This window comes from Syngnathus acus, chromosome 16 (assembly GCF_901709675.1).
Source record: "Syngnathus acus chromosome 16, fSynAcu1.2, whole genome shotgun sequence".
Lineage (NCBI taxonomy): Eukaryota > Metazoa > Chordata > Actinopteri > Syngnathiformes > Syngnathidae > Syngnathus > Syngnathus acus.
Genome location: NC_051101.1, coordinates 7,001,813 through 7,277,473, shown reverse-complemented (window position 1 = coordinate 7,277,473; position 275,661 = coordinate 7,001,813). Strand labels below are relative to the sequence as shown.

Genomic DNA, 275,661 nt, shown 5'->3' with positions numbered 1-275,661 from the left:
TAAGTCAATTGAAGGAAAATATTTTACCATCCGCAAAAGTCATAGCTCAGATCAGCAGTACATGTTTATTCAGAATTAGCTGAGGCTCACAATTAGATGTTTACAATTGGTTACATTGGAGATATTGATCATATTTGTAGCCTTTGTTAACGTGATCAATAAGAGATTTTGTCACAAAATATAGTGTGCATTTATTTTGCAGATGCTGTGTACACAGAGAGGCGGCACGGTGAAATACTGGTTAGCCCACAGTTAGGATGGTGCGGGTTCGATTCCATCTCCGACACCCCTGTGTGGAGTTTGCATGTTCTCCCTGTGCCTGCATGGGTTTTCTCCGGGCACTCCGGTTTCTTCCCCTATCCCAAAAACATGCTTGGTAGCATGAGCACTCCAAAGTGCCCCGAGGTGTGACTGCGAGTGCGGCTGGTTGTTCGTCTCTGTGTGCCCTGCGATTGGCTGGCAACCGGTTCAGGGTGTCCCCCGCCTACTGCCCAATGACTGCTGGGATAGGCTCCAGCACGCCCGCGACCCCAAATGGATGGATGGATGGATACGCTCACTTTTTAACATCTTCCCTGGCCGCAAATCAGCAAACATGACCATCAAATGACCCCCCTACAACCTCAAAACCAAAGCAGCTGAGGAGAACCTGGCAGTAGAGCAACGAATATTGAAGAGGTTTATATTTTAATTATCTTCAGGACTGAACTGACCACTCAGCTGCTGTGGATTATTTGAAACGCGAATCGCCTGGAGATGGAAGCCAGCTGGCACGAGAAAAAGAAGAGTGTCTCTTAAAAAGGACCAAGGGAACACCTTCTCCCTCCTGCTGCGTTCTAACATAAGTTACATAAGAGTTGTGTTTTTCCAAAACAAGCCAAGTGTTGAATTATTAGCCACGTTTAAACTGCCACATCACAGTTTACAATCTTGTGATACAGCTGAGAGGTTTTTGATCCGCGATAAAACAAGTACGAATGCTCTTGTTTAGTCTGACCACTGGAGACTAAAGTGATCTGTTGGTAATGCCTTGGGAACTCAGTAAGGGATTGCGTACCTCATTCTCACTCAATACAGTTTAGAGATGAGTCATCTGTGTTGATCTTCTCCCAGCACAATTTCCCTGTTTAAGGTAAATATCACCAAACACTGTAAATATGACTAATGTTATCTCTGTGTGATTCATTTAGTAATTAAACAATAGTGGCATGTAGTCAGAGCCCACAGGACCTTCTCTGTAGGTCATAATACTGAGAAGCACTTATATTTACAATTTATTGTGGATGTTAATTTATTGCCAACAGTCTGGTATCTTCATTTCATTTCTTGACGGCAGCTTCTAATCATCATTTTTAGTACAATTACATTTCAACTTCTGTGTGTTGTTATTTTAATATAATCTTCCCAGGGCCATCACAATCCGAATCCTGGTATATGATACATACGCACGTTGAACAGAAAACAATACAGAGCTGCTCTTAAATCAGTTATCATGGTTTTTATGGCAACAAATAATCTACACTTCTGTATCATTTTCACAAAGTCATGTTGGGACAAAGTGAACAGTTGAATTGTTAATATATGAAAACTCTTGGATTTAAAGGAAAATAAAAGGACTCAGCCCAGGCCAGACTGAGATTTTGCACTTGGAAGAGGTCATATATGGGCCCTAATCTGGGATTGCTGCATGTTCAGTTACGCATTCAACTGCTGCTTGTGCAACCTAATTACTTATATAATGGGCTATTTGAAACTGTTAATTGGTTGTACGTGCTGACTGTCAAGTCCTGAGTATTAACTGATGTCATGGGTTTCTAAGATGAAGTCCCACATTTTGCCTTGAATAAAAGTTGATTGAAAGTGGTATAACCAACAATATTTGAGGCAGAAAACAAAACCAAGATTTTTGATAAAATATTCTTCTCTAGAGATTTCGTTCACTATAATATGAATGTATAAACATGTTGTTGGTCAGTAGAGCTCATGATCCTTCCATCTCCAGCGGCTACTCCACTTTCACTGCTCTTGTGGTGACAAGTTTAAGGTTGGAACACCAGGTATTACATCATGTCACGTCCACAGCAGGAGGTTCTTGGAAAACTCGCCTTTCATCCTTCATGCTCTCATGGTGGATGGGAACCAAAGACTCATGAGGGTTGCAAGGGTCAAGGGGTAAGATTGAGGAGAGGGATGCCATATTAGGGCCACTAAATCAAATGACTTGCAGTTTAACAACTAAAATCTCAGCAAATCTCCTGCAGGGGAGTTTTGGATCAAGTATCAAGGTCTGATGATCAAAACGTATATGTGGAAGGTGTAATGTTTATTGGACAGTTCAAAAGAGAAAGGCTGGTTTATAGATTTTTTTTATGACACCAAGAGAAATTAACTAGCGTAGAATAAATAAAATACGGGCATGGGAACAAAAAAGAGATGTTATATCAGTCAACATAAAGGTTGGTCAAATAAATGAGTTTTAATGTCTTTGGAACAGTCCAAATTTGATCAGATCTAAGAGTCTGCGGAGTTGGGATGAAAAAATGCAAATGCTCGGCCACCTTTTGATTTGTCACTGATATTAATTCCCCCAAAAGTTTGTAAAAGTTTATTCATGGTCATACCGTTGACACACACTTTACGTTCCAACACAGTAAAAGTTATAGGAATAATAAAAAAATGTTTTTTTAAAAAACACCTGCTGGTCGCAAATGCACACGTGATGTTCCCCACTGTGTTGCACACTTGAAAGGAGTGTGGTTGCTCTGTCGTAAACGCTTTGGCATTTGTGATCACATACGTACATCCAAACAAAAACCCACATGTATGACTCTGCATTTTTCGTGTTTTCCTTTGTGGATTCATCTGTGAATGATGGCAGTTGGCAGAAGGGTGCTGACCCACACTGACCTCAGGCGGACCAAAAGGGGTTTGTGTGGGAAAGACGGGGGTGGATATGGACCACTTCTCCCCTAACATAGTAGAATAGGAAATAGGAAGATCAGAAAGTAAGTCAGACAGATGATTCAATATGTCATCCGTAGCTAAACGGCTTGAGCAATAAATATATGCTGTACTCTCTTCAAAATTTGGAACACAGTATGAATTTAATGATTGTGGACAACCGAGTGAGTCAAAAGACATTTGCTATAGATAGTGACAAAACAGAACGGGGGGGTTAAGCAACAAAGGGCACAAATGCCATCATAGTCCAACTTCCAGAGGTGGGTGCATCAATAAATTTTGCCGGTCTGTCATTCACCAGCAGCCAGACCACCATCGTCAATCCGTCACTCTGTCATCATTATGTTAACTGCGCTTCTGTCAGTTTGTCACCGCTATTTTAGTATCGTCAACCAGTCCGTTAATGCTTCGTTGTTATTTTAACCAAATATCTGTCATCATTAAATTGTACGTTGTCATCAGTGATTAAAGACCGTCAGAAATCCTTTTTTTCTTCTTCTTCTACTATATACTACTTTCACTTTGGAGAAAAGTTAGTTTTTGTATAGTCCGGTAAAAAATGAAATTATTATTCTTTACGTGAACCCACCACCAAGGCTGGAGTGACTGGGGCTCCAATATAAAGACTCCCACCCCCACCCCACCACCACCAATTCCACTCTGCACCTCACTGGACCACCTCCAACGAAGACTTCAACACAAGCATTCCTGACATCCCTGAGAAGGTTGGCTGACCTGGGTTCCCCCAGCTCACCTGCTGCAGGATTAAGGACTTTCTTTCCAACCAATCAGTCAAACTAGATCCCCGCCGTTTTTCTCCTCTCGGATCTTAAGCGCTCACTCCCCACAAGGCTACATGTTGAACTCAATGCGCTACACCAACAATGGGAATCCTGCCCACTCAAGCAACACCATTGAAGTTTGCAGACAACATATCTTGGATCATGACCTGCAACTATCTAAGTGGTGCTCAAATAATTAGCCCAGCTAGATTGTAAGAATGGCAAACTAAACAGACAACATGATCATCAAGCTGAACACGTCTATTCTAAATACTCGACACGATGGTTGGTGTTATAGGGAGAGACCTCGGTGCACCTTGGTGTTGCAAATACACACACAAAAAATATAAAACTGAGAACAGATAAAAGATTGCAAATATCAAATTCATATGTAGTTGATGTTTGTAAAACTTTGTGAAATGTGGTTGTTTAAAAGTAGCGAATGTGTAAGTTTAAATCTAGCAATTTCTAAATCAAATAGAATTAGAAGGCTAAACAAAACAAGCTTAAACAAGCTTACCCATCACAATCCAAATGGATTTATCTCTGTGACCTTGCATCCCTTGAATCTCTTCAAAAGTGAACGCAGAGGCTAACAGTTTCATCAAATAAGTGACTGATTGTCATTAGAGAGAGATGAGCAAGGCCAATGATGCAGGCTGTTGCACTTGTTAGTGTACACTGCCATTCAGTGGTGCATCATGGTAGGTACCGAGACACATTCTGAGCAGGAAAGGTCATGTATGTGATTCACATCAAATATATTTTCACTTTACATTGACCCTAAGGAGGTGGCTATCTGCTTTATTGAACTGATGACAATTTATTGCATTCTCTGTAGTACTATTTCACTAAATATATACCAATGATCATCAAAGCATGGCCCAGACAGTGGTATAAAACTTTTATGTCTTTCAGAATGAAAAGAAAACATGCATTTTAAGCATTCAGTTTTTGTCACATATATTGTTTTTTTTTATAACGCAGCGGTTTTCATTCAATTTCTTGCAAGATAAGATACTCCAATGCTGGTTTTGCTTAAAACGTGCAAAACAACTTGGCTTGATGAAAGTCATGTAGGTCATTTCTTGTGTTATAAATGTGCTGAAATGCTAAATTAAACTTTTAACAAATAATGACTGAATATTTTATAGATTATTATTACAATTTTTTCCAATGATTTTTTTTCTTCACCCATCATCAATTTCATCAATAAATGTCTATACACGTTTTCTTGGAAATAAGATTACTGTATTCAACTTCGCTACCCAAACTTTTAGTACTCTACATTTGTCTATGACCAACATGATGAATGTGAACTGCATTCTTTGCATAAATAGTATTCTTTGTAGCACAGTTACTTCAAATGGGTTTTACCATTCAGAACTTGCATGTCCACACTGTTTATGTTTTCACAGTAAGAAATTTAACGTTACATCTTCTGCTTCAGAAAGCATTAGTCATAGCAAAGACGTAGGCGACAAAAAGTTGGACTCCAATCAAGACAAAATGTAAATTACCCATGACGAGTGTGCCAATAATCACACCCGCTACAGCTCCCGAAGTGCGTAGCCATGAGGTACACTCGGCTGCCATGGCTACCACTGCACCGATAGACACTCCGGAAGTGCCCACCACCCCCAGCAGTGCCCCGGCTTTCCCACCTTTTCCCAGAGCTGGGGATAAAATCTCTACCCCGGCTAGTAAAACGACGGAAATGATCGCAGCCCCTATGATGACTTTGCCCTCTCCAGCTGCATGCCTCACCAGAGGGCCCCCGACTGCAGCTCCCAAACTCAGCTGGCAAAGTTTTGCCGCGATAATTGCTGTTTTCAAAGCTTCTCGACTGGAAAGGTCACTCATGCGTTCGATGATGCTGTCACTGTTTACGTCCTGCGGTTGCCTTTTCTGATTCATGATCTCGTCTCCAGCTTGCACGGTGAGCATGGCGATAACGAACGTTGCGAGCATTCCCATGCATCCTATCAACATCCAGAACTTAAAATCAGAAGACTTCAGAATCAAATAGCCAATGATTGCGACTAAAGCTACCAGTACAATGAACACAGAATGGTGGCCCCCATACCCAAATAAGCCAAATAATGATGTTACAACAGCAACCACAGTCATTGGAATTCCTGAAAAAGCCAAAAAGTCCACATATTTGATCATCACAGTTTTGATCCAGTCTTGGAGAGTCCGTTGTTTGACCTCTGCCTCTTCAGCCTCCATCTTCTTCCTCTCTAGTCCTTCTCGCATCTTCCGCTCAGTGGCCCATGTCGTAATGTCTTTGGCGTCAGTGGCGCTCCTCCCAATATTTAGGATCCTATCCTCTATTTGCACAGCCACCCTTTCTCTCTGCTCTAAATCAGAAATCTCTAACTCTTTCCTTTCTGTGTCCCAAACCGTAGACCTTTGAGTGCAACAGGCCTCGCCTTGCTGCCAGAGGATGTTAAATACAAAGCGAAGAGGTGGTTTGAGGATGCTAAATATACACAGTGCAAACAGAAGACCAGTCATGCCAAAATTATTCACAATCGTTTCAATAGAAAAACCTAATGTGCCGCCACTGACTGTGGCCCCAAGGGCACCGGCAAGTCCTGCATTTACCCACAAGTTTGCGTAATTCGTTTGACTTGCCCCACAATTCCTTGTGGTGACGAAGAGCGAAGCTACCACCGCTGCTAGGACAACACCAGCTACAACTGAGGTCATGGCGATGGTCAGGGCAGAAGCCCCCATGAGAGTCCCCAGTCCGAGAGCACCCACTGTCCTGATGTCTTCGATCAGCGGTTTCAGTTGACTCGTTGTGGTCATTGCAGCCAGGGTGCTGTCAACGGGCTCGTCTATGGCTGCCATTATGGAGCCTCCCACTGCTCCTAGTGCAAAACCAATTGCTGCTTCCTCTAAAAGGACAAGAACAATGCTTTTTTTTAATGACAAAATATGATTAAATACGAAAATGCAGATTACATTTAGTGTGTCTGAGCAGAAATCTGTAAAAACAACAAATACCTGATCAAGATGGTAGATACTTATACTACCTTTCAAGTGTGATTTTTTTTTCCCAATCCAAATCCAGTTTAATCATTATTTTCTTTACTCATGCAAGCCCAGAGAATGAAGCTGAGACTTCTTTTGATTTTGCCACCATTCAGGATTTGCAGTCAAACAAGACTGGTTGATCAGGTTTAACAAGCAAACCACCACATGTTGCTTTGTGTCACATCCTCCGCCACATGAAAAGTTCATAATGGTGGACATGATGTCAAGTTTTGAAATGTATTTCATTACAACGTGGGCGTTTAAGAGAGTAACACGCTTGAAGCAGAATCAACCAATAGCCAATTTTACACAGCTGATTTATTCATCCCAACAGAACAACATTATATGTTTGATTTAAGACCCAGTAACCAACAGATTACGGTATTGATGTTGAACTTACTCATTTTTTTCCTGGTCATCATGTTTGATGTGTAGAAGACTCAAGAGGGAATCCTGCAGACGTCCACCTTTCTTTCTGGACCGGTCAAGTCACTGGAGACAGCTTGTCTCCTGTTAATAAAGCAACTTTAAGACACACCCACGCACAGACCCACATGCTCTAATCGTCAGAATCACTATGCAATACCGGTTTAGTTTCTTGGGTGCACGTGGAAAAGCATCCTGGTATGTCCTGGTATTTGAGTTTTTTAATTTCTCACCAAAAGGTGCGTTCTTAAAAGTAATCTCTCACAAATAAATACTCACATGACAATGAACAAACTGCAAAATCTCTGATGTGAAATTTTTTTAGTTTTTACAATTAGTTCTTTGAGAATCCTCAAAACAAATTTCGTGTTTCTTTGCAGAATGTCATTTGTCGAGGTGAAATCCACTAATATGAAATCCTGCATACAGGTATATATATATATATATATACTGTATACATATATGTATATATATATACATATATACACACACACACACATATATATAGAGAGAGAGAGAGAGAGAGAGAGAGAGAGAGAGAGAGAGAGAGAGAGAGAGAGAGAGAGAGAGAGAGAGAGAGAGAGAGAGAGAGAGAGAGAGAGAGAGAGAGAGAGAGATGCATGTGTGTGCGTAGTAATTAGAGATAAACCCGAAGAGGAACCATTTGTCTCTGGTACTTATGTTTGCCCCCGGAACCTTTTTCTCGTTACTCTTCAATGGCCGCTTTGGTGCGTACGCGTGTGCGGATCATGGAAGATATCGGTAACTATTTGCTTCCTGCGTGTAACATTGTATACTTCAACTGCATTTAGGATGATTTGTCTTATTCTGGGCAATTCGTATAAAACAGCGTCCTGAAAACACATTAGATGTCGTCAACGACTTTTTACTAGATGTGTGCGACTCGAAACATCGAACACGTATAATGAAACGGAATGCTTTTGTAGGATGTGTTGCTGTAATGCACTAATTAAGTAGCCTTTCGGAGTATTAAGGCTTCACTTTTAAGTATGATGCACATATGTGTGGTTTTGGTACAATTTTCAGCTTTCTACTCTCATTTTACAATAATCAAACACGTGAAACTCCTATACAGTACCCTATGAAAACTAGTTGTTGTCCAGATGACTTCGAAGTTGATTCTTTTGGCAGATGATGCTGAATCTTCTTTGGAGGACACAAATGAGCTGAACAACTCAGATGGGGGGAGTGATGATCACGTATCATCTGATGGAGGGAATGACGGAGATGATGCAGAGGATGAAGGTGGAGGTCTGGAGGAGGAGGAGGAGGAGGAGGAGGAGGAAGGCAATCCCAATGCTGGCTGGGCAGAGGCAATGGCCAAGATTTTGGGAAAGCAAACACCCAAGAGCAAAACCACCATCTTGGTGAAAAACAAAGAACTGGACAAAGTGAAGGCAAAAGAAAAACAGGAGCAGTTGGAGAGGAAGGAGCAGGTAATTAGCAAAGTGCTTATAAATGCAGAAATTCTGATCACCCCAACTAGACCTCGCCCAAAACTAGCTGTCTGTTGTTAAATGTTAGCAACACACTGAATTGTTTTCTAGAAATTTAATACACATTAGAAAATATCCATATTAAAATAAAACATTACATGACATACGGTTCACATTTGCAATGCTGACCTGGCTGCAAACAGCAGAGTAAAACAAAGCAAAATTAAAAACAAATACTCATACAACAAACAATGTAATATAAAACCAAGATAGCATTAGAGAAAACCTTCAACTTGTTTTCTTTGTATTTTATTGTGTAATATTATTTAACGTCAAAGTAGTCGTGTGAGCTGCTGGTAAGTTATTTCTTACGGCCAAATAATGGATCCTGGTAGCACTTAAAAATAAATCTATAAACACTAAATATCTTTGAAATCTTGCTCCCTGCAGCTGGTGTAATGACAGACATTGCAAATTTATGTATCACGGTGCTTGCTCTTTTCTTGTCCCCCAGACTGATAAGAAACGAGCATGGGAGATGATGTCCAGAGTAAAACCTGATCTAGTGAAGGACCGTGAGGTTGAAAAATCTTTGCAGAGAATTGCCACCCGGTGTGTTATTCAGTATTTTTGTGTAGTGTACACTCGTACACCGTGAGTGTGAAGGTTGATTTTGTTGTTGGTTTTTCCACAGAGGTGTCGTGCAACTGTTCAATGCGGTAAAAATGCACCAAAAGAACATCGACAGAAAGATGGCGGAGGTTGATGGCTCAGAGAGAAAGAAGGCAAAAATACTTTCCTCAGTTTCCAAAAAAGACTTCATCGATGTTCTAAGGAAAACAGAAGGTGGCGCCAGAGTCAAAGTCAAGGCAGAAAAGGACACACATGTAAGTGATTTTTTTTTTTCACCTCAGAAAAACAAATGTCTATCCTATATTTTGTCAAAAAACTAATTTATGCTGATTTGTTGAGTCAATTTACCCCTTTAAAGACGTTTTTTATAATGACTTGTCTATCAACGATTAAATGAAGTTTGCACGAAGTGGACAGTGGGAAGGTTCTTGCTTGAGGAATTTAAAATATCAAAATATAAAATAAGAAAGTGAAATTCCAGGGAGCAGGAAAAATATGTGAATAAGGTGCGCTGTTTAAGTTTGAGGAAAAAATTATGCAGCTCAAAGCCCAAACCTATTAGTTATTGTGTCTGTGCATCCTCATAGACTACTGAGGTGGAGGAGAAACCAGCGTGGAGTGTCCTCAGTGATGACTTTATGATGGGAGCGACGATGAAAGACTGGGACAAAGAGGAACACACAGGAAGTGGTGCAGATGGAATTTAATCCAATTGACACTTTACGAAGAAAGAGACTATGACTTAATTGTGATGAGGTTCAGACTAACCCGCAGCCAGGTGACAGTTCAATCAATAGGGGGCAGTGTTGTATTCTGCGAGCTACAGTACTGTACTTGCTTCTGTGAATGAAATAATGGGAAATTCTTCATGGGATTGGGGTCTGCTCAGAAAGGATTGAGAATTTCCAGAAATGTTGTCCTTTGTTGATATGAGAGAGGCAGGTCATATACATGAAAGCAAAATAAACTTTCAAAAGAGGACTGATACAATGTTTCTTTAGCTGGACTATGTACCAGTTAACCACAAGGCTGCTTTGTTCAGCTCAAATATTCAAAGGTTGTTTATGACCATGTTTTGTACCTTTTTTTTTTTTATGTACCCTGTGTAAATATCACCCTTTGTACAGTGCCACGGAAATCAAAAGCTGTTCCCCTACTATACTGCAACGTATCAGTGTGGCTTATTTACTTTGCTCATGATTTATGGAAGCACCAAGTCAGTGTTTCTTCCGGCTCACTGCATCTTAAGTGTTTGCTGTCCTTTGTTTCAGGGACAACTTTTGTTCACTGAATGTCAAATCCGCTCACGTTACAAGAAAGAAAGAAATCTGGGAAAGACGATCACAAATTTACCGAACTCATTATCCATAAATGTAATCTATAAAAAAAATATTTTGGGATTGTTTAGAATAATCCCACAGCACCCCAAAATAGAAAACTAAAAAAATGAAAAACATCCAAAGTAACCAAATGAAGTTCAATAACAAAACCAAAAAGTATTTTAAGGGGTGTTGGTAGAATATATTCATCTTAAACAGTCTAAACAAATGTGAATAGGTAAATAATGAATACAAATGACAACATAAGGAGACAGTAAAATACACATTTCTTTTTTTGTTGCGGTTATAAATATGAGTATTATTTCCTGAGTGCCTTATATATCTTTTGTTGTGAATTGCAATTTTTATAGTTACTTGTAATGCGTAAATAGATGACAATGATAAATAACATCCAAAGTACCGCAATGAACTCCAGCAGGCTGCCAGTAGTAACCTGATGTGGTGATGTGGCACTAACATTTTTGCTGACTCGTTTTATATTTGAGCTTCCTGTGTCTGGCCTTCGTTGTCGTCACAACCTGAGGAAATATTTGCACTTTGCGTTATCAACAGAGGAGGGAGGAAAGCGACGAGTCAGGCTGTCGGCGCCGTGCTCGATATGAGTCTGTCATGGCAACACTTTGGCCTGCCATTCTGGTATGCCACCTTTTATCCCGGAATGTTGAAACAATCCAAGGATGTAGGACCTGGTGACGCCTCAGTCACCATCCCCAATCTGCCTACTCAGACAATGACTTCATTGAACTAATAAGAGCTCAGTTGATTGAGAGATTCTCAGGAACAGTCCAACTAAATTCCTCAAGCAACAACTTTCCCACTGTCCACTTGCAAATATTAAGAGTATGTATGTGTTTCAGAAGCTAATGTTGATAACCCTATTAGCTAAAATTCTAATACATGATTATAGCTGCAGCTCTGCTTACCTGTTGACTTTGACATTATAGTTCTTTTCTGTAATGCAGCCAGGTATGAAGGTGGTATTATGTAAACTCATCATTACACTGTTACATCGCAATATGAAATGTGCGTCAGATTTGAGAACATCACATGACAGAGCATCTTATGTTTGACATTTAGAAATGAGCATCTTTATCATTTCATACTGTAGATCCAGGCACAGCTTCAGGGTTTCTCTCCAATACAAAGGCGGGCTGAGAAAATAATATATATTTCAGAATATCACATAAAATGCTGGAGGATCTTAAATGTTATATTTTTGCGTGGGGGCTATAGCGCCAGCCCTGCATCTGATACAAACAACTCCAACCAACTATGCATGACAACATCAAATATTACAGTTTCCTTTTATCATCTTAATCACTTTTTAAATCTAACCCTTGTCCCGAAAAAATCAACTCTACAAGGTCAAAAGTGCCCCCATAATAATGAATTCAACAAATCAATGCAAGAAAGAATGTTGCCACTTGATGCGATTTCAGAACAATCTTGCTGAAACCTGCGCGCAGACCTCAATTCGAACCTCAAAGTAACGTCACGGTTGATGCACACTCCTATATATATAAAAATAAATCGCCTCTGCTTCCCCACTGACGACCACAGAGTTGGACAGAAGCGCGGGGTGAGAGGGGAGGGGGTATAATCGCCCCCTTATAAATATCATTCAAGTGGCCACAGAGGTCCGCTGCCTGGCACGCGTTAGAGACGAGCGTAGATGTGTGTGGAGGACGTGCAACTAGACGCTAAATAGCACAGGAGGAGTTGTTTCTTATTACCACACTGGAAGGTGTAACAGTTTCGTCGTCAACATCGCGCGTGTGGGTGGATTTTATTGAGGACTCACCTTCAACCTGAACTGTGGGACCAGACCTGTGCAAAAAGAACATTTCAACCAAATAAGTTGGGATTCTACATTAGGGAGTGTTTTTTTGTTTTCTTCTTTTTATTTTGGAGCTGGGTGGACGTTGCTGAATTGCGCCTGAAACGGGTTTTGGAAGCTGCGATGAACCGAGCGCTCTGATGCGGTTAAGGTGTGCTTGAGTCCCGCGGGTAAACAGTACAGTCCACCAACTATAACGTGGTTTTCATTTTTGTTTGTAGTTACATACTTTTGACCAGTTTAATGGGGGCAAACACACATCCAGCCAACACTTGGCTGCACTTTTACGCACGCTAGATGTGCCAGCACCGTTAAATGAATGTTGATCATTTCCCACCGAGTAACGGACTTATTACGCCTAAATCATCGAATGAATTCTCAACTAAAGCAAACAACCAGCCGCTTTTTATTCATGAAAAGTATTTAAAATATTTGAGAAGCAGTTGACTTATGCGCGCAAATGCGGTCGGAAGCTTTAGATTTGTGTCCCTAAAATGTGTATTATTGGTGTCTTTTAAGACACCATAGTGAATGCTCCCTTTTATTAGTGCAGTTTCAGCCCTCGAGGAAAAGATGAACCTGTGTTTTGTCAGCCTTCTCCTCACTTTGGATTTGGTCACCGTTGCGCTCAGTTTGTCAACATGCAGCATATTGGACATGGAGCAGTTCAAGAAGAAGCGCATCGAAGCTGTCCGAGGGCAAATCCTCAGCAAACTCAAGCTCGCCAATCCCCCGGAGGACTTCCCCGAGCCCGAGGACGTGTCCAAGGACATCGTGGCCATTTATAACAGTACACGGGACCTATTGCAAGAAAAGGCCAATGAACGGGCTGCAACGTGCGAGCGCCAACGGAGTGAGGAGGAGTATTACGCCAAGGAGGTGCACAAGATTGAAATGCAGCCCATCTATCCATCCGAGAGTAAGTGTCTTTTATATGAACTATAAAGCTGTACAGTTGGAAATGTTCAGGATTGGGTTGCACTTCTAAATTTCCTTGAAATGGGGAAACAATTTTGGGAAGCATAAAGGCGTGGGTAGATGACTGACTGGTGATGAAGAACTTGGCTTGCAAGGATTTTGTGACAGCCCAAACTGAAAGCTTTTGGCTTTCATCCATTGGGTGGTAACAATGTCTTATCTGCATAATGAACACTCACTATGGAGGTAAACCCTCTCTAAATGTGTTACTCACGTTTATTTTTGTGGTTGTTAAAAAAAAAAAAAAATACATCCTCTGGGCCAGCCAGAAATGGGAGTACAAAATGAACAGCAGACTGTATTACTTCACTATGTTGTGCAGTCATCAACAGTGTGGGAATTCTTTAAATGGGTTTTGGAACTGTCCACAGTTACTTCAAGCATTCAATTTCTCCTCTCAACATGCAGCTATGGTAGAATGGCAACATTACAGTCAGGTCTGTGTCTGTAAGTTGTCAGGAGGACTTGGAGAAGAAAAAAACAACACTTGGCTGTGCTTCAATGCAGTGACACCCCCCCCCCCCCCCCCCACACACACACACACACACTTGCACTCTTCAATCTTAAATTGAGAAATTTTATTTGCTGATTACATCATACCTTATTAGTATTCAAAACGATTGGTGTGATATACTGTATCCAAAAAATAGTGTTGAATTTCTGTGGTCAGATTCACATGTACCTTTTGCGTGTGAATTGATACAAGTTAGATGTGTAACCAACGTGAAAACTGGAGAGCTATCTATTGGTAGATAACAAGCAAGATTGAGGCCCAGAAAAAATGGAAGATCACCCTGATCACTAACTAGAGCTAGCACAGTGCATCCCTGCTTACTGCATGGATTTGTTCCAAACCCACCCAAAATACTGAAAACCCCAGATATAGGCCATACACTATAATGTCATTTTTAAAATAGATGCACCCTACACACTTTAATCCCATTTAAATATTAAAGCACATTTTCCTTTCCTTACAATTCCTTAGCAAATGTACATTGTTCGCTTCGCTCTACCGCATGGACTCTATTCAAAGACTGAGTGGCGCCACTGAATTGAATTTGAAAGAGGGGAGTCACTTCCATACGCCGGTAAACAAGCCGGCTGTGTTCAGTCCCACAATGGCAAAATGCTACTTTCTACCTGTGCTGGTCTAGCAAAATGAAAACTCCACTCCACAGTTAGGCTAGGCTTTGCAAGTAGATTTGCGCAGGGCATGAAAATAGGACCCATTGTGTGTACCAGGCCTCAACCCCAATAAGAAAATAAATGTACCAGAATGGCAACAGTTAAAAACCAATGACTCAGATAATGAACAGGTCACGTTTTATTGCAATTTTTTGAAGAAAGTCAAACTCCAAAGAGTTCATATACTTTCTATGAAATGATGTAATGCTTCACTAACTACAGTGGAAATGTAAGCACAAGAACTGAAGCAAAAATCAACTCGCACGACATTCCCAATGCACTTCTGCTTTTAATGTTATCCGTAGCTCTTTCTGCCATGTAAATACCTCAAATATGAGGCAATTGGGCCTGGCTCCAAGTGCAGTCAGAAAAACATTAACAGGTATAAAATAATACCAAAGGGAGGGAAGGAGCCCAAATGGACTGCCATTCACGTAAACTGGTGACAGAGATAGATGCTTACCGAAAAAAGATTGTGGAGCTACTCTTTTCAATTATATTTATTTGGTCTTCTTTATTTGATATACATGTGTCTAGTATTGTGAAAGTGAATATCACATGCTTACAGGGACATCAACCTTATTCGGTTGGGTTCCAGATTGTCTTCAGAGCCCATAATGTTTGGTTCATCAAACTTTTTTGAAGAACTTTCGAAAAAATAGCCTGTGGCAAGTTCTGGTTCTTTCTCTGTGTGCATTCACAAGAGCCCAGTGTCTTCTTGGTAAGTAATATTGCTCAAGGTCTGTGATACTGAAATCACAACCAAAAGGGGAATTCCAACAATTTTACACTCAAATGTTAACTTGTCAGTGGGAATTGTTCCAGTTACACAAGGTCTATGTGGCTCTGCAGCTGCTTTGTGAACCGTGACAAAATAAACAAGGTGATGTCATAGTGATGTCACTGCTTTGTTTTTCGGAAGAAAAATAAATTACAGGAATGTTTGTGGGAGTTGGGGTGGTGCAATCTCTCATTGTCCGTTCAAGTCTCAACAGTTGGCTTCTTTGAAGGAAATGTTGATTCTGTCTTTTTTTTTTTTGCAACATTTAAAATGAAGTAGGAAACCATTAGACCCTTAAGTGAGTCCTCCAACTGAAGAAAAAAAAAACGTTTAATTGCTTTGGCATAAGTGAAGAAACCAACAATTTTTGGCAATGTGCTCTGCCCTCAATCTGTTTGTTTTGAGATTTCATGTTTCCTTACAACAGTGGGCGTTCTCTTTTTTTCTTGCTACTTAATCTCTAAAATTTACTGTTCAGTGTCCTTGAAACGTGTTGGCCTCCTTTTTTGTGTTAGTGTGTCAAAATTGATTTGTGCAAACGCATGTGTGTGGTTAAAATTATCTTCTCCTGGGGGATGGGAGATGTAGTGTGTCATGTTGGGGGGGGAAATAGCAAACTACTTTTTACAAACCTAAACTTAAATGCAATGTCCGCACAGATGTGTCGCATGAATAGGATTTTTTTTTCCGGTGTTAGCAAAGAAGTAAAAAACACATCAAGATTTCTGTGTTCAATTTTCCTGGTATTCGGCCTACCTAATTGGTTGGTGCCCCACGGTTATTCCTATAAAACACTTTACTACTGGTTAATCTTACTGTAATATCGTCGTGCAATAAATACACTCACTGTTGTAACAGTCTGGCTGGTTGACACGATGTCTTGTTTTCTTAAGTGTGAACCTAAGTAGACAGAAAGGCTGTTTGTTAAGGCCTGTGTGTCCCCCTATGTGCCTCAAGTCCCTTGGGTGCTATCTAGTTCCTAACACACTGAAGTCTGTTATAAAACAGTTTTTGTTGGCAGCCCCCAAAAAGACAGCCAGACAGCTGGTAGGCGCAAGCCTTCCGGACCCGACCATTGATACGATCAGGTCCCCGCAATCTTGTTTTGGTGTGCTGTATTTCCTTGAGTTGTCTTCTCACCCAGTTAGCTGTCTCTGGCATGTGAGGAGTTAGGGGCATTGATGTCACTTGAGGATGTTATGAAGTGTGATACTCTAAGGGGGGTCATCAAAAACAAGACCGAAAATGAAGAAAATAGACAGCTACTTCAATAGCATCAAGTATTTCCGAAGAACTTTTTTTTTTTCGTGGTTTATAAAACAAGTCAGAGTGACACGGCATAAGATAAATAACACTAAAGCAGTAAGCAGTGGAATTGAGGAAGTATAGCGATAAAGAGTTGTTCCCCTTTTTACCTTGAAGGTGGAAAGCTTTTACAACTTCTTTGCTTTATGCTTGACTTATGCAAACCGATGAATCACAAGCAACCGGGGCTTTGGTATTTTGCCCCAAAACAGATAGTACTAAAGAGGGAAACTCGGAATCACACCAGAAAGCTTTTTTATTTATTTAGTGTTGGACAGCACTCCAGAAACCAGGAGTATATTTCTGTGGGACACTGTGATAAAACTTGATCGGTCCTTAAAGGCCAACAGACTTCTCCTCGTGGCTGAACTGACTGTCTCTTTTTAAAAATCAAATTTTCCACAGTTAGTAAAGATACCAGTACCAGTGGTCTGATTTATTCTTTTGTGTGCTTTGGAAGTGGCGTGGAAATGCACTTAATAACGCTACACACTTCATCAGTGCTTCAGTCACTGACACAGTTTGCCCACAACTATAAATCCTCTTTCAAACCCCAGACCAAAAAAAAAAAGGGGCCAACATTTCAAACAGTCAAAAGAAACCCTGTTTGTAAGACACTGTGACCGTTGTGAGCCAAAGCCTTATGCTTATTTACAAAGCAAATGTGGACCACATGTTGCTGTCTGCTATTATTTAGTGATCTGGATTCAATAGCACTAATTAGCTCCCCATTAGTGCTTCATTCACATTGGAAACTGTTTCAACTGCTTTAATAAGCATCATTTGTGATGGCTAAATAATTCCTAATCATCATTGTGGTTCTGTCTCCAGCATGAACCATCGCATAAAACTTGACATTGAGTCGCAAACGTGGTGACAAAATACGTCTACTAACCTTTCAAACCCCTGGTAGCTTTTCAAAAATCATTTATCATCATCATTCAGTCGCCATTACAGTGCTTTGGGGCTTATTGTTTTTGCTAAGGTTGCTTTTATTGCTTTTACTGGTTACCTCAGTAAGAGCTATTGGTGAGTAAGCAAATTGACTTGTATTTGATGTGGCAGACTTTCCAAATTCTTCACTTGCACACCTGTAAGTAGAAACAATGGTTGACTATAAATGTGATTTATTAATTCTGAGCACAGTCCCAACTGCAGTTAACAGAGGATGGGTGCACTTGCATAACTACATTGAACCAGCTGTTTATTTTTACTTCCTCTGTATTATGGATGAATAGAAATATTTTTTAAATGAGTTATCCTGGTCTCATTTCATTGAGGAATATTTCTATCCACTTTATGTTACCAGTCAAAAGTTCAGACATTATTGATCATGCTCTTAAAGAAGTGTGTTATACATGTTAAATTAAATGAAGACTCTAAATTTGAAATGTTGATAGCTGTCGAACAATGACATGTATGATCCGTGCAGTTCTGACACAATGACAACATTGAATGGCAAAACTAAAAGAGGTCATGTAAAGGAGGTTGGGCATGTGCATGATGGATTATGTTTGGTTAGTTGGAGTGAAACCTCTGGTTTATCTCTCCTGCATGCTAAATAAACACTGTCGTGTGGCAGCTGTTGGTTTGTAAAGGGAGGCTTGTAAAAACAACTGAACACATGAAGAACACAAACAAAGTTTCGGTACTTACAGGGGTGGCCATTGCTTGATGTGCGTTTTCTTCCATCTTCCTGCAAAATCTGCAGAAACGTTTGATGGATTCTTCCTTGAATCCCATAATTCAAACCTTTGATAGGTTTTGTCAAAATACAGGCAAATACTTACCATCCTCGGTTGATGGAGGTTTTGTGCATCCTTTCTGGGTCTGTATTGTGCAAATGTCGAATTAAGGGACACTTTTATAGCATTTGTTCATGCTAGGTAGTAAATAGTGCCAATTGAGGATTTAATTCTTTCTCTATAGAAAAGGCAACATTTTATAGTTGTTAGCCAACATGCTTGTGGTTTCATTAAACAGATTCCTACAAACATAAATCAGATTGTTTATGTATTTTAACAAGCCACAAATTTGGATTGTGCTTTTGTTATATTGGAAGTGATGGTGATGGATGTTTTAGACAGGAAGTAGTAAAGACATAAGTCATTGTCATAGTGCTTACAAATGGCATGCCACGGTAACTATTTTTGCATTTCTGTATTGGACATCGACTAGCATTCCAGCTGAGAAACCAGCTGCAAGAAGAGTTGAACATTTTTAAGAACTTGCAAAGGTGAGGCACTTTACCAAAGAGTTGTAGTGGAGTGCTTGCTTTGTGTTCCCTTATGCAAGATCTGGACACTGCTGCCATTTAAAGTACTCCACCGCTGTGGCCTAGTATCGTTGCGTAATAAAGTGTTAGAAAGCGAGCAATTGAATGAGTTAAATGAAAAACAAGTTCTTCTTCAGAACTTTATGATTACTAATGTTATATTATTTGCAGCAGTGGCAGAATGTAAGATGATAGTCTTAACCGGAGCGGAGGCGCAAGCAGAGCAGAGTGCATGGTGCACATGCTCAGCTGTGCTGTGGCTCACACGCACGGACAGAAAGTCTTGGGCAGCATTTCTAACCGTGCCAGCACTCCACTCACTTTCGGATTATTATTATTATGCAACAGACTCTTTGAGAGGAGCCGGCTGCTACTGGGATCACAATGGTGTGTGTCACTCACAATTTAATGATTCAACCAAGAGAGAGAGAGTGAGTGAGTGAGTGAGTGAGTGAGTGAGTGAGTGAGTGAGTGAGTGAGTGAGTGAGTGAGTGAGTGAGTGAGTGAGTGAGTGAGTGAGTGAGTGAGTGAGTGAGTGAGTGAGTGAGTGAGTGAGTGAGTGAGTGAGTGAGTGAGTGAGTATCCAGTTTGGAGGAGGCATCAGGACATCGGGAGCTTTACTTAAAGCCTTTAAAGGAGACTGAAGTCGTGAATCAACTTCATATTTCTACTTTAAATTAGAGTTAATAAAAATGCTTGCGTTTCCCAATACTTTTAGTGAGTCAGATGATACGTATAAAGCATCCATCTAATTTTGTGAAAAGGTTTATTTGGAGGAGCAGAGATTCATAGTGTCCATATGTTGGATGTGTTATATGGTTAGGTATGATTCACCTGTATTAATCATATTTTGTGGAGCAGAAAAATATGTTTGGCTTACAATTATTCTTATGCTACGGTTTTAACATTTGACAAATGGCAGGCCTGTATTGGAATTTTATGCTTGCGAGGAAAGGATACCAGGAAAAACCATTGACAGATACTGGAATACACATGCAATCTAATAAAATCCTTAAAAAGAACATACCTTCCCAGTAGTTGGATGTCACCCTGAGAAGAAAGCTAACCTAAATATGATCTAGATATTTTTAAATATTTTAGAACCAACTCTTTGTTTTTCTTGCTCATAGTTCGGCATGCCAGGTGTTCCTCTCATGTGGTGGAGAAGGCCTAATAGGATTCCATGGCTTGCTTCCAGTCACGGAAGCTTTTGTGGTGAAGGCTGACTTGAAATGGCTCCCCTGATCCAAATGAAACATTCAGCTGTTCAACGTGTAGCAAGGATAGTAGGCCGAAAATTAGATTTGCGCATGAAGAAGGTCAGCGCCACTCACTCGCACCAGGCAGAAGAAAAAAATCTTGCACTGCCCAACATTGTAGTTTTGGTGGGAAAACAATGCTGGTGATCGCCCGTGCGATTGAATCATGTGGTGTGGTGTTTTCTCACTTTTAAATCAATACAGCCTCGCTTCATGTGGCCACCCGTAACTTGAATATTGGATGATTTAATGTCAATATGATTTCGGGCTTCATTAGAGATTTGCTCAAGTCCATCTTGTGTCTACATGTTGAGTTTTGCTGAGTGATATTTAACACAATCACAAAGAACCTGGGATTAAGTGTGGAGTTGTTTTCAATTTGTTATTGGCAGGTGAGTGACTGAGTGAAGTTATCTGCAAAACTCCAGCCAAGTGAAAACTACTTCCCATGAACGCTTGTCATCCTTTTCTCAGTCCTTTCTTGTATTTTCCTGTAGTGAGGACCTCAACCCCCACCCTCCCTCTGTCCCCCAACCTCCACTATCCCATCCTCTTCCTTCATTTCCTCTTGGCTTCTCTGTGTTTCAAGCTGTCTGCTCCTGTCATCTCCACTCTCATTCTTTCATTCCTTGCCCTGTTGCTTGTCAGAATCACTTTTATGGTGTCTGCTGAATTCTTTGAGATCTTTGGTGGTTTTAGGGCCTTTTAGTCAGTGAAATGCCAATCAGTTTCTTATCTGATCAGCTTCTGATTCCCCATATTTTTCTTAATATGCTTGTTCTTAGCAGTTTATTTCTTCCCCATTATACCATATTTTATATATTCTAATACATTTTATAAATATCGAGGTTCACTCATTGAAATGACCACACCATGAAGAAGCCTGCCACATTTCAACGACTAAAGTATTTAAAACGAGAATCCAAAATAATATAGAATAGAGCCCTCCTTTCTACTCTTTGTGTGTATTGACGAAATAGTTCCCATATTTAGTTGTTAATCGAGTATTTTCTGGTCGTTATATGACACATTATTGTAACAAAACACACCCATCTTTAATATTTACTGGGTTAAACAAGAAAGCCCATCTTCTCAGTTGTGTATTTGTTCCAGAATTAAATATCTGAAATAAAAATGTTTTCATTAAAAAAAAAAAAATCTCATTAATATTTTGATGTCAAACCCAATTGTTTTCAGTGTTCAGCAAAATAAAGTAATTGGCCTCACTGTTCCAAAACCTTTGGAGGAGACTGCATACATATTTAAATCCAAATAAAGTTCTAACAGTTTGACATTATCGTTCATTCAGACACATCGACATTTAACTCAGACTAAACTTAACATATTTACTCATGCACCATTATACTTCTCACATCTGAGCATGTCTTACTGTGGTGAGAAATATTCAAAAGTAGGTCAAATAGTTTTACCTAAGTCATTCCCAGAACTTGGGTCTTGCAGATAAGTATGCAGTCTGTTTCCATTCTAAAATTCTGAGGTTGTAGACAGTTGCATCCGGTAGTAAATCATTAAATCCATGCACATTGTCCAGCCTAAGGAAAAAACAACAAATCTTCAAATACAAAATATAGTTACATAATGTTACGTGTATTTCAATAGTATACGTCCCAATTCTGGGTCCTTCACACTAAACTACAGCGAGCCAATGATTAGAAAATACACCCAATAAAACTACCATGTGTAAGAAAAGAAAGATGATAACGATCAGGATGTCGAGGCCAGAAGCCACTAACAGCACTGAGGAGTCACAGAGCACATGTGGATTTCTTCAGGCCAATTCCTCAGAAACATCTGCAAAAGCAGTCACAGCTCAATTCCTAACAGCTCGCGATCACAGCGCAATTATTTCACTGCAAATGTTTTCATTTATGTATTCCCACACTTTCAATCTGTTTTTGTTAAGCTCATGGTTTGGGCTGAATCGTAAGGCTGTCACCTGTTCAGGTCATTGAGGGGAGCTGAGGTTTGGAAAATGAAACTGGAAATGGTACAAAAATGTTCCCATGGCCTGGTGTCAGTTAAAAAAACACTCAAGTGGGGGAGCATAGTGGCTGGCTAAATCCTCATATCAAGATTCCAAATGAAACAGCTTTACCGCCAATTGTCCTTCATGTCTTCTAGATCAGATGTTTGCCCACTGCAGGTGTCCTATAGCCAAGGTTAGAATGGCCCTTTCAAACGTCGGGTAAAGTCTGGGCCAACTGATCCACAACAAATATTCGACAAAACCAATGGAAGTGGGAAAAGATCAGAGAGCCACGTGATATTTTGAACATAAGTTCTGATTGACACTGTACTTTAACAATTTGTTATTGCGGCTGTCTTTCGCGGTGTTGTCGAAGAAGACCGCGTTATTCGTACCTTCTCTTGAGTAGAGTAACTAATTGAGGAAACCAAAATACTAGACACAACATTGCATTGGGTGTGTTCGTGCTCGCATGCCTTCATTCAGCGTGAGCTCACTCAAGTCAGGTTTTAATTGAAAACAGATATAGTCAAACAAATATTAAATGTCGAAATTCTTTAGTCTTGATTATACTGTATTTGCTGCTGGTTTCTTGGCCGTGATTTCTACTGTGCTTTATTTGAACTTCTTGGTTAGTAAAGTTTCCCTGGCTCTTGTGAATGCTGTTTCCTTACAAAATCTTTGAAGACGTATTTAAGTGATGTAATCATACCAATCCGTACCAATTTCTGTCTAAAACTAAGAGTGAAATAATATTTGGCTGGTAAATATTATTTTACTTCAAACATATTCTTAATTAGCACAGTTTCCTCCATGTGGGCTCTTCCAAGAAAAATAATATATAATAGAATCTACCAAATCCTTTTTAATCACAGAACTGTATGTTTGTATTGAAGATTGTAAAAGGTGGAGCTGCTGCTAGATATATTTTAAAAAACAAAAAGCCAAACAAAATACTAAATATTGAACAAAGTTCAAAAGGAAGGTTCAAAATAACCAAGGATGCCAAGCACATGGGGCTCTTTAACAACAACTCAGAATTACAAGGGCCATTCATTAACCCAACTGGAGGATGAGTAGGGTGTAGTATTTGATTGACAACTTTCTTTTCAAAGATAATGCTCAATTTTGATAGCCATTGTAAGATTGTTATTAAACAAAACAAACTAAATTAAGCAATCGTCTTTTTTTGCAAACTGCGCATTTGAGTCCTTTTTCACATTCTTGTCATATAAAGTTTGCCTAATGATAGATTAATGCCAAAGTTGCCCAACCAGTTCATTATTTACTTTCTGTGAAGAAACAAATAGCACCTTACCAAGATTTACTTTGTGTATCATTATTTTTCTTTTAAACCTCAATAATGTTTTCACATTATTACCAAAAAAATCCCCGTTTCAATCTGTTGTTAATCTCAAATTAATACAAATAACTGGATTGATTGTGTCACACATAGCACATCTATTTATTGTACGAACAGATGAACGTTCAGTATTCCTTTAACAATTGGCCAAATAACAGATGCTTTAGTATTTTACCATCGGTATATGAGGTAATGGGAGTGATGAGTAATGAAGTGACGGATTACAGGAGTCGGGGGTCCTTCTGTCGGCAGTGTGACAGCGCTTAAGTGACATCAGCCCAAACGGACAAACTCATAGAAGCGTAGCAATTCCAGCTGTCATGTGATGTCACCTGCCTAAATTCTTGCTTAGACCCGTCGCTGCGATGTAGCAATTTACGCATACAGTGAGTTTAAATCTCAACATTTGCTTGGTAAATAGAGAATTCTTCTGTAGCACTGTCCGAAGATGGTGATGAAATGACCTGCATAGTAGAATACACATGGTTGTGTAAAGAAAATAATGTTGCGGTCACTGCAACAGCACAAAGAGTTCAGTATTGAGTTTTTGACACAAAGCAGGATGATGTAATAATCTCGTAAATGCTCGTAGAAAATATGTTGTAATTCTGCTTCTAGCTACTCATACCTAGATTTCCCTCTCATTGCCAATGTCACGGCTCTCCTGTTTTCTGGGTTTGGTCACATGCCGCTTTGCAATGTGAGCCCAAGGACGCTTTCTGGAATTGGGCAGACTCCCCCATAAAATGCAGGTAACCTTGGCAATACTTGGTTGTTGGAATTTGTTCAATGTAGTTTTGAATTACAGTGTGCACTATTTTGTTTGCACGTATATATTGAGGCTTGGTCTGCAGAGCAATTACTGAATTATATGTTATGAGTGAGTTTTTTTGCTGAATGTAAAAATGTGTCTACAAGCACATTGTGGATCAGTGTGGCTGAAACCATCAAGTGAACCTCTGCTCAATGCAGCCAGTGTTGTGTCAAAGCACAGCAAACTCATTCACAAGGGTCTGAAGCGGCTTGTGTAAACGGTTTTCATTCAGGTCCCCTTGGAATTGGAAGTTCAATCTTCTCTGTTGACAGATTGGAAGGAAACGAACAAGAGCATCATTAGTCTTGGCTACTGCTGCACACTCCATAATGGTAAAGGATGTCAAGTAATCAGCACCAGAGGATTAATGACTTTGAGCTTATGAAAAAAAAAACTTTATGGTCACTGAGAACAAGCCGCCGTTTTAAATGATGTTGAAAGATCCATCTTTGGGCGGAGTACACCCTGAACTGGTTGCCAGCCAATCGCAGTACTAACAACTACTCACAATCACACCTCACTCGGCCTACCATGCATGTTTCTGGAATATGAGAGGAAACCTGTAGTGCCCGCGCAGGCACGGGGGGAACATGCAAACTCCACATAGGAAGCCTAGAGCCGGAATCGATCTCTGAACTGTGAGGTGGACGGGCTAACCAGTGCGCCACCGTGTCTCCTGAAATATTGATGGCAAATTTGTGCATTGCTGCAGAAACTGTAAGGACAGAGACATGGACACTCTGGCGGCAGCAGAGATATTTCACAGGTGGCTGTAAAATACGCAAGATTTGGCTGGACAAACACTCCAAAGCTGAATCAGTAAATCTGACACAGTAAATCCTTCTTTTGCTGTATTTCTGCCCTGCAGTCTTCCACATGGAAACTTCAATTCCACTTGAGTAGTAATGATTCTCATTGGATTCTTGGGATCCAAGACAAATGTATGACAAATTAAAATGATTCAATGTTTTATGAGTTTTACAGCAATCCCCAACTATGCAATTTGGCCAATCCGTTTTGTGTATTGTACACAGGAGTTAGGGTTCACTCACTCTGAGCCAGTCCAATTGCACCATGAATCACCTTCCCTGTCCCTCTCACACTGCGCTCATCTGTTCATTTATTATATTATTATATTCACATCATGTGCATGAGAATCCTTCCCTCTCTCTGTCAGCTGGTCCCAGTCAATCTGTCTTTTGCCTGTTACAGAGGTCGTATACTCTCTCCAACACCACATTCCAACCATGCATTCAAGACCTCATCGGTTTCCAATTCACTGTGTTGTGGGCCACTGTCGAGTTCTTCTGCATTTTCTACATGCTTCCCAGAGCTACAGAAATTATTAATGACAAAATGTGTGTTCTGGAGTGTCTGTCAGACATGTTGTGTGGTTGTCAGGGCTACACGTGTCACCCTGCTCATATGGAAACATCTGTCAAACCGTAGCACATGCAAGTAGTCTTTGTGGGGGGGTTTGGAACCGCTACTGTGCATTGCTGCTCTGTCGTTCTATTAAAGGCATTTGCTAACTCTGGCACGTTAAGCAAGACTAATTATTTCGGGAGGGAACTTAAAAGATAACATAAATGTTGTCAAGGTTTAGGCTTGGTTGACACGTGCCAAAAGTTGGTCCGATCCTGCAATAATCAAGCTATTGTCAGAAATGTACAGCATTTGTACCCCAGATGCACGATGTCAGAATAATTATTGTAATTTGCAATTGTAATTTTTATTGTGAGCTATTCATTTTCTTAGTTGTTGATTTTTCAAACAATTGAAAAGATTCAGAATTCTACAACTATTTATAGATTCAAATCATAGAGAAAAAACCCTTGAGTCAACTTAAATTTGGTTATGAACAGGATAAATACAATTTTAAATTCTTCATTCCTTCCAAGATGGTAAAAAAAAAAGTTTTATTATCAATCACCTTCAAATTTTTGTCTGTCAAACACTGATGAATTTGTTTCCTGTGTTGCAGATGTCATTTCCCCCACTCTATTCAACCCTTACTTCAGACGGCTAATGTTTGACGTGTCCCCTATGGAGAAGAATTCGTCCAACCTGGTGAAAGCCGAGCTGAGAATCTTCCGTCTTCAAAATCCTACTGCAAGAGTTTCTGAGCAGCGCATTGAGTTGTACCAGGTAATACCGCACTACTAAATGTGAAGAAGAAAGAAGCAAAAGGTTGAATGCATTTCTGTTCCACAGGTATTGCAACACCTTTGAGTTCCCCACTCAAAACATGCCCGCATAAAAACAGATTAGCTCTGTGCATACAACCCACCTAACATGCAATCTGCATTAAATATTGAATATTTTCGATTTTTGAAAAAGCAGTGCACATAAGAATCAAGAACATCCTTAAACATGGCCCAGCACTTGAATAAAACCGAATATTATATTTACAACATAGAAATTGTTTAAAATTCCATCTTTCTTTAATACAGTGCTTAAGGGTGGGACTACTCCATTAAAAAAAAAAAAAAATGGAGGATTTAGATTCGTGATTTGATTCTGCAGTAACCCAGAGCTGTCGGTCAGTCTGTCTACACCAGCCGGTTTCCATGCTATGTTTACATCCAGACAAGGGGATGACAGCTAGGCTAAACACAGCTCCAAACAGGGAGACTCTCACCAAAACATACCGCCTGTGCGGGAGGAAGGGACAGGCCGGTACAACGAGGTAGACCTGATAACATCCACCTTGCGCACATTTATCATCACACGCACACATGCAAACACACTCGCTCGCTTAGTCATGTCTATGTATACAGAGCAAAACACAACACTTCATCTAGATGTGTTTAAAAATATACGAGCCCCTCAAATGCTTTTGAAGACCTTGCCTCCATGCTAAGGTTATTTTCAAGACAGACAGACAGACACAAGTGGTACTGTGTAGTCCAGTGAACAGCTTCAAAACACGAAACGCTACATTTTACTTTGTTAAATCGCACGAACGGGAACGCGAACGTCAATTATCTCCTTGCCGCCTGCTGTTTTTGTTTCTTTTAACCTCAAATCATAAATGTTCATGAACCACATGGACGCACTAGCCATGGCAAATGTGTTATTTTCCAATCATCCGAATTCCACCATGTAGACGGTGTGCCTCAAATCCAGATACCTCAGTCTTAACCTTTTTTATTTCGTAAAATTGAGTGCATGTGACCTTGAGGTCAACCAAGGACACTGAATGAGTTTTTGGGTCCCGTGTTTATGATACATGACACAAGAAGCCAGAATATTTGATAGAAGTATAATAAGTAATATTATTATGAACGTTCATGATGTTCCGTACGTGGAAAAGAATAAAATAACGACAATTTCCTTTTTGCCGGTGACGTCAACTGTTTTCGTTGCATGAATGGTATTCATTAAGTCTGAATTAAAATAAATGTTAACCATGCAAACCATGAAAAGAAACATTGATTAAAAAAATGCAATAAAAATGTATGACTATTAACCCAGATAAAAAAGAAATATGAATAGAAGCAGCAAGAGTTGTGTTTTACACATTAGTTTAAGATGAGCCAAAACCAACACAGTTCTGAAGGACAGGACCAGCGGAGTAATAATCGTGGCCTGCCTGCCATCTGGCTCCGCTCATGTTCCTGGGCAATCAATCAAAGAGGAGAAAGATGGCGAAAGAGCTCAATTAATGCTTTTGCAATCATGCAATGCAATTTAGTCTCTGTGTGTTCCTATCTTGGGGAATGGGATGCCTACCAATGAGAAATTCTCCTTTCATTTAGTTGTGTATTTATTTGTACATTATAGCACACAAAGAAACAATTCACATTTCTCATTCATCATTATTGCAGCATCACTTCAGTTGCATCTAGTTGCAATTCTCCTCTTTTGGTGAGGGGCTGCAGTGGGATTCAAAGCAACAATCATCTAGCCCCAAAGTGTATACAGATGGAGTTTTTCTTTTCTTTCTTTCTAAAACGTCTTCTCTATTCATGAAAATAAAACCACCTCAGAAACTTGAAGACATTTTTTAAATACATCAAAAATATATTTAGCGACCCATAAAGCCGTCTCTGATAAAATTTTGAACAGTGTCATTTGATTTGTTTGTAACTTGGGTCTCACATTTACACCTCTCTACTGTGCTCAGACTTTAGCACACAAAGATCTGACATCCCCAACTCAACGATACATCGACAGTCGAGTGGTACGAACACAAGCAGAGGGCGAGTGGCTGACGTTTGATGTGACGGATTCAGTGAGTGAATGGATGAACCACAGAGGTGAGCGCAGTCCAACACTCATTCATTCTTGGATGCAGAACATTACAACATGAGCTTGATGTGTGATTCATTCCTCCTCAGATAGAAACAGTGGATTCAAGCTCAGCCTACATTGTCCGTGCTGTACTTTTGTTCCATCAACTAACTACATCATTCCCAACAAGAGTGAGGAGCTGGAGGCACGGTTTGCAGGTTATTTGATCTGAAAGCTTCATAAATATTGTTAGATTAACATATATGGACTATTAAATGAACTGGTAACAAGTTAGACTTTGTTTTGTATTTGTGCTCTAGGTATTGATGACAGCTTCGTCAGCGGTGGTGATCTGAAAGTTTTCAAGAGGTTGCGCCACAATACACGGGCTCCACACCTTCTAATCATGCTGCTGCCGTCATACCGTTTGGAGTCTCCGTTTCACCACAAATCACATCGAGCAAAGAGAGCCCTGGATGCAGCTTACTGCTCCAAGTAAATCATCCTTCACTACCATAACAATTCATTTGCTGTTTGACTCTATGCCTGCTTAGGAAAGGCTTATTGAATTTACCATTTAGGTTTTGTGTTGACCTGATGGAGAGTCTGTTACGATTTTGCATGCACCATTTCTTACTTTTTTACTTTTCAATTGCTCGTATTGTATTGGTGATGGGATGGATATTTGTGTTTTTGCTGCTTCTCCAGGTCCTATACACTTAATTGTACAGATAACTGCTTTGGTAATGAAGTGAAAATAGATTGGATGCTTTTGCTGTCATTAAGAGGGACTCACCGACATCCTTTGGCTCGGGATTCTACAAGTCGCAAGCCTCTTCCACAGCCCCTAGTCATAAATGTGGTTGATGGAAGGAAAAAAAATCACTTCTCATCTTTATGAATTGTAGAAATGTTCAAGACAACTGCTGCTTAAGGACGCTCTTCATCGACTTCAAGAAAGACCTCGGCTGGAGGTGGATTCATGAGCCAAAGGGTTACGAGGCCAACTTTTGTGCTGGAGCTTGTCCATATCTATGGAGTGCTGACACACAGCATGCTAAGGTACTATAAAGTTTACAAAGCGTAGTAGTTTAAACAATATATAAATTGTGAGTGAGGAATGTAAGCAATGAAGTTACATTTAAAACTATACACATGAGCATTTGATTATTATTCTTGTCTTTTCAGGTGTTGGGCCTTTATAACACGATCAATCCTGATGCATCAGCGTCACCCTGCTGTGTCTCCCAGGACCTGGAGCCCCTCACCATCCTCTACTATATCGGCAAGACGCCCAAAATAGAACAGCTCTCCAATATGAAGGTCAAGTCTTGCAAGTGCAGCTAGAAACCAAGCCAGCACGAGCCACACCCGCCTTCCTTCGCACAATAATGCACACACACACACTAATTGCAACCATGCTATCTCTTCTATTTTCACTCAGCACGGTCTAGTGTCATGTGTTCAAGATTAGAGGTACTGAACAAATAAACCTCATTCCAAAATGGCACTGCAATGCTCTTAGAAATACACGACACGGACCATTGATTTCATAAAGACTTTGACACCATGTGCCTCGTATTTGTTTTTTTCCCGTGCTGTTTAACAGACGGCAAAGTTGAAGCGTGCCCACGGTTTGTAGTGCCCTGCTCGGCTTTCCAAGCATCGGCCCCCTGTCGGCTATCAGATGTCAAGATTCAACCTGTCATATCCAATCAAGCAAGGGTAACACTGCAGTTATTTGGGCTGGTGTATTGTTCGCATGCAACTACACTAACTAAACAAAAAAGGCTAGAAGAAGAAGAAATCCTTTGATTTTCTTATCGACATTGACAACCGTAAAATGATAATTATACGAGACAGAGCATTGCAGGTAAATGTTTTGTATGGTATGTTTGCTATACATTACGATGATGGAAACATAGTGGAACTAATGAAGATCCAGTTTTAGTGAGATTGACTAATACTCAGGGCTCTGTTATAGTAGACAGCGTGCCTACGCTCAGATTTAAAAACTGATCTGGCAGTTGCTTATAAAAGCACTTTCCATATGTCCGGATCCTGAATGGACTCCAGCCATGTATATTGTGCGCCTCTCCTGCGCTGATTTAAAGGGAAAAAGAGGCCGGGTCCATTGGCCAGGAAGCAAGTTGTCCACACCCACAACGGCACAAACTGCCCATTTCTAACTGCGTCCCTAAACGAAAATACCGTAAGAAAGAAAACTCCACCTATGTGCAGAGTTAGTTTGCGCATTGTGATGAACCTGTGCTTGGCACAAAAGAAGTTCACTGAGTCTTTTTCTCTCAAACTAAAAAAGTACACATTTTTGGTCTACCCCTTATTTACTCATTTAGTTTTAGAGAATTGTTGTATGTTCAGTAAAGGTCAAATTTGCTTGATTGACAAAACGTGACAGTTACAAATGACAGACTGCTGACTTGTCGCTACATGTGCTATTATTTATCAATAGATGACACCATAGACAGTGTTTCCCAACCTTCAGTGGGCCAAGGCACACATTTCACATGAGAAAAATCTCACCCAAAATTCATCTTGTCTCAATTTATTCATTCAGTGTGAAGTGTGGGTATTGCAAATTGAACACAGAGCTGTTTCATTTGCAGGAATCAATGACATTATGTTGTATTAATATTAACCATAGTACAAATACCGAGAGGTGATTGAATAAACGAATCAGGAAAACCCGGGTAGAAAAAAAATATTGTTAAAATGAAACATGGATTTAATGTGTCTTCATTTTAGTAATGTAAGGACAAAATGTTGATTTCCGTCGTCACAATGTGCAAGTGGAAATACCCTTTTTTTTCATTCGCCTTCTATAGAAGGCCCAGTCAACATGAATCACCTCACACACTTGTCACATGAGACCGATTAAGGCAAACACTGGAAGTTTATGTGATAAGTTTTTATATGTGAAATGATTACACAGATCCACCCTCAATCCCCACCCATCTTTTTGCTCTCTCCCTTATTCAGTCACGTCATATCCTCATTTGTATTTGTCTTTGTTTTGTATCCTTTGTATTTTTAATGTATTCATTGTTTTGCTATTTAAGATGTTTTTGCTTAGGTGCTTAGAATATATTTGACAGTGGACAATTCACTGACCTTGCATTGTGGGTATGCGCCCCCTTCAACCTTTTGTATCTTTCAGGTGCTCTATTAAAGATTATTTTTGTTTTAAAATGTTACTAGTTTTGGAAATAACTGCTGTCAGCTTATACAGGTTGATTTCCAAACCTTTTTTTTTTTCTTTCAAAATAGTTTACTCTATGCATCTGTCATTAAAACATTATTTGGGAGTACAATTCCGTTTGCAAGCGCTGCAATCTGATTCCTGCAGTGGCTATTCTAGCAGCTTCAAGATTGTTGATTTTCTGACAAGCCCAAATGACCTTTGGAGCTCAAGTGCATCGTACTAAAAGGCTAATGACATTGAGTTGCTGTAGCTTCAATCTTTCCGACCACTTACTGTAGTGAGCATGTTGACAACATGGGCATTAAAGCAATTATTACGATGCATCTCGACATTTGACATTGGCCGTGCTGCAGCATTTGTTAAATTGTTAAAAGGTGGAGGAAGCTACTGAAATTCTTCCCAAAATTATAGTTATTTATCTGTCTGCCTAAACAGAAAGAGTCGGACAAACCTGGAAAGACAGCTCAAATATGTATCTAAAAAAAGTGAATTCAGTTCAAAAGTCCTCATTTTTGTTGAAGATGGTAAAGCAATGAAATTGAAAATCTCTGCATTAAAGCACCAAAAAAATAGTTTCATCTTGTTGTCTAATAGATTTGTTAAGCACATCCAACATGAAAAGGTGTGCCACACAACATATTATTTTTCAACCAAGCACTCAAATGGCCAAAAACTGAATCGGGACAACTTTGGTAAGTCTCTCTTTGCCTACCTTCTGGAATAAAGCTCAAGGGTTTCTGGCAGGATCAATTCTAGGGAACTCTGTTGAGGAAGCCAATCTGAAAACATATCTTTCTCCCGTGACAAAAATCTACTATTTATCTTCCACTTATCATACTGCGTTTGACTCAATCACAATTGAACCTGTGATTTGTGGTTAAAATGAAAAAGCTTTCCACGCATGGAGAAACTAAAAAAACATTTTATACATGCGGATGAATACTGGGTGTCATGTCATACACTCATCATGTGTTTAGCCCACAGTGGTTTAGAAAAATCTTTCATCGGAGAAACTGGTTTTATGACGAGGTCTTTGGACAAATGATGACAGTCCAATGTTGCTTACTAGAAGAGGAAGCCTTTGAAATCTTATAAGATCTCAAAAACATTTCAAAATGTTTCGCTCACTCAATGGTGAAATCAAGTATTCCACTTTATTCAAGCTTACAATAATATCATCATGGGCATTTTGTATTTCTGCCACAACATCTGCCTGTCATTAGCTTTTAAAACAAATTGCACTGATGATGTTTTATTTTTAGTACGTTGAAAAACAGTTCTCTTTATATTTTGGTTAGTTAAACACCCTCCTCCGCCTTCATCAAAAAAAGAGTCTGGATTATCAGCCTGGTTGGGCAATGCCAGTAGACAGCCTGACTAGCAGGGGAAAAAAAAGATTTCTTTCTTTGTCATGATGGAGCTGTTGTTGTTTTATTCGTGTTTTTTTTTTAATTTTTTTTTTTGAAATGTGATTACGACCCACTATACTGTACTGTAATGCAGTATACTGTGGTACCCTAGTGGTAAATAAATTATTTATGTTTCAAGGAATTCACTGTTGTGCGATTATTTCCAGTGCATTGTGTATTTGTGAAATGCATCCAGGTTTTTTGACCTGGTACATAAGAAATGCACACAGGACTATTAGCACTGGACCACTGCTATATTTTCCTCTCTACACATTTTGCACACAAATAAGCAGAAAATGTGAAGACACAGTTTGCAGTTCAGTTAAGCCTTTTTATTGGCCTCCATCATTCCAACCTCAATATGAACAGGCATGCATTTTTTCCCCTGCCAATCCTCGATTGAAAATGCAGTTAAGACCAACTTGATGACTCGAGCTCACAAATCAAAACTAGATGCCAATGCTGGAAGTTGTAATCAGTTGCTTAACCATACAAGTATGACGAATATAGTGGCATGGTTTACGGAAGAGTAAATGATCGTACATAAATCTGCAGTTAAGAGTTCATCTTGTATTCATAGTTTCCATGTTTATCTTCGAAAGGGAAGAAATCTTCTGTGCTAACTTTAAATCACCTTTTCTTTCAGGACGTCAGAAATGCGGGACAAAGTGCAATATGGAAAGTTATCTTTGAAACAAGGTGAGGAATTAATCAAGTATGTCTTAGTTGAGTCAACTGACACTAGTCTGAAAGTATTTTAAGACACTCATCATCATGACTTCGGGGATATAAAAGAATATTTTCCATCGGTGGCAAGTCAATAACCATTTCAGTTTATTGTCTTTCGCTTTACCGCCATACCTATAGAGTCAACGTCCTCCATTAGTTCACTATTTTTGTTTTTAATCAGCCCTTGTCTACCGCTCCTATACCCTGCTTTCCTCCAGCCCTTCCGCTCTTTCTTTATCCCGCTTTCACTGATAAACAGGCAAAACAGCGGAATGCTTGCCGGTCAGGAAGCCATTGTGGTACGGTGTGGGGAACATTTCTACTTGAGGCAGGAAACTCATTCGTATGTGTTTTTATGAGCTTTTTCAGCACAAGACAATAATATATACATATAATGTTTTTCAAGCATGCTGTGGGGATGGAGGGGGGGGCAGGTATTTCACATATTTGGGATGAATACCAAAAAACCCCAATATATTTCATACATACAATACATACAGTTCTCATTTTTTTAATAACAGGATAAAAACATAAATAATTAAAATACAACATGATGCTGATTATTTATAGATGGAAAGAAAAAAAAAACTCCCTTCTTTGCTCCTGTTTGTAAGATAAGCTTGCTGTACGCTCTGGAAATGCCAAGTAAATAATTTCCTCAGTCAATAAAGCAAGCCATCTAGCACCTATCTTCACAATGCCCAATTTTTATTGGAAGGTCCTTGAAGGCCCAGACTGCATCTCGCTAATCAGCGAGGTCGACCTTACTCTATTAGCTCACTATTATGGGTTATGTATTCTGCAGGATGGGGGAGTCAACATTCTTGGCGGCGAAGCCCCTTACAGGATAAATAAACCAGTGTGCACCTAATGATTTGTTTAATGCAGCAGTACTCTGTGACGAATATGTTGATCATGTTTTTTATCGGTTGTCTGTGACGGAAACACCGATCGTTTGTACAAGGCTGGCCGACTGCCATTGTGCTAAGAAAAATCCAAAAGGAAGTCTGCAAAGAAGCCACTGTTTGCTTGACTTGATTGAGCTTTTCCTGCTGACACACAACATCTTATTCAGTTCACCATTTTGGTATTTGTATGGGATAGTTTCGATGAATTTGGAATTTCTCCCTCTCAAGTGGGCAATGACAGAATGTCCAGGGATGCAGTCTTTACATCGAGCTCAGGACCTCCACTCCCAGCAGGTTCACCTCCAAGATCATCTGAGAGCAGCCACCCAAACATCTGCTGCCATATTCGCTCTGCATAACCAAAGAATTTCTTGACAAATTGTCAGACAGTGACTTAGAGCAGGTCTTTTCATCATGGATTAATGCATGTTTTCACTGTGCAGGGCAGATTGCAAATATTGTGGCATCACGTGGGGGAGCAGTTTGCTGATGTCAGCATTCTGGATCGAGACATCTATGAATTGGGTGGAGTTTGACACCGATTCAGAAGGCTCTGGCTCGACAAATCCAACGTATTCTCTTTTACATGGAAAAAGTCGAAGGTCTTCAGCTCATGAAAAATGGGGGCAAAGAAAAAAGTGTCGCGATTACATTTCAGTGTAAATACCTTTAAGCTGAGCCACACCACACGAGCATTATATCAGTTTTCTGAAAACCCCACTTGTAAGCCTATACTCCTCTGTTAGTTCGCAGGCTTCAGCTACAGATAAACTTGTCAGGCTGATGGACAAGGACAGTTGGATTTCCTGGCTGTAAATCAAGGTCATCTTGAGGGACAATGCGCCATTCAATAAGGGGGTTCAGGCCACAAGGGGATCGTTCAGCATTGTTCATTCCACTCTTGCTCTCATGTAGCTTTAGCCAAATAACACTGAAATAGTTTCAAAGCAACAGTTGGTTGCTTTGAGACATTTGAGCGTATACATATTTGAAGGTGCTACAAAAATCACTCAGGCGCCAGGTTTTTATTTTGACAGTGCAATACTCTGCTTTCAGACATGCATAGTTTCACCAATTCTGTCATATTGTATGGCAGTAGACAGTCAATAGCGCTGGACCCCAAAAAGTTTTCACAGAGATTTCTCTACCATTGCCTTAGTGTAGGATCAGTTTGTGTTAGAGCACTCCGTGTGCATGTGCAAGCCATATAAGAAAAAAAGGCAGTTCATTAAAAGAAAAATATGCACTTTTTGGGTGAATTATAAAAAAAAATAAACAATTCTTAAATGGAGAGAAAAAAATTCTTCAAATATTTAATCCTCAAATGTTGGCATAAAATCAAGACTTGCATGATGGGTCTGTGACTTTCTGTGAAGTTCTAAATCATTCACGATTCTATTTCAGCAAACAATGTCTATAACTAATTAGCAAAGGTGATCACAAAAATTATGTTAAATTTGAAATGCGAATCTGCTGTACAAATTCACAAAAACTCCAATGGAATTTTACAATGTAGCTTCCGAACTGCTCATCCTCACGAGGGTTAAACTTCTATTTAAAAGTATTTCATTTGTTGCATTCCATTTTCCATTGAAAAATATTCGCACCATGACCTGAATAAAATGCAGACAGTTTCCTACCACAGAATGTCAATAAGGTATGACGAGAGGAGTTAGCTGTGTGTGTTCGAACCATTCTGCTGGAAAGTTGAAGTATTGTGGTCAGAGTGGTGGATAGATTTACTGCTAAATGTAGAAGTCCATCTTCAATTCCAACTCAAATAAGATTTTAATACAAGTGCCGTCCGATGCTGTTAGTTACAACCAAAAGTAGCACACAGATTCCTGCCAGTAGCAAATGTCACAACTAACACCAAAATACATGATTGAAACACATTTGTGAGCTGCTAATAAAGTAAATAAAAAACAATATATAGTGTGTACAAAGTAAGATGAGGAAAAGATTCACATGACATTGGGCAGTCAACAAACACAGGCACAAAAATTGCTGTAGGAGCTGATTGGTTGAACTTATGAGCTTAAGTTAAATTTTTGTCTGTTTCTGTTGTCTGTTCGAAATAAATCATTGATTCATTCGTTCATAGCTACAGCATGACAGCATTATTTGTTGATTGTAATATAACATATTCATGTAATACAGCAATCAAAAAAATATTCACAAGCTGACTTTACTTGCTCCTGGTGCACTCAAATGATTGCTCGTTGTTTCCAGAAGTATGAATGTGTGACAGACAAATGCGAGTTGTTCTGCCTGCACAGTTCAAAATCTTTTAGAAGCATCCTGCGATTAGCAATAAATGTGTTTGCCAGCATCCCATGATGTCAATACCAGATCTCTGACAAATTCTATGAGCCCCAAGTGCAGAGTATAATCCTCCTTGACATTATTCCAATCCCTCCATACACCTTCGGGCACCATTGAGGATCTCTGGCTCTGCTTTAGCCCAGATTTCCTCCTAATTACGATCAGTTATTATCGTTAGTGAGATTTTGCACACACAGATCTAAGGTTGCACGGGGTCAGTGACCCTACATAGAATAGTGGTTACTTAATCTGCATGTTCTCATCCTTGAACTCATGCACATGAAGTTTATAGTAGATTTAGCCTGGGGTTAAAGCACTGTCCCATGGCCCACCCACACCATTTCCACACAGTACTCCTTGTTACACATTGCCTCAGTAGGAAAATAGAAATATAAACTCTACAGCAGAATCTCCTCTGCCCTGTATTTCCCACACTTCAGAAATAAAAGGCAGCTGTCAATACTCAAAGGTATTCAACTTTCATGTAATTCTCAAAATCCCGTGACTATAAATTGATTTAGAACTGTGTAATTATCAATGTCACCAGTAAAAGTATTAATGAAATTAAATTGTATAATATGTAATAATATATATAATATATATAAAAACATTGTAACCTCAATAAGGATGCATTGACCCAAGCTGTCAACAATGAAAGTTGCTCAGTGAGAAATAGAGTCACTGCTCCTTAAACCGCTATCTCTGTTCCACTATGGCGGTCAGATATGACGCAACCTTGGGCCAGGAGATGACCGCTAGTTGTCATGAAATGAGCAAGCAAGTTCAGGCTGAGGAAACAAAGTCCAGACACCAGAGCTGAGGTTAGCTGCTCATGGTAGTCAGGAGTCAACTGTCAAATGAGCAGATATGAGTGTGTCAATTTGGGTTGTGCCTCTCCGTCACTGCTCATTACAGGGCCACACAAGTTGCCTGATATGGCCATCTACAAGTTTTGTGTCTGTTTTTGTACTTTATTATGATAGCCCTACTTCACTGCTGTGTTATGCTGAGGAGGATGACAGACATTCTTTTAGTTCCTAGTTCTGTGGTCATCATCACACTTTGAAAATAGTGAAGGTGCATGATGGTGACTCAACCACTAAAGTTTTGTGCGACATTAATGGCACAGTTTTACAGAAAAAAATGTTCCCATTGATTTATTCATTTACTTTTAGGGAACAGAGCCAATGGTGTCCTTCACTCCTCAAAAACCCTCCCAGATATTATTAACGTCCCAGCTGTTTTACTCTAATCTTGTTTTACATTACAGGCCCCTAGTTCACTCAAGCTGAGGTCAACGTAATGAGAGAGTGGAAAAAGTGACTTGTATCTCTTTCCCTCATTTTTTCTCTCATTTTGCCTGTGATGAACATAGCATGTTGAAAACCATGAAATCCAATCGAACATGGAAAGCCTGCTCTGCTCACCATACTTTCCAGGTTTTTGAACTCAGTTTAGTCATTTTCCCATAGCGTTTGATATGCAACCCACGGATGATAAGTCCTGTTTGATTTTCTTCTGCAATCTGATAACCGTGGCCCACTCACCCCACTATGTTCCTGAAATTTCCATTTTCAGACACATTTCCCACCAATAATGAAAGTACTTTCCCCAGTCTGGATCTGTAAAGCACTTTCCCATACTGTGGTGATTAGAACCATCCATTTTCAGTCGTAGTAAATCAAGACACCGCAACACATGAGCTTGTCGGTTATGTATGGTGTGATGGGGATTCGCTTAGTTTATCAGCACTAATACGATCCAATTACTGAAATGTCCTCCCAAGGGATTCACATAAGAGGAGATGTGTTCATTAACAGAGACTGTATTTTGCTCAGGTGGACACAAACTGTTTGTGATGACAATACCAACCCTCAAGTAGTCTGATATTACTTTATACGTTGTATCATCTGTGTAATGGTCTGATAGAATGGTTGGATGATGTAATGAATAAATAAATTAACTCTGAGAGTGGTTGGAGAAATCAACTTATCCGCAGTACTGTGTGTTGTTTTTGGACTTTAACATGTGTCAAAGAAAATGAAGAGGTTAAATGAATTGCATTGAAATATTTCAAGAAGCTGAATCGTCTTGGCTACCATCTAAAACATTAAATCAATTTAATAACCATTAATTAGGATGTTTGGAAAATAACACGTTTGTCATTGCTAATGCGTCCATGTGGTCCAAGAACATTTGTGATTTAAGGATAAGGTTTTTTTCAGAAGGCAGCAAGGAGACAATTGACATTAGTGTTCTTGTTTACGCAATTTACCAAACTATGTCAAATGTAGCATTACATGTTTTTAACTATACTACACTGCATCAGTGAGTCAGTCAGTCAGTCTGTCTGTCGGCGATAATTGATTTACTTTCCTGCTGCAGCTTGCTGTACTGCGTATGAATTTGCCATCAGCCGAGTATAATGAATGCCAAATAGCTTAGCTGTGCGAGTGTGCAGTTTGAAAGCCAAAGCTTATAGCCTACTTGGCACGTGTACTCGACTCTCAATCAATAGGAATGTGGTCATGGGATCGAGGTGGGGAGTGTGCAAGGCTAGTCCACACGGGATGTCCACACAAAGTAGAGGCGTAATGCCACCCGTGGCTGTGGGTGTCTATGTGGTGTATGAAATTTGACAACCATGACTCACAGCCAAGCGCCATTTGTTGTCACACTGACATCATCATACATCTAATTATCTCAATGTGTGATTGCCACAAGAGCTACTTCGAACACAGTAATATCACACTTCAATGTGAAAGATGCAGGTGAAGAAAAGCTGCTCTAGTACTTCTGATGTGCCAGTTTACTAGGAAGCCAGTGTGAACCGTCCATCCATTCATTTTTTACCCTCTTATCCAGATTTGGGTCCCACAGGCAGCAATCCAAGTGAGTTGCAGATCACCTTATGGCCGCCATAACGATGAAGGCATGGACAGTTTTGCCTCTGTCTTCACTTCAGGGACCACAGAGTCGATCATCAAACGAGGGTGTAGTGGTACCAAATGCACGAACTACGAACACAAAGAACCACTCAGTTTCAGATCAGGGTTGTTCATGGCAATCACAATCTTCCATTCATCCAGCTTTTGCCTCCCTTTTTTTAAATAAGACAGAGTGCAGCACTAGAATTTACAACCGTACCAGTCATTTTACACCAATCCGGTCTTAAATCAAGTTTTGGCAAGTTAGTCAAAACGGCGCAAGAGCCGTTGGCACTCTGAAAATATCCTTTGGTCACGGTGCTTGTGTGAAAATATCTGAACAGCGTAAACATCATTTTCTCTAACACCTGTCGGGAAGTGCCATCCAAGTCATTTAAATTTATAGCACAATGGGCTGAAACCACAGGCAAATTCACTGGCTGCCTCAAAGCTGGAAAACTCATCAATGTGCTCCTTGAAAATATGATTTGTGTTAACAGGTGTGGTAAGAGCAGTTGGAAAATAGGTTGCCTCCTGACTAGAAGACTTAATACCTGTTGCACTTGTTAAACTGGTAAGATAGACTCCGTCCGACCTAACAAACTGTTTATTGAGTGTACCAAAAAGTGTAGCCTACTCAGGAGCCCTCTAATAGGCCCCGGGCCCACAGATCCCCCTCCCAAGCCCCTCCAAGGATCATGTTCAAGCTTATATGACTCTGGAATTGAATCAGTGTCTGTTTATTCACTTACCACACATTTTCCACAGAGCTGGAATGTCTTCAAAACATTTTCAGATGGAAAATAGTAAAGGGGGATTTGAGATTCATCTAACTGCCTTGTTCACACCAGATTATTCATTACCTTGTTTTTCTTTCTTTGCCAAATCTGATTTTCTCCTGGGTGAGGTATGAGAGTGGGATGTGTGGCTGTAAGGCTGACATTACATTAATCACGGAGTCCACCTATGCCAATGCTATATTTCCTCTGTCCTTTCCCTTGATAAGATGGTCAACTCCCACACATTCCCGACTGTTAGATCCTTTCCTCGATGGTTAGAACCTGAACCAGGAACATTAACGGTAGTAATATTCATCCGGCCTGCAATGCAAGCTCCCTGCATCTTATCATCACTTAGTTCCACAGCCTTTTTGCCGAGAACAATAGTGCTCTAAATCTGGGCAAGGGTCAGTGATTGTTGAACAGTCAAAGTGAAATATTGGATCTAGCCTCTGAATAATTTGTGCTGTCTTAATAGAAACAAAACAAGACCAAAAAGTATTAAACAATAATAATGATAATTATAATAATAATGCTAATTAAAAGACATCCGTGCCACACACGTCCCAATTTGTTCTGCCTTACAGGTAAAACAACAGTTGTGGAAATAAACAATAAATATATATTATACATGGAATATGAATCTGAGGAAACATTCATTCATATAGCAAACGTCAAAAGTGACTATTCTGTAAAAAAGATATCTTTGAAAAAAGAAAAAAGATCTGGTCATTGTGTGGCTTTGGCAACAAACTCATCATCTGTCAAAAAGAGCACATAATCCTATAAAATAAAACGTACACTCCGTCATCAAGCCTTTTTCTCTGTCTCATGTTTCTCCATCACATAACCACTGGTCCTCTTTGAAATGTATCCCTTCTCTTGAACATCTCAGTCCTAATCCAGTCCAGTTGGAATCTGGCAAGGGAACTTGTCTGCTTCCTTTCATAATGCCCATTGCTGCCGAATGGACACGTGAACGGTTCAGATGAAAAATGTTGTTGCCTGACGAATACTAAAGTGTTGTGTCCTCCATACACGTGAAATTATACCTGATATTATTTTGACAATGCTCTCAAACTTTGTGAGGTTGGGTGCTAATTATTGCATGTTTTGGCTGCAATCAAGCTTTGCATTACTGCCCTCATTGTTCGCTCAGTTTCATAGTCAAGCAGGTATGATTTCTTTTCAAACTTGTGGCAATTGTCCTCATAAAGATTGTGCAGAGTCGTAAAGTTGGCTCGTCGCCTGGTCTGTTGAACCCTTACTATATAGGCATACAACTTGTAATGTTCTGTTCTGAGGAGGAAAGCAATTTATTTTTAATGTGGGTCTTGAGCTGAAACATCTTGCATTCCCTGCTCTCAAGTTTGAAACCACTTCTGATAGTGACTGTTCAGCCAAGTAGCAGCCAACATGAAGATGTTTTTACTGACACCCAGTGGTCTGAATCTCATTTGTTTTAAGGTGGTGTGGATTTCTTGCTTTGCTTTGTAGTTATTATTTATGACACGTGATTTTTTATCAAAAAAAAAAAGTTGGGGGGGATTTGCCTCACACTTCCCAGAGCTACCCAAGCAGAACCACGACTACTCATTTACTTTTGGTTTCCAAAAATACCTTTAGCCAGGTAAGTATTGCAGCATAGAAAAGACAGCTTATCTTTTTTCTGCAATGTAGGATAATACAAAATCATTACATCTGGCTTGATATGAGTGAGACTCTCCATCAGCCAACAAGATTAACTGTACGTTGTGTGGGAAAAGTGGAGAAAAAGCAGATCACTCTAGTCTTAAAGCTGACCATAACCAGGTTAATATAATCAGCAATTAGGCATTTGGAATGGATTAAAGAGTTTCATGGGGCAAACTAAATCTTCCTGTATCATGTTGTTCCTGTTAACCCTTGGACTGACATGTACAGTATGCTTTTAATTTTTGAGAAAGATAATATCTGCATGCACATCAAAGTCAGGCCTGAGAATAAAAAGATATTGCCTGAAAATTCTTTGGCCTACAATAAGCATTCCTCTAAATCCAAAACTTCTGCTCTTGTAATGCTGGTCAAAAAAAAAATTGCTGAATTCAAATAGAAGAAGTGGTACCGTGAGAGACGATGAAGGCAAAGCAAAAGTTTATTGGCATTGTTGAAGACGCAATAAAAAGCCCACTTAAAGCTGACTGTGCTGATTCAAATTGTGAGAGAGGTGCCAGTATTGTCTCTGCAACACCCCCTGACCAACCACCCAGTTATCTACTACATTAAAGGTTCTGCATGTTTACTTTTTTCCTCTTCATAAAAAATTTACACTCAGGAGTACTTTCATGTTGGTTGAGTTATGTGGCGCTCTTTGGCAATGCTGCAGGAGGGGGGCTTTGATGTGAAGCCATAAAGTTGGAAAAAGCTGCCAAGGCTGCGAACTACATTTGGACTGAGGCAGGATACCGAGGTCAATAGTGCTTACATTGTGTAGTGGAGTTTTTAGACAGGTACCACGGCGCCAAAATGTGCATTGTAGAGCAGCAGAGGAACAAAATGGACCTCGGCCAAGCCCTACCAGTCAATTACGACTCTTTCGATTTTGATGCCCCAAGTATTGAAAGCAGTCTCCTTCTATTTATCAGTCCTGAGTTTGCTGATCTGTGCTCAAACAGAAAATCAAGGAGGAAAGGCTTCAGCTACCTTTCAATATACTGTACTAGAAACTTCCCTGCCAAACTTCAGCTCTTCCTAAGCACTTCACAAAATTATTTAGTTATTAGGATTATGTCAGTTTATCAGTGACATATTCCTGTGGACGATTTGTGACCTGCACATAATTACAACACGAGAATCTTGTCTGTTTTGAATGAACAGGAATGAAATGAACTCTTACTGAAGTTTGGAAGCGATGCTGCCTTTCATGCATTTAGGTTTCAATTTCTGGCTAGTGCCTCTGTAGCCAGCAACGTCCGACCCCAAGCCTGGATTACAAAAAAATAAAATAAAAATAAATGGTGGATTGTGTTAGAAAGGGCATCCGGAGTAAAACAAAGGGAAAAAACCTGTTAATTTGCTTCCCTGTTGGGAGGACCTAAAATGTATCCTAAAAATATCAACATACTGTTTCTGGGTGGAAAAATGGTTCTCATCTATACACATACATGATTATTTATGCATTCATTTGATTCATTTATTTTGAATTCAGTCGTGGTTTGTTCGGCCTGCTAGAGAGAGTCTGTCTTCTATTAATAGGGTCACAAGCAATGTGACATCATCAAATCTCAACACAATGAGTCGCAACAGTAACTATATTTGCTTTAGGCCATTTAAAGCAGCACTTTCCCCCCGCTCATTGTATTATTAGAGGGGAGGTCAGGGCAGGGACAAAGTTTGTGTGGTCCAGTGAGTGCATGGCTTAGGAAAATGACCAGAATTCAAGCTTACTAGGCCAAGGTTTATACAAGATAAGATGCTCAAATGTGTTTAAACTGATATGCAGATCCAGACATTCCATTAGGTCACCACACTGTATGACACAGTGCTGGAAAGCATGTTGGATTTATCAAGATAACAGCAGCAGTTTGGGATTCATGACTTCACATGCCTAAACTATGGCAAACAATACTGTTTAATTGAGATATTTCATAATATTACGTTTCATAACATATTGTTTATGATTCCGTAAATTATATGAACAATCCTCCCCTTTTGTTTTGTTTTGTTTTGTTTTGTTTTGTTTTGTTTTGTTTTCCCCTTGTATTGGAATCTGCGTGTTTATATTTGAGAGAGAAAAAGTCATGGTGTTTATAAGAACAGTAATCCCTCGTTTATCGCGGATAATTTGTTCCATCCGCGATGTAGTGAAGCCGCGATAAACGAAACGCGAAGTAGCGAGGGATCACTGTATTCTCTGCAAAAAAAAAAATCCTCCCCATCCTGCAACGAGAAGATTCTCGCGAGATTTCGTTACTGCTGTCATGGCTGCTTTGCAGAAGCTTCAAAAGTGTGTGGTGTCGCCCACCGGGAAGCATTCCGCTACGGTTATCTTTCTGCACGGTGCAGGTGCGTTTTCTCCCTGAAACTCTTAACTGTGCAAGAACTTTAACATTCATTTTTCTTTTTAACTGTCAGACGGGTCGTTCAACGTCAAGGCTGTCAAGACAAACCAGTGACTTGTTCACTTTTTCTCGTAGTATTTTTGACACAGCATTTAAGAATGTCTGTTAAATTAAAGTACACACTGGATATGTGAATAATGCAGCAAATATTAAGGAATAAAGTTGCCCTTGAAACAACTGTGCAAAGTTCTCTCGCAATGTATTGCAGTGCATTTGCCATGCGCATGCGTCTAAAATTCATCATGTTTAAAATGATAATAGCGCGTTGAAGAGATTATGACAATGCTCTTAATTTCCACGACTAGGTGGCACTGGGCAAGAGTTAAGAACTTGGGTTCGAGATGTGATGATGCCTGGTCTGACTTTTGCTCACATCAGAGTCATTTACCCCACAGCCCCAACAAGGTATGATTTGTTTGTTTGTTTGTTTGTTTGTTTGTTTGTTTGTTTTTCAATTTACCAAATATGTCCTAATTGCAGGGTTGTGCAATTAATCAAAATTCAATTGCAATTACAATTATTACATTCCACGGTTACATAATTGGCATCATTGTAAAAAGAAAAATTATAAATATGCATTCATATGCAACGTTTGTTCATACAAGGACAGCATGCTTCCATTTTTACATTTGCACCTTTTTTATTCCAAAATTTAAAAAAAATTCTAAATTTAGTTTGGTCCAAAAGGAACATGCATAATGATGGCGTTTCAAAGAAATGTATGTTTTAATATGTTGTTCATGTTTAAACATTTCCTCGTTTTGTGCCCAAACAAATGATTGTTTGAATGATCATGAGTTCCCTTATTAGCAAAATAATCATGATTGATAACTTTTTTTCATAAACGAGCAGCCCAACATCACGGTATTCTTTGAAATAGTCATCTTGGAGGCGTTTGGAAGAGTGCAAACGTCGAAACCAGTCAGACAGGTTCAAAGTGGATATTAAACAGTCGTGCCAGCTTCCTAGTACAAAGTCTGTGTAAGATCCGATTGAGTCCATGTGTGAACTGAATAGGTCATTGTCGAGAGAATTCACAGCGAGTGAGTGAGCGTGCTGTTGATGTTTTGATCATGTGCCTGGAGCAAAACCAGGAACATTGGCAGGCGCTGATGTGAAAATCCTTTGCTACTTACTTGGTTGTTTATGAGGATATTATGACCTAGCCATGTGAGAGTGTATTTTTAAAATCAATTCGAAGGAGAATTTACAAATGCAGTACCTTGTTGGTTTACGTACAACTATAGTGACAATTTTCCACCGGTCTTAAAAATAACTTGTCGTTTTCTTTAACTCAGTCTTGAAGTGATCTTGTGCCCATCATACTTGCCACTCAGGTGACAATTCACAGTATGATTGAATGTTAAAAGGTTGACTGGGCTTCTTCTCCACTTATCTAATGGTGTGTTTTTATTAAAAATAACAATGTCAAGAGACAAACAAATACTGCAGATAGTGAAACACTGACAACATGTTGATGAGGGAATATCCTTTGCATGGCATCATTTAGCTGGAGCCACTGTTAAGATGTCAACAATTAACATGTGACTGTCATTGGAGCTGACCTTTGGCCCCTTTCTTAATTCCAATTAGACCGTACACACCTATGAACGGAGCCCTGTCCACTGTTTGGTTTGACCGTTACAAGATCTCGTACGACAGCCCAGAGAATCTACAATCTATAGATGCCATGTGCAGCACCTTAGGCTCCATCATTCAGGAGGAAGTCAATGCTGGGATTCCCAAACATCGCATGATCATTGGTATGTTTTATTTTACTATTATTATACATACTACATTATTTGTATTTCTTACATTTATATTGCTTGGGACTGCAGTGATTTGCATTTGTTTCGCAAGATTAGTGTGGCAGGATACACACAGATTAAATGCTCATGTTAACCAGTGGAAGAAATCATCTAGTTTTAACTACCAAAAAATCTGAATTTTGCGGTTCCTTAGTTTATGCCACGGCCCTTAAAGTTTTGGGGAAACCAGTTCTTCATTTTTCAGTTTTGTTAACAAACTTAAACTACCTGTTTTATAGTATATTATGGAGCAACTGTCAACGATACTCATTCAGCTTTGCAAAGAAAGATGGAGTAAAAAAAAAAAAGTGCTGCTCTTTTTTTCGTCAATAAATTGAGCGTGATTTATAACCACTTGAGTAACCGACTTAAACCCCATCCTCTATATCAGCTCTTTTTAACTTTGGCAGGATGGCGGTGATGCAATCTGTCGACTCCCAACACTACCACACTGTCCCGTTCACTCCCTCCCTTTCTCACAGTATCTATTTTCCTCTAATTCCACTCCCCTTTGCATGCACAAACTTGCACACAGTTGCAAACCTTACTCCCTGCCTCCCACCGTCATGATATAAAATCAAGAATGCAACTCATCAAGTTATGCTAGGGCCTTTTATATTCTGCCAACAGCGAATGAAACGTTTGTAAAGATATTTCTCTGCACCACCCCCAACCCCCCCCCCCCCCCCCCCCAAAAAGCTTTTTGCTTCAAATATTCCTCTTATCAAGTCCATCTAAATCACTGTGAAATACAATGAGTCGAGTGAAGTACTATAAATATTATGACTGGAGTAAGGTAAGAGTTCCCACAGGAAACATATGGGAGGCCATCAAGTGTTTTAATTTCACTGATTGCCGGTCCCCTATGAAAGGAGAAACTACCGAGAGCCGTGGGGAAAGGGTTAACGTTCAAGTCGTGAAGCTATGAAGGTGGTACTGCGAGGGGAGGGTGGGGGATTGAGAGAACTGTGTGAAAGACGTATTGTTAAGGTCCAGAAAAGCTCACGAACTCTATTCCCAAGTACTATAAGTGAAAAAGCATATGCTCATGGGAAAGTGCTGGAATACTTTCTTAAATCATAACATTTTGTCATTAACTATAAATACTGAGTGGATTCACTTGGCTGTTCTTTAGAATTGCAGCCCTGAGTACCCAAAGTGCTCTTCCTTGGCTTGGAGACAAGCTGTAGATACTTTCTATGGAAACCATTTTTGCGGGGGAAATCTTGTGAAATATTGCCGCAACTATGTGGCCTGACCCACAGTGGGAGAGTTTGATTTGTATGTCAGTGTCAGCGGGGTCAGAAGAAGTGGTGTCAGGTGTTTTTCCGCACCCAATTCTGGGATTGCACAAAACCCTTGCACGTATAGTGTGCCCGCACTTTTTGCGGGACTTTTGATTGAGACTATTTTGGGCTACTGAATTATTTGTTTATGTATTCAGTTCTTTGTATGATACAATGCAATGTAATACAATACAATACAACCTGTATTTATATTCTGCTTTTACAACAGCTGTCTCTGCAACAAAGCACTTTACAGAATTTAAAATAATTATTCATTTAAATTATTTTAATTGTGTTTTGTACAGAAAAAAGAAAGTATTTTTTGCACATTTCCATTAATTCCGTGCATTTTAAGGACAAATGCTATATTGGGATATGTAAGTCTTTTTTTTTTTAAAGTTATCTGTCAGTTTTTTTGGCGGGGAAACTTTATGAAACGAAATTATTAGTGGGATTGGTACTTGTTATTGGTATCTGTGACTACTCGAGAATTGAGTACTTGTACTGGTATCGGTCTAAAAAAGTGGTATAGGACATCCCTAGTTGAAAGAGCTTTATGTGGGAGGACTTGAGTGGCCTCACTGATTATGAAGCAGAATGTGTTTTGGACAAGAAGTTTGATCAATTTGCTTTCCGGGAGGTTGAAGAAAAAGGGAGTTTTTTTTAGTGTGGAAAATTTGACTGGCCTCACCAAATTATAAAGTACAACATATTTTGCACAAGCAATTTGTTCAATTCACTTTCCATTTCCATGGTAAAAAGGTGAAGTGTTGTTGTTTTCTAAGCATTGCTGCTTAGAAATGTCTGCAGTCTTTGAATAAATATTCTCCATTATCTGAACCTGCTAAGTGCACTTTATTATTTTTATGCACAATTGTACCCAATGATCACTTTCATTTGCACAGATCAGTTTATTCAGAAGTCCACGTTTGCATTCTTTACATTTCCCTCATCCTTTTTTCTTCAGACGTGATTTTGGATCCGTGCACACTCAGACCCAGATGTGCTCAGATGTGAAAGATTAAAGCCAGATTTAGACGGCTTATTACAGGACCAAAAAGTTGATGATGTGGAACTTACGATTTGTTTCTTTTTTCCTGGAAAAAAAAAGCTTTAAGTTGAGCCTTAAGTTGCCTTGGGTAAACGTGTAGTATGTCATGGGTGCATCCCTTGTTCTGATATGTGGGAAATAATCACAGAACTGCAGCTGTTTTTTTTATTCATTTTTTATTTCTCTTTGTCTTTCCAAATAAAAGGGGGCTTCTCCATGGGTGGCGCTTTGGCACTCCACTTGGCATGTCGCCACCACCCTGATATTGCTGGGGTGTATGCACTCTCCAGCTTCCTCAATAAAGACTCCGTTGCTTTTCAGGTACAACACATCCATATACACAAAGTTACAATGATTATCAAGTTGCCAGATTACTCGCTGCCATGTTTCCGATTCATTATTGAAATGGTTACCACGTAGCCTAGTCGAGTCAAGATCTTTGAATAATATTCCAACACCTGATCTATTGCTTATTGGTGGGAGGAAGTCCTTCCATTTAGAAAGAAAATTAGAGTATTTGCCATCTTCATAATACAAAGAAACTGGTTCTGATACATTCACCCAAGTCTGCTTCCCATATTTTTTCGAGGAATTTCCACACCAGTCAATTTGTCTGAATTAGGCAGCATATGAGTTCCGCTCACGATTTGTTTCATATCAGTTTTACATAAAAAAAATTCATCTTGGAGCCATGTGAAGTGTACGCAATAGGAAACAGTCCGAGTTGGCTCTAATTAAATCAATACCAGAGAATACACAGTTTTCTGAATAACTCGTCAAAGAAGACAAATTTGTTCTCTATGAATATGTTGTGCGATGACCTTACTTTTCACAAATGGGGTAAACCTTACCACGGAAATGAAAGTTTGATAAGGCCAAAACAATACAGTCCACTACAGTATTCTCTACTGTGTGTAAAATATTTTGAAGACTTTAACTCAAAGACTTAGACTGAGTCTTTATAGGTACTTTAAAACATAATAAAGCTCCAGCACAGGTGGATTCAATTGAGGCCTTCTCCAGTCATATCCAACTGGGATTTACGACATCCTTTCTTAGCCATTAGTATTTCATAAAAATATGGTGCCATACTTCCTATTATACTTAGAGTTTATGTGCGTCAAAACCTATTATACAAAGTACAATATATATTCTAACAAATGTATGCAGAAATCCAGATATTAGAGGAACTTTTCTTTTAATAAAACCGAAAAAAAAGAAAAGTGTCTCTAATTTAACGAATGAAGACCGTATGAACATTCACCAAAGAAGTCCAGATACTATAGTGGCTTGATTTATGAGTTTGATCTGTTTCTTGAACATGCTTGTCACTCCAATCACTCGTATCCTAAATACATTTTCCCCATGGAAATGACTGGAAATACAATTAATCGAGTAGCTCCAACAACACCATCTTTTTAATAAGAAACATATTTTAAAACATCGTCTTAACATCTTTGGATAGAATGTAAAGCATATAACAGTTTGTGCATCATATTTTTTTATGACAATGCTCATTGATATCTGGCTTCTACTGGTGTGCATGCTTTGTCCACCAGGGGGCAGTATAAAAATACGTTCATAATAAGAGTTGAACAAATAAGTGACTCACTAGGCTGCAGTAAAAGAAGTTGCTTTTTGCTGACGGTAAAGAATATTTGCTTGAAGTATTGTTGTATGGTCTGTGTACATGTGTTGCAGTGCGCCGGTGGGTCATAACTCCAACTATTGCTCGCAACACAAGACAAATTAATCTACAGAGTGACTTAAATATGTTCAATTGGATCACTTGTGAAAATGAAAGCCACCTCCAGCACAATGACAATTTCAGACCTGAGTTTTGAAAGAAGCATTTTGCTGGGCCCCTGTGGGGGAGGGCATCGACAGGACACCTGGAAGCACTCCGGTCCGAGGATGTATTGGGCTTAGTATTGGTGGCGCCAGTAAATCTATACTTCCGTAGGTTGCTCGCCATCTGGATATTATTCCTCAGTATCTTTCGTGTTACGGTCAAAAGGTTAGATTTTTTTGTTTTTTTGCCGAATGTCGCGGAATATGAAATGATTTATGAAAGGCGTTGCGGGAGCCCACATTAAACTCCAGCACAGTTAAACCGCCATATTTGTGATCACCTTTGAACAATCACACCGCACTGGCTCTCAGTTTGTGAATTTCTGTGCAATGAAGGCAGTAGATGAGCGGGTCAGAGCGGAACACTCCCTCCCTGAGTTGCTCCAGTGCCATGGGGCAAGTGATGAGCTGGTGCCTCATCAGTGGGGAGATGACACATCAATGTTGCTGCAGAAGGCAGGGATGAAAACCACTTTCCACTCCCTACCTGGTCTTTACCACCAACTCTCCCTGCCTGAAATGGAGCTGCTGAAGGCGTGGATTCTCCAAAAACTTCCACCTAGCACATCCTGACCCCCAGTTATCTTCTCATTGCATCAAATGTTAGCAATAAATATTTGTGCACCTAGCATTGTGGTTTTTCTCGTATTGATAATGACGTTTAAAAAATAATTGTATTCTGGACTTTAGATCTTTCATCTCTTGAAAAGGTTACTCATCCTAGTAAGAAAAAGTGCCTCATCAGCAAATTTGTCTTTCCACATCAGTTAATATATTCTCCTCTCCTTTGTTGTCCAGTTGACTTCCATTGGATAAAATTATAAATATCACTTGCACTTGGATCAGGCAACTATGTTCAGGTGATTTGGAGTGGATGAACGGACGAGGGAAGTGAATGAAGGCAGGAGAAGGATGTTGTCAGCGTGGCTACATGAGCAAATGGGGCTTTTGCACGTGAAGAAGTGTATAAGGGAGGTACAGCTAGAACAAACACAAGGAGCTCAGTTTTGCACTCTTGCCCCAGTCCCTGATTACTTCCAGCGAGTGTGAAAGAATGCTACTGTTGAGAAGCTCCCCACAAACACATACCCCCCTCTGGCCGACCTCATCATCATCCCACACGATGCCGCCTCAATCGTCTCTTATATGCCTTCTGTCCTGCCCCCGAGGTCAAGGGATTCAAGGTTACCAAGTCATAAAGAAATTATCATTAAAAAAAAAAAAAGTTAGAGAAGAATTGAATTCTTAACATCTTCCCTTTCTTAAAAAAAAGTCGAAGCCAATAAACTTTTGTTGACATCTTGTTAATTTTTTTTTTGTTTTACAGCCAAAATAAAGGAGGGGAAAAACTCTTTCTATTACTTATCATGTCATATTCGTTCCCTCCGAACTTCCCAAGTTTGTCAGCTTCTTTTTGCATCACTCACACCACCTCCCTGAGCCAAAAGTGCATCCCCTCTTCGTCAAATTATGGTGTTCTCCCTTGCTTTTGTGTCACAAGGAAGGAATGCAAATCCGGACATCTTGTGGACTGTAGAGAGTTTTTTTGTGCCAGTTTCCACTGCTCAGTACTTTCCACATGGAACTGCTCCAAAGTGGCCAAGATTAAGAGGAATTCCCGACCGAGGGAGTTAAGGTGCTGACAGATTCCAGATTGCTCATCTGACTGCACCCCCTCAGTTAAGATTATTAATTGATGGGATGATGACCTTGAAATGATAGCATACTGGCGCATGCTAACTGCTTGTTATGCACAGCGTAACATGTTCTGTTGGTAATGTTGGATCAAAAGTAAACTTTTAGAAATAATATTCTGGGCATTTTTCAGCCAATGCCACAATCAAATGGAGTTGAGACAGCAACAAGCCTGAAATTCTGAAAATGTCTTCGAAATTGTGAGCCATACCAAATCCTACGAACTTCAGCACTATTGAGTTAGTATATTCCAGATGACATGACAAGAAATGGGAAACACCTTCACTAGTTGCCAGTCAATTGTCTGGAGATTGTAAAATTGTTGACGACAAGCGTGACAGCAAATCAATGGATTGACTTTTTAATTGCTTGTATACAAATAATTGGGTCTCATGAGCAGTGACTGCTGTTCAATCTCACACACAGGTTGTCTGATACAAACTGATTAGGAACAATATTAATGCATTTTTTTCTTTCTGGCATACTTCTGCTTGCCTTCAGTTATCTACCATTTTCCAGTCAGAAAGCTGTCACAATTTGCAGCAGCAGAAGACTCTGGAGAAATTCCTCATAATAAGTTGGCAGATGCAGGGAGCCAGACAAGTTAGAATGATGACTACTAGACCACCCTGATGTTCAAAGAAAGCTTCTCGCTTGTACGTTTTTTTTTTTCCTGTAATTCCAAAACGTATCAGATGAAGAGCTTCAACATTTGAAACATTTGAGCTGATTGACCCTGAGGCAGCACCAGTAGAAGCCTCGATCCTGGCCGTCCTCCAGCTCTACGCCCCTTTCCTAAAATTATACCTCATCAACCCCCCCTTTGCAGTCTCTGGGGCAATCGTGCCATACACAAATCATTAAGGCAGCGCTTTAGCTTAGCTCATCACAACCAATGTAATTCAATTGACCCTTTTCCTCTTGCCAGAGGATACGCATTTATAGACAGCATCGCAATGTTAACAAGGCTTTAAAACTTTCTCTGTTTATTGGATTTAAGCTCCATTGAATAAACATGCTAAATGTGTTTAGCATTCTTTGCATTTTCGATTTATATTTGTTCTCAAGTGCAAAACGGGCAGTAGGTGGGGGACACCCTGAACCGGTTGCCAGCCAATCGCAGGGTCATTAAGAATGTTACGTTAAAAATTCTTAAACAGTTAAAAGTTTTTATGATCGTGAGTTTAACCCTGGAACTGATACACTTGGTTTTCATTATTTCCTATGGCCCATAGGAAATAATGAAAAGGTTTTCCTATAGGCTATGGGAAAAATTCAAGCATCTCATATTGGAATGTGTTCAGCGTTTAAGGTAACACTGTACTACTATAATACCAGTCATAAGTTTGGACACGGTTTTCAGTCTAGAATTGAGTTAACTGGTGGTGTATAACACACTCCACATCTCTATGGGTACACTTTGCAAGTTGCTATTCAGATTTAACAAACTTTGCATATGTTCATATGCTGTCATATTAAAAAGTTCTTTCAGCAAAAACAATCCTGAAAGAGAACCTTATACCATCTGGGAAACATGGCAGTTGTATTTTCACGATGTGGGCCTGTCTTTCTGCATCTGGTTCAGGTTGACTCAACATCATTGTTGAAACTGAATTAGGAAATTTACCGGCAAATTGTCCCGGAAAATGTTAAGGAAATGTATCAGTTTAATGAAAAAAGTGGATTATGCAGTAAGACATGAACTCTAAACAGGCACGTTGTTCCACCGTGGGACAACCATAAAAAATGCAATGTTTTGAAAAGGAGAAGTCCTTGGTCTTACACCTAAACCTTTATCTCGCCTCTTGTGTCGCCTCAGACTATTTTCCTCCGACATTGTTTAAGCTGGATCTATAGTGAGTGTTTACCAACAACTCAGAACACGTAATAATGCATCAAAACTACATTTGTTTCCATTTATTATGTTTTATCATGTCGGACACACACCAGTACGAGATATTGTTTGAACTGATGTGTGTGTCTGCTGCGTGACCACAATTGGCGACTGATAGAGTTCCCTGTGATTGGAAAAGCAGCTGCTAGCATTCACTGAGGGAAGGAAGCCCACTGACTTGAGGACCTGCGGGGGCTGCCATGTTTTTCTATTCTGTTTTGGGGGCTTGGCTGCTAAAGTACTCAGGGTGACAGAAACTCTCTCAATTCCTTGAACCGTGTGAGCCCTTATTTGAGAGGGTTTGGATCACTGTTGCCAGAAAAAACCTTGATGGAGCAGTGAGCAAAGACCCCGTGCAGGATAAACACTAACCCCTCCAATCACAATATGCCCCTCCCCAGCCTTGCTTATTTTGAAGAGGGATCACGTTGAAATTTTGTCCTATTAACATGATTAAATCATGAAGTACCGCAAGCAATTTTTCCGCTCCTCCTCTTTTCCAATTCACAAATGGCGGCTGCCTGACAGTGAAAGCATGGAACCTTATCACTGGAGAAAATCGAATTTGATCCATCTTATTGTTTCCAATCGCTCCCCTCGACTATCACACTGATTCAATTTCGACCTTTTGGAGGGAGACACTGTAGCTTCTTTGACGTTCAAACAACTACCGTGAGTAGACCCCAAGAGTGGGCTCACATCCAACATATATATTATTCTAACTTTCTCTTGCCATGAGACAGTGGCTCCTCTGTGCTTCGAGAGTCCCAAGACGGAGCTCCTCCTCATTTACACCCGCCATCATTTTAACTCCTGTCCCAGTCCAGCAGCCAATAAAAAGGGGTCTTTTCTAAACATTACTTTAACTTTGTGCCGATTATACAGTATGCTACACTTGGGGGTAAACCAGATCATCATTATTCCACTATACATCTATTCTTCTTTGTTTAGTGATGATTTTTATAATAGAAATCCGCCTTGGCTCTATAAAGGTTGGGTGACAATGCTCTTGCCATGACGTTCTGTCTCTCCCACCGCCCATTAAAAAAAATCCCCTGTTTATTTCAACCAAAACCCAAATTTTTTTTCTTTTATGAGACAGAATGGGAAGAGCAGGTCAGTGACCCATTCTTCCATTGTGGTGACAATCCTACACAGGCACACGCCCTGCCTTTATAGTGGGCCACTTTTAAGCCTTACTCAAGACAAACATAGAAAAGCAAGCCACTTCATATTAAGAGATGTTTTTGGTTTTGACCAAAGTGGTAACGGAACAAAGAGAATAACAGGGTGGGTGGTTTGACCCACAATAGTCTGTCTGTCTGCCTCCGAGGTACTGTGAGTGGCTAGACTCTCTCCAACCACAGAATGGTGACTTATCCCTACCGAAGCCTGTCATGACGCTTTGACTGAATAATAGCATCATTTCATACCGCATATGCCATTGGAGAACATGTCGAAGTCATTCTGTCTTTATTTGGAGAGATGTGTGACAGCATCACTGGTTGCTTCTGGTGTTTGCCACAAACCATGAAAGACGATGGCAGTTCATTCCCACTGACGATAGACGAGTGTGGTATTACTGCGTAGTTTGTCACACGACAAATCACAGATATCAACCTTGTGGTCAAATGATACACGTCTGAGGACTTGTCGTCACTACATTTGTCCAGTTGATACATCATTGTAGACCTGCGTCATAAGTTTCGATCCAGAGTTGTGGCTGTTGTAGTTTTAGAGTTAGTCTTACATTGAACACCTGGCTAACTTGAGCAGTGAACAGTCTCAGAAAGTGGAGTGGTCAACTCCCAACCCAGAGGTTGTCAATCCAAGCATAAGCCCTTGTGACCATGTTAATGTGTTCTTGAACAAAATACCAAACACCCGGTTGCTGGTGATGCATCATCAGAAGCGCTTTGAGTATTTCAAAAGTAGAAAATGCTCTCGAAGTAAAATCCTATTTTCCAAATACCATGAAGCAATAGTAGGCACGGTATTTGTTTCACTTGTCAGTTTGATGACACCATACACCAAAGTCATATTTTTCTCTGATGATGTCATAAAGACAAAATATACCATCTTTAAACTATGCCTTGTCGCATTGCAGGTCGATTTAGAATGCTATGCGCAGTTATGTAATTTGTTTTGGATTCTCTGCTGTTTGGGTCTTGGACAGTTTGAAGATGGGAAACAGCAAAAGGACAAGTTATAAATCTTGGATTAAGCAAGAACATTGAGACTGAACCACAATGGAAAGAGTTGTGGGCAAACACGTTCTAAGCCAAGGAGACAAGGCCATATCAACTAAAAACAAGAATAGGTTTCTCAGTAAAGAGCTACCCTGTCTTGAATTACATGGTAGGAAGATGGAAAAAGAGAAAGACGACTTGAGGGCACAACTTCAAGTTCTGGAACAAATCAGGAATGTTCTTGATGAGCAATACCGATTCCTCAATGAAGCACTGCTGGAATGCCAGAAATTGAAGATGGATACAGAGAACGGACAGTTGAAGGCTCAAGTCAAGTATTTTCAAGAAAACGAGGACCGTCTTATGAAGGATAATGAATTTTTCCATCATGCACTGGCACGTCTGCAGAATCAGAGTGTGAGGATTGGGAGACAAAATGAAAACCTTTGTGCGGTAGCAAAAGTTTTGAGAAAAAATGTCATCATCATAAATGAAAGTACAGACAATTTAATTTCGGATTTATATCAAATTGAAACTCAGAGCGACAAAAATCAAACAGAGATTCATCGTCTGAGAACAGAGTTGCAGACAGTTAGGTCCATGCTTCAAGATCAAGATGATTTAATAAGACGTATTGATGAAGCTGAAATTCTCATAAAGAATGGATTCGTGGAAAATAGAAATTTGACCAACAAATTGCTTGACCTTGATGAAAATAATTCATTTTTAAAGAAACAGAATGAGATGATAAGAGATGAGCTGGAAAAAAACAAATCCATTCAAAGTCAACAGTGTCAACAGATTGCACACCTAAGAACAGCTTTAAAAGATCAGGAACTTAACAGTGAGCAAGTTCAGTTTCTCCTCTACAGTAAAGAAGATTTGATAGAAAAGCAAAATAGGGAGATAGCTTATCAACGAGAAGTCACAGAGGAGCTAAATACCCTGATTATCAGTTTGAGGCAAATAATACGTGATCTTCAAAGTCAGCTGGAGCAGATGGAGGAGTTACTTGTCACCAAAAAATGTAACGAGTGTCTCTTGAAGAAAGCGCACGTAGCCGAGCCTGTTGATAGCGCCGAGTTTGAACTGAAGCTGCACACCGAAGACAAAAACTTTCAAGAACAAATTAAAGATCCTCAACATGACGCTCTGACTGAACAGAATCGACTCTTCAATCTTAGGCTTGAATTTCCGAGTTTGAAGATGGAGACGGAGAACGAAGACTTGAAGGCACATGTTAAAGTTCTGGAAGGAACTAAGAACAGTCTCATGGATAAGATTAAGTCCTTGAGGAATGAAGTGGCGATGTTTACATGCCGGTGTGAGAGGATGGAAATAGAGGAGCAATTAAGGACACAACATGAACTTCTCGGACGAAAGTGCAGTCTTGATGATAAAAATACATTCCCAGATGTGCTGGCTGATGTTGAAACGCACGGCGTAAGGATAGACAAACAAAATGAGACATCGGTAGCACAAGAAAACATTCTCGGAAGAAATGAAAAGAAGAGGTGGGGGACTTGGCTGTGCAACAAGCTGAATGGCCATGAGCAATTCAATAATTTCTTGAGAGAAGAGCTTGAAGCAAGTCAATCTTTTCAAAATCAACAGAAACAAAAGAACGCATGCATGAAAACGTTCCACAGTGAAGAAATAGCTGACCAACCAGAAGTTGCTGAAGACATAAATACTCAAAATGCTACATTGGCAAACAGCATTCATGAAGAAATATGTTTTTCTGAGAAAGCATACGAAGGGGAAACTCTTGACGGACTGTTGGAAGCAAAGACTGAGAAGGAAGAACACCATAACCTAACAAGTTGTTTGCAGCATAGTGAGCCTATTACGGAAAAAGCCTGGAAAGAAAATGAAAGGTTCAGAAATAAATTACATGGGATTTATGAACAGAACAAAATTGTTGCAGAGCAGCTGGAAGACTATACAACTCTTCGAGAGCAACAGTTTTGCAATCTGAAGATCGCAATTCTCCACCCCGAGTTCCCCAGTGATGAAAAACAATATCAACACTACTGTGAAGACGAGCAAATGAGGGAACAACTTTATCGACATGAGATCACAGAAATGAACCATCTCGCGATCAGGTTGAGGGAAACTAATATTCATCTTGATGACCAGCTCAGGCAAATAATCATGAAAAAATCATTTGCTGCAGTTTGGGGAAAGACAGCAGAAGCTTCGGCCAACTGGTTCCTTGGAGAACTAAGAACTGAGAAAGATCCTGTTGATGATGGGCTTCTGGTGACAGAAACTGAGGAACATCATTTTGATATGGTACTTGAGGCAAGAACTCAAAAGGATTCTGTTAAGGAGGGACATCTAGAGAGAGAAACTGAGGACAATTCTGTTGATGAGGTCCTTCGAGACACTAAAACTGAGGAAGATTCTGTTGATCCAGGCCTTTTGGACGCACGACCCAAGGGTGATCCTGTTGACAAGGGCCATGTAGAGACAGAAAGTGAAGAGGATCTTGTTAATAGGGCCTCGCTAGTGACAGAGACCAAGGAAGATTCTGTTGATGGGGTTCTTCAACATCCAACAACTGAGGAGGGTCCTGTCGATGTGGGCCTTCTTGTGGAAGGAGCTGAGGAAGATTCTGAGGAGGGTCCTGTTGATGAGGGCCTTCTTGTGACAGGAACCGAGGAGGATTCTGTTGATGCGGTCCTTCTACAGCCAAGAACTAAGGATGACGTTGATGAGGGCCTTCTAGAGACAGAAACCGAGGAGGATCCTGTTGATGAGGGGCTTCTTGTGAAAGGAATTGAGGAGGATTCTGTTGATGCGGTCACTCTACTACCAAGAACTGAGGATGATCCCGTTGATGAGGGCCTTCTGGTAAAGACAACCGCAGAGGATCATCTCGATAAGATCCTTATGAGGATAGTGACTGAGAAGGATCCTGCTCATGTAGAAACTGAGGAGGTTCCATTTGACATGGGTCTAATAGAGACTGAGGAAGGTCCTGTTGATATGGGCCCTACAGAGCCACCCACTATGGAGTCTTATATTGATCTTCTGGATAAGGGCCTTGTAGAGACAGCAACTGAGAACAATCCTGCCGAAGCGGTCCTTATAGAGACCAAGGAGGATCTTGTGAGTATGGGCCTTATAGTGCCAACAACTGAGGAGGATCAGTGCCTTTTAGAACCAACAGAGAACAAACCGGTTCAGGAGCTGTTCCTAAAATTCCCCCCTTCAGTTCAAACAGTTAGTTCTCACTGCGGTGAAAAAAATAGGAACGGTGCTAAGAAATACTTTTTGGGTGTACTCATTTTTATGGCTGTACTTATTTCTGGGGCTGTAGTGGTGTTGAAAATAGCACATACATTTTGTGAATGCTGTGAATGTTTTATAACAATATGAATTTTATTTTGTACTTGGAGTTATGATATTCTATGATATATTTAATTGTGGGAGTCAATCTGACACTAGCAATGCATCAGCAGCAATTGCAGGGAATTAAGGAACATATTTTACGTTAGAAAAATGTCACAGCACACCGCCCAATTGAAATGTCACAAAATGTTTATACAGTATACGAAAATTAAAAGATCTTGATATATTTCGTTAACATTTTTGTGGTAATTTTGAAAGAATTTAAAGATTTTGGTGAGACAGCGCTGTTAGTGGTAAATATTTTTCTGTTCAATTAAGTGAAATTTGAGAATTTCGAGCTGTGTTTGGGAATCACGAGTCTTACATTATTTTGTCGAGAGTGTTAGAAAAATAAAGATACTCTGATTTTAACACCAATGAAGAGTCGTTGCAAGAATAATCGAGTTACTCTCAATATTTCTTTATAGATGTGGGAGTAAAAATTGAAATTAAAATGATAAAAATACACTTGTCATACAAAAAGTCGTCTGATTGGACGCACTGCAAATAGTTGCAAGTCTGTACTACCCATTTGCGTCCACTTTATCATGCGCCGGTAAAATTGCAAGCCATGTGACCAGCAGAGGGCGACATTCTATTATGATTAAAAAATATATTTTTACTACCTCTAACTCGCCTTTTCAGAACACTGACAAATCTTTGATTAACAACAGACCTTTTGTAACAATAAGAGCTTCAGGGAAGCAATATGGTATCCATAAAAACGTAGGTCAAAGGTCAATCTTGGAATTTTAGCTGTTATATTCCAAATGCACTTAAAAATTTAATTCCCCTCATGGGATACATAGCTACCATATGATATTAAGTAAATCACTGCATTCACGGATTCCTTCATGACGATTCAGACTTGAGATTCCTTTATACATGCGTGTACATTTTTCTGCAATACTAGTAACAAAAGTAATCATGACTTCAAATAAGTTTAATTCATTTAAAATTTTATTCACATTTTTACATCTGCAGTCGGAATGTTTGAAATTAATTTCAACATAATAGGTTGAATAATTCTGATATCAAACATCTTAAATTTGTTTTAAAATACCACATATTGATCGGCTGATAATAAGCAAATACTGGTGAATAAAACATACAGCTGTATTTTTATTACTCAGTAATCCAATATATGTTGTGGGTGACCCGCTACTGTATTTCATTAGTTGCCAGCTCCTGGCTAGAGTGTTGTCCATTTTCCTGGTGTATGCTGCCCACTAGTGTATACAAAGTAATCTGCGGTGTCTCTTTATTATATGATGTAATATTCTGTATTATCTAATAAATAATACACATCACTTACGTAATTTATGATATAACTATAACATAAATATAAATAAACATGTATATATGTATATGTCAAACCGAAATATTTTAAGGATCCTTAAGGAATATTGGATATTAAATGTGGCATTTAACATCATTCCCAAGAGACATGATCAATGATATCAAAACATGTAAATCAAAACAATTCAAATCCCATTTTGAGTGTCTGTGTTATGCTAACGTGTCAGAAATCAACAACCCTGAGTAGCCGCATAGGGAGATGTCGGCATCATAAAAGCAGTTTAAGGTCAATGGTGCAGCACTGGTGGATTTGAATGGGTTGGATAGACGTAGGCCTGCAAAAGATATGTCCAAGCTCCTCATTGGACAACCTGTGAGAATTCTGAAACTCAGAAAAAGCCTGGGAAGACATACTGGAGGAGCAGTACAAGTCCAACCACCACGAGGCCACAGAAGAACAGCACCAACCAGAGGGAAAATGATCCTGAAGACAACAAGAAAGACAGGTAATTACAGGCATACTCAGTTAACTATAATAAACCGACGCTAATGCAGGACGTACTTCGGTTGTGGACGGCATGGAGCTGACAGCGGCTGTCCACAGCCACACTAAACAAAGCCGTTTCATTGTTTCCTTTGATATTTTGCCCTTTGAATGTGTCGGGGAGGAAAGCCAGGTCCGTCACAACAATGGCGTGGGACTCTTTCACATAATACAACCTCTGCAGGGACACGCATACACGAAACACAAAGTTATCAGAAGAGATCAGGGCAGTTGTAATGATTAAAATCTTTTAAGAATGTGACTACCTGAAGGGAGAAAGCAATGTAGATAGCTACTGAGCCTGTTATAGTTCCCAGTCCGAGAAATGTTCCAGAGTCACTGTTGGAGACAAACAAATGATGCATGCTTCCAAACAACATATGTATTTGCTTTGTGCTTAGTTATACAGTGAATGAAAAGTAAACACACGACTGCTTCTTGAGAATACCACACTGACCGAACCTGACCGTCCAGAACAGATGGCGTGACCCAAGCGTAACTAACAACTCTTGTGAAATTGAATCTTACCTGACAGCAAAGCTTGAAATGACCTCTGCCCCACAGGGAGCTGTCAACATAGGCAGGAAGCTCTTGCCGTTCCACTTGGTGAGGTAACACGGTGGAGGTTTTCGGTCTCGTTTATGCGGGATCTGAACTGTGTAAAGCCTAAGTTCATCTTTCTGGTCTTCTACCTTTCCAAATCTGAAAACCATGACACAACCATGTCAACACATCATTATGATGCTCATATACATGTACACTGATATAACCAAGATGATGATTTTTTTTTTTTTTTTACCTGCAAGCCATATACCTATATGTCTTTTCAGCTATCTGAGGCATAGTTTTATGCCATTTAAGACGCATAACTTGTTGGTTGTTGCGCCATACACTGCAAGCAAAGTCCCTGCCAACAGTTACCAGGTGCTGCATGGAAACAACAGTTATTGTAACAATCAAGTAAAAGTCATGGTTTACATTGGTGCAGTATGACAAAGCGATTGTTTGTGCGCAACCTTGTTTCCTGGGCTCAGATCCAGGTCTTCTATCTCTCCTTCATGTGCTTTAAAGTCAAGTTTTTTCTTCAGGGATGGAAACTGGAAGGAGAATCAATTTAGGATTTATAACTGATTGAAATCAACGAGATCTATAATATCGAGTGAAGTTCCGAAGTTGCAACGCTTACCTCCCAGACTCTGATGTGTCCGTCTGTGCCTCCTGTCAGGAGCAGGCTGAGGTCATGACTAAATCTGACCACCTTTTGGAGTGGGTCCTCAGGGTTCAGATCTGACTGCAGTTCTGCCAGTCTTGTCACGGTGATGTGCGCCGTCTCATCCTTCATATCAGACCCAGTGACAGCAGCAGCAGCAGCATCCTCCTTTCCGCCTTTGTTTCGTTTACCACCTCGTTGCCTGGCATTACCTTTTTGCACATTGTTTTCTACGTAGAAGACAGAGATTTGGAGTGTCACAAAAGATAAGGTTTTGAAAACGGACGTCTTAAAATTCTTCAACCTTCTGGAAGTTGTAGTCAAGTTTCAGGTCAAACGTAGCACTGCATACCATCATTATCAGCAGCCGTGTCTCCACTTTTCTGTGTGCAATCAGCAAATGTCATCAAAGAGCATGTTCCATCTTGACCTGCAGCAATCACCCCATCGCCTAACGCCAAATTCATGGTGGCACGTGTGACAGTGTCGTGTGAGTGAAGCAGGCTGGCACTGTACTGGTTTTCTCCAACCAACTGTAGCTCCAGGAAGTGCTGTAATAAAGCCGTGAATATTTTGTGAACATTACATGTGAGTTAAGACATTTAACAGAAAGTTGAAGAACTTGTGCACTGTGCTTACCACACCATTCTTGATGCCAGTCTTGGAAGCTCCTCCTCCTCCTGCTAAGACCACTAGTCCTGCTTTAGGGTCAATTTTGATGGAGTACAGGGGAAAGGGGGCTCTGTAGAGATCTGGCACCTTCCGTTTGCCCATGGCTGGCCAACAATTCACTCAGTTCTTCATAAAAGCGTTGCATGCAATGCCACCTGCAGCAAAACATGAGCATTTAGCATTGACTTTTGCTGAGCCTCAAAGGCGTCACCTGTTGGAGGGAGTGTAGCATTATGATGTTTGAAAGTTTTCAAGCATGCGCCTTCTGCCTTGTCAGCAAAAATACCACAGCATTTTTAAAGGCTCAGCGCATCCTAAACAGTCTCACCTCAGTCCCCTGTGTCTTTTTAAATAGACCTTCTTATATTTTTTGTTATCTTCAGTTTTTCCCAAAAACAGTTTGCAAGTTGCTTTCTGAAAACATAAATTAATTGTGCAGTCAGCGTTGACATCCAATTGCAACCCATTGTGAAAAGTCCAGCCGTACTTTTTTTTTTTTTTTTATGTGGCAGGAGGTTGCACTTGCACTGCTCTGCAGCTCTGTGACTGACTTCATCGCAAGTTAAAGAATGACGTGTTTACAGTAACAGCAATTCTCCACTAACGTGTGGCATTATCACATGAGTGTCATAGTACTAAATGGTAGTTTTAAGCAGATTATTTAAATCCTGAACACAAGCATTGAAGCCACTCAGCTCAAATACTGTAAACCACGAATGTTTTAAATGGCAGGTATGTGAGCACTCCTTGTGCGTCGATATGTGTAACGCACAAACAATCCCGATCATTTTTCTTGGGAAACATTTGTTTAAGATGAGTGAGTGACTGTTATTTGTGACCAAGTGTGCGTTCTAGTTGAGCAGCTAAAGGCTAGTTAACGCGACTTCCTGCTAGTATACCGTATTCTTATATTTGATCATTAAATTTGAGATCGCCTACCTGTGCAAATGGCTCGGTGTTCCTCATGTAGTCATTTAATCGGGTCTACAAATGCAACAGCTGATTATTTCATTCTGATCAGTTTCGATCAAAGTCTTGTGATGTGTAAAATGGCCGGCGCGTCCATGATGCAACGCGAAGTGACGACACGTTCAAGCAGCGTGCAGCGACTTCCCGAACACGTCAGCAGCCACCGTCGACGTCAACTGCGCCGTGACGTTGCCACAAAAAAAATGCTCTTTTTTTTTTTTTTTTTTTTACTTACAAATACACTTTCATTAAATCCCTCGAAAGGTACATGATAGTGGTAGAGAGGGAAAAAAATACAAATGTGATAATTTTACAAACGTGTCTCATTAAAAAAAAAACGTTTATTTACCTTAAATGTCTGCAATAGGTGTCATGGTCAACCCTTAAAAGAACAAAAATAGAATACAGGAATTTAGAGGGACATGGCTGTGTATTTCACAATATAAAATAATCTACATACACCATGGCAGTTAGCTATATTACAGTTAATTCATAACCATAAGTGATCCGTTTTTTCTTCTGTGCCATATCACCCTTGCACACAAAATAGAGATGCATTACTTAGTGTTGATGCATTAAAATGCATGGCAATTAATCTGTAGACTACACACCCTCTGCAGTTTGCTTCAGCAACTAAGATTCTTTGGATATTATTAAGTCAAAACCTAATAACACTAATGGCATCAAAGTCCCTAAAATAACGTCGGAATATAGTCATCAGGACGTAAATGGACAACAACTAGCGCATTGATGATGGTAAGCACAGGGTTTCAGTGGAAAAATCAATAGGCACAGGCCTTCTAGCAGTGTTCAGTAATTGCCAAAAAGGTTGCATTAAATCGTGCATTTGATCATTTGGAATCAAGCAATGAATTGCACTCAGTAGGCATAGTTCATTTGACATACATACGTGCTTTGTTCATTTGATATTATAGTCACGTCAGATTCGTAATAGTTTCTAACATCTTGACCTCAAAATGTATCTATGCTTTCTTTATCTTGATTTGGTTCTTATTTCAGATATGAATCCCTCAGCATTTGACAACTTAGGCATTGCAGTTGTTAAATGTTGACCCTGGTTTACCAATTGACATTGGGGCAGCAAATTGTATTGTTCTTTCCCTGAATGCAGTTCCTGCAAGTTTGAAAAACATTTTGGCTGTTACACTACACATAGTGCTTTTCACACTATACGTTTCTGAGAATGTATTTTTGAGAAACCAATGAGCAGAAGATAATCAAGATGCATTAACATTCATGAGTCTAATTCGGTTAGGATTGCATTTGGATTTGTTCCCCTGTGTGCTTTTCTTATATGGATGCTTTGATACCCTCGATGGTTTGTTTTTGTGTTTGTAACGTGGAAAAGTAACTGATTGAGATGATTAGTGTTCATATAAATAAAACAAAAGGAACATGTCCCAAAAGCTGACTTTTTAGATCTTATTTCAGATTAAAAGAATGATGCAGTAATTTCAAAATAGTACGGTTTTATCAAGGTGATAAATGTTCATATATAAATCTCCAAATTATTTGATGTATGTCCATCTTTAATTTTCCAATTACAGTATAAAAACGTTTAATGTTATTAATACATTGATAATGCAGAGTTATGAGTGCATTATTTATTAATTTGCAAGATGTCAGTTGAAAAACAAACAAATAAAAATAGGTACAGTACAGTACTTATTAATTTGTTTAAGGGGGCGGGGTTACTGAAATAGAAAATGTGGAGATGTTTGTGTAAAGTGTGAAAGAAAATGCAAGTACTATAACGGAAGTAGCGTGGTTCTTCCTTCGAAACAAGAGCAAGATGCAACTTTGTTTTACTCACATTGGCAGACATTTGGATGGATGGATGAATTGGTTTACATTAAAATATTGAAAATAATCAGTCCCATGATCACTTTAGAGTATGAATGAATTTGTTTAATGACTTTTTAATTTTTAATTATAATTGTAATAGTTGTATGCGCAGATTTTATGTGTTAACGATGTAACTCTACATTAGCTGAGCTTTTCAACATTTTTCACACTTGTATCATTACTATCATGTTACTGAATTACTTTATTTACTATGTCGCTAATGTCCTAGTTTAGTCCAACACATTTTATTTCAACATAAAAAAAACGGAAATTGTGTTCGTGGTGTTTACAGTTCGTGACGAAGCTGTATCTTCTGCGGAAAACACCCAACCAGGGAGAAAGAGGAAAAAAAAACACGCACAACAAATGAATTTATGCTGAGGCTACTTTTTCTACTGTACTTATTTATTCTCTGCAGACAGGGACTAAGAAATATAAAGGCTGTTGTGATTTCTGCCGACGACACCCACGTCTAGATTCAAATAGTAAGGATAGCACCCGAAATGTGGATCTACGTTAAGGTAGGTAAATGCATCAGTGAAGAATTTCACGACATCTGGGAGAATGGTCACAAAATATCAGCTCTCAATTGAGGTAGGAAATTACAATTACCGCGATAAAATACTGAATCGGGACGCAGAAGCACAACGTAAACTAAACATTGCCATCTCAGAAATAGTTTATACATTCTTAAACTCCCAAATGCTGCAACATCAGTGGAAAGAGGATTGCTAGACGGCATAGATAAACACCAGATCTCAGTACGGCCGGTTGGACGCAGATTATTGTGGCGATGCTCAATGTTTGCACAACGCAAAAAAAAAAAAAAGTGGAAGTGCATTTAAGAACTGTCCGTATGGCTCCGCGCAACATGTTGTCATGTCAGTCAGTCAGGTACGTAGGCCCACAGCACAGGGCCTGGACCTCGAATGATGACAAAAACGACCAATGCTTTACGATTCTGTTTTGCCCTCAATACAGATTCCAACATGAACCAAATGTTCACCTTCCATTATATATCCAGGAACAGTACCTCCAACAATTTGCATACAAGATCATCCATAGTAATTCTGATGATGAGTTTGACTGTTTAATTTGATATCTCCCCTTCATGTCTTCCCATTTTTTCAGGATATGAAGTGTGACTATGGAAGGCCAACATGCAACATACTGTCCATGCCAGTGGAATGATGGTGATGGGAGCTCATGGAAACATCTCCCCAAGGGATCTCAACTTCAATTCAGCCACTCAGACTGGGTGCATTATTGTGGAGAGCCACTATGGAAATGAGACTGTGAACCAGTCACGTTGCTGATGCCGAGTGAGGGGGGGAGAAAAGACAATCTCTGGATCATGTTGCTGAAGAGGCGTGCCCAGTTTGTGGATATGACACAGGACTGAGCTAAACAGCAGCATTCGATGGAGTGAGCCCAAATGCAGCAATGTAAGTGTATGCCTTTCTAGTGTCAGTCCGATAAGACAATCAACACACGGGAGGAATTTCGTACACTTCTGGAATCCAAGGAGATGTAGGGGTGAGCTGGTGGAGCATTCAAGACGCCTGCGTGAATACCATCAGGTCTCAAGTTGGAAAGAAATCAGCAAAGCTCCAACAGTTAACCTTCATGATGCCTCGGAACCGAGCCTTCTCTGAGCCTGAGTACTCTGCTGAGTATTCCGCAGACTGTTCAGTGACTTTGCCCTCCGACCCCGGGCAGGTTGTCGGGCGAACACACGAGGTCACGGTGAGGAGCTCGGGATGCTGCCTTTGCCTGCCCCGTTTCATGCTCCTCACCTTTGCACCGGAGTCCCTGGAGAACCTCTACCAGACCTACTTCAGGCGTCAAAGACACGAAACCTTGCTGGTGCTGGTTGTGTTTGCTGCTCTCTTCGACAGCTACGTTATTGTCATGTGTGCGGTGGTCTACACCAGTGACAAACTGGCCTCCGTCCTAGTGGCGTCCATGGGGCTGCTAGCAGACATTGTCCTCTACCTGCTTTGTCGCTTTGGGCTGCTGCCAGATCGCATCTCAAGGCGGGTGGTACCCTATGCCCTGTGGGTGCTCATAGCGGCCCAAATATTCTGCTACCTGGGTTTGAATTATGCCCGCTTTCACCAGGCTAGTGACACAGTGGGCTGGCAGGCTTTCTTCAGCTTCTCCTTTTTCCTGACTTTGCCTTTGAGGTTGACTCCCATCGTGCTCATCACGACGGTCACCTGCGGGGTTCACACCCTAGTTCTGGGCGTCACCATCGCCCAGCAGCAACAGGAGGACATCCAGGGGGCAGCACTTGGAAGACAGGTGAGACTTGGCAAGGGATGAGTTTTTAAGAATTGCCTTTAAGCACCACCACAATGATGATGAAAATACAGACTTTATAGTATTGAACTTTCACATGCTTTAAGAATTATGGCACAAATAGCTCAGGAACATTGTCCAAATATCTATATGTAGCGGTACCTCACCAGCTTTTATTTTACAAGAGACAAACAAAACGTCGACCTTCTATTGATAGTACTTCTTTGAGACTTCTTGTATAGCTTCAACAAAGTATTATCTTCACAATCTCGCTGATTTGTTGCCCTGACTTCACCATCTTAGAGCCAGCCAGCTCAGAAAATGATGTTTCACACATTTTATTATGATTTAAATGATTTGATTTCATGCACAACTTAACTCAATATGCTTCACATACTGAAATTAAAATGTTGAAAAGCAGTAACATAGTGAAAGAGATTTAAAAGTAAAGAATAAAAGGTTACAAAAATGAGTAAAGGTTTGTAGTGGAAGAATGAGATTGATTTTAAAACTACCATAATCATAGGTCTGGGGAAAATAACAGTTTTTAACCTCGATTTAAAATTTTTTTACACTTTATTTTGAATCTATTCATTCATATTATTCACTCTGATAATAAAGGATATCAGTAAACTGTGCGAATGTACTATACAGAAGCTCAAAAAATATATATATTTAGGGTGATTTTGAAAGTGTGCATTCTAAAATACAATACGTACAGTTCCAACTCAAATTCCTAGTTTTTGAAACAGAAGCCAAAGTCTCTCAGCACATCGACAAAATCACAATTTAAACCAGGAATCAAAATTAAGTAAATTTAGCATTTTGTTGATATTTAAAAGGTAAACCAACAGAGTGTATAACAATTAGAACAAATGGGAAAAAAATTGCCTATAGCCATAATCAAACCAACTGTAATTGATTAGGAATCATGTAATAATCACTATTTTATTCGTAACAACACCAATGAAAAGTAAAATGGTATGATACTACCCTGTGCCTTTTATTCTGTACTTTTAAAGAAGTCTTTGTTCAATAGCGAGCTTCCCGTCACAGGCCTGTTTGTTTTACTGCACAAACTGTGGTCATAAGAAAATTAAAACCAGTCTGAGCTGATCATACAAATAATGACGCACCAAACAAATGTTGCAGATGTATTTTTAGTCGTGTTTTACTGCTCTTGAGGTTCAACATATACAACCCTTTGAAATACAGCTTTGCATAGTAAAGAAACACAAAAGTGAAATAAGCAACAGAATCATAAGGCTGATAATAAATATGTACTTGCACCCCTACATATGTTCATTGGCTAATAAGGTGTTTTCCTTACAGGCACATATTTGGGTTTTTCCTAGGAGGGTCTGATCCATTGGCTGATGACAGATTGATTGGATAATTAATCAGAAAAATACATATGAATCAATTAACTTTTTTCAAACTCACCAGTTTTCCGAAACTGAGCCCTGACCAACTGTGATGTCATTTTCAGTGGAGAATGATTGGCAAAATGGCCGTCTCCTGAGATTGTTTGCTTTGGTCAAACTTGAATCCCTTCACAGTCGGAGATATGATATAAACTCAAGTGCGACAATTTGAATGGAAAGGGAAAAGCTAATATATTCAGTTAAAAAAGGTCATGATCAGATTCACTCTTCTATTTGCTTAATTTCACAATTTAGATTGAATCTAAAATTGTCTACTTTGTCATGAAATAAATTGAACAACCAAAAAAAAAACATAGAGCCCCTTTAGCACATCTAAATTGATTTACAACAGGAAAAAATAGCTCAAAGATACAATTGGATTTTGAAACCTCCTATTGTATAGCTGTCAAAACTCATACAACCCAGAATTTTATGGTCCAAAATAGTACAAACGAAGACAGCTAAAAATATGACTAATTTTACTCTATTTAGGGAAGTCTGAATTTGGAAATTCCAAATGATAGTTTGGTTTGTTTGTTGTTTATTGCTGTTTTATTGTTTGAAAACAATAATAGAAGATTTGCTGTTATAGTCACCAAAGTCATGTCATCACTGAGCATTGGCGTTCCTGGTTTGTTAATTGTTCTCTCACTGGCACTGCTAAAAGTCAAATAATTTTACTATTAGAAGGCATTTTAACCAACTTTGACATTGTGTTAACATGGGTGAATGCTTTTTTTTTTTTCTCTCTCAATGTCGTAATGAACAGGTGTTGTGGTGCCCGAGGGATGCAAGGCTGGACGATAAATCAATTTTATCAATTCATTAATTTGTCAAGACAATTAGTTTTGTGAATTGATTCCCCCACCCCCCATCTGCTTCTTTAGTTATAAGAGCTTCCCTCTAATCTGTACTGCTTGCACTGACAACATGGCTGCAGGCAGAGGGTAGCTCATTCACAAATGTAATCAGTGTTGCCAGTTTAATGATTTGGTCACTATATTTAATGATTTTTCCAACCCCTCTAGCGACTGTTTTTCCAAAAAGCAACTAGCGTGTTTAATTTCTCCTGAGAAACAGACATGAGGGGAGTTATTTTCACATTATTTTGTGCATAACTAGAAAAGAGCCCACTGGAAGACAATCATGGAATCAAGGGAACTGAATGTTAGTAAAGATAGAGTGCCTCTTTATGTGTTGTAAAAATAGAAATTTATTTTGAATTTGTTCTTTAACACTTTAACACGCAGAATGAGCCAGAATGTCTCACTTGTAAAAGGCTCCATTTATCAAGTGATTTCTTTTTTTTATCTATTATTTCTTTATTATTATTTGGAAAGAAAACAATATTTTTATTATGTCTCTGGAAGTTCAGGCAAATTAATGGTAAAAAAGTTTGAGGGGGTTATCAGGAAGGAAAGAAGCAATCATCGCGGACTTTCAGAAATGATCAGGAATGGCATTCCTGTCAGGCTCTGTTTAATAATGAAGTCTACTATTCAATTTGTGCATTTGGTACTTGGGCCTTCAATGGAGACTTACTTGACTTAATACTCTTTTTAATTCCATTACTGTGACATCACAATGAAAAAAAACCATACAAAAATATTATAGCACACAGGCGGCTCGGTGGTGCAATGGGTAGCACGTCCGCCTCACAGTTAGGAGGGTGTGGGTTCGATTCCACCTCTGGCCCTCCCTGTGTGGAGTTTGCATGTTCTCCCCGGACCCGCGTGGGCTTTCTCCCACATCCCAAAAACATGCTTGGTAGGCCAATTGACGACTCCAAGTTGTCCCTGGGTGTGGGTGTGAGTGTGAGTGCGAGTGCAAATGGTTGTTTGTCTCTGTGTGCCCTGCGATTGGCTGGCAACCAGTTCAGGGTGTCCCCCGCCTACTGCCCGATGACGGCTGGGATAGGCTCCAGCACACCCGCGACCCCCGTGGGGACTAAGCGGTTCAGAAAATGGATGGATGGATTATAGCACACTACTATGTACATGCTGTGGCACAATTTAAAATCAACTTGTATCAAAAAATAAAAACTTTAAATTAAATATGTCAAGACTCAGATTTAAAGTTGAACTGCTATTTTGGGCCTCTGAGAAGTTCTAGGACATTAATGAGGCAGTCCCATTCCTCATATAGTGTAAGTTACAGTGAGAATAAAAGAAAGTCTACGGTTTATTATCTAAAACCTTTCTCTCCAATCAAATCTGTGTTTAAAGTTACGCCTTGATCCAATAGCATAAAACAGAGATACTAGTGAGTCACAAATTTGTGTCATCTGTATCGATTCTCCCTTTATATGCGCTGGAGTGATAATCCATTTGGGCTCTGCGCAATGTGCATGTGAGTGGGCAGGTTATTATAAATTTGCCATTTCTTGACATATGATTATTTTACAAGGAAATCTCAAAGTAGCAAGCACAGTGCAGGCCGCAAGTTGAATGATCTGCCGAGGGCTGTATTTGAATATTATTTTAGAATATGCCGCTGGCCAATAATAATTAGAAAAATTTCAAGCTGCAGATTTGGCAGCCTGTAAATACAATCTTATGAAAGGCAGGTTACTGAACACTATTCACAAAACTGTCCCTATTGTTTTTTCAGCTTCTGGCCAATATTGTGATCTATGTTTGCGCTATCACCGTGGGCGTCATGTCATATTACATGGCAGACCGAAAGCACAGAAAGGCTTTCCTTGAAGCAAGACAATCCCTCGAAGTAAAACTCAACCTGGAGGAGCAAAGCCAACAACAGGTCAGAGGTCAAATCATTCAAGATGTTTTTGTCTAAATATTGTTAATTTTGAAGATTCAAAAGGCATTTCTAGCCCTCTTCTTTATATTGTTGTTGCTTGACTTGATTTGTAAGACTTTAGGATGTTTAGCATTGTCAGTATTTAGCTCGAACTGATCACAAACAGTTAAAAAAAAAAAAAAAAAACTTACTTAGGTTAATTGCTCAACAGTGTTTTATCAAAGAATGTGCTAGCAAACCAACATCCTCAGTTGGATGCATCGGATTTTGCTATGTCCATCAGAATAATTTACCATCCTGGAAAAAAAAATTGCCATCCAATTTGACAACTTATATCAGACTTAATTACAGTTCATCATCTTCAGAATGAGACGCTGAGGCTGCTGGCAGATGAGAGCCACCAACCAATCAAGGAGTGGAGTCTGTTGTATTGTCTGTTACCATGACAATTAGCCTCCTTGGATGCTATATATGTAATCATGCAGGCAACCTGATCAGTTAATTGTTTCTGAGCTGCTCCACTGTGAATTTTTGATTCCTATTCCAAGCGCCCCCACATAACCCTCCATGTCCCTCCCTCCTTCAATTTTTGCGTATGCATGCTCAATTGGGCATTAACACATGTAACATAATGGCATGAGATGTGCTAGAAAGGTTCCAGGACTCATCACCATTTCGAATCCAAACTACAAACGAAAAGTTTTCGACCGGTATGTCCACAAAAATGTTTCTTTTGTAATGTATGCGAGATCAAGTGAGGGTTGTAATTGGAAAACCATCTTACTTTCTGTGCTGAATGAGCAATTCAGTTATTGCTTTCATTAAACATTGACAGTAAGCAATTTGGGGAAAGAAGACAACCAACTTCAACATTTAGTAGTGTCTTCATCTCAACAAGCTACCTAAATTAGGATTAACATTTTTGTCATTCATGGTGTTCCTTGGTGAGTTGATTCATTCCCAAATCATGCAAGAAACTTCATGACCTTTTTTTTTTTCATAGGAACGCCTGCTACTGTCCATTCTTCCGAAACACATAGCCGATGAGATGCTGCAGGACATGAAAAAGGAGCCCAGTCAGAAAGAGATGCAACAGTTTAACACTATGTACATGTACAGACATGAAAATGTCAGGTAATGTCAAATGGAACCTTAAAATGTCAGCCATTGAATCCATGAATCTAAAAACAAGGCCTTAGTTGTAAAATGAATCTTTCCGAATTCTCAAAACATGTCAACAAATGATAAGAATAATTATACTATTTCAAATACTGGTCTTCAAATGTGAAAAATAAATTAACTTAAAAATAATTTACCAAATGAGTCCATCATGATAGCGAAACCAACAAAACAATTAGTGAATTTCACCGACCCCGCTTCAAACAGCAGGTTGATTATTAATTTTCAATTTTATCAACTACTGCATGGTACACTGACATCTACAGTTTTTCCATCACATTTCAAGTGAGTGTGTAACTAACTGCTTTGTTTTGATCTCTTGTTGTACAGTATTTTGTTTGCAGACATTGTGGGTTTTACCCAGCTGTCATCATCATGCAGCGCTCAGGAGCTGGTCAAGCTGCTCAATGAACTCTTTGCTCGATTTGACAAACTAGCTGCAGTGAGTAAATCCCGGTTATACACATCCACTCTTCTTTTTGACAATAGTTTTATAATTCATACAAAATTCCTGGGTTTCTGTAAGGTGTATTTTAACTAAGTGTTCTCAGTAAAAGTAATCAGAGTAAAACTAAATAGTTAGCTAACATTCATTTCAATTTTTAAAACATTTCAAAAAGTAATTATTAGGCTCATATCATGCAGCAGCATCAATTGTATCATTCTCTGACCCCAAATACCTTTTCAGAAATATCACCAGCTGAGGATCAAAATCCTAGGAGACTGTTACTACTGTATTTGTGGGCTGCCAGACTACAGGGAGGACCATGCTGCCTGCTCCATCATGATGGGCCTCGCCATGGTTGAGGCCATCTCGTGAGTATACAGCAGAGCTGTAGTTCAAGTTGCCAGAAGTCGATCGCTGATTACATGGTGGTCTGTCACATGCTCAGTGGGAAATTGATTGCTCCAACAGACTAATATAGATTTTTGTGCAGTCATGAAAGAAAGTGCATTAGCGCGCGAGAGAGAGAGAAATGATTTGTTTTTATTGTTGCTCCGTCGACCTTGCATTGATTTAATTCAGTGTATGTGTGCACAAACACTAGGTATGTGCGTGAGAAAACCCAAACTGATGTTGACATGCGTGTTGGAGTGCACAGCGGGACAGTCTTGGGGGGAGTGCTTGGTCAGAAACGTTGGCAATACGACGTGTGGTCCACTGATGTCACTGTAGCCAACAAGATGGAGGCTGGAGGGATTCCAGGGTAAGAACACACTGTAGTTGCCTTTAGAAATCGAGAATGGCACTCAGAAGATCACAGGCGAGTCCTCGGCCTAACATCCATAATCTGCACCATTTAGATAAATAAATAATAGTCAAATAGCTTCCACTAACCAGGATTTTTAATTTGGCAATGCATTAGCGGGTTCTGCTTTTAGCCATCCACTGCATCAAAACAAAAAAGAAATCACTAGATTACTGACTCTGTTAAAATCAAATTTTGGTCATAAGCAGATTCAATAGGGTTATTTTTTTTTTGGTATTGTGAATTGGGTTCTCAAGAATGTACGTTTAAGACACCTGCAGTGGGAGGACCTTAAGTGATTGCAGTTGGAATACTTCTCTGTGTCAAGGCTTCATGTTTTAATTGCTCTTCTGGTAAACATGCTGGATTAGCTGCGCCCAAGTTCTATAAAAAGAATGATACATGTTTAGCCACTAAAAACCTGATTGGTGGCTTGTTATGATTCGGGAGTGTATGCATGATAAACAGTAGTCTACTTTTCACAATGGTTCAATAGCGCAGCAGTCAACTCTCAAAGCAGGCCTTTTAATAAACCCCTTACCCTATTTCTTCCAAATAACCCCCCTCCTATTCCTCTTTTTGGTGTGGCCTAGTCGTGTCCACATCTCACAAACCACCATGGAGTGTCTTCATGGAGAGTTTGAAGTTGAACCAGGCAATGGAGGTGAGCGCTGTGACTACCTGAGGGAGAGAGGACTTGAGACCTACCTAGTCGTCGTTAACAAAGGACCCGGGGGGAAAAACGGCATCAACAGTGTAGTGAGTTGGAACACACACAGTATTGACTCATATTCAGGAAAAGCCCACTCCAAAACATTTACAAGAATTGGTGAGGCCAATTCCATTTTTTCACTGTTGACTGTTTCCCATTAGAAATTATCTGTAACTTCGTCCAATGGAAACTCCCCTCTGCTGATCAACACCACAGAATGTAATGGCAGTGTGAATACAGCCTGCTCCACACCAGAGGAACCTGAAGAACTTGACACAAGGGTAAACATTCGTAATCACTCCGATCAGACTACAGTACAGATGTTTCCAAAACAAACAATACTAGTCCTCAGCTGGGAGTCCCATACTTTTGTATATATATTTTTTAAGATGGTACAGCTGTTGAACAACAGGCTTCAATTAGAAAAAAAGAGACTAAAATGTGGAACAAAAATTGTATTAAAAAAAAAATGGAAAAACATGTAATATGTATATCATGGATTTCTTCTTGAGCAATGTGTTAGAAAGACGAATGAAACGACAGTGATAATGATGGCGATTTGTGGAACCGCAGGTGGTAAACCCCTCTTTCCCAAATCCTCGCCGAAGGCTACGGCTGCGAGACCTAGCTGAAAGGGTGATTGATGCCCAAGAAAATGAACAGGAGCTCAACAAACTGCTGAATGAGGCTCTATTGGAGCGAGAAACTGTCCAAGCGTGAGTTAAATTTTTTCTTTCATAGTTTGAAGGTTATTTCTGTTAGCTTGTACAGAGAGCCTAGACGGGAATACAGAGTGAAAAAAATAAAAGGTTTTACTAATTAGAACAAATAACTTCTGTTTCTGTGTTTCGTCACCATTATACTTTGTGTGGGGCGTGTTGTCAGCTGACAATTTCAATTTCACGTAAAAAAAGCCACATTTCAAATTGTCAAATTATAGCCCATGAATATATTTATTTTAACTGGTTCCGATGATTTTTGCTCCTGAATCATAGTGTTGGCACAAAAAATCTGATCTGCTAGAGAAAAAAACCCGGGGCAGATTCAGGATCAGCGCAAAAAAAATCACCTGATTTCTCTGATTAAAAAAAAAAAATCAAGTGGAAATTTGTTGATGTTATGTATTCAACACTGTGATGCACTATGAAATGCTTGGTGTGAGGTTCTCTTGTCTCGTCAGTTCGAAGGGAAAGCAAACCAACCGTCTCTCTCTGAGGTTTGTTGACCCCGACTTGGAGACTCGCTACTCGGTGGAGAAGGAGAAGCAGAGTGGAGCTGCCTTCTGCTGCTCCTGCGTGGTGCTGCTCTTCACTGCTGTCACGGGGGCCCTCATAGATCCCAGGTTAGTTCTTCAGTTCGAAAATATATATTTATTTAATTGAGCAAAAGGCGCTGGGTAGAAACATGCTTTTGCCAATTACAACTGTAAATAGTACTATTTGGGGGTTTCACGATTGAACTTTAGTAGAACTTTTAATTTGCTAAATATTTCATTATGTTCTTGCTTGTTGACCTTTCCCTAATGAGATTTTGATCTTTCTAACAGATTGATTACAAACTACATCACATTTGCAGTGGGGGAAGTCCTGCTCCTAATCCTGACAATCTGTTCATTGGCTGCCATCTTCCCCAGGGTGTGTTTAAACACATTTACGCTTTTATTTGAGGACGATATTGTCAAGTTTTCAAGACCTCTACCCATTGCCTGAGCTACCTTAACATGTACTTTCTAAGCCAGCTAAATGACTCGCATCTTTCATACAGCCCATTGAAGTCAGGATTTATTCACCTTTTTTTCTTTGTTGCTTCTGTCTTGATTAAAAAAAATGAAAAGTGCAATACTTAGAAAACTGTAATGCAGTTATTTGTAAAAATAAGTACAGAAATAATCCTAATAATAATAATAGTAATGATAATAATGATGATGATAAAAAACATTTCCGCAAATCCAAAACTTTTTTTTTTATGTTCAAAAAGGAAGAGGATAGAGTATAAACGTAAAAACTCTTACCCGCTTATTCAATATAAATTCATCTATAATAGGAAACGGGCAACTGGCAGGTGGCATATGCCCCGCGCCCAAATTCTGAGCCAACCATCAATTTTCACGGAAAATGCATATTGGAACTTTCTCAGTGTTTTATGAGGAATTTTTGGTGTATACAAAAAGAAAAATGCATTTCATTAGGCATCAAGTATAGGCCGATTGTGCAAGGTCCTACTGTATGTAGTTCCCCAATAGCATTGATAAAAAATTGTAACCCACTCCATCATTCAAGTTGCCCATCCCTGATCTCTAAGCTACATAAAAATAGAATATGCTTGTTTCCCTATCTAATCAGCATAAAATAAAGATGGCAAATATATGGCATGTTGACATGCCAACAGTATCATCAGTGCCTTTCCTTTGCCTCTTAAGAAAATGTAAGTGACCAACATGCACCTAAGCAAAGAAAATAGAATTATGTTTGACCTCTCCTGATAAGAGACAGTAAAGCATGGTCTTTTCAGGTTACGGATAGCGGATGTACCCATCGATTGTTGGAAAATAGCGCTTCAAGCGCAGATCAATTCCTCTGCAACGGTTTTTAGGAAAACGGCCAAGACAAATGGGCCTGTTGACAGACAGATGATATATTTTGTCCCACATTAAGATTTAGGTCTGGAACACATTTGATGGACCTCAGCAGAGGGTTCTCAATGGTAATAATAGGTCTCCTGCTTGTTCACGTTAGTTATGGTCGGCAGCACTTTAGAGTTTGTTCAATCAATCAAAGATTTGGCTTTTTGTCACAATGGTAAATATTTCATAAAGTTGCTGCGTTTATTAAATGTTTGCTTGAAGGAAAGCTTCCATATGGTAGCACACTCAGTAAAGGTGTCTGTGTTATTTGCCACTACTTTTGATTCAGACCTCTACTCCATGGAAATTCAAATGCATTCGCTCTAGCAGAATTGATTGCCTGAGCCCTCAGGCATTTCACAGCAGTCACTAAATGACTGTGCTGAGTTGAGTATACAGATGAGTCACTGTTAATAGTGTTCCAGGTTCTTCTGTCAAGATCAAGATTACATCAAATGGAAACAAAAATAGAATGTCCTACACCTGGTACATTGACTTGCCAAAATATTACCACACTTAACAATTGATTTATGAGGGTATTTTCTAGTGATGCACTGAAATGAAAACTGAAATTGGCGGGGACCAAGGCGGAAAACCAAAATAGATTAGAATACCTTAAAAACCTTTTAAAAAGGAAAAGAGAAAAAAATGCTTTTATGACCCAATGTTGCCACGGAGGCTGTCCTCTGTGACTAGGCATCCTTCCCGACTCGGACCAATAGCTGACTGACGCATCTGCAGATAATTTCGGTGTATAGGTGACAAAGGTCTTCGGGACGAAAACCGAAAATGTACTTTTAAGCCATTTGAACAGAAAATTTTCAATGAAAGAATTTTTGGTACATCCCTAATGTTTCTATCCATCCATCAGTTTTTCATATGGCTTATTTGCACAAGGGTTTTCATCCGTTTCATAAAACAACATTGTTTTATTTTTCTTTCCTTTTTTTAAAGGTTTTTCCTAAGAAGCTTGTTGCTTTTTCAACTTGGATTGACCACACCCGCTGGGCTCGTAACACCTGGGCCATGGCAGCTATCTTCATACTTACAATGGCTGACATTGTTGATATGGTAAGATTTGTATACAGTATCAAAAAGCTATATCTTTGTGGAGAGCTGCACTCTATCATAACCTGAAGTGAATAATTCCTGAGCTCATTACTCATTTCTGTCCCTCTTCCAGCTGAGCTGCCTGCCTCAAAGTGCTATTTCAGTCAGCACCTCTATTGCGTCCCCTTCTGAAGGTTGTTTGAACAACCCCAAATATTATAGCTACATTGCTGTACTGGCGCTTATGGCTACCACCATGTTGGTTCAAGTTAGTCACATGGTCAAGCTCACACTGATGCTGCTCATCACAGTGGCGACTGGTGTTGTCAATATATACAGCTGGAGGAACATCTTTGACCGCTATGACATGGCGCGCTTTCAGGATTACAGGTGAAGGGAAAAAAAAAAAAAATCATGATTATATTTTAGTAGATTTGACTTTTCTTTGTCCATCAATGTCATTGCTAAACACATTTTATAACAGATTTTGTAAGTTTGAATATTTTACTAATATTGTTTTTCTCCTCAGGTCATATTTAGTGCCATCCAAGTTGACAATGACAATTATGATCTTCACTATGATGGTCAGCTTTTATTATTTCTCCCGACATGTAAGTTGACATTATTTACTTGCTACTATAAGTGCACAGAATGGCACATGATACACTGCATTTTCTCAAAATGTCTGTCAGTTAGTATATCTATGTATGTTTGTCTCTGTGTGTGCATTTTCTGTTTCCTTGCGAAATTATTGAAAATAAATCTAATGCGATATAATGAAATTAAAATACATGCAAATTAGTAACTATTATCTCAATCAAGGATTCCTCTCTAACAAAATCCTTACCTCTTTCTCTGGTACTCCTAGCAGTCGAAAAATAATTTGGTATGTAATTTGGTATTCATCTGCCAACAATATTTTTAAAGAAATCGATACCCATACGGTATATTTAATAATCGTTTTCCTAAGATTATGAGGATTTGGACCTCTGTGTTGTGAGCCATTAAAGCAGGCTATGTTGAAAGGTCAAAACTTGTGTTGAGTGTTGTTTTTATCTGAAGGTGGAGAAGCTTGCTCGGACCCTATTCCTGTGGAAGCTTGAGGTTCATGAGCAGAAAGAGAAGGTATATGAGATGAGGCGATGGAATGAAGCATTAGTGACCAACATGCTTCCTGAACATGTTGCTCGGCACTTCCTGGGCTCTAAGAAAAGAGATGAGGTAAAGTTCTTACATTGACACAATGCTGGTCTGTTATTCCACTTCCTCCTTCATTCTGCCAGTATATAATACATTGCGTCCTGCAGATGGGAAATGTCCAAAAAAAATTCAATCTTGTGTTAACTTGATGTGTTCTAGGAGTTGTACAGTCAATCGTATGATGAAATTGGAGTCATGTTTGCATCCATCCCAAACTTCTCCGACTTCTACACAGAGGAGAGCATCAATAATGGAGGCATCGAATGCTTACGCTTCCTCAACGAGATCATCTCAGACTTTGACAGTGTAAGTTGGTTTTCGTCCGTCCTCGTTTCACTGACGACTGACAGAAACACGCCTAGCCTGTCTCGCGGTTGTTTGTTATGCTACTCACATATCCAGTCATGCCCAAAATGATTCATACCCTCACGAATTAAACCTTTCACATATTCTTGCCTCATCCCTTTATTGTCCACAAAAAATGACCCTCGTTATAAAATATCATAAGAAGAACCCATTCGTTCACAAATTGTGAATGATGCTTTCATGACTGGTCATGGGACTGCAAAAAGGAAAATAAACGATTCTTGCCTCAAGTCATGGTCATAGGATTCAGTTGAATTAGGGTATCTGCTATTACTGGTTTGGTTAGAAGTGAAATAGCTGTGTTGGATGGAGCTAATCGTTTTGACTTGTATGCATTACAGTTGTTGGACGAGCCTCAGTTTCGCTGCATCACAAAAATCAAGACCATCGGAAGCACCTACATGGCCGCATCAGGTGTTACTCCTGATGTCAACAATGGGTACAACTGTATGAAGGTCAGAACGCTCACTTCACTTTGTTTTGGTTCGTGGAAGTGATCAAATTATCACCAAAAATCTTTATACCTAACTTGTTCGGCAGAAGGAGGAGCAGTCTGACAGAGAGCGCTGGCAGCATCTGGCAGACCTGGCAGATTTTGCCCTAGCCATGAAGGTTACGCTTATGAACATAAACTACCAGTCATTCAATAACTTCATGCTACGAATCGGTACGTCTTTTTAATTTAGCTACTTTTGTATGCAATTTGTATTTTTAATATACAGTGGATCCTGGAATACTCGCAGCTCGGCACCCGTGAATTTGCATATTCGCTGCACCCCACCTCCCATTTTTCATGGAAAATCGATCGTGACTGTTTTGCAAAGTTTGTTGAGGATTTTTTTTTCTATGCATTTTAGTGGGTTTCAAATTTCAATTCAATGTGTGGTATTTGCGGGCCACACATATCCCCTTTGAGAAGTCAGGGTCCACTGTTATATTATAAGGAAAGGTTTGATCAGAGAAAGATTGCCATCACGTGTCCCAATTTGGCATAGGCACATGCAGAACTGTATAATTATAAACAAATAACCTGCTTTCTGGGTTTGGTCATGTGACATTCACCGCTGAGCTTGACTTGACTACTTCAAAATGTATTACGAGATCTCTGAAGTCTTCTGATTAAATAGTGCCGTGTGCAAAAAAGGGTTGGCTGTTTGATGACCCATATACGTACAAATACAGCACATGATAAGTTCACTTTGCTACCATATCTGAATAGAAAAATGAAATCCAGATTTTGGAAAAAAAAAAAAGGAAAATATAGATAAAAGTCCGATTCTGAATCTACTCATTTCTAAGTGGCATTACCTAATTTCTTATGCTTCTATATTTTTATCAATGCTCTATCTCTATTAGGTCTGAATAAGGGAGGAGTTTTAGCAGGTGTGATTGGGGCACGCAAACCTCACTATGACATCTGGGGAAACACAGTGAATGTTGCCAGTCGTATGGAGTCCACAGGGGTGATGGGAAACATTCAGGTAAAGCAACAGTTTTTGCCTCTTTGTCAAATTCACGTATTCTTTCACGTTATTAAATCTGGCTTCTTCTTTTCCTTCCCTATTCTTGAAGCATCGTTTAAATCAAGATTTTTATTTTGTTATATCATAATCAAGTTCTACTATTTAAGGAGGCATTTATTTGGGATTCCATATTCCATTTTAAATCAGAATACTGAAAGTATCTAAGTCTATCGTGTCTTCCCTATTTTCACTTTTTCTCCATTGCATGTTACACTTTTTAATAACAAAAACTTGAATTTTAAATACAGTATCTGTGGCGCCTTTCAAGGGACTCAAGTGTGTTTAACAATATTCCCTGGGGTAAACAAAAGGAAATGGCACGGTTCCTACCCAAATGTGGAAAGTATGGAATTCATTTGTCTTGAGAATGTATGAAAATGGAAAATAGTGTATGGAAAACTAGTTGTTTCCAACACCGTGACAACAGCTCAATTTGAAGTTTGCCAAAATGTGCCTCATCTGGTCTAATGCAGCCAAGCTTAAACTCTGGCTTGAGGTAAGATTGCATTTAATACCATCCTTGCAGTTAAGTAGCAGAATCATTTTTGCAAAAAATATGTAGTAATGTACATTTAGGTCCTTGAGGTAAACGTGCTCCTGAACAGTGCTGTGGACCCCCGGACCATGGCAGATGTCCTCATACAATATTCCAGCCAAGTTAAGAAAGGACCGACTTAAGAAGTCTGTGAGTGGCTTTAAGTGCCCTTGTCCCAGCCAGAGATCAGACTTGATGGAACAATTCCGGAGGGATGTGAAAGTGGCTGTGATCCAACTTCCTCATCCAGTCTGATACAGATTGACAAGGGTCCGCAAAGGCAAATGGAAGAAACTACTCAGGAAAAGTCATGCTAGGCGTGTAACACCATTGTAAAGAAGACCTGAGGTTGAAATTGAATATTTTAGAAAGAAAATCACATTATCATTATTATGATGGGAAATATGAATACATTTAAGAAATATATTGGGTGAAATTTGCAAATAGCACACAGCACTGTTGCTAAATCTGCATAACGGTAAAGTGTTGTGTGTGTTTCCCTCAGGTGGTGGAGGATTGCTACAACATTCTCAAAGAGTATGGCTTCCGCTTTGTGAGGAGGGGTCCTATATTTGTGAAAGGAAAGGGGGAGCTGCTCACTTATTTCCTCAAGGGAAGAGACAAACAAGGTTCCTTTCTAAATGGCTCTTCCGTCACTCTTCCACATCAAGTTGTGGACAGTTAAACCCAAAAGGTGAAAGTAATAACAGCAAACGTACGTGGTGAATTCAGAGAGGTTTTGCAAAGAACTTTTGAATGCAAAGTCATTTGCCTTGAAACCATGAAATACCCTCATAACCCTTGACACTGCCTCCAAGTCTGTGTGGAATCGCATCTTTTTTGCAGACTCTGCTGTAGGCAAGGTTGACAGCTCCAATTAAATACTGCGGACATGCTTAAGCGGACATCTGTGTCAACAAGCCGCTCAGTACTGAAGACGTCTTCACTTCGATGGGAACCAATTCCCTCTTTTAATGCCACTAGAGAATGTACTTGTAATTCAGTGCCACAGTCAACTAGAATCGTTTCTTATAGGAGGAGATACTGCTCGATCGGAATTGCGGATTTCCTTCAGTATGGATGTCTACATAATGGCTAATTATGTACTAGCAGTATAAATATTTGGCACCTCATTCAAGGGAATGCATAATGAAGGTTATGATGGTAGAATATGCAGACAGAAATGAATGGATAAAATGTGTGATTTTGGAAAACAAACAAACCGCAGACTGGAATCACACTGTGACTTTATTGTGTTATGCGCCTTTAAACATTACAATACCCCCCCCCCCCCCAAATTTGACCCCGAGCGAGCTGTCCTGTTGAGCCGGGGGGCGTTCGTTGGTGTGTATGATAGTGTTTGTCTACGTTGCTCAATGTATTGCTTCCTCGCGCTCCTGGCGGGGGAATAGGTTAGTTCAATCAGTACTGTCCTCTTTTCTCCCGTCTGTTCATGGATCTCTAAAGCACACTTACACTGCTGGCCTGGGCCATCAACAGGAATAAAAGGTACAACTGCTTGTTTTGGGACTGAGATACGAGTGAAGCCACAGAGCAGCTACTGTTTGTTTTACTCAATGTTGGTAGATAGAAGTGCCTATCACAGATGTGATCACCAAATTTTAGATGAAGGATTCCAGTATCTCAAGTCAGCTATTCTTGTCCATTGGCTGTGTTTTTAAAGGATAACTGCAGTTTATTATGACAGCATTGATCTTTATTGTTCAAGCCGTTTGATGATATCATATACGGTGAGCTTGGTAAATCCATCAAAAGTAGACTAGACTAACCCGCTAAAGAAAGTTTTCGCTAATAAAATCCAACTACGATAGTTATAGTATTATTATAAATGATAATTGTTCTTACAAATATTTATTTTGAGAAACACTACTCCCATGCGAATACAACTTACAGCTCAGGCCTTTGATTATTAGTTTGACCTTTTGTTTATATCAGGGGCCTTACTCTAAAAAGGTCCAATTCGGGAAAATGCATTCTGTATTTCATGTTGATTTTCACACAGAGTTAACTGGAAGGACAATTCTAATTCTTCTCAAATAAGTCTTACATATTGCTTACATATTGCCTAAAGTGCCTAAAATCAAAGAAATTAAAATAAATATAATAATAGTAGCCCCTGAGAGTATTTGTCAAAATTTGACTTCATATAGAAAGACTACCAGGTCCAGATTGGTGCTGCGGTCTGCTATTGATCACCTTTGCTTTAGGTCATCAAACTTATTTTTTTCTGTTTGTGAGTAACATCCCTGTCAATTTGGAGCTCTAATAAAGAAGAGCTTTGCCGTAATAAACTGTATTTCCTTTAACACCATGGCAAGAAAATGGACAAGAATTTCAGGAAAGACAAAAGTGAACTGAATGCATTGCCACTATTTCCACCTGATTTTATTTTGAGATCTGGATGTGGATCTGAGATTGCTGGCATTGTGCTTTCACCCAAATAAATATCAGGTGGAAATGGGATCTCATCAATTTTAAATAGGTGGCTACCCTCTGTTTCCTTCTGGTTTTGACCAGTCATGTGAATGACTTCAGCACTTCAAATCTTCAAACAAACAAAAACCAGTGTTGGAAAGTGATGGGATTATAGGTCGGGGTACAATGTTGAGGTACCTGCACTTTACTTGTGTATTTAAATTCATTTGTGCCATTAGATACTCGACATAAATTTGACAGCTTTAGTTACATCTCAGGTCCAAATTGTACACAAAAACATGAATAACCTATTTTTGTGTAAATGTTCTTCATTGTGACTTCTTTAAAAGAATATGTATAGTTTCTGTCGTTTAATTTATTAACATGTCCTGTAATAATGACATTCTCACCTCTTCTTACAAGTTTTATTTCATGATTAGGAATTTCACACTAACGTTGAACAACCACTAAAGTAAACAAACGGGTTTCATGCACAATTCTTAGAATACTTTAAATGATCTCTTTGCCTGAAGGAGTCTTTGAGGGAAGATTCCATGAAATCAGTACTTGTGATATTTAAACCACCTGTCCTGTACTGCTGTTTATACGCAAGCAAATACTTGACTTTTACCAAAAATAACATCATGGAATTTGTTCAGAACCATTTAATTTCAGTTTGTCCATTTCTGGTCAAATTTGCAGGAAAATAAGAACATTTCAGCGAACTTAAGAAAGTACAGACAATTGCATAAGGTGTTTGCAGAGATGACAACATCCTCTTCATAATGTTGCCAATTTAGATGTACAAGTTAGCAGCCGGGGCTCAAAGGACTATTAGTAAGCGTTACGTCAGATTCGAGTCAGTGTGTTTAGGAAGCCTCTCTTGTAGACTGGGATCAAAGTGCAATAGTTTCTTCTGCTAACTCTTTTAAATAAATGTTAAGATATTCCTTCCACTTTAATTCAGACATTTATAATAAAAACTGTTCTCCATTTTAAAAAGATAATATTGTACATAAGAGTCAAAGCAGTATTTATGGGTCAAATGAATTTATTACAAACAAATGGGCCTTTTTTTTAACACCCTGTGAAAGTGCCAATTATCTTGAAATGACTGGATTTTAAAGCCAAGACATGGATTTGGAATTGTTTCCTTATTTGTATTTTCAAAGAATCCAGGGAGCAAGATAGCACTTTAAGTAACGTGTAGATTCCAAATATGACATTGCTACTTGTACAACTCCAGCAAATAGCACGGTTAGAATCAAAAGACCACATATATCCTGTAGATTTCCCCAAGTGGTTAGATTGCCCCAATTTTCTCAGATTGATTCTTGACTTGATGGTGATAAGCCAATTGCTGTTCCCTAGTTTGAATTATATTGTAGACATCTACTGTATGACCATTTGATCCCTAGAATGCTTTTTCAGTCGATGTTTCCTCATCTATTTTAGTTGTCATAATAAAGTGAGTTTTTTTTTTTCTAAATGCAAGAATGTCATTCTTATATCTATCGTTATGTCTTGTCTTATTTATTTGTTTGTTTGTTCGTTTTCTTGCCCACTGGGGCGGCATCTCCTACAAACTTGGGTCTGTTGGGTGCTACTTCTATTTTCTGTGAACTCTGACCTCCACTTATTGACCCAAGTCTCCAGACCACAGAGCCTCATTGAGTTCAGCAACATTTCTTTAATGTATTTAGGACCCAAAACATTTATAAACTGGTAACATCATTTTAAAAACTATTTTTACAGCTTAATTGAAACCAGTGTAAAGACTGGAGTAATACACAAACTTTAAGATGGATATTGAAGAAAAGGCCTCCATAGTAGTTTTAGTAGTAACTGAAGTCAGTAGTGGTAACCTGTGACTGTCTCACATTGATTGTTTTTCTATGGATGGTAGTTGCTTCCCTTTAACTATCCTCGAGTTGCCCTGCGCACAGGTTAATATTCGAATTGGTGGTGGTACGCAAAGCAAATAGAAGTGAGGCGATCGGGCACGTGTGCGCCCCTTGCGGTGACGCCGCACGCACAAAAAGACATGAAGGAATTTCCGCTGACGTCACTGCGTAAGTCCATAACAGGGCTGCAGCTGTCTGGGAGCAACAATAACAAGCTTTAATAACCATTAACTTCAACGCGACCGAAGCGCGATATGACAGCGCCAAATACTGCGTAATCCCGCAAAATGTGGCGGTAGGAATCAGTGTCGCCTTCGTCCTCCGAGTGAATTGTTCGTGGGGGGGTTTTGTTTTTGTTTTTTCTTGTCGCAGCAACCGCCGCGAATCAAGCAGCAGACTCGGCCGCAGGGGAGCAAGACAGTTTGGGGCTGCATCTGGGTCAGTGGGCCTTTGCCGGTGGTATCGTTCCCCTCGCGTTGTCCCACCGCGTCTGTCATTCCTTTTTGGCTCGGCAAACAAACTGTGCTAACATGCAGGCTAACGGGGCAGCTCCGGACAGAGAGCCAGAAGTGTCCTGCCGAAACGGAACCCAGAACGGCGAGTCGTCCGCCACTGGGGCAGCTCACTCAAATGGACTTGTGTCAGCCACTAACAATGGCAACCCAGTGACTAACAACAACAACAACGGAGTGTCAGCCCTGCCCGCGTCTAACAACATCAACAACAGCTCGGGCGACATCAGCTGTGGCGTCAAGAAGAAGAAGCGCTTGTCTCAATCTGAGGAAGACGTCATCAGGCTCATCGGACAACATTTACACGATTTGGGTCTCAAGTAAGTCAACTGGAGTGGACTTAACATTGTGCCTGACATCAAGACGGCACTCATTCGTGATGACATAAGCCCATTTTCCAACTATTTTGGGGAGAAATATTCTGTCAGTTCTGCCTTCTATGACGACAAAGCGCTCACGTCGGTTAGTGGATGCCTGCGCCGTCACGGTGAATTCCGAAAATACACGAGTGCGCCTTTGGAATACATTTGAGCAACCGGGTATTTAATTGAAAAGGTGTTGAAACAAAAGACTGGTTGTGTCATATTCGATGATCACTTGCCTGATGGGCTTGATTACTGACCTTGCTTCTAAAGGACAGACCACACTGTTCACAGTATCATCATATCAGTTCGTATAATGCTTTTCTTGTAAATGATTAATTGCATATTGACAGAACAATAACATTACCAGAAAAAGGAAAAAAATAGAACTCGCTGGTATTTTATCTTGGGTCTGTTTCCTTTCGCTTACTTGGTCATCTGTTACATTTGGACACGTACGCTGATTGATAGAAAGCATGATTTTGGTCAATGTTTTCAGTTCAGGTCAATGGCATTCCTCACCTTTCTGCCATGATTTTGATCAACGTTGTCAGTTCAGGAAAACGGCATTCACTCACCTTTCTGTCAGCCGTGACATCGGGCCCAATTGTTTACAACCATTCTAAAAGGGTCTATCTGCATGTCGTTTGCAATAATGTAGAATTGCATCATTCTGAATTGTTTCGAGCATTTGACCCCTTTTTAAATGTAGCCTTTCACAAACTGGTCAGTACGGTGCAGGACACCACAGCAAACTACAACAAATCAAATGAGAGGATATGTACTCCCAGGTTAATGATGTGAATTGATTTTCTATTCTGTGACATATATTGTTTACAGTCAGACGGTGGACCTCCTCATGCAAGAATCTGGCTGCAGGCTGGAGCATCCCTCTGCCACAAAGTTTCGTAATCATGTCATGGAAGGAGAATGGGACAAGGTTGAACCAAGTTATTTACTGAGCCACTATAGTCGCATTATTTGTCATTTGGATTACATGATTTTGTTTAACCTTTCTAATTTAGGCGGAGAGTGACCTAAATGAGCTGAAGGCACTGATGCATTCTCCTACTGCTATAGTGGTGTGTATCGTCAGACTGCAAACCCACCTAAACTAACATTTGTTGTTGTGAAAATTAAAGGCAAAGTCAATTCCCAAATTTTCTTAACAATGTTGTATGTGCCCCCAATACTGTAAACATGGCATTCTGATTAATATTGCGTTTGTGTAAAATGAGTTAAGCAGCACAATTCAGCCATTTTTATCCATATCGAGGGGAAGCTGTTTTGCCACTTGTCAACCATTTTGCCACTGACATCACAGTTGCCAGGTCCCGCCGACTGCGATGTCATTTTCAGTTGACAGCAAATGGCAAAATGGTCGCCCCCTGAGATGGCTAAAATCAGGAAGATTTTGCCTTTTTCATTCATATTCCACAAACAAAACACTAATCACAACACCATGTTTTGACTAGTTAGGCTGCACTGAACATATTAATATAAAGGAAAAAGGGGGCTGACTTCCCCTTTTATAAATGACCAACATGACACAAGATTGAGCATGTCGACTTTAGTATGGATGATCATTGATAAATTGCTTGGTTATGCTGGATAATGTGCGATACAAATCATGTGGAGTCACATTGCCTTTTTTGTCTTTGTTGTCTTTACTCCCATCTGTGCAGCGCATGAAGTTCCTACTGCTTCAGCAAAAGTATTTGGAGTATCTCGAGGATGGTAAAGTCTTGGAGGCTCTCCAAGTTCTCAGAGCTGAACTCACTCCCCTCAAGTACAACACTGAGCGAATCCACATTTTGAGCGGGTCAGTACACCAATCCTTCACGTCAATGATAAAAAAAATTTTGGGGCTTTCTGGATTTTTTTCATCCCATGTTTTGGGTCAAAGGGTGTAACAGTTTTCTTTTCTTGAATGAATATGGTATATGACCAAGGTCGTGTCGCCCATAGGCAACATTGAGTCATATGTAATGAACGAATTCTAATTGTAAATAACTGATGGAACGGGCACCATATGAAATGGCACTACATTGAGTTTTCCTATTATTGTACTTTGTAAGTTCTTCTTTCGCATCAATATTATTAACTCGCTGTCTTTTTGACAGTTGATAAGAAAGTTGAATGTGTGCTTTGAAGGTACCTGATGTGCAGTCATGCAGAGGACCTGCGAGCCAAAGCGGACTGGGAAGGCAAAGGCACTGTATCCCGAACAAAGCTGCTGGACAAACTCCAGAGTGAGTGCAGTCTGACTCAAACACACCAAGTGTGCAGACTCTACAGTGACTGATCCTCCTGCTTGTCATGCCTTTACTGAAATCCTGCAGCTGCTTTTCTACATTTTACCATTTGTCTTGGGTGCAATCAACATAATGTTTGGATTATTACATTAGATGGTACATTTGATGAGATTTGTACTCTTTTCAAAGGAGCATTGTTTCCCTTTTTAATTCATTCATGTAGGTCAACCTTTTCATCTTCACTGTGATCAAATCTAATCCATTGCTTAAGGGTAGATTTAAAACCCCTTCAACCTACTTTTGATACCAGTGCTATCATTTTTCCTAGAACGCATACTTTGGATTCAATTAGTATTGCAGTTTCGGGACTGACAATGTCTCTTTTGTTGTATTTGGTCAAATGTTGTTCAACCTGATTTCATGTTATTCCGCTCTGAATATTTACCATGCAGTGTGATCTTTTTGCGTGCGTGCGTGTGTAGCCTACCTGCCTCCATCAGTGATGCTGCCTCCTCGCAGACTGCAGACACTGCTAAAACAGGCAGTGGAACTACAGCGGGAGCGCTGCCTTTACCACAACACTAAGCTGGACAACGGACTGGACTCGGTGTCCTTGCTACTGGACCACGGCTGCAGCCGGTAACCTAATACTTCCTGAGATCCTTTTTATTAGTAAATAAGAAAATATATTTGTATTGATAGTTTTTGAATTACTCGATAAATTGTTATGAATTTAATTCATAATAGTTTTCTGCAATAAATGTGTGTCACCATTTTTTAGGAAACAGTTCCCTTGCTACACTCAGCAAATACTTACTGAACACTGCAATGAAGTCTGGTTCTGCAAGTTCTCCAATGACGGCACAAAACTGGCAACTGGTTCTAAAGACACCACCGTCATTATATGGCATGTTGACACGGTAATATATTGTTAACTTTTCATCACTTAGGGATGAGTTGTCACTGGAAAGTTGGAATTTGTGATTTATTTATTTTTTTTATATAGGAAACACGACAGGTGAAGTTAATGAAGACCCTTGAGGGTCATGCGTATGGAGTTTCATATTTGGCATGGAGCCCTGATGACTCCTATCTGATAGCATGTGGTCCTGATGATTGCTCTGAATTGTGGCTGTGGAATGTACAGGTAAGATCATCTCAGCCTTGAGGCCCTTAAAAAAGTGACCAGATATTTGCTTCAACTTCTCATGCACATGAGTGTAATTTGAATTTGAAAAGACACTTTACAACAATGTGAATTAGTCACTGTACAGGTTGTCAAATTGCACCATCTGTTGTGCTTTGAGCCAAAGTGGATTTCATGAGAGTTGAGCAAGGAAAACATTCATTTTGAAAATAAATCATGGGGGGAAAAAAATCGGCAGGCGACAATAGCTCTATATTCACAGATGAAATATGAAGCATACCGAGGAAAGAACCTACTGTGAAACTTGAACCCTGTTCAGTATACAATGAAATTTCAAGACTATCAAGGTTTTCAAGTCAGACAGCTTTGTCAAGCGTGTTGCAACAGGATGATGACCCAAAACCTAAAACACCTCAAAAGACTTTGGAATTGGCCTTATATGAGCCCTGATCTAAATTCTATTTAACATGTGTTGAGGGAGCTGAAATATGTCATCTGATGAAAGCACCCTTCAAACCCGAGACAAGTGGAGCAGTTTGCTCATCAGAAGTGGGCAAAAATACCCATTGAGAGCTGCAGGAGTCTCATTGAAAGTTAGAAAGATCATTTGCTTGCAGTGAGTGATTGCCTCAAAAACCTTTGCGACAAAATGTTTCTTTTCATTAATTTTTTTTATTTTTATTTTGGTCATTTTCAGTCAGATGTTATTTCTGTGACCAATGTGGGTCTTTCTTACATTAACCAAGGGGTCGAACATTTTTGTCTGTTATTTACAAAAGATTCTGAGGTTTACTCACCTTTCTGAGATACTGTAGGTGGGTCACATTACATCAGCTTACCCTGGAGGAACTTGAATTCAGTGCAGCGTGTTCCTCTCTACGCTTGTTTAGACGGGGGAGTTACGAACAAAGATGAGTCAATCTCATGAAGATAGTCTCACCAGCGTGGCGTGGAATCCAGATGGCAAACGCTTCATCACTGGTGGGCAGAGAGGCCAATTCTACCAATGTGTGAGTAGAGGCACAACAAATTGCAACTGCACTGCTGAGCGGTGATAAGCAGTTCATCGCCGAGGTTGTCCAGTGTTGGTCAAGCTGACAGTTTTGCAAATAAATATTCAGCAGTGTATGTCCATACAGTTATAAACGCAATCATAAACTCTTGTCTGCTAACAGCTTCTGGTTCACAACCAACCAGTTATAGACAACTCCTCTTAAGAATTGATCAAACAAATAATTTGGAGAAAACCAGACTTTCAGAAGCACTGACTCAAAAGAGTGGATTTAGCACTGAAGCACTATTTTTACCAAACCAGACTTGAATGCGCCATTATTTCAAAAACAGCTAAAATTATAGTTTGCCGACTGAATTAAGAGAATAATCCATGAGAGAGACATCAAGTCAGAAAGAGTAATTTTTGTCAAATACAATATGTAATCTTATTCTAGTTTACCAAGTTACACTAAGTGTGAAATATTCTGATTGTGGCTCGTTAGGAACTCTTTCACATTCTGTCGAATAATTTTTCCGAATCTGTTTTTGGAACTCCTGAACTGGGACTAACAGGATTTAGATGGAAACCTACTGGACTCGTGGGAAGGCATTCGTGTGCAGTGCCTGTGGTGTTTGGGAGACGGACGGAGCGTCCTTGCTTCTGACACCCACCAACGCATTCGTGGCTACAACTTTGAGGACCTGACGGACAGAAACATGTGAGTCAGTAGCATAGCAGCACGCATTTGTGCATAAAGCTAGTTCTCCTCTTCCTAAATCACAGGTGTCAAACTCAAGGCCCGGGGGCCAGATACGGCCCGCCACATCATTTTATGTGGCCCACGAAGACAAATTGTGCATCAAATTCGTGTGTCATTACTAGAATTGCAAATTGTCTTCACTTTTAATAATATCTTTTTTTAGAAATATTTGACCAGTTTTTACTCGTCTGATTTGAAAACGAGTTATTTGTCGGTTTGTTTTGTAGTTTTTACTGTATATAATATGAGGTGCTCATACATTTATTTGGGTTGACAGTCATAATGGCCCTCCGAAAGAAGCTATGACTACAATGCGCCCCGTGAAAAAAATGAGTTTGACACCCCTGTCCTAAATTGAGGGCCATTTTAAAAGCTGAACTTAAAAAAATATATATATATATATATCCTTTTGACAGAAGTACGGTGGTTTGAATCAGTGATTGTCTTAAGTATGACTTCGGTTAATGGCTTCTTCCAGAGTCCAGGAGGACCATCCCATCATGTCCTTCACTGTCTCCAAGAATGGAAGATTAGCTCTGCTCAACGTTGCTACCCAGGTCAGTGGCTGTTAAAGCCATAAAAGTGGTGAAACTTAAGCTTCAGGCTCCCACTTCAGTTGAATGCTACTGCGTTGTCTGTGTTGGCAGGGAGTGCACTTGTGGGACCTGCAGGATCGGGTGCTGGTGAGGAAGTACCAAGGGGTGACACAGGGCTTCTACACCATCCACTCCTGCTTTGGAGGCCACAATGAAGACTTCATTGCGAGCGGCAGTGAAGGCAAGTGATTTCAATGGGGACAAAATTGGGATGTTCCAGAACCCTTAATGGCATTACTGTCCACTTTTATCGAAGTGCCAACTGACGAGCGCTATCCCTTCACAGACCACAAAGTTTACATCTGGCACAGGCGCAGCGAGTTGCCCATCGCGGAGCTGACAGGACACACGCGCACGGTCAACTGTGTGAGCTGGAACCCCGTCCTGCCCGGTCTACTGGCAAGCGCCTCCGATGACGGAACCATCCGAATCTGGGGACCCGCCCCTTACTTGGATGTCCAGGACACAGAGGGACTCAATGGTAGAAAGTTTTGCTCACACACACACACACACACACACAACACACACATACACACACACACACACACACAACACACACATGTACTGTATCACTGTCAAGAATAAATAATGACACCAGCCATCTTGTGAATCACAGATTGTTGCAGCATGGACAGCTGATGATCTGTGACCGTTGCTACCGTTGTCGCTGTGAACGCGACGAGCACTAAATGACTCTGGTGACACTTGACTGGATGGAGCAAGGAGAATTTTGCTGACCGGACATCCTGGAGGCCAGAGGAGCGGTTGCTGGGTTTCTCCTTGAGACCACACCTAGAAGTCCGTTGTCTGACGCATCTTCTCTTGACTGGATCCACCCACCTCCTCTTATTTATTATCAGAGACCTAATTTATTGTTGAAGTGACACAAAATCACTCCTTGTAGAGAGAGAGAGAGTGCGTGTGTGTGTGTGTGTGTGTGTGTGTGTGTGTGTGTGTGTGTGTGTGTGTGTGTGTGTGTGTGTGTGTTTGCTTTCTTCTTCACCTCACGTCTTGAGATTTTACCTGCAGGAACACAGTGGATGTAACACCCACGCAAAGGGAGTTTTAAATGACTTATCTAGCCTACACTATATTGTCATTTTAAAGTACACAAGAGGTTTTCCGGCTTTGTTTTCCTTCCCCTTGTCGCTTTCGTGCTGAGACAAACGAGTATTTAATAAGCATGTCGCACAAGGTTGCACAATGATGTGTTTGATGGTCCACGACACGCTCAACAGTATGGCCTCCATCTAGCAAGACATTGAGTTGCTGATTTGTGGCAGTACGTTGGGATTGCCAGTGTGGATTCCTTCATGCCTTTGTTGTGGATGTGCTTCATCTATTCTGGCTTCACTAGTTGCTCTTATACACCAATCCATGTTTGAGTGTAGACTATTGCCATCTCTTCTCGCAGACTGCAGTCCACTTGTTTTAGTATATTTTAGTTTTCTTGTAACTTTCAGATGTTTTATTCACTTTTTTTTCCTCATTACAAATTGAGTTAAACATTTAAAGTCCCTGTTTTTTTTACCTTCTGTTTACCCTAAGCTAAATATGACTTTGGATGTCAAAACATAATTGTGTCTGTTAAAAGTTTGATTTTACCATCTTCTCTCTGACAATTCTTCTGGTTTTAGTAAGTTTGGAATTCATCCAAGACAATATTCACAAATCTTACACAGTGATTTTAGATGAAGCCGCAATAATCTCCTTAAAACAGCTGCTCATTGGCGTTGTTAAACTTCTTTCATGCGGCTGTTGTAGCTATTTTCAATGCCAGTGCTTGTAGTGAGTATTTCTGGCCGTGAGATGGATTTATAATATGTGTGTCATCAGGAATGTCACCTATTGCACCAGTCACCTAAAGGGTGTTGGGATTCAGGTCTGCACGTGATGTGTTGATAGTGAACGCATATTCGATATCATGCAATTAGCCATTTTGTACACATCTCTACTGAGATAACAATATGTTTAACAATTACCTAGTCACTTCCCACACAGTGTAAAAAAAAAAAAAGAAATCCTGATAAACTTGTACAAAGTGTTTCTTTTTATAGACTTGAGTGAACAATCTGATTTCTGATGTTCTATGTGCTGTATATTTGTGTTATGGCATGTTTGATGAGGTTGTGTTTAAAGACAGGATACAAAATATGTCACATGGTTCCTGCATTTTTATTTGTTTAGTTTTTTTCATGATAAAAACGTTTCAGTGCACCTTTTCCATGAGATACAAGACTGTCTTTTAATATTTTCATCTGATTGCACTGAAAACAAAATCCAGACCATAAATCTGCAAATTGGTGTATATGGAAGTGCAGAAAAAAGTGCAAATTTGCATTTCGGCCAAAATAGAAGTGACATATTTAAACTGCTTTTACAATTTGCTTGGTAAAAAGAAAAATTGTCCAGCCCTTGAACCGTGTTTCTATCTCAACATCATCTTCAATCAACACAAACACACACTTCAGTCACTCACAGCTGTTGTTCAAGTCTCTGCTTCTGCTAGCATTTCTTTTGAGTCTGTGGTTCGGGCTTCTCTTGCTGTAAAACAAGAAAAGAAGGAACTTCCTTTGCTTGCAGGTAGTTTCTGCCAGATGCGTGTTATTACAAAAGTGATTGTACTGTTCTGTATTGTTCTGTATACAAATTTTAAATAAAGAGTCAGGGTTTTAAAAATCTCTTGTCTGGTATTTAAAAAGATTTCTTAGAATCGTGGAAAACATGTTGGAATGCAGCCCCAAGAACTAGAGCTTGACACCTGTGACCTTTGACCATGATATTTCCCTAATAAAGTGGCCTGTTATTAGGTACACTTGAAAATGGCAGTGTACCTAATGGAGTGTCCGAGTGATGTCACAGATCAACCAGCCAATCAGAAAGTTACCCTCGTTAAACACACCTGCGTGAAAAGATTTTGGTCATTTTCACGTTCTCCAGGAGCTAAAACTTTTCACGCAGGTGCACATAACGAGGGAATCTTGGAAAACATGTTGGAACGCGGCCCCGAGGACTAGCGCTTGACACCTGTGACCTTTGACCATGATATTTCCCTAATAAAGTGGCCTGTTATTTAGGTGTACCTAATGGAGTGTCCAAGTAACGTCACAGATCAAACAGCCAATCAGGAGGTGGGGGTGAGGGCGGGTGTGGCACTTTTCACTTAAACCAGGGGTGCCGACCTCCAGTCCTCGAAGGGCTGCGTTCCAACATGTTTTCCAAGTGACCCTCGTTAAGCGCACCTGCGTGAAAAGTTTTAGCTCCTTTCACGTTCTCCAGGAGCTAAAACTTTTCACGCAGGTGCACATAACGAGGGAATCTTGGAAAACATGTTGGAACGCGGCCCCGAGGACTAGCGCTTGACACCTGTGACCTTTGACCATGATATTTCCCTAATAAAGTGGCCTGTTATTTAGGTGTACCTAATGGAGTGTCCAAGTGACGTCACAGATCAAACAGCCAATCAGGAGGTGGGGGTGAGGGCGGGTGTGGCACTTTTCACTTAAACCAGGGGTGCCGACCTCCAGTCCTCGAAGGGCTGCGTTCCAACATGTTTTCCAAGTGACCCTCGTTAAGCGCACCTGCGTGAAAAGTTTTAGCTCCTTTCACGTTCTCCAGGAGCTAAAACTTTTCACGCAGGTGCACATAACGAGGGAATCTTGGAAAACATGTTGGAACGCGGCCCCGAGGACTAGCGCTTGACACCTGTGACCTTTGACCATGATATTTCCCTAATAAAGTGGCCTGTTATTTAGGTGTACCTAATGGAGTGTCCAAGTGACGTCACAGATCAAACAGCCAATCAGGAGGTGGGGGTGAGGGCGGGTGTGGCACTTTTCACTTAAACCAGGGGTGCCGACCTCCAGTCCTCGAAAGGGCTGCGTTCCAACATGTTTTCCAAGTGACCCTCGTTAAGCGCACCTGCGTGAAAAGTTTTAGCTCCTTTCACGTTCTCCAGGAGCTAAAACTTTTCACGCAGGTGCACATAACGAGGGAATCTTGGAAAACATGTTGGAACGCGGCCCCAAGGATTAGCACATGACACCTGTGACCTTTGACCATGATATTTACCTAATAAAGTGGCCTGTTATTAGGTACACTTGAAAATGGCGGTGTATTCACTGTGCCTTACAATGTTGGCAGCCGTCATGCTGCCTCATTTTGAGCACAAATTGTTTTATTCATTTTTGTTTTGTAGGTTAAAATGTTTTATATATTGTGTTCCTGAGTTAATGTTGCTGATTACTTTGAATTGAATATTATTTATTGCTGTTATTTAATTTAATATTATGTATGTTTATTATTTTATTGTATTTTTTCCAGCATAAAATGGCAGTTGGTCAAGAATGTTTATAGTTTAAATAATTATAATTTATTTTTAATTTCAGGCAAAGTGATGCACAATGAATCTGTTCTGTTACAGACTAAAAAAACATTGTTATTAATAGTTATTCTTTCTTGTAAGTTGATCTTTCTTTTTTATTTATATTTTGTTTTCTTTAATGTTAATAACATGGGGGGGTGAAATGTTTTCTTCTCCCTAAGGGGGGCATCACAGAAAATTATAGAGAAGCACTGCTCTAAAAGGTCACTCTCATTTACTCACAAATACAGGACACTCAGACACATTGTATTTTCTGCTTTATTTATGAAACTCAAAATCTCAAGAAAAACAACACTGCGACAGAGACTTACAAGTGAGATGCAGGTGTCAAGCTGACCAGCAGTCATGTCAGTCAACACAATGAGGAACTTTCTCTGTTTTATCGGAACACATGCCTCTCATTGGAGTCATTTCATGCTGCAGTCATTTCAAATGGAGGTGACGACACAATCGCGCCACATTCTGATGAAAAACAACATACAAGTCGATGCAGTAAACTTTCAAATGAAGGAATGTCTTATTAAGAGTTCACACAAGGTCAAGTGTTCAGACAGAACAATGCATTTGTTTATTTAGCACAATGGCCCCACTGTTGGAACCAAAGAGGATGTTTGGTGATCTCGTGTCTAACTATGAGCTGAGAAGTTCAAAGTGTTCACTAAATAGCCAAAATGACCAACTTGTGTCTGAGCTTTCCCAACATGCTGCTCTTTACAATGTGTGTCGGGCGGTAATGACAGGTTCAGTGCAAAACAATACCACAAATTATGACGTTATTACAGAATAAAGTCATAATATTATAGGAATATACACCTGCATCAAAATGGGCACAGTTGAGGATCTTGTCAAGTTATTTTATTTAGGCTATTTTAGTTTTTTTCTCCTTGTACCATTACATGTTTTTTTTTAAGCATTTGACTTTTTTTTTTTTCAACCAAAATTTTAGTGTGGCTTTGATACCTTTGTATCAGATGCAAAGTACTTTTTGTAAGACTACGCTAGAACGATTTGAGCCATTCAGCCCAGGCACAGGATGGGAGGAAGGAAACGTTAAATCCAGGAGTGTGAAGATGGATGGCGGAGGGCCCGCTGCTCACCTCAGTCGTTGATCAGAGCCAAAATCATGCTGCCAAAACAGAGGCGGGTTCATGTAAAGCTTTTACTCAAACGAGGACTGGCAACATGTCAAAGTGTTGTGTGGTCATCTACCTGTACAAATAAATGAAGAAGCAAAGCAAGTGGTAGCCCAGTTTGATCATGGCCTCCTTCATGTGGGACTTGAGCTGCCCCCGGTTGTGGATCTCCGTGGGGTCAAACACGCCCATGTTGCCCATCGGGACCTTTGCGTATCTGATCCAACAACAACAGTGAGTCAACACACTGACAACCTTGACCACAACATGAACACACATGCCATTAAAACAGAACAACAGTTTACCTATAAATGTCCCAAGCTGCTACAGGGAGGTTGAGAAAGAAGATGAACCAATGTGTGGAGATCAACATCAGCACAGTGGACAGACACTGGCCAACCATCTCTGGTATTACCCACTGAAAACGAAACACAATATCAGGATGCTGACTCCATCCGAGCCAATAAAAACAGATACTGCAACATGAGCATTAAAAAAAGCTTAGATGTGTGCACAGCACATATTAAAATTGTGTGTATGTATTTTCACAGAAGCCTGTCAGGAACGTAAGACAAATGATTATGGTAAATGGAGAGGTACTACGTCAAATGGATATTATTTGTTAATATGCATAATGTCGACTGCTTGTATCAAGTAGATAGACAGACGGAGTTGATCCCGGAGGGAAATTCAGTTACCAGCAGTATCCACACCCAAGAGTGGGCACATAATACAGGCATAACATAAAATGTTACTTGTCAATGCACACTTACTTTGTTGAGTTTGGAGCAGCATGCTCTGGCATTGATGTAGTCACATTCTAGATCAGACAAGGTGATAATCTGACCTTTAAGTCAAGGTGGTGCAAAACAATATGAACAACCAGTCCAGAGGAGCAATAGTACGACTAATAATTTGACAACATTACTACGTTAAATTGCAATTAAATCAGTGTCGATGTATTTTGGCGTGATCGTAGCCTGTTCAAGCTGGAGGGAGAAAACGACGATTGAGCTTGCACTGTTAAAATTCTACTACGGACGCTGCCAAGGAAACGATAGCAATATGGCTAATTTGTTAGCATGGTAGTTCGTTCTTTCAACCATTTGCAGCTTTAATAGGACGAAACTCAAACATATTTTTGAAACGGTGCAAAAGTCCAGAAACGGGCTCCTCGTCCATACAATTAAACATGCAGAGTCAAGGATACAAAATAGACGGCCAGGAAAATCAGTGCACAACAGTCGATCAGTGACAGAATAAACACGGCCGCGTCCATCTTTAATGCTGCGACCAGAGCCGGACAATATACTGCCGCCTTGCGACTGGGGGTGGCAACGCAGCCTTACGAGCAACTTTCCACAGTGCACCACGACAATGCAGTTTATTTACTCAAGGAAAGCTGTCGGACGTAACAAAGTACTACACATATTTTATTTGCTGGATTCAAGTAGATTTTTCATGCATCTGTACTCTACCTGAAGATGTATTTTTCTAATGACTTATGACTTTCAATAGACCTTTCTAACCTAAACTACGGAAGAAGACAAAAAAGGTGGGGGTGACAGGAAAAAAGTCAGAATTCTCACTTTAAAGTCAGAATTCTGACTATCTGACTAAAGTGAGAATGCCCAAAGTCAGAATTCTGACTTTAAAGTGAGAATTCCCACTTTAAAGTCAGAGTCGGGATTCTGTGAATAAAGTCAGAAAGTGAGAGTTCTCACTTTAAAGTCAGAATTCTGACTTTATAGTGATAATTCAGACTTGTTTTTCCCTCAGAATTCTGACTTTAAAGTGAGTTAAAGCTGACTTTGGAGTTGAGTTGGAGTTTCACATGCCCATCACCACATTTCTATGCAGCATGAAACAATTCAGTTGACATCCTGCTTCCAAACAGAAAGTAAGCCACAATGCCCGCTTATTATCAGATGAAAATATGTTTATGGACAACAAGAAATATGTTGCTGAAACACTGAGTCACACTACTGTCACTTAAGAGTGGGCAGGGTTTACAGAAAGGAAATGAGAACAGAGATCTGAGTATGACAAAGTAGGAGGAGTGGTTTTCTTGGCCCCAGCGAAGATGCCTATAAAGAATAAGTATCATTTAGCCTGAGGTAAAGTTGTGTAAACGAATCACTGAGAGAAGCGCAGGAGCGAGAGGACACAATTATGGCAGAGGTTTCGTCTTTAATTTATTTGTACGTCAGCTTTTGTAGTATTATTTGGGGGAATGTTGCCTCAGAATATGATACTAAAGAACCAGGAGCTAAATCCAGTGGAGATTTTGTCATAGGAGGAATGTTTCCTCTCCATTTACATGTAGACGAAAATGATAGTTCCTTTGCTCCTCAACCTCACAAATGTTTTGGGTAAGTTCAAGTTCAGTAGAATTTTAATGTACTGTATATCAATGTTTTTCACAACTAATAACTTTGTATTTGTATGATTGTCTTTAAATTTTAATTCTGATTCATTCTGATATCTTTTTAGTTCATTTGTTTAATTTGTTTTCAAGGTTGTTTAAAATGACTTATCAACATGTTAAGTGGAATTACAGCGGGAAACAATTTTTACTATGACCTGTACTACAACTATGACAGTGATAGGAAAATAATCATGTGATTTAAAAGAAATGGGAATTAGAAAAAGAGCTCGATCAAGTCATCTGCCTATAAAAAGATAATAGTGATCACTTAACTGCTACTTACTTTCACAGTAAACAACAAGAGAACTTAAGAGGATGGCATCATTTTAGGGCCATTTAATAAGAATACATAGTAAAGCTACTTGAATGTTGTATTTTCCGGACTATAAGGCGCACCTAAAAACCTAAAATTTTCCCAAAAGCCGACAGTGCGCCTTATAGTCCGGTGCGCCTTATATAGGGACCAAATTCCTAAATTTAAACTGGCCCGAAGCATTGTGTCATGAAATCAGTCATAAGTGGCCTGCTGAAGACTATGAATCATGAATCAAAAAGACTATGGATCATTATTTTGTAGGGGTGTAACGATTCATCGATACACATCGATTAATCGATATAATGCTCTACGATTTATTGGCATCGATGCTAAACGTAAACATCGATTTATATCGCCGTGTTTGACCTCGGACATTAGACGCGACTTCATTTTGAAATCCAGTTCATTGTTGCTTGCTTCCTCTTTCCGGGAGCAGTACGCGGCGTGCTGTGTTGTGAGCAGAGCAGGCACGTGAAAGGGGAGCCGACAACTACGCGGCTCCTGGGCTGGTGCTATGGCTAGTGTCCAAGAAGACGAGGAAATTCGCTCCCCTTTGGGCTTCAAGTCATTCGTTTGGAAGCACTTTGGATTCCAAAGAAAAGATGGCTCAACGGACAATTAAAATTATTGTAAATAAATAGTTCAGTAATGCACTTTAAAGTTAATGGTATTACAAAAAAAGAAAGAATATTCATTTTTCTTTACTTATATGAGAAAAAATATAGGAATTCGATAAAGTTCAGTGTTAAAATAAGCACTTTGTATACTACAATACTCTTGTAATTTCCTAAATAAAGAGTTTGCAGTACCTTGTTGATTTTGCGTATGAATTGTTATAAATCAGGATATTGTTCTATATTTTTTATTTAAAAAAAAATAAATAAATAAAAATATCAATCGTGGAGCACTATATCGTGATGTATCGTGAATGAATCACAGCAGGCTTTAAGATATCGGCAATAATCGTATCGTGGTCCTTTGTATCGATATGATATCGTATCGTGACAAAACCCGCGATTTACACCCCTATTATTTTGTGATTATAAAGTAATTGGTTGCGTCTGAAGGTGAGATAAAAAAGATAAAATGGAGAATGATTTGATTTGGATTAAAAATCTGACATGATGCATTCATGGTGCGCCTTATAGTCCGGTGCGCCTTATATAAGGACAAAGTTTTAAAATGGGCCATTCATTGAAGGTGCGCCTTATAGTCCGGTGCGCCATATAGTCCGGAAAATACGGTAAATATAGAGGCTTGACAAAAAGGTGCAAATGATAACCTTTAAGTGTAGGAAAGCCACACTACAAAAAGCTAAAAAGCTTCCCATGTTCTGGAACCTTGAGATTTTGGAGTCTGATGAATCCTTGACTCAAAATGATGGGAATAGAAACATACGGTGAAGGAAATAAAGAATTGTTGATCCAAAGCATACCACGTCCTGTGTCACACAAAATAAATACAAAAAAAGTGTATTAGAGAATTAAATGAAAACATTTTGAAAGTTAAATGGTGAACCTAACCAGATAGAGAATGATTTTTGGCCAAAGCAAATGCAGCAAAACCCGCAAACATGCATGAAGTGAAAGTGTTTTCAGTGAAGATCAGACAAAAACATCTCCTGGGAGAAAATAAACTAAACTCAGTGAGGTTTGTGCAAGCTCCATGCTTCATGCAATCATTGAGTGCTATTGAAAACGTAGATATCCATTATGTCAACGGTACAAATCCTAATATTGAGTCCCTGAAAATTCTGGTAAATGAACTTACTAGTTGCTTTGTTACTTTTCTAATAGACCAGTGGAGTGAAATGTATTCCTCAATGTGCCAATGTTGTTCTTCACGCAGGATATCAACTCGGGCAATGACACTTTTGCTGACTATGATCAATGCAGTCGATGTTATGAATAAATCTCCTTTACTGACGGATCTGAACATCACTCTGGGCTACCGGATCCAAGACTCCTGCATCGATGTCAGCACGGGTCTCAGAAGCACAGCTGACTTCATTGAGCAGGCAAATTGTTGGACAGGACCCGCTTCCCCCACATGTGATCAACCTGTTGTGGCCGTCTTGGGCGCTGCATTTTCTGAAATGTCTATTGTTGTTGCAAGGCAACTGGCCCTTGACATGATTCCCCAAGTAAGTTTTGAGTTTTTACTCAGTTTGAATTTTATTGGAACAAAGAGAGTCAAAATTGAACGAACGTAAATATTTTCCAGGCTTTTATTGCGGCTTCATTCATTTGTTTGTTTGGGTTGATTACTTCCTTTACTCTCCTTTTCTGTCTATAAAAAGCATGCTTTATGGGGTTTAAATCTGGAGAAAAAAAAAAATATATATATTTCCAGGCTTTTACTGCAGCCACATTTATTTTTTTTGTTTGGGATGAATACTTCCTTTACTCTTTTTTTTTTTCCGTAAAAGTCATGGAGTTTAAATCTGAAAAATGTTAAGGGAAATCAGAAAGCTTCCACTTCCGCTCACTTATAGTGTTGTAATACTTTACACACACAAAAATCACATTTCACCCAAAAATCCAAATTGAGCATAAAGACCTGCAATGTGAACATACAAGCGGCCGAAATGAGTTTTCTCCGCAGGATGTCCGGGCTCTCCCTTAGAGATAGGGTGAGAAGTTCGGTCATCCGGGAGAGACTTGGAGTAGAGTCGCTACTCCTCCACGTTGAGAGGAGCCAGATGAGGTGGCTCGGGCATCTCATCAGGGTGCCTCCTGGACGCCTCCCTGGGGAGGTGTTCCGGGCATGTCCCACCGGTAGGAGACCCCGGGGACAACCCAGGACGCTCTGGAGAGACTATGTCTCTCAGCTGGCCTGGGAACGCCTTGGCATCCCCTGGGATGAGCTAGATGAAGTGGCTGGGGAGATGGAAGTCTGGGAGTCCCTCCTGAAGCTGCTGCCCCCGTGACCTGACCCCGGATAAGCGGAAGAAGACGGATGGATGGACCTGCAATGTGAACATAGCATTTTTTTTTTTAAAGGGAGATTTTTGCATTCCGCATATGACCTTCATCACATCTACAATTAGCATTACATACCAATAATAAGGAATGGTAGTTAAATGTAGGACCAGTCTTTGTCACGAATCACTAATTTCAGTACTAATCGTTTTTTCCATGTTCAACCTGTTCATTTCCTAACGACAATCAAAAATACACTTTGTGTCCTCAGATCAGTTATTCATCAACAGCTGTGATTCTAAGCGACAAGGCCCGCTTCCCCAGCTTCTTGAGGACGGTTCCTAATGATAAGCACCAGACAACTGCTATGGTCAGACTAATCAAGCTCATGGACTGGAATTGGGTGGGCATGGTAATCGCGGATGGCGATTACGGTCGCTCGGCACTTGAGCACTTTGCGGCCGAAGCAGCTGAAAATGGAATCTGCATAGCATTTAAAAGCATCCTTCCTCACACCGGTACAGAGGAGCTCTTACGCTCTGCCACCAGAGAGGTTGTCCAAACCATCTTTCAACATCCAAAGGCACAGGTGATCGTGTCCTTTTCAAAGGGGACTCAAATGGAGGACATTTATCAGGAAATGAGGAATGAGATTATGAGAAAAGGGCAAAGCATGGAGTCTATGAAAAGAGTGTGGTTGGCCAGCGACAGTTGGTCCACTTCAGGCTATGTGAAAGGAAACTTGAGCCTTGAGGACATAGGACATGTTGTAGGCTTCAACTTCAAAACTGGAAACATGTCATCTTATAACACGTACTTGGATAAGTTGGAGGTGACTGGCAACGCAATGAATAACACCTTCCTGGAAGAATTGTTCACGCTGATAAATGACAGCGACATTTCCAGAAACACTGAGCTGGCTTCTGAAGTGGTGAAGACCCTCAAAGAAAACATAAACCCGGCCACAGTCTTCAGCGTTGAATTGGCTGTGGCCGCCTGTGCTCATGCTATAGCCTCTCTCTGCAGGAACAGAGATTGCAAAACACCTGGCAACCTGCAGCCGTGGGAGGTAAGATCATTCAATCAACATTGCATAATTAGCTTACCAAAAGTTAAAAACAACAATAGACACACCAACACGTCATACATAACTTAGAACCGAGCGTAAAAATAAATGGTAGATGACAACAAATAAAAACTTTATGAATGAGGAAGCAAAGAATACATTTCCGGAGAAGATGATCAGTGTTTTAAACAAACAGGGCGTCAAGTGGAAAACACACAAGGAATTCAATCTGTTCGTGATAACACAGCAGGATCCAACTAAACTTAACTGACGAGAACTTTCTTGGAAATGTGCCCAAGGTGATTTTCCAACATGAATTTAAACGGCATAAATTATAGAAAATGAATGCTTGGACTCAATTGCAACGTGACAAGAAAAGCCGAGAAAAAAAAAAGCTGTAATGTTGTGAAGAAAGGGTGGTAATGTTACAAGAGTAAACAAACAACTTTAATGAGAGAGTGACAATGTAGTTAATTGTTTCAGAATCTAATTGGAAGCTAAAATTAAAACTGAAGTTGACAAGATCCTCAACAGCCATCTTCTTATTGTAAGCAAAGGTTTATGCTCCTGTTTTCCACCATTTTTTAAGGTTTCCATTTCTCTGCAGGTATTGGAAGCTCTTCGGATGCATGAATTTGATAGTGGAGGGAAGAAATACACATTTGATGACCAAGGAGACATCAACCAAGGTTATGATGTGGTCTTGTGGCGATCAATTGATGGGAAAGTTGGCGTTCAAAGCGTTGTGGCTGAGTACAATCCACAAATCAGGAACATCACCTTAAAAAGCAGCAACTTCGCAGCTCGCTTTCTAGACTTGCAGGTGGGTCTTCATGCGGCTACCCCCAGATCATTTTGTAGACACAAATATAGTGTAGTGATGGTGTTGGGCTAGTGGCAAAGTCATTAAGCTAATCTAAAATAAGCAACTTTTCACACAAATATGTCTTAGTGAAAATTGACTCATGTTGTTATTCAATAAAACAACACATTTAACAATGTTTACACAATAAATATGCTTATAATATTTCTCCTTGCTTACAGAAAATATTCTCCAGATGTTCCAATAGCTGCATGCCCGGGGAGTTCATGAAAACATCGGAGGGTTACCACACTTGTTGTTATGAGTGCATCAACTGTACGGAGAATTACTACTCCAATAACACAGGCAAGTAATTAGCTTGTCAGACATTTCCACTTTCATCTGCCACCACACTAAAATATAATTAAGACACACAACACACTTTTTTGTGAATTAAGGTACACTGGGTTTAATTACAAGCAAAAGTGCACCCCTAAGGCCACTAGAAATCTCCATTAATTGATGTTTTTTTTTTTTTATAACATGTCACAGTACCGTGCTGCAATTTGCATTTTTTTTTTTATTTCTGTTCGGAGCTTTAAAATGTGTCTTAAATGAACTGCTTCAATTCAATATGAATTCATGTGTGGCACCTCTGCATTCTTCCAGATATGGACCTATGTTTAAGCTGTGATAGAAACATCGAGTGGGCTCCTCAGGGAAGCTCCACGTGCTTTGCCAAAACTGTCACCTACTTCATGTGGCACGACCGCTTTGCCATGGCCCTCTTGGCGTTCTCCGCTCTGGGCATCCTGCTTGTTCTGATGGTATCGGCACTGTTTTTCCATAAGCGGGACACCCCTGTGGTGAGAGCCGCCGGAGGACCCCTGAGTCAGGTTATCCTGTACTCTTTGGTGGTCAGTTTCATCAGCGCCCTGCTGTTTGTTGGCCAGCCAGTCGCCCTCCAGTGCAAAGCGCGACAAGTGCTCTTCGGCATCAGCTTCACCGTATGCGTGTCCTGCATCCTTGTCAAATCGTTGAAGATCCTTCTGGCCTTCCAGTTAAATACAGACATGCAGGGAGCGCTCCGAAAAGTCTACCACGCCTACTTAATAATCCTTGCCTGCGTGGCAGTCCAGGTTATTATTTGCATATGCTGGCTTGTCCTCAAAAGCCCTTATATAGAGATTATCCAGGAGCCACAAACTCTGCTGGAAGACTGTCACGAGGGATCGTATTTGGCCTTTGGTGTGATGCTGGGCTATATTGCACTTTTGGCTTTTGTTTGCTTCGTCTGCGCCTTCGTGGGGCGTAAGTTACCGCAGAGGTACAACGAGGCTAAATTCATTACCTTCAGCATGCTGCTCTACCTGACCTCCTGGCTGATTTTTATCCCCATCTACGTCACAGCATCTGGAGTGTATCTTCCGGCCGTAGAAATGGTGGTCATTCTCATCTCCAATTACGGCATCATAAGCTGTCATTTCCTTCCAAAGTGCTACATAATCATTTTCAGGAGTAATCAAAACACCAGCAGTGCCTTCAGGGAAAAGCTATATCAGTATAATGTCAAATGTACGGATTCCTTTTCTGTGACTGGAAGTTCAGTGTCAGAGAAAGAGCTCAGCAGTAAGCAGAATGTCACACGTCCGTCCTGTTTGACGGATAAAGACTATGTGAAACCGCCTGTGAAGAAAACCTATGCCAACAGAGACACTTTCAAAGTTTCTTACAGAAGCAAAGATAATAAATGCATCGATCGAAACACTTCCTACAGAAGAAGCATCAGCCTATAGGCGGCTCTCCCAGACTATAAAGACTGTCCATCCATCAGCTACTCTCTCATGACGGTGTTCCCAGATAACATGAACATGCAAATGGGGATCAGAATGTTTTAGAAAATGTTTGGTCTAATGTAAATGCTGAAAATGGTTATGAGGAAAAATGAAACACATGCACGTGTGTTCAAAGTTCATCTCTAAACGTTGTGTATGTTATTGCACCTTTCTTGAAATCTCTATAAAACATGGATGATTCATTTCCAAAGCCCATTAAGTTTGAAAACACAAGAAAAATCATTGTGAGAGACCAGTCTTGTGCTTCTCACACTTGATTTGGATTAGGAAACTGCAGGCCTGAATGCCTGTAGCAAGATTGTCAACGTTGGTTGGTATTTTAACTTTAGTTTTAAGTTTTAACCTTAACTTTATTTAGGAATGTGGACGAGCTAACAATAACAACTGAACTCTTCACCATGCACGAAATGCAGTGCTATCTGATTAACACGCTCAGAGACGTTTATAAACCCCAAATATTTTAGTTATATCCAACAAGAATGAAGTCCAATGGAAAAATGATTGGTCTTTTAACAGTATTGTTTCTGGTGATCGCACAGGTAAAGAGCAGCTCATTTGTATTGTTCCTGTTTGCTTCCACTGCTCTAATTAACATCTGGCTTTTTAATTAATCAAATGTTATGTCAGAGTTAAGTGTCTGTCTCTTTGTATTCAAGCCAGGGAGGTTATGTAATCATCGCGTGCTACTACATTATTAACTGTTTCAAGAACCAAAATATAGAAGTGAGACATGGGACAGTGGAACGAGATAAAGGTGCACATCTGTTTGTTTTTTTGTTGTTCTGTTTATGTTCTTTTTTCTGTCGTTGCTTGAGAATATTATTAACTGCACAAATAAATTTATTGTCATGCAGAACGTGCGTGTCTATAAATATTTACAATCTTGGGTGATGATTTAAATTAGGGTCATTGGTCTGTGATAAATGTCATTTTAGATACTTGAGTCGTAGGGAAAAATTACGATTAGCATTATAGAGTAAAGAGTATTGGTTTAAACGTATTCAGAACATGTCTCCAGTGAGAGAAGTACAACAAAAGTACTAGGTACCTTTGTTTAGCTAAAATTATAAAGTTATTGTCCACCCCTGTTATACATTTTTTTAGAGTAAGTAAACCACATCCTTGACATCCTAGCCTTAGGTGAAATAAAAAATACGGGGTGATAATCTGTCTAAAATTAAGTAATTAGTGGTCGTTATGTGTTTGAGGGATATCTTTTTAGATCATTTCTATGAAACAACCAGGAAATAGTGGGAATCAGGCATGCCATCTCTGAACGTGGGTTTACTTTCAGATGCGTGCAAATAATCTCACCTGTTGACCTACTTGACTTCGTCATGTTGTCATGATGGCATGCAACAGTAAGAAGGGCAAGGCAAACGTGATGTTTCCCAGACAAAGGAAATCACATTTAAAGACAATAAAATAATTCAAACTTGGAACGTACACAGCCTCAGGTGCGGCATGTCATCAAGTCTCACGCACGCGGAAAACCCCCAACTGCAAACTTGTCGGTCTGGTTGTGTGACAAAGACATAGCACATTGGAGGAGTGTGGAGAAACCTTTTTATAGTACTTACGTAAATCGTTCCCCCCGGTTGTTGTTCTTTTGATAGTCATCATCATCGGCATCACAGTCTCGAAAGACCATAGATTTCTTGTGTCTGGAGGTTAGGTGTTCTTTGCACAGCGTCTGCCTCTCCAGTGCGCAAGACGCCTGGGCAAGTTTTATGGAAGCCTCGAGTTTCCCAGGCATCAGGGCTTCCCTCTCGGCCTTCCTGTTGTCATCCAAAGGAACGGTGAACCGATACATTTGGCATCAGGTTGGCTGCAGGAGTTGCCAGAACAATGCTTTTTTAAAGCATGAGTCTGCCTAACGGAGTCCGAGCCGGGTTTCCTGTCGGGGTTTGCTCCCTTAGCCTTTTCGTTACAGACGATACCCACAAGGCAGCGGGGGTGCTATTTCCCCCATAGCTGGGACAGTGGTTAGCGGGCACCAGGACATCCACACGCCGCTGGGCCTGTACGTCACGCTTAGGGGCCCACTGTTGCTCCCCCGATCGATCCCCTGCAATTTGGCCTGGAGCCGTGAGGCACCCAGTTACCATGTGTGGCCACGAGGAGGCATGCAGAAGTCTTGACGGTGGAGAGGCTATGTACCGGCTGGGGAGACCTACGCACTCGGCTCCTCTTTTCGCCCCCGGAAAGCTGAAAGCAGAAGGTAGCAAGCAGGAAGAAGCATGCAACATGCACTAACTACTCCAACACCACTGCACTTCGCATCACAACGCCCTGTGTGCAAGCACACACACACACAATGTGTGTTGATAGTAGGTCTATGTCAACAGAAAAATATGGGGAGTGATGCTTTTGCAAAAAATAATGATTAAAAATAAACAAAAGCCATGTTAGGACAACATTTATGATACGCTGGAAACTAATCGCTAAATCTGATTTATTTTCTCTTGAAATGCAACTAAGATGAAATGAGATATCAGAGCCAAGAACGGTTCGTACTGTCCTCTCTTTGTTAATGACGTCCAAAGACTTAATCACGTTTAACAAAAAAGTCTTAGTACTTTCTGTTGAAATAGAAATCTTTTTTTTTTTTAATGATGAAAGTATTGTGGTATAATTCTTCAAATACATTATTTTATGCTTACATTCAGTTACTGTATTTCGCAGTGGAGGGTACATTCAAGAAAGGCATGCTTTCTGGTGTGATCAGCTTCAAATATGAATATTTAAATTTGAGACTATTATTTTAGTGCACAAAGCTTTTCATGAGTATTGTCATGTTTGAAAGATCCGGGCATATGAGGAAGGGGGCAGCGGTGAAGGAATGGAGTACAGAATAAATCACAAGGGAGTGGCAAATCGAATTAGTAAACAATCATTCCAATTACTGTTTCACGGAAGTTACGCTCAAACACACCTTCACCCAACCCTGCGGTGTGACCACAAACCACTGAATGTGAAACATAGGTGTGCTCCTTGGGGTCAAAAGTTTTGTACTTGAAAAAACAACTCATACTTGGAAAAAATAAAAGTTGAATCTGAAAATAAGCGTGCTGATCTTAAAACTTGAAAGAAAAAACAATGCATTAAAAATAAAAATACTTGTTTGAAAGTTTTTTTGAGTTGAAAATAGTTTTGCTTCGCCATGGTAATATTTTTGAATAAACTAGGTTTTTGTTTTTATAAACTAGTTTATTCAAAAAAATTACCAAGGCGAAGCAAAACTATTTTCAACTCAAAAAATCTTTTCGGATGTAACTTATTTTTTTCAAGTACGAGTTTTGTTTTTTCAAGTACATAACTTTTGACCTCAATCTACCTCTATACTGTGATTCGTTCGGTTACCGCAAGAGGGCGCACAAGAATCACCAATGGTACTCATATCAGACTTGGAGGTTAAAAATGTAATGTGTTAAAATGAACAAGGGTACAAAACGACAGACCAGTATGAAGGACTTATGTTAGAGGCCGTAAAAACAAAGATCAGAGATTGAAATGACAAAAAAGAGATTTCTCTACCGGTTGTCTGGCCTCATTGGAGAGCTGCAAATCCGCATTGAGAGGAGCACGATCATCTGTTTAGGATGCTTCTCCATACGAACACAATGCTCTCGTATCAGACGCTTGCTCGATCACCTGCTCGTTTGCTGTCACAATGTACCCTACACAAATCCGAAACATTTCTCCGCTATCGAGTTTGCTAGCGCATGCGCAGTGATACTGACCGGCAGAATAACATCCGGTTGTTCCCAAAGATGATCTTTTTTCTGAAATAATTTTACGTTTACGGACTTAAGTAAGAGTCAAAATTTGGGTGCGTATTATACATGGGTACAGGCTTTTTCCAGCATCGACATGCCATTTTTAGGGTGCGTATTATACATGGGGCGTATTATAGATGGAACATTACGGTAAACAATCATTCCAATTACTGTTTCACGGAAGTTACGCTCAAACACGCCTTCACCCAACCCTGCGGTGTGACCACAAACCACTGAATGTGAAACATAGATGTGCTCCTACTCATTACGGGATTAAGTGCAATCAATTAGATTCTCAGTAATTCATTAAAGTTAAAGTTAAAGTCCCAATGATCGTCACACGCACATCTGGGTGTGGTGAAATTTGTCCTCTGCATTTAACCCATCCCCATGTGATTTTGATCCATCCCCTGGGGGAGAGGGGAGCAGTGAGCAGCAGCGGTGCCGCGCTCGGGAATCATTTGGTGATCTAACCCCCCAATTCCAACTTTTTTTAATTGTCCGCCATGTTGGAGGTGGACATTGGGAGAAAAAGCTACTGGACCCACGGCTATGCCAATGGTTCTCAAAGTTTTCACACAAAGTAGCACACTCCCAAAAATAATGGCCTCACAACATACCACTATAATGATCAAAATTGAAATACTTATGTATAAATAGTAGTATGCTTAAATATTCTGAAAATATTATAAGAAAAGACACTCTTTTCAACGAATAAAACCCCACATTCACCCATTCACAGACACATTCATAAACCAGTATATGAAAAATAAGGCCTCAACAATAGAAAGAAAAATCAAACACAAATAAAACCATTATTGCATGAAAAAGATGCCATCTTTGAGAACAACAGCAAAATATAGGAAAAGCATTAGCATATGCTATTTCAAAATATTTTAAGCAAAAACTCCGGGATTTTAAATGAGGGGGTTGTAAAAGGTAAACGAAATTGTACATAAATAATTTGAAAAACAGTTCTTTAAGTTTAAATGCTAGAGTGTCGAATTGGAAAAAATAAATAAATACAACATAAAGATTTATTGTAGTGTATTCATGGAGATAGATTGGGGTCAAAAGTTTTGTACTTGAAAAAACAACTCATACTTGGAAAAAATAAAAGTTGAATCTGAAAATAAGCGTGCTGATCTTAAAACTTGAAAGAAAAAACAATGCATTAAAAATAAAAATACTTGTTTGAAAGTTTTTTTGAGTTGAAAATAGTTTTGCTTCGCCATGGTAATATTTTTGAATAAACTAGGTTTTTGTTTTAATAAACTAGTATAAAAGTTAGAGTAAGAGTTAGGTTTTTGTTTTTATAAACTAGTTTATTCAAAAAAATTACCAAGGCGAAGCAAAACTATTTTCAACTCAAAAAAACTTTTCGGATTTAACTTGTTTTTTTCAAGTACGAGTTTTGTTTTTTCAAGTACATAACTTTTGACCTCAATCTACCTCTATACTGTGATTCGTTCGGTTACCACAAGAGGGCGCACAAGAATCACCAATGGTACTCATATCAGACTTGGAGGTTAAAAATGTAATTTAATGTGTTAAAATGAACAAGGGTACAAAACGACAGACCAGTATGAAGGACTTATGTTAGCGGCCGTAAAAAAAAAGATCAGAGATTGAAATGACAATAAAGAGATTTCTCTACCGGTTGTCTGGCCTCATTGGAGAGCTGCAGATCCGCATTGAGAGGAGCACGATCATCTGTTTAGGATGCTTCTCAGGCTACCACCAGGAGGGCATATCCTGGTGACATTTGCCAGAGGGCGTCGCTTGATTTTCCCTGCAAAAAAAATGAACGAAGGGAATGGTGGGAGCGAAACCGGGGCTCGACCGAGATTAGACAACTGTATGGATGTATATAGGTGAATAACATTGCGCCTAGGATGCGGTGCAAAACATAGGCATACCAAAAAAATCCTAGAAAAACTGGGGAATCCTGCACGCACCACTAAACGTCTTTTTTCTCCCATTATGTTTCTTGTCGATTGGCTGTGAATTGAATGGGTTTAGTCAGCATAAATAAGCATCTGCATGAAAAAAAAAATATCCTAACGCAAAAAGGAAGTGGATGGAGTCTGTATCCGACGGTTGCATTTATTAGTTCTTGCCAGAAAATATCAGATGTGTATTCCAGACACAGGCATTGCCAGCAACATAATACAGCTTCACTTCCAGGCGTCGTTTGACTCAATTGTCCAAAATCAAAGTCTCAGTCTGGCTGCATGATATGTCGCACCTGTACACAGACTTGTGGAGGTCTATCAGGATTTTTTTTTTTTTTTTTTTTCCGAGAGCCACAACACAGCAAATGAATTCTCAAACAAGAAATGTGCTAATAAAACATAAAAAAAATTCATACAAACCAGAAATATTAGAAAACTATACACTGTTGAATGTGCTCGATGAAATAAATTCTGCATTACAAATATTTCCATGTAAATATAGATCATTTCTCGTTGTCCACCAATTAACATTGCAGTAATCAATTGTGCATTTATGTGCAAGAAATATGGTTAATGTACGTTTGAAGGGGATGGCATCAAGTAGGGGGGGAAAAAAAACAAAAAATATAACACTGTGCTTCTGTTATGGATATAACTTCAACCACCAAGTCCCAATGTGAGGGGGAAAAAAAGCACACAAGTTCAGAGTAGGGTAACCTCATCCTAATTATTGAGGTATCAAGGAGAAGCAGTCACGACTGTAAACACTACACCTTCATACATCAACATCCCACTGCCATTTAAATAGTTGCTTTACAATCTTACACATATGTATGCTATACAAAATGTCAACCCTGCTTCATCATTTCACAACAATTCATTTTGCTAGTTTAGGCTACGTTCTTTGAATGAGACCTTTGCTCAGGATGCATCCTATCACAGGCAGCAATCTTGCCTGACTACGGGAAGATGGAAAACTTTACAAAGGAACTATCAGCCTGACCTGAAAGCTGGAATAACAGAAGCAACTCAGCTCTCACACAAGATAAATAAATAAGGACCCACAGTTGTCCATCAGGAGGAAGGGGCTCTCTGAGGATTGACAGTTGCACTGTATTTACATCCAGTACCTGTGTCGTCATGACAGGCACCCCTTCCAATTTCGACCATAATAGAATAAAATCCTCAGATTGTTGAGGGATTTTTACCTCCCACCCCATCTGAGCAATAGCGAGGCAAATTCACATTTCAATCGGGATATGAATGTGAATTATGTGATTGGTTTTCGATTGAGACACAAGCACTGTTGGGTTTCATAATAAAACATCAATGGAAACCAAAGGTTACACTATATCAAAAGAGAATACTTCTTTTTCCTTAGTGCAGGTACGACCGACCCGTACGGGCTCGTTCATGTTGAGGAAGCATTAATGGGCCTAATGCGCTAACATTTAGCTCAGTATTCACACATCTCGACATCATTTCAGAGATGGTTGTTTTGGAAGGCCTTGAGGATGTGGATGGTCTGAGGGGGGAGCTGGTGGAGCTGGCCCAGAAAAGATTACTGTAGGTCAGGACCTTGTTTATCAGATAGCGAGATCCTTGAATTCAGGAAAACGACGACGGGGTGAAGGTGAGGTGATTGACGTTAGAGCTGGAAACCTTCCATGGGTCCTTCCTGCTGTTGAAAGATGAACTGGCCCTGACCCTGGTCCACCTGTGGCGCCAGGCTGGCATCTTCCTCATCCACACCAAAATAGTGCTCAATCAGGTCAAAGGCCTTCTGGTAGATCTCCTGGTTCTCGTGACTCTGCAGGAATTCGATCTTGTCCAAGCCTGATGAAGGAAGGATGAAATGTAAAAATCACTGGCATTGGGCACCAAAATCTCCAAAGTTCCAATGGCTAAAAATCATGACCACAAAGTCTTACGTCAAGTGAAAGAATTTTTTTTACTCTTGTTTTCTGTGGTCCCACTATTGTAAACACAATATTTTGATTATGAATTCAAGGACTTTTTTTTTTAAGAAGCATTTGGAGTGCGTATTCCATGTTTTTACTTGTCATGTTGCTGGTTGCATTTGATCATTGTGAGATGTTGTTTTATGTATCTAAAATAGTCAGAAACCATTTCTCAGTATGATTTGCTATAAGCACAAAATACAGATTACTTGTGTTTTATGAAAACGTTTTACAGTCTTCATCAAAATTGAGCATTATGCATACAAAGTCAAAATGTTACATGACGTTCTTATTTCAGCTAAATACAAACCAACTAAATGCAGTGTTCCAGTAAATGTATCGGTAATATCCATTTTGTAAAATTGCTCATGCGCTACTGTGTAAGCTGTGTGCTAAGATGCAGAGCTGTACCGTAAGCCTCCTCGATAAGTGCACAGTAGGGATTGATGCCTGTTCCATTCTTTTTAGCCTCCTGTTCTCCCAGTCGGAGGATGTTCTCCAGACCGTTCAGTGAGACCTGCACGATCTTGGAGTCCATCACGGTGAGAAGGTCACACATGGGCTTGATGGTACTCAGAGAAACCAGGTACCTATTCACACAAAACAGGAAACCATCCTCAAGTCAGTCACTTCCAATTAATGGATGAAACAGTAATAAGACATTAAAATTAAACAAAAATATGTAATTATACAGTAGTTGCAATTATGTTTTGCACTTCATTGGTCAGTTTATTCCAAAACGTTCAAAATTGATGTTATATGTTTCACTGTTGTCGCATATGTAAAATATAACAAATATATATCTACAAACGTTCCTGACAAATAAGATAAAACATCTGGTACCTGATCTGTGTAGGAGTACCACCTGAAGTGGCGTTTGTTATGGCCCACGCTGCTTCTTTCCTTGTGCGAAACTCTGCCTTCTGAAGAATCTCAATCAGTATCGGGAAAATGTTGGCATCGATCACACACTGGTAAAAGGAATGTCAGCAAGAAAATAAATCGACCTGCCTTGAAAGAGGGAAAAATATCTGTTGCTAGCAGCATTTACTTGAATCTGAGCTCTGTTTCCAGCTGTGATGTTGGACACAGTCCAGCAGGCCTCCTTTTTGATCGACTCCTTGGGACTGCTTAGCAAGTGGAGCAAACAAGGCAGCGCTGCACAGTTCAAGATCACCTGTGATGACAAACAGACAAAAAGCATTCAAGAAGAATAAAAGCGGCACATAAATCTAGTGCATGGGAGCTACGTGATTGGCTGGACTCAACCTGTGTCTGAATGTCATCTCCTGTGACAATGTTGCCAACTGCCCGTAAAGCGGGAGAAACCACTTTGTAGTCGCTGTGCCTTTAGAGAGAACAGACACAAAGAAAATGGAGGAGAAAAATAGTGTCAAAATGACTCAAATGGCAGTAAATGGTGGTCATGTTAGCAGGCTGACTGTGCATTTTAGCCTTGAGTGAGAACATGACTCAACAGCAGTCCCTTTTCACCATGACCGTGCTTCCCTATTATGCCTTTTCTTGTCATTGACGTAAACAACACTAAGGCAAACCAAAAGTTCCAGCTCATCACTATTAATGTATGTTTCGAGGCATGACGTGAACATGTCATTCACACTATGTGGGTCCGAGAATGCATTGCCGCATCATTTCATTTTTCAATGTACTTCCGTTGAAGTTACATTTGAAGGCTTCTTACATGAGCAGCTCCACCAGCCTGCGGCAAACTCCAGAATCAATGACTGTCTGAATTTTCTCATTGGGACCATCAGACAAGTAGGATAGGGCCCAGCAAGCGTCTGCGAGCACATCTGGATCACTGCTAAAAAGAAGCCTGGACAGCACACTAAGGCACGGCGACACCTGACAGCGGTTAAGGATAAAAATAAAAAAAAATAAAAAGACAAGACAAGAACAGCTTAATTGCAGGAATAAAGTCTCAAATAGAAGAAATGCATAAAAAGGAAAAACAATTCCTGTATTCATCAAAGCAGGCTTGCTAACTGACCTTGGAGAAATCCGGTGGCGGGTTTTTCCCACGGCACAAGTTGGACAGAGCCCAAACTGCATTTCGAGTTGTTGTGAGACGGGTGGATTTCGCGAGTAACCTGGATCAACAGACAGCAGGCTCATTTAGATGTGACCAAATAATGTAGAACACAGTGACGGGAGGAGAAAAACTTACTGCTGTAGAGAAGGTAGAATGCCATAGTTGAGTACGTAGTTCCTGCACTCTGCATTATCTCCAGCGATGTTGCCCAGTGCCCACACAGCCTGAAACACACCACAGTCAGCACCGTTCCTACTATTGTTGTGTTTGTGAATCACCAGTAGGGCTCAACATTTCCTGGATGCATGTACAACAGAAAGAACACCAAAGTTCATGACATTGTCGGTCGTGACAGCTGAACAACGCAAGCTCCACATGTTGTCCGTTTGGAATGTATCTTTGCATTTACATACTAGCTACTGCATTTGCCAAATACGTTTTAACGTTTCCTGTGTGTCTGTTTGGGAGGCAGAGCGCGCTTCCCTCCCATTCATTTCCAAACGCAGCCTCTCTTGAATCAGCAGCTTGTGCTTGAATTGTTTCCATCCATTATCATTATCGGTGATGCCTGATGTATTGGGATCCACTTACACCAAGTTGGAGCGTATATAATGCGCACCAGACATTCTGATGGAGTAGGTGTTCTAAGCGTAAGCAGTATGTAAATATGGAAGTGATATAGTGTTGTTTTCATTTGCATACAAAGGTTCTCACCTGTTCCTGCACATCTTCATACTCAGAATTCAGCAGCTCGATGAAAATAGGCACAGCTCCTGTTTCAATCACAACCTTGGTGTGCTGGAAGGTGCCTGAGGCAATATTGGTTAACGCCCAGGCTGCCTCAAACTAAAAAAACAGAAACACAGACATATAGACAACATAGACATGATATAGACTAGCATAACAATCGGGCAAATATTGTCTGCCATGCAAAAAAAATCTGCTGAAGTATTATGATGAAAATCAAAAGCACCGCATGTGATTCAAAACCCAAATTGAAGTCCACGCCTAACATTGTGAAAGCGAGCAAAACACTTTACCTGCAATGTGCAGTTTTCACTCCTCTTCAGGAACTCAACAAATTGATTCACAACGCCAGGCGTGGCAATAACTTCGTCTATGGGGGGGTTGGGATCTAAAAACAAAAAAGTCAAGTTTTTAAATCTTCTCGTAAGTGGTTGAGACTGATAAGTCAATAAGACTGTTCTTGTAACGCAAACTAACTCGAAGGGAGGAAACGCAAACCTTTGGACAGCAGTTTTCGGAATTTTTGTGTCGCAATCAGCTGCTGGTCTGGGTCTTCAGAGAAAATCATCTGAACCATGTCAGGTGTTATGACGCCATCCTGTTGGTATCAGATAGTTCGATTAAACAAAGCAGCAATCAATATTCACACTTTTCACGATTAATTCTACATGACTTACGCTGGTGACCGGCACTGTGGAGCTGATGTCTGGATCCTGGATTGGACAATCTGACATTGACTCATCACCTGATGGCGTACATACATTTCTCCTCTTAAACAGCTGTGGGCAAAGTAGGGTGCCACGTGATTAGTTTAGTTCCACATGAAATGCATTTGACATTTTGTAGCTATAATTGGATTCACTTGTCAATCATACACAGTCCCGCTTTCTCGATAATGCAGCTGTTTGATGCAAACGTCATTCTACACGTTTTTTGTGGCCCGTTTTTACTGTACTACGGTTAAACTGGATGATTTGAGAAGGCACACACAGCTCTATACAAGGTCTCACATGTGTCTCAATTCTGACAACAGCAGAAGCAGCAGCAGCAGCTTGTGATGATGACATTTGTAGTCCCATCTCATGAGCTCCATAAATTCTACACGAGTGTTTACCTGCTCCTCTCTTTTCTGTTTACGCAGTTGGATTCCTTCTTCCTCTCTCCTTCGACGCATTTCTTGAGGATTCAGAGCTTTGTTCTTGTAGTTCTTCATCCTGTAGCTATCTTTCCCTGGACTCGCCATGGTCTGAAGAGTCAGGACACAGCATAGGATTAAGTATTAAGCAACGCAAAGGAAGACCTTAACAAAAGGCTAAATCAGCCTTGAATAGCTCCTGTCTTTACATATTTTCAGTTTTCTGGGTAATTTATTTAATCATGCACACTATTATCCTGACATTTGTTTTTCCTTCCAAAATAATTTCAGTTTTCAATTAAACTGTTATTTCGATACAATTTTATAATTTGTGATTTCCTTTTATTCCCTTCAAGAGAGACATTCCTCCTCATTTTGTTTGAAGTGTAAATTATTTCTTCCTGGACTTTGTCTTTACCCTTTGGGAATAGTGCTTGTCAGGCACAGAATGTACACTGACACCTTTCCGATTACTTGTTTGTGTAAGCCTGTTAATAATTCTGGGATTTGGAGAATAAAGTACAATGTGCAAAAGCTTAAGATCCAAATTCTTCCTTCAACCACGACATGCTCTGCCATGCTATAAAAAAAATATTCTACCACTTCCCAAAGAACTTGCTTGGTTCAGTACTTTGCCAGACTGTCAAGACGTTTGCCTCTATCAGGTTTCTGGAATTTACTGCTGATCTCTTGACCAGAGCATGTTTCGGGATACTTTGGGTTTTGTCTGTATGCATGCTCCTGCGTGCACTGCCTTCAAGCACTGTGCAATTCTCAAAAAATCGGATTCTTGCAGTTCCTTTGCAGGGAACGGCAAGAAAGTGGACCGAGTTGCTTGGTGAGTTTCCACAGAGGAACTAAACATCTGACAGGGTGAAATTGTGACTATTCATTTTAAGTAACTTATTATTGACTAATGTGCATTTGTTGTCCTTCACAATTCTAGTTCATTCCAACAGAGTTACCAAACTTAGCCAACTCTCACACTACTACTGACCAATATTGAAGTGAAACGCCACCCCTACCCCACCCAAACCAAAAGGAATGACAGCAATCGAGGTTTGACAAATGGCTTGGGGGTTGAGATCTCAGCGTCAATCAATAAATAATCTTTACATTCGTTATAATGGAATGAGTTTCCGGTGAACACATAACACTGCAGCGATTTACTGTCAAGCTTCCCAAAACATTTTTTTTTTTACCTTTATCAACCGTTATTCCGATCGGGGCTTACCCCTTAAACAGTGCCGTCACATCGGGGCTTACCCCTTAAACAGTGCTGTCAAATGCTAACGTTGCACTGCTTTTCGTCTTCACTCACAACTTCCATTAATACGATTTCACAGGTTTAAAAAGTCGAACGGAAGAGGTTTTTGGCTGTGCTTCTCGAAACTTCTACTTCGACTCGCTGCAATATAATATTTTTGTTCGGCTATTCTGAATCGGTTCCTAATCTAGCACTAGTGCTAGCCCCTTTACACATGCAGCTATTCTCACCCACTAGTGTGTTTACATTCAACATCGATGACAACATATATAATTCGAAATACAGGGCGGGGGATTCTTACCCACTAAAGGTTTGACGGACTTGAAAACGTTGCGGGTGTTTCAAAACTCCAATTCCTATTAGATTGCCTCCCCCGTCGGTAGAGGAAAATGGCGACCGGGCGATAATTTTCCCACAAAACACCTCGCGTCAACAAGATAGTCGTCACTTCCGCCAGCTGTCGATTGGTTTCCGGTGGCTTTGTGGCACGAAAATGAAATCGCCTGGCCTGTCATTCTAAGATAGCAAACAGATAGCAAAGGGCATGTGATATATATTTTGAAAATAAACAAACCCACATGGGTAGGACGAACATTTTATTTTTACATTTATATTTTGTCAATTTATTGCATTTTCTTTTATATATAATATGATAGTTTAGCCTCCGGAAGTCACATGATCGAGACGAGAAATGTATTGATTAATGAGGGTTTGCAGTCACGTGGTTTTATCACGTGATTTTGTGTTATGCCGCCATCTTGGCGGTCAGCTCGTTCCTACGTGTTTGTATAGATTGTTTGATTTCTGCGCTACATTTTCACCGATTTCATCCGAATTATGGCTGGTTTGCTATCCAACGAAGTTGGGCATTTGGATGAAGAATCCAAGAAACGTTACAGAGAGAAGTTGAACCTTGTTGGCACAACGGATCCGTACCTTTTACCGAGAAGCATGCTAAAATCGCCCGAGCATTTTGCAACAGCCGACCTGCCTGAACTCTCATATCCAGATATTTATAATTACCTCGTCGATTCACCATCTCCGTACACTGAAAAGGACCTTAAGGCATACAAGTGTCTGGATGCCTACAAGTATTTTACAGCAGGTTTTGTGCATGATGGTCTGATATGGCAGATTAACCAATAAAAATTTTAACCTTGTGCCAATGGCTTGAAAACTTTACCAATGTAGATTTGACCTTGTGCCAAATGAAGTAACAAAAACCCTCTTGTTAAAAAATGCTACATTAAAAAAAAATTGTTTCACAAGGTTCATAATAATTTTTGGGGAAATTTCCTAATGCATTCACTCGAGAATTAATTGTTCAATTCCAATATGAAGTTCAATATTTACATTGATAACGTTTTCAAGCCATCATGAAAAAATAAACACAAAATAAAAACGGGGGGGTGAACTGAAGAAATCATCCCATTCCCTGCCTTGCTGCTCTTGCTGCCTTTCTAAAAATGCACCCAGCATTTTCAACAATCATATTTGTATCATCCCATATTGTATTATTTCACATTTTGTGAAACAAATCAGGGGTGAATAGTTTGTTTACATACCTGACATGAAGTCCTCATTGCATATCCTTGTGTAAATCGTAGGTTTCCATCGTTCACGACGAATATCCGCGATCCATTTATCACGTTTTTTCATGTTCGCCGGAAATCTATAGAAGCTAAGATTTGGTTTATCGCCTCGTCTATTGCTACATCCAACAGCACAGCAGGTATCCGGCATTTTTAAGCTCAAATAGCAGCAGATATAACAAGAAAGCGTGTGTGAGTCGTTGACCGGCACTGAAAAGTTGACCGCCAAGATGGCCGCCAAGCTAATGTGGGTAGCTTGATGACGTCAGCTGCAAAGCCTCGAATATCGTTGGTTACGGTAAGTAAATGTCCATGTTATTATGCACCCGGTGCTGTTTTAAACCAACAACATACGTGTTTTTAAGTTTGTCGCTTTACGTCAGTCACTGTATGACTTAGTCAATATAATCACGTATACGTGTTTACTCATGACTCGCGTTGGCCCTCGAAGTCCGAATTTTGAATTCTTTATAACGTTAGAGATCATAATGGTCACTATTCATTCAGAGACGAATTTCGTCTTATTCCCCGAAGATGCAAACCAACAAATTGACTATTGGCGTTTGTTCGATCAATAGCTCTTAATCAATAAAGCGCTTCCTTTTTAGTGAAGCAGTGGTGCTTCAACATTTCTGAAAATGTAGGTGAGCCATTCTGAGGCTTCATATTTTTCTATGAAAATGATTAATCTGACTCTATTTTGAATGAACAGGCGGTGGTTATGCTGACCTGTGAGATATGCAGTGAGGAAATATTGTTGGATGAGGACATGAAGACACATCTGCTCCTCAGCCATCTGGAAAATGACATGAGTTGCCCACTATGTTCTTTGTCTGGAGTGTCCTACGATGAACTTTCCTACCATATTAGCTCTGCACATCCAGACTACCAACACAAAGCCCAAAAGTCATCTTATTCCACTTCCTGTCGTCCTCCTCCAATCGGCACAAATTTGACAGAGAATGAAGATCCAAAGGCAGGCAGCAGTGGTACATATATTGAAGCAAAACCCTGTGGATCATCCAGTGACTCATTGCCACTTCAACAAAGAACTGATACCGTGTTTACCCAAAGTAAAGGAGTTTTAACCTGTGAGGGGACTTCAGCCATCTCATCAACATCTGTCAGCCCAGGAATAAAGCGTGGTCTGGAGATGAGCATTCCTGTTCTGGACAATGCTGGATATTTATCTGAGCAGAAAAATCCCAAACAGAAGCGCCCAGCCTTTCCAAAGAATGGTATAATTGTATGTTAAACTCCAAAGTCCTATTAAGAGTTATAAATTAGTGTTGATATCCTTTTTACAGAGCCATTCTCTTGCCCCATGTGTGCACAAGTCTTCAACAGCACCAGCATTCTACAGGAGCATGTTGAGTTACACCTGCAGGAACAGGACTATTCGGAAGGTATGGTTTAATGTAGACAAATGTGTTAATGTTTGCTAAAGGCCATAATAGTCTAGGAGCTAAATCACCTTGATGTCATGTACATCAATCTGTTTTTTTTTTTTCATTTCAATGTCCCTCTTCTAAGTTATGTGGAAATATGTGCTTTGCTGACATTTGGATATTATTATTATTATACTTTAATGTCACTTGAATGAACACCTGAACAAGACAAGGTTTGCTGCTTTTCTGCAAAGTCCCTTTGACTGAAATATCTGAAAAGAAACTCTTAAATATAATCACTTAATTTTCTCAGAGTGTTTTTAATCTATCTTAAAAGGTTGAGTTAGGATCACATATTTGCTGATTTGATCAAATCAAAGAAGACTGTTATTGGACTGACATAAGGTTTCCCAAATGTCTTTTAGTACCCGAGAAACTTGAGTGCCCAATGTGCCCAGCTGTTTGCAGCGACAGCACCTCACTGCAGCAACATGTCGAACTGCATTTAGACAATGAGGCAGGTGGGAGATTGTTTCGTACCATCATTTAAACTGTTTGGATCTAATTATAGAGGAACATTAATTTGACCATCAATGCTACAACCCTATATTGCTTGTTTGCATTTGCTGCAGGGACCTCTGATTCAGACTCAAGACTGGCTTGGAAACTTCAGCAGGAAATGGACAAGAAGAGGATGGCAGAGGAGAACCAAGTGGAGAAGGAGCAGTTTAAAAAGTTGCAGGTTTGAGGTTTTCAGAGCAGACATTTGCAGTTATCGTCCCTGAAAGTTCCACATTTTATTTGATTCATAAATATCTAGCTTCCAACTTCAGGTATGTTCATTTTAGATCTGCTTTATAGGTGTCCTGAGTATGTGATGACGTCAAATCTTTCATCACTTCCATTTACCAAGTGTAAATTGTACAAAGTAAGGTTATGCCATTATGCCATTGTCACAATGAGCATCAATGCCAACTTAAAAACTTGAATGTAACAACATCGCTGGCGTGTGAGCATGAAACACTATCAATCTTTGTTATTTACAATTATCAAAATTTACAGTCACAGAACCACCTAATGACAGTAGCACATGCTTTGGTATTTTTGTCTTGTAGTTTTTGTAAGGTTTCTATGTATCAATTGGACCGGCGTATAATATGTTCCCTGTGCAGAGGCAGTTTGGCCTGGATGGCAGTGGTGGCTATCGCACACAGATGGAGAAGACCTTGAAGAGGGATGTGGCCCGCGGCATTATGCCCCCCGCAGAGTATCATTTTAAGAGGGTGGAGATGATGGAGTCTCTCGCCTCAGGGGTTGATGACGGCAGGACCAGAACTCAGGGTAAAGTGATGTCTTGTCTTTGCACCTTGACCATCATGCATAGTTGTATTTGTATTTGCGGATGTATAAATATTATTACACTGAAGCAGTTCTTCAACAGGTCTGAGGAGACAACCAGTCAAGGCTCACCAGTTTTCTGAAGCTGAGCCATGATTGGTTGTAACCTGAGACGTGGAAACTGTGATATGTCATTTTCAAGCGACAGCAAGTGGTGAAATGGCTGAGATGAATAAAAACAGGTGTATTTTGTTCCTTAACCCATATTACTTAAACGCATAATTAATCAGAATGCCGTGTTTAGACTAGTGGTGACACATAGGGATTGCCAAACTGCAATTTTGAATGTCATACTTTTTCCCTGTGTAATTTCACGTGTATTTTTTTATCCACCTGGGCCTAGGTGTCATTGAAGCCTTGTGTCAATACTATCAGACTGAGTGCAAAGACTGTGTGCACGTGTGGCTCAGCGCTGATACTGATCACTATTGCTCCTCGCTGGGTGACAAAGGCTGGGGCTGTGGATACAGAAACTTCCAGATGCTGCTCTCATCCCTCTTCAGACTTGATACATTTGCCTCCCCTTTACAAGGTCCGCCCTAATATGAACATCCTACTTTGATTATCAGTTGTTTATTTTTACTTTCCCTCTGTTAATATTTTTTTTTCCCAATAGATTTGTACAGATTATCGGTCTCATTTAATGCAGGGAAAAGATTCAATTATTTTGTCATGGTCTTATTTTTTAAACAACAAAAATCTGGCTTTTGAATCAGGGGGGTGCAGACTTTACTGTTAACCATGTGCAACTGTATATAGCGCAAATAAAACAGCTACCGATTCACATCCACCTCATTGTATTCCTTAACCTGTTGAACAAATGAAAGATAATCTCAAACACAAATGTATTCATTTGATGCTCACTTTGTCTCAGACAAGTCAGTGCCAAGTATTCCACGAGTGCAGAGAATGATTGAGGATGCATGGAAATTGGGACTTGATCCTCAAGGGGCGTCCCACTTCAATCATCAGCTCCAAGGAACGCGAGCCTGGATTGGTGCCACCGAGATCTACGTCCTTCTCACTTCTCTAGGAATCAGGTGTTTACCATTCAACTTGTTGCCGAATTAGGCACTATTTATTGTTTTTCAGTTGAGCCATATCTAAGTTAAACAAAGTTTCATTGGTTTCTATTTTTAATTTTAATTAGTAGATCACTGGCTCTTATCATGAATGTCATTATGAGCATCCTTCCAAACGATCCATTTGTTGTCTTCTAAACCAGTGTCTTGATTTTTTTTTCTTCTTCTAAGCGGCCGCATTGTCGACTTCCACCAGCCAACAGGCCCAGGAGGCACCCATTCCCGGCTCTTTGAGTGGGTCAAACAGTACTTCAGTCAGTCCAGCACGAGTAGCAGATTGCCTCCCAGAATCATCCAGACCTCCTTGCCCCCACTGTACCTGCAGCATCAAGGTACGCACACAGCAACAACAAAAATCGCACTGCATATGGATATTAGGTCTTAATCATGAATTGGGGGGCTTATGGGAAAATTGATTTCAAATGGGTAATAAGATGAACCAGACATCCAATGTACCAATAATTACCGTGACAGATGCTACTTAGCATTACACTGGCAGACTAAAAGGCTACGCTGCGTGGCTGTATTAAATACAAAAGGGATAATTTACTTTGTTTTATGTTAAGTTTGCCAGTAAACATCAACTGGGTGTGGCAAGTACTCATATTCCAAGTTTGGACACGCAAGTGAAATCCCCAAAATTGCTTAAACGTATCCCCAAACCTGTTAAAAAAAATTTGGGATAGTAATATGTCAAACGTTTCTTCCTTCGTCCCCTAGGGCATAGTCGCTCCATTGTGGGTTTGGAGCAGCGGAAGACTGGAAGCCTGTGCCTTCTGCTTTTGGATCCTGGTTCGCCGTCATCAGACACCATGAAATTGATGAGTAGAGACACTGCGTCCATAGCCATCCGCAATGTCCGAAAGCTTCCCGGCAGCCTGAAACATAAGCAGTACCAGGTGGTGGGGGTAGATGGTGTGTTGTCCACTGAAGAGAAACAGGTTAGATGGCAGCGTTGTTTATACAGTGTACATACAGTACAGTGTGAAAGTCTCATTTCATGCCACGTTACCATTTTGTTTTGGCAAAATTTCTACATTAAGATGTCATTCAGTACACAGACCGCCATCAAGGTCAAATCATTTGCAAACGCAGGAAAAAATAGATATATTGTGTAGGTATGATTTTGTCCATTTATTTGTTATCAGGCAATTTTGGGGTTCTTTAACGATGACATTTATAAAGTTTCTGAGAAAAATGTTGTGTGCTTCATCAGCCCATGAGCTACTAAGTTTTGTGGAAACCAATTCATAATTTTTAAATAATCATGCTCTGTTTGTCCTCATTTATTTTTTTGCTGTCTAGATGACATGAAGATGATTATTAAAATAAGACTTTTGCACAGTATTGTTTGTGAATATACATTTTGCCAAATGATGAAGAGTTTCATCGATTTGAAGTTTCAGCACACTGTTATTTGTTTTAACAGATCCGCATCTTGAACTCCAGAACACTGTGTGCTGAAAGGATCCCATGAACTGAATTTTTTTTTTTTTTTTTTAAAGTATCTCACCATCTCCATTTTACCCATGTTTTTATGTGAATATTTAATTTATCATTTCAACATGTACAGTATGTTGCACTTTTGCTAATAAATGTTCAAAATTAGTTACTGGTGGTGGAGTGGTTTACTCATAAATTGAATATAATGTAAGAAAATATATATATGTATAGACAATATCAGGGATTTACAGGGATGAATGATTTTCTGACAAGTTTCCCAATTGGCTCCCAGTTTGCTGCAATGAAAGTTAAACAGTGCCTACTGCCGGATTTAATGAAGGACTGCAATATGTTACAAAATGGCGTGAAAGGAAATTAAAACATCTTTAAACTTGAGATGCCCTCAACCTGGTCTACCCCAATCTAGATGTCTTTGGGTGATATGCATAAAATATTAAGCACTTCATTTTGAATTTATTGAGTGGATTTGTGAAATACACTACTGGTATACACTGTCTGATTATAGTACAACCTTGTGGACAGCACCAGAAGTCAATGATGAAGCAACTTTAAACAGGAGGGAATTAATGATGCTTTGACAAAGATTGCCACTCTAATTGCTGTTAGTGTCTTATTGAATTGCATTGGATCTTCTTCATGTGTTTGGCCAAGTAATAATTTTTCAGACAAACGAAATGGTTCTTCTGTCAGTCGCCAACAGTCCTTTTTTGGTAGCGCAGCTTTAGTCCTCATAACTACCCATCTCTAAAGGGTCAAAGTCAGGGTCATCATCCTCCAAATCTAAGTCCTCGATGTCCTGGAACAATGATTCATCCACCTCAACATTGTTTCCAACTGAAAGACAAGACAGACAGGAGGAGAGACTTTCAACAATAAGCAGGTAAGTTCATGACATGCATTTGTTTTATCTATATTGGTATAGAAAATGTATCAACTGAGGTTACCCTTATCAAATTTGAAATAATTCCAACACTACATCACTCTGACTGACATTTTAAGATAATGTAAAACAATGGTATAACTATGAAATCAACTTCTTTCATGCATGTTTGTCAATGACTTCAACAAGTTACCATCTTCAAGGAACTGGATGTCTGACGTGTCCAAATTGTGGTCCGTCTCAAACAGCTGTTTGCCTGTGTAAAAATCATATGCTTTTCAATTTCAAATACTGGAAATTCAGAATTAAAATCACTGTCATAAAGGTGTAAACTCAGCAGATGTTTTGTGTATTTAGTATTTATCATGTTATTTTATTCCCATCACAAGAACCCTTACCTTACAAATGTTTCAAATCTGTATAGTAATGAATCAAAACATCTACTACATTTCTGTTTGGTGACAAAATTAATTAAACTGCAGGGCCAAAAATGATGTAGGTGAAAGATCAAGCATTTACCAGTGAGCTTTGTTTTTCCTGATTGCTCCTCTTCTTTTTGTCTTTTCCTCCGTATGTCAGCCATTTCGAGTTCAAACTTGGCTTTCCATGCCAGGAAGTTCTCAATCGTTACCACTGTACCCTGGAACGCCACCTGTCAAGCACACGTGTAGTATCCTCATCATCCTCTAACTCCAAAACATTGTGCACTATCATCAATCCAAAAAGTCACGGTGCGTCACGACAAATACAGTTGTCACATAATATGTGACGAGGAGATGGTGAGCTGGCTGTCCGAATCGCCAAACAAAATGAGGGAATTACAATCTTCATACACAGCCTTCAGTTTATACAGTAGTGTCACGCTGCTACCTTCTCTGCTTCCTCGGCCTCCATCTCTTTCCGCAGTTTCTCTTCTTCTCGTCTGTTCTTCATCAAGTCCACAATTTCATTGAGTTTCTCCTGCACTGCTGTCACCAGGGTAAAAATCATCACCATTCCCAGATTTTCTTCTGACTGCAAATGAAAAGAAAATGACAAACCCTAGCGATGAAATGGATTCCAATGCAGTCCATGAACTGTAAAGAACTTAATGATCTTGTTTTAAGAACACTAAATTCAAACAGTAGACTAATATACATAAATGCATACCTATACAAAAAGACGGTCTTTGACTTTTGTTTATAATTCAGCCTTGACACAAAATATGTACATCTTTATTCAACAACTTTGTGTAATGTTTTCCCATAAGACTGAAAACATCCTTGACTTAGAGGAAAAACCAGGAGTCAATAACCATCAAAAAAATCACATACAGTTTGTGTTATGTTCAGACCTGTTGCTGCAATAATGTGAGGATGTCATCCATATCATTGTTTTCCAGGTTCTCTTGGGAGTGGACCTCCCATAGTGGGGGTTCATCTGGGTATTTTTCAACATATGTGAACTTTAAAGTTGCTTCCACAGCTGAAAAGGGTATTTAATAAAAAACACAACATCAGCATACAAACCTAATTGAATTCATTGCAACAGTAAATCAAAGCGAGTAGTCTGGAACACTACTGACTATTGTATCAAACTCATATGGAGAAAAACATTATAAGGAAGACAACCAGTATGTATTATCTATTTCAAAACACCATCATCACAACTACTACTAAATTCAAGAAAATAAGACAGATTTATGAAGGACAAAGCAATTTATTTAACCAACATACATAACATACTCACTTTCGCCATTTTCTCCCGCATCTGACGTGACAGTGATGGTGAAGCTGATGGGATCCTCTGAAAGCACTGTAACCGAATCAAATTCGTTAATATGATGAAATCCATCCAACCACTTTATCTCAATAGTCTATCTCAACCGAATGAATCATTAGTGGGGTACATAAGATATAAATATCATAGTAGTATAGAATATCATTATTATTGGAAACAAATAACCTATGTCATCTTAACATATGGGTAGATTTTCAAGATACTTCCACAAAAAGTTGTTAAGGTATTGCTAAGACACCCGAGTGTTAGCTGTCTTTTGCTCAGACGTCAACAGGAATGAATTCACACCTGTAAAAGAGTCAGGGTATATCGACTCAATAGCTTCTAGTTCATTTCTTTGCTCTTCAGCGTAGTCTGTCATTTTCACGTTGTTGCAGGTTATCTAGCAGTTAGCGAAATCATCCCTCTGGTGTTGCATGCAGCTACCATCACATGCTGCGTGTTCCGGTGGTTCGATGACGATCGATTATATCCAGGGTCTGTGCATTAATCATTTTGAAATTAGCAAAAAAAATCCGCAGTTATCTACTGTGTTATGTAATGCGGATTGTAACTCTATTCATATTTTATTTAATCATGTTTTCGCGCTGTTTGTGTGTTGCAGAAACAGAACGACTTTTCTGTTTCTATTATTTTTGTCTGCGTGTATTCTTCTTGTAGTTTTATGGTGGTTGATAAGAAACGTTAATGCGCATTACCGCCGTCTACTGGTATGGGGTGTGAACTAGGTTAAAAAATAAAAAAAACACGCTATTTATACCGTCAAGCTCGGTTGAAAAACAAAATCATTCTACTCTCCTAGCCGAATCTTTTTTTTTTTTTTTTTTTTTTTTAAATTACTCACACAGATGTACCAAAGCATGTTGAACTTCTTTAGATACAAAGTAGTATGTTAATGACAATGGAATGATTAATAATATGCAATTAAAATACCAACTCCAAAGAGCAAGTACATATTATCTGCAACTTATTAAGTTCTCTAGTATGTTATTTATCAAAGGATGGATTCTGTAGAATTATATGATAGAAGGCCTTAAAGGTAAAAAAAATCGTTGTGGCCTTTAATTATTCTGTAACAGTCCCCACAGTCTGTTGTTTTATTCATACACACACACACAAAAACTTTATTTCATTTCAATTTCATCCTCGAAGTCCATCACAGGTCTCTTCTCTGGCACAAAGTCCCTGTCCACTCTCTCCACATAACATTGTAGGGTGCTGTAATATTGTTCGCTCGTTGAGAAAGTGTAGAGTGCAGAGATCTCCTCCCAGGCCTTATGGCTTGGGAAAGGGAATGGATCAGGATCCTTGTTCTCAAAAAAACTTTGTAGGTTTCTTTCAGCCAGTTTGGAGGCATATTCCAGAGTGTAAGCCTCAAAGTGCTCCCGTTCTTTCTCCACATAGCGTTTCCAGAATGTGGATTGCAGGAAGCTAACTTTGGAACGGCAATTTTTGTAGCAGGTACCAAGAAGCCCAAATGTGGCTGCGATGATGATAATGCACCAGCCAAGAATCTGCAGGTACAAAATAATAGTCAACACTATACCAGATAATCATGACATTGCACAGAAAGCAAATATACGAAGATTTCACACCTGCCTACATTTAAAGTGGAATGTTACCAGAGATTAGTCACAACATTTTATGACACAATCTTATCCTGGAGACTTCTAATTTATCAAACCAAATCCACTTGGACGTTGGGTCAAAAGTTTGAAAGGCACATTTCAAATCAGAGGGTGTCTACTAAATCTACAAGTCAAATCTGGGACTGCTTTTTGTCTGTCAAATTGCAAATTCAATGTTGGGGTTATAAAAATTAAGTGGATGTGTGTTTGTTTTAAGAAATGTTTTTGGGTGTACCCTGCCGACAAACTACAAACTGTTCATGACAAAGCTGGGGAGAATATACCAGCATGTTAACAAGAGCCAACATTTAAGTTACAAGTTGGGGCTTGTTTCTGTAGACTGCCTCCAGGACCGCAGAAAATATAATACGGCATACACTGCACAACAGAAATGGTACATAAAGTCCCAAAATTCCCTTACCTGAGATTGGGCCCTGAACATTAGCAGCAGATCCATGCGCTCCTCTTCAGATAACTTGGACCGGCCACAGGGAACTCTGGCTAGCTCCTCCCGACACTTCAGGGTCTTGTTTTTACAGAACAGGTCCACCACCAGATTGTCGTCGAGACCGCTGACAGCACACTCATAAAAAGTCCCATTGAGCAGGGCCACAGAGAGCCACATTATAGGAGCCACACAAGCCCCTGTAAAGATGCTCATGAACACCCTGAAGCATCCAAAGCATCTACCGCGGGGACAAAGCTTCATGGGATTGAGGCAGCAGCCAGTGTAAAGCCTCCACAATCTAGCACTGAAGAACAGTCCTAAAACCAAAAGCACAGCCGCAGGTCCAAGCAGGAATGTGAGTCCATAGGCAAAGTTCTGATCGTGGTTGCAGGGACACTGAAAGGAGACCATGGAGAAGACTCGCTCCCCGCCTATTGTCAGGAGAGCCATAAAACTGTAGCCAATTGTGGCTTTCTGGTTCATGAAGAAACGAAGGACCGTCTGGAATTTATCCATGGTACCAGTGGGGGATTTAGACGCGCTCCACAAGTAATAAACCAGAAGAAAAAGAGAGCAGAATGAAAATGTGGACCATCAAGCAATAGGCATTTGCTAGGGGTTGCTGGAGACAAAAACAGTGCCCCTCCCTTTGGTTTGTGCTCTTCCCTTCAGACTCCTCCCTCTGTCCCTCAGCTACTCCTACGCTCTCATTGCTTTTCATTCATCAAATCTACACTTAACCCAAGGAAAGTCACAAAATACAGGAGGTAACAGTAAAAGAAAGGCTGCAAAAATATGTTACACAGCACCTTGTCTGTTTCTGTCTACTCTTCGCCTCCAACTGTGCAATGAAAATCCTGCATATCCTGTTTTGCTGATTACCAACCCGAGTCTCTTGACAATAATGCAGGCTCTAAAAGCATAGCCTCTTTGTTACTGCAATGCCCTGATCATATTTAAAGGTAAACTTGGAAACGACCAGTAAAATTCAAAGTAAAATGATTTCTTTCATTCACATTTTTTTTGTTATATGGTAACTGAACCAACCTTTGTAAAATCACCAACTGTCATTTCATAATAAAATCATACATCTGGACAAAGCATGCAAGGAAAGGAAAGTTGCAAGCAACAAGAAATCATGCAGAATGACACCACTTCTTCTATTGAATGTTTCCGTACAAAACATACCATTGTTATTGCAACACAGCCAGTCAGCATCATGCAGCTCAGCAAAATGAAGACGAAATCACATCCTCTCAGTGGTTTGACTGTTCCAGCCTCAGTGACTACTCAAGACTAAGTGCCTTGTAAAAGGCTGCTAATGTGAAACACCAGTGATACGCAACAAACAGGCTTATTATCTCGTCTATTAGACTTACGCCAATGACACCAAGTTTTACAAATACAGTAGCTGTTTACACTTTTGATTTCTTTTTCTTATATCGCTGTTCATTCAGAAGTCAATCGTACAATCTACTCTCCTATTATTTTAACAGCCTGATTTGGATCCCACCATCTTCCCACTAAAAGGCCCATCCTCCATGAGTCATGATTTAAGCAGGCTCACAGCGTAGGTTGTAGGTTGATCTGAGTAGAATAATTGTCTTTATTTGTCTTGCACACAAACATGAAATTTGAACTTTCCGTTTGGCCCAACAGAGTAACAGACACAAAATGTGTGTGACTATTTTGGTACACAACGCAGCCCCATGTAAAGAAAATGATCGGATGTGAGCATTTCCTATTTGAAACCATTGAGACCTTTCGATTGGGCGCCATGTAAATCTCAGACTTTATTTCCGCAAGTATATGACTTCTCAAAAATATGCATTTTTGTGCTCTTACATTAAATTTCAATATTTTGGCAAATTGTCAAATCGTCCTTACAAGCCCATCCCGCCTTCATCCACAAAATTAAGAACAGCAGGATTGTCTGCAGGTGACTCAGCTGATTTGACAGAGGCCATTCGCGCCATTCCAGTCTCCACATACTTGTGTAATGTGCTGTAGTAGTAGTCTTTGGTACTGAACTTGTAGAGCGTGGAGATGTTCTCCCAATCTTTGCTGGAAGGAGTGATGACATGTCGGGGCATTGTCTGTTCGAAGAAACTTTCTAGGTTTCTCTCTGCTAGTTCTTTGGCATGTTTCATGGTGTAGGAGTCCATGAGGTTGCTCTCCTCCTGAGAATAAACCTTCCAGAACTTGAGTTGCAGGTAGCTGACGGGTGAGGTGCACCGAGCCAAACAGGTCAACAGAATGTTGGACAACATAACAGATGCAATCAGCAGCCAACCAAGGATCTACAATTATTGATACACAATTTTTAGAACAAGGGGAAATTGAGTTGCAAGACACGTGGTACTGTTATTGGAAATATCAACTGTACTTCAGTCAATTCAACATTTGAAGATTATACAAGAACAATGTTGCTCTTGCATGTCATTCCAAATCCACAAACAATTATTGGGCTTAATGACATTATACAGAGTAGTACAAGACCCAGTGCAAGCACAACTACACAATATATGCCATCTAGTGGTGAACGTTGATATTACAACTCAAAAACTACTATTTGCAGGTGATAAGGGCCAGGGTGGCCCCTGAATACAAAAATCCACGTGTCAATGACGGCCATTGAAAAACATTTGAATGTTCATCTACTGTATATGTTTTACAAAGCCCCTAAAATGAATCAAAACTATTGATAGCCATCCGATATGGAAAACGTGTTCTCATGGTGTTTAAAGGTAAAATGAAAACTGACCTGTGAGTGAGCCCTGAGCGTAAGCAGCACGGCTTGTCTGTCATTGACACTGCTTCCTCCTCCACAAGGAAACTTGGGAAGCTCCTTTCGACATTGGATCAGAGAAGTCGCACCGCCGCAGAGACGTTCACTGTAATCACTCACATTGACACCTGTCATTGCACACTCAAAGTAGTTCCCGTTTAGCAGAGCCACGGCAATCCAACTGGATGGTGCCACCAGGGCTGTGGTGCTGATCTGAAAGATTATCCTCAGACAGTGAGACATCCTCTTACAGCAGGATGCATAGGCCCCACGTTGGCAAAACCCTGTCATCATCTTCCACATCTTTTTACTTAAGATATAAGCTAAAAGTAGCAGAGCCAGAGCAGGTACTAACAGGAACACCATGCCGTAAAGGAAGTTGAGCTCGTTGCAGGGGCACTTGAAGAGCACCGAGGAGAAGATCTGCTCTCCTCCAGCCGTCAGCAAGGAGATTAACCCGAAACCAAGGTTTGTCTGTTTGTTGGCAATCTTGAGGACTGCATTAAACTTATCCATCTCGGACTGCTGTGTGACTTTTTTAAATACAGTATGTAAGAGTGTGGTGTCACTACTCAGTTTTGTTCCTCCTCCCCTTAACCACAAACCACAAACACCCACAGGTGTCAGCTATCTAGCAATGGTTTATTCATAGGTATATAGTTACAGCAAAATCAAAAAGTCACAATTCATGGTCACATGTTTTTACCTTAACCTTCTAACACGTTGAAGTAATTGTAAATAAGTTATCCCATATTCACTCAAATATTATTGTGTGAAGGCAGAATGTGCTGTTATTGTTAAAATTCACAGTGGGTATGGACAATTGTTTATTCTGGTGTGACAGGTAAGGTTTGAATATAGTTTTTACAGAGTAATAATAGCAGGTTATTTTTTGTTACTCTTGCATGTCGGTTAAGAATGTTAAATTCTTTCTTGGGCATTTTTTAATATCTAAAATAATAACCATTACAGGAGTGTGAAGGGTATATTTCCTGTTATTAATCAACATTTTACCTTATTTGATCATCTGAGCAGCAGCCCTTTTCAAATTTTGTTGTTGTCATTTTACTCCAATCCACAAAGGGCGCTGCTATATTCTTACGCGTGAGTTGCAAACTGTCTTCTATTTACAAAGAAGAATATGAAACGCGACTGATTTTTTGTTGTACCAGTCTTATATGCTGAATACATTGGACACTTTTGATTCAATTTTTGAAGTGTATTTCGATAATCAACTGAATCGACAGTTTAGTTCATCTTGCGTTTAGATTGAGCATCCTTATCTGAAGTCAGAAAAGTCTAAACATGGCAGAAAACACAGGTAAGGACATTGGTTGACGTTAGCCAGTTAGCAAGCAAGAGCAGTTGAACTAGCATTACACTTAGATATAATCCCTAGAAAAATGGATTTGGATGTTTTTGTGGGTCCTATGGTTATTAACATATTGTGCACGAGACCAAGATTTTTTTAATACATATATATTATGCAGAACTGTTTAACTACGTAGCAGTTCTGCACCTCGTCAACTTTCAGCATCTGTGATACGCCTGCTGACCTACCAATCGTTTCCAAGTACATTTGCATTAAGAGAAGCTGAAAGGGCAATGTTGAGCATCTCCTACGAAAAATTATAACCTGTGAGCCAAAAACCATTTGACATCTAAAGTGAGATAACAATGCATAAAATGTTTTTTTGTTGTATTAATAAAGACGATAGTGTTCCATTTATAAAGTCAGATACCTGCTACAGAGCGCAAAATATATATTCCTGCATGTAACAAAAAACGTACTTTTATACAAGATGTCAATGTCGATTTGAATCCTCGTGTATGACTCCATCTGCTGTCACCCAAAAATGACGTCAGCTCCTGTTACGTCATCATTTTTAATCACTTGCAATCAGATGATTTAAAAAGACTAATTCACATATCAATATAAAATATTTATTCTAAATTTAATAGCTATTAAAGTACTTATTGTACTTGCTTAATGTAAATGGCACACTAGGGCTTCACACATGATTATAGGTGGTTGGAGTGATGCATGTTTTGACCGACTAAAAAAAAAATATATATATATATGTGTCAGGAGGGGCAACCGGTGTAAAAACTGCCAAACGCAATGTGAGTGACTCGCTGTGGCGACCGGGAAAAGCCAAAAGTCACTTCCAACTTATTATTTATTTTGCAAAGACGCAGAGAGCCACAGCAGAAGGACAAAATAGCCACTTGAGGATCTGGAGCTACGGGTTGCCTAACTTTGGCTCATTGTATGTTTTAGTTGGAACTTTAAAGGGATCTGTTGACTGCTCTTTGATGAAAGCAATGTCAATGTGAAAACTATTTCAAGTTGATTTACAGGCTTTGCATGAATGATAATCGGTCAAACGATATGTCACGATAACCGATTATGTCAATGTGACTACAAAGTCAAAGCGTTGCTCATGAGTAGGACGTATAACGTATAATGCACATTTTCACACATATTCTTTCTGATCAGAGCAAAACGAGGCAAAGCATGACAAGTCATCATCACCTGGAATGACAGACCAAGAGAAACAAATGGCAGCCAGTGCATATGATTTGTTTTTGGTGAGTGTTCACATTTGAATTATAATGAACCGTTATAGTGGCCCCTAGTATTTCCGGGTGAGAGAGACCAGGCTGTTTGAAAATAGTAAAAACAAATTGCATTTAATTGACTCCCATTTAGAAATGCTTAGTTTGACACAAACGCTACTCCACATCTTGAGATGTTTATTTTTTATTTACAACACAATGAAGTATCCTAATACCTCCATCCATAAACTACTATTTTTTCCATTGTTTTTTAATGTAAGTGAATGACAGAATAGTATTCCTCTCATTGTACTGTATTGTCACTGTACACAGGCTAAGAAGTACGACGAGTCTTTGAGAAACCTTGAAGCTTTGCAAGAATTGAACAAAGAGGACTACAAGATTGCTTTGAATAAAGCTATTGTAGAGTTTTACAAAAGTGGTCAGACTACCACAGGTAACCTTAAGCAAAGCCTAATGGCAATGAAGACCCAGGTAAGTGAATGTGGCTCATATTTCTCCACCTCCTTTTCCTTGAACGGTAACATAACCCATTGCCATCCTTGCAATCCTTCAGGTTCACACAGCCACCGAAGATGTTGATGGGTTGGATGATGTTGAAAATAGTTTCTTGTACTACAATCAAGCCATTATTCACTACCATATGCGGCAATACTCAGAAGCCATTTCCATTGGAGAGAAACTCTATCAATTTCTGGAACCGTTTGGTATGTTGTGGTGATTTCTATGCGTTTGAAGATGTCGCGGATGAAAATACAAAAATGTTAGGAAGTCGTGCCTTGTAGTTTGGCATGGAGTCATTCTGTTATTTGTCCTAGAAGAGAAGTTTGCTCAGGCCGTGTGTTTCCTGCTGGTGGATCTGTACCTGCTCACGTTCCAGCCGGAAAAGGCCCTCCACCTGTTGGCTGTGCTGGATAAGCTTTCTGTACAAGGAAGCAACAAGAACGGCAAAGGAGAGGTACCTAACTCCAAGACTACAAAACTGACCGCATGGTGCTCTCCAGTGCAGGTGGATAAGTTCTGTCAAAATGTACTCTAAGATTTTAACTATATTTTTGTGCTTACAGAATAACAAAGACGGTGGAAACCAGAAGGCAGAGTTTTCTGCCATGATAGAGGCAGCTAAATCAAAGATGCACCAGGTATGCTAGAGGAAATCTAGACAACTTCATTTCCTGCTTTCGCCCTCCTTATGTTTCCTATTGTTTTTTTAACAGTACAAAGTTAGAGCCTACATTCAAATGAAATCCTCCAAAGCGTGTAAAAGAGAGATCAAGTCAGTGATGAACACGTCAGGAAATGTGAGTCTCTTTTGGCACCTCATGATTTATTTTGGTTTAACAAAAGAACTATATGACTGAATTGTTTAAAAAAAATGTAAGTAAAACAAATCAATCTTATTCCTGTTCCGTGTCAGTCTGCACCATCACTATTCCTTAAGAGCAACTTTGAATATCTGAGAGGAAACTACCGGAAAGCAGTGAAGCTGCTCAACAGTTCCAATATAGCAGAACACCCCGGCCCCATCAAAACAGGTGACTGTACTTTGGGTCTGGTTCTAAAATTGTTTTGATTGTTTTGCCAGGGTAAATCCTTTTTTAACTGCAAATTGTTGGTGTCACATGAATCTGGTTTCAGCACTTTACCTGTTATCTTCCTTGTGAATTGTGTCTTGACCCACCCAGGTGAATGTGTCCGTTGTATGTTCTGGAACAATCTTGGCTGCATTCACTTTGCAATGGGGAAACATAACCTCGGAATTTTCTACTTCAAGAAGGCATTGCAAGAAAATGACCATACGTGTGCACAGCTCGGAGATGGTGGCAACGGACAAGGTGAGTCAAAGAAAGTCAGTGATTCTGTACGTAATAGTATAGGGACGCGCTTACGTTTTCTTCTGCCCTTTCTTCTACTTTGCAGCTAAGAAATTCGCAGGTATCCCCATGTGTGCTCTACTAGCCAACAAACGCTATGAACTTCTATACAACTGCGGCATCCAGTTGCTGCACATCGGCAGGCCTCTGGCCGCCTTCGAGTGTCTGATTGAGGCGGTGCAGGTTTACCATTCCAATCCTCGACTTTGGCTGCGGCTCGCAGAGTGTTGCATCTCTGCTAATAAAGGGGTATGTCAAATCAAATCTACATAATCTCTTGCTGACTCTCATGCTGCAATGTTTTTGTAATACATTTGAATTCCCCCAAATTTTTAGCACTGTTTTTACTGTTTGTTTGTAGGGTTCAGAACAGGAGAGCAAAGGTTTACCTTGTAAAAAAGGCATCGTTCAGTCAATTGTGGGACAGGGATACCATCGCAAGATCGTCTTGGCATCCCAGTCCATGCAGAACACTATTTACAGGTTAGTACTATTGCTCGTCTTTCATCATAGCATACAATAAAACTATTTGAGCACAATTTTCCTGCTGAGCTTTCTTGTGCTTTCCTAAATTGCTCCGTGTGTCTGTCTTGCAGTGAGGGCCAATCAGCAGCCATTCCAGTGGCAAGTATGGAGTTTGCTGCCATTTGTCTGAGGAACTCTCTGCTGTTGCTGCCTGAACACCAACAGCAGGACGTCAAGATGGAGAACAGCTCCAAGAACTCAAGTCAGTCAGGAAGCACCGAGAGTGGCAGCGAGAACAGTGATGCCTGCAGGTCTGACCTGTGCACTCATACAATTTTCAATTTAAATAAAAAAAAAAAAATGCTGAATGGCTTTTGATGCTTTGTGTCACTCCTGCTGTATGTTTGTCAATTTCCTTTCACGTGCTCTGATGACCGTCATCTATTTTTCAGTGGGAAAGGTCAGGAGGCCGACAGGTTACTCTCTGCGGCGCCATCGTCTCCTCTCAGAAAACAGGAAGTTGAAAACCTCAGGTAATTCAACTGCCATGTCTCCACCTTTCAAGGGCTGCGTAGGCAAATTCAGCAAGACAAGACAAAGCAGCTTGGTAGCCGACTACATCTGTGTTCAGCATAATAACTAAATACAGCATCACCATGTTTACTTGGAACCTCATATCTGTACCTTATATGTAATTGTAATGTTTTGTTCAATCTTCAGATGCTCCATCTTGGCATGTAGTGCCTATGTGGCCTTAGCACTAGGAGACAACCTGATGGCTTTAAACCATGCTGAGAAACTGTTGCATCAAACCAAGGTGTCAGGGTCACTCAAGTAAGTTCTCTTAAAGTGCTTCTTGATCTCTATGGCTACCTGATGATTGGAATCAGTTAACTTGTATCTTTGCTGCCTTCAGGTTCCTCGGTCACCTGTACGCGGCTGAGGCCCTCATTTCGTTGGACAGGATCTCCGATGCCATCGCGCACCTCAACCCGGAGAATGTCATCGACGTGTCAATCGGGGTGCTGACCAGTGAGCAAGACCCAGGTCTGCTGGTTTTTGCTTAAGCAGAGTTGGAAGCAAAATTGAGTGTTCAGACAATAGCTTCGAACATCTTAGGTTGAAGTGCAATTTTCTAGCCTGAAGGAGGTCTATGGCCTCCAAAATGGATCTAATCACAGTCTTTACATCCCTTGAAAACAATTCTTTTTATTTGAATTGTACAGGTTATTTATATGAATGTCGGAAAAGGTTTTGCAATGATTAATTGAAGTGCATTTTGTTTTTCTTAGCAGGTTCTGATAAAGGAGATGAACCTGTTGAATCTTGTAAGTTCATTTTATTCCAACAGTTACCCAAGCAAATCCTAAACCAATGCTGACTGTGCATAGTTTATGAATAATGATGAATAGCAGCATCTGGCACTGACATAGTATGCTCATCTTAAATATTCGAGTGTAAAACATTTTTTTGCTCATTGTCTGTGCATTTTCTGTTTGCAGCAGGCAAGCTGACCCCGCTCTGTTATCCCAGCAATGTAACGTCAGCTCGGGCCATGATGCTCTTCAACCTAGGAAGCGCGTACTGCTTACGAAGCGAATATGACAAAGCCCGCAAGTGCCTTCAACAGGTAACCTTGTAAGCATGCTCAGCGGTCACATGGCATCAATTGGTCCTTGACATATTTCTTCAACACAAAAAAAAAGATTTTTGCTTACATGGATTCATTTCTTAATCACTGAGTGACTCTGTATAGTTAATTTTGTGTGCCCAGTGTTTGATATTATATTCCCCAATGTCTCTGTACTATTAACACTGTAGTATTGTTTCCCATTGTTCAGATTATTTTTTTTCTCAACGAGTTTTGTTCTTCCACTATTAGACTTCACTACACGTCTTTTGTTTTTCTCAGGCTGCATCCATGGTGAATACGAAGGAGATTCCACCTGAAGCCATCTTGTTGGGAGTCTACTTGGAGCTACAAAACGGTTAGTTGGCACCTCCAATCATGAAGCTGTTGGCTTTACGTCAAAATAGTCATTGCTTTCAGCAGTTGGCATTCATTATCAAAAAGTGACATTAATGGTAAGTTGTTTCTTCAGGAAACACTCAGCTGGCCTTGCAGATCATCAAACGCAACCAGCTGCTACCCGCGGCGGTCCAGAGGGTGTCACCAGATTCCGGCAAGAAACTCATGCAGCCGATCCAACTTCCCTCACCGTTCACACAAGTCCAACGTAAATGAGCCTTCCAACTCGCTTTGAACCCATTAGACCACAGACACAAGCACTCTAAGGAGCCTTGATATTTATTCTGCTTCCTGCCTCGGCATTGGGAGCGGTATGAAATGCAAGTCTGACTGATGTGAGAAGTGATTATGAATTGAGACCTGCTGAGGTCATCCTCATTTTAAATTCATTTTGCCAGTAGGCCTGAATGAAAAAATAAAATTTAATTTACTATATGATGTATGACTCTTAATAATGTTTTACAGTGTTATTCTGTCTCCATATTGCAAGACTGTGTGGATGAGTGGGCGAAAATGAGTCATTAGCTAGTCCTAAACAACATAAGTTAAAAAAGGAACCTTTATTTTGGTTAAAAAACAAAATTCCACAAAAAGAAATGCACAACAGAGGGAACAATTCACTGCCACGTGTGTCCAAAAAAGTGTGTCAAAGGATGAGCCGCGTGTACGCGAGTCAAATTAGAACGTGACCTAACTGTTGAGTTTACATTAACTTGACTAATCCCACCTGAACACAACCATTATTCGTTTAGTGGCCGTTATATTTCCCCAAATACGCAAGTAACGTAATGGCCATGCTTTATTTACAGTTTAAGCATTGATAGGGATTCTGTATTTGGTCATTTTTAGTGAATAAAGTGCTTAGTAGCAAACGATTCCTCTTTTTTTTTTTAAATACAGTATCGAACGGATTCATCCTTCATTCCCACTGTGCAGCGACTAACCATTATTACAAACAATATTGTTCCTCCACAAACTCTTGTTGAGGACCAAACTCTTGTCGGTTCACATTAGTAAACTGCCACAAAATATTTCTAACTGGGTACAAACTGAACTGCAAAAGATACCTTGTGGACTGATTGAACCTCGTCCGGTTCAACCTTTCCAGTCCCAGGGGATACAAAGATCTCCGTCCTGCATGACTGAGTAGAAGTGAGAAACACAAATATGGAGACCCAGCATGAGGGGTGAATGCAGTTCCAACAACCTTTTACAACAAAGAATCATCTGGCTTGAGGTGACACTGGGCTCTTTGGAAAGACCCTGAAGAGAAAGACTTTGGAGACACATTTTCATCAAAGCCTCTTCCTCTGCCTGCAGCCTGAACATATATCCAAAGTAGTTGGCTGTTAACACACCTAATGAACCAAAATGATTTCTTCTCTTGTTAGGAATGACTCACATTTTTTTACGTTGTGTGTGTTGTCTGGCATTAGGTGCGTGGCTCTGGAGGAAAACCTGCAGCTTGGGCAGGTCACAGTTGGCAGGTATGATGAAGTGGCCCATCTTATGAAGACTAGGACTAGAGCGGCCTCTGATGATAAGAAAGACAAATCATGTCTTCTTCATTGAGAAAGTCCAAACCAAAGTGAACAAATAAGAGGAGTGTACTTCTCCAATATCATGTTGAGCCCCTCAAGGCTTCTGGGGTGTAGGCAAAGCCTCTGTGATATCAGATTGTTATGGAAGGTGTTGAGGGTGCTGTAGAGCTCTGTGATGGGCTCCACCGGTCCCAGCCTCTCGGCGTGAATGACCCGAGTCCCACCAAGGAGGAGACTGATCCTCTCCTTGAGCCACTCTGTTTGCTGCTGGAGGACGTGGAAGGCGGGAAGCTGTTGAAATAGCTGGGAGGCACAAAAGTTGGTCATGTGAACACAAAAGGGGGGGGGGGGGGTTGAGCATGACTCAAAGAATATGAAAGCACATACTTTGGTCCACTGATGGTGAACATCCATAGTTCCCAGCATGACATGGCCGGAGGCATTCATCCCTGATTGGTCAGCAAACACAACAGCATGACCTGGACAATAAATGGAGATGTTTGTTCATTGTCAGGTGGAAGGGAAAAAAAAAAAAAAAAAAATCAATGACCTGTGCAAGATGGCAGCAAAATTCCTGCATTCACAGTTACTAAGATGCCACAATACGGCACCAAAGCAGTATTTTATATCAGACAAGTGCAAAAATAAGTGATTTTGCCAGCAAATACTAGAGGGAAAGTTAAAAAGAAAAGCCAACTAATAAGCAAATTTGCAGATGAATAACGTATAGAATCAGCGGATCACGGCCCCAATGACAGTTTTTACCTTGTAGGTTGCGCATGGCCTCTGGATTCTGCACAGCCAGTCGATTGAGACTCTGAAGCTGAGCGCACCTGTGGGCCACTCCCCAACTGCGCTGCCACCTGCACATTGGACCTGATGTTACCCGGCAACACAAACAAAATCTGCCGAGGGCTGGTGCACACTCAAAATTTGTTTTGGCTGCTGTCTGTCTCTCTTTTGTCATTGTATTAGTTCAAAAGTATTCAATGTTTGGATGTACCTGATGTCAGCCAGAGCAAATTTGCGGCACAGTTCCTCCTTCAACCGTTTGAGTTCTCCTCTTCGAGGAAGACTATCATTGTGCTTCTTCGTCGCCTCTGGCTCATTGTTTTGAAGCCATATACTGCCAGAGAAAAAAAAAACGTATCCTATGTACATTTAGTATCATCTTTAGGTCTGTATGTTGAGCCTCCAGTCTAAATAAGAAGAGTGTGGAAAAAATGGCCAAAAACTATTACAGTACTTATCAGTAATATGTTTTAATATTAAGTCAATATTAATGTCACTATTGTGCCAGATTGCCAAATCATGGGTGAGTTTATGTAAATTAACCACTATGCATGCACAAGCAAATAAATAGAACAAAAATGTCTCCATCGCGAAATGTGAGTCCAGTGTTACTAACTTGAGAGTAGGCTGAACTCTTGCGGCCTGTTGCAGCTCCTCCTCAGGGTCTCTGAAGCCAGTGAAGGTATAGTAGCTCTTATCCCACTTGATGGGTCTGTAGAAAGGAATGGCGGCTTCAGCTGGACTTGGGGAAGATTTAGCAACTGCTTCAAGTTCCTTCATGTGCTCCATGGGCAGACTGCAGGACTTTAACACATTCGTCACTGTGCTCAGGACATCGTTGGTATGCAAGACAAAGCTCACTGAACGGAACCCTTAAACCAAGTAAGAATGTTGAAAGCTTCTATAGAAACAACATAGATAGTTATTGTGGGAAATATTACTGTATAAAATCTGATCTGTACCTGAGGTGAGGAGATCTTGCTGCGCCTCACTGCTGTCTTTCGTCTCTCTCACATAAAAGGTGAGCCTCGTTGGTTGAACTGAACGCAAGCCCGGTTTCAGAAGACTTTCCAAATAGCCATTTAACCTCTTTAAGGAATTTTCATTCACTTCCTGTAAATCGCATCAAACCTATAAACAACCTCAAAAGCAGAGTGATGATCCATGAAGCACAATTATTAAGAAAACTACACGGGCACATAAGTCCATCAAACACATCACTATGTATTTGTTGCACAGTCAAGGAAATGTAAAATTGTGAACGTGAAAATGACTGACTTACCCGCTCCATGGGATACTGGCCAAAGAAGTCAGGATGGACGGCAAAGTAAAATGGTCTGAGAGCATTGACGGCGTCCGCTCCAGACAGAGCTCGCTGCAGGAACAAATGTGTGGCTACATGTTTTCTTTCCAGCCTACAGAAGAGAAACATTTTCAACAAGTAGCATAGAAATACTGAACACATGCTGTATATTTTTCCTTCGAAAAACAGTCATCCCAACTGTAACTGTAATTTAATCACTACTATTACCCAAACCTTCGTTTTAAATCTTGTTGTTCTGGAGCTGAGTCACTCAGAGTTACCTGATGGTGCAGCGCAGGAGGCAGTGGACAGACATAGTTAATGCTGTGCTGTGGTCAGATGAACTTTAGTTCATGATCCCAGCAATCGCTCCATCAGTAGTCCTGCCATCAAAAGTGACAGTACAGTGAACATAAAAAGTCTGCACAACCCTGTTCAAAATCAAGGTTTATGTTACCGTACATTAAAAACAAGAGGGGCAATTCTTCCCCCCAAGACATTAAATATACAGTGGAATACGTCAAAGGGATAAAGACAGTTATCATCAAGTGGTGAAAATATGGCCCAACAGTACCATGAGCAACCACAGGACATTCCTCCACAATTTATTAAAAGATGAGAAGGAAAAAAGGCATTGCAAAAATGCATTGTGTAAGTTGATCATTACCAAATTATATCATACATTGACGAGATGAGGTAACAAATTACGTTTGACCATTCTTAAACACACCACAATAAATGCATATCATACATGATCAGTCCAGTCAAAACAACTACGTCAAAACAATAACAATTACGTCATAAGAGCGATTGTCATTCCTGCAAGTAAATCATGGGTGCTATGAGCTTCAATAACATGGCTAGCTGTGAGAACATTAAATCCTTATTATTGCAAAAGACACAGTTAATGAGTAAACTGGCATTAAAGTGAAAGACTTGAAGAGGTAAGTACTGTACTGCCGTTATTCCAGCTGATAACTGTTTACCTTGCCTGGGGCTCATGGGAGCTGCCTGCTGGACTGGTTGGAGTCTTCGGTCTTCTTCTTCATTGGTCATATATTTGCTCTTTAGTGCCCTCAGCTGGACTGGAGGAGCCTTCGCCCATGGAGTTCACTGCGTCAATGGTTCTGAACTTTTTTCAACCCCACTGTGATTAAAAGCATGTTTGGACGGAAAAAATAAAAGAAGTTTTAAGACAAATTCTCGTGCAAATACGTGATGAAAGATTTGGGCAAATTACTACCATCAAAGTGCGACAGTGCTTACCAATTGTCAACAATTAACATTACATTGTTACACAGACCTAAATCTTTTTGCATTGACTACAGTTTGAATGATGTAGCATGTTAAAAGAAGTAATCTGTTGTGGACGTCACCGCAAGTAAAATGGATACATTTTTCCTAATCAAATGAATTAGTTTAAAAAAAAGACAAACTATACACGTGATACATTTGTACATTTTATTCTGCACATATACATGGCCAGAGAAACTATTGAAAAATAAAATCTCGAGAACATTTCTGTAATAAAGGCAAAAGTTGAATCAATAACAAGTGGTACTGTATTTTTTGTTGTTAAGATGGATTTTACACCAGGCAACATTGAAACACTGATTTCCCGAGAAGCAGTAAAGGCAAATAAATACAGATCCTAATGAGACAGATCATACATAATATCTCCTTTGATATCAAAATGGCTTCTTTGACGTTATTCAGATCAGCACACTAACAAAATACATCCAGAAAATAACTATGCACCATCTGCATGGCAGTGGATTAAGAGCTGGTGCATTAATGGCCTTAAACAGAAGAGTTTGTGCATTAGCGGTGCTGGTAGACCTGAAAATTCTGGAACAAAATGATTTAAAGATACATTTGGAAGTGTACAGATTGTGAAGGATTTATGATGACAATGCCTTTTTACAAAACAAGCTTTTAAATGCTTCATTTTTAGTCAGTGAACCAAAGACTGAGGTTTTATAGCTTTCATCCAGACCTGAGTATTTGAGAATTGTACTGGAAGTCATAACTGACGATTTGTGCTTAAAGAAACTCTCATCTCTAAACAAAAAGTGGATTTGAATGATGCTACAAAAATGAAAACTAATAAACCTTACTGCAGCATACTGACAAATGTTTGTATTATTTTAGTCCCAATACCTCTTGCAAGGATGCACAAAATGCGTAAAAAATATTTGTTACAAAAAGAAGTAAATATGTTTCACAAAAACAAAAAGCAAACCGAATCTGTAGTTTTGTCGTCTGTTAGTCAAGCTTCATATGTACTCATGCGATTGATTTCCATTGTTACCATCTTTAGTCCTTCATGTGTCCACTTCTTTGCATAACAAAAAAAATGTATCCTTCATTATAAGTATAAGATCCCTCAGCCAATGAAGTGGAATATACACTATTTGATCAAATTACAACAGAGTGCAAATTTTGAACATACTTTTGTTACTTTCATTTTAGCACAACAAAGGACCGTGGCTTTATCATGCCAGTTGTCACATGTGCTCTGGGTGGCTCTGCAGACAAGAGATCATTTCCTGGACTGGTTTGCCCTCAAAACAAATGTGATAGACCGCTGAAAAAAGAGGAAACCTTGGGAAAGAGGACAAAAGAGTTAGATTGCATATCTAAACAGAATGAAAAACAGCAACAGTAAAAGGCACTGTATGTCTCTGGCTAAAACAATTGTGGCGGTCCAATGTGAAATTGCACCCAAAATTTTAATTGTCACAAAGATATCAAGAAAATGTTACTACATTTTTTAACCAGAGATGCAAGTTCAGTTTTCTAGATGACTTCTTTGCACTGATTCCGAATCCGCTCTCGTTTTTTTTGTCTAGCACAAATGGTATATTTAGTAATATTTATGAAGGGTTAGGTTCAACAACAGGTGGAATTTTTTAGGGAACAGTCATAGCTAAAAATAACAAGCCATGGTTTAGGCTGCATCTTAGGAATGTCACATGAGCCGTTATTGGTTGATACCTGAGTCCTGAGCACATGTGATGTCATTTTTAGTCAACCGCAAGTGGCATACTGCATTTTTAAAGTTGTTCATTGTACATAAAAAATAATTAAGTTATCAAATTTATTATGGACAAAATATTCTTTTTTTACAGCTAAAAATGGCAAAATTAAAGATTGCTGTTGTGTGTTCATTCCGTTTACACTTTGGCATCAGCTATTTCTTGGTGTTAAGGACCAAGTAAGAACTCTCCTGGATACTGGTAATTACATGATCAAATTTGCAAAGGACAGTTCAATACTAATGATCGATACAGGAAAAAAGATGCAAACTAACTTGTCCACCAGTCCCTTCTGCTTGAGTATGTGGTAAACCTCAGCTGAGGTGGCAGGACCTTGGAGCTTCTGACCATTCAGCATCTCCTTCTCCAGTTCCTCAATGGTCTTAGAAAGTGTGGTCGGCAAGGGAGAGATAGTTGAAAGTCATTCACTACTTCCATGTCAAACATTCACCAGTTTTATATCTTCTTGTACCTTCCCTGTCGTGGCAAAAGCCTCTGCCACCCGTCGGTTGCGGCCGCCGTAGCAGGTCGTGATAAGGTCGGCGACACCGCAACTCTCCAAGAAGGTTGCTGTGGAAACCGTGTCATCCTTAGAGAAGAGTTTGGCGAAAGCTATCATTTCCATCAGGCCTAGACGAATCACGGCCGCCTTGGTGTTGTCGCCGCAACGCAGTCCATCGCAGAAACCTGCACCCACCGCCACAATGTTCTGACCCAGAAGACAAAAGAACTATCTGATTAGTTTACAGTCAAGTGTTCCCTTTATGTTTTGAGCAGTATATAAGATCACTTATACCAGGTTATGTATGGGTTGGTTGCTGGTGAAAAGTCTATGTGATCCTTTGTAAGATTGCTTATCTTCTAGCAACCTGACAAGCTTCAAAGAATTATTATTTATATATTTTTTTTAATGGAGGGTTGATGCAATGCGGTGTTTGGTGCCAGTGGATATGGTCCAGCTATAGATAATGGATGGACAGAGAATGGGAAACACTAAGGCTGCTGTCACATTTCTCATCCTCCAAACAAACTCAGAGCCATTAGTCAGCAGATGTGAACACTGCAAAAAAAAAAAAAAAAAAAAAAAGGCTTCCTACAGACCCCTTGGAAATGAGGTGGTGCAGTCATGGTGCAGCTTGATCCAAGTCATTACTTTTAAACATAATTGAATGACGGAGAACTTATGTAGAGTACCTTCAAAGCTCCGCACAACTCCACAGTATCTGCATCATCCACCACTGTGATCCGGAAGTTGGGAGTCTGCAGGAGCTCTTTGAAAAGTTGCCCATTCTCCAGAATTTTACTGCCTGCATATCCGGTAAACACAAACATACAATGATGTCAACTGGCTAGAAAAGTATTCACGTAGTCTAAATTCTGTAATCCCATTTGTTTTGTTCACCGATAGTGGTTTCGCAGAACTTCTCAGCTGCTACTTCATTGGCAATGTTTGCACCCATGAGAACACTGACATCAATGCCCATCTTCTCTCTAATGATGTCAGATATCAGCTTGAGGCCCTCAGGACCTTCATCTATGCCCTGAAAAAAAAAGCATGTCATGTCTCATTGCTCATAAAGCATTATTTCAAATGTTACTGGGCTACGTTATGCAATTGTTCTTGTTGAAAGGGATTTATAAAAAAAAAAAGAAAATTAAAAAAATTCGGTGCACTATCAAGTTTGTAGTGCTCCAGCAACTACAAGTGAAACTATTACTAATCTGGCTCTCCAATTAATGATTCTGTCCATAATTTTTTAAGAAGCCTTTTTTAACCAGGATAGCGTGTGAAATTCTCTCTCTCTTGCACGCATGCACACACACGCAAACCTTGTTTGCCTAAGTGTTGTCTTGGCTTTCATCTCAGTCTCAGTCATCAATGCAGCATGAAAATGTAGATACCGGTAATAGCTCAAACACGTCCCTGATCAAAATGTAGACAGCCTGTCACGTCAGAGAGAAATTAGGGGCTTTTGTATGTGTAGTTAAAGCCCAAAGATTTATATGTGCGTTGAACACAACAAAATCTGATGAATGCCATTTCATAAACTTAATTAGATATAATGATAAGAGTAGCGATTGTGCAGTGTCAGATTTCATCATCAATTCTGAATTGTCTCGGAGTTCTTATTGTTGCTTTGTTTCGTTCAACCAGCCACACCACTGATCACTTGCAATAATAATTAAAATAAATAAAAAAGCCCACTGATTTTAAACGGCATAAATCTTTCAGTGAACAATCCAGAGTATTTTTCTTTTCTCACTTCTAAACAGATTGGCACGGACTCCTTGCATACTTCTAACCTAGCCCTACAATTTAGCAAATTAGCCTGTTCGCATCTTGTGTGAGAGCATCAGCATTTGTCCAGCAGTGTATGAAATTAACACTCACTCCATGGAATGTGCCAAGCTCACACATTTTGCAACACTCCAGGCTGTTGTTGAGGAGCTGATGTTTGAATCAAAAGCACACCGTCAGCGGGTGTGCTGAGCTCTTGGAAATTTAGTATTAACGACTATATCTCTTACCTTTATTAGTGTGATTCCCCGAGCTTTGGTTGGAACGCAGCCCATCAATTCATCACACAGTTTTCTGATGAACTGGTGGGGCACCACAAACACCAGAAGGTCTGCTCCCTCGGCAGCATCACGGAGCTGAGGAACAGCCACCTGCCAACATAGAAACATGAAAAGAAATGCAGTGATTTGATAGTTAGGAGGTGAAAAATGAGATGTGTGATTAGTGCAAGGAACCACACTTTAGCTTAAGCATAAATTGGGATTGTTAGGAGGTATTCTGAGGAGAGATTTTCAAATGAAAGCCATTTTCTTACCACATTATCCGGCAGTTTGTATCCAGGCAGGTACTTGACATTCTCATGCTCAGTGTTTATAATGTCAGTGAGTTTTCGGCCATTAATATTTTCTTCAAACACCCACATCTTCACTGTGGTTGCAAAACGCTGCAGTGACCTGGCATTATTTCCAATGATCCTAGCAATGGCTGAGCCCCTAAAAAACAAAGCAGAGGACGTGTTTGCCACTGTTTTAGTCCACAATTCCATTCGATAATTTGGCAAAGTGGAAATGTCTACAAATGCTTTCATATCTAATACAATCTCGTCACAGCCATCTGCTAAAAGGTTTTTGTGTACTTACTGTACTTGAGCCCCTTCCTGCCTGTCAGTGTTACAATACCGTAGACTGCCCACTTACTTCTGCCACGTCTTCCATATTATATAAGAAGCCCACGTACAGATTTTAAGCAACGTATCACAATAATCACATTGATTCTAACGCGTTGAAACAGTTTTATCATCATCATCATTGCTATAATCGATTTAAAAAACTCACCAGTTTCCGGATCCGACAATGCAAACTTTGAGCGGAGACGCCATGGGTGCAGCGTGCTGTAGTTAGCCAACCTTTCGAGGTTGTTGAGGGTTTATTTTAGAAACATGAAATGAGCGTCGAATTGACTAGCGGCAGGACGAGACGGCAGTTATCCAGCAGCGGCACTTGGTTGGAGTAAATCAGCAAGGCAATGATCACGTGACCGTCCCAATAGCTGACTGTTCGTGCTAGCAGAACGAATGCTAACATTTTAACCGCTGTATGGAGCTTTTATAGTCAATGCATTAGAATTCATCATAATCATCAAACACAGATAACTCGTTTAATTTGGCTTAAACAAAAAAAAAATGTCGCTCAGTGGGGAAGTGTACAAGTATGCAATATGCGGGATTTGGCAACATCATTGCGGTTGCATGTTGTGCAAAGTTTGAAATTGGTCGTAAACAGAGAATCAAAAATAAATACAGTGGGTAAGTAAGGCTTCCACGACTGTACTGTATTATTTTTACTGTACGTGCTGCGGTTATTGCACTGCAGACGTCAGCGTCACCGACTGATGACGTCAAACATGGGCTCCACAACATTACATTACAATAGCAGACCTGCAGGCAGGCATTAACAATGGGACAAACTTGCTGTGTAAAACAAACTCAAAAGTTCAGAGTGCAGGTACAGCATTTGGGGAACCCTCCCCCGATGCAACCCACCCCAAGTAAAAGCCCAGCCTGCGATGCCGTAATGTGATGAATAATTAATATCCAGTGACTGTAGGGGGGGAGTATTCCGGGCTGGGGGAGTGACCAACCCGGGATTTCCAAAATGAAAAAACTCGATAACGTCACCACAGATGGAGGGAGGAGGAGGAGGAGGACAGCTCCGCAGTAAATAAGTCAGTATCTCTTCAGTGTCAACACTGTCAGGAGGCAGTAAAGCTATTACTTGCAGAATTAATGTCGTTATCTCATCATCACTGCATCAATGACTAAAAACTGCAGTTAATCGATGGATCAATCAATCGCTTGATGCTTTCTGTCTCTTTACAAACACTTAAATATAGTAGCCAGCCGTGAACAGACAGAATTGAGCAGCAGCAGAAACGGCAGCATGAGCCGGTCCGTGCACCAAGAGAGCCCTCCCAAATATCCCAACAAGAGGCAAGAACAGCGAGTAGGACCACCTGCTTCCGAGTCCGGGTATGGTGGTGCAGGGTCATCGCCGCATAAAACAACCCGCAACAAACAGCATCTTGAGGGGGTCCTGAAGAAATATACTAATCTACTGCAGGGCTGGCAAAATAGGTAAGTGAAATGCAGTGTCTTAAAAAACTAACTTTTATTGTAGCCTATTAGATATTGATTTTTGTTTAAGTTGTATGCCTACTTTTTTTTTGAAGATACTATCTATGTATCATATGTAAACGTAATTGCATTTTATATAGTGTTGCAGGATTAACCAGTGATGAAGTAACCATTGCCAAAAGCTTAAATAATGATTGATAGATGTGTAAAAACAAAAATGAATGGAAGGAATTCAGGGGGCTTTGTCATCAAGCAATCAATCCCCAAATCTAGGATTTTGTTTTTCTGTTTCATAACAAGTGTTACACCTTAATTCATTTTCATTCATTTTCCACCCATGACTACAAAGACAACCATTATTAAAAAAAAATAGATGTGATATGTGATAAAATTTTAGTCATAGTGCAATTTTATCCATCATAGTACAGTATAATTCCTTATTTTTCGAACGCGTGTCCTGTTCAGGATTGCAGATGAGCTTGAGCCATCGAATTCTGAACAAAAAACAAGGTACATCCTATAGCGACCAGTCTTGAATTAACTTAGCATTAGGGATGTTTGATACCACTTTTTTCCAGACCGATACCACTACAAATACACAATTCTTGAGTAATCCCGATATGATACCAAGTCACACCACTAGAACTTTTGACACATAAAATGTCCCTCTAAAAAAAACGGACAGATCATTTCAATCAATTTTCCCGAAAAAAATACATTTACAATTACTTTCTCTTCCAAGTAACAAATGTTAATGTTAGTGAGAAAGAGCCCTCTATACTTCACTCTGTGTGTTTGCTTTGTACAAACTGGAAGAAATAAACATAAACGCAAACTCTTGGTGTTTATTCCAGTAAAGGACACACTATTGCCACAACTGAATGTATGAACCAACAAACCAATGTCTTCATGAAATAGCTTCAGTGTAACAAATGATGTACGCAAAAAATAATCAAAAATACTTAATGACAAGAGTAATGAAACATTTCTGTTTCGCTGTAGTTCATTTCATCGAGGCGTCGATTGTACTGCCGTACATATTTGGCATTATCAGTCTTTTGTTGCAGTCCTTTGAAGAACTGCCACTCTAATGGAGACAATACACTAATTCTCAATATAATCACTGCCCGGATCACGTTCCAATTCATTCTATAAATATGAAACTCAAGATTTGCGTCGGTGCAGCGCTCATATCATTGTGGATGACTGAAACGTGTACTGCAATGTGTCCTCGAAATTTCATCACAGCCAACTTTGTTCATCAACTCCCACCTACTGACTGCATTGCTATATATCATATTTGTAGCCATTCAATTGTTCATGCATGTTTCCATTCATTCCATTTGACATGTTTTTGAAAATCATGTGGGTGGCTGTCCCAGAAACACTGAATGAGTCATCCAGGAAAGCCCTGCACTTGCTGCTCTCCTGCATCTTCTCTCCCTCTGCCCCCCCCAACTACAACTCTCTTCCTCTCTATTGTAAACTGTCCAGCTGGATCGATAGAACCATCCAAATGTGTAATGAGCTCCATGATCACACTTTGACAATGTGATGTATACTTAATTCCAAACACACATATATATGTATATATACCTTTGTGTAAGTTAAATATATATTTAAATTAAAAAAAAATATATATATACGTATATATATATATATATATATATATATATATATATATATATATATATATATATATATATAATTTTGTTTTTTTGGTTTTTTTCCTTTTTGGTCACATGCTTTTGCATATTTTTGCACATTTTTAAACCCAACATCAGTAGCTCTCATTTGCATTCCTAGAGAGACTGCGTCGTGACTGTGGGAAAGACTATTGGGTCGAATCTTTCTTTCTGAAGTTGCTCATGAGGTCAAGAGTGAAATGAATTAAATGTATTCTTTCCGCCCCATTCGAGAATGCTGACTGAGCATTATCACACGAGCATATTCACGTTCTCCGCAGCTGGTATTCCCTGTGTTTTGGGTGTGTTAGGTTGTTTACACAATCATACTGTTGATACTTCAATGACATGGTCTAAAATGGGATGTTAATAAAATGTTGGACACAACAAAATACATACATTTGGTCCTCAAAAAACATAAAGGTTTTCTCTGTTGTTCTTCTCTTGCAGGTATTTTGTTCTTGACCCCAAGATTAGCCGTCTTGACTACTATAGACATGAACACAACAAAAGCCAGCGACCCCCAAGAGGTTCCCTGTCTCTACTTGGAGCACTGGTTGTCTCCTGCAGTGACTTTCCTTACATGTTTGCTATTCAGTCCCCAACTGGTGAATCCTATAAACTTAGAGGTAAGTGTGACATGTAATACTTTGAGATTCTATAAATAAATATATGAACTCATACCTGTACAAAACGAGGCAATTTTTGGGGTTGTTTGTTGAGTGTAAATTCTGTGCTCACTATTGAATATACCATATTAACTGTGGATAACCTTTTTCAAATCTCTTCAGGGATCTTGATGTATTTCAAATGTCAGATGGTCATTGTTTAGGTTCCCATGCAATCTTAAAGGTTGTTGGAAAAAAAATTTTTTAACGATTTCAAAAATTCAATAACTTTCTTGCAGTCTGTGATGCATCCTAGACAGCAGTTTGAGCAGTCTTATTTGTTTGTTTTTAGCATCAAATGCAGAGGAGCAGGAGTTATGGATGACACAGCTACAGCTCTGTTCTCGACGCCACTCTGACAATGGAGCTAAGGTACACGCGCACGCACACACGTAGTCATTTTAAACCACCGATTAAATTCTGCATTGATCACAAGACAGCCGTGTTCAATTCCCTTCTCTTTCCTGCTTCCTTATTGGATTGGCTATACTCCAAAGATGTGCTTGGCCAGAGATTTTAGATTTCGAGACACACTGGAGCCAGATTAGATTTCTACCCAGGTGATGCACTTGTAAGATATAGTTTGTTTTATTCAGCCTCATCTACATCTCCTCCACTCAAGCATGTGAAGCAGATGTTGCATCTCGCTAATGGTTTATCCCCCCTGACACAATTTCACAGGTGTCTTAAAAGTAACGCAGGCTCGGGAGTGTGATGTATAATATGGCTCTAAATGGACAACCAAAATAATCCAAGCACTTTGATGCCGTTGCTTTGTTTTCCGCCTTCACCAAATGACTTCATATCTATCCTCTTTGGTTTTCATCTCACTGCTGAAAGCCTCCCATCTGCTTCTTCTCCACTCGGAGCTGTATCAAGCGCTTGATATATTTAAGCATATCTTAGTGTGGTTCATTTGCTAATGTGCTGTGTGAGGACTATGTGTACCGCGTTTAACTTGGCAACCATGTGACTATTATTATTATCGAATCATCAGAGTGGAGCGGTGGCGACCTTGATCCATTATCTATCTGAAAGCATTCACCTTTTCGGACCTTGGAATGATGCTAAAAGAAATTCTCGATGTGCCTATTTTTCTATAATGAACATATTTGTTCTACTCATGTCTCTTCCCTAATGGGCGGATAAATGCCACACAATTGTCTTGCTCTTTTGCGTGCGTTTTGGACTTATGATGGCAGCGGTGTAGCCTGAAGGTGCAGTGGGTGCAAAGCCAGAAAGGAATTAGGTTAGCAACTGCCTCTCACCCTACGTCTCCTGCAACTTCCTTCACCTCCTGATTTTTAAAGATGCCACAAGGTACCACAGATAAAAGATAAATGTTGATTATTTATTTGAATTCAGAGGTATTGTTTTGCATCAGTTAAATTATGAATAGAAAAAGAGGACTTGGAACCATGTGAACAGAAGTCAGGGAAGGAGAATAAAAGATTTGGGAAAAAGTGAAGAGGCGTTGTTGAGTTTTATATAAAGTCTTGATTATAGGGGTGAGAGACGAGAAACTGGAGTGCGAAAAAGAGAATGTAAGGAATGAGTGAAGGAGGTGAAGGAGAAAATGATGTGTGAAAGCCGCAGAGAAAATTCAAAAGGTGTTGAGAGGAGAATGCAAGATTCTTTCCAAATCTTTAAATAAAATCGACACACTTGTGTTTTAATTAGAAATCTTGCCACAGTTTATCTTACTTGGCTTTTGTCTTTCTTTTGCAGTGATAAAGTGAACTCGGTATTTTGTATTTAGGTGTGATGAATCCAAGTCTATATTTGGGTACATCAGGACTTTCACTGTGAACGTGTCTTAACATCTTTCGCTCGCTGTCAGAGGAGTGATGACTCACCCTCCCTTGAGAATGACACGTGTTGAGGGAGGCTGTCTGAGAGTGTGTGGCAGTGTATAAAAAGACTCACTTCAACTCTGCCTCGGTTTTAGCCAACCTACATTTTTGTGTTTAACTGTCGTTCTTGTCTCTGTTCCATGCAAGAGAGGAACTCGGTCTGCATAAAGCTTTGGTTAAATTATATTCTGCTGTTAGACTTTTTTGTATGTAGTAGGACCATGACATATATGAGCCACATAATCGAGTTGTGTGCTGATCACTGTTCACATTTTGAAGATCAAATTTGGCCTGATTGCAATGTTATGTGAGATCTTAAGATGGACTAAGGCTGTTATTAACATACCTCAAGTTGGCTCGTGGTAAAATCTAAATAAAAATCATAGAAACAACAATCCCAATGATGTTGACCTAAATAAATAATGAAGCTTTGCTACTGAAAGGTGAGTATAAAAATAAACCCATAGCGGAGTGTTTCAGTGAGCTGAAAGTGACCTCTAAAAAGACCAATGACCATTTTATGCCCTATAAATAAATAATCAAGCATTGAACTGTATTCTGAGTTGATGAGCAGCAGTATTTGTGTTTACACGAAAGCACCGGTCAAGATCTTAGCACTTTTGCAATGCCTTTTTAAAACCTGACTTGGAAATGACAATATTTCAGATTGCATCGAAAACTGTACCACCTTTGTGATTTATGCCATTTAGAGTAATTTATAATATTTCTTTGGGAATAAAAAAAATACTAGTGGAATCAATAGCGCACTGTTTCGTGGATTACTGCAGGATGTGATTATTATTCATCATCACAGTTCATCTCTATTCATTAAATAAGCTCATGTCCCAGTTGAGGTACTCGGAAGCCATTGCCAGTCCTAATTACATTCAAGGGTCACAGGAAACACTCATTATTTCTCCTCATATGAGTCTTCTTCTCTGTCAATTCCATTGCTCTGCCTGGGTACATCATTGAGAGATTGGACATTTTTCTACCTCCACCATGTGGAAAAAAAGCATGAATGAAAGAATATCTCTGTTTTGATTATCGTTGGTTTGTTTGACAGTTAAAAGGTCAAATGTGCCCAGCAAGAACAGACATCTATTCATTTTCTAAACCGGTTACTCTGTTTAGGGTTGCAAAAGTTCTGTCATGGACAGAACTTAAATTAACAATTCATCGATGGCTGTTTTTGTACCCAGGCCAAAACCCAGTCTAATTTAAATAGTAGTCCTTCAGCGCCATCTTGTGGCATTTTGGAGCTATATTGAAATTAGTTGTCGCAGTTCATGTGTCGTAGTGCTTTGCCACACACACTTTTGTGGCTTTTTGGTTCCAAGGAACTATGTTGGAGTTGCTGTCATTCTACAATACTGAACTATTTTTTTCAGTATTGATGGTAAGACTCGACACCGAATAGCAGGTTTGCCACCAGCAATATTGTCTTATCCGGTCTGTTTGTGTGTAGGGGATTACTGCGGCAAAAGAGGAACAGAAGATCCTGGTCAACTCCAATGAAACTCTACCCCCAAGAGCTGGACCACTCTCCTGTCTCAATGAGGTAATGAACACCTTCAATCCAATTTGACTACTGACATAAGAACCTGCTCACACAAACACTTCACCGACAACTCCCATTATATTGACAACAAAGAAGGAAGATTATCAGCGAGATGTCCCAAAATAGTATTTTTTTTTTCTTCTGGAAAATAAGAAAATGTTCACCATGCCTCTCATGGCTTTGTCATCTTTTTTTAGGATTTACTCCTTTTAAAAGCTACTTCTGCAGCCACATTGAGCTGCTTGGGTGAGTGTTTCACTTTGCTCCACCACAACGTGCGGGCCCACAACCAGAACCAAAACCATCATTCGATGAGTTTAAGTGAGGCAGCCCCTGCAGAGCGAGCCAAGTCCTGGAGTCAGCGCTGCAGCCCTAACGTGCACCAGATGGAACCCGCTAGCCTCAAGTCAACTGGTCAAAGTCCATTTCACCATGTTAGTGGCAGCCAAAGTCCCAAACATGGTAGCTACAGTAGGAGTCAAGAGATGGACCACAACCACATCCAGAGTCACACAGGTGAGCAGAGAGATGATTCTGGTCAGATTGTTGTTTTCTTGCATCTCCGATTTAAACATTTTTACAAATTTGATGACCACTGTTATTTATATTAATGACTTTTGTTGTTGTGGTGTTAATCAAGTGTCAATTTTTACCGTATTGCTACAGGATCGTAAGCCTTGTGCGACCCTGTTTAGTCATTGGAGACCGCAATCTCCATTTTTATATCACCATTTAAAAGAAAAATAAACAGATTTTCCAATAGAATACAATTTATGTCCAAAAAAGAAGTGCTGCTTCTACCTTACCACAAATACAAAATTGCCTATTTATACTTTACTTTCAATGACTAAGGAAGTCCTCTTCGTTTTCTAATTTGGTATCACTCTGCAGATAGTTCGACTGGATGGATCCGATCTCCTCTGAAGCAGATGACAAATGATGCATCAAAAGCGGTCACACTCACTAACCAGTCCCAGCACCACGTTGAGGTATCGCACATTCTGTTCAATTACACCATATCAGAGCTGCAACAAATAGTTAGGGAGATGACAATATTTGAGAATGTGTGTGAGTCTTTGTGTGCACTGTATTCGAAATACAAAACAAGCCTAAAGATTGTCATTTATGACACATTTTCATACAAAGTTCTTTTTTTTTTTAGTCAAAACAGCTTATTATATCTACAAAAAAAAAGCTGCAGTGGCCGCAAATATTGTTACTACATCTCTCCTACCAATGAAAATGAAAGCCACTGTATATATAAATCTTGCTTGAAACATTCGCTGGCTGGGTGCACCTCTTTGTCAGTCCTGCAGCACGAAATGATGGACAAACAATTTCACACTCTCCAAACCCTCATAACGCATTAACTGGATGTTCCTCATGTGGAAGAGTAAAGAGCAAACACTGTGAGATAAATGGGAATGACAAATCATTTTAGTTGCAGCAGCTCTGCAGAGGAGAGGATTTGGCCTTGATTTGTTTTTAGAAGCAAATCAAGGTGTACTTGACTGCTGTCAGAGTCTCTCCAGGTGCTTTCAACCTTTCTGATCCTTCTAAATTTGTATCTATCAACAGGGGGCGCTCTGTGTTTCCCTAACCATTACTGAGAGTTTTATGTTAAAGGCTGAGTTCAATTTGAAAATTCAATTCTTAGATCCCTTGAAAGTTGCTTTATAAATGTGTTCTTTGTGTATTTGAAACTGCATGTAGTTTTATTTTTTTTTAGATTTTTCATTTTTTAAATGCAGTATAAACAGATTGGAGCAGACAAATGAAAATGTGTACTGGCGGAAGATTTATCTTTAAATATGTAGTTAATATAAATATAAACATGTGGCAGAGTATCAAGGGGTCTGCGAATACTACATCTGGGTGAAAAATTCCAAATCTGAAAATTTCACCCCAGTTGCACATTGCTCTTTCCTTGCATATATAAGCAATTAAAAACCTTTTGGGGGCATGACAGTTACAGATGGTAAAATCCAAAGCATAGCAAGTGTGTGGTACAGTTTGGTCCTGATTAATAAAATGATATGCCAAATATGTGATGCAAATTAATGTAATTGATTTTAGTTCCTGTTGTATTTTGTACACCTAGCTACACACTTTATTCACACTACAGTACTTGCTTGTCTGAAAGCATATTTATCGTTGGTTATTAATTTGACTAAAGAAACTCCCAGGCTATCTACTTTCCCAGAAGAAGTTGTTCCTCAGGTCATATCTGCATCTCTTTTTTGGTTCTGCTATTTGCTGGTTGTGGCTAAAATGTGGTAGCGTTAACTGAAGATGATCGTTTCTGTTGTTGTGATGTCGGCTGAGTAGATAAAGTAACAAATCACTTACAATAATCAATTTTAAAAAATAAAAGCCACATCAGCAAGGTCTTAGCTGTGAGGCAAGTGAAAACTCAGACATCACACTACACTTAGTATCATTTTAAAATAGTGTATTATGTCTATATTCATAGACATGTTACCTAACTAAGGAAGCTGTGTGTTAAATTGTGTCTTGCATAATGTTTTGGACATTTGCTTCTTGTATGTCGTTATAAGGGACAAGTGGAACTACTGTTGGTTTTTATTTATTTCCACTAACATTGCTACAGATGAAACGAGAAGTAAAACTTGCAACAAGGAATCCATTGTTCGTATTTATAATTATCAGGATATGTTGTAATGAATGTATCTCCTGTGTTGTTTCTCAAGACTTCAAAAGAGAGCAAAAACAAATGTTATTGCCGTTAATAGCGTTAAAAAAATAAATAAGTGAAACCAGTCCAGAGTAGGCAGAATGCCTAGGGGCAATGAAAGACTGATGGAGTGAGGGGGAGCTATTAAAGTAGGACGAGTTGTGTTGTACATGGTGAGTGTGTAAGGGGGCGGGGCTTATGTGTAAAGCTGGATGGCGAGACAGAAACCATCATAAGCATCAGTGTTAATCTGCTGCTCAAAAACACACAAAGAGGCAGACATTCTGTCTCTCGTTACCTATTCCTATTCCCTACCTGTACTTTTTTTTTTTTTTTAACTTTGCTGGACATGAAATCCAACAGGACTCCTTTGCCTGCAGTGGCTGACTTCAAGCCGAGCCAAGTGAGTGGTTCTGTGTACGAATGGTGTGTTTACAGATTGCAGTAATTTACAGAGCAAACTTGGCATGGTACTCTACACTGATGAATGGATATTTCACCGCACTTGTGCTCGTGTTAAGAAAGGTCAGAATGCTCAAAAATCATTGTGAAGTATGCATTTGCAGTAGTTTTGCATTTTTAGAAGGAGTTACAAACAACTCTGTACAACATAGGTTGCAACTTCCAAGTCAATGTTTAAGAACAGCAAACTAGCTTTTTAATTTGAATAAAAGCATTGGCAAAATATGTGCATTTGCAGGGAAAGCCCAACAGCCCAGAGAGCCTGGATCCCAGTGCCGAGACCACAGACACAGAAGACAACGATGAGGAGGACCTGGGAGTTCTCGATGAGCAGCGAAGTATAATCCTCCATCTACTGTCCCAGCTCAAACTTGGAATGGACCTCACTAAGGTGAGTTTCTCATCCTTGGCTTCTTTAGATGACTTTACCTTCCCTATGTAAGAGCCTCTGTATAAACATGACGTATATGCAGCTGAGTTAATTTAGGGGACATGGCTGATAAAGTCAATCAAGTTTCGATTGTTATAGTTATTGTTATCAACCTTTAAGCTTTTGGTTGTATGCTGCAATCACATGGCTTCTGCTCAGGTGATTTTGGTGACTCTTTCAGACCAATGAGCTAATGTGATTATCAATGGCCCGCTGCTCTGGATCACTACAAGAATGTGCTGATGGAATAGAATACAAGAAAGACAAGGATTTAGACTGTGCTTCTCAAGCGGCAGAAAGTGTCAACAGAGTCATCCACTCCCAAAATCAGTCGTCATCGGCCCATCTGCTGCATCAGCTAGGCTCGAGCTCCCACTGCAACCCAAAATAGAATGCGAGAGAGAAAGTGGATTGGGTTTAGTTGGATCATAGCTTTTTCAGGGTCCACTGGTACCGGCCAATCTGTGCAATGTTCGGTCACGCTCGATTCTCAAAGTCAGAGTTTTTGACTGGTGTGAATGCCCTGTGGCCTACGTGTGATGTAAAGTATAATCAATGCAGTTGTTCCTGCTGCCACTTGTGAATGATTGCTACCACCTTGCATCACACAAATAAGCAGAATGAATTTAATTTAATCACATATAGGGAAGTTGCAGTTATGTATTATGAAACGATGACATGTAATTAGGAAGCATGGGCGAACGCAGCAAGGGACAGGAGAGGGGTAACTACCCCGAAGCACACAACGATCGTTGCGCAGTCGATCGTCCCACATTATTAAGCTTCACATTTACATTGCACTCAAAGTCAACTACCGCATACTCGAGTTGACCTCGAAGCGCGATGGATTGCCACAGTTTTCCATTGTCCATGGCTGAGATTCATTTAGACAAAAGTAGGGCTTTTTTGACATTTTGTGGCAGAAAAAAAGGGGAATTTTAAACCATTTTGGGGGAAGGGTCAATTTCTCGCCGATTTCCACTGTTTGCTGGACTTGGTCTCGTTACCTTGCAAATACCAGAGGTTTGGGCAACTGTCACAGATCTCCGTTAAATATAGTCAATAAGATCATTTGGGAAACAGTGGCACTGAACTCTCCAAATTGCTCAGCCTGTAACTCCATTGAGCTTCACTACCTCATCATTTGTCAGTTGCCTGTTTAGATTTGAATGTGTTTGCATCCAAGAAAAATATATCAATGTGCTAAGCAGAATTTGCATTTGTGATACAAGATTTGCATTTCAGCACTCACAATCCAGTGTGGAGTTTGCATGTTCCCCCTGTGCCAGAGTGTGTTTTCTCCTGGTATTACAACTTCCGCCCATATTCCAAAAATATCAATGTCACCCAAAAATAGCTGAGATAGGCTCCAGCTCTCTCGCAAACTTAATTTGGCCCAGCAGAAAATAGATGGAGAATTAATCAAATAGAAGAGCTTAATTCTTTCCATCTTCTCTTTCCCTCACAGGTTGTCCTCCCTACATTCATCCTAGAGAAGCGCTCTCTACTGGAGATGTATGCCAATTTCATGGCTCACCCTGACATCTTCCTCTCTATCACAACTGGATCGACATCAGAGGAGCGCATCATCCGCTTTGTTGAGTACTATCTTACTGGCTTCCATGAGGGCCGGAAGGGCGCGGTAGCCAAAAAGCCCTACAACCCCATCCTGGGTGAAACCTTCCACTGTACTTGGTGTGTGCCTCGGGACTGTGTTCGATCCCTCAGAGCCAGTAGCTGCACTGCTCCCAAATCAGCAGTCACGACTTCAAACTCTTCACAGAGGGGGACAGAAAGTTGCAGTGGGGTAAAATCCGACTGTTACCAGATTCGCTTTGTGGCAGAGCAGGTGTCTCACCACCCGCCTGTATCAGGCTTTTACTACGAGTGCAAGGAGAAGAGGATGTGTGTGAATACTCATGTATGGACCAAAAGCAAATTCTTGGGAATGTCTGTAGGAGTTTCAATGGTTGGAGAAGGTAAGACAACCTATGATTACATTATAGTGTTTTCACTTTGGATTTAACATTTTATATATATATATATATATATATATTTATATATAGATATATATATATATTTATATATGCAATCAAGAGAATGCACATGTACACAAAGGTAAGTTCACGTGTTTCAAATAATAATATTATATAGCTGAAGATGTTAAACAATACATACATGACTTCTGCTCGACATAGTTTTGGTTGAGTCTGTGTGTTTGTGTGTACATGTGTGAGCGCATGTGTGTCTTGGGGAAAGAAACAGATGTGAATCCATTTGACCTGGACATAAGACAGCTGGCTGTTACATAAGCATCAGGGAGGAAGGGGGGCAAAGTATGAAGTGCGCAAAACAGACGTTTGAAAACTCACAATATACTGTAATTGAGGTCGAGCTAAACTGACATGGACCTTCTTAAATATTTTTTTTTACTTTTTTTCTTTGGCATATAGATTGCATTTTAAAATTGAAACATGACACATTTAAAGTATACACAATTGCCCTTGCTAGGAAGCTGTGCATAAAGAATGTTTATTTATTCGTGGTGGCTTTAGAACAGTGATTCCCAACCAAGGTCTTCCTGGGGTCGTCAAATTAGTACTACAAAGACATCCAAATTAAAAATACTCAAGATAATAAAATGTAAGAACACAAAACCAAGCAAACGATCGCTTTTATTACAAAATATATTGCATATTTTATTACAATTATAAATACTGTAAATAAAATCAATCAAACAACCACACAAAAAAAATTGGGAAAAAGAATCACCACAGGATAAAAGTGAAATATTTTAGTCAATCGAGGGAAATCAATCTGTTTGTGTTTGGGGGGTTTTTCGGTATTGAACTTTGATTCAGTTCAATTCAATAAAGATGTGTACTGCATCACTTTTAAAATTATTTGCGCTCTCTTTTTTTTCCTCTAAGACATTGTTAGCAACCAATTCCGGTCCACTTTGTTGGACATCTAAATGAAAAATCGGTTATCCTTATCAGAGCATTTCATCCACCCATGTCTCCGCCCTGTTGTTCCCAGGTGTACTGCATCTGCTAGAGCATGATGAAGAATATGTGTTCACACTTCCTTGTGCCTACGCTCGCTCCATTCTGGCCGTGCCTTGGGTGGAGCTGGGGGGAAAGGTTACAATCAGTTGTGCCAAAACTGGGTACTCAGCCACAGTCACATTCCACACCAAACCGTTCTATGGAGGGAAAGTTCACCGGTAGGTGACACACATTTTGGATGAGTTTTTAATAGCCTATTGTCCTTGTGTATAAGAAAAGCCCAAAGCAATATTTGTCCATGATTTTGACTCAATCACAAAAACAGCGACAATGTGATAGAACACTCCACTCCAAATGTTTTCCTCAATGGAACAAATCTCCCTTTTACAGAGTAACAGCTGAGGTCAAGCACAATCAAACAGGAAACGTAGTGTGCAAAGTCCAAGGCGAGTGGAACGGCGTGCTGGAGTTTACCTACAGTAACGGAGAAAGTAAAGTGATTGACACCTCCAAGCTGCCCGTCATCAAAAAGAGGATCAGACCAATAGAGAAGCAGGAACAAAATGAGTCACGGTGAGTCAATCGGATGCATGAAAAAAAAAAATGAATATAAAAATTTAGTGATTATTCAATTTTTGTAGAAAGTGTTCCAAAACATAAGTAGGGAAATGGTTACCATGACTTTTGTCCATCTTTAGTTTTGAACAGAAGTCAAACATTTGTGGGCAAGTAACATAAAATGACACGGAGGCCTGGACTGACTGCAGAGCCACTTTTTTCTCTTTTATACAAAAAGTACTTGTAGGTGTTCTGCCAGTACAAAGTGACCACTGGCAAGTCACTAGTGTATGTGCATGTTTCTTCCCAATTTGCCAGAAACAAACTCCATGACTGGCCTGAGTGCTTAGTCTCCAAATGTTCAGATTCTGCTCACAGCCTCCCACTGGGCAGCCTGATTGGCATTTACCAGACAACAAAAACAAATAAACCTGACATAGATTCTGCAGAAATGGAGAACATTTTGTTGGCTGCAGCATCCTCCACTATGACTGGTTTTGAATTTATTTGTTTGAGAAAAAATAGGAGACGCAATAAGCGAAGCTATACTAAGCTTTTCTGGTGTGTAAATAGCAACCACGCATGTTTTGTGTGCTGAGTCTAGGCGCCTTTGGCAGCATGTAACAGCATCACTGCGGGCAGGAAGGATGGATGAAGCCGCGGAACACAAACAGCGCCTTGAAGAGAGGCAACGTAGCGAGGACAAACAGAGAGCTGCCACCAAAACTCCTTGGAAACCCAAATATTTTATCAAAGAGGTGAGGAATATTATAAATACAGGGAATCCTTCTCAATAAAAGCAGATAGGAATTAATTAATTATTTATTTATTTATACAGGGTGAAGATTGGGTATACCACAACCCACTATGGAAAGTTCATTGAACAAAAGCCATCTCAGAAAACAAGTGGAATAATCAAAGAAGAGGGTCCGTCATCAATCGCAAAAAGAGAAATAGGACAGCAAAGCTTTCAGACAAATTTCTTCTGATTGTGAGGATGAAATGGTTCAGAGGTTGGATGGATGGACGGACGGACGGATGCATAGTTGTGTCTTTAATGCTTTTGAGATTACTGTACCAATGTAAATGAGTGAAATGACACCAGATGTGCGACCTTAAGTCTTTATTCAAATTAATACAGTAATGAAAACAGCACTGCATAGTGTGCCAAATGTTTTCATGTCTACGTTCCTATAATTAATAAGTCACCCAAATGGCTCGTTTGGTTCCACCAGTCATCCTCTGGTGGATTTAATTTAAACTTTCCTCTGAGGATACTTTTTCACATTTGTATAAATGTTGGTTGTAATAAAAACAACAACAATACCAAGTTTTGTCACGATTCAAATGTTTTTTCCCTTGAGCAGGTGAGCAGATTCCAACAATAACCTACAAACCCATAAGTTTAGATTAGTCATGTATATTATCCAATTAAATACACACTATATTTCTATACAACTACATTCCAACTTTATTCATATAGCACATTTCACAACAACTGCAGGTCTAAGACACAGAAAATTAAAATCCAGTAGTATACATATAAAGTAGACCCCGATAGAACAATAGCAACAAAGTCAGTCTTATTTTGGGTCGAAAGCTAAAGAATAAACAAAAAATAAATAAATCACTTGCTTGTCTCATATGGGGACAAAAACACAACAACAAACATTTCAAGTTCACTGTAAAACTGACACAAAAAACAAAATCACACATTGTATATCCAAACAACAAAATATTCAACCAAAACATACTGTATAATTTTGTCTTATGATGCTAACTTGAAATGTGAAATGCAAATTAGTATACAATTACTAACTATGTAGAACATAGGTGTCAAACTCAAGGCCCGGGGACCAGATACGGCCCGCCACATCATTATTATATGTGGCCCGCGAAGACAAATTTTGCATCGACTTTGCGTCACTACTAAAATTACAAATTGTCTTCACTTTTAAAAAAAATAGAGATATTGCGTGCAATTTTTATTACCATACGTTCGTTTTTACTAGTCTCTAATTTCAAAACTAGTTATTCATCAGTTTGTTTTGTAGCCTATACTCAGTATATAGTTCTACATTGTAGAACAACTAAAACTTCAAATATCCCACGTCTCTTCCAGTAGAGGTCACTGCTGTATTTCGCGGTATGTTGCAGCACACCATGGTTGGTGTGAAACTGAAAGTGTGCAACTTAAAATTGTTTACCGTATAACTGTATACCGTGCAGATGCAGTGCCCGTGGATTAGCATGAGAATAGTTTGTGTGTCCTGGAAGGTCAATAGTTCATTTCTATCCCAGTCCAGCTGACGCTCTTTCACCTTTGCTCCATACTGCCCTGCACACGGAGCTTGGATCCAGCTCTGTTACCGTTAGCTTACCCTGAGTGCTGAAATTAGTAACTATTTGACTCTACTTCTGGTAACCGGATACAGCATGGAGGATAGCTGCACTTTCTTGTACTTTGCATATGGTAGCAACCTGCTAAAGGAGCGACTGCAGCTCAAGAACCCGTCCGCAATGTTACATTGTGTGGCCAGATTAAAGGTATGGTTAAATAGCTGTCCCACATTTTATTCTTTATTCTTATAACATAGAAAACTCATCTCTGTTTCAGGACTATAAATTGATATTTGGGAATTATAAAGGCCTTGCCAGTGAGCGGTGGCATGGAGGTGTGGCCACCATAGAGCACAGTCCAGGAGATGAAGTGTGGGGGGTGGTATGGAGGATGAACAAGTCTGACCTCAAATCTCTCGACAGGTGACATAGTATCTCGCGAGCAACGTCTAACGTTTTCCCCTTGAAACTGACATGATGTGTTTGTGTGTGTTCAAATGTGCACACACAGTCAAGAGGGTGCGTACAGCGCTGTGGAAATATCGGTTCGGACAAAAAGCCGGGAGCTTTGTTGCCGCACCTACTTAATGAATAGCTGTGTGTATGCCCCACCATCACCACAGTACCTACTGGTAAGCATAACTTTTGTACATATTTTCCTACTTCTAATAATAATGGTATTGATTTTCATGTTTTGACATTCATGCTGGAAGAGAAAACGGAAATCTAGAAAAGGGTTCAATCCGTCGTCACCTGACAACCAGTCGCACCAGTTGCACACACACCTTTGGCACGCTCCGTGATCGCAGTTTGTTTGTGACAATCCCAGATTGTTCTCTTGCATAATTGAGAGCTTCAAATAATGTACGCATGGCTGAGAGAATGTAGATGAAGACAGTAAGGCTTTGTCTTCTACTGTATGTGTGCATTCGACCACTGTGTGCACTAGCGGAGCTGGGAGGGTGGGTAAAGGGGGGGGGGGCACCCTGAAATATGCTTGGACCCCACAGGAGCAAGGCCAGATATAATTTGCCGTTGGGGTATTTTTTTATCTTTAATTTTCAGGGCCAAAAGTATTGTAGTGGTTCTCATTGTTGACTTTTATGCGGCTAGCGTGACGCCGTTTCCGACTCAATTGCCCCCCTGCAGAGATGCCCCGCGAATGACTGGTCGGCTCGAATAGGTTCCAGGCCTTTCCGTGACAATGAAGCTGTATAGAAAATTGGCTATTGAAGTTTCCAAACGGTTAATGCGACAACATACTGTTACTCAGCAGAATTGCTCGGGGTATTGCAAAATAAATTTGTCTTGAGGATATAATCATATCCAAGCTGTAGTCTATAGTAATTGTACAAGCAACATTACAAATGGCAATCGCAGCAAACACAATGATTATATAGACCATGTATAATTTGACTTTTCCCATTGAAGGTGATTGTGATGGGAGCAGAGCAAAACAGATTGCCTAAGGACTACCAGGAGAAGCTAAGAGCAATCGAGACCAACAAGTATGAGGGTCCTCTACCTCTGATGGTTGAGCTGGAGCTTGAGTGAGCCAGAGAAGCAGAAAGACACAACCTATCTGAAACCTGATACAACAAACTGTTGTTTTCTGGTGTACTTGTTTCATTAGTAGTGGCAAACAGGCTAAAATAAAGTGGGGTGTCAAGTGTACTGTCATTTATAGTCCTTGGGGGTCGTTTGACAATTAACATTAAGACAAAAATCAAGATTGGCAAGATCGAGGGCTGTGTTTGTTCAAAGATTCACCTGTCCCTCTCATTGAGGGTATTTGAAGTGTTTCAAAGAGGTTAGCTGTGAAATATTATGGAAACAGCACAGTAGTGCCTTCTCTGTAAAATGGTTTATCTGCCGACGAAACGCGTCCCCTCACGCACGTCATCAGCCAACCGGGTGGCTCCTTAGTTTCTACATACAAAATGTTGTCCCTACTGATTTTCTTTTGCTGTCTTCGTAGACACACAAACATGGCCGTGCCAAAATCACAAATAATCACCATGTGTGCAAGCGAGATGTGCACTATCTCAGGCAGAGAGCTGCCCTGTCTGTGGGGGGTGAAATCCAAAACAAATGCAGCTGCAGCAATATCACAGTCAACACATAATCTCCAGCAGTGCAGAGATGAAAAGCACTAAACCCTAAAGAATGAATTTTCGTACACACGATAAGTGCTAATGGAGTCATTACATGATGGTATGAGAAACTTCAGAAACCATCCACAGTCATTTTAGATACATTGGCCATCATTACGCTTCTGGCTGATTCTGGCATGTTTACAAAAATGTTTATTAATTCAATAAATAAATAAAGTAGGTAGCTGAAGATTTGAAGACTAAATTGGATTTAAATGGGAATGGAAATGTTTTTGTTCGTGTCAAGTCAGCTAGTACAGGTTTCAAGTCTCCTGTGATGCTAATCAGGAGAAGCCATATAGAAAAAGTATGAATGGCGCTCTCAGGTGATATTACCAACTCCTTTATTGTCATGTTATCAGCCTTTGACTTCATACAGCGCACCTCAAATGAGTTTTTGACCCAGTTATTATAGATTTTGAGTCCAACTTGTAGCGCACAAGTGCAGTGGTGAGAAGTGTACTGCACTTCAGAAGATTTGTCAAAACAGGCACATAACTGATTTTCCCCAAACGTCCATAGATGACAACGCGATGTAAAAAATATATAAATTGACAAAGTACACCAACCGGGATTGAAATTTGGAATAAGTAAATTGGAAAAAACAGCTGTCATACAGAGGAACACGAACCAAGAAGCATTAAAGTTCCAGAAAAGGAAGATATTCCCCATCCACGGCTTTATAAAAGAGAATTGTTCAATGTTGTCCGTTCCAAGTATGATTCTTAGCAAATGTGTTGTCTTGTGCCGGCCTCACAATCACTACCATTTGTCAATCAAAACTGTCATTTATTCAGAATTCATTGTTAGTCCACTCAATCCAATTCTCAATACGATCTTATTTGTAGAGCACTTTAACACATTACAATAATGAATGAGGAATGAAGGTCAGGCAGCAGTGTGTACATACTGATAACGATGAAAAAAATAGGTCAAAGGTTGCGACAAGGGGAGCATCAAAGAATTCCATCAACGTGACCTTTCCACGACATTTGTATCTTCAATGGGTTATCATCTGACAGGTTGAATATGTGTTGATTTGACCTTTGACTTAAGCTACATTGTCTTGTGCCCACCAAAAACCAAAGCTGTTATTTTCTGGTAATTAATTTGCAGTGGCCCCCATTTTTTGCAAGGAGAATTGAGGTGGATGACTTCTTGGGCATGATCGACAAACACTCAACGCAGCCACTTTTCTGAGCAGGTTGGGAAGAAACGTCACTTTCAACACATAAAGTAATTGCTCAAGACAGCATTATTAATTATTGCAACGGTTGCATTATTAATTATCACAACGGTTGCTCATTACTAAGACAAAATGGTATGGTCATGAGACAAGGCAGAGGAACGAGATGCCCAACCATAACAGGTCATGATGGCTAGGCTCTCAAATTTTACTCTGAATACAATATGTATTTATTTATTCTCCCATAAGTGTTCATCATGTCTGTGTGTGAGAAATCAATTGCTTGCATTTGCATGTTTTGGTATGAAATTAATTGATTGTGAATTATTTGTACTCAAGAAACAATATTATTAACATTTGTGGAGCAGCATTATGTAACCATCCATCCATTTTCTGTACTGCTTGTTTCCATGGGGGTCACGGGCGTGCTGGAGCCTATGCCAGCAGTCATCAGGCATTATATAACCATATTTGTAGAATTCCTTGCAAAGGTTAAATTCCCAGGTTTGTAATCCTTAGATTTACATAACCACTTCACCTCAATATATAAACATTTAATGGCTCTGACTCGTAAAATGTATAGCCACAATTCCAATGTCCACATTGAAGCAGATGTAGGTTATGTGTGGTGATTAGAGCTCTATCCTCTCTTGACCTTTTGGGAATTCTTAGTTCCCTGTCAGCGTCGTCATCAATGGTCAACCTTTAGTAATGGATGATAATATCTGTAAATTATGACATTTTGATTGACTTCGATACCACTTTACAAACACTCCATTCAGTTACAAAGGTCACTGAAAGACTCCTCAATGGTCAGGCTCCTCCATGGTTACATCATAGTGAGTTAGTGCCATTTTTTGTTTTATTATTTTTATTTTTCTGTGGGATCATTGTGGTCTGCTGATATATATGTATGTCCGTCGGCCTCTAATTGTGGAATTTACTTCATTTTGAGATAAGAGCTGACTCAATGTCGACCCATTCTAAGTGACCCAAGACTGATATGAAATAAAACAATTATATTGGGATAATAAAGTGTCCACTTGGAGGCCCCGCCTCCTCCCACCATTCAAGTTGCAATCAGCTGTTAAGAGTCTGAAGGCGATCAGCCGCCTCACACAACCTGTTGAGGAGCCGCTAAAGACGTTCGTTCACTTAAGACGCAGACATGGAGAAAGATGCTCGACCCAAATGGGACAGTCCTTTGCAGTTCGTGTTGGCCTGTGTTTCTTATGCGGTCGGACTGGGGAACGTATGGCGATTCCCATACCTGTGCCAGATGCACGGCGGAGGTGAGGACTGACTACGTCTTTTTCTGACGCTGTTTTGTTGCGTGGAGAGGAAATAGTTGCACGTTTTCTTATTCCAAAAATCATCAAGCTGTCATTATAATATGAAGTTGACAATTTAATAGTGAATGTGTTCCCGCAAATAAGTAATGAAATGTCAGTAGCAGTTAAAAACAAAAACAACCAAAAACACGCAGTAATTTGACTCAATCACAACTTGCTCATAAATGTTCGTCCAAAAATTTAAAACGAGTATTTAATAAGGACGTTCTTTTGAAAACGAGTAGTGAAAATATAGACAAACTGTCAGATAAATGAACAGATAAAATACACCAATTAATAAACAATACAATTTGCCATTTATGTCCTGAAGCTTTGTTTGTCAAATACAATGCTGAACACTTTTCTCAGCCGACTTGTATTACATTCTACACCCTTGTAGTACATTCTAAAGTAGAAGTAATAATAATAATAATAATAAAGTGAACATATAACTTAAAATTTCGGAAAATCCTTATACTGTATTATATGACTGGACTAGACTAGACTTTTTTCAGTTAAAATCTTTTTCATTTTTTTTCAATTAACATCATGATCATTTCTAATTATATACCAATATAATTCATTTCTTGTTTTGTGTTATGAATAATATATTAGTCTTATTTGCTCATTGGAAGTATTTAGTTCTACTAGCTTATAGTTAGGTGTGTGGTGTCTATTTTGAATTAAGATCAATTAACTAAACACTGTCCTTTCCCCAATTGCTGTTGGGTCACCACGGAAGAACAAAACATAACATTAGACAACATCTAAATAACATGAGATCAATATTCCAAGCCTTCAAGGTAAACTTTGCAGATAACCTCAGTGTTTTTCCTTTAAAACTAAACGCCAACAAACACGGAAGAGTGATGACCATCAGTTTGCATTCAATAAAAATGAATAAGGCACACTTCCAGTAATGTCAGGTGGGTTGTAAAAGTTTCAAACAAATCCTTACCAGAGTGCAAGTTGATACAAAGTTGAAGCAGGCTGTAACTCTCAATAACATCGTAAACTATATATAGTTGATAAGTCCCAAGCATGGAGTGATATTACTAATGACTGAGCTCCCTTTAGCCTGCAGCTTCTCTCCTGTTTAAGGACTACACAGTAGAAGCAGGCGATAAGACCTAATGACATAACAGTTTAAGTGATACACAAACATGACAAGTGCAGAATGAACGAGAGAAAATAGATCGAGAAATGAATCCCGCTTGTAAAAATAAAGACGTTAATCATACATTCAATGCTACATTGACAACTTGCTATATTTATGTGATACAGTATATGTTTGTGTGTGGGTGATCTATTTTGCGAATGATAAACACAAAGAAAAGGAAGTTGAGAAAATGTTACGAGAGTGCCACATGCCAAATTGAACCTGCACATTTCTGAACTTTTGTCAGCCAACAGCAAAGAACAGTGTCACTTTGTCACTTATTTTTCCTGTGTTTATCATATTGCTCACTCTGTGGTCATAAGTTCATTAGCGGCTTTCCCAAGTTAACTGCTAATTGTCAAAGTTCATATGGTAAAAAAGATTTTTATTGAAGGGCTACTTGTGGGAGACAATACAGCGGTACAAACTCTGGACAATATACAAATTGTGCTTTATAAGAGTGGGAGTAGCTCATCTACAAAAATCTGATTTTGGGAACTTTTTAAGTTACAGTATGACATTAAAATGGGATAAAGAAGCTGGGGAAGCTTCAAGACACTCAATTTTATTTCTTCGTATGTAGTATTGTACTGTATGCCAAGTAAATAATGTATTTAATTGTGGGTTTCTCCAATAGGTGGTTTCTTGATTCCATATCTTGTGATGCTGTTTATTGAGGGTGTGCCTTTATTCTATATGGAGCTTGCCATTGGTCAGAAGATGCGCTTGGGAAGCATCGGGGCCTGGTCGGCCATTAACCCGTATTTGGGAGGAGTGGGTAAGTCCTCAAAACAACATTTAGAGATGATACACAACTAAATAACCAACTTCGTGAGTTCTGTAGGCTGACGGTAAAACACAACAATATATGCCCTTAATTTGGATTTGTAGTGATCTTGCAAAAGGTGGATAACTGCATGTGCATACCATTTTAACTTTTTGTTACAAGAACTATTGTACAAAGCACCCAGTGTAGAGTGTATCACTCTCCTGTTTTGTAACCTTTTTGGGTTCAATGGCCATCATCACATTTTTCCTCCTTGTCGTCATTAGGAAGTAGAATCACACAAATAACAAAAAAACGCCAGCCTTATGTAGTGAATTGTTAAGATGCTTACTAAACTTAAATTTAATCAAATACTGTATATTGAAGTCATGTAAGATTTGCGTATGCCTGACCTGATGATTCAACCTCCAATATTATTTCTCCTGAAATTATTGTTAAACTCCCAATTGCAGGACTTTGGAAGTTCCATTTTAGAGACCGATGCAAAAGGGAGAAATTGATTTAGATTAGGAATGCACTGATAACAGTACCAGTAGCGATGCTGATGCTGATACTGTACAATAGCAGTACTTGTAAAAATACTCTGATACGACATATACCTCATTACCAGCCAGAATATATTTTGGGTAGGAGCCATGTCAGACACGTGCATGTGGAGATACAATAAGAACATGGATGACAACACTTTTAGACAACTGCTCTGCTCACTGTATGATGAAGTCCGCCCAGGTAGCATTGATTACCCTTTAGCAATGAATCATCTTTATTGTCATGAACACGTGCATATTTATGAACTTTGCCCTCCGCATCTAACCAATCACGGTAGTAATGTCTGTTGATGTTTGTTTCAAGGGGTTATCCTCACTTCTAGCAATCGTCTCGGGGAAATTACATGATGTCAACCGGAGACATCTAAAAAATAAGCACAGAAACAATTTTCATCTTAAATCTCTGATTTCAGGTCTTGCGAGTGTTGTAGCATCCGTGTATCTTTGCCTCTACTACAACATTATCAATGCATGGAGCTTCTGGTACCTCTTTCACTCATTTCAAGTGAGCTATAATAAATACACTCTGTATGAATTTCTGAGCTCATTCATTCCTTTCGGATGACTTTCATTGGTTTACATTCACAGTCTGTCCTGCCCTGGTCAGACTGTCCCGTTAATTCCAACCAGACCGGACTTGTAGAAGAGTGCCAAAAGGCTTCGTCGACCCAATACTTCTTTTTTAGAGAAACACTGAACACGTCTTCTTCGATTGAAGAGAATGGAGGCATCCACACAGGTCAGGCTTTGTGTCTCCTGCTGGCCTGGGTGATCACCTACCTCTTTATTATCCATGGAGTAAAATCATCTGGGAAGGTAAGAGAAGTTTGCAGCCACACCTCAAGTGCAATCATAGCAGTGAGATACTGTAAAACAAAAATATAGTAATTGCTCAGCCTTTGATAAGAACCGCTGACACGATTGAATAAACATGAGTCGTCTAATTTAAATGTTCTCCATTGTAGTCTTCTTTTTCCACATTCTTCTTCTCTACATACACCTTGTTAAGACGGGTCCTTCTTTTGGAATATTTTCTGTATGAAGCTCCAAACCAAGACAAAAAGAGCACAGAATTACTTCTTCAAAGATTTCACTCCATGAAAATTTGTTGTTTGACTGTCTGCAGGTGGTTTACTTCACTGCCACATTTCCTTATGTGGTCCTCATGATTTACCTCATCCGGGGTTTGACTCTTCCTGGTGCCATCTATGGTATCAAGTACATGTTCACGCCTAAGGTAAGCATGGATTAATAATGCCATCATTTGATATGTATGTTTTTACTTTGTGTTTGAATGTTGACGATGTTTACATGATTTCAGATGGAAGAACTGGCCAATCCCACTGCATGGATAAATGCTGCTACTCAGATTTTTTTTTCTCTGGGTTTGGGATTTGGGTCGCTCATAGCGTTTTCCAGCTACAATCAATACAACAACAACTTTGAGAAACAGGCCTTCATCGTCTCACTCATCAACAGTGGAACTTCAATCTTTGCTTCCATTGTCACCTTTTCCATTTATGGCTTTAAAGCCACAGTTAACTATGAGAACTGCCTGGAGAGGTGAGTGGATGTCTTGCTCATCCTTGTCTATGATTGATGATCCAAATGTAGTGAGTGTAGCCAAATATTCATTAATTAGTCTTAGGAGTGTTACTGCTTAGTACTTGTCAAATGTCTGTATTTAAAGAGTGACAGTACTCGTGTCGTTTCTTCCAGGACACGCATTTTGCTGCTAAATACTTTTGATTTGGCGGAGGACACTATCAACATAAACAATGTGTTTGACTGGATTAAGACACTCAATGCAACATACCCGGAGCAGTTTGCTGAACTTGGCAATAAACTGGAAGCCTGTGACCTAAATGATGAACTAGACACGGTAAGGTCTTTATCATTCTACTCCTCTTGCATGAGTGCACAATAAACGCTTTGTTTTTATCAATGCATGGTTAGTGCCTGTAAAAGTTAGAAGTCGATTGGAGGAAACACACCTCCGCAAGTGCATGTGTCGATTTTTGAATGATTAACAGCCAAGCAAACTCTTGGGCCGACACTTTTCATTCTTGCTGAGAGTATTCATTATTATTATTCATACCTAAATCTCGGTCAGCATGCACCGTATCTATCTATCTTTTAAAGTCTCTATGAACATAGGCCCTCTTCTTCATACTACACTTTCCCAAGTCGAAGCTTCCTTAATCCCCGTTCTCAGCACCCAGTTGTCATGGTAACAACAGACACACTCAGTATTGGCCCCGCTGTAGAGGGGGAAATGGTGAGCAGTGACTAATTTTCACGGGACGGGACCGTGAGGGTTGGAAATCGAGATAACAGTTTTGTTTTCAATCTTCTCGCTGATAGCAATTTTTAACTGGTCTTAAAACTTGGAGAAAATTTACAAGCACTAAACAAGAAATAACCTGCTATCAAAGTACAGTGTACTGTATATGAAACAGATTGTTGCAGAATTTTATCGTCAAACTTTAGGTACAAAACCCCTTCTGATGAGATCCTGTCCTATTTGCTTCTGTTACGTGATTGTGCTGGGGTGGGAGAGCATCAAAGATCATTTACAATACACAACCACAACTTAGAGTTGTTTGATAAGAACCGTGCCAGTAGTTACTCTTTACATTTTTTTTCTTGAGTAAAGTTCATCTTAATACACAATCTTCTTAGGGTCTGAATCAAGGTAGATTGGAGTCATAAACTCTTATCACTCAACTCTGTTTTTTTTCTTCTCCTCATTTGTTTCAGGCAGTGGAAGGGGTTGGTCTCGCTTTCATTCTGTACAGTGAAGCCATTCAAAACATGCCCCTGCCTCAGTTGTGGTCAGTGTTGTACTTCTTCATGCTTCTGCTTCTGGGATTGGGCAGCATGCTGGGCAACTTGACTGCCATTACCACCCCACTACGAGACTTTAAGATACTGTCCAAAGTTAGCAATGAGGTGTTAAACGGTAAGACTTGGGTAGAGAGATATTGTTTGATAAAAAAAAAAAAAAAAATTGATGGCTATTGTTTAGTTACTCACATGACTTATACAATTTTGGATTACTCACCTAATAGCTGCTGTAAAAATAGGTTTCTCTGTTTTGCTGCACAACATAAAATGCTGTATCAGTCCTTATGATATAAATTCTTGGATATTTATTTACATAAATGATTGTGTCGGATCAAATAGCCTAGTGGGGTATTTATTTTTTTCTTTTTAAAGCGTCAAATCCAAAAATTAATTTAGTTACAAACTATACTTTGACTCAGGTTAGCCCGTAGTTGCGAATAGAGCATAACAGATTTCTTTTTGTTTTGGTTAGAGATGCGTCATGCTGTGTTTAAAAGTACACGCCATTATATGAGATCATGAGTTTCTTGTCAACAGTTTGCATGGAAAGTATGCAAAGTAGCCAGTGGCGGCTACATGCACCCTCACTACACAAAACTCAACATTTTGATTCCTCTTGCATTTCTGGAATATGAATTGAGCTGCTTTTATCCATCTTAGGGGTTGACCACTTTACCTTGTACTGCCACTTACTGTCAACTGTAATGGACATCACAATGCCAAGGGCTCAGCTTGCGAACGTCACATGACCAAACCCAGAAAACAGGTGAGCTGCGATTTGCTGTTACCTGAGCCCTTAGGCACTGTGACATCTTTTTCAGTCAACAGCAAGGAACAAAGTGGCCACTCACTAAAATGGGTAAAAACAGGTGAACTTTGTTGTTTAATTCTCCATTCACAAACGCAACATTAATCATAACGCCGTGTTTAGACTCGTGAGGATGCGTAGAACATACCGGTCTTCATGGTAATAAAAAGTCATATACAGTTCTGCATGACACCGGACAATAGATAAGTGGGTGACATAAGTGTGCACATCCTCTCTCTTATAACTGGGGTTGTGGCTTGATTTAAAATAGGCTAACTATTGCAGTGGCAGATTTGTGTGTCAAGTCTAGTCACTTACGTAAATGCCAAGTCAGCCAGTTTAAGTCTTTCGTACGTTTTTGCAAAGCAAGTCGCAAGTGCTAACGATGGCAACGCGAGTCTGACGTGAGTCCAGTCATGTGACTTGAGTCACCCACCTCTGCCTTGCACTGTTGGGCCAATAGTGAGTTCAGCTTTTATTGAATGACGATCATTGGGCTGGATCTCGCCAGCTGGGTTTGTTTGTGTGCATACCGGCTGGTGATTAGCCATCTCACGCGTTTTGTATCGAACCTGCTCAGAATGTGGAAAACAAGGCAATCAAAGGGGTTTAACTTGTTGAGGTAGAACTTGACTTCAAACTGTATGGCAGTATTTCCCAACCTTTATGGGCCAAGACCCAAAACATGTTGGAGATTAATTAGGGGAGGATTAGGGTATTTGCATTTTATTGTTCTCTGCTAGTTGGGAATCACCAAGATACTGTTCACAGACAAACGGTCCATTGCAATCTCAAAGTGTTTTTTGTTTTTCTCTTCACTTGTGCTGTGCATCACCTTTGTGAACTGTGTTTTCCCGTCAGGGACATTGTGTCTAATCCTGATGCTTCTCGGCCTGGCCTTTACCACCCCATCTGGAAATTATTGGTTTACCATATTTAATGAATACGGAGCATCTTTCTCTCTGCTTTTTGTTGTCCTCGTTGAGATTCTGACTGTCAGTTACCTTTATGGACTCAAAAGGTTTGTACTGTATGTTCGTATTGTTCTCTATGCCTTATGCAATCTAGTTGCTGCAATATAACAAGAAAACAATGATGAGAAAATTCTTGCTGAAAGGATGCTCTGCTTATTGTAGGTTTGAAAAAGATATTGAAGACATGCTTGGCCACCGTCCAAACTGGTACTTGAAGATCATGTGGGGCATAGTCAGCCCTCTTCTCCTAATATGCCTATTTGTCTTCTATATTGTCAACTATATCCGAGGAGGAACACCTACTTACCAAGCATGGAACAAGGAGCTGGTAAACTTTATTATTATTATTATTATTATTACTCTATTTACTACAAACTCTCAAATAGTTTAAATGTGTGCACAGAGCATTACGTTTTTGCTACAGCTTCCAACTTTTTATAGCTACAGCACAATATACAAATTGGTGTACCTTTGCTTGCATTGTATTTAGTTTCATGTAAAAGTTTGCTGCATTGTGTGAGCTGGTTCCTTAAGTTGTAAACATTGATTCCCTCCTAGCACATAAATAGTGTTCTGATGATTGCACAACATGAAGTTACAAATTGCAGAAAGAAAAATGTCCATTGTATCCATTTTTCAGGGAAAGACTGTGGTGACCGACTATCCGGTTTTTGGTCAAGTCTTCATTGCCATACTGTTGGCATCTGCCGTCAGCTGTGTTCCCCTCACGGCTCTCTATGTGTACTGCACGAACAGGAAACAATCAAATTCTATCAAGAATAGACAATCGGTCAACACGATATCTACTTAGAGCACCTAAGTGTAGATGATAAGTGCACCTTTTCAATTTTGTTGATGTGGTCCAATTTTACGACCGTTTTTTTTCTTTCTTTCTTAAGGCACTTTACACAGGTCACAGCGGGTATAAAACCACACTCCTCACCGCTGTGTGAGCAAGGAGTAATTCCTTTTTAGAAGAAACATCCAGTAGGCTTGCTAATATTACTCCCAGTCGAAATAAGGATGTAGTCGTCGCAGTGTTGTTTACAAGCAGGAATAGCAAGGAGAAATAGGAACATAATGATGAGCTCTCAAGCACCAACTGGAGCATCTAAAATTACTTCCTGGAGCAACCTGCCAACCAAATTCTGTTCAAGTGGAATATTCCCTCTGTCCCTGTGTCCAAAATTAATTCGAATGCACAATTGTCAATATTGACAGTGACTGTAGTGAAAATCTATACATTTATAGATGATACAAATCATCTGGAAAGTTGTTTTGGAAAACTGCTATTTGTTGATGTTGTAAATTGTAAATTGTTTCCACCTAATGTATTATTACTAGTACATTGTTATACGTATATGATATATTAATATTCTGTTTGTACAGTCCCAACATTTGCTGTAGTTTCCTTCTTATAAATGTGTTATTTGAAATACCCTTTATTGTGTAAAGTATGATTAGGTACTGACAATATTGCCTCCTATGCGTTTTAATATGAAATATACTGTAGATAGCTGTCATTTGTTGAAATTGTCAAATATACAATATTATTATCACATTGTTCTTAATCCTCCATATTCAGACAAGACTTGATGTTAGGAATCTCATATACATTTTATTTTCCATTAAAAAAAGTTATTTCATGGAATACAATATGAGTGGTAGCATGTATATATTGATTGATTGATTGAATATTTATTGATCCCCAGGGGTGGGGAAATTCAGGCCCCAGCAGTATCCATACCACAGAGTGGGTATACAAAAGACACACAGATGGCATGAGCGCAACTCAATAGGCTCCCATAAGGCTGCCACACAATGGCGCCACAAAGAAAGTCAGAAAGTGCACAAGATAAAAGCCATCAAAGCAAATCAAAGCTAAAAGACAAAGGAAAAAAAGTAACAGCGGCCAACCAGCACCCCTCAATACAAGAGAACACCCCAAAACACACAAAATAGCCTCCACTCATTGTACTCATTTCTCTGTGTGGAATGTTGAATGTTTTGATTAAAGACTTTTTAATAACTAGTGGAATTGTTGTCTTTGAGGTGAAATATTAAAGTAAGATTAGTAATAGTAAGATGGTTCCCCTGATAACAACGGATGTTAGGATTGACAGGACTCGACCATTTGAATTCTGGGAACGGCGGAATGTTTCCATCATGACGCAAAATAGAAATGCAAAATGTAACTGAATGTAAATTGTGTGATTTGTGTATAATCCGCAATCACATTTTTAGTTCTGTACATTTGTACATTCTTCCTTGCAAGAATATTAAATCATTTTCAAGTCTCCTAGGTATTATTTAAAGTAGCTAATGCTGACATTATCTAGATTTTTATTATTTATCGAATTAAAAGTGTGTTTGGATACTTTTGTCGATTTTGCAATATTCGTATTCATTTCAGTTAACGTGCCTTCAGTTAACAACATGCCCTGCAGTAACCCTTATTTTGTTATGTTGCGTTCCTTCACCACTGACCTTTGAATCGTAACTAGTTTTCCATTCAAAGAATAGAAATTCTTTTATGAATCAAAGGTTTGACCTGGGCCCAGCAGGTCTCTAAATCCCAGAATATCTGAGGCTTATCGCATGTGGCATTTATAAACTTGCCATTTCCTCACAGTCTTATCTTCCTTCCCCTTAAAAAGGAATTTTTAATTCATTCCGCAAGTTCAGCATTGTAATAAATATTTTATATCGGCTAAATAACACCAAATCAAATGCTAAAGTTTTATATCTCACGATCATATAAAAAAAAAAAAAAAGATATTGTGATACATCAAACACATCATAAAGTTGACAATGCATTTTAGTCTTTATATTGTTTCCTTATTTCTTTATTGGCCTGGAGAAAAAGAAATGTCATTGTTACGTTAAGCTTAATTGACCAAGACTACAACCCGTAACCATGACCCCAAGCCCTGAAATGTAGTTGACTTTTGAAGTTTACAGTTTAAAACATGTATACAAAATAAAAAACACTCGACTCCCTTCAACATGGGATTTTTTGTCAGATATTAAAGGGTTCTACTGCCTCCATGTGGCAAACGGGACAAATGTTTCCATACTGTACAAGACCCAGTAGAGTAGTACCTTTCACTTTTTTCTTTCTTATATTCTTTATATTAATTATGCCATGACTAAATGGCTACATTGTTCATGAATGACAAGAAATATGTGCGTGCGTGCGTGTGTTTGTGTATAGGTCTGAGGGTGGCCAAAAGATGTCATGCTTGACACAGGTTGTTTTCTAGTTGTAGATTTTGGTTTTTTAATAGTTTTTAAAAATATCTTATATTGCATGTGTCAAGTCTGAGGGTGGCCAAAAGACGTCACTTGTCAATTTTGAGTTGACAGCTGCGTCAAAAGAATCAATAAAAACTATAATTCAACAATATTTTTAAACATTTAATGCAACAGCACATTAAAATCTGTTGATATTTGACATCGTCTGCCTGAATGATTGTAGATGTGGTTCATATTTATTAATGTAACACAAAGTCCGGCTCGCGGGCCAAATCCGACCCGTGTCTAGATTTAAAGCATCGTGTCAGAAAATCATATGTGGCACTGTCGCGGGGACCTGCGAGCCACAGAAATGAAACGCGTACGAATGGGAGCGCGCACATGAGTGAGCGCTCACGATCGGGTGCGAGCACGTTCTCCTCCGTCCCTTCCCTGTCCACGCGCACACAGGTGTCCGTTTGCAAGATAATCGGTGACACAGACACTTCTTCATTCAAATTTCCGCACACCGAGGACTAAGGCGACACTAAAATCAGTGACGCTGCCTGACGCTGCCAGTGACGCTGCAAAAGGCAAAAACAATCTACGAACTACTGGTGAGCGCTCTGTCTACTTTACAAACATTACAGCACGTCCGCGTCGCCCACTCACAGTGATTGCAAATAACAAAAAGACGATGGATTGTTATTTTGTGATTATGATGTATTCTGTTGTGTATGAAGTTTAAACCCAAAAAGATAAAACGGAGAATGATTTAATTTGGATAAGAAATCTGACATGATACAACCTGGCCTGTTTACTGCAGTCGAAAAACCAATATCTCCCTTCTCATTAATACAACAATAATGAAACAAACTCAATACATGTAATAAAAAATTAATCCAACTTTCATCAAATCGTTCGTTTGTATTTAATTTATTATTATTTTAATCTTTAACTATCCTGGCAATTGACAACAGAAACATATCTGCAGACAGCAAAGGATATAGTTACATATTTACAAGTTAATTTACAATGGTTATGGTTCGAGGAATGTAAGTCTGAATACATTTGAATCTAACCCTTATACATTTGAATCTAACCAAATCTGGCCTTCTTTGCAAAAGTACTAGAACATTTCCGATTCATGCAGTATACATGGAGCGCTGTGAGGGGAACACAGCTGACGACAGACACCAACAATATGGCAATGAAGACTTGACCAAAAACAGGGTAGCCCATCAACACTGTCTTTCCCTGAAACAACAGTACAGTTAATGGTCAGCATCCACCGAGCAAAACAAGATGGTCCACAATCAGTTTGCACTTTCTATGTATGTGATCTACATCTTGTCCTTTGAATGCACTAATTGAGTAGCTCGTGGTAAAATTAAAGATGTGTATATTGACTGATTTGATACACCTTTTGGAATTAAGCAAGGTAATGTACATTCGTCAACCCTATTTGTTTTATTTTGAATTAGCCAATATAGGTTTGTGGGTGAGTGATATTAATGTGAGCATATTATTCTTTTTCAAGTGGAAAAATTATTTAATTGTTGATATGTATGCAGAATGGTGAGTAATATAGAGTAATAATAATAATAATAATAATAAAGTTTACCAGCTCCTTGTCCCATGCTTGGTAGGTGGGTGTCCCTCCTCTGATATAAGTGACAATATAGAAGACAAAGAGGACTAATAGGAGAAGGGGACTGACTATCCCCCACATAATCTTCAAGTACCAGTTTGGACGGTGGCCAATCATGTCTTCAATGTCTTTTACAAACCTACAATGAGCAGAGCATCCTTTCAGCAAGAATTTTCTCATCATTGTTACATTGTCGAGACTTACAAACCTTTTAATACCATAAACGTAACTGACAGTCACAATCTCAACGAGGACAATAAAGAGCACGGAGAAAGACGCTCCGTGTTCATTGAATATGATAAACCAGTAATTTCCAGATGGGGTGGTAAAGGCCAGGCCGAGAAGCAGCAGGATTAGACACAATGTCCCTGACAGGAAAACACAGTTCACAGAGGTGATGCACAGCACAATTGAAGAAGAAGAAAAAAAAAACTTTGAGATTGCAATGGACCGTTTGTGGCATGTTGTTTTAAGTCAACCAGATTTTGTCAGGTTCTACTTTGGAAAGGAGCAGTTGGCTGAAAGAGTTGACGTGCTCCTCAACACTTTATCCCCTTACTTCTGAAATGATGCATCTGCTCCTTTCTCAGTTCATTTATTGATGCCTGCAATGTATGATGAACAGTTAAATTGTCTCCCACTAGATGGCAGAAGGTACAATTAACCCATTGCCATGCCTTGGTCCAATAGTTTCAGTTTAAACAGGTATAGATTACACTCTATCTACAACAGAGGTCACCAACTCCTGTATTATTTTGGATGTTTCCCTCCTCCAGAACATATGATTCAAAGATTAGTGCCTGATTATTCACACTGCAGGCTAACCCAAATCCAAGTGTGGGGGTGTTACTGAAAAGCAATACAAGTATAATAAATACAAGCAATTAAATTGAACTTTCTAAAAAAAAGAATTCAAACGCAGATGTGAAGATTGAACACATTTTAGCCCACTAGACTATTTGACCTAACATCTATCCAGGTCTTACCGTTTAAAGCCTCATCGCTAACGTTAGACAATATTTTTAAGTCTTGTAGTGGGGTGGTGATGGCGGACACACTGCCCAGCATGCTGCCCAATCCCAGAAGCAGAAGCATGAGGAAGTACAACACTGACCACAACTGAGGTAGGGGCATGTTTTGAATGGCTTCACTGTACAGAATGAAAGCAAGACCGACCCCTTGCACTGCCTGAAACAAATGAGAGGAGAAAAAAAAACAACAACAGAGTTACGTGATAAGAGTTTATGACTCCAATCTACTTTAATTCGTGTTAGAGTGGTGCTCACTCTAACTTATTTTTGCAAGAACCACACGGGAGACAGTATGCCCTTTTTAAGCATTTGCAAATGGAGAACCATTCGTCGCTGTGCGTACAGCGATGATCGAATGAGGTCTGGCTCAGGCCTCTTGCAAGAGCATATTTATTGAGAACAAGCAGGGTGGGGGTGACATTGGACATGTTTGGTGGTCACCTCAGCAACTGGTTAATCAGTGCGGAGGGTCCCAGCTCATTGTTTTACAAGGTTGTGGAAACAGAAACTAGTGGAGCATTTTAGTTGACTAACTAAGCAAGCATGTTTCCACACCATTTGGAAAGTTTCAACAACTGAATGGTTAAACTTTTCAGAGTCAAGGAAAGGTAAAAGGTTTAAACAAAGTTAATAATTCTAGTCTACATTCCAACATAATCACACGATCAAGCTAATCTGTAAACCCTAACATGTATGTATTTTAATTAACAAACAAGAGCATGTTTACAGCCAGGTGAGAAAAATAACCAAGAATGGAAAGTGTTTGATTGGCAGTTTGCTAATGATGCAAAAATTGACACAGCAGCAGCAGAGGAGCGCTTTCTCCAACAGACTCATAACTATATCATGCCTTAATATAAGAATCTTGTGTTATTATTATTGTTATTTATTATTACACCAATGCAAGAGGAGTAGCATGATAAAGACCTTACCGTGTCTAGTTCATCATTTAGGTCACAGGCTTCCAGTTTATTGCCAAGTTCAGCAAACTGCTCCGGGTATGTTGCATTGAGTGTTTTCATCCAGTCAAACACATTGTTTATGTTGATAGTGTTCTCCGCCAAATCAAAAGTATTTAGCAGCAAAATACGTGTCCTGGAAGAGACGACACGAGTACGGTCACTCTTTAAAAACAGACATTTGAGTACTAAGCAGTAACACTCCTAAGACTAATTAATGAATATTTGGCTACACTCACTACATTTGAATCATCAATCATAGACAAAGATGAGCAAGACATCCACTCACCTCTCCAGGCAGTTCTCATAGTTAACTGTGGCTTTAAAGCCATAAATGGAAAAGGTGACAATGGAAGCAAAGATTGAAGTTCCACTGTTGATGAGTGTAACAATGAAGGCCTGTGGCTCAAAGTTGTTGTTGTATTGATTATAGCTGGAAAAGGCTATGAGCCACCCGTATCCCAAACCCAGAGAAAAAAAAATCTGAGTGGCAGCATTTATCCATGCAATAGGATTGGCTAGTTCTTCCATCTAAAAGCATGTAAACATATCGTCAACATTCAAGCACAAGTGCTTGTATATTCTCTTTGGCCCAAGCAGAAACATACATAAAAAATTATTAATACGGCCTTACCTTGGGCGTGAACATGTACTTGATACCATGAATGGCACCAGGAAGAGTCAAACCCCGGATGAGGTAGATCATGAGGACCACATAAGGAAATGTGGAAGTGAAATAAACCACCTGCAGACAGTCAAATAACAAAATTTTCATTCTGTCAAGCCTCTTCGTATTGAAGACAGAGCATTTTTTTCTTTCTTTGTTTGCAGACGTTTATCCTAGTATTTCGCTGCAAACTTTTTCAAACTTCTCCTACCTTCCCAGATGACTTTATTCCATGGATATTGCAGAAGTATGTGATCACCCAGGCCACCATGAGACACAAAGCCTGACCTGTGTGGATGCCTCCATTCTCTTCAATCGAAGAAGAAATGTTCAATGTTTCTCTAAAAAAGAAGTATTGAGTCGAAGAAGCCTTTTGGCACTCTTCTACAAGTCCGGTCTGGTTGGAATTAACGGGACAATCTGACCAGGGCAGGACAGACTGTGAATGTAAACCAATGAAAGTCATCAGAAAGGAATGAATGAGCTCAGAAATTCATACAGAAATTCAATTATGTCCAGTAAGATATTTAGTAGCTCACTTGAAATGAGTTAAAGAGGTACCAGAAACTCCATGCATTGATAATGTTGTAGTAGAGGCAAAGATACACAGATGCTACAACACTAGCGAGACCTGAAATTAGAGAATTCAGGTGAAAATTATTTCTGTGATGAATTTGCGTTTTACCGTCAGCCTACAGAACTCAAGAAGTTGGTTATTTAGTTAAGTATCATCTCTAAATGTGGTTTTGAGGACTTACCCACTCCTCCCAAATACGGGTTAATGGCCGACCAGGCCCCGATGCTTCCCAAGCGCATCTTTTGACCAATAGCAATCTCCATGTAGAATAAAGGCACACCCTCAATAAACAGCATCACAAGATATGGAATCAAGAAACCCCCTGTTGGAGAAACCCACAATTAAATACATTATTTAATAGGTTCCATATACAGAATGAAGCAGAAAAAAAATACAATACGTACATCTACCCATCCATCCAAACGGTACAGAAAATGGATGGATGGAATAATACATGATTATATAATGATGATAATATTCATTATACAATAATAGAACTTGGAATTTCCACTTGAACTTAACTTTCAGAGAAATAATGATTTTATTATAGCTATTTTTGCCTGTTTTGTGGGTGTTATTTACATTATTATTTTATCAACTCTGGAATAATTATTAAATTATATTATTTAATTATAAATTATTTAATGGCCCATTTACTTATTTGATTTATTTAATTCCATATTTAATTAGTAAATGATACATAAATGAATGACTTTTATTCATTTCATACTGTATGTCATTTTGGCACTTTTAGTCCTCCAAATTAAAGCCATGCATGTTGAAGTAAAAATAATCAAGAGCTTGTCCTAACTGTCAAACTTGATGATTTTAGGGAAGAAAATGTGCCAAAGGACAAAAATGACATTGTCAGGTCTCACCTCCGCCGTGCATTTGGCACAGGTATGGAAATCGCCAAACATTCCCCAGCCCAATGGCATAAGAAACACAGGCCAACAGGAACTGCAAGGGACTGTCCCAGTTGGGTCGAGCATCTTTCCCCATGTCCGTGTCTCAAGTGAATAAATGTCAACAGGTTGTGTGAGTTGACAGACCCCCTTCAGCCTCTTAACAATGCTGTGATTACAACTTGAATGGTGGCAGGAGGCGGAGCATCTAAGTAGACACTTTATTATCCCCATAAATGTTTTATTTTGTTATTGTATCAATGTCCTCGATCATATCTTCAAAGCACTTAATTAATTTCACCATATAAGTTCATGCAGTCAGTACAAATCTTGTTACGCGTTTGCATTTTTGCAATCTTGTGTAATTTGAAGTTTTTGTTTGCATGGTAAAATCAGGTTATATGGTACCAACTTTTGTATTAGCACTTAATGGTAGTCTTGTTTGCAGTGGGTGATAAAGTCTCATCATAGTCTACAACCATCTTTTGGGTATACATGCAATATAACAAGCTTTGTTTATCAACTGGGTAACTTGGTCGGGGAAATTGTTTTGTCTCTGAGCGACTGCACCTCATGATTCATCGCATCAATCTATTGCCTTGCAATGGATTCGTTTAAGGCTTCGGTTTATGTTACACATTAACCCAGGGGTGTAAAACCCATTTTTGTCACGGGCCGCATCAGAGTCATAGTTTCCCTCGGAAGACCATTATGACTGTCAACGTCTTCTAGACATACAGTATAGGCTACACAACAAACTGAAAATCAGAGACTAGTCAAAAATATTTTAAAAAGACAAATGTAATAAAAATGCTAGCAATGTCTCTATTTTTTTTTTTTTTTTAAAGTGAAGACAATTTGTAATTTTAGTAATGACACAAAGTGAATGCAAAATTTGTCTTCGCGGGCCATATAAAATGATGTGGCGGGCCTTATCTTGCCCCCGGGACTTGAGTTTGACACATATGCATTAACCAGTGGTGGACTGAAGGACATTCTGTTGGTAGTGACGGACTGAGCACTACAGGGATTCTGTTGATAGACAAAAACTACACTTGTCAGAGCCAAGTCTATTTCAAAGTATCTGTCATTCCAGCAAACCCAAAGTCTGTTGTTGATTTATGCCAGGATTCCTGTATGGAGTAATAAAGGACTCCCAAAGAACAAACTTTACTGTACATTATTTTAGAGATTAGGTTTACATTTTGCAGGTAAATTCTGTCTTGATGGGCTTTTCATGGATGGTTCTGACATGATGCAGAAAAATCAAAGTTATAACTTTTAGGAGAAACTTTATAATCACATTCTTATTGATGAAACGTGCATTAATAGTTCTTCTCCCAGACTTATTGGTACAACCGTATGACACAAACTAGCGTATTGTGTCATAGCATTAGAAAATAATGTGACAATGTCAGGGAGAAATCAATGTTTTTTAGCTGGGGGCTAACTAACTTTCTGCCATAGTATAAAATGCTTGGTTTGGTTGACACTTTGAGAAGTAATCATTTAACAATGTTGTGAACAGACGTGATTTCAGAATCAGAACTGTGTCCATTTCTGGTTAACTTAATAATAATCATTAATAGTCCTCAGTATGATGAAGCACAGTGATGATCCAAAGTAAAATTCCTGTCAAAGCAGAATATTTGATTTGTTATTGGGTATCATATCTTGGGTATCATTCTTGTGGGTGGTCCATGTATGTTGGCATAATAATGTACTTTATGAAAAGGCAAGGGTGACACGGTGACGCACTGGTTAGCACGTCCGTCTCACAGTGTGGAGGTTGTGGTTTCGATTCCGGCTCTGGGCCTCCTGTGTGGAGTTTGCATGTTCTCCCCGTGCCTGCGTGGGTTTCCTCCGAGTGATCCGGTTTCCTCCCACATCCCCAAAAACAAATGGATCACTCCAAATTGCTGGTAGGTGTGAGTGTGAGAGCAGGCAGTTGTTCGTCTGCGTATGTGCCCTGTGATTGGCTGGCAACCGGTTTAAGGTGTCGCCTGCCTACTGCCAGCTAGGATAGGCTCCAGCACTTTCGTGAGCATCGTGAGTAGTAGTTCAGAAAATGGATAGATAGATGAAAAGGCAAACCTGACATACAGTAAATAATTTACAGCTTTTCTGAGTTTGATCCCAATGAGTGGGGCAAAAGTGAAATTTTATATAAATCCCCCAATTGTCTTCTAAAAATAGGTACAGTGACATTGAATAAGAGCTAAGTTCAGCGTACATGTCAGCCTGTGCCAGACTGTCCTGTCTCTGTGTTAGAGCCGTGTGGATAGCAGCAGGTCCATGCACACAGTTTTGCGTGCCTTGTCTTGCAAGAGGCGGCCCTGCTGGCTCACCGGCATCCTCAACTCTCCCCTGTGTACTAGTAAAGGCTCCATGCCTGATGATGCTGCTGCTGGGGATAAAGCGATGAAAAGGCTGAGGATGAGGTGGTGAGCTCGCTAGGGCGGAGCTGCTTTCCACACGCACACATTCAGTCCATCTTTTCTTTCTGGACCAGCTTTGGCGCATCGACGAAGTCACGTCCATTGAAGAGGATGAGACCACATGTAACCACGCTGGCCGTTCCCCAGAACAGGACATAAGCTAGAGTCTCCGTCCATGTGTCACCTACGGAGGAATGCCAGATTTATGAGTAAGTAACGTACTTTAAATTGTGTACTCAATCATTTTTCAACCTTCAATGTTGTTTGTCTTACCAGCCATTAGCAAGCAGATAATACACATAGAGAATGCGACCACCATGATGATAGGCAACTGAGAAAGACAAAAAAAAAGTTGCATTAAAAGAAAGGCAAACTAAAACTGCATTAACTTGCCTAAGTCTTACCGTCAGAAATTTCCAATCTTTGGGGTCACGCAGTGGTGTAGTCACATCAGCTTCATCCACAGCAAAGTTACCAAGAAATAGATCGATAGAGTCCTGTAACTCAAAGCTTTCAATATTAAGACAGGGCGAGTGAAATTTCTGAACAGTTATGCACTGTCAACCCATTAGTAAAAATAAATTTTATTACTTTGTATAAGAAAATGTACGTGGATTTCAATTTGATCGTTCATTTGTTTACATAATTTTTTTTGCATAGGCAAGTGTAGGTGATCATGAGATAGAGTATATTGTATTTGGGAAGAGATTATAGTAGTGTTGACAGAAAAAAGCCAAGCTATTAGAGTAACGCAGACAACTCTATGTATTTTCGAGCTGAACTAAAATTGCAGGTCTTCAGTCAAGTTGAACTGAATAGCGATGACATTCTTCAGATGGCTTCAAGTTGTTATTTTTCAATCTCATTGTGCGTACAAATCATGTGTGGACTGTCATGGCTTGGATGATTGGTGATGCATTCCATCATAAACTATAAAAGAGATATAGTGGAGCTCCACGTGTTTTGCATGTGCATGTTGTTAGGACTGTCACCTGTAATAAAGTCTGAAATGGCTACAATAGAATCAGTACAAAAGAATGACTAATGAATCTAGTGGCTTCAAAGTTCGGCTTTTGTTTTCATGCTTTATGAAGCCGCTAAATCACAAGTTCATGAGCAGGTGTCCTGTACTTTGGCCACCGCATTGACAACAAAGTTGGCAATTTTTGGCAGGAGGCCAATTTGATATCGAGATCAGAATTAATTTTGCAATGTGGTGACATGAGAAACTTGCCAATTCTTGCCAAGCCACATGCTAAATTACTAACCACAACTTCGTCTCAGTTATTTGCAATGAATTTAGAAAAAATATTGTCTCGGTCCAAAATCCTTCCACGTGCGTTTACATGAAACCAAGCTAAATCATTCAAACCTTTCCGCCACGATTGGTTAATCTATAGTCTGTACAACTCAAATGAAGCAAAACAAGAGGTAGAAGTACCATAAAGCCATCAATATAGCTGCACAAGAGCATGTGCAGTCTTCTAAATGGGGATGAGGTTGTGTTCAGAATTAAGCAATCGGGATAAATAGGGATCAGCACACAATTGCCACCATTTAAAGTACCTGTGATTAAAACTTTCGGTTGAAGCGATTTGTAGCTCCCAATCCTAACTTGACACAAAAGATGCCGAATTCAATCTGTGTGTAGCTGGTTTGTCACTTATGAATTTAATCTGTCAGAGGGTGGTCCTTCATATGGCCATTTTTATACACTAACTGCAATGTAAAATAAATATGAATGAAAAAGGTTGCGTTTGTCTCACTAATTGAGACATACTGTACCTGTCTAAATCCATCAGAAAAGTTGTTTTTATAATATCGAATCATGGAGTTCCAGCCGTCCATCAGCAGCCCCCATTGAGTTCTCTTGCCTGTTCTAAAGAAAAAACGGAAAAAAAACATGCATGATTAAAATGTCTCTGGAAGGTTTGTATAAAATAAAAAACAAGGCATGAAAATATGTCAAACATTATACACAACTGAAAAGAAAAATGCATATGAATATGTGTGTACAGGGAATAAACAAACTTCACTTTGGATAGTGTATAAGGTTTCTTTCTACTTGCATCGACCTAAAGTCATTATTCATCACTTCACTTTGACAATTGTTCAGTCGGTGAACCACTGCAGTGAAGTTGACCAATGTGTAAAAGTAGCTGTTTTTAATAACGAACCTGGTGAAGTCGGTCTTCAATGCTCCAGTGCCTGCATATTGTTTAGCACATGCATCTGCGTTGTCAGCCCAAGCTGCAGGGAAAAGACGTCAAAAGCAAGACCATACTTAATTTTAGGACTTGAAGAGAGTAAATAGTTGTAGTTACATAAAGTCAAGAATAACTAAAAGCACGGTGTGACAGCTCACCATTTTTGTACATTTTTTCAAAGTCTGCTTGATCCTCAATGGGCTGGTTCATGTGGAGGACGCCCATTTTCTGTGATGAATAACAAACATCACTTGACCACAAATCACTTTTTTTTTGTTTTTGTTTTACTGACATGGCTGTGCTGCCATCTATTGGAATATACTGTAACCGTTTGCTCCATTGAGTATAGTACAACATCAATACATTATATGAGATCTGCAACATGAAAGCAGAGTGGAGTAGTTTACAGCAACACCTCTATCATGTGTGTCACTACTTCAAGAGACATTTCGAGTTGTGTTGTTTTGACAACTTTATTTACTGCTTGTAGCATAGGCGTCCTACCCGCAGCTGTGCTTGAAGTGAGCGTCTGGCCAGCAGGCTCTGAATGACATTGGTACGGTCCAGACAGTCCATGCAGTTGCTCCGAAACGTCCCCTCTTGGTTTAACAGTACCTTGCCATCTGAATCCACCAAGAAGTACCTGTGCCCCAAATCCACTGTTATTTCAGTTATATGGCAAATTCATGGCGTTAAATTCAGGGACTACAATTTGTTTGCTTGTCTTGAAACACTTGATTGAACAGTCATTTTTTACCTTAGAATTGTCCAAATCCTCTAATCTCATCCTCTCAAGAGTAATTATTCATTATTTTTTTGTAGTCATTCATGAAAACAACTTATTATTGTGTGTTAATTAAAACAAGACATTTGCAAACGTCTGCTTTTACTTTGAAAAATAACCGCACCTCTAACTGAATCATTTTCAAAACATTTGGTTGTTATTGTTGAATATTATTTAGTTGTTTTTATCACTAAACGATAGAAAATAAACAGGGGAAAAATTTAAATGATTTTGTAACACTTTCATGCAAAATAAAAATGTCCCCTATTATTCGATTAATCGTTGGAATAATCAGTAGAATAATAAATTCTAAAAATGTTCAATATTAACAGCCCTACTGTGTGAGGTTACAACCTTTCTACTAAAACATAAAAACAGAAGCAAACTGACCCAAATTCCTCCTGGATTTCAGCAACCATGTCCAACAGGATGTGCAGACGATGCCACCTCATCCGACTGCACTCTTTGTGGAAGTCAAACGCTATGTACCTGAAGAAAACCATATGTTGAGCAAAAAGAGAGCCATACGTGAAGAGGAACGTGTATAATGGACGACTCTTACTTGATGGTGCCGTTTCCTAAGCTACCCACCATCTTGTCAAAAGTCTTCTCGAGTGGATTTTCTGAGCCTTTCTGGTTGATCTGAAAGAAGAGGGGAAAATAATTTGTATTTAGGTCAATTTAAGTATGTTATGTGAGTGAGCACAAAAAACAATTAAGTCACACGTAAACTTACCAGATTCAAAATGACTTGCTTCCCATAAAGAATTATCTGTGAATCGAAGTGTCTCTGAAATCCATCCAGCTGAAGCAAATAAAAGCAGGAAAAGACAAACCACACAAGTTAACTACCAAAATAAAAGTCTTTAATGAGTAGGTAGAGTCATGCAAAAGAGTAGTTTACGTGGTTGACTGTTTTGCTGATCTGTGGCCTTGGCTTGTACTTGAGGTTGGGCCTTTGGGACCAGTAAAAGGGTATTGAGCCTCTTGTCTGAAAAGGAGATCAAACAAACTGATATCACTGTGTACTTTATGATTACGATTATTTTGATGAAGCAAATCAAACATTATTCCTGGTGGATTTACCAAATCCTTGACTTTTCAAGTTCTTTTAGACAGCAAGAGACAAAGCAGCTGAGCTGAATGTTTGATTGCCGCCTGCCAATTTGTGGACCCTGGTTAAAGACCATCGCCCACCAACATCCTGGACACTTGGCTGTGGTATCGTTGATCAAGACACAGACACTCCAATCTGCTCTGCGGGTACTTAAGTAGCTCCCTGCTTCAGTGTGTGCCACTAACTGTGTTTACTCCAAATGAAGAGATCATTTATGTACTTGGGTGTGTACATGACAAACAGATGATTATTCTTCCTCAAATACAGCACTTCATGACACATCGGAAAATCGCTCCAATGGGGATTCATCATCTGACCTGAACAAAGGAAGCCTTGGCACTGTTGTACTGCACTATCTGCTCGGTCTCCACGTAATTAGCAGCATGGCCCTCGGAATCAATGCCTGGCAATGAAAAAAAGAAGTTACAAACATGGTGGCCTGTGGCCCCCATCAAGCAATACACAAGTAGACCTCATATCCACTAGATGTGCCTGAATTTCACTTGGAAAAAGAACTTGAGTTCAAATGATGTTTAAACATCACAGATACAAACAGAAGGATGAGTTATTGTAAGTACAAGTGGACAACGTCAATCTTAACAAGATTAACACACTACTATTTTTTCAAGTTCTTCATCTTTGTGACCATATTTATCCATCAAACTATTACTGCCCAATGACATGACACTGTCATTCAGTACAGTGTGGCTAAAAGTGTTGTTACCTCGGACATAGTAGCGGACACCAGCCCTGAAACAGCTCCTTCTGGAGATGATACTCCAGTCAAAAAATTTCCCATTGATGCAGCTTGACTTCATTGTGATGACTGGTCAACATGAGTGTTAAGAAAATAAAACTGTAAAGGTCAGGAGTCAGAGCTACGGGCCTAGGATGACAATTCCCCCCCCTAGCTGCCACCCAAGTGTTTTAATAATCAAAGGATACATCCATGGACAACTGGGTACACAAACTTGTGTAACTGTTTAAAAAAAAAAAAAAAGCAGGAAAGATTATGACTAACTTTCAGCAGTAGGAGTCAAAATTCTTCAAAGTTAAACTGTAGCAATATAAGACGCATGATATGCGGAGTCTCCCATTTATATCCAAAAAGAAGCCAACAAATGCCTTACCTCAGGCTGTGCAATAAATTCCCTCAACAGGTAGCCATTCCAGACAAAACGTTGATCTGCCTGTAATTACAAGTAAAATAAGCTTTTCTACACATCCTTTGAGGATATTAATGACAAGTTTGTTTGCGTTCTTCCCATTCCCACTGTCAAAAGGTCTGTCGACCAATCAAAACAAAAAATGTTCCTCTAGATCCAACTTTAATGTAAAAATTACTGTGGTTGGTACACTAATTAAAAAAAATATTTAAAAGTAGTGCATGGTCATAGGAGTAGTCTTAACCACTAATACCAATACAAACACTAGAAAATGCATGAAAAAAACTGTACTCTGGTGGAAACAGGGTTTTGGATTTATGATGGAGACAGAACCAAAACTCTAAGCTCAATAAGATAGCCCACTGGATGTGCACATGAGTTAGAATGCGAACTTGCTCTTAACTCTTTTAAAGAGGTCAGTGGAAACTCATCCATCTGTAGAATGAGTAGACAACACGCAGGAAACTCACCCTTTCAAGAAGGCTCATCTCGTGAAATTCAGGACTGGTGTTGGCCAGACGTTGCAGAGTGTGGGTCAAGTCGTAGTCTGTTGCAAAGTAGAAGCTGTCTGTGTGTAGGACGTTGTTGATCATTGACAAATAGGTCTTGTTGTCTAGCATCTGTAGAATAATGAAAAGTGAACACCGCAGGACACAACAGAGGCTTTTTGCACCATGCTGCAAAAATCGTGCCTATAGCCATGTACGCATTGTATTTACGTCTGTTTAATATTCTTGAATGACACAAGAGACAACGGATATCATCAAAAGCTGACTAAAAACTTGGGTCACAAGTACAATCATTGCAGTCAAATAAGAATAGTCTACCTGGCTGTCTGTTAGGTGCAGTATTGTCTTCTTATAGGAGATTACGTCAAAGTCCAGAGCCTTCCATACAGCATGGCCCAGGAGGTCCCCCACCTTCTTCTTCTTAGTGATGATGATCAGGTACATACCTAACACAACCAGGAAGGATGATGATATTGAGATTGTCAAAGACCAACGATTTTCCAGTTTATAATTTAACATACTACCTGCCACCAAGCGTATGGTCCCCATGAGTCCACATATTGGCCTGGTCTCAGCAGATGCAGGAATGTCCCTCTTAACTGTGGACAATGGGACATCCGAGGGCAGTAGTTAGTGCACAGGAAATCAATATGTAGCCTAAATATCATTCAATTTGTGAAGATTAACTCATTCATGAAGAGTGATCTCACAAATGTTTACCAATTTTTGAATGCTTACCTGTGAGCGTCATCTCAGTTGACACCCTATCGATGGCCAACACGTCCACAGATCCATCGTCACAAGCCTCGATGTAAAATTTATCAGCTGTGGTGCGCCTGTAATGTGCAGAAAAGGACGCCCAACACCTCGAGCTTCATTCTCGCAAAAGAAAGCAATTGAACAGAAACAAGCTAGAGGAGGAAGCGTATCAATTGGCTGAAAGAAAATGCGGCTAAAACTGGTAGAACAACAGCAACAAACATTCAGATTGGGAAACAGATTAGGCCATTCATTACAACACTTAAATGGGTCTTAAATCGGTTATCAAAGCCAAAAAATGTAACATTGATCAATAAAACTTTGTCGAGTGTCAATCGTGTTTACGTCGCGGAACCCGTGACGTACGCGTTAAACCAGTACAAGGCTGTAAGTGGTTAGATCTAACCTGCCAGTAAAACAGATGCCTAATGCCTACATTGTCTTGTACTATAAAACAAAGTGAATGTTCCCAGCACTTACAAGTTAAAACTCTCATAGGTGCTCGCCATCTTTCATTCGGTAACCTCGTCCGTCCGTGACGTGTCAGCCCACACCGACTACTTCCGTCATAACAAGCAAGGGTACTCATTGTGACTACGCATGCGCCAAATTACTCATGATTCATGAAATAGTGCATTCATTTCTTGTCAATTTTTATTCAAGATTGCGTTCTTAAAAGCGAATGCTCTTGTTATAAACTTGGTTTGCATTTGTCGGTAACACTAACAAGACCAGTACGAAAACATAAAACAGGATAACCAGTATGTATTAAAATATTTCCATATAGTAGATGTAGAAAAACTGCTGTAGAAATCGCTTGCTATCAGTTGCTCGTGCTGAGGGTTGCTATTAGGTTAAGGGTGTAAACACTTTTTCCAAAAAAAAAGGGCCAGATAGCGTCAAGGCGTTTTTTTTTTCTCCTCCTTAATTAATTCACAATTTAAAAAACATTTTACGCTTAATCGGGCAAATACTCATTTTCGGTGTGCATAATTTGTCTATCGTTTACAACGCTGCGGCCAATAGGGGGCAATACAGATTTGAAAAGCCTTTTGACCAGGGGAATAAAATCTGAGGAAGAAGAAGCGACGGAAGAAGTTGTGCTGTGCATCCGGTAGTGGCACATGTGCGTCGCATCTACACGCTCAAGAACTGGTAAAGAAGACAGAAATTTTGAGTGTTGACTCAGCTGTTTAAAACAGACCGAGATATGAGGCCAGGTAAAGAAAATAACATTGTTTTTTGTAACTTGTTGTCCGTTGTTTAAATCGCAATTTTTCAATCGCTATCCCAATTCGCGAAGTTACACGTGGCCCCGACTCTTCGCAAAGCTAACGAGACGATACAAACGTTACAGTAAAACGTTTAAATCCGTCTATAGTTTTGTTTACGACGGTGCACTGTCCTTTATAAACTATATACGATGCACCGTATTTGATAAACTATATGAATTGATTGCCGCGATACAAATAACTGCTCATCCGCCATAATGACTTCACTCACGTGTTGCACAGTTTATGAACATCGAACAGCCAAATACACAATGTCAAATATACTATCTTAAAAAAACAAAACTAAAAACACGGATATACGTGTCAATCTGATGCAGCTAAACAGAAATACAATAAATGTAATTTTCTTTGTATCTTCATCGAGCGATGTAAATAGTTAGAGCCATATATTTAACTGCATTCTTAACTACATGTAAAGACAGCTCTGATACAATTAACAGATTTGAAACAAATCTTACGTCTCTTTTTTTATTAATTTATAACGTTTTAGTTTAACTGATGAAACATGTGCGTGTACATATGTTTAAGTCGATTTTGTTTATATGGTTATTGGTCATTGATCATATGTAAGTGTTAACTGTTGCAGTTTTGAAATACAATCTCAATACACGTGTGTGATTTCTGCTGATATTCCACGGTCTGTGCTCCTTCTAAAGGATTCAGTCCCCGAGGAGGTCGTGGAGGATTTGGTGGTGGTGGAGGATTTGGTGGCGGTGGAGGATTTGGTGGCCGTGGAGGATTTGGTGGCCGTGGAGGATTTGGTGGCCGTGGAGGATCCGGTGACCGTGGAGGCCGTGGAGGATTCGGTGATCGTGGAGGCCGTGGAGGATTCGGTGATCGTGGAGGCCGTGGAGGAAGAGGTAAGACTTTGAGGAATTTGAGATTCCAACATGTAGGGAAATGGACAGTTGCCTTTTTTTGTCTGCTTTCTTAAATCAGTTAAAATTAAATGTGAATCCAGATATTGAAGAGTCTACAAATGTGATTATTCTATTACACTTAAAACAAACTTTTCATGGGCCTTATTAAGGGATGCAACGTTTACATTCACTTTCAGTTGGTTCACTGCAAAACACATTTGTTTGTTTCTGTGCAATAGTAACTAATTGTAACTACAACTTGATGTGAGAGATGTAACTTTGTTTCCCAAGGTGGATTCAGGTCTCCAGAAGGAGGAGGATTCAGGGGCCGGGGAGGAGGCAGAGGTACCCCGAGAGGAAGGGGTGGACGAGGAGGCTTTGGAGGAGGAAGGAAAGTCTTGGTGGAGCCACATAGACATGAAGGTGATTCTTTTTTTTATTTTTGTATTCTACTTCTAAATAGCTGGCTATCCATGTTAATTTGTCCAATCACCTACAGTATAAACCACAATAGTCAACAACATGGCGGTGAGGTTTTTTTTTCCCTTTAAAAAAAGCAATATATCTCTTTATCCCAGTGTAAAATCAATGTACAGTAAACACCCCACTATAGCGGAGCAGTGAATAAAATGTAATGATCACATCAGAAAAGAAATGTTTTAGGTCTGCGTGCTAAATATCGCAATAATATTGATATTGCTATATTCAATTATAAATGTGCGCCAATTATGTCAAAATGGTCAAGTATTTTAAATTTGTCATGTATTGCCCTTAAAAGTAATTTCTTTCAGATTATTTGCTTCATGCAACGACTCTCATAACCTCTTACGTTAATATTTTCCCCTTAGGATATCCTGTTTCAGAAAGAGCACAAACGGCAGCATGTTTTTTAAGCAAATAATGGTAGCGAGGATATAAAAAAGAAATCACGTGTTCATTTACAAGTCATAAACTACAGGCAGGGTGCAGAACAATACAGTGATTCCCGCATATTAGCAGTTCGTTATTCACAGAATCACTGTTCGTCATTTATTTTGTTTAGTTTTTTGGGGTGGGAACCATCTCCAGGTATTAGTTACTTCAGACCCGGTTGCCCTTCGCGTTACTCGGTAGCCAAGAAATAGCTGTTTCAAAAATATTGATGACCCCCTCAATGATGCTAACTCATTTGTCTCCCTAGGAGTGTTCATCTGCAGGGGGAAGGAGGATGCTCTGGTAACCAAGAACATGGTAGTAGGAGAATCTGTTTATGGAGAGAAGAGGATGAGTGTTGAGGTGAGTCTGACGTGCGTTGTTTCCACTGCTGTTGCAGTATCGTAATCTGCGTTACTACTTCTGCATCGTTTGTTTTTTCTCTTCTTTAGGAAGGAGAAACCAAGATTGAATACAGAGCATGGAATCCATTCCGTTCGAAGCTGGCCGCAGCCATCTTAGGCGGAGTTGACCAGATCCACATAAAACCTGGAACAAAAGTCATGTACCTGGGGGCTGCCTCTGGTACAACAGTATCTCACGTCTCTGATATTGTTGGTCCGGTGAGTGCTATCTCTCTATCGTTGCCACAACATGCATGTCAAAGTTTAGCTTTACATGTGAATAAAGTAAAATAAAATCCTATTTCGATGCGGATGTAATTACCACATGTTATGAACATACAACAAATTGTGTTGCAGGAGGGCCTGGTGTATGCTGTAGAGTTCTCTCACAGATCAGGTCGTGATCTTCTCAATGTGGCAAAGAAACGCACAAATATCATTCCCATCATTGAAGATGCTCGTCACCCACACAAGTACAGAATGTTGGTTGGTAAGTGTGTATAGGTAAAGTCTTTTTGATGGGGCAGTTGGAATAGATATTTTTAAATTGTTGTCAAATTGTGATTATTTAAATTTTGCTTAAATTGCATCCCTCTTGCTATATGCACTTGAGGCTGACTATTCAGTTGTGTGCACCCCTGGTTGTGTGGTTTTTATTAAGAAAAATGTGTAACGTTATCTTTGAGGATTCTTACATTTCGCACAGTGATATCTACAAGATTGTAAAATATGCTCTGTTCCTATTCAGGCATGGTGGATGTAATTTTTGCTGATGTTGCGCAGCCAGACCAGACTAGGATTGTTGCTTTGAATGCTCACAACTTCCTGAAGAATGGAGGACATTTTGTCATCTCTATTAAGGTATACTGATGACCGCCTACAGTCCTTCTCAACAGTGAAAAGGTTATGTTGTTTCTCATGAGATAGATGAAAAGAAAATCTATTAAACATTAAGTTAGCTAGAATTTTCAAACTATATTGAAAAGCTATGTGTATGATACCTACTCACTTACCCAACTCTAGCGCTTAAAGAACTTTCAAAATATGAAAGTTGAAATATGAAGGTCTGGGAAAGACTCGCACTGCTTTTGAGTTTTAAATTTGTCAAACACAACATACACCCTGTCTAATATTTATATTCCGTCTTTATGTGAACAGGCTAACTGTATAGACTCGACAGCTGCACCAGAGGCTGTGTTTGCCTCTGAAGTGAAGAAGATGACTTCGGAGAATATGAAACCACAGGAACAGCTCACACTGGAGCCTTATGAAAGAGACCATGCTGTGGTAGTGGGCATCTACAGGTACATGACCAGCATAGTGCTTCTCCTTTAAGTACTTTGCAGATGGTAGGATAATTAACATTACTGCAGCCTTTTTTTTCCCCCTATTGGGTTTAACAGCTCCATCTGGTGGACCAACCTTAAAGCTAAACTGTCTCATCAAATATGTAGGGGAAAATACAGTATTTGCAAGTCCACAAATTATGCTCTCACCATATGGTTTAATTGTTACTCATCTCTTCATATGGTGGCATTCTGCTCAGATTTGTGTCCTTTTTAAATTAGCGTTGTCCTGATAGGGTTTAAAAAGTTCAATTCATGATATTTCTATTAATGTAGAAGTACATAGACTTGCATAAAGACTGCAAAGGCATGCATTAAAACATAAGTAGAAATTTTCTTTTTTTCCATTTTGTCCACTATGACAAACATTGAATTCATGCTTTTATACCTGAAGCAGTCTTTTTTTTTTTTTTTTTTTTTTTTTTTTTTTTATTGTGATCAAAATAATACCCATGAAAGTCTAATTGGAGCAAACTGCAACCTTGATTTTGAGCTAATATTGAAGTTAATGTGAAATAAACATTCAAATGAGATAGGGCTGGGCAATGTGACTGAAAAGTATTTACACTAGCAAGAAAATGTGAAGCCCTTGCAATTATGTGGATTTCTGCATAACCTGGCCATCAAATGTGATGAGTATCATCCAAGTCACAATGATGGATACTGATGTTTGGACATATTGTTATGTTTATATGACCTAAAACGGTTGTCACGTACCATATTCATTATTCATGCCAGTTTACTACTGTAGGCAGAGCTGAACAGCTGTTTCAATATGGCTCTCAAATTTCTCTTTACTGTCCAGTTTTTAATGTTGCATTTTTTTCTGTCCTTCCTCAGACCTCCACCAAAACAGAAGAAATAAGATGTTGGCGCCCAAGAGCAGCTGTATCATGTTCAATATGTTTGATGCTTTTCTGTCAATTTTGGCTGTTGGCTTTTCACGTCATCACTGCGCAACAACTCAACTTTCAAGACGTGCTACAAAACATTTGGGCCCAGTACACTTTGGTGGCCCACTGGTGTAAAATTAGGTGATCTGAATATAGCTGTATTGCACACTTACAAATACACATGAGTCTATTTGTACTCCGTTTGGGATTGAAAAATTGCGTTGAGCCCAGCTTGTACCCCACTTTTTTTTTTTTTTTTTAAAGTATGTCTTGTATCTTTTCTTAATATACTTTTTATTCTAATCATTTGTTTTCTTTTGGTCCCATGCTTCTGATCCCACAAAACATGTTGGGTACAACCAGGTATATATAAAGTTGATTTCTAAATAACTATGGACTGTCAAACGTGGCAGCTTGTGAAGCCCTTTCAAACTTAAGTCTCACCAGTCAGGGTGGTGCAGTCATTAGCCATGTAGAAAACACAAGGAGGCTAGACATTTAATTTTTATAGCATTTCTAATCAGATGTCAAGTAACTCATAGGAGGGAACAAACTTGAAGCAGTTGCTTGTGTAATCGCTTTTGATTTAGTTTGTGGATCTGATGAAAGATCTTTGCCTGTGTAAGGGACATGTACCTTTCACACTGTAAATAAAGCGTGCTTTCATGTAGTGGAATGTTGCAGTGGAGTATTCCAATGCAAATATATTTGGTCGCCCAGTTGATGGAGTAACAGAAGACGTCCATCAAAATCGTGTCTTAATGTTCCCTTGTCGTCATCTCCGCACAGCCGCGACAACAAAATCGAAGGCCACGACGTCACTGTTTTGGGACGATACTGACGACGTGTTGATTGGTTTGAAATTGCAATTTGCTGCATGAACCAGCCGGGCTTTTAATCTCTTCCAAACTTTTTCAAACACTAGTATTTAAGCTACCATGACACTTTTCCAAATGATTTTGAAAATTAGAGACATTTGCCCAAGACTAAAAATATTTTCTTGGAGTCCTGCAACTATCCGACGTGGATTTGTTTTGGCAGCCATTTTGTGGGAAATTTCTCTGGAACGCGCGGGACCGTGCTCGCTTGGCATCGGGAGTGCGCCCCCAATGCAGCCCCTCTCCTTCGACTGATATTAACATCACGGAGGGGCTGTCCAGCCTACTGCTAGCGTTAGCCGCGCTTACCAAAATTAAGGGAAGTTTTTCCTCAATTTTTGCTTTTATGATTAACCAGTCCATCGGCTAGCCCTCAAAGGCGAAGCAGCCTGCAGTGTGCAGGCTGTCTTCCACTTTAATTCCAATGTCACTGTTTTATTAGCTAGCGTGTCAGCTAATAGCTACCCAGTGTTAGCATTTCACTTAAGTCAAAAGCTAACAGAGTTGCTGTACCAAGTGCTTTTTGCTGTGATAGTGGAATGATTTAATCGTACGCGTTCAATGAGAAACCGGCCAAGAAGATTACATGGAGAAACTAGCAGGATAGGGGTTCGAGGTGTCCGTGGTTGAGGCGGTGGGCTGCTCACCTCCCCTAAGGCACGGCTAAATGAGTTGCGCCGGTTAACAGCCCCCCCCCTCCGACAGCGCTCCATTCGATCTCCGAAGAAGAAGAATTAGCCGGAAATCAATATCATCGGGATTTATAGTTAGTTTATTCTATCGTGAATTGGGATTTCTCTGGTGGAAGACGGGCGACTGGGGAGGGGGACTCTGCTCTTGTGGACGGAGGGAGAGTGGGGTTCCGAAGATGGCTGCTACGCGGAACTTGGTTCGACACACCGCCTGAGGTAAGCAGTCGCCGGTCTCCTCTTTCTTTTGATCATACACCTGCATGAAACTTGGGTTGATAGGTTCTTAATCGCGTGTGAATCTTTGTGCACGGGGCTTGACGATCAATGTGGGGTCTTATCAGCAATCGGTAGCATAACGTTAGTGGTCTCTGTCAGCCGGCCTCTTGTCATCTCTGTCACCGCTCATCAGAAGGGTCACGTTCAGCGGAAAATGGGCTGGCTGCGATACAACAGATTGCTTCGGACTATATAACTGGTTAACTACCCGGACTTGACAGTCTCGCATAACCACGGAACCAGAGACGCGTAATATGATGAATGACTGTCACCCAGATTTCACGTCATGCGGAGTCCTCTAAGATTAGCTTTATTAACACCGCCTCCATGCCGTTAATTGTAAGACTTTCTAATGGCTAACCTACTGGTGAGTGGTCTGAGCAAGTGCTTATAGTCGTAAATACTCTGATTGAACCGCCCGTGCGTGTGCGTGTCTGTATGCGTGTGTGTGTCCAGGCAAGTTTCAGTAATAGTGATACAGCGACCTGCCTCAAGTTGTAGCGCACGACACCAGACGTGGAAGAGGTTGCCGGCAGAACAAATCGGAGGCAGAGATGTGGAATTGTGCATTTTGTCGCCTTAATACGACTAACACTGATGCTTAAATGGCATACAATATTATTTTTTATTTTTTTTTACGCCGGTTGATGTGTCACGTATGAGCCACACGGCTCCCCGGCTGTCCTCTGTAGATCCGCAGCATTACATCTGCCATGGCAGCTAATGCTAGTCGCTAGCCTAGCAACCGCATCAGCTCCAGCCCCTACCCTGCCCTGGAGTAGAGCCGGGAGATGGTTACTCCTTGTACTTGTTGGAAGATTGCTTGTATTGGTTATTCCTGATGCTCACTGAGATTTCTTAGCACATTTTTTTTTCCTGGCCATTGCAAGATGCAGCAATACATATTCATTTGCGTATTCTCAACTAACCCAATTTCTTTTTTGACCAGTCTTGCCTAGCTCATCCCGATTCATTTTATTGCACCCATGTTTATTATCATGGGGAGTGAGGGATTCACTTTTCACACTGATCTACATGCAGTGTATTTCCAAGTTGCATGCATTACACTACATGAAGAAATACACTACGTGTTACAGAAGGGAGAGATGTCAGGAGTGACTGAGTTAAGTTCACGAGGTCTGGTGCCTTGCTTACAGATCACATTGACGCTTCTCAGGAAGCTGAGAAGCAACAGCTTTTTCTAATTGTCCATATTTGTTTGGGTTGGGATATGAACTTCCTGAATTGCATCCGAAGATGTGATTCCTTCAAAAGTCTAGAGTCATCGGAGCACAAACCGATATGTTCAGTTAAAAATCTGAAATTTTGGGCAGAAAATTTCACATCTGAGTGCCTCTTCTGTATGTAGACAGGATTGGGGTTGTGTTTGTGCCACACTCTGCTGTAATATTGCACGTCAGTTTGAGTTTACCACGCAAAGTTTGTCTTTTGATCACAAATTATAATGTAACTTGAGTCCTGATATGAATGGCACTGTACAGTGCAACCTTTTTGGTCAAATGCGGTCATCAATTAAATCAACCTGATTTGTTCCAGGGACAGACTGTTGCCATAGTATTTTATTAAGGACATTATTGGGACATTTTTGTACCCTCTATGATTATTTTCCCCATAGTTAAAAAAAACCTAGCCACCAAGAATAATAAATCATCCAACTCTGTAATGATAAACACATAATGGGAAAGTGGTGTGTCATATTTGTGCCTCATTTTAATGTTATGTGTCACACAACTTTGGTGCAGTCATCAGTTTTTTAGTTGGCTTTTTTTCTGCTCTCAAATAAAATGAGACAAAGCAACTACAGAAGACCATAGCAGTTCACTGTTGTTTGATTGTCATGCTCGCTTTCATTTTTCACACAGCTAAACAGTGTGTCTGTGATAAGTAAAAATTCAAATTTGAAAAATTACCTGAATGCAGGATTCACTTTGTGCTATTATCAAATGATACAACATTCAATTACACTTGTTCACGTGTGTCAAAACAACCTCACCTCAAAGGGCGTTCAGAGCATATGCATTGTGAATCTGATTTAGGAACGCAAAAGGAAATAATGGCAGTCTGACGGTATGCTCAACTCTGCTTAAACTTGGTTGCAACACCTTTAGCTTCTATTAAACCAGTATTTTGGGGGTAGGAGACTATCAGTGTGGCACATGTGGCAATATTTGCCACTCCTCTTTGCAAAAATGCCCCAAATCTGTCAAATTGCGAGGGCATCTCCGATGCACAGGCCTCTTCAAAGCACCCCTGGGATGTTTGATCAGGTTCAGGTCTGAACTTTGGCAGAGCCATTCCAACCTAAAACTTTTTTTTTTTTCCTGGTGAAGCCATTGTTTTGTTGAATTGGATGTGTGCCATTTTTAATTTCCTCCACCTTGACCAAGTCCTCAAGGCAAAAAAAAAAGCATTCCTCAATCACAATGTTGCCCCCACCATGCTTCACTCACTGTAGGTGTGGTGTTCTTTTAGGAATGACCAGTGTTGTTTTCTCAAACGAACTTTTGGAATTACAACCAACAAGTTCTACCTTGGTTTCAATCGACCATAAGACATTTTAGCCGTGTTTCCATTATAGGCTCCAGAAAGGCCTGACACCTCATCCCCTAGACTAGCTTTGCCGAGCCTGGCCTCCGTTGCTTTTCCCATTACAACAGGTAGCATTCAATTGAGGCAATTGTTCTGCCATAAAATTATAAAAAATGTAACCACATAGCAGCTAAAATATAGTAAGTAAAGTAGTTTTACAACAATGCTTAACCATAAATATGATTCCATGTGCCAACAGATGAAACAGTGAAGTTTGGGGGTGAACATTTTTGCAAGTCGCACTTATTGCTTGACAGGTGCGTTCACTTATGAGCGAGGTCATACTGAATGGAGACTTCCGTCTTATTTACTCCTTGGCCGGGCTTGCTGTTGTCACCCTCCGGCGTCCGAAACTCTCTGGTGAGCAGTGCGATACAAGCATCACTATTTCATTCATTGGTATATATGAAATTGCTGTCGCGGGCGGTGAGTTTCTGACCTAAGCCTTCATTGGGTATTTTTGTTTAATGGTATTCACATCTAGATGTGTTAAACAACTCAGGACAGAGCACATTTAGATTAGAGCCATCCACTTTTTAAGTTAGCAAAAGTACTGGAAGAGGTATTATTAAAAAACTTTAAAAACTATATATATATATAAAAAAAAAAAAAGTTTTAGCTAGAAATGTTTTGTGCATTAACAATTCTTGTGTATTTTAAAATAGACCCCAAAACTGTGCACTATGAAAATTATACTATGATTCCTATGAAATGTAACTTTACATGATCAGGATTTTTTTGGTACAGATCACGAGTTCAAAAAAAAAAAAAAGCCAGTCACCCATCTGATCACAAGAAGGCGCAAATGTCTATTTCAATAGCTTATTCATTAACTGCACATAACTGTGCACTGTTTATGGAGTATCATAACAAAAGCACAATTATTTGATCGTTTGAAGACCTCATTTAATTGAAAATTGTCCAAATCTTTGGAATTTGAACCTCTCAACAGTAAATATTCTCAGATCTTAGTAGTCCTCCATGACAGCAGACTGATTGTCTTTGTGTTTTTTCAAAATAAGATATTTGGGCACATCTGCTTTTACTTTGGAAAATGATGATCAACCTTTTTGCCAATTTACTGACGAGTTAAAGAATGAACTGAGAACTGATTCATAACACTGGTCAACAGCAAATTTTAATCAGGAATGGCTTCAAGTGTCCAAACTATATTTTTGATGCGGATTTCAAAAACGTCTTTAATTTTTTAAAATTAACTTTGACCTAAAGTATAAAAACCTGCACATATTTTACCAATCATTATACTTTAGAGCACGAACTTTAAAAAAACATAGTAATACATTCAGCCCTACTCCTGCTACAATTTTATAGCATTCAACAGGTGTTGCTTGGGGAGAACCCTTCCAATATTTGTTTCCTTTTTATTTCTTTTAATTTGTTTTAGGTAACGAGTAAAATTGTTACATATGGCAAATTGTATTTATTTCTTTACTCAATGTAATTTGAGTATTCATTTTATTTCCATACTGGTACAGGCAAGACTGTCCAGTGACTATAGTTGTTGAATTTACTATAAAGAACTCATCAGGTGTAGTACAAACACTGTGGTGTCAGTGTATGAGTCTCAAGATAAAGTAAACCACATAAACAGTCAACTCGTCAACTACTTTGTCACGTGATGCTTTTTTTAAGTGGGGTCAGCTTCTCATCTTGCATGACTTCCTTTGACTCACTGCAAATCTGTCAATCTGTCTTTCTGTGGTGGTAATTTGGGCAAGTGGGATGTTTCATGGAGCCCCTCCACCTGTCCTTACTGGGACTCTATTTGTGGGTCTCCCGCTGAACAAGTTTCTTGCCAGGCAACAGGCAAGTCTGTCTGTCTGTCTGTCTGTCTGTCGCTCTCTCTCAAACTCACTTTCTCACACGCACTCTCACTCTGTGCACCGCGGCTATAAGACTAAAACTAGTCTGTAAGGCAGTAAGATGTCAAGATCAATAGATTGTTAGTTGTTGATAACTTTTTCAATTCGTAATTCATCTGTATGTGTTACATCAATATCTGAGGCCAGTTGTCTGTTGGCATTGAGACTCTTTATATGACCCATCCATGTCAGAACATTTTTCCCACATTGTTGCGTTAGCCAATGTCAAATGAGGGAGATTTTTTTTAAATTGATCATTTTAAAATATAAATGATTCAAATGATCTGGTATTATTGTCCTTTATTGTACACCGTTCTCATTTACCTGTGATACATAACATTGTAAAACAAATATTTTGGTAATTTAGTTTAGTGAGTTAGGCCAAAGCAGTATTTCCAGTTGGCTGGATGCACTATTTATTTTGGTTGTATGGATGGCAGCATGTAGTCATAGTGCTTAGCTCGTATGCCTCACAGTTTTGATATTCTTGGGTTCCAATCGCTGCTTGTTCTTCTTTTGCTTGTGTCAGTTATCGCTGGGTATCGTTAACTCCTCTCACATTTGAGGTTAATTGAAAACACTAAGAAGTCACTGATCGTGTAGGGTAAACTTGCCTGACTTGTATGCGGGCAGCTTGGGATCAATTATCACTCAGTGGCAGTGTGCATGTCGGTTCCAATGGTTGTTTGTCTCTATCTATGCCCTGCAACTGGCTGGCCACCAGTTTCGGGTGTAGTCTGCCTTTTGCCCGATGTCAGCTGGGACAGGCTCCAGCAACCTCCGTTGAAAATGGGTGGGCGGATGTTTTTAAATGTCCAGAATTGTTTATCAGTTCAGCTCCCCAACAAGCTGTTCTGATGAATTATTCTGACCTGAAACCACTTCATTATATATTTTGTTGTCTTTGCAAGGAATGGCTAGTTTGAGCCTCCTTTTGCCTTCGGGCTCACTCCGTTTTTTGGTGGAATTAATCAACAAGGAAAAATATGAATCAAATACAGTATTTAAATCCATGTTGACATGATACCATCACAACGGCAGTAAGGGTGCTTGAACCTGTAGTAGGGTTTCTCAGTTTTTACAAACCACTCAACCAATTTGAAACAATCTATAGTTACACTAGCAAAGTACAAAAATGCATCACAACAACGGTCGTGTGAGTCACTCTTCACTTATCGGTCACCAGAAATAAAGACACCATTGCCTCTGCAGTAATCAAATGAAAAATATAAATTAATAGATAACATCATTGTAGACAAAATTAAGTGTTTGACAAAGCACAAATGAAAATACAGCAGAAAAAACAGACAATAATAAAAAAAAAAAAACAGCAATATGAATCAGAATTTCCTCATGTTATTATTTTTCAATGTAGAAGCTGTAGTCTTCTTTCTCCCTTTCCCCAATTAGGAAAGTTAGTGGCAATATTTAGTTATGTATTTTAATACTTTATAATAATGTGATTTCACTTATATATATATATATATATTGTATTATTTATTATAACCACATTGGTTAAAAAAGTAAGTATAACTTAGTTTTGGGGCTGCAACAGATTAATTGCATTTCCATACATTTGAGTGGGAAAAATTATGTCTGTAACTTAAGGTTCTACTGCATAGCTTCATTATCTGCAAATGAATTTGATAATTACTTCGGCAAGCTTAATTTTTACCCAACAGCTTGCATCTGTAGCCCATTTTCTTTTCTCATAAAAAGTTCCACCATGTAAAAAGGACAGTTTCATGGCCTTTAAAGTGGCGCTCCCTCTAGTATTTCAAAATGTCTTGCGCAAGTTGGCAACTTGTTGGTGTTTGAATTAACATCGAAAAAAAGAAGCCGAATTGCAGCAGTTGTATTTTTTTGCGGGAACCAATGCACTTGAGTTGCGAGCTGCACCCCATGGGCTGTTATGTGATTACAGAATGTCATTCCCATGCAGTTACAAGAAACATTATAGCCTACTAGTAATATTAAGTTAGTAAGTTAGTTAGTGCTCGTAGTATTATGTAATATTAAGTTGAAAATACAAGTACACATTCATATGTGCATTCAAAAAATATATTGAATGAAAAGATTTCCAAATTTAGTGAGCGGTCAACTTCTAGTATTTTTGAACTGATATGATGAATTCACCTTTTTATACAAAGATTTGTGCCGACTCATTTGGCTTCTTCGAGAAGCATAATATTCATCTACTTTCTGGGAAAAGTTACTAAATATAGTAACATAAATTCTAACATTCATTACAAAATAACGACCTATTTTTTGTTGTTTCTTTGGGGGGGTGACATTTTTTAAAACGTGAACTGAATCGCATTTCAGTTCAGTTTTAGCATTAAATTAAAATTTTGGTCAGAGAGCTTCTACATTATACATTATATACAATCATAGAAAGCTTTGCGCAGATAATATTGCTGCGAAATAGCTGTATCATGGTTGGTGATGTAATAAATGTTGTTCTCTCGCTTTATTCGAAACTGGTCATCCTAATCAATGAGTAAAGTATGCTTTACATATTAGTATCATGACTAACTAGCTAATTGTTCATGCATAGGTGCAGAGCACCCCAAACTCTTGCATCCAAGGCGGAAACCCCTGAGGCCTTTAACTCGTCCTATATTTGATTCCTCAATGCCTGTGTCATACCTCCTTGGTTTTGTTTTTGTCTCTCTGGCACCGCCAAGTGCTGAGAAAGAGGATGATATATCCGCATGTAAAGTGCTCCTCCACTCCGCTCTGAAAGCACCCTGCAGTAGCAGCATGGTAATTCCGCTCCTCTATCTTTCCTCTGCATCGTGTTTACCTAGCAACAAGCATCACCCGCTGCTGGCCATCCCATTGGTCATTTGAAAACGCACCGGGGACCAATGGCAGAGCTGTTGCCATGGTACAGCGTATAGTTGCCGGGTGGAAATTTGCTGCAAGGCACGTGAGTGTCAGAGTCTGCTTGCCTCCTCACAGTACTGTTGTAATCTCTGCTGTCTGACCGTTAGTACAGATGAACATAATTTAGTGGAAGCCACTCAATCTTTTAGGGAAGAAAAATATACATTCTTCATATTTATTTATATATATATATATATATATATATTTGTGTATTTGGTATTATAATAGACCCCCCCCCCCAAAAAAAACAACGAAGCAGTACAAATCAAGCATTATGACTGCATTGTCCTTAATTCAATATGCTAGAAGTATACTTTTAGATTGCATTTATTTTTTTTCAAGCCATGAGCATTGTCTTATATATTCTATTTTTTCCCACATACATAAAACCCTCTATATTAGCATATAACCACAGTGTTCTGTACAACTGTAAATTGTTGAAAAATAAAATCGGAAGATTATGATACTATTGAATTATTGGTACCGAACAAGAGAAACATTATCATTCATTACTGCCCATGTGATATTTTCATTTGAAGTAACTGTAATTATCTCTATCTGAAATGTACCGGTATAAAGTATCTATCTAGAACAAGTTTTAAAAGATGTTATTTAACCCCCCCCCCCCCATATCCTTTATTTGAAATATTAACTATCTAATAATTGAACGAATAAATGATATTTTTTACATTCTAGGTATAAATGACTATTTGTCATCCTAATTTGGCAGTTTTTAAAATTAAAATACTACTTAAGCTACGAAACAAATTATTTTATAGTTACGCATCCTTATTGTTAATTATGAGTAGTGTTTTTATTTCATTATTGTCTGCCATGCAATTGACTGGCAACCAGTCGAGTATGTATCCCGTCATTTGCACTAATTCAGCTGGGATAGTCTCCAGCTCCATTAGCCATGTGTTTGTGCCATGGCATGATAAAAAACAATCCCACACGTGGACACCTGTTGCTTATCTGGTAGTAGTTTTGGAATGGCAAGCCCATGTGAAAACAACTTGACTGAGAGAATACAATATTATTCAATGAAGTTATTGTATCTACAAAAAATTAGGTGTGATTCAATGTGGGTTTTTTTCTAATGTTATGTTATTGCAAAAAAAAAAAAAAAAATGTTCTGCATAGCAAAGTGATACATGTCATAAGTTAAGAAGGTATTTGTGATTACCTACAAAGCTATTCATCCGAAAAGGCATTTTTTGTGAGAAGGTTAGCAAGTCACATACTATAGTCTAATAAAAGAAACAGTAATTATAACACTTGATAAACTGTTGTGGAATTTTGGAAGTCTGTTTGTGTCTTTGCTCCCAGTCAGATCAGACAGAGCCAATCACTCTGAGCTGGGCTTTATGTATTTCATAAGCAGACAACCCTTGTAGTGATACATCTGTGTGTGAGATTACCATCTTATCTTAAATAGGCAGTGAATGTTGTTTGTGTTTCTTATGAGAATGAGCCTTTAAATGTGATCTCTGTAATTATAGCAAGTTATTAGGCCATGCGCTTTATTTAGCCTTGACTGGTCAGCTGTCTGTCAGCATTTGGGAGTGCTGTGATTCGGACGGTAGTTTTTGAGCTGGTTGGGAAAAAAAATACAGCTAAACTGCTGTGGAAGTATGCGTTGAACTTTGACATCCCAGTGTGCATCTATAAACTCAAGAAAAATAAAATACTTTCAATTGACATGTTCTTATGAATGACCTAATTCATTCATTCATCTTCCGGACCGCTTCTCCTCACGAGGGTTGCAGACGTGCTGGAGCCTATCCAAGCATTCTTTAGCTCGGTGTACACCCTGAACTGGTCGCCAGCCAATCGCAGGGCATTAATGACCTAATGATAATAATGACTAAAATGTACTTAGTCATTTTCTTGTTTCAGCTTCATGGACAATATTGAAAGGTTAGCACAGTATTATCAAAGAAGGTTCTCTCATTGAAAACCATTCCATTTGAAGATACTGTATAAGATGAAAGATATTAAAAGGCAAGTGAATTTGACACACATTTATTATCCTGCAGCGTGAACTGTATTTGAGGGTGAATTTCCCTTTAAGCCAGAGAGCTGTCAGCTGGTTTATGACACTGTTTGTGTGCGGAGCTGTTCCCAGGCAGCATTGTGCCTGATTTAGCTGAATGCTCGGATAGCAACAGGAACAACTTTTAGCTTTGGCTGGTGAGTGAGGGGAAGTCACATCTCAGCTGTAGTGAGCATGCGCGCATGGAGGCCCTTTGCCCCGCTCTTCTCTCTGCTCCCCGACAGTTTGCCCACCCCCAGCCTCCCTCTTTCCACTTCTACCTGACATCCTCAAACTATTTCCGCGTCATTCCTGCATCGCGGCGTTTGAAGAGACACTGGGAAACCGAGCCAAGTGCTCCTCCCACAGATCGACTCGGTGTCCAATCAGACCCGGGGACTACACTTTACGTCGCCAATGGAGTTGCAGCTGCCATGGCGTCGGGTAGCAACAGAGTCTGTGGGAGGGTGCGTGCTGAGTGAGGGAGAGGCCGCCCTCACCCCAGTACAGAGAAGTAGAAACAGTTTAGAAGACTGAATAAAAACGGCTTTGTGTATTATTTGTTGACGCCAATACTGTTGGTTGCAGTTTCACATAGATGTGTTTTATTAAGTTTTATTTGTGCACCAGCACCATATGTATTAAAAGTGGTCAAACCTGCAGGCATTTTCCAGAACATTTTATGCAATGTGTTCATATTGGAATAGCAGTTGTAAATGTACTTTCTTTGAACGTGTTTAATACATGGCGTGTTCATTTCGGAATAGCATGAACAGCGGTGGTAAATGTATTTTTTTGCATGTATATGACAATTTCCCCTTTATTGTAATCACTTTTATGCGGAATTTTTGATAGATGCCATTGTATTTGTGGCAAGTGTTTGTATTAATACTGGAGATTATTCTTGAAATTGTGGCACGGGTTAATGTTGTCTATATATGTGAATATAAAGTTCCAGTAAATATACTCCGTTGTTACTATAAATGGACAGGACGAGGAGAGAGGTCTATCTGGAAGAGGCTACTTAGAACAAAGAGAGGGTTGTTGTCCTGCTTTCCCAATTTATTAGCAATGTTAATTTTCGCTTCACGAAAATTATTCTGCAGACTTTTAATGTTGAACTATCTGAAGTTAGAACACTCATCGCTAACGTCAGCTTTACTAAATTGCGTCACTGTTGCCGATAAAAGGAGTGATACGCGGGGCTGCGAAAGAGCGCCTTCTGCCACCTCCGCGCCGTGCAAAATGGTACAGCCCCAATCGCAGGGTGGGGAGCAGTATGGATGAGAGCACAGATTCCCTGTAACGGAGAAACACTGGGAAACGGGCAAGCAACATGACTCGAGATTGCCCTTGTGAAGGTTTCCACCTAGAAGGATTACAACAAAAACGATTGATTTAAACTTATTCAACAGCCAGAAGGGCACAGCGACAAGAAGGCGAGGACGCGAGTGAAGGAAAAGGGGAGCGGAAGCGGAGGAAAGAGGCGCGCCAAGAAGGCAACCCAGGGTATCTTGACAGCAAACTCAGGAACTTCACTGCATTTGGTGGACTTGAAGACGAGTCTGGACTTTTGGATTGTGCTCGATTGTGATTACGTCTTCCTGTAGCGAGTTGCTTGACATCGGATTGTCTCACCGTTTGGAAACACAATAGGCGGGCAGGTCGCTAGCGTCCTTTGATGTTCACACGAGGAACGTTCGGCGTTTAACACCAACTGGATTCGAAACTGTCAGCTTTTCTTCCCTTGTTCACCGCCGCCTGACACGTTGCGGCGCGTGTGGAGGTGGATATCCAGACTGAGGAACTTTTTGTGGAACTATACAAGCTGAAGTGGACTGATTTTGTGGAACTGCTAGTTGACAGCCAGACCTTCTGGATTGTATGTGGGCTTTTCTTTATTCTCTGGTGGTATTAAGGGGTTTATGTGACTAACGGAGGCCTGCCACACTCTTCTGATGGCCTGCTGATTGACCACAACCCCTAAGACTCCTTTGAGCTTGGTCCGTACTGCTTATGTGACATTGCCAGCAGATGACAGTGAGTGTCAGGGTTTTGAGGCGAGAGATAACCTCTCTCTACACTGTCCTACACTGACCAGTGCCCAGTCCCCCAGAAAGCGCCTGTAATTGGACCTATTTTTAGAGAGAGGGATGGGGTAAAAGCAGAAAGCTGGAAATTCAACTCCCCTCCTTCTCTTCTGCCCCTTCCATCAGCCCATCCAGCAGAAAGCTGGGCAGCCTGGTTCCAGAGGAATTGCAACGAATTGTTTTACAAGAGGATGGACAACATCAAAAGTTAGATAAACCGAATGCATAATTGGAGTGAGATTGGTCAAAACAGTTTTACAAGCCTAGGAATCCCTGCTGCACTGGATTTTATTGCTAAAGGCCACTCTGGACAGAAAAATCCCATTTTGGATTACAAATTAATCATGTCTGATGAACTACTTCTTTCCTACTTTGGGTTCAACCGACCCAGGACAACGTTCATGCCATTAGGATCCGTGGCAGAGTAGAAATCTTTTAGTATTCTAGAATAAATAATAGGACCTACTTTCGACTACCTAAAATAAGTTACCAGCAATCTGGAGCAGTGCAAACTTCCATCTCAAAGAAACGAGCAAAAGTTACCCTGACTAACCAAATATTACCCACATCCCCCGACCACACAGAAGAGAATATATATGTAGAATGAGATCTCTATATCTATAGTGTAACTCTACATCTTTTATATTTTTACGTAAGATAGACAAGCTGCCTGTACACCAATTGGTTGCCTTAGAAACCACAGTTACAAAGAAACAAGCTAGAGAAGACGGTGCCTTTTAATTTGATTGGTTGGTTTCCCACCATTTCAAGATTGACTGAGTCAGTTGGATAAACTGTTTGAGCAAACTCTGGGATTGAAAACGCGCCTCATGAAGGTTACTTAAGACTCCCACAAAGGCTGCCCACCTGTGAAATCATTTGATTGATTGGGTTTCCCTTTTGGATTGACCTTTTGCCAAGTGTTTCCATGGTGATCACATCATCATCTGTCGAGGACAAGACTGTGCCCCCTTGCAGAATGGTCCAATCACAACCCTGGATCCCCGCTTCCCTCCACCGTGACAATAAAAGTCAGTTCCCACACATGCACTTTTGCACACTTTTTTTATACACTAACAAAGTGAAGAATGTGTATGTTTATCAATGTAATCGAGGAGGAGTAAACATTTGGTTCCTCGAACATGCAGCGTTTGTGTATATTCGTCAGTCTGAAAAAGCAGCTGCAACAGGTTGCACTGCTGTTGTCTTCTAAACTCATCACTGAAGATTTTTGTGTTAAGGCATTTAACAAGGCATTTTGTTGGTTTGTCGGTTTTGGTCATCTGGCTACCTCGAATTGAAATGGGTTGTGCGCAGATAGTACATTGAACATGATTTTTCCTTGGCCGCATAGCGTTTAGCTGTAGTCACTAGCATGGTGGTGCGGGCTGATCTGTTGTAAAGGTAGCTCACCAGTGACGGGACAATGTGGTTTTCTAGGAATGTACTGATAAGAACTGCTAATTTGAAAGTGTAAGGTTGGTAGAGATTTGTGTTGCGTATTGATTTGTTATTCTGAGACATTCATTAGCTTCACATACATAACAAGGTAATTTGAGCAAATTTATTCCAGAAGTATAAAATTAGTAGTCCTTCCCATTAATCTGTACCTGTAATTGAAGCGCTAAACTTCCCAAAGGTTAGTGACCCCCTAGTGTGCAGGCCAAAAAAACACAACTTTATACTGCATTTCTGCAAAGAGTGGCGATGTGTGGCCAGTTGAAGGAAGGTGTTAATTTGAGGAAGGTATTTATTAGTGCAAATGTTTCAACGCCACGTGTGAAGATGTCTGTACTGTTTTCCATGAATTGCTCAATTCGGAATTGTTACTTTAACATTCAATCTGAATCAAATGTACAGCTGGGCAAATGAGCTATTCAATGGTCGCTTTATTCTCAGTAAATTAATGTGTCTATTAGGGCTGTAGTCAACACAAATCTCGGTCGACTTTCGGTTGTCTAAAACTATCCGATTAGTTGAAAGCAACAAACAAACAGGCGTATCTCCTCGTGCTCTCTACCTGACTGGTCCTTAATAAATACAAATTACCATATAAAAGTGTCTGTATGGCGGCGATACTATCAGCCTAGACGTTAGCCTACTCACAGAGAGAATCAAAGTATCCTTACCTACATACATCTCTGGTTTTTAGATTTGTGCGCCAGAAAAATGAGCATGTCCACATTCTTTGGAAGAAGACAGCTTTCAGATTCGTCAATGAAAAATGCGCGAATGGAGGTGGCATGAAGTACTAAGTACTTCTTGTGTCTTCTGTGGCACCGAATCTCTCACTTGATTCTGTGGATGCCAGATCTTCCTCGTCTCCGTACAGCAGCATAGCGATCCCTTTCACGTTGTTGCTTTTCGACTTTTGTTCCTCCTCCTCCTCGGTTTAAGGTTTGCCTGGGTCTCCAGTTACGTCGTCCTGCCAGCTGTGCAACAGCTGTATAAGCCTCCTCGAGTTTTTCTTTATTCAGGAAAAAGAGCAGATTGAAATGAGGGTCTATTATTGCTGCTGCGGTCTATATACACCGCTTGTCACTGTCAGTTGGTATTTAAGTTCGCCTAATGTCTTCAACCAGCTTGTTTTTAAATGTTTTTTCTTTGGTAATGGCGCTGTCATCATCCATAACGTCCAGGTGGCGTCATATCAGGTTTGCCAGCATGGATTGGGCAGTGTTGTCTTCTTCAGACAGCAGCTCAGGGTTATCATGGGTTTCAGTACAGTTTTAATGTAGCTGCAGTCCACTCTCGCTCTTCTTGGTGTACTTTGGTCCTAAAACGTCACCATTGCCTCAAGAGCCGTTTCAACTTTGAATGGGTCGAATTTCAGCGAGCGGAACATTTGAGGGACATTTTTCTGCTCGTGTTTCTCTTTTAGTCAGTCTTTGTGTCACTTTTTAATATGTCCCATGAGGTGGTGTGCAACAGTCACAGTGCGACAAATGGGGTCTTGCTTGAGCGCAGTGTTAATACAGAGCTGCAGGGTGTGCCCAGCGCACCTGATGCTCTGTACATCTGGCCATACCTTTTTGATTCTTTAAGTCTATCCATACTGAGTGCCATATTTGCTGCATTATCACTTGAACGGCCACTCGTTCTTTTTTCATCGGCAACTTCATTGAGTCGCGCAGCAATGTTCCTTCCCGCCTGTGTGCGCGCCTCTTCCATTTCTTTTGTTTCAAGGACAAGACTGTAGTTTCCAGTGTTGGCCAATAATGTGGAGAGGCACAGTCATGTATGAATCCATCCGGAGAGATGTCCACGTATCTGTTGTCAAGCTGAGTGCCTCGCTGCATCGTAATTATTAACTTAAATTAGACTGCAATGAAATGTGTCAAGTTGCAACACGGTTGATGATGCTAAATCAGAAAAGTTAAAAAAAAAAAAAGGCCAGCAGATGTAACGATGTCTCGTCGGTGGCAGTTGTGAAGTAAAAAAACGGGGGGAAAATTTCACGTTTGAGTTTATTTAGACTGTTATATTCATTGAGAAAATAAATTAGATTTATTTCATTACAATATTTTCATTTGTAATCAATTTGACAGCCTGTTTATATCCCTCTTGCACCCATAATAATGGTTCATTTTGTGCATGCGGAACAGACCTCAGCGATTGCTCGGCTAATAAGAATTTGGTCAAACAAGGCTTGTCGAGCGACCATCCGTCGACCAGCAGACATCGGCTCTAGTGTTTACTGTCTACTTTCAAACCATGTGTTTGTTTCACAACTTGTCCGTCTGTGCGTGAGTCCGGTCATGTGACACGGTCGTGCCTCACCAATCGCGCTGCTACTGGTAATTGTTAGAAGCTGCCGGTGTTTTTCCTGAATGCTTCCTGGAACTTTCCAGCTTACCATCTAAAGGTTACCAAACTCGTAGACCTGGTCCTTGCTAGTGTACCACTCATCCAACCCGCTTCCACCGCACTGGTAAAACGAGGGCCTCGCTGTCATCCCACGTGCTCTTTCCAGCAAATACTCTTCCCCTCAGGAAACATACCGGCAGTTTATAACAATGACCAGCATGATTGGTGAGGCGCTTCACGTGACTATGCAACCGGTGTTAGTGTCTCTTTAATTTAATAGGCAAAATTACTTTGGGAGTATTGTACACACCGAAATTGTATATTTCCTTCGTGTCACACGTAGGAGGGCTTCCTCTAGTAGATGACACAATTTATTTTGCAATATACCGTGTTTGAGTAAGCAAGGGCGAGACTGAGTGATCGAGATTTTAATGTGTGGCTAATGCGATTGCTAGCTTGGGTCGACGTAAAGTAGGCTACAACTGACAGCTGTAAACAAGTACTCTTTACCAAGTACACGAATGTTCTCTCTTACCATTCTCCAGGCCATCTCTTTCTTTGTTTATACAATGTGACTATTGGTAGCAAGAGTTTACAAAATTCCTGGACACCATCAAGACCAGGTGTTGTTGGACGTTGTGAGTGATGTAGCATATGAATGCCAACCGGTTGTTGTGACACAGCATGATGTTAATTGGAGTTTAGTGGGTGGATACTATGATAATGATTAGCGTGACTATGCCACAACGTCAAGCTCGGATCCACTTGTTTTGCATGCCTTTGCCTTTTAAAGGCTATTGCATTGCAAAAGACAAACTGCAGAAATGTCAAACTTCAACTCTTGTCACAGATTTATTTTGACACGGATAACATCGTATTTAAAACAGGTGATTCTTCGTAATGCAGTAGAGAATTTAGATGGCGTAGAATCTTCAAGGGAAAGTGAAACCGTATTGAGCGGCACTTTCAGACACGTGGCTACCACATTTGCCTCACTGTGTTTGAAATTTGTTTCTTCTCCCAATGCTTGCATGGGTTTCTCCAGAAACTTGGGCTTCCTTTCACATTCTAAAAATATTCATGTTGGTTATTTGAAGACTCTTAAGTGTGAATATCAGCCTTTATGGTTGTCAGTCAATTTGTATGATCCCACCACCCTCCTTTTTTTTTTTCTTATTAATGCTTCAGCAATGCTCAGTTAAAATTTGTTTACTTTTATGCCGAACACCGCGAGCTATTTTCATGTCCTCTTATGATTTTATCCTCCTCATATTTGTCCATATTTGTTTAAGCTGCAGGTTGTTGCACACCTTTAGCTGCAGCTCTAAGCCTTGTAGTGTCAAAGTTAGTTATAATACTTTATACCACGGATGTCCTGTTTTAAGGACGAAGCCCAGTTTCATCGATTCTGTTCATCTCTATGCAAAATGACTGCATTTTTAAAAAGATTACTCATGACACAGTTTCTGTTGTGAGGTTAGAGTATTAGTCATGTGTCAAAAACAGATCTTAGTGTTACAGGTTCTACCCCTTCTTATATATCATAATGGAAGCAGTCCATTTCTCAACTTTTATAGTCCAGCCCTCCATCCCTGTGAAATGAACTAAAAATAACGTTCCGTCTATGGCATAATACATAAGCCAGCAACAGGCTTGGGTGGTAGTTATATTTAAAAAAAAAAGTTACTTTTAACTGAATTTGTAACTATTTAAGTTATTGTTGAATCATTGTATCAACACTTAATTACATCACATAGGAAAAGAAAAAAAATGGACAGTGGTTTAATGGATGACAGTGTTCAAGGGATCATTATAAACGAGTCAGAATCTATTTATGTATGAGTATAGAGTTCTTGGTTTTATAGCAGAGCTCTTGTCATCACCCTTGAGAAATTTTGGCATTTGGTCATCAGAATCTGCTCCTTGTAAATACTGGAAGGGATGTTTGTTTTTTCATCCAGTACTTTTAATGGAGCCTTACAGTAGTTTATTTTGTCTGTTTACTAGGATAGTCTGGTATTAGCACCCTTGCGTTTGCTTACAAAAGAATTGTTTTAAAATGGGAACACGGCATAATTTGAAAACCACTTCATGTCCAGTGTTTCTCTTACATTTCAGCCAAGCATTCTTAAGGACCAAAATAAATGATTAAATAATATCACCCACCATAGCTGCACTTCCAATGAGGCATGGCTGTTTGTATTCCAAGAAATATTAATGAAATTTTCTTTTTTAACAGTAATGAATGACACACTGTTTCTGTTTGTTGTCCATCCAATTTTTGAAGCGCTTAACCCCACCAGGGTTAAGCGTTGTTAGTTGTAGTCTCACTTGACATCATGAGCTGGTGGTGAAAGTTCACCCTGTGCTGCGGTTAGCCTCAAGTACAGTAGCATTGATGTGTGGGGAAAATGAGCGTATATTCAGGTTTCCGTGATGTAGCTAGCTTAGATGAGTCAGTTAGCCTAGCTCAGAGCCCCGCTTTTGTTTACATTGCTTCCGCCGCTTAAAGAGCCCGCCAGACTCGGCAGCAATCTACGAAGATCGTTCTAGTGAATGACCGCAGTGCAAGCACTTGTGAAAAGAAGGCATTGAAATTTTGGATTTTGAAATATGAACACAGCCTTTCATTTTTAAAAGTATTATTTAATTTTTACATGCAGTGCATTTTGACTTATCATCAACTGTTAACATATTTAGAGAAAGTTTCATGAAACCTCTGCCTGTTTTTTTTGTGCAGTTAGGTCTACTATGCTACTGTATTGTAATGTTGGTCACGATGGTAGTACTTGGAGAGCTAGGTACTTGGTGTAAAAATCTGATAACCACTGCTCTAGTACATTGTTGACTACTGTAAGCATTGGCTTTTGGACTTTTTTGTCATTTTCAGACTCTTCTGTTATGTTGATATGCTGTCCAAAGTATCTTTCCGATGGTGTCCTAAATCAGTGATTTCCAAACGTTTATTATGCCAAGGCTTATATTTTAAGTCTGAAAAATCTCACCACCAAACAAACATAATGGAAAATGTGGATACTTACTGAATGTATGTCAAATTGTCAATACTATAATTTTTCGTTCTTTGTGCTAGTAGATCATTTGTTCTGTCTGTCACTATGTTGCTAGTATAGATACTGATGAACAAAGACACATTGTTATAATATTTCTTTTTTTAACCACTTAGATGAACATTCATAATTTCCTGCTGCACACCTGAAAAGCTCGCCCAGCACACACATCTGCTGTGGCACACCGGTTAAAAATCACTGTCCTCGATGATGATGCACCATTGTGCGTCCCCAACAACAGTGTTGGATGCATAAAACTGTTGGCATTTTTTTTTTTTTTTTTTTTGTAAAGCCAGATGCTTTCTGAAGTGGGTATGAAGGAAATCTGATGCGTATTCTTATTAACACAGAATGCAGTCGTAGGAGATGAGGTTTGAGGAAGCAGTAAGGATGATGAAGGAAAAGGGGAGGAGAAGAGTTGCTTGTTGGGCAAGGGTGGGTTGGGTTGCTATAGGGGAGAGTGCATCAGCCTGCTGCTGAGAGCCAGCCTTGCTATTGGAAGCTACTTGCATTGCAGGAGAGAGGAGGAAGAGAAATAGCTAATGAGTGTTGTAGGCTGGTTGCTGAGACAGCACAGAGTTTATTTATAGAGTGCTGGCCGGCCGGCCCTTAGATACCAGCAGCCAATCAGCTGACAGAGAAAGAGAGGGGCCCAACCAATGGCATGGCAAGAAGGGGGGGATGTCAGAGTGAGGAAGTTCTGTGAGTGCTTCTCAGCCTCTTAAAGAGACGATGCCCATTTCTCAGTACTAGGCAGATATTTTCTCTCCCCAGCAGTGTCACGTCTGTAAGCAGGCCAGGACCCAGAGCACCACGACAATGACTCTCAGTGACAGTGATTGGATCATTCTTTCTCTGCATGTAAACACAGATATGAAATCATGCAGCGGAGTGGCTTTGTATGTTTTTTGCAATTCATATTTTTACAGATCAGTAATTCATCACTGACCCATTTGGCAAAAATGTAGAGTGCTGAATGAAATGGGGAAAAGTAAAGGCAAAGTAATTGTTACACAAGTTGAGTTCTGTTGATTCATTTGTTTTGCTGCTGTGAAACCCATCTTTCTTTCTAGGGAGACATGAATTCTGTTTTTAACACCTAGAAGCTCAGCTTTACAAATTGGGTGTATGCTGCAGATCTAATTCTGGCCTCTTCATGTCCCTTTCCCAAAGGACCAGTATAGCCTGCTATGCTTGCTCTGACCTGCTTGTTTGATAGCAGAACACTCCATGACCGACTACAGGCCAACGATGTAAAAAAGATACTTTTTAGGAAGTTGGTCCTTAACTTCTCAATGCATCTGTGATTTATTTGATAACACAGAAAAGATAAACAATCGGTCCTGCTGCTTCACTAGAATTGTGCGTATTAGTTTCAGAAGAGCTCCAATTAAGTTTGTTGGTGACACTTGCAGTACTTTTGCCTTTAGCACGTTGACCTCTTTCTGGTCTGGCCTCCATTGCTTCTGCATTACAACAAGCTTGGGGCAACACCAATTGAATTGCGCTAGCCTCCACTGCAGACTCGCAGTGTGTGAACTCCTGCCGTGAGATTTCGCGAGTGGCAACTAGCAAGTCTTGGCCACTGGTTTTTATGGCGATTCAAAAACTGAATCGCATTGTCCAGGCACTTGAATGAGAGTGAGCTCTCCATTCAAATGAATGTCGTCTGGAACACTTCAGCAAAAGCTGTCCATCATACATCTTAATTCAATGCCTGATCCACCTCAGATGGCTCCTCCCAATGCGGAAGAGCAGCAGCTTTACTCTAACCCTCCTGAATGACCGAGCTTGTTGCCCCTATTCTAAGGCAGAGCCCAGACACCATGTGAGGAAATTTATTTTGGCTGCTTGTATCCATGGTCTTGATATTTCGGTCATGACCCCTAGTTTGTGACCATAGTTGAGCGTAGTAATCAATTGCCCCTCTTTCATCATATTCACTTTAGAAATTGATTGGAAATCATAATTCATGGAAAATAGTGACCAAATACTAAAATAGTATTTTTGTTAAATTGATCAAGAAAAAGTCCAGTTTTTGTACAAATTTTCTGCCAAAATTGAGAAAATAATACCATTTATAAAGAAAATGAAACACACTTGATTTGCAATAGTAGTCTACAAAAAAAAAATTGGGGTCTCGCCCTAGGGTCATGAGTTTGACACGAATGATTTAATGTGTCAGAAAGTTTCCTCACAGCAAATTACTGTCTTGACTTGGTAATTACTGTTGCGTTAGATATTTATTTTAAAAATGATAGTCATGCTTCATTCATTCAATGCTTACGATTAGGATCTAATTTGACATTGAATGTCATTCAGTGTTTTGGGAGATGATGAGGAAAGGTGATAAATTCATCTACAAAGTCTTTCTAAGGTTTGCTGAGATAGGAGCAATAAAGTGTCATTTAGTTTACAGGACTCTCATTGATTCCAATGTCCTTTTGAATAATTGATTTGCTTGTTTAAAGGAATGTAATGACAATGCTTTTTCCATTGTCAGATTGTTGTCCTTTTGCTCTCAGTTTCTTGTATTACTCTTCTTAATCTTTACTCACGTCAAAGTATGTCCTTAATTTGAGATATGCCACAAAAGCATCATTTACTTCCTATAAATGCCTTTTGTGGTCATTTACTTCCTATAGATGCTTTTTGTGGTCATTGGATACCCATAATGATGTATTTGCAATATTTTAACACAATTGTATACAGATGGAAAATATTTTTATTTTCCATTATGTTGTATTGTGGTATGATTGTGAATGCTTGTGTGTATTGGCATTCATCTTGTGATGTTTGTATTAATAGCTCAAACCACACACATACAATAAATGTTTTAGTGCCATGAAAAAACCTTTCAACCCATCCTTTTTGTTTTCATCAGAAATGCATATTAAGAGAAAAAGTAATTCCCCAGTGAACCTACTACTTTTTAGACTTTCACTTGGCCACCCTATAACCCTCATTTTATTGTTATACTTGTTGACAGAGTGTGTGTGAGAGAGACAGCGAGAGAATGTATGTATATACAATGAAATCAGTTTATTTGCGGTGTGCAACAAAATGACACCTTTTGTTTGGCAGCCATGAAGCCTATTGTGCTCATGAAGTTGTTGGTAATTGGATTCGGTGATCAACTCTTGGCTCCAAGTACTATATAACGCACGACGTCTGTATTTGTCAATATCTAGTTGGTAATTTGAATGAAGCCTTACCAAACTTGCCTTTCCTGGATTTTACATTTGGAATCTTTGATCCCTGCCCCCTCACCCCAAGACTCTCTTTTTTCAAATATGAATATTTTTTTTAAAATAGAAAAGGAACTCTTTTTAGGACAAAGACCAGTACTGAATGATTAGAATGTTGGGAATTCCCTGTTTAATCATGTCTCTTCTCTGTCTTTTCAGGTGTAAGCAGCTCAGGATGTCCGCCCACCTCCACCTCCTCCTCCTCCTCCTCCTCCTCCTCCTCTACTGCCCAGGGCTTCTCCCTCGCTGAGCCAGCCATGACCAGCCAGCACACACATACACACCCCTCCTTCAGCTCCATCCACTCCATGGCCGAACAGCAGCAGGTAATGCAAGTGCTCTTGCCAGAAATACATTTGGCAGAGGTACATGGCTTGAGGCAGTTCAGCTGTTTTAGCCATGTCGGATTTGATTTGACACACGTCTCACCTTGAATATTATCTTATGTCATTGCACAATATTTATTCCACGCACCGGAAAACGAATTTGTCATTTACATCTAAAAGGCTTTTTGAAGCCTGAAAACAAAAGTTTTGAAAATGGGTCACCAAAAAGAAGTTTAGCAAATTTCAACAGAGAAAAAAAACAATTGTTTGCAATCGAATAATACATATGCAAGACAATGCAGTGCAACAGAAAAACTACAACGCCGCATTTGGAATACACCAAAGATGACATATAGGCTACGTTCACACAACAGATCAATTCCAAATGTTTTTGCCATATACTATACAACCTGTATTTCATTTTTTTAAGACAGTCTGGCAAATCCAACCAGGTTCACTTTCATATGTGGTCTTAGGTTGGATACGTATCCGATGTTTTGCAATGCAACTGACCACAGTCAACGGCCAGGTTGTGTATATCCAACTTGAATGTCATCATGTGGGGTAGACAGAGGTTGCTTTTTGTTCCACTGTGTAACCCTTAAACGTCATTCTCACCAGTCTTTGGAGACTGTGGTATGGCGCATTACAATTATGTTTTAGTTGTGATGTATTTTTCTGGCAAACCAAAACACAGGGCACTTTTCAAGTGTGTCTTCATTTGACTTGTTCAGATATGAGCGGTGTCGCTGTATTGCACCTCACTCAAATGCACGGTACAAAAACCATTCAAATAGGAACAAATATTTAAGTATGATGGGAAATATGCATACTCTCAAACACAATATAGGAGTTCAGCGTGTCAATAAAATAATAAATACACAACAATATATATAATTCCCAAATTAATACACAAAATACATTTTACCCAAATGCATGTAAACAATTGAAAATACTAATTGGTTACCAAATTGTGTCTAGAAATACCAAGCCAGCAGCATGCGCCATGATCGGGCAAGGTCTGGGTGATGTCATTCGTTCGGTTTTAGACACCGACCGAATATATGTGGTATAGTCTGACAGAACAACCGTGTAGGTGCTGCTGGAGATTACCCGAATATTCACAAGCAGATAAAGACAGATTGAACATTTAATTAACCCTGTTCTATTACTCAAAATAGAGTTGACTCTCATGATGACGCTCATGATTTCCTTCGCTTGATTATTTTGTATAGCGAGGTGAACCTACATTGAATGGGAAATAAATAAACATTTATGAGGGCATTTATGGGTGAGGGCTTGATGTATTTTCTTCACTAGAATACAAGTATTCTTATAATGTGTTGCTTTTCCTTGGTAGGTGCTGTCTGATATGACCATACTCCAGCGAAGGATCCCCCCTAGTTTCAGAGACCCTGCCAGTGCTCCATTGCGGAAACTCTCTGTAGACCTCATCAAAACATACAAGCACATCAATGAGGTATGACACTGCAAACAGAAAATATCCCTTTTTGTTTTTGGGACCGGTCCCCTAGAGAACTGTGGCAAGTAAGCTCAGTGGTGTCATAATTACGAAATAAAAACTGAAAAAAAGATAAAGGGGAAAAAAAAAAACTTTATTTCTTCAAACACGGTTTCTTTATTTGAGTTCAAATGGCATACCATACATAATAATGATAAACCTAGCCCAGATGATAAGTTCATCCATGAGGTCAGTGGATTGGGGAAATAAACAACCTCTGGTGCTTGTTTGAGAACCGCAGCCAAATGTTTGTGCACCACTCGATGCATTATAAAGTAGCATTATGACATAATCATGTTTCTTATTAATGTGATGCAGAAGAGGAAGTGGAGTTTCTTTTAACTTGCTTTGAGATACTAAGCTTCTTATATCCACAGGTGTATTATACAAAGAAAAAGCGACGGGCCCAGCAAGTCCCTCCTGAAGATAGCAGTACTAAGAAGGAGAGAAAAGTCTACAACGACGGCTACGATGATGACAACTATGATTACATCGTCAAAAATGGAGAAAAGTGGCTGGACCGCTATGAGATAGACTCGTTGATTGGGAAGGGCTCCTTCGGACAGGTGAGGGCTCAAGGAACATCGCTGTGAAAGCTCAAAATTTTCCATACTGTTTAGGGTCTCGGGTCAGATGATACCTATCCCAGCCCAGTCAACCACTAGCATTCACACCTTCAGTTTAGAGTTTCCACTTAACTCGCGTACATATTTGGAGCTCCCCTTTGCCGATTCCATCCCGATCTCATGTTGACCATGTGTGCGCAGGTGGTGAAGGCCTACGACCACCATGAGCAGGAATGGGTCGCCATCAAGATCATCAAGAACAAAAAGGCATTTCTAAACCAGGCACAGATTGAACTTCGCCTGCTGGAGCTCATGAACAAGCATGATACTGAGATGAAATATTACATAGGTGAGTTGGAAAGGGGGACTCAGCAATATAGTGGGAAAGCTTGACAAATGTACATAGGTTATGTAGCCTGTCTGCTTTTATGTGTGTATTTTTAAATAAATATTTAAATTGTATTTTCATCATTTGGTGCATTTAAACCCTAACCCTACACATGATAGAAAAATAGCCGTTTGAAGGATATTGTGCACAGATGTCAATGGCGCAAATGTTATTCTGCATCTGCTCGACCTTATTCTAATGTCACTCAATGACATGTCTCCCTTCTGTGTTTGTGTGTGTGTGTGTGCGCCTGTTTCGGGTGCGTAGTCCACCTGAAGCGTCACTTTATGTTTAGGAACCATCTTTGTTTGGTGTTTGAGTTGTTGAGCTACAATCTTTATGATCTGTTGAGGAACACCAACTTCAGAGGGGTCTCCCTTAACCTCACCCGGAAATTTGCACAGCAGCTCTGTACAGGTAGGTCATACAAAAGAACACGCCCACACACACACACACTTACTAAAAACACCACACACGAGGGCAATGAGTGCACCAGTGTCTCTCTCAGCCAACTGGCTTTTGGCCCATAGTTGGGTCAGCCTAAAAATATAGTCACCCAAAATGTCAGGCAAGGGACACTGTAGTGAGCAACGTGTGGGTAATCTTAGACGAACAAGTCAGTTAGTAGTAGTTAAAATGAAGCAAACATCTTTTTTATTTATTTTTTTACAGATCCTCACAATTACCACACACATTTACCATAATGTTGGCTATTTTTAAGTGCAGTGTTAAGGCAACCACGATGAGCCCCAATATACTGCCACTGTACAATGGACATCTCTGACCAGGGACTGCATTTGTTTAAACCCAACCTTTTCATGGTTTCATGTATTTCTCACAGTAAGCTGTGCTTATAAGTGTGCCTTATATTGCACCGGAATTATCCTCATTTGTGCTAATGAAGTCCTGTCTTGCAGTCTGAATCTGGCTCTCTCCCCGGGAGACTTTCTAATAGAAAGATTTTTGTTCCTGTCTTGCCAAAGCAGGACGAGAACCTGATGCTGCTGGTTATGTAAATAGATTTGTTCGTAAAAGTAGAATGGGACTAAGTAGAGTGCTGACTTCCGGCAAGACAAAAAAAAAAAAAAAAAAGCACTTTGGATCACCTTCATTTATACAGTACTTACGTAAATCCTTCATTTGAGTTTATTCACTCAGAAATGAAAATGTACTGTCACAATAATGTGAAACAAAATGTCGGATGTGCATATTTATCCATTTCATGCTCGTTTTCTCCTCCCACACATCTGTAACTTTATCTTGTTAGCTTTAAATGCTTTGGCTAATGTTGTTTTTAATCATTTATTTTGATAATATTCTGAAAATAATATATAGGGTTGTAATAATTTTGGTCATGATAAGGATGACAATTTTTTGATACAATTCCATCTTTAGCTACTGCTTCCGATTAACGATGATTTATTTGTGCACAGCATTATTATTCCTGGCCACTCCAGAACTGTCAATTATCCACTGCGACCTGAAACCAGAAAACATCCTGCTGTGTAATCCCAAGAGATCTGCCATCAAGATAGTTGACTTTGGGTCGTCCTGCCAGCTTGGGCAGAGGGTGAGCAGCAATCTCATAATAACAAATGATTTAAACATAACAGTATTTAATTAAACCGTCAAAATGCCTCTTATCCATACTTTAATGAGATTTATATTGCATGGTGAACTAATTCCACTCCTTTTTATCCTACCTTCAGATCTATCAGTATATCCAGAGCAGGTTTTACCGCTCCCCTGAGGTTCTGTTGGGAATGCCATATGACCTGGCAATTGACATGTGGTCACTAGGATGCATCTTGGTAGAGATGCACACAGGAGAACCTCTCTTCAGTGGCTCCAATGAGGTTAATTTATCCACAACACACAATTACTGAGACCTTTTTTTTAATACCGCCTTTGAGCTTGTTGATTATGGAAAATTGTGTCTCTTTGTTTAGGTTGACCAGATGAACAAAATTGTTGAAGTCTTGGGGGTCCCTCCCAGCCACATGTTAGATGCAGCTCCTAAAGCCAGAAAGTATTTTGACAAGCTCTCCGATGGGCTGTGGACAGTGAAGAAGAACAAGGACATCAAGAAGGTATCCCATTTCAGATTCATTCACACTTTTCACCTTTAAAAACTGTTGTGGAACACATGTTCAACTTCAGTTGAAGGAATTTTTATTATTTTAGACTTTTTTATCTGTGGGGCGAAATGCATTAGGAACTCATTGAGCCAACTTCACAATTTCTGTAATTTAATAAGCATTTTATTAATGCTACGATTGGCGGGCGACCATTTCAGAGCCTCTCGTCCTATGACAGCTGGGATAGGCTCCAGGAACCCCAGTGAGGATAAGCGGTTCCGAGAATGGACGGATGGATTTTACTAATGCATTTACAGCCACCATCACCTCCACCATCTCTAATTATTTGAGTGTACGTTTCTGTTTTTTAGGAGTACAAGCCCCCAGCCACTCGGCGTCTTCATGAGATTTTGGGTGTGGAGACTGGAGGTCCAGGGGGACGAAGAGCAGGCGAACCTGGACATGCCCCCTGTGACTATCTGAAATTTAAAGGTAAATCTTCACAAATTCTAGAGGTTGTAAAGTTTACTAGTTAACTAAATTGAAGGAAAAGCTGCCGCTGCTGCTTATCATTGCTTTGTAGTTTTCTTCAGATGTAGTCACATCAGTATATAGTCTGTTTCTTTTGTCAACTGGTAAAGTGTATGTACTTTTGCAGCGGACTGTCTTGGGGATCTCAAATGTGGACTGCATGAACTTTGATTCCACAAATCTTGAGCAGTGAGCCACTGGTCCAGAGCTATCAGTGGTGTAATTATTTATTGGAACTAAGTCACTGCCAAGACATAAATTTAGAATGAAATAGAGACACTAATACTGTGATGCGTCATACGGTTTGAATTACTATAAACTGGCACAAATATCTGCGCAATAAATAGATGCAATCAGATACTGTCGTTTCTACTAATTCAACTTCAGGTTTATAAGCTTCCTATTTATTTATTTATAACACTGACTATCCATCTGGGGCCAACATTACAAGAAAAAAAATCCCCACAATTATGAGGTACCTTTTGCAAGATTTTGTAGACATGAGCATTTTCTTTAATTCCGCAAACTAACTATATATATATATATATATATATATATATATATTTAATTCAGTAATATATTTTTAGCAGCTGTTTTGAAGTGTAAAACTGCATGAGTATTTCAGAATGATATAGTGTATCATAAACAAGATGCTTTTTAAGCTCTGGATTTTGCATCATGTCAAAAGTAAGAGAAGCAATGACGCACTACTGCATACCGCACACTTTTCACAGCTGGCTGTGGCTGTCAATGTCATACAGTGTTAACAGCTACATGCCTTTTCCAAGCTTATATTGCTTTAACATTTTCAAAGGTGGATGATGTTTCTCATGCTAGTTGTGGGGAAAAAAGGGGGAGTACCACCTCTCCCCTTGTCTGCTGTCAGGATTGTGACGTCATTCTTGCTTAGCGAGGTCACAGCTTTTCTTTCTTCAATAGAGGGGTTAGACACGGGGGGCTTTGGCATTAGAAGCCTCTGACACTTTAAACCTTATTTTTTTCATGAGAATGTTCTAGCTGATCATTCCCAAACACTTCTTTGCTGCTGTCATCATGTTTTCATTGTCTTCCTCCAGACCTGATCCTGCGCATGCTGGACTATGACCCCAAAAGCCGCATCACGCCATTCTACGCCCTGCAGCACAACTTTTTCAAGAAGACCACAGATGAAGGAACGAACACGAGTTCATCAACGTCCACCTCTCCTGCCATGGACCACTCTCATTCAACCTCCACTACGAGCTCTGTTTCTAGCTCTGGTAAACATAGACAGGGTCACACTTCAAAAAATAAATTAACTCTGCTACTGAAGCAATGAAGTAGATTTGCTAACCACAATCATAAATTTTCCTTCCCATTAAAGCTGTTCTTTTATTTCCAGGTGGCTCCAGTGGCTCCTCCAATGACAACCGCAATTATCGCTACAGTAACCGATATTACAACTCTGCTGTGACACATTCAGACTATGAGATGACCAGCCCTCAGGTATGCACTCAACAGCATCACTGAAGGCTTCACATGTACCATGTCGGGTTTTGGATCTTTCAAAAAAGCTTACGTACCGACATACACATTAGTGGAGATCTTTTGTGTGCTTAAAAACCAACGTCGCACTTGTTTGAGTGATTTACTCTTTATTGTTTGATAGGTGCCAGAGGTTTCTTGGTTACATTTTTTTCCCCCCAAAGATTAAGTAGCGATAAAAATGAAATAAAATTCATCCATTCAAGTTGGTGGCCCTGAAACAGCATCTCTAACAGCATTCTGGAGTGCACAATAGTGTTGCTGTTTACTTGACATTTCTCATTACTTTCTGCCAAGTTGACAAGATGCCAGCTGTTAAAATACCTTCGTGAAGAAATATAATCACTTTGAAATGTCTTGTGTGAATTAGAAGACCTTCTTGGTTGAACACTCAATTTGCACTCAATGGCTTGCATGTGGGCGAGTATTAGTGCATTGTCCTTAAGAAAAATCGTAATTGCGAACATTAACGCAAGGTTTTCTAACTAATTTGTTGAGCACCTCTGTAGTGGTACCTCTACTTACAAACTTTTCGAGATGCGAACCGAAGCCCCGCAATTTTTTTTGCGTCGCCTTACGAAGCAATTTCTGACTTTTGAATCAACGCAGCAGCACGCGGAGACAAGAACTCATTGAACATTGATCACAGCTGCATCATACTAATGTTTATCCTAGGATTGTCTCACAATTGTGTTTGCACTGCTGTACCTGTCAGGCTCCGTCCCAGCAGCAGATGAGGATGTGGCCAGGCAGTGATGGTGGAGGTGGGGGTCAGGACCCAGCATACACCCAGTTGCTGCTCCACAAGCCGGCCGCCTCCCAGCAACACCAGCGCCACTTCCTGGACCAGCCCCATCATCCTCACCCGACCTACTCCCACCACGGGAACGGCGGGCGCGGTCTGCGACAGGGCGGACAAACGGGCATCGGCAGCGGGGGAGGCCAGCAAGGGTCCTCGCCCCAGATGAGTGACAGCATGGATGTGGGCGTGTCCCTAGGGCTGCACCACCTGGGGGCGGTGTCTTCCATGGAGGCGTCTCAGTTTGGCTCTGCCTCCCTACCCCTCGCTCTGCCAATCGGACTGTCTGCCTTCCGGACTCGGACGGCCCCCACCGCCCCTGGGCCGCAAGCCCCGCCCCCTGAGGACTACTACCCTGCCTCCAACAACAATAACCCCGCTGCAGGGGGCAGAGGGAGGCCGGACTCAGACGAGGGGCCAGCCAACTCTTGATAAAACCTGAACCATGCCCTAAAGCCATACAATTTTAACTACAACAACAACAACAACTACATACACACAGCCAGAGTTCAGAGACAAAGACATGAACTTTGTGCTGGAGGAGACAGTCTGTACTGCATGAGAGGAGGAGGATGCTGGGAAAACTCTCCTTTTTGTCTTGTTTTACTTTTTGTCTTTTGTTGCGACTGTCATTTGAAAAGGAATGATTGTGACAAGTTTGTTTTTATTAATATAATTATTATTGTTTAATATTGATTTTTTTTTTTTTCCTTTTGTGGTTTGAGGAGTTGCGTGTTCTATTGGTTTTTTGAGCCTGGAGAGGAGGAGGATGAAGAGGAGGGCCCTTGCTTTTCTGTTACACTCCATTTGGAGGCAGAAAGTGGAAGGAGAGCACACTTTTCATGTTTACAAAGTACAACATTAGTATGTTCTCATTTACAGCGTTTAGAGGTGTGGTCATGGCACACACACAGACACACACGTACGCAACTCTTTTCAACAGGAAAGACATCATGTGTGTTATTCAGGACTCTTGGATTTTCTCTCCTGTGTGTTACGCGTTTTTTTTGTTTTGTTGTTTTTTTGAGGGTGGGTGTCCTCCCTCTGTCACTCTCGGCCCGGTTGCGACGGGTGTACTGAGAGGGAGAGAGGCAGGTGGAGGGAAGAGAAGGTGACAGGACACTGATGCCTTTCTGGCACTCACAGGAATCTTCTCATCCTCTCGTCTTCCTCTCCTCCTCATCCTGTTGTTTCTTCTCCAGACAGGCTCCTCCTCTCTGTGCTGCTAATCACCATGACAACTGGTCCGGATTGCTGCTAAAGATCCAACACAGATCAATAAAGAAATAAAGAGAATAGAAACAGAAAGTAAAATAAAAAACTTTTTAACCCTTCTGCTTAAGAGAAAAGGATAAAGTAAGAACCACTGCATCTCAATGTATTTATTACTATTTAACAAGAAAAAAACTGAAAGTAACCCTTTTTTCTGCTCTTTGTTTGGTTGCCTTCTTTCTGCAGGTGAACTCTGATTGGCTATTGTAACAGTGACAGTAACTGGTGACATGGGAATGTCACTGGTTGTGGGGACTGGGTGGTGGGGAGGGTTTGGGGCAAAATAAAGTTGGAATATATAATAAGAATAAAGAGTATACTTTTGCACACCAAAGTCAAACAAACATCAGCTCTCCGCTTTTATTCCTATATAACCATGACCTTTCATCTGGTCAACACAAGCACAAAGTCGGTTTTCACATCTACGTATGTGTCTATATCGTGAGAACATTTATTTTATTAGCGATAATATGCAGACCTCCCGAGGCAAGTGTAAATTCCCGCTGCACAAAACAACCAGAATTCGATTAATTCATGGGCATCATGAACTGCGATTAGCAAACAGTGTTCATGAGTTGAGGGACAAGCTCACGGAGGCCTAGTTGATATAAACAGCATTTCAAATTAAATACGGACTATAAAATATGGGGTTTATTTGTAACTACAAAAATGGTTTTTTTTTTTCTGCAGGAAATGTGTTACACATCATGCTGTAGTTATTATAGTCCACCGTTGGGAGGCGAGATTTTACGCTCTCATTGATTTCCGAAGGAAGCCAACACTGGCGCACCGTGTCCCAGGTCGGAGCGCCTAGTGCGCACACAGCCACTACGCTTTTGGTGCCCTCTACATAACTGAAAGTGAAAGGCAAATTTGAGCAAAGCTCTGACTCGTACAGAATCAGTGTGCGTTAAGAAAACATTCCCGAACGCGACAACCATAGACCCACGGACGGTCAAAGGGCAGCCATCTTACGTTGCCTGTTACCGATAACTTTGTCAGTGTAGGATTCCTGTATGTAGTAATGAGAGCCTCTCATAGAGCCATCTTTTCTCTTTACATCGACTATTTAGAGAACATTCGTGAATCGTGTACTGCACAGGCAATGTTTACATATTCAGAAAACATGTTTTCGTTTCAACTGCATGCGTAGAGATTAGCAACATAAAATGGCCGCCGTTGGCTTCACTCCTCTCAATGGCGAGCAAGCGTCATTGTTATGAATGAGCTCGTAAACACGTGACAATACTGTTTCCGTTGACGGACTTAAAAAGAGGTAGCACAGTCATGACAGTACGAGCAAGTTTGGGGATTTATTTAGGTTCTCTGTCCAGAAACGCCAAGAGGGTTTTCTGTGTTGTCTGATTCCGAAGCTATTAGAGGGCAAGGTAACTGTCAGACAGGTGGCTGTTTTTTTTCCATACAGTAAGTCAATCCATCCATTTTCTATACCGCTTGCTATAGTTTATACAAGTTTAATTTGTTATCTAGCAGTCTGGTTTTTACCCGTTAAAATAGTTGTCCAGTCGTCCAGTTTTAACATTCACGGAAATTTTACACGTAGCTTTGAAAACTAATAATTTGGACTGACGCTTGAAATAAGTTTCTCGTGTACCATTTCTCAATTGAAAAAAGCGTGAGGAAATGCTGCAAAGCCACCTTCGTACAAGTCAAATTGCAGCACGAATCAATGCAAATGCTCATGTTTAATGTGTTATTTTGCTAACAGGTTTTCAGGTTTAATAGTGTCAAAGAACATTATTGCTCCCTCAGAACATTTTCAGTGATTGTCGCCTGTGAAATTTTCGTTGTATGTTGACTGCATGCAGCTGGCTGACAGACTGAGATGTCTGATAAAGAAACTGTTTCATATCCTCATCAACAGGCTCGTCCCACCCTCCATAGTGGTTTCAAACCGCCTTCCAAGACACTCATTTGTCTCACAAGTTTTCTTCAAAGTTTTGCCATCATTTCTCATTTGTGTTCAGCCAATGGGGAGTGTTGCGGTCCTTGGAGGGGGCATCGGGGGATTGGCAGCATCTTACTATCTTTGCAAAAGCCCCCAGATAGCTAAGGTAGCACACAAATCAATTTTCTGGATTGCTATACTTCTCCATTAGATATTCCTCAAACGTTCTGTTTTCTCACCAAGGTCATTTTACTCGAGTCAAGCAGTCGGTTTGGAGGTTGGTTGTGGTCCACCAGGAGGTCTGATGGAGGGGTATTTGAACATGGACCCAGAGGAATTCGACCAGCGGGGTCGGTGGGACGAAATACCCTTAATATGGTAAGCCCTTTGAGTAAAATGCATTGAAGAGACTCCAATGTGATAGTGTAAATGCCTCTTTTGGAGTTGCACAGGTAATGGTGGATGGATGAAAAATTACCCCTCACATTAGAGTGCACTGTTGTCCATTGTTGAAAACTAATGTATGTTTGTATAGGTGGAGGACCTGGGTCTCTCAGGGGAGATTCTGCCTGTCACCTACAGCCACGATGCATCCAAGAACAGATATTTATATGTCAACAAGCAACTTCATAGGATGCCTTCAGGAATAAGGTAAAAGAGAGCACAGCAAAAGGTTCACGTATGTAGGATGCACAGTAACATGCAATTCTTAAAGGTTAAGCAAATTGTGCTGCTTATTTTATATTTACAGTGGATAGAAAAAGTCTTCACACCCCTGTTCAAATGCATTTTTTTCCCCCTAATATATATTAAAAAAAAAAAGATGATTTGAATACTGTTAATGTAACCTGTCCAACTCAGTTGACACTTTTAACAGGATGGCAAGTAAAACCAAATAATGGAGATATGTACCTCCGTGTGGAGTGAGAACACTATGCATTTTTCAGTGGACTTCTCCGGACGGTTCCACCTTTCTCACGCCCGCTGCTGTTCAGCATCGCCACAGAGATATTTGCCAAGAAAAGCAAAGAGGAGGACGAATCCATCCATTCGTTTGTGTCTCGAAGGCTTGGGAAAGATGTGAGAAGAAAGGACACTAAGTGCCAAACCAAACTGATGTATCAACCATAGTGCCATCTCATGACTTTATTTTCTTTGTTGTGCTAGCTTGCAGACATTGCTGTGGACAGTCTATGCCGGGGGGTTTTTGCAGGAGACTGCCGCAAATTAAGTGTGCGCTCTTGTTTTCCCGTCCTCTACAACGCAGAGCAGCGCAGAGGTTCCCTGACGCTTGGAATGCTACTGGGCTCCGGTATGCACCCCAACCCATTTCAAATCCATTTTTCATGCACATTTGAAGGAAATTGGATGTTAATGTTTTATTGGCATAAACCTCCAGGCCCCACCCGAGTTGTTCCTCCTGGTCTTCTGAGCCAGAGAGCTACCAAAGAGTCGTGGGCCCAGTGGTCCCTTAGAAGGGGCTTGGAGGAACTCCCAGAGTCCATCACTGACTTTCTCCAAAGAAGCAGGAGGGTACAGTTACACCGAGAGGCACCTGTAAAACACATTAGTCCTTCAGCTACAGGTTGGACGGTGAGACAAGGAACCCACAAACACGCGCACACACACATCCCGTTTGTTTTATTAAGCTGTTATGTGATGGTGTCCTTCTGGCTTCCTTTTACGTTGTGTACAAAACTTAATTCCAGTGGAGACATTGTAAAATCCTAACTTTCTAACAATATGTGTTTGTATTCAGATCCATTTGAAGGATGGGACCATAACAGCTGACCACATCATCTCTGCTCTGCCTGCTCAAGGTCAGTCAGCTTCATGATGTCTCAACATCCTTTTACAATTCCGAATGCCAACCGAAAAAGTGCTGTAACTGAAAATTAGGGGGAGCTTAAATCCAGAATAACACCTGACAAAAATATTTTTAAAGATAAAACAGCAGTCTTCAAACACTGATCTTTATACCTCACCATATGCTAATGGGCCAGAATAATAGAGGGACACGTCCAAATGGTTCAGGATGTGCTAAAGAAGTTTTGGTCATTTAAAAAAAAAAAAATCCTATTTAACAATTTCAGTCATAGTGTGAAATGACAAATTGGTACAAAGTGTTTTGTGTGTGCGGTGCCCTCAGTACTCTCGTCTGTCCTGCCGTCCTCCTGCCAGCCTCTCATCCAGCAGCTGCAGGGCATCTCCTGTGTCACTGTTGCTGTCGTGAATCTGCAGTATGAGGGCTCGGTACTTCCGGTCACGGTCAGTACAGCATAAACACGCGCGCACACAGTAAAAAGTGGTAAGTGACTGTTGGTCTCTTGTCAGGGATTTGGACACCTGGTTCCATCATCAGAGGATCGGGGTTTACTGGGTGTGGTCTACGACTCTGTCCCGTTTCCTCAACACAACAGATCTGACGGACCATCAACAAGACTGACGGTAATAGGTGGTCTCTCTCAAATATTGCCTGAGGTTACCTTAGCTTGGGTAACTTGCACCGGTGCACTATGCAGTTTTTTGACTCAATTATTATTTGAAATGTCATGGAATCACGCAGCTTGACATACATATATACTGTTCAGTTCAAAACTTTAAAGTTACCATCTTGTTCTGTTTAAATATTTGAGATGTATTGCAATGACACCCGATGTCAATAAACCTCATTTTATTTTAGAATGTATAGCAAATACTGAGCAACTTTGGGTTCACTTTCACTTTGCGGGCATGACTACTGTCCAGGTGATGATGGGGGGTGCCTGGTTCCCAGAAGTGTTTGGCTCCCCAGATGCTGTAACAGAGGAGCAGCTTTTAGAGCGAGCCACTGAGGCGGTGCGTTGTCATCTGGGAGTCACCTCGGCACCCAGCTGGAGTTTGGTTGCTCTGCATAAGGTACAATGAAGTGCTGCCTGCTTTTATTCATTTCAAATTTCCCTGTTAAATTACAATGTCTCTTATCAGGATTGTATACCTCAGTATTATGAAGGGCACTTTCAGAGAATAGGTATGTATGAACTAATTTGAGATTATGCTACTATGCCATCTGCAGTCTTTTCATACCTACTCCATGTTGTCTATTTGCATTTTAGGGCACATCCGCAGCTTCATAAAGAATAACAACCTGGCACTTTCTCTGACCGGCTCGTCCTATGATGGCGTGGCTGTCAATGATGTCATCTTTAGTGCAAGGACAGCTGTGGAAGAGTTGTTAGGAAATGGAATTTAATGGAAATTCAATGGCAGGAGCTTGTAATTTATTTTGTTTAACTGTACATCAGTGTAGTAATTATTATTTTTTTTAATATGTAGTCTGGTGATGGAGTACATCGCTGACAGACCTTGAAAAATGGATGCAGGTGAAGAACATGCGCTTTGAGAGTGAGCAGCTCACTTGCATGAGAAAGTGGCTTTCAAAGGTTTCAAGCATTTAAGGTTGCAAAAAGAAAAGCACACAAGTAGAGCAAAGTTGTAACTTCTAAAGGAAGAATTACACAAACTGCCCAAGATTTTAATAAACAGTGATGAATGTATAACTTGGGTGAGATTGTGTGCAGAGTAAGAAGGTAAAATGAATTGAAAATAAAGCAAAGCAAAAAAAAAAAAAAACAGCTGACATGAAAATTGGACTTTATTGAAAAGGAGGAGTGGAAGTATCCACCGTTAAGTCTATTTGCAGAGATATCGATGCTGTGTGCAAGGCTATCTAAGGCCCAGCTTTTTCTTCTCTCTCTGCTTTTTTCGTACAACCTCTATGTTGCGGTCCTTCCACATGCTTTTTCTCAGTTTGATGGGACGGCTGCCAACATACTTGCCTGCATTGAGAGGAATACACCACAATTTTCAGTTGAACACATAAGACAGACAAATGTTGCTGTAAAGTTGCCAAATATGCAGTCGAAGCAAAAACACAGACCGTTCATCTCCCTCATGGCTCGCACATAATCATTTGGATCTTTGAAGCTGACAAAGCCGTAGCCTTTTGTTTTTCCTGTCCGCTTGTCTCTCACCACCTGAAATTGAGACGTGACACAAAATACCTCATACAAAATTATCCAAATTTACTGTAAAAACTGCAGACAAAAACCAATATAAAAGTGAAGGATTGCACTGCAAATTTTGAATGACTTTCAACAGATATTAGCGAAGGTAAACTATGCATCATTTTGAAGCCGTGTGTATTAGAAAATTAAAACTTGAATATCCAATGTTTTTTTGGTTGTCACTGAATATGTATGATAAACAATCGTTCACTCCTAGAAAAACAAAGGATTTCAATATGTTGACTATTGATTTAAGTGATTTTGAGCGCAAGCATCACAGCAGACCCACCTTAGCTTTGAGGAATGATGGATACCTGCTGAAGGCTCTGGCCAAGATGTCATCATTGACCTCGTTACCAAGATCACCGCAGAAGATACGAAAGTCATCTATAATGGAGAGGCACAGAACGAGGTTAGATGAAGTAACCTTTGCTTTATACGTTCGTCATGACGGCAAGTGTCGTTACCTGATTCCCACTCCAACAGGCTGGCGTCTTCCCAGGAAGTCCCAGCTGCCGTTCGAATACACTTCTTCATCTTCTCTGACTTCGGCTTGGCCTTTTTGTCTTCCGAGGACGTTTCCACATGTTTGTACACAGACTGACAATTTTGGGGAACAGTTTAAGATGTGGACTCATTTGTATGTAGTTTTTAAAAAGGCAGCAATTATTTTCTGGATTTCTACTTTTTGGACTAATCTCACACAGTATTTTTTTTCATAAATGCAAGAAGCATCCTATTAAAAATAAAATGCCAATGCAAGGATGTGGCCATTGTTTGACCGTTTGCTAAAAGTCTGGTTAAGTCCAGATGTGCGTGCATGTTACCTCGTGGCGCACAGGCTCGCGTTCGGGCATGCTGGGTCCAATGACGGCGCTGCTGTCTTCGCACTCCTTCTCCAGCAGTCCGGCCGCCATCACGGCGGCCTGTTGCTCGGCAACCCGAGCCGCTAGCTCCTCCTGACGCCATGACAGACAACTTTAGTACATAGTACACTAATACGGTACATTTGCATTTATTTGCAATCAGCAAATTTGACATTTTTAAAAAATTATTATTAGATATTATTTTGGTGCTGATAAACGTTTGCGCGACACTTATGAATACTTGTTAGTAATACAGTGAAAATTATGTCTGCTGCCATGTTAGGCAAAGTACCATTCTGGCTTGCCGCTGAGCCATCACATCATTTCTTCGAGGCACAACAGTGACAGGCGGGGCTGAGTACACGGTGGGCGCCGCTTGGAAGACTGAAGGCGGCTTGATGGAAGTCGGGACAGCTGTTCTGGTGGGCGGCGAGGATGCCATGGACATTACTTCGCTGACCTAAACAGGATCGAACAGGTGGCAAGTTAAGAACAGAACAGGTTGAAACGGTTTATGGCTTACCAATAAACCTTGACAAAACTTCAAGCTGTTCATTTCTATCACTACCATATTGGGTGTAATGTGTTGTGCCCAGGAGCCTAACAAGGAGAAGCTTTACGTGCACAGACAAGGTGACTACGAACACTGACGGTTGGTGCTGAGGTCATGTGCTGAACAGGCGGCGAAACACCCTGAGGCGTTTGGCTCTGCATGGAAACCGGGATCATCATGGGCGGAGGCGGAGGAGGCCGCGGCATGGGAGGAGCTACAGGAGGGCGCATAAGATGAACCCTGGGACCGCCTACAGCATCACAAAAAGGGTCAGATCATTTAAGTGCCTAAGGAGTCAAATCACTTTTGTTGGTTAACCTCACCAGGTCTCTGTAAAATATGGGGAACAAAGGCCGGTCTCATCATTGGAGGCGGGGGAGCACGTACTGGAGGGACTGCAGCTGAAAATGTATTTTTTATTTTTCAAACTCATGAGTCACAAATATTTGGGTCAGTGTTTGCCCAGAGAATTACATTTACCTGGTGCAACAAAGGTTGGTGGTGGTCCAACAAAAGTCCCTCTGGCGTCTAGCGTTTGCTGGACCTGAGAAAGGAAGAAAAAGAGAGAAGAGGGATTTTAAAAAAATATGAGGGGGTTGATCAGAGGTCCTCAATAGGTCCACTTAGAACTAGCATTAGCTCTTGACTAGTGAAAGAATACAAACCCGTTGGTAGGTGTTGGTGCCAATTATTGGTCGGACCACTGGTAGCGCTGTGACAGTGAGAGCTACAGGTACGGCCTCCATAACAGGTGAGGTTCCTGATAGTGGTACAGGTCCACCAAGAACCTCTTGCTCAAACCTATAATAAGAGACATGCAACGTTTGTACTGGAATTGGATACCTTTGCACTTTCTACAGATGGTTATTTAAGTTCTACTGTTTTTAACATGAAAAAGAACAGTCCTGGCGGTAATAATAACAATAATATATATGCAGCAACTCTGGACGGAGTCGTAACAGAATGAGCGGTACTCACAGTGCCATCTCGGCCTCCATCTCCTTCAGACGGTCCTCTCCAGATTTTAGCGCCATTGCTAGAACACACAAAACATTAGAAATGCTGCTACATCATCTTAGAAATGTTCAAACACGCGTTACTCTGTTAAATCACGCATTTAACCAGATTTTCATTACACCAAATGATCACACACACAAAAACTATGCTCACATTTAAGGTTGTTGACTGATAATACCTCCAAAAGATATCAATTTCTATACTTATCTTCATTAGCCAATGTTTTGAATGACATTTATACTCACAAATGCAACCAAGTGACAGTGTCAATTAATTTGCACTTACCTTTTTTTGCAATTGCAATTCTTTCGAGGTGAAATAGAATGTCGTCCTCTCGAGGCTAGGCTTTAGCTAATGATGGTGGCAGTGGGTAGTAATCGCCCTTTTTATCATAAATTACGGTAAAGCTCAAGATTTATAATTCACGTGTTAGACAATGTGGCTGTTCTTTAAAACAACATGACAAATACACATACTCAACATCATTGGCAAACAAACAGCGAACCAAAAAGCCGTCGTCAACACACGACACGGCGTTAGCATTAGCATTCAAGTTGAATTTTCGCAGTCTCCTTGTTACTTTACTGCCCCCTAGTGGACTGGAGTAGAAAGAGGGGGGGGGGGTTATTATATGCAACATTTATTGGTCAGGAAATCGTGACGTAGGAAGGGGCGGAGAGAGAAACGTTGAGGAGCTCTCCAGTATTCTGCTTAGTACGTACAACGGACTGATGCAGTTTGTGCACTCTTAGTAGTGGGTGAGATTTGCTGAAATGCTGCGTGCTGTGGTTTTTCGGAGCCTTCCCCGGGTAAAGGTTGTGTCGGCCTGCCACTTCTCCGCCGCGGCTATACCCGCACCGAGCTCCCAACCCGAGGTCCACTTTAATAAGGTACACGAAAAGTTTCTGTCTAATTTCAGTTTTGGACTGTTACTCGTGCACGGTCCGAGATAAGATTTTTCAATGCAAATCCTCAGTGAGGAATTAACCTACGACTAATGTAATACCAAATAAACATGGGTCCAAAGTGTAGGCTATAATCTGTCATGGGACTTGGCTCCACTGCTGCACATCGTCACATATCTAGAATCTAAACGTGGCAATATGCTCCCAGTAAAAAAAAAAAACAAAAAAAAACCTAATAATAATCAATTAAAATAAACCGTTGTATTAAGCGAATGACTGATAAATGTACCCTTTAGTTTTTTGACAGTGTTAGTATGCATTTGTAAAATTAGGTATTCAAAGGTTTTTTTTTTCCCCGCATGCTTTTCTTTTCACTGCATTCCTGATTTTTACGTTTTATATTTGTAGCTGTTCATCAACAACAAGTGGCAGGATGCAGCAAGTGGGAAAACCTTCCCTACAGTAAACCCATCAACAGGGGAAATTATCTGTCATGTGGCTGAGGCCAGTGAGGTAAGCAAACAATGCTTTCATTGAGCTCCTATCCTCTTCTATGAACTGAAACTGGAAAATAAGAAGCTGAGATGTAACAGTAACCAATGCCGTTTGCAGACCCACTAGGGGCCTGAAGGTAGGAAGTACAATGGACCCCCTTCCCCCAGTCCCCCAAGACATCAAACATGAGTAAATTAATCAGGTTACAAAAAGAACTTAACACACTTGTATAATTAAAGACCCTTGCCATGTGGCATTTAAACACAACAGACGTGATAGAAGCGATCAAACCAAACTGCAACAGCAAAGCTTGACTGCACAAAGTGTGTTCAAGGTCTTCAAATTTCAAAGGTTTCAAACTGAGAAAACACTAAAAAAAACACTGTCAAGTAAACAATGTGGGCTTTCTAACGTGGGCCAAAATCAGCTGCCTCATGGGGCCCGCTAAGCAGCAACAGCTAGTCAGGCGCTCAACATGGTTGCTGACAGCAACAGTTGTCGTTGCAGTTCTTTGATATAGGTCATTGATATTGGCGCAGCTAAATTTCTGTTTCAGTGTGCAGACTTTCTTGACATCATTTCTGGAATCACTTTCTTGAAATTGTTGTGTGCTTTTCTGGAACGCATTTCATTCAAGGCACGCCACACACTTAATACAATTAAATCTCGATTTTCCGCAAACTTTGGGGTCCAGAATTTGGGAATCGCGTTAACCCCGAAAGCGCATTGTATAGAAAGCCTTGTTTTTTTCGAAAGGCGTGTTTATAGGCAGACAAAGTGGTCCTTAGTTACGTTAATTTAGGTCAGGCCTGTTGTTGGACAGCCGAAGGGGTCCATTTGCTCCACACACATTGAAGTTTGTTGACATAGAATAAAGCAGCCGCTTTGCACGTGCGATTATTTTTGTAGCCTAAATGCATTGGGTATTTTTAATTCACATGCTCTGGAAATTTGTGTCTTTGTATATTTCATTGCACAAATTTCAAAGTAAAGATGTCTTGGGCATCAAAAATTAATCCCAGCAAGAAAAGAAATCAAACTATGTCAACCAAAGGGAACGGGAAATAATTTCGCATTTTACATCACAAAAGTGGAAATAAAATGACTAATTATAGCCTGTTAAACACATCACATTAGTTCCCTTCCTCCGATAGTTGAGTAGAGAAGACAATAATTGCTATGTAGAATGATGTAACAATGGCGACAAAATGGTGGGGGAAAAAAACCTCAACTCTCGCATGGAATTTGGGAAAAAAAAGACATTGCAGAGCTATGGGTGCTCTTAAAAGGGTTTTCACACAATACATACAACCAAGTCAAGTCAAGTCAAGTCAAGTTTATTTGTATAGCCCTAAATCACAAGCAGTCTCAAAGGGCTTCACATAGACAAAAATTGACAATTATTCTCAAAGCATCCCCTGATCTTAAGCTCCCAAAAGGGCAAGGAAAAACTCAAAACCCCTGCCCGGGGAAAATGAGAAACCTTGAGAAGGGACCACAGATGGAAGGATCCCCCTTTCAGGATCACCAGGTTAACCACATTTGACCTTTTGTGGCATGTTTAAAATGATCTCCTTCGGAATGTCATCTTTCACCTGCTTGTACAAGTCTGGAATGGCGGTTTGGAAAATCCAAGTCATTTTTTAGGGCAATTTGTTTTGCATTAAAAGTCTGCAGTTAGGTTAAAAGACAAAGATGATCACAGAAAGTATGTTCACAACATTATTTGTTGTAGATTGTGTATTTGTTTAAAAATTTGCATGAATCAGAAATATATATTCTATCTCTGCCAGCGATATATAGTGATGGGCAGAAATATCAAATTTTCTTCCACAGGAATGGCAAAAAATACAATCAATCTTTGTATCCACCTGTTGCCATTTAAAAAAAAAAATCATCGCTCCCTAGAAGGCGTGTCAATTACTCGTGGTTTTATGCTATTTTCAGTAGGGCTTGGTCACCATCTCCCTCAAACAAAATCACATACATATTCAAATGCCATCCAACCATGTCATGTTTACATACCGCTGCAAACAACTATTGCGGTGAGGAGTCGTATCATGGCTGGAAATCGCAAAGATGTTCGAAAAAAACACAAAGTAACATGACTTGCCATAAACAAGCGAACACCACCCTCTCTAGCAATACAAAGGAAAAGTGCACTGCAAAGAACTTGGACCTCTGCTCATGTTTACACAGATTATGAGCGCCATGTCATCACAGGGAAAGTAAGCTCAAGCTTGCCATGCCATTGTTTATCGAATCTATTGTCTTTTGTTAAACATTTTCAGACTGGTTGTCGCTGAGTGTTTTGTTTCACTCGCCTGACCTCCATAGAGCCTGCGTGCATTCAATTCCCACTCCGTGTGTTAAACTTGAAGTTTGGTCTGCTTTTCGCCTGAGGTCAGCTGGGATAGACCTACGCACCAAGCCTCAACGGGACTTACTATATGCTACTAGGAATTTTTGCGTACTGGAGACCAATTTTCAGACCAGGTCATCTTATTTTGTGCAGTCAAAATTCAGAAGAAAGTTATTTTAAATTAGTACCCAGACAAGACTGATTTACAGATGCGTCAATAAATTCGTGACCATAGAAAGTGTTCAGAAGCTGTGATTTAAAGCTGAAGGTGTCCAAAATGGTTGACATGTCGGGTACTCTGTTGTTCGCAGCGCTGAGAAGTTCATTCAGAGGCGCAGTCGGGTATTAAACATTGCCCAGGAGCCACCGTGGTGGCTTTTGATGCTGCACATAAAGTTGTACCCTTACAAAATTCCGATTATACAGAAGCTCACCCAGGAAAATTGTCATTGGTTTTCTAGAAGAACAAAAAACACCAGACTTTATCGAGGATTTGTAGTTCTCAGTGTCTGTCATTGACAATTGTTGTAACTTACTTACTTTTCCAGCCATTTTAATAATGACACTAATATTCAAAGTGTGTTTTTATATTTCCAGGTTGACGTTGACAAGGCGGTAAAAGCAGCACGAGATGCCTTCCGGCTGGGGTCGCCATGGAGACGGATGGACGCCTCTGCACGAGGCCTGCTTCTTAGCCGGTTGGCTGATGCAATTGAGAGAGATTCTGCTTACCTTGCGGTGGGTTGTAATGAGAAAGAGTTAAACGTTGAGCTTTTGTGTGAATATAAGGCTTACAAATCCGTGTCACACTAAATAATTTTTTATTATGACAAAACTGCGTTATTGAAAATGATGGTTACACACTGTCATAAAATTGTTGCGCAAACACAGATGAATTAAAACTTTAAACGTGTTGTAAAATGCAGGTTATTGCGGATCCTAAACCAACAGTACATATTTGACTTTGATATTGCGTTTCCATAGGAACTGGAGACCCTTGACAATGGGAAACCATATGCTGTTTCCTACACAGTGGATCTACCCAATGTGGTCAAATGCCTCAGGTACTAACTTAATTGTGTTTTGGTCATAACTAGCCTGGAGTGTTTCAGTGTTTGGTTCTGAGAAGGCAGAGGAGTCTTTTGTTGACGCTTTCTGACTCAGAGAGCCTTCCTCGTTATTGCATAGCATAATGAGCAAGTACCCCTTGTTTAAAGCTTTTGTGATGTTCTCAGGTACTACGCAGGCTGGGCTGACAAATGGGAGGGAAAGACCATCCCCATTGATGGAGATTATTTCTGCTACACCCGACATGAACCCATCGGAGTCTGTGGACAAATCATACCGGTAAGCTGCGAAAAACGTTATTAATGGCGAGAACGAAACAAACGCATTCACTTCAGTTCAGTTTAAATTCAGTTTACACAAAAGGTTTCAGTTTCTGTTCATACAGTGGAAGCTCCAAAATAGAACGTTGGGGAATCGTATCATGGCTTTTAAATGCACAAGTGAAATAACAGATGGCATTTATCATGTTACTGGACCGCCCCCCCATCCATAAAACTTCATATTCCTTTTCCATTAACACTTCCATTTCGATCACTTCATTTTGCTCATGAAATGCTGTTCACTGCTTTAACGCCTTTTATGAGTTGCGTTGCAGGCTATTAGTAAATCATTTCCCCACGCAATCTGTTAGTCAATATCCTGTTTGATATTTTCATGACTATGGCCCACTGTCTCATAGTGCACCACAGTACATGAAATCATCACTCACCTTTTATACAATATTCAAAAGCTGTTTTAGAATGACAACTGGACATTTCTGCCTGGCTACCTTGATGAATTATCACCCTTTTTCTTTTTTTATACCCATCTTCCACTTTTTGTTACTGTGTGTTTTGTACTTAAAATGTCCTTGAGTTGTGAAATTTCAGAGCCTGATTCATGTTGCCAAACCTGAAAATCGGGTGAGTCACCCAAAGACTAAAAATAGGAGCAGAAATGTGCAGAGATGTTGTGCTTTGCCATGTGAAAGTGTTGTCTTTTTTAAGCTTGGATGTAAATATTGTTTTTTTAAATAATGTAGCAATCACTGTTGCCAAATCATGTTTTTGTCATTTTGAATTTGCAGTGGCTTTAACTTTCATTGCCCCATTTGAGACTGACTCATTGTATGCACACAACACTTGACTTACTGAGCTCACCCTTGTACATTATTTTACAACACTGACAATGGAATGTTTGATTACATAATGGGCTTGATGAATAAGCACTTTGATTCTCCACCCATCTCCCATTATAGCCACTAAATGTTGTCGAGTCAAAATGTCCGCAAGTTGTGACAGGTGGGAACTTGATACGTGTTCCCAAACCTGCTAATTTGGGAACCCACCCAGCGAAAAAAGATAGCAGGATGTGCAGAAATGTTGCGGTGGGCCACGTGAATTGCCGTCTTTTAAGCTTCACAGTAAAGGCTTTGTTTATAAAGCTGACTCCAAATATTTGCTATATGAGATCAAACCATTGAGAGTGCATGCAAAGTGGTAAAGTTCTGTTTGCACTTCCTTTTCTCCCTGCAGTGGAACTTCCCTCTCTTGATGCAGTCGTGGAAACTTGGCCCCGCTCTTGCAACGGGTAACACTGTGGTGATGAAAGTCGCTGAGCAGACGCCACTCACCGCTCTCTACGTAGCCAACTTGATAAAAGAGGTACTTTGTTGCGTTGTGTTCGCTGTAATGGTTTACAGTGGTTAAGAAAACGAGGTCATGAATGAACAAATGAATCAGTATAAATATTTACTTATGATTGAACTAACAGCGGTGTTTTAGGTCCTAGAGACAGAATAGCATTTTGATCATAATAAGGGGTTCAATGAAACACAAAGTTTAAAAACCAAATATCCTTCTGTCCGTTCTATCAATGTGTCTACCATATTTTTTTCAACTGGGTTATTTCCAGGTGGGCTTTCCAGAAGGTGTGGTGAATATTTTGGCCGGAATGGGACCCACGGCTGGAGCAGCTCTCGCAAGACACATGGATGTTGACAAAGTGGCTTTCACAGGATCGACAGAGGTTGGAAGCCCCTCCAAAATAATCATGTCTTACGGTTTTTATTCATTTGCAACTCGTGACTTCCTCCAAAATGCCAATGGTCAGGTCCGGGATTGCATGCAAGTAACATTTTGGCCCCATTTTGTGCATATGCAACCTGTAGAGTTAGCCCAATAATGAATTATATCAAAGCATCAATAGTGGTTGTTCCAAATTGAGCCAAAAGGAGAAAACCTCCTGGAATAAATTCACTAAGAGCAAACATTGAACATGACTGACGTTGGTCAAACCAGGTTTGATCATATCTTTACTTTTATATTTCACGTTGTCAAGCCAAACGTTATGATTATATTTAAGCAAGTAGATATTTGGCTTCTTATAATAGATGTTTACACTTTTGTTCCCGTCAGGTTGGTCATCTCATCCAACAGGCTTCAGGCAACAGCAACCTGAAGAAGGTCACGCTGGAGCTTGGAGGAAAGAGTCCCAACATCATCTTGTCTGATGCAAAATGTATGTGTGCTTTAGACTTTTTTTTTTTTTTAGTCCAAACCACATGACCTTGACAAAAACTATAATGTAAACAACCAAGCAGCCCAAAGTCAAAACAGCAGAATTTCTAAATGCATTTAACACCTTAAAAATATAATGCAATGACTTTCGGATAGGAAATGTAATGTGATTTATTTTTTTCTTAATCTGTGCATAAACACTGAACTTTTTGTCTTTCCATTGTCCAGTGGAGGATGCCGTGGAGCAGGCACACTTTGCTTTGTTTTTTAACCAAGGCCAGTGTTGTTGTGCCGGCTCCCGGACATACGTCCAAGCAGATATCTACGACGAGTTTTTGGAACGCAGTGCGGAAAGAGCTAAGAGACGAGTAGTTGGCAACCCCTTTGATTTAAAGACTGAGCAGGGACCCCAGGTAATATATTCACAACACTACCGTGTCATATGATCAAGAAAAACACAGTAAACTGTCAGTGGGTATATCTGTTTTATTGTTTTAAACAAATACCACCTAAAACAAATACTTGGCAGCCAATGTACCAACATTATGATTAAAATTTAAATTCTGTAGCATAGTGGGATTAAGCTGCTGCAACACATATTTGAGGCTTTGGGTATACAATGATTCATGAATTTTGACACCCAAAGTTTTTTTTTGCTCATTCATCTGTAAAGCATGACATGTTTCTCGTTTCTGTTATATACTAAAGTCCACCAGTCAAACTGTTTGCTTTCCCACAGCAACAACTGCACTGCAATGTAGCTGGCTTTAGAAAAAAAAAAACTATCCAAATGAAATATGACAGTTAAGCAATAAGGCAGAGAATATTAAATAGAATTCTCAATAAAACATGCCAAGATCCTGCAAAGGTTCCTAGTCCCGGGGTAAAGTTTGTGTGCATGGAATGGCTGTTGATGTTCACCAATTAATATTCAACTTTTTACACCAGTAGTTAGTAACCTGCCCGGATGTTTTGCTTTAGATGTATTTGCATAGTAGGTGTGCCAGATAATTATGAGGATAATAAGGCTTATCTCGATTTAACCATGCCTCAAGTCCTTCTTCCGCATGAATTGATGATCTTCAGACTTGATCTAGTTTCTTACCTGACTGTCCCCACGCTACAGTATACTATATCATATATTAAAAAAAAATAAGATTTATATGCAAAAAGTCCTGCCACAAATTCAAGGAAATGCTCTTTTTGACTTAATGATAATTCACAATATCTGCTTTTCCTTTGCATGGAGCTTTTGTGCTTTTACGACCGAGAGGTTTGAAGGCTGTGACACTTGCATGCCATTACATTTCATGCACCTAGATGTTTAGCTTCAAGGGAGACATACTTTGCATTTTTCAGAAAAACCGGTCCCAGGTGTATTTACATTTCTCTGGTGTGCTTTTGTCAATATCCCAAGGCTATGGATCACTTTACACAGTTTGCTTTTTTGTCTTCCTGTGGGATGTGGCAAAGGGATTGACTACGCCAGTGTGTTAAAAAAATTGCCCGTATGACAAAAACATTTTAACTTCTGACAGGATCACTACGCTGTGTTGTGGTGCAGGGACACATAAGCAGAGGCGAATTGGGTTTCCATAACCTTTATGCTTTTTGTAACACAAACAAAATTACGCAATAGTCTGGCTCACACATGAACCTCATTATTTTGCTCCCTCGTGATGTGCAGGTGGATGAGGAGCAGTTCAACAAGATTTTAGGTTACATCAGCAGTGGAAAAAGAGAAGGAGCCAAACTCATGTGTGGAGGCAGCGCGGCTGCTGACAAGGGATACTTTATCCAGCCCACCGTGTTTGGAGATGTTCAGGACAACATGACCATTGCCAGAGAAGAGGTATACCTGACTGTATTCCGGCCCTCTCAAGGACCCTTTTCATGGTCTTTATCTGACATGTCTCATGTTTTTATAACTGAAATTAGTGTTAGATTTGTTTTCCACCCATGCTTTAGATCTACATGAACTTATCTGTAATAGCAACACAGGCTATTCTGTCAATAATTAACCACTCAGCAGTTGAAACATAAATGTGTTCATGCACTTTTTTTTTTTAATTGCAGATCTTTGGTCCAGTAATGCAGATCTTAAAGTTCAAGACACTCGAGGAAGTTGTAGAAAGAGCCAATGATACTAAATATGGTCTGGCTGCTGCCGTGTTCACCAAGGACATTGATAAGGCCAACTACATTGCCAATGCAGTCCGCGCTGGCACAGTCTGGTAGGAGGACAAAACTGTTTTTATGCTTTTAATACCAAGTGTGGGTGTTCAGCAAAGACAGATCAACCTTTGTAAAAATATAGTACATACTAATTGGTGTACTTAATTTATAATTCGTCATTTGCCATTTTTAAATGAGCTCCTGTAATTAATCTGAAAGATCATTTGGAAACATTGGGAGTGTTAAAAAACTAAAATGGCAAATTGCATAATTAGTTTAGATCCTCTCTATACAGTGTTTTTTTTTTTTTAATCGGACATGCGTACAATGTATTAGATCTCATTGGACTGTGAATGAGTAATGTTGCAGCATTTGAATACACTAACACCAGTTTCATATGAATATCTACATGTCTTGATGTACCCTTACCGTTTCTTGCATTTTAAACTGTGTATTTCATTTTCATTCACCATAATTCTGTCTTTTTTTCGGCAGGGTTAATTGCTATGATGTGTTTGGAGCTCAGGCTCCATTTGGAGGATATAAAGCTTCAGGAAACGGCAGAGAGATGGGAGAATATGGCCTAGAAAACTACACTGAAGTCAAAACGGTAACTTTTACAATATATATGTGTGTATGTTAACACTATTGAAACCTTAAGTCAAAGGTTAGAAAATAATTTAAAATCATTCATATGAATTTTATTGAACATTATTAATTTTGTCCTACATTTTCTGTTGCCAGGTGACCACAAGAGTACCACAGAAGAATTCATAAACAAGCAGCTGACGCATTTAAGGTTTCCAGTAAGCCGTCTAACTACAGTTTGCATAATTCAAGGATTAGATGGGTCAAATAATCACTTTTTATACCTTTTCATTTTATTTTTGAGTGATTTGAAAGCTCCAATTAGTATCTACCCTGTTTATCATTTTTTCCCACTTTCATGTGGCACAATTTGAATATGCGTCATACTAGCATAACGACAATTGTATGGAATTGGATGTTTTCTGCTCAGAAAAAGGCACACATCACTGTGAGCATGAGTTTAAAATACCTGGGTTGCTGTTATATCACATCTGTTATAATGACACAAATGAACAGATTGAACTAAAAAAAAAAATTGTCAATCCAAACCAGAATAAATTTGTATACGTCTAAGATCATGTTCTCCGTCAGTTTTCTTCTGCTCATCCTATTTAGGGTCACGGAGAATGAACAAAGCAAAGCCAGCTCCCACTTTATCTCGTATTGCATGGACAGCTGGTGGAGCTGGACAAATGTGCTAGATACATTTTTCACAGTTTGAGTGACGTCAATCTACTCTACCAGAATCACAATTTAGCACCTTTGTACAAAAACTAATGCAGGAACTATTTGCCGTGAAATCAGTACAGAAACAAATTTAGTGGCATTTTTCACCTAAAACCAGCACATGGAAAGATTTGATGAAAACAGTAAAAAAAACATTATTAACAAAAATAGGTGGAATTTTAATGCATGAATTTTATTAAAAGATGACTGAATTACAAGACAGGTGAAATTATTTTTCATTCTTAACACCAAACTACTGTTAGCTGTCCCAGAAGAGATGTCCATGTATAAAATACAAAGACAGTCCATTTAAATATTATGCCCATTTCCCTGTGATATTTGCGCATTCATCCTCACTTGATCAGTCAATCATCACTCCCAAACCCCTTGCTCTCCTATGGGCCACTTCCTGTCAGATACATGACTGCTCTCCTCCGCTGTACTTGTGACAATCATCACAGCAGAGTGACTGGAATCATCAGGCACTTCCTCAAAACTTGGAGAACTTGGAGTGACACCAACGTATTCATCTTAAACTTTTTGTGTCTTGGGTGTGACAGCAAACTGACCATGCTGGAGCACTTCACCTTCAATTCCAGAATTACAATCAGACCTGTCAACACACGCCGAGCCTCTGAATTTGGCAGACGAGTTTGATTCCCATTCTCTGATCTGAAGATCTTGAAGCACTTCATCTCCATCAAGTCCTTTCCTGTCAGCATAATAGGCTACTTGCTCTGGTTTCTTTTTTAGTTTTCTGTCAACTGATTGACTGACATTACTAAACTCTGAAGAGTCGTTTTCAGCTTTACTGTTGGCAAACTCTTCTTCAGCTCTCGGCACCCGTTGAGTGGTTTTAGATGCTGTGTTTCGAATAGGATCTGTGTGCTCAGCACTTGTGTTCCCTCCATCCTCCTTGGCCAGGCAACTCTTTTTATCGTTGTTCGAACACAGTTCAGCAATGGGAATCAAATCTGTGGAAATTTTTTCAGCTGAACCAGGATCACCAACTCTGGAGCTTTGTGCAATCAAAGTTGTGTTCTTCATAGAATCATTGTTGGCAAAAAATGCACCTTCTCCGCTGTCAAGCACATCTTGCGTGCTACCGTTTGAGATAACGATGTCGTCATCTGATGTTGGCTCCGTCTTGTGGCTGTCATTTATCGTCAAATACTCTTCAATTGATCCCTGGTTGTCTGTGTTGCTTGGCATTCCGATTGCTGTACGGGGCCTCATTTGTTCGTCTCCATACTGGAACACAGAAGTCTTCTCACCATAAGACTTTATCTTCTCATGGTCTATCTTTGCCTGTGATTGAAAACTGTCCGGTTTTTTAAATTGAACTGCTTGTTCTCGGTGTTCTTCCTGATCCACCCATTTTTCTGGATCCTCCAATAGAAACGGTGATTCTTTCTTGTGGCGAATGAGCCAGCCAGGACTGCTAACTATGTTCTTCACAGCTGAGGACATAAACCATATAAAATCTCAAAGCTCTCCACGTGGTCACAGTAAGACATTCTGATTCTTCAGTTAATATTATTACCCCAAGACATACGTACATAAAAAGCATGTGTTATATATTAGAGCCAATATGGATAGGTTTTAGGCCAATGCCAATATTTGACAGAATAAAAGTACCAATTAACTTAAAAAATATATAATATATAACCCCCGCCCTTCAATTAATTTCAATGGGTGTCAATTATATGCAGATGTTTGAAAGGCTATAGTTGGTCAGCCGATTAATCGGTGGTACCCTCGTATTTGCGCAACAAATGAAAAAACAGACAACTTACAGTTCTGCATGTCGCTACATACGGAATCACAGCAGGAGCACGTTGACAGTGGTGCATCAAGCTCCTCCCACCTGAAAACATGAAATTTAAGATAATACACAAAAACGATCATTCCTTTAAAAAAATTGCAGGTGCGACATTTTTATTTTCAGCGTAGTACCAGCAGATTTTTAAATTTAAAAACATTTTGAATTTTAGAAATCTAGGGGGACCTACGTACTTTTGACATTTAAAAAGAATTTTAAAATAAGATGCATTTTACAATAAGAAAGTCCCCCAAATTAATGTAAATGTGACACTGTCTAAAAAATATTTGACCTAGTAATCTCTTTAAGCAATTATTTTATACTGCACACCTGTTTCATAAATCACATATGATTTTAATAACTTACCTTCCAATAGTTTGGTTGTAGTTACAAGACTTGGAGGTGTGCGAAGTGGTGACACCAACTGACATTGAACAGTGAAGGTACAGCACCTACACAGACAACAGGTACAGTAAGTATTAAGTTGTCTTACACTAGAAACAACTTCTACAATTAATGTTCTTGTTGTACTTGTTTTTGGATTAACTGTTTTCAAAAACTTGTTTTTTTTTAACATTTGAGTTAACACTGGATAAATAGTATGCAGATAAATTCACCACCCGGCACTAATGACAAAATTTAGCACCCCATTACAAAATAATTTCCTCACCTGTGAGACATCACTGAAGAGAAAGGCATCCATCGAAAACTTAAGCATGTTACCACTTCTTGACCAGAAATAGGAAGAACTACCCTCCCTCCGGCTGTCTGTCATACAGCTGCAAAACCAAAGTGCAAGCACCTCATTTAATGCAACATCAACCAATAACCGAAAGACAACAATGCAAGTGCATGTTCATACGATAGACACACCCAAAGTTTGTGATGATATCCACTTTAGACATGCTATTTGGGTCTTTGGAGGGCGTCACGTAGCACGAGTCAACAAAGACCCTCTCGCCTGGCACGAGGTTTCCACTCTGGGCCACAAAATTCACCCGCTCCCCTAGGAAAAATGAGTGGCCAGGAGAGATGGGCTCCCATTGAGCTGCCAAACACACAAATACAGGACAGATTCAGGAACCGCACGAAGGATTAACAGCAGGTCCAAGGACTAAATTGCATCCCTGACACGAGTGAAAAAAGGGAAGAGACCATAAACACAAACACGACTTGGAATTGACCATCTGTGTTAGTTACTATTGTATCATTGAAGCATGTTGTATAGGGGCTCCACTTTACCGTTACAGACAGTGAGGCTGAAAATTAGCTTCGTTCGGAGACTCTTCATGAAGGTTGTGTGCTGAATTTGAGGTGTGTAGCCAACTTGGTAAGAGTAATGAAACCTAAAACAGGAAAGTCAGGTTAACATCACACACATAAAACAGTCACACTAAAACAGCAGATCATAATGTTATTCGAAGTCATTATTAAAAAAATGCATGTTTTTAGTCCGTCAGCTATTCACCAATATGTTGTTTTACCCTCTGTTCAATGAAGTAATCCTGTTAGCACTGAAATTGTTTGTATTGGCATTTCCAAAACTAAAAACAATTCTAAACCAACACTAAACTAGACTTCAGCTCAGTCATGGCTACAGGCAATCTGGCACTAAAACACCCAAGAGAATATAATTTTCAACAAAAAAATGTGGCTGATTTTATGGTGTTTGAACTTTAAAGGTAACGATGTAGCTTGGCGATGTACTAAATTCAGACAACAGTGATTATTTCTTATTTGAGGGGGATTGAGCATGTGTGATAGCGTTAAAATGACCTGTTGTAAAAGCAATGGATGGGGAGTTTCAGTGGTAGAACACGGATGATGTAGCCTTGAGGCGGAGGGGTGTAGTGAAGAACATGAGAATACACCAACTGACCACCAGCGACAACCTGAAAGGGTGAAATGAAAATCTTACATTGTTGGATGAGTTCAAAGGTCAATGGGCATTCACCGACCATCTGTCCGTACAGGACTTAATTTATTTGTGGGCCTCAAATTCCCCCATGGGAATATTAAATGCAATTTGTCTCAGTGACCAAGTCATGAACAATACAATAACAATGCATCAATAATCGTTATACATATAAAACACTATGAAACATTTATTTCCACGACTTTTTAAGAGGTTCCTCGTGTTTGTGTGTTTACCTGAGATGCAGCGGCACAGTCGGTCATTGCGTAGTGGAAAAAGAGGAATTGTGAGGTCACAGTGTTGGGCGGACAGGAACCAAGACGGTACAGAGCTGGATGTGGCCACGCGCGTAATTGAAAACGGTCCACGCGCACCAATATCTCATTGGACCCGCACCAAACTTCCACAGGGCGTGTGCGTGGAGCCTGTGGTGTGCTGGGGTACTCCGAGGTCTGCGGGAACAACAGCGCAGTCAACTCGGCGGGCATTAAGCTCTGACGAGGACCCGGCCGAAGCAACTCTTTGGCCACAAGCGGCTGTGATGCGTGCCGGAACACCGGCAGGTCAAAGGAGGACGAGAGCGTGGCTTCGTCTCGGACAACCGGGGTTGCCTCCGCTGACCAAGCCAAGTGCTGAACCGGACCACCCACTACTGAAGTGCAACAAAATATCCCCATGAGCCACGAAAACACCAACATGACTTAAAGTAAAGTAAAAGGAGCTATGTGGGCTGGGCGGCCAGGTACTGGAGTTGAGCAGCTAGCAGGAGAGAGCACACTGACGTTTAGTCTCGTCTGGCGGCTTCATTAGCACACCTGCGCGCTCCCCTGATTGGACTAGAGCCAAAATTGCGTTCATGTATAATATTTTTAAAGAAAAAAGCGTTTGAATTTTATATAACAACTCGAACATTTACTAAAAGTATTTAGAAAAAACGGGTATCGTTTTTGGCTTGTGTACAGTGTACAGTAATCCCTCGTTTATCGCGGATAATTGGTTCCAAAAACCACCCGCGATAAGTGAAATCCGCGAAGTACAGTCACTAGCAAGAAGTACTGGGCAGGCTCACGAGTTAGCGGAAAGATGCTAATTCGCGATCGTGCTAACACGCGAAAGGAATGTAAACAAACATTTGGAGCAATACTACATTGTCCTAAAGGTTAGACACATGTTTCCTCAATTTAGAAGTTTTATTTTGACTTTTAAATGTGTTTTTAATTTAGAAAAATAATCCGCGATGTAGTGAAGCCGCGATAAACGAAACGCGAAGTAGCTGTACTTTTTGTTTTACTATGAGTACCCACTCACGTAACACAACCGATTATTAAATAAAATCATGTTATATGAATAATGTAGATGGGAAAAATGATAAAGGGAAATAAATGTCGTTGATCTTTGACTCATTGACGAAAAAACAGGAGTTCCAATGAGAAAAATCTCATTTAAAAGGAGGACGTCAACACGAAGAAAACCGAGAATGTACAAATATACACAGGTTTTTTTTTTTTTTTTTTTAAGATATAATATATACTGTATAGTATAAGATTTCAGATTACAGTAGAGTGAGCTCATGTTGCTGACTTTCCCGTTGGGCTCGGCCGGGAGAAGGAGGCCACGCCCACCAGGGGGGAGACCGGAAAAGAGTGGCCTTTCACATGCGCACGATGCTGCACGCGCAGCCAGGCCGTGTTCGTGTGGAACCTTCACACGGACGAGCCGCATTCGGTGGGGGTTCAAATGTGTCTTGTTCCAGGTTTGTCCGTGCGGGTCTGTCTGCTACTGCTACAAACCCAAGTGGGCGCAGGGCTCACGATGTAGCACCGCTAGCCCGGTTATCCCGTTCGAGGTGGGTGATCTATTCGGCCCATTGTTTCATTCCTGCTTTGTTTAACGACTCTGACCAGAATTTTGCCGTACACGTTCGCTCCAGTTCACCTCCCTTATCATCCTATATTTTAAGATTGCTCGGAGTCGTATATAGACGAACGTCAAAGTCGACATCCACACTTACGTCGATGTTATACTGTAGAATGGATTTTAGTGGCAGATAGCAATCTTGTTACGTTATCGTAATGCAAGTGCAATCAAAATGACAAAAGTAACCTATTGCAATGATTAACTGTGCCTCCCTAAATTATGAGGCCTATCATCAGACGTTGTCCAGTTAGATCTATGTGCGCGATATTTCATTGACATGTAGTTGACAACATCGTTTAAAGATTTTTTTATTTTGACTTGCGTTGCTGTCAAAATATGTAATGATTGAAATCAGCTATTGATATTTATTCATTATGAGTGCAAATTTGAATATTTCAATGGACAAGAGAAGTAGTGATCCAGATTGATGTCCGAATTACGGTTAAATATTTTCAGTCACTTTTCCAACCCTTTATGTTGTGATGAACATTCACTTACCGGATCATTTTCACTTACAAACATTAATAAGTGAGTGTCAAATGTCAAAACTGTCGTACGTGGACATAATGTGAATACAGCAGTTAAAATGTCTACAGTATATGTGCTCATGTTTTCACATTAAATGAATTAAATACAAAATAAATTCCCTGTGACCCTTGTGAGGAAATGCCGTTCAGATAATGGATGGATGGACAAAATAAATTTGAATTTACAATAGAATCACAAATTAATCAGATACACCTTTTCCAATCATTTTTTATTGTGTTCATTAAAAATTCATAAAATTGACTTAAAACTACATATATCAAAACAATGAATTAATTTTACACCCATAAAGGTCAATAAACTGATATTAAAACCGAATGGGGGTGGTAATTATACATTATTTTCTATTTTTAATTTCAGATTAATATTCCAATTTACTGGGTTCTCTTTTTTTTCAGGACACAAGATTTACACACTGACAGAAAAAGCAAAGCAAAAAAATCTTCTGTCATTCATGTCAACTGTGCAAGATGAGTACAGACAGACCCAAACGGAATATCATCAAAAAAAAATATGTGAGTAAAATGTACACGTACCGCATACTGTCCATGCGTTTGGAGCAGTGTGTGATAACTCAAAATGACCTTGCATGTTGTGGTTTGTCTCTGTAGGACATCAGCGATGGGATGCCTTGGTGTGAGGAGCGTCTGGTGCGCAAAGTTCTTTTCCTCTCCCTCAGGGAATTCAGAGACACACGCCGTGCCACACACGGACACTTACCTGCAAATGGGCACAAACGCAAGCACGTATCAAAAGCTCCACTTTCGCTTGAACCACAAAAGTCAAATCAAAAGCCACAGCAACAAAGAGTCTCACACAGATTGCAGAATATGCAGAAAAAAACACACAGCCTGCAAAACACACAAGTTAAGACAAAACAGCAAAGTGGTCATACCAACAAAGTGCACAAATCAAAGTTGTCTCAGGATACGCATTCACAAAAAAGCAAAACAACTCAGACAGAAGAGCGCATTCACACGCAACCAAAACTGTGTCGAGAAAAAACTGTGCAGCACACCAGCTTACAAGAACATGCGCACAATAAGGCTGTCTCAACCAGGACATTACGGTCACGTAAAATGACTAATTCATCATCCACGTTGACCTCTAAATACACAAACACTACAAAACAACCACAGAGAAGCCAGCACAAGCACTCAGTCAAAAATAGGAGGCCGCCCAAGAATGTACAGCTACTCACGAGGACTCCAGTCGAGGCCGGGAAGAGGTCGCGCTCTCCCAAAGGCATCAGGGGTCAGTAACAATTTAATATGATTTCTCAGTCTCTAACTCTATTTGGATTAGAAATTACGCCACGGTCAGATAATTTTACAACCAAGCTGTTAAAACGGATTATCAGATTATACTATCAATACACACTTCATTCATTTTGGGATGTAGCATAACGAAGCAAAATGCAGAGTGATTTTGTCGTCTTGTGGGTGAGCATGAATTCTCTGCTCATCTTTGTTCAGGTACTAACATTTGTACCCATTGGTTTAGGTTCCATGGTTAATGGTAGCGGTCAGTGTCCGTCCTCGCTGTCAGGCAGCTCAAGCTGGAGTTGGTCCTTGGAGGCGCGCCCTGAGCACTACCCTGCCAGCCTCTTTTGTGACAAGGATGACCCACATAGCAGGAGGTCAGCGAGTCTTGTGTTGTTGTCTTTTTTTCATGGTTTCATACTATTTTGTGTGTCTTTGTGTATGAAAGAATGATGGACAAACAATTGTCATTATCATGTCAGACATGGAAAGACGCGAGGACATACTTTTATTCTGCCTAAGGGTTTTAGTCCTCACATGCAAGTTTTTTTTTTTTTTTTTTAATTAACCTTTAATTCAGATAAGTTTGTTTGTTAGCTTATGCAGGCCAAGGCTGCAAGCGCAAAGAAAATTTGCCCAGTCCCCACCCAGCTCTCCTGCTCCACCTCTGATGTCATCCACACAGTATAGACACAACCATAAACTAGCAGTAGTCACCAGTCTAACAAGACGTCGACCTAAAACCGAGGACTTCCTGTCTTTTCTCTGCCTCAGAGGTAAGTCTTCATGATGAAATTCATAATCTCAATGCAATTTTTTAAATTGATGCCAGGTGAACCAGGCAGGACAAATTGTGAAATTTTACACACTTTGAGTATGTTATGCTTTGTTCTGAATCAAAATGTGTGTGTGTGTGTGAACACAGCTCGAGTAAGAGGTTTTAACACCTGATCTGTATTTTAGCATCTAATTGTTCTTTCGCTGGTCACTGTCGAAGACACTACGAAATGAAGTGAATTTTCACTATGACCTCAGGTTCAGCAGCGTTGCCAAGAAGCATGGCCTTCTTGAGTGAACAGGATTTGAATTCGCATCTTTCCATACACTCCCAGATTGTCGCTGACAGGAAGAACACCATCATGCAAACAGGTGCCTTTCCACTTTGACACGTGATAAGAATGTTCCCATCTCATCAAATGCAAATTGGAGATGTCGATTCTCATCCCAACCACTTGACAAAATGCTCCACGGAAAGTTAAATCTTATTATGAATATTAATTTGACTTTGTGTGTGTTGTCTTATAGAGCGGCCAGACTGTAGGTCACTGAACTTTGGAAGCTCTGACTCTGCAGAGGGAAGCTCCCTCTGCCATCTAACTGCCCGGGCACAGCGGAGAAGGGAGAGAGAGAGGAAGGAGGAGACAGGGCAAAGGCTTAAGAATGAATGTATGGAGTCTGGCAGGGGAGAAGACGTTTCAAAACACCACCTGAGATCGAGGCACTTCTCCATACAGCTCAGAAGAAATAAAAAGGTTTGTGAGATTGATTGGAATTTCTGGTAATTCCCATGGAAATATTCCAACTTTGAAAATTCCCATATTTTTGTAACATTATTCGGAAGCAACCCATATCCGATATGACTGTGTTTAAAAGATCTTTTCACGTTCCAGGTCTCCAAGGTTGCCAGATTTTCTGAACATAGCACCTCCTTTGTCAGATCGGTTTCAACTTTGAAGCCTAAAACTAGGGGTGTCAGCCAGCAATCCTCAAGCCTCGACAATAAACTAAGGGGCCAGTCCCAAAGCCAACCAGAAGTCAAGAGCAATCACCTCTCCCAACACAGCAACCACCAGCTGCCTCACAATCAATGCCTAACAGTTTGTAAGTTCTACAGAAACCCCAAGACTCTTAGAGGTCTTCAGAACTCAGGAACAAGTCCAAGCAGGGCACCAGCTCAAATGCCATTGACTACTAACTTAGCCACCAGACAGCTCAGCGAGCCCCCCGGGGTTGTGAGATTGTCTAGAAGAAGGAGAGGCCTCCCACCAGATGCTACTCTAGCTCCTCCTAATCATGTTTCTACCGACAATCCGTTAAAGAAGTGCAGACAGCAACAGTCCAATGGGAATGTTCAACTTGGTAGTGACTACTATAACGGTGAGACGGAGGCTAACGATAAGGAAGATCTGCAAGTGGAACATGCTCTCCATGAGGTACGAAACACCGGTAGCCTCGATGCGGAGCTTATACAAGACACACATATGGGAGAGCTGAAATTAGTAAGGGACGGTTATGTTACCCCAGACACGCAGAACAAAGTTGATGTTGGGAAATTGGGCTCGGTGGCAAGCATCACTTCTCTTGAGGTCAAAGATAAATCTGACCTAGGTCCAGTCAGTGAGGTCATGTGCAGAAATGTGAGAGAAAAACGGCTACAGAGGAACTTGACAGTGGGGTCACCTCTAAACTCCAAAACCATTCCCAGGATTACAGTTGCTAGGACTGTTATCAGAGCTGCAGGACACACTACTGTTCCTAAAGCTCTAATCAACTCAGTGACATCACCATATGTACATAGCAAGCCACCAGCGAATAATTCTGCCAAACATAGTCCAAAGGGAACTAAAACAGGTGCTAGCAAAGACATTGTCATGTTTACGTCACCAGCCAGCAGCTGCTTTCTTGATGATTCCAAATGTTCTGCCATTGACTCTTCCAAGGGCTGGGCTGATGACTCAACAAAGGAGGGTAGCTGTTCTGTCACTTCCAAGGGCTCGACAAAACGTCTTAGGCAGATCCAATCGACTACCTCAACAGTTCAAACTAGGAGCAGTCAGAGAATCCTTCTCAAGCGCTAACAAACACCTGATCTGTGGCTGAACATGTTTACAGATTCATTGTTTACTATATGTAATATTTAATATAGAGGAGATGATCATTACTGTACACCCACAGCATCTAATGAGTCTGCTTAGGGAGCTGTCTCCAAAATGATATTGATAAAATAAAAAATGGTCTTTATTTATCCAGTCATCAGTTTTTATAGACCGGTTTAGGTTCCCTGGTGAACTTGAGCCTTTCCTAGATGACCTTTGGTGAACGTGGGTTGCACCCTGGACTGGTTTTAGCCAATCACAGGGCACCCAACCTTTTACTTCACACCTATGAAGAATTTAGTCTTCAATTAACTTACCTTGCAAGGGAACTAAAACAAGATGCTAGCAAGCATCATATTATGTAATATGATTATAGTGTTGATTCTGTAGTCATTTTGTTGAATAAATAATACAATCAATAAATCAATCACGTATAGCATTATAAAAATAGAGAACAAGTATTAAAAAGATGTTTAGAAAATTGTAGTTTATATTCAAAAAAGTTTACGGCAAAGCATAGTTCTTTATTGACAGTACGTGTAGCTTACTGTAGGCCCTACTATGTAGGGGACAGATCTTGTAATTGCAAATTCAATCAATGAAACGTCTTTGTAAATGCAAAATATTTGATACAGCTCTTCTTGTATTGACTCGCATTAGATGGTGCAGGTGTACAAAATCTGGTGGCCAGTGAGTGAATTTGAAACCAACACTGGATAACGCTGTAACATAGGATGTTATGTTCATGTATACACTTGTCTGTTCTGATGTGTGATTTTTACGTATATGTACAGCAAAAATAATTTGAGCAATATAATTGTCTTATGTATTAACTTTATATGAAATGTATATAGTGAACAATCACTATAACAAAACTGGTTTCAGGTGCTTCCATGTAATATCTCTTTTTGTACCTAAAAATCACACTACTTTTCTGCCCTTTCAGTTTAAGGGTCCTTACTAGTATTGGCATGTTAGTACCACTTAAAAGGTACAGTCCTCTTCAAAAATATTGGAACAGCATGGTCATTCTCTTTGTTTTGTTGTATTTAAGACATTTGGGTTTCTTCACAGCTCTCACCATCCTTCTGTCATCCACTGCTGTGTTCGGTACTCTAATATTTGTCTGTGCTCAGTACTCTAATGTTTTTTTTTTCCCTCTGGACATTCCAAATTGTTGAACTGGCTATGCCCAATTTTTCAAATGTTCTAAATGGTTTCCAACCCCCAGCACACACACTCACACAATTGATTTTCATTTGCTCAACAGCAAATGCAGTTTTCACTGGTGAAACCCAAAGTTACCTGAGTAACTAGAAACACCAGTCACACGAGCCAGTATTTTTGCTGACTTCAATAGTGGGTGGGTTCGAACAAAAGGTACTCTGTCCTGAATTGTTTAACATACCTAGATGTAAATACCATGAAATAAAAACTGGTATTCTGAACTTGAAAAACAACAACAAAGAAACTGACCTTGCTGTTCAAATACTTTTAGGGATACTATGTTGGAAAAGTTCCAGGACTGGTTTTCCAAGATATTTTTCCATTCGAATGTATAAGTTTTCCCCCTTGTGTCTTAACGCTCTTTCCCAGCTTTCTCTGCCACATCTGCCATCTTAGCAGTATTCTTCTGGGATACTCTGCAACTCTCATCATAGCTATCTTAAGTCCTCAAAACGGCTCCTCTTTTTGACCCACTTGAGTTTGGGAAAGTGGATATAGATATAGATATCTATATATATTAAAAAAAAAGGTCTCAGGCTACAAGTGTTACTGCCACTGCTCTGGCCTCTTTGCATGCATTGAACAAAGCAAATACCACATGATCATTTTGGAGACATGTTGGTTTATCATCTGGCCCAAATAGAGGGGGAAAAGTCATAGTTTGGGCTTGAAATATATGTATGTCTTTAGTGAGACCCAACCTGGAACATTTCTGACACATCTTTCTGACTCTCATTGGAAACCTTTTGTTTGACTTCAGTGTGGTATTGCAAGTGACCACAAAATCATCTGCTACATGACGTGATGTAAAGTTTGGATTGTCGTGAGCGATTTATTTGGCAAAGGCAGCTGTACTACCAGCTTGTCAGTAGAACAGGCTTTTTAAACTGTTGCACATTTCCTTATCTGTTCAGTGGACAAATGTGATGTGCTCATGAATAAAATTGGTCTTTGTATATTTGCCTGTGTGCTTTTTCTGAACATTTTTGTATGGCTATTAATACAAGTAGGTATAGTAAATGCTAAATACTGTATGGTACGCAACTAAGCTCCTAATTTTTCCCAAAAAAATATCAATGTAGCAATCAAATCTACAAAACGATACACGTCTCACAATAAGTTAGGGATAGTTAAACATTTGAGTGGAATTTGAGGATGAACCTAAAAGGCACTACGTTATAACCTATACAGGGAAGCTTAACAGTCTCTAAAATCTTTGAATGCATATGTACAGTTTTTATGTGTTAGTATGTTTTACACAACTTGCTCTTCTCTAACAAGGAGCTGAACAGAAAAAATCACAACCCATAAATTGACTTACAAGGATGTCACCTGCCAAATATCTTTAATGTTTTGTGAATAGTGTGTGTTGTCCTTCAAGCAGTTTGGGGTTCTTTGCCTTGCTCAGAGGTGCTTGAGCAGGATTTTGAAAATTATGCCTTTTAAATCCCCAAGATAGTTTTACTAATGAGACAAAAGTCATGGATTTAGTGAAGGATAAATCAAATTAAAGGTACTAGTCAGTTTAATATTTTGTCATTTTCTTCTTGCTGTGATATTAATGTTATGCAGTGAATGACAAACGTCACATTTCGTGTGATATCCAGCCAGCAATCCGCCATGAACACGTTGAGACAGTAGGGGGCAGTAATTGATTCTCGATGCCGTTAAATTTTCACCTAAGAAGAAGTATAACGGAAGACGAACCGCAGGTTCTGTTACAAGCTCACAACAGAGTTGTCAGGAGCCCGTACTGTTAACCGGGTTCATCTCAGAGGACAACATCCTTACTCAAGATAAACTACACAGTGGAATCATGTTCGAGAACTTCAGAGAAAGACTTCACATGGTGCAACAGGATTTAACGACAGGGTTTGTCTGATTTATGTCGATGCGTGTGAGTTGCAATCAAATTGTATTGATATCACAACAAATAGGACGCAGCAAAGTTTGCTCGTAGCAAAGTCACTTGGTGAAGAGTATAAAGCATAAAACGAACACATTTAAAACATTACGATCTGTTACGATCATTAGCTTTTTTGTTTTACTACCCAAGATATGGTTTGTTACGGTTGATGTGCGCCATTCCTGTTTATTGCTCTCAGCTGACGAGCATGTGACGTCGGGTCAAGAAGGTGAAACAGAATGGAGCTTAACAGTTTGCTGGCAAATGCGAAGAAATTCCCTTAGCAATGTGTTTCAAGGGGAATGTAGTTGTTAAATGACATTAATTATGGAACGTATCACTTATGTACTTAAGCAGCAGTGCCCAGATGCCTAAATACTATGCCCGCTGGGGCAGTACTTCCAAACATATTTACATTTTGCCATCATTTTGTCAGTATGTCACTATACATTGCTGACATAGATAGGCAAATTAAGATTAGTTTTCTAGTCATGTATGTTTAAACCATTCATTCATCATTTCAGTGAAATTGGATACGCACTTTCTTATGTTTTCTTTTCATCTGCGAAAACAGGTTGCTGTAAAAGCTGACCCATTCGACTCCTGATCTGTATCATCCTGTGTATTGCTCCCATGGATGGGTTCTTTTTGTCCCATTTTGTGGTACCCTTTGGTACATTATAGTAGCAGCGAGGGATTCGGAACACAGTCAATGACCCTCTCATCACCACTGTGTTGAAAATTTAATACATGGCACAAAGCGTAGATGTATGAATAGAAATGTGAGTCAGCTCTAGGAATTGTCAAACTTAGTTGTAGTGTGACATCATGCACGCTGTGATCACGATGCCTCGGATCTACTAATGAAAGGAGACTTTGAATCTCTCCTCTCTCATCTATAACTGCTTCAAACGAGTCGTATGTATCGACAGTTGTTATGATTTTATTATTGCCAATGATTTATGTGTATAAACCGTTTCCCCCCTGTCTCAACAGCTTGAAAACACTTGGGGACAAATCAAAGGAATCCAAAAGCAGCAGCAGCAGCAGCAGCAGGAGGAAGTCCAGGTCAGTTAAAAAAGGAATGAACATAATGTAACTTGCAACCGAATATAAATACAATCAGTATTTTGTTGCTGACAGGTAATTCTTTCTGCAAATGTTTCCAGTATTAGTGGTTGGGATGTCAAACTTTAAATATTCAAAGAGATTTTAAACCTCAATGCTTAACCTGAGCTGATTTATGACTGTATTAAGTTTGACATATTTCTTGCTCAGGTATGAAGAAAGTCTTCCTCATTTCGGTGCTGGACTAGACATCCTGAGCAGGTACTCACAGACAGACCGGCTGCACTGCGCTGTATGATTTTTGCCTTCAGTATAAAATGTGTTATTTTAGGTACGAGGAGAGTTGGTTTCTGCTTCACAAAAAAACGAAAGACTGTGCTCAGGTTGCAGAGGTATGTTCAGTTCTTCTCTCTCACAGATGACACACTATTGTTTCATTTCCTCCCACTTCGATTCACGGTAACAAATTTGTCTTGTGAAAACGATGTGGATGGTAACCCTTAAAACTTTTGGACTTAAATGGCTTAATTTTGCATTTTCATATCTTTAATAGTCTCCCAGCTTTAAAAAAAAAAAAAAAAAAATTAGTCAAGGCTACTACTCCGAGAAGACACCAAAAACACAACTGATTCGTCATACTATTTTGCTCCTCTCTGTGCCCTATTTAAGGCCATTGATGGGGACGTAGTGATGCTGTCGGCACACTGGGAGAAGAGACGATCAGCACTGACGCAGCTACAGGAACAACTCCAAAGTTTGCCTGCCTTCATCGGCGAACTTGACGCCATCACTACATCGATAGGTATCATATGCAGTTATCTATAGAAATACGGTTTGAGCATGTGTCCAATGTTCAGCATAAGGTTCATGCGCTCACGCTCTGGTTGTCCTTTGAGTGTGCACATTTGTCTTATTGTAGCGGAAGGTAGTCGTAACACCTGAGGACAAAGAGCACAGTAGTAGTAGTAGTACATGGACTGACTCCTATTTTGAGTAGTTTCGCTTCAAGAATGTCTGTGTCCATGTGCAGCTCATCTGGAAGGTGACTTTGAGGAGATGGAGAGCAGGCTGGTCTTCTTGGAGACACTATGTTGTCAATGTGAACAACAGACACTCAAGCAGCAGCATATGGAACAATTGGAAGTCTTTAAGAAAAAAAAGAGGTATGCGCTTCATCAAACTTGATTGCTTCACTTAACAATAAATTGCAACTTGAATTAATTGTAGCGACATCAAAAAGAAACGTTCCTTTGTGTTTAATTCAGCTTTTTCCATCACTCTTTGTTCACTTTGATGAAACAAAATTTGTTGAATGGGAACTTTTTGCATTTGTCTTTTACAGGCGAGAACTGGAGGCACTAGAAGGTGAGCTCCTTTACAGTTACTTGACATGGGCACTGCTTATATCTTTGACTGTCATAAATATTATTTTAACAATATGTTTATTGAGGTAAAACTGAGCTGAACTCTCTCTATTAAGGTGTAAACATTTTGACAGGTTAAACGAAAGAGACAAATTCAATGGAATGCTTGAAGAGCAAATTATAAATTAATGCTGTGTGTTCTAGTGGAACTGAACGCAGAGCACTCTCAGAAAGTTGTAAAGTTAGAGCAGGCACGGCAGCAGAAATTGAGGGAACGACAGAAAGTCTTTGAAGAAGCCTTTAACCAAGACTTGGAGAAATACCGTTCCACTGGATATCTTGAGCACAGAGGTAAACGTTCTATGGCTGAGCATGCTCTCTTTAACATGTTTTATGTTATGTTATAGTTTAGAGGCTGAAAAGGTAAACAATTGTTAGAAATGGGAAGGCGAGTTGGATTTCAAATGCTTCATGTATATTGTGCCTCTTTGTATATACGACTGAAGATCCAACAGAAGCAGATGTGGTTGTTCTGGATCAGATGACCGTAACCAACCTATCAGACCAGGAAGCATTGGACAATTTCCTCAACTCTAGTGATGAGTTTAGCTCTGGGTCGTCACTCACTTCAGGTAAGTCACTTACCCTGAAAAACGAATTAGCGTAATGGACCTGATCTAGAAAGTGGAAACGAGGCGATAATGCAAACTCCACTGCAGTAACCATTTCATTCAGCCCAGATTGATTTTAAGGCTGTGCTCATTTTTGCAAACCTGCAACTTTATCTCATGGTCACACATACAACATAGTCATCAAGGATGGATAACTAGCAGAGCTGTTGAATGTGATTAACTGTGCTTGTCATCTTAACCAGGTCCAGACCCTAAGTCCGACTCCTCGGAATTCTTGAGCAGCCCATTGAGCCAAGTCCCTGACCTAGAAAACCACTCGGCAGACAGACACTATAAATGTGTTCAAGATGGCGATGGCCTCAGTGAGGACAGTGATGAGCCTGTGGTGCAATTAGACGAAGAGGACATTCAGCCCGACATGACGTTGGTTGGCCTTCAGGATCTCGAACAAGTCAGGAGCTCCGATGACAGCGACTCTCCGGAGGATGTGCCCTGAGGGTAAACCTTGCAACTATGCCCTGAAATATCTCGAGGTTTAAACCCCCAACCTAACCTTAAATGCCCCAAACTTGGACTTTGGACAACATGCTCAGCCAACGCAAGTCGGCTTTTGTTTTTTTAACCCGAAAACAATGCAATAGACAAATCAAAAATGCACCAAATGAGTGCCGAGCATGTAATTTATCTATGGATGTGTTTTTTGTCGTTATGTTCAAATACATTTCTGTTACCAATGCTTTCTAAAATAGGAGAAAAGTAAGGACTCGTAAGAAGCAACAGTTAAGCCTCTTGTGGTTTAAAGCAAGCGTATCACAGTGACCACCACTCTGCAATTAAAACATTCTGAATTAAGGAACCAAATATGCTTCCTTAGACGTCCTGCAATGTTAATTTTAAAATTTTATTTTGTAAGTAAATATGTCCTCAAGTCGGATCATTTCAATTTTGTTTCCCTTTGTGCGCACTATTGTAACTAGTTGACTGAATCCATTTGCACACAATTTTGCTCCAGCTGGTTTGACAATTCATAAACAAGACAATCCTTGTGCTCATGTTCATGATAAATAAATGCTGATTTTATTTGTGTTTCAAAGATAGATGCAAATAGGAACATTGTACATACACGGCATAATTAGGAATCATAGGCCGTTGAGTTGTGTTAATGATTCGCTAAAGCAAAAATACTTTAAAGATTTTCTTTAGAATAAAACATTAACATATAAAAAGCCATTAAAATGGTCATTGCCATGCTATTCTACTCTATATATTTAACATTCAAACTGAGCCAATGACTTATTTTAATTTGAAGGTCTTCATATTTTTGGTCTCGAAGCTGTGTGGATTAATCGCATTTGGGAAAAAGGCCTCTACATATTTTCAAATTGGTTTGTTTTAGTGTGTTCTGACAATGTTTTTTTTAAGAGCAACAAAGTTGTCTCGTTGTTGCAGTGAGGAATTTGAGACA

The 275,661-nt window shown here is 39.9% G+C and overlaps 30 protein-coding genes and 2 long non-coding RNA genes across 55 annotated transcripts; 19 read left to right on the top strand and 13 right to left on the bottom strand.

Annotated features, from left to right (window-relative positions):
* Positions 1–954: 954 nt before the first annotated feature.
* On the top strand, positions 955–4,872 carry LOC119135949. The gene is made up of 2 exons (XR_005100644.1): positions 955–2,172; positions 2,879–4,872. It is a non-coding gene; the product is annotated as an uncharacterized LOC119135949 (long non-coding RNA).
* Positions 4,634–7,347, bottom strand: LOC119135948. Its single transcript, XM_037273979.1, has 2 exons — positions 7,189–7,347; positions 4,634–6,649 (listed from the first exon to the last, which is right to left on the bottom strand). Exons 1-2 carry the CDS (start codon positions 7,208–7,210, stop codon positions 5,190–5,192), a joined length of 1,482 nt encoding a protein of 493 aa, XP_037129874.1. The 5' UTR covers positions 7,211–7,347; the 3' UTR covers positions 4,634–5,189.
* A 559-nt stretch (positions 7,348–7,906) lies between these two features.
* Positions 7,907–10,471, top strand: rrp15 (ribosomal RNA processing 15 homolog). 2 transcript variants are annotated; one of them, XM_037274060.1, is made up of 5 exons: positions 7,907–7,976; positions 8,367–8,671; positions 9,186–9,283; positions 9,366–9,558; positions 9,892–10,112. In XM_037274060.1, exons 1-5 carry the CDS (start codon positions 7,931–7,933, stop codon positions 10,009–10,011), a joined length of 762 nt encoding a protein of 253 aa, XP_037129955.1. In that variant the 5' UTR covers positions 7,907–7,930; the 3' UTR covers positions 10,012–10,112. The 2 variants fall into 2 exon arrangements, with proteins under 2 accessions (XP_037129955.1, XP_037129953.1); XM_037274058.1 differs by having other exon boundaries at positions 7,910–7,976; positions 8,364–8,671; positions 9,892–10,471.
* A 1,787-nt stretch (positions 10,472–12,258) lies between these two features.
* On the top strand, positions 12,259–33,438 carry tgfb2 (transforming growth factor, beta 2). The gene is made up of 8 exons (XM_037273924.1): positions 12,259–13,400; positions 26,413–26,576; positions 28,558–28,690; positions 28,772–28,882; positions 28,985–29,159; positions 29,573–29,726; positions 29,853–31,152; positions 31,198–33,438. The coding sequence occupies exons 1-7, from the start codon at positions 13,013–13,015 to the stop codon at positions 30,009–30,011; spliced, it is 1,284 nt and encodes a 427-aa protein (XP_037129819.1). The 5' UTR covers positions 12,259–13,012; the 3' UTR covers positions 30,012–31,152; positions 31,198–33,438.
* An 11,466-nt stretch (positions 33,439–44,904) lies between these two features.
* On the top strand, positions 44,905–53,782 carry lyplal1 (lysophospholipase like 1). Its single transcript, XM_037273593.1, has 5 exons — positions 44,905–45,008; positions 45,370–45,469; positions 46,658–46,827; positions 49,415–49,530; positions 51,397–53,782. Exons 1-5 carry the CDS (start codon positions 44,924–44,926, stop codon positions 51,631–51,633), a joined length of 708 nt encoding a protein of 235 aa, XP_037129488.1. The 5' UTR covers positions 44,905–44,923; the 3' UTR covers positions 51,634–53,782.
* Positions 53,783–61,180: 7,398 nt separating this feature from the next.
* preb (prolactin regulatory element binding) lies at positions 61,181–65,061 on the bottom strand. The gene is made up of 10 exons (XM_037273592.1): positions 64,899–65,061; positions 63,927–64,114; positions 63,640–63,838; positions 63,264–63,517; positions 63,094–63,174; positions 62,877–63,004; positions 62,606–62,779; positions 62,344–62,416; positions 62,096–62,255; positions 61,181–62,017 (listed from the first exon to the last, which is right to left on the bottom strand). The coding sequence occupies exons 2-10, from the start codon at positions 64,059–64,061 to the stop codon at positions 61,923–61,925; spliced, it is 1,299 nt and encodes a 432-aa protein (XP_037129487.1). The 5' UTR covers positions 64,062–64,114; positions 64,899–65,061; the 3' UTR covers positions 61,181–61,922.
* Positions 65,062–67,090: 2,029 nt separating this feature from the next.
* On the top strand, positions 67,091–87,642 carry adcy3a (adenylate cyclase 3a). 3 transcript variants are annotated; one of them, XM_037272838.1, is made up of 21 exons: positions 67,091–67,315; positions 67,926–69,098; positions 73,130–73,279; positions 74,283–74,413; positions 74,789–74,900; positions 75,147–75,274; positions 75,508–75,666; positions 76,302–76,467; positions 76,582–76,701; positions 76,994–77,136; positions 77,601–77,762; positions 77,967–78,054; positions 79,998–80,114; positions 80,227–80,483; positions 80,623–80,704; positions 81,156–81,314; positions 81,453–81,599; positions 82,001–82,114; positions 82,203–82,326; positions 83,016–83,140; positions 84,223–87,642. In XM_037272838.1, exons 2-21 carry the CDS (start codon positions 68,421–68,423, stop codon positions 84,400–84,402), a joined length of 3,342 nt encoding a protein of 1,113 aa, XP_037128733.1. In that variant the 5' UTR covers positions 67,091–67,315; positions 67,926–68,420; the 3' UTR covers positions 84,403–87,642. The 3 variants fall into 3 exon arrangements, with proteins under 3 accessions (XP_037128733.1, XP_037128730.1, XP_037128732.1); XM_037272835.1 differs by having other exon boundaries at positions 67,092–67,315; positions 82,200–82,326; XM_037272837.1 differs by having other exon boundaries at positions 67,092–67,388; positions 82,200–82,326.
* A 568-nt stretch (positions 87,643–88,210) lies between these two features.
* wdr26a (WD repeat domain 26a) lies at positions 88,211–97,362 on the top strand. The gene is made up of 15 exons (XM_037272839.1): positions 88,211–88,889; positions 89,772–89,871; positions 89,957–90,013; positions 90,617–90,753; positions 91,086–91,183; positions 91,669–91,825; positions 91,968–92,106; positions 92,193–92,333; positions 93,224–93,343; positions 93,900–94,045; positions 94,566–94,644; positions 94,735–94,864; positions 94,970–95,164; positions 95,300–95,594; positions 95,641–97,362. Exons 1-14 carry the CDS (start codon positions 88,588–88,590, stop codon positions 95,320–95,322), a joined length of 1,824 nt encoding a protein of 607 aa, XP_037128734.1. The 5' UTR covers positions 88,211–88,587; the 3' UTR covers positions 95,323–95,594; positions 95,641–97,362.
* Positions 97,363–99,307: 1,945 nt separating this feature from the next.
* cnih4 (cornichon family AMPA receptor auxiliary protein 4) lies at positions 99,308–101,506 on the bottom strand. Its single transcript, XM_037274074.1, has 5 exons — positions 101,411–101,506; positions 100,974–101,042; positions 100,506–100,618; positions 100,277–100,417; positions 99,308–100,193 (listed from the first exon to the last, which is right to left on the bottom strand). Exons 1-5 carry the CDS (start codon positions 101,477–101,479, stop codon positions 100,166–100,168), a joined length of 420 nt encoding a protein of 139 aa, XP_037129969.1. The 5' UTR covers positions 101,480–101,506; the 3' UTR covers positions 99,308–100,165.
* Positions 101,507–102,287: 781 nt separating this feature from the next.
* gprc6a (G protein-coupled receptor, class C, group 6, member A) lies at positions 102,288–109,852 on the top strand. Its single transcript, XM_037273943.1, has 6 exons — positions 102,288–102,572; positions 104,793–105,087; positions 106,137–106,934; positions 107,539–107,754; positions 107,976–108,099; positions 108,403–109,852. Exons 1-6 carry the CDS (start codon positions 102,373–102,375, stop codon positions 109,527–109,529), a joined length of 2,760 nt encoding a protein of 919 aa, XP_037129838.1. The 5' UTR covers positions 102,288–102,372; the 3' UTR covers positions 109,530–109,852.
* A 5,602-nt stretch (positions 109,853–115,454) lies between these two features.
* Positions 115,455–122,926, bottom strand: kpna5 (karyopherin alpha 5 (importin alpha 6)). The gene is made up of 14 exons (XM_037273095.1): positions 122,788–122,926; positions 121,199–121,330; positions 120,762–120,863; positions 120,583–120,682; positions 120,378–120,472; positions 120,052–120,183; positions 119,473–119,561; positions 119,296–119,395; positions 118,987–119,150; positions 118,554–118,632; positions 118,336–118,461; positions 118,128–118,255; positions 117,696–117,874; positions 115,455–117,159 (listed from the first exon to the last, which is right to left on the bottom strand). Exons 2-14 carry the CDS (start codon positions 121,325–121,327, stop codon positions 116,972–116,974), a joined length of 1,611 nt encoding a protein of 536 aa, XP_037128990.1. The 5' UTR covers positions 121,328–121,330; positions 122,788–122,926; the 3' UTR covers positions 115,455–116,971.
* Positions 121,774–129,554, top strand: LOC119135487 (zinc finger containing ubiquitin peptidase 1). Of its 4 annotated transcripts, none has more exons than XM_037273092.1 (12): positions 122,958–123,190; positions 124,349–124,376; positions 124,791–125,316; positions 125,386–125,484; positions 125,892–125,987; positions 126,099–126,208; positions 126,639–126,807; positions 127,208–127,396; positions 127,739–127,904; positions 128,118–128,278; positions 128,667–128,924; positions 129,271–129,554. In XM_037273092.1, the coding sequence occupies exons 1-12, from the start codon at positions 123,162–123,164 to the stop codon at positions 129,276–129,278; spliced, it is 1,839 nt and encodes a 612-aa protein (XP_037128987.1). In that variant the 5' UTR covers positions 122,958–123,161; the 3' UTR covers positions 129,279–129,554. The 4 variants fall into 4 exon arrangements, with proteins under 4 accessions (XP_037128988.1, XP_037128987.1, XP_037128986.1 ...); XM_037273091.1 differs by having other exon boundaries at positions 122,959–123,190; positions 128,667–128,887; positions 129,376–129,554; XM_037273093.1 differs by lacking the exons at positions 122,958–123,190; positions 124,349–124,376 and adding an exon at positions 121,774–122,057 and having other exon boundaries at positions 128,667–128,887; positions 129,376–129,554.
* Positions 129,555–129,841: 287 nt separating this feature from the next.
* On the bottom strand, positions 129,842–132,549 carry rwdd1 (RWD domain containing 1). The gene is made up of 7 exons (XM_037273096.1): positions 132,358–132,549; positions 132,019–132,084; positions 131,624–131,754; positions 131,161–131,304; positions 130,810–130,942; positions 130,484–130,546; positions 129,842–130,244 (listed from the first exon to the last, which is right to left on the bottom strand). Exons 1-7 carry the CDS (start codon positions 132,428–132,430, stop codon positions 130,132–130,134), a joined length of 723 nt encoding a protein of 240 aa, XP_037128991.1. The 5' UTR covers positions 132,431–132,549; the 3' UTR covers positions 129,842–130,131.
* A 379-nt stretch (positions 132,550–132,928) lies between these two features.
* On the bottom strand, positions 132,929–135,593 carry LOC119136016 (calcium homeostasis modulator protein 5). The gene is made up of 2 exons (XM_037274085.1): positions 134,119–135,593; positions 132,929–133,583 (listed from the first exon to the last, which is right to left on the bottom strand). Exons 1-2 carry the CDS (start codon positions 134,659–134,661, stop codon positions 133,194–133,196), a joined length of 933 nt encoding a protein of 310 aa, XP_037129980.1. The 5' UTR covers positions 134,662–135,593; the 3' UTR covers positions 132,929–133,193.
* Positions 135,594–135,723: 130 nt separating this feature from the next.
* calhm6 (calcium homeostasis modulator family member 6) lies at positions 135,724–137,496 on the bottom strand. 2 transcript variants are annotated; one of them, XM_037274084.1, is made up of 2 exons: positions 136,910–137,496; positions 135,724–136,325 (listed from the first exon to the last, which is right to left on the bottom strand). In XM_037274084.1, exons 1-2 carry the CDS (start codon positions 137,447–137,449, stop codon positions 136,029–136,031), a joined length of 837 nt encoding a protein of 278 aa, XP_037129979.1. In that variant the 5' UTR covers positions 137,450–137,496; the 3' UTR covers positions 135,724–136,028. The 2 variants fall into 2 exon arrangements, with proteins under 2 accessions (XP_037129979.1, XP_037129977.1); XM_037274082.1 differs by having other exon boundaries at positions 135,724–136,445; positions 136,910–137,493.
* Positions 137,497–138,059: 563 nt separating this feature from the next.
* cnot10 (CCR4-NOT transcription complex, subunit 10) lies at positions 138,060–144,316 on the top strand. 4 transcript variants are annotated; one of them, XM_037273913.1, is made up of 19 exons: positions 138,060–138,254; positions 139,434–139,525; positions 139,826–139,987; positions 140,070–140,220; positions 140,335–140,471; positions 140,581–140,655; positions 140,731–140,814; positions 140,931–141,048; positions 141,199–141,348; positions 141,434–141,636; positions 141,749–141,870; positions 141,984–142,163; positions 142,305–142,385; positions 142,573–142,686; positions 142,769–142,899; positions 143,148–143,180; positions 143,355–143,482; positions 143,765–143,840; positions 143,955–144,316. In XM_037273913.1, the coding sequence occupies exons 1-19, from the start codon at positions 138,239–138,241 to the stop codon at positions 144,095–144,097; spliced, it is 2,196 nt and encodes a 731-aa protein (XP_037129808.1). In that variant the 5' UTR covers positions 138,060–138,238; the 3' UTR covers positions 144,098–144,316. The 4 variants fall into 4 exon arrangements, with proteins under 4 accessions (XP_037129808.1, XP_037129806.1, XP_037129807.1 ...); XM_037273911.1 differs by having other exon boundaries at positions 143,145–143,180; XM_037273912.1 differs by having other exon boundaries at positions 140,332–140,471.
* Positions 144,317–144,422: 106 nt separating this feature from the next.
* Positions 144,423–148,577, bottom strand: tcaim (T cell activation inhibitor, mitochondrial). Of its 3 annotated transcripts, none has more exons than XM_037273914.1 (11): positions 148,504–148,577; positions 147,799–147,900; positions 147,497–147,629; positions 147,177–147,327; positions 146,831–147,086; positions 146,426–146,548; positions 146,188–146,285; positions 145,810–145,901; positions 145,493–145,725; positions 145,284–145,415; positions 144,423–145,202 (listed from the first exon to the last, which is right to left on the bottom strand). In XM_037273914.1, exons 2-11 carry the CDS (start codon positions 147,831–147,833, stop codon positions 144,977–144,979), a joined length of 1,479 nt encoding a protein of 492 aa, XP_037129809.1. In that variant the 5' UTR covers positions 147,834–147,900; positions 148,504–148,577; the 3' UTR covers positions 144,423–144,976. The 3 variants fall into 3 exon arrangements, with proteins under 3 accessions (XP_037129809.1, XP_037129811.1, XP_037129812.1); XM_037273916.1 differs by having other exon boundaries at positions 148,439–148,516; XM_037273917.1 differs by lacking the exons at positions 147,177–147,327; positions 148,504–148,577 and having other exon boundaries at positions 146,831–146,926; positions 147,799–147,919.
* A 387-nt stretch (positions 148,578–148,964) lies between these two features.
* On the bottom strand, positions 148,965–154,095 carry gpd1l (glycerol-3-phosphate dehydrogenase 1 like). Its single transcript, XM_037273927.1, has 8 exons — positions 153,910–154,095; positions 153,390–153,567; positions 153,085–153,225; positions 151,958–152,096; positions 151,750–151,862; positions 151,028–151,264; positions 150,831–150,937; positions 148,965–150,121 (listed from the first exon to the last, which is right to left on the bottom strand). Exons 1-8 carry the CDS (start codon positions 153,951–153,953, stop codon positions 150,025–150,027), a joined length of 1,056 nt encoding a protein of 351 aa, XP_037129822.1. The 5' UTR covers positions 153,954–154,095; the 3' UTR covers positions 148,965–150,024.
* Positions 154,096–154,216: 121 nt separating this feature from the next.
* Positions 154,217–169,466, top strand: LOC119135918 (oxysterol-binding protein-related protein 10-like). The gene is made up of 13 exons (XM_037273925.1): positions 154,217–154,798; positions 154,967–155,207; positions 157,343–157,521; positions 157,853–157,932; positions 160,882–160,974; positions 161,172–161,490; positions 161,866–161,963; positions 164,370–164,522; positions 166,030–166,540; positions 167,601–167,787; positions 167,960–168,142; positions 168,732–168,885; positions 168,966–169,466. Exons 2-13 carry the CDS (start codon positions 155,014–155,016, stop codon positions 169,008–169,010), a joined length of 2,196 nt encoding a protein of 731 aa, XP_037129820.1. The 5' UTR covers positions 154,217–154,798; positions 154,967–155,013; the 3' UTR covers positions 169,011–169,466.
* Positions 169,467–170,388: 922 nt separating this feature from the next.
* ggctb (gamma-glutamylcyclotransferase b) lies at positions 170,389–172,328 on the top strand. Of its 2 annotated transcripts, XR_005100716.1 has the most exons (5): positions 170,390–170,674; positions 170,745–170,890; positions 170,979–171,099; positions 171,899–172,082; positions 172,114–172,303. XR_005100716.1 is itself a non-coding variant. In XM_037274696.1 (4 exons), the coding sequence occupies exons 1-4, from the start codon at positions 170,564–170,566 to the stop codon at positions 172,019–172,021; spliced, it is 501 nt and encodes a 166-aa protein (XP_037130591.1). In that variant the 5' UTR covers positions 170,389–170,563; the 3' UTR covers positions 172,022–172,328. The 2 variants fall into 2 exon arrangements, 1 of the variants encoding a protein (XP_037130591.1); XM_037274696.1 differs by having other exon boundaries at positions 170,389–170,674; positions 171,899–172,328.
* A 1,679-nt stretch (positions 172,329–174,007) lies between these two features.
* On the top strand, positions 174,008–183,336 carry LOC119135865 (sodium- and chloride-dependent transporter XTRP3A-like). 2 transcript variants are annotated; one of them, XM_037273836.1, is made up of 11 exons: positions 174,017–175,098; positions 176,934–177,074; positions 178,045–178,136; positions 178,220–178,447; positions 178,758–178,868; positions 178,953–179,194; positions 179,351–179,513; positions 180,392–180,593; positions 182,148–182,307; positions 182,423–182,588; positions 182,901–183,336. In XM_037273836.1, the coding sequence occupies exons 1-11, from the start codon at positions 174,975–174,977 to the stop codon at positions 183,069–183,071; spliced, it is 1,800 nt and encodes a 599-aa protein (XP_037129731.1). In that variant the 5' UTR covers positions 174,017–174,974; the 3' UTR covers positions 183,072–183,336. The 2 variants fall into 2 exon arrangements, with proteins under 2 accessions (XP_037129732.1, XP_037129731.1); XM_037273837.1 differs by lacking the exons at positions 182,423–182,588; positions 182,901–183,336 and adding an exon at positions 181,139–181,244 and having other exon boundaries at positions 174,008–175,098; positions 182,148–182,278.
* A 2,504-nt stretch (positions 183,337–185,840) lies between these two features.
* LOC119135869 lies at positions 185,841–198,188 on the top strand. 3 transcript variants are annotated; one of them, XR_005100627.1, is made up of 4 exons: positions 185,841–186,111; positions 193,797–193,931; positions 197,820–197,976; positions 198,098–198,188. It is a non-coding gene; the product is annotated as an uncharacterized LOC119135869 (long non-coding RNA). The 3 variants fall into 3 exon arrangements; XR_005100628.1 differs by having other exon boundaries at positions 197,829–198,154; XR_005100626.1 differs by having other exon boundaries at positions 197,820–198,154.
* LOC119135868 (sodium- and chloride-dependent transporter XTRP3A-like) lies at positions 186,479–191,389 on the bottom strand. Its single transcript, XM_037273839.1, has 11 exons — positions 191,258–191,389; positions 190,561–190,701; positions 190,342–190,433; positions 190,014–190,241; positions 189,770–189,880; positions 189,425–189,666; positions 189,109–189,271; positions 188,132–188,333; positions 187,354–187,513; positions 187,119–187,284; positions 186,479–186,751 (listed from the first exon to the last, which is right to left on the bottom strand). The coding sequence occupies exons 1-11, from the start codon at positions 191,379–191,381 to the stop codon at positions 186,593–186,595; spliced, it is 1,788 nt and encodes a 595-aa protein (XP_037129734.1). The 5' UTR covers positions 191,382–191,389; the 3' UTR covers positions 186,479–186,592.
* Positions 192,560–200,837, bottom strand: LOC119135867 (phosphatidylinositol-3-phosphatase SAC1-B). Its single transcript, XM_037273838.1, has 20 exons — positions 200,745–200,837; positions 200,244–200,341; positions 200,030–200,104; positions 199,824–199,951; positions 199,467–199,616; positions 198,961–199,020; positions 198,776–198,809; positions 198,555–198,656; positions 198,148–198,233; positions 197,618–197,704; positions 197,450–197,518; positions 197,276–197,355; positions 197,104–197,202; positions 196,434–196,572; positions 196,088–196,157; positions 195,900–195,972; positions 195,508–195,601; positions 194,127–194,219; positions 193,996–194,053; positions 192,560–193,906 (listed from the first exon to the last, which is right to left on the bottom strand). Exons 1-20 carry the CDS (start codon positions 200,771–200,773, stop codon positions 193,770–193,772), a joined length of 1,761 nt encoding a protein of 586 aa, XP_037129733.1. The 5' UTR covers positions 200,774–200,837; the 3' UTR covers positions 192,560–193,769.
* A 493-nt stretch (positions 200,838–201,330) lies between these two features.
* Positions 201,331–206,647, top strand: fbl (fibrillarin). 4 transcript variants are annotated; one of them, XM_037273835.1, is made up of 10 exons: positions 201,331–201,484; positions 202,213–202,245; positions 202,282–202,389; positions 202,708–202,839; positions 203,597–203,691; positions 203,781–203,951; positions 204,090–204,222; positions 204,481–204,593; positions 204,891–205,036; positions 205,919–206,647. In XM_037273835.1, the coding sequence occupies exons 1-10, from the start codon at positions 201,475–201,477 to the stop codon at positions 205,941–205,943; spliced, it is 966 nt and encodes a 321-aa protein (XP_037129730.1). In that variant the 5' UTR covers positions 201,331–201,474; the 3' UTR covers positions 205,944–206,647. The 4 variants fall into 4 exon arrangements, with proteins under 4 accessions (XP_037129730.1, XP_037129728.1, XP_037129729.1 ...); XM_037273834.1 differs by having other exon boundaries at positions 201,332–201,484; positions 202,282–202,416; XM_037273833.1 differs by having other exon boundaries at positions 202,213–202,389.
* A 395-nt stretch (positions 206,648–207,042) lies between these two features.
* Positions 207,043–238,758, top strand: dyrk1b (dual-specificity tyrosine-(Y)-phosphorylation regulated kinase 1B). Of its 2 annotated transcripts, none has more exons than XM_037273824.1 (13): positions 207,043–207,757; positions 229,607–229,773; positions 231,134–231,253; positions 231,673–231,861; positions 232,063–232,210; positions 232,517–232,666; positions 233,683–233,819; positions 233,959–234,105; positions 234,199–234,339; positions 234,699–234,819; positions 235,935–236,117; positions 236,240–236,343; positions 237,098–238,758. In XM_037273824.1, the coding sequence occupies exons 2-13, from the start codon at positions 229,705–229,707 to the stop codon at positions 237,611–237,613; spliced, it is 2,025 nt and encodes a 674-aa protein (XP_037129719.1). In that variant the 5' UTR covers positions 207,043–207,757; positions 229,607–229,704; the 3' UTR covers positions 237,614–238,758. The 2 variants fall into 2 exon arrangements, with proteins under 2 accessions (XP_037129719.1, XP_037129718.1); XM_037273823.1 differs by lacking the exon at positions 207,043–207,757 and adding an exon at positions 218,454–220,355.
* Positions 238,759–239,704: 946 nt separating this feature from the next.
* ppox (protoporphyrinogen oxidase) lies at positions 239,705–243,956 on the top strand. 2 transcript variants are annotated; one of them, XM_037273829.1, is made up of 13 exons: positions 239,705–239,841; positions 240,442–240,528; positions 240,606–240,740; positions 240,898–241,013; positions 241,310–241,442; positions 241,530–241,674; positions 241,762–241,955; positions 242,122–242,182; positions 242,512–242,630; positions 242,697–242,810; positions 243,111–243,260; positions 243,330–243,372; positions 243,458–243,956. In XM_037273829.1, exons 2-13 carry the CDS (start codon positions 240,445–240,447, stop codon positions 243,592–243,594), a joined length of 1,431 nt encoding a protein of 476 aa, XP_037129724.1. In that variant the 5' UTR covers positions 239,705–239,841; positions 240,442–240,444; the 3' UTR covers positions 243,595–243,956. The 2 variants fall into 2 exon arrangements, with proteins under 2 accessions (XP_037129724.1, XP_037129722.1); XM_037273827.1 differs by having other exon boundaries at positions 239,708–239,878.
* A 22-nt stretch (positions 243,957–243,978) lies between these two features.
* Positions 243,979–247,434, bottom strand: rbm42 (RNA binding motif protein 42). Of its 2 annotated transcripts, none has more exons than XM_037273830.1 (12): positions 247,130–247,434; positions 246,806–246,863; positions 246,493–246,628; positions 246,308–246,371; positions 246,151–246,228; positions 245,920–246,077; positions 245,567–245,734; positions 245,236–245,367; positions 244,876–245,008; positions 244,698–244,795; positions 244,282–244,378; positions 243,979–244,180 (listed from the first exon to the last, which is right to left on the bottom strand). In XM_037273830.1, the coding sequence occupies exons 2-12, from the start codon at positions 246,859–246,861 to the stop codon at positions 244,068–244,070; spliced, it is 1,233 nt and encodes a 410-aa protein (XP_037129725.1). In that variant the 5' UTR covers positions 246,862–246,863; positions 247,130–247,434; the 3' UTR covers positions 243,979–244,067. The 2 variants fall into 2 exon arrangements, with proteins under 2 accessions (XP_037129725.1, XP_037129726.1); XM_037273831.1 differs by having other exon boundaries at positions 245,926–246,077; positions 247,130–247,433.
* A 95-nt stretch (positions 247,435–247,529) lies between these two features.
* LOC119135861 (aldehyde dehydrogenase, mitochondrial-like) lies at positions 247,530–257,513 on the top strand. Its single transcript, XM_037273826.1, has 13 exons — positions 247,530–247,734; positions 248,158–248,262; positions 251,204–251,344; positions 251,591–251,670; positions 251,842–251,953; positions 253,189–253,317; positions 253,568–253,681; positions 254,071–254,173; positions 254,401–254,585; positions 255,860–256,024; positions 256,249–256,406; positions 256,843–256,957; positions 257,092–257,513. The coding sequence occupies exons 1-13, from the start codon at positions 247,618–247,620 to the stop codon at positions 257,122–257,124; spliced, it is 1,557 nt and encodes a 518-aa protein (XP_037129721.1). The 5' UTR covers positions 247,530–247,617; the 3' UTR covers positions 257,125–257,513.
* Positions 257,514–257,833: 320 nt separating this feature from the next.
* On the bottom strand, positions 257,834–262,239 carry LOC119135860. Its single transcript, XM_037273825.1, has 9 exons — positions 261,635–262,239; positions 261,260–261,375; positions 260,726–260,829; positions 260,357–260,531; positions 260,154–260,262; positions 259,850–259,935; positions 259,458–259,528; positions 258,180–259,121; positions 257,834–258,056 (listed from the first exon to the last, which is right to left on the bottom strand). The coding sequence occupies exons 1-8, from the start codon at positions 262,094–262,096 to the stop codon at positions 258,193–258,195; spliced, it is 2,052 nt and encodes a 683-aa protein (XP_037129720.1). The 5' UTR covers positions 262,097–262,239; the 3' UTR covers positions 257,834–258,056; positions 258,180–258,192.
* Positions 262,240–263,027: 788 nt separating this feature from the next.
* On the top strand, positions 263,028–270,182 carry LOC119135887 (protein Jumonji-like). 2 transcript variants are annotated; one of them, XM_037273866.1, is made up of 9 exons: positions 263,028–263,244; positions 264,260–264,376; positions 264,473–265,115; positions 265,365–265,500; positions 265,721–265,899; positions 266,159–266,272; positions 266,429–266,655; positions 266,794–267,336; positions 267,844–270,182. In XM_037273866.1, exons 2-9 carry the CDS (start codon positions 264,332–264,334, stop codon positions 267,979–267,981), a joined length of 2,025 nt encoding a protein of 674 aa, XP_037129761.1. In that variant the 5' UTR covers positions 263,028–263,244; positions 264,260–264,331; the 3' UTR covers positions 267,982–270,182. The 2 variants fall into 2 exon arrangements, with proteins under 2 accessions (XP_037129761.1, XP_037129760.1); XM_037273865.1 differs by having other exon boundaries at positions 266,794–270,182.
* A 738-nt stretch (positions 270,183–270,920) lies between these two features.
* dtnbp1a (dystrobrevin binding protein 1a) lies at positions 270,921–275,383 on the top strand. Its single transcript, XM_037274061.1, has 10 exons — positions 270,921–271,098; positions 272,129–272,200; positions 272,411–272,461; positions 272,532–272,592; positions 272,870–273,002; positions 273,231–273,363; positions 273,543–273,565; positions 273,769–273,915; positions 274,071–274,196; positions 274,439–275,383. Exons 1-10 carry the CDS (start codon positions 271,043–271,045, stop codon positions 274,690–274,692), a joined length of 1,056 nt encoding a protein of 351 aa, XP_037129956.1. The 5' UTR covers positions 270,921–271,042; the 3' UTR covers positions 274,693–275,383.
* The last annotated feature ends 278 nt before the right edge of the window (positions 275,384–275,661 follow it).

Excerpts from the sequence above, each read along its gene's own strand:
- LOC119135948 (XM_037273979.1), bottom strand. The coding sequence starts at position 7,210 with ATGATGACCAGGAAAAAAATGA. Across the intron at positions 6,650-7,188 it reads GATGACCAGGAAAAAAATGA|AGGAAGCAGCAATTGGTTTT; the intron begins GTAAGTTCAACA and ends TTGTCCTTTTAG.
- rrp15 (XM_037274058.1), top strand. The coding sequence starts at position 7,931 with ATGGCCGCTTTGGTGCGTACGCGTGTGCGGATCATGGAAGATATCG. Across the intron at positions 8,672-9,185 it reads AGTTGGAGAGGAAGGAGCAG|ACTGATAAGAAACGAGCATG; the intron begins GTAATTAGCAAA and ends CTTGTCCCCCAG. Across the intron at positions 9,559-9,891 it reads AGGCAGAAAAGGACACACAT|ACTACTGAGGTGGAGGAGAA; the intron begins GTAAGTGATTTT and ends GCATCCTCATAG.
- tgfb2 (XM_037273924.1), top strand. The coding sequence starts at position 13,013 with ATGCTCCCTTTTATTAGTGCAGTTTCAGCCCTCGAGGAAAAGATGAAC. Across the intron at positions 13,401-26,412 it reads GCCCATCTATCCATCCGAGA|ATGTCATTTCCCCCACTCTA; the intron begins GTAAGTGTCTTT and ends CCTGTGTTGCAG. Across the intron at positions 28,691-28,771 it reads TGAATGGATGAACCACAGAG|ATAGAAACAGTGGATTCAAG; the intron begins GTGAGCGCAGTC and ends ATTCCTCCTCAG.
- lyplal1 (XM_037273593.1), top strand. The coding sequence starts at position 44,924 with ATGGCTGCTTTGCAGAAGCTTCAAAAGTGTGTGGTGTCGCCCACCGGG. Across the intron at positions 46,828-49,414 it reads CAAACATCGCATGATCATTG|GGGGCTTCTCCATGGGTGGC; the intron begins GTATGTTTTATT and ends TCCAAATAAAAG. Across the intron at positions 49,531-51,396 it reads AAGACTCCGTTGCTTTTCAG|GCAGTAGATGAGCGGGTCAG; the intron begins GTACAACACATC and ends TGTGCAATGAAG.
- preb (XM_037273592.1), bottom strand. The coding sequence starts at position 64,061 with ATGGGCAAACGGAAGGTGCCAGATCTCTACAGAGCCCCCTTTCCCCTG. Across the intron at positions 63,839-63,926 it reads CTGGCATCAAGAATGGTGTG|CACTTCCTGGAGCTACAGTT; the intron begins GTAAGCACAGTG and ends GCTTTATTACAG. Across the intron at positions 63,005-63,093 it reads ATCTGAGCCCAGGAAACAAG|CACCTGGTAACTGTTGGCAG; the intron begins GTTGCGCACAAA and ends GTTTCCATGCAG.
- adcy3a (XM_037272835.1), top strand. The coding sequence starts at position 68,421 with ATGATGCCTCGGAACCGAGCCTTCTCTGAGCCTGAGTACTCTGCTGAG. Across the intron at positions 74,901-75,146 it reads GATTTGACAAACTAGCTGCA|AAATATCACCAGCTGAGGAT; the intron begins GTGAGTAAATCC and ends ATACCTTTTCAG. Across the intron at positions 80,705-81,155 it reads TTTATTATTTCTCCCGACAT|GTGGAGAAGCTTGCTCGGAC; the intron begins GTAAGTTGACAT and ends TTTTATCTGAAG.
- wdr26a (XM_037272839.1), top strand. The coding sequence starts at position 88,588 with ATGCAGGCTAACGGGGCAGCTCCGGACAGAGAGCCAGAAGTGTCCTGC. Across the intron at positions 90,014-90,616 it reads ATTCTCCTACTGCTATAGTG|CGCATGAAGTTCCTACTGCT; the intron begins GTGTGTATCGTC and ends CCATCTGTGCAG. Across the intron at positions 94,645-94,734 it reads TGCTCAACGTTGCTACCCAG|GGAGTGCACTTGTGGGACCT; the intron begins GTCAGTGGCTGT and ends CTGTGTTGGCAG.
- cnih4 (XM_037274074.1), bottom strand. The coding sequence starts at position 101,479 with ATGGACGCGGCCGTGTTTATTCTGTCACTGATCGACTGTTGTGCACTG. Across the intron at positions 100,619-100,973 it reads GCTGCTCCAAACTCAACAAA|TGGGTAATACCAGAGATGGT; the intron begins GTAAGTGTGCAT and ends TTTCGTTTTCAG. Across the intron at positions 100,418-100,505 it reads GCAGCTTGGGACATTTATAG|ATACGCAAAGGTCCCGATGG; the intron begins GTAAACTGTTGT and ends TTGTTGGATCAG.
- gprc6a (XM_037273943.1), top strand. The coding sequence starts at position 102,373 with ATGGCAGAGGTTTCGTCTTTAATTTATTTGTACGTCAGCTTTTGTAGT. Across the intron at positions 105,088-106,136 it reads CCCTTGACATGATTCCCCAA|ATCAGTTATTCATCAACAGC; the intron begins GTAAGTTTTGAG and ends TTGTGTCCTCAG. Across the intron at positions 107,755-107,975 it reads CTCGCTTTCTAGACTTGCAG|AAAATATTCTCCAGATGTTC; the intron begins GTGGGTCTTCAT and ends CCTTGCTTACAG.
- kpna5 (XM_037273095.1), bottom strand. The coding sequence starts at position 121,327 with ATGGCGAGTCCAGGGAAAGATAGCTACAGGATGAAGAACTACAAGAAC. Across the intron at positions 119,562-120,051 it reads ATGAAGATGTGCAGGAACAG|GCTGTGTGGGCACTGGGCAA; the intron begins GTGAGAACCTTT and ends GGTGTGTTTCAG. Across the intron at positions 119,151-119,295 it reads CGCCACCGGATTTCTCCAAG|GTGTCGCCGTGCCTTAGTGT; the intron begins GTCAGTTAGCAA and ends AACCGCTGTCAG.
- LOC119135487 (XM_037273091.1), top strand. The coding sequence starts at position 123,162 with ATGATCGAGACGAGAAATGTATTGATTAA. Across the intron at positions 123,191-124,348 it reads ACGAGAAATGTATTGATTAA|TGCAAAGCCTCGAATATCGT; the intron begins TGAGGGTTTGCA and ends GATGACGTCAGC. Across the intron at positions 126,808-127,207 it reads CGGCAGGACCAGAACTCAGG|GTGTCATTGAAGCCTTGTGT; the intron begins GTAAAGTGATGT and ends ACCTGGGCCTAG.
- rwdd1 (XM_037273096.1), bottom strand. The coding sequence starts at position 132,430 with ATGACAGACTACGCTGAAGAGCAAAGAAATGAACTAGAAGCTATTGAG. Across the intron at positions 132,085-132,357 it reads ATACCCTGACTCTTTTACAG|TGCTTTCAGAGGATCCCATC; the intron begins GTGTGAATTCAT and ends ATTCGGTTACAG. Across the intron at positions 131,305-131,623 it reads TCACATTATTGCAGCAACAG|TCAGAAGAAAATCTGGGAAT; the intron begins GTCTGAACATAA and ends TTTCATTTGCAG.
- LOC119136016 (XM_037274085.1), bottom strand. The coding sequence starts at position 134,661 with ATGGATAAATTCCAGACGGTCCTTCGTTTCTTCATGAACCAGAAAGCC. Across the intron at positions 133,584-134,118 it reads TGTTCAGGGCCCAATCTCAG|ATTCTTGGCTGGTGCATTAT; the intron begins GTAAGGGAATTT and ends TTGTACCTGCAG.
- calhm6 (XM_037274082.1), bottom strand. The coding sequence starts at position 137,449 with ATGGATAAGTTTAATGCAGTCCTCAAGATTGCCAACAAACAGACAAAC. Across the intron at positions 136,446-136,909 it reads CGCTCAGGGCTCACTCACAG|ATCCTTGGTTGGCTGCTGAT; the intron begins GTCAGTTTTCAT and ends CAATAATTGTAG.
- cnot10 (XM_037273910.1), top strand. Across the intron at positions 141,349-141,433 it reads AGATGGTGGCAACGGACAAG|CTAAGAAATTCGCAGGTATC; the intron begins GTGAGTCAAAGA and ends TCTACTTTGCAG. Across the intron at positions 141,871-141,983 it reads ATGCAGAACACTATTTACAG|TGAGGGCCAATCAGCAGCCA; the intron begins GTTAGTACTATT and ends TCTGTCTTGCAG.
- tcaim (XM_037273914.1), bottom strand. The coding sequence starts at position 147,833 with ATGTCTGTCCACTGCCTCCTGCGCTGCACCATCAG. Across the intron at positions 147,630-147,798 it reads CTCCTGCGCTGCACCATCAG|GCTGGAAAGAAAACATGTAG; the intron begins GTAACTCTGAGT and ends TCTCTTCTGTAG. Across the intron at positions 147,328-147,496 it reads GCCAGTATCCCATGGAGCGG|GAAGTGAATGAAAATTCCTT; the intron begins GTAAGTCAGTCA and ends TGCGATTTACAG.
- gpd1l (XM_037273927.1), bottom strand. The coding sequence starts at position 153,953 with ATGGCGTCTCCGCTCAAAGTTTGCATTGTCGGATCCGGAAACTG. Across the intron at positions 152,097-153,084 it reads GGGGAATCACACTAATAAAG|GGCATAGATGAAGGTCCTGA; the intron begins GTAAGAGATATA and ends TTTTTTTTTCAG. Across the intron at positions 150,938-151,027 it reads CTTTTGCCACGACAGGGAAG|ACCATTGAGGAACTGGAGAA; the intron begins GTACAAGAAGAT and ends ACACTTTCTAAG.
- LOC119135918 (XM_037273925.1), top strand. The coding sequence starts at position 155,014 with ATGAGCCGGTCCGTGCACCAAGAGAGCCCTCCCAAATATCCCAACAAG. Across the intron at positions 166,541-167,600 it reads AGTTTCAATGGTTGGAGAAG|GTGTACTGCATCTGCTAGAG; the intron begins GTAAGACAACCT and ends TGTTGTTCCCAG. Across the intron at positions 168,143-168,731 it reads CAGGAACAAAATGAGTCACG|GCGCCTTTGGCAGCATGTAA; the intron begins GTGAGTCAATCG and ends TGCTGAGTCTAG.
- ggctb (XM_037274696.1), top strand. The coding sequence starts at position 170,564 with ATGGAGGATAGCTGCACTTTCTTGTACTTTGCATATGGTAGCAACCTG. Across the intron at positions 170,891-170,978 it reads GACCTCAAATCTCTCGACAG|TCAAGAGGGTGCGTACAGCG; the intron begins GTGACATAGTAT and ends GTGCACACACAG. Across the intron at positions 171,100-171,898 it reads CATCACCACAGTACCTACTG|GTGATTGTGATGGGAGCAGA; the intron begins GTAAGCATAACT and ends TTCCCATTGAAG.
- LOC119135865 (XM_037273836.1), top strand. The coding sequence starts at position 174,975 with ATGGAGAAAGATGCTCGACCCAAATGGGACAGTCCTTTGCAGTTCGTG. Across the intron at positions 179,195-179,350 it reads TATGAGAACTGCCTGGAGAG|GACACGCATTTTGCTGCTAA; the intron begins GTGAGTGGATGT and ends CGTTTCTTCCAG. Across the intron at positions 180,594-182,147 it reads TAGCAATGAGGTGTTAAACG|GGACATTGTGTCTAATCCTG; the intron begins GTAAGACTTGGG and ends TTTTCCCGTCAG.
- LOC119135868 (XM_037273839.1), bottom strand. The coding sequence starts at position 191,381 with ATGGGGAAAGATGCTCGACCCAACTGGGACAGTCCCTTGCAGTTCCTG. Across the intron at positions 190,434-190,560 it reads CCCGTATTTGGGAGGAGTGG|GTCTCGCTAGTGTTGTAGCA; the intron begins GTAAGTCCTCAA and ends CTCTAATTTCAG. Across the intron at positions 187,285-187,353 it reads TACGTTTATGGTATTAAAAG|GTTTGTAAAAGACATTGAAG; the intron begins GTTTGTAAGTCT and ends TGCTCATTGTAG.
- LOC119135867 (XM_037273838.1), bottom strand. The coding sequence starts at position 200,773 with ATGGCGAGCACCTATGAGAGTTTTAACTT. Across the intron at positions 198,657-198,775 it reads GTACCCAGTTGTCCATGGAT|TCATCACAATGAAGTCAAGC; the intron begins GTATCCTTTGAT and ends CATGTTGACCAG. Across the intron at positions 195,602-195,899 it reads TTGAAGACCGACTTCACCAG|AACAGGCAAGAGAACTCAAT; the intron begins GTTCGTTATTAA and ends TTTTTTCTTTAG.
- fbl (XM_037273832.1), top strand. Across the intron at positions 202,840-203,596 it reads GGAGCCACATAGACATGAAG|GAGTGTTCATCTGCAGGGGG; the intron begins GTGATTCTTTTT and ends TTGTCTCCCTAG. Across the intron at positions 203,952-204,089 it reads TCTCTGATATTGTTGGTCCG|GAGGGCCTGGTGTATGCTGT; the intron begins GTGAGTGCTATC and ends ATTGTGTTGCAG.
- dyrk1b (XM_037273823.1), top strand. The coding sequence starts at position 220,253 with ATGGTGATCACATCATCATCTGTCGAGGACAAGACTGTGCCCCCTTGC. Across the intron at positions 234,340-234,698 it reads AGAACAAGGACATCAAGAAG|GAGTACAAGCCCCCAGCCAC; the intron begins GTATCCCATTTC and ends TCTGTTTTTTAG. Across the intron at positions 236,118-236,239 it reads GAGCTCTGTTTCTAGCTCTG|GTGGCTCCAGTGGCTCCTCC; the intron begins GTAAACATAGAC and ends TTTTATTTCCAG.
- ppox (XM_037273829.1), top strand. The coding sequence starts at position 240,445 with ATGGGGAGTGTTGCGGTCCTTGGAGGGGGCATCGGGGGATTGGCAGCA. Across the intron at positions 242,183-242,511 it reads CTCTGCTCTGCCTGCTCAAG|TACTCTCGTCTGTCCTGCCG; the intron begins GTCAGTCAGCTT and ends CGGTGCCCTCAG. Across the intron at positions 243,373-243,457 it reads AGGGCACTTTCAGAGAATAG|GGCACATCCGCAGCTTCATA; the intron begins GTATGTATGAAC and ends TTTGCATTTTAG.
- rbm42 (XM_037273830.1), bottom strand. The coding sequence starts at position 246,861 with ATGGCGCTAAAATCTGGAGAGGACCGTCTGAAGGAGATGGAGGCCGAG. Across the intron at positions 246,629-246,805 it reads ATGGAGGCCGAGATGGCACT|GTTTGAGCAAGAGGTTCTTG; the intron begins GTGAGTACCGCT and ends CTCTTATTATAG. Across the intron at positions 246,372-246,492 it reads GCACCAACACCTACCAACGG|GTCCAGCAAACGCTAGACGC; the intron begins GTTTGTATTCTT and ends TTCCTTTCTCAG.
- LOC119135861 (XM_037273826.1), top strand. The coding sequence starts at position 247,618 with ATGCTGCGTGCTGTGGTTTTTCGGAGCCTTCCCCGGGTAAAGGTTGTG. Across the intron at positions 251,671-251,841 it reads AATGTGGTCAAATGCCTCAG|GTACTACGCAGGCTGGGCTG; the intron begins GTACTAACTTAA and ends TGATGTTCTCAG. Across the intron at positions 256,958-257,091 it reads ACTACACTGAAGTCAAAACG|GTGACCACAAGAGTACCACA; the intron begins GTAACTTTTACA and ends TTCTGTTGCCAG.
- LOC119135860 (XM_037273825.1), bottom strand. The coding sequence starts at position 262,096 with ATGTTGGTGTTTTCGTGGCTCATGGGGATATTTTGTTGCACTTCAGTA. Across the intron at positions 261,376-261,634 it reads ACTGTGCCGCTGCATCTCAG|GTTGTCGCTGGTGGTCAGTT; the intron begins GTAAACACACAA and ends TCACCCTTTCAG. Across the intron at positions 259,936-260,153 it reads TCTTCAGTGATGTCTCACAG|GTGCTGTACCTTCACTGTTC; the intron begins GTGAGGAAATTA and ends TTGTCTGTGTAG.
- LOC119135887 (XM_037273865.1), top strand. The coding sequence starts at position 264,332 with ATGAGTACAGACAGACCCAAACGGAATATCATCAAAAAAAAATAT. Across the intron at positions 265,501-265,720 it reads GATGACCCACATAGCAGGAG|CTTATGCAGGCCAAGGCTGC; the intron begins GTCAGCGAGTCT and ends TTTGTTTGTTAG. Across the intron at positions 266,656-266,793 it reads AGCTCAGAAGAAATAAAAAG|GTCTCCAAGGTTGCCAGATT; the intron begins GTTTGTGAGATT and ends TTCACGTTCCAG.
- dtnbp1a (XM_037274061.1), top strand. The coding sequence starts at position 271,043 with ATGTTCGAGAACTTCAGAGAAAGACTTCACATGGTGCAACAGGATTTA. Across the intron at positions 271,099-272,128 it reads CAACAGGATTTAACGACAGG|CTTGAAAACACTTGGGGACA; the intron begins GTTTGTCTGATT and ends CTGTCTCAACAG. Across the intron at positions 274,197-274,438 it reads TGGGTCGTCACTCACTTCAG|GTCCAGACCCTAAGTCCGAC; the intron begins GTAAGTCACTTA and ends CATCTTAACCAG.